Source organism: Apostichopus japonicus, chromosome 5 (assembly GCF_037975245.1).
Source record: "Apostichopus japonicus isolate 1M-3 chromosome 5, ASM3797524v1, whole genome shotgun sequence".
Lineage (NCBI taxonomy): Eukaryota > Metazoa > Echinodermata > Holothuroidea > Aspidochirotida > Stichopodidae > Apostichopus > Apostichopus japonicus.
Genome location: NC_092565.1, coordinates 15,836,498 through 16,080,444, shown reverse-complemented (window position 1 = coordinate 16,080,444; position 243,947 = coordinate 15,836,498). Strand labels below are relative to the sequence as shown.

Here is a 243,947-nt window from a genome sequence, read left to right as displayed (position 1 = left end):
TACATGTGGCAGCCTCATTGCATTTGAACGCAGTATATATATGCTTATACCGTATACGATACACTCCCAAAGATGATCACTCAAAATTATAGGATAGAAACTTGGATTAAACTTAATCACTTGTCAAGATTTCCTCACTAAATGAATGTTAATAAAACAGAAATTTATAATTACTTTCGATTCCAAACTTTCTTTCGATTATGAATTTTTTTTTACTACATTTTCGTCACGTATATACGTCGTGCAGAACCGCCATGGAAGCAACCAGTAAGAAAATTGGGGAAAGTATGCGACCTTCTCTTCACTATCGTAGAGGAATGGGGAACATATTTAGGCTATATATTGTAAAGGGATTTTCAGTCTCGAGTATACTGGAAAGTAAATTTTAAAAAAAACATACGATCAGTAACACCCGATCCGCTCTCCTCTTGCAGGGGCCACCAAAATTCACCAAAAATAAAAAAATATGACAAATTTGTGATAGGCCTATCGTTGGTTTTGAATTCTATCGAGTTCACTTAGCCAACCTAATTTGCGAGCATGCTTTGTATTTATCGCGCGTTGACCAGCTGACGGATAATTAAATTCGACAAGTCTCGTACGGTACACTAGCTTGGTTGACTACGAACGGAATTGTACAATTATGTAACTGTACTGTTCAATAGTGAGCCTATGCTAAACCATAACCAATGTGACGTCGACTTCTAAATTAATTTTTCAACTCATTCTGACCAAATCAACGTCACAGTGCAATTTACAAGAACTGGAATGCTGTATAATTATGTTGCTCGAGGGAGAGCGAAATCGAGAGCGTGCCACGGGGGGGGGGGGTGGGGACGGAGAAAGGCAGTCGGAATGGTCAATCGCATCGTGTAATATACAAATCTCTAATTATAAATATGAATATAAATTTATAGCCATATATTACTTGTAAATCTGCATTTATATATCCTTTCAATGGATGTCATTTCTTCTTCACTGATAGCCTATACATCGATCACTCTTGAATAGAAGCTGTAGTTTATTTTTATGAGCTTATATATGGTTGCTATATAGCCTACATATAGCTGTATAGCATCCGGGAATTCTATGAAAAGAATCATCTATAGCTGGATGAACCTGATTGCTTACCAAACTTACTGGAAATGTTCTGCTATTTCAAGAAGAAAAAGCTGAATCATGAGTATAGCAATTCGTCTCGCTGATAAATCAATTCTTCTCTAATATGGTGATATTTTCTGAATGCATCAAGTTCTTTTTTTTTACAACAAAATTTATAAACGCTGTTATGCGGGCAATTGAACTGAAATTGTTTTCTTGTATGTTTCTTTATATTTCAATCGTTTACAACCAACACTCAAGATTACTGAAACTCCACTGGAGGTTCGAACGCAGGCACGGATCCAAAGGGATCCCTATACGAAAACACAATATATAACCTGACGTAATGACCTGTAGCATAAAACTCATGGGAATGCACCATTTCTGGGTGAGGAACCCTGGCTGCTTACATAGGAGTCGGCTTCAACGACCTCAGGTCCATACCTCCTCCATTTTAAAATCATGAAAGGAATTCGGCTTATTATTACCATACTATACTTGAATGTTCACAATATGGCGGTATAGTTTTCATATGTTCACTCATCTTGTGTTCATTGACCATGCTGCTTTAATGTTCACAATGTGTCACTAGAATTACATTCAAGTTCATCGTGTTTATAACCTGATGGGGTCATTATGCGGTGTGTTCAAACCATACATCGATTTGTGTGGCGTGGAAGAAGTCACGTTTTAATTCAACGTTCTTTATACAGGGCATTCGAAACACTATACTCATCGCTCTCGTTTCCTATAGTGATAGTCATTTCTGTTGTTATGCGTTTCCGCAAAACAACCCGTACGTATGTTTAGTATTTCAACATTGAGTTTCAAATAGCTGGTGATATACCCGTACCATTTACCAACGGTAAAGGAATAAAGGAAAGACAAGGTTTACCCGGAAAACATCCTCACCTGCCAAGTTTTATGAGGTAAAAAAAAAACAGAAAATAAAAGAAAAATCCCCTCCCCGTCCCCCCATTCAAAAAGTAAAGAAAAAAACCTCAAGCAAACGAGGAGCAAAGTTGCTGGATATATTTTTAAAAGAATTTTGTACAAGTTGTTTGTTGCGTTGGGTTTCTGATCTTTATATTATTCTGGTTAGGTCACGTGATGCATACAATTGTTGGATAATTTCAATTTAACGTTCAAAACAATATGGCTGGTCCTTATCAGATAGTTATGAACTATTAGCTATATAATACTCCAAAATAAAACATAATGTGTCCCACAAAGTTTGTCTCAGGTTGTATTAGTATCCTTTTAATAAAAGAACAGCACAAATCAAAACAATTAATATATGTTTTCGCGTTTAACAATACGTTTACTCATGTCTTAGTCATCCTATACTATATGTATGTAGTATGTTATTGTTCCGAATATATACTGCCGGGTCATTGACTTCAACGCAGTTTCATTTTAGTTATAGGTCATGTGGCTAATGGGGGGCGTAGCTATTAACGTCTGTTGTTAGGAGCCCAATACCTTTCTAAGGGGGGGGGGCAGGCGTGACTTATTTTCTGAAACCAAATTGATTCGGCAATTTTTTGGCGGCAACACCCCCCCCCCCGCCCCGCCCGACTCTCGTGGGCAATGCTTCTGTCGGTAAATCATGTGGCAGTAATTGTGATCTTAATGATCTTAATGATACTGCAATTATAAGCACGCAACAACAGTTCATTCAGTATGGATTCTTTAAGTAACCATAAGTGTTTATCCAATTAACTCATAGCCACAGCACTCATAGGTGAACCAAATAATTGCATATTCGCTGACCTTGGTAAAAAAAGTACTTTCACCGGTAAATTAGACACTGGCCTGAGCTTGAAGTAGACTTTGCTATATCGGTTACATGTAATTACCTCTTGTTTCCGTAGTTACGAAAGACAGCATATGACAAGTCTGTCACGACACTCATATAGTATTACAGGCTATGTTATAGTTGCCGGTAACCCTTACATACACACCACGTATACCTCCGCACCTATCCATCCATCCTTCCACACATACATTGAAGTGAAAGAAACGATTTTCGTGATTAATAAACTGCTGCCCACCAGGGGCGTCAGACAAGGGGAGGGGCAAGAGGACACGCCCCCTCCACTTTCTGAAGGGAGGGAGACACAATATCAAATGTCCCCCCCCCCCAAGTTAAGTGACAGACTCGTGTTAACGCTAGGCCTATCAGGCTCATAATGACTCATTCATCTTATACAGGGAGCACAAACATGTAGCAGCATTCGCTAATCCACATTCCAGTTTATTAGTATTCATATTTTTATAGTAATACATGTTTTTTTTTTATAGAGTACAAGCAATATAACACTATATGTAAATTAATTGCGGATTCAGTTTGGTTAGCAATGCCTCTCGTGATAGTTTTTTATAGTGTTTTTTAGATAATTATAGGTCTCATATAGGAGTTTTGAGGCAGATAAATATATGGTGTTAAGCCTGGCTGCTAAGCTGCTAGTCATGTTATTATGACCATGTTAATCCTTACACCTAAGTTCTAGTTTAATAGCTATATACATGTACAATATGTTAACAAAATATTTTATATGTGATTAAGCTAACTGATGCCAAGTACAAGGCCGTAGCCTGATATTTCCATTTCCTAAATGAAAGTAGGCCAACGATAATTTGAACGCCTGGACAGTATGCGCTATTTCAGTATTATAAGTTTAATTTAGCGGAACACAATGTCAAGTTTTAGGCCATTGAAAACTTCGACCAGCCTCCGATGTTTGCCATTTCTTACCATATTTCGAAGTTTACTAAATTTACATGTTATTTATAATGTATTAAATATACATTGATAGTGATAGCACATAGTTGTATTCATGCTTTTCCTGTATAGTATGAACCCTTCAAAAATGAGAAAACAAGCAAAACCCTTTTCTATCGACTTCCACCATATAATTATGAGTGTAAATATAAGTAACTTGTGTGTGAGTTTTGCTTGAAACCGCGTTCACATGTTCAATAAAACTACATACTCCAATATGAGTATTAAGAGCAGCTTAGGCTGAGTTGCTTGTGGTCAATTTTATCGACTCTGATTGACAGCAAAATCTCGACATAACAACCTATAGATCCATGGACTGTTTAGTTAAGTTTCACTCCACAAAAATACTCCAAAGGTAGAAACTTTTTGACATTTTTCCAAATTACTTTTGACTGTGTCAAACCGCCGACCTACCTAAACTAAGCTATTGTAAGGGACACAATTATGTTTAGTTTATAGTCTGTTCCCTAGAATGTCCCTAAAAAACCATCTCTATTGTGCTTTTGTTTATGTGCTTATGGTGGGGATGAGGTGAGAAATATGTGTGTGATTGTGTGTGAGGGAGGGTATGCAAGCTAGTAGCAAGATATTGAATTGGAGGGTGGGGGGTGGGTGGTCAGGCGCACAAATGTTGGCTGGTGTCCCCTCCCCTTTGATCCCCTTTGATAATGTTTTGGGGTAAAAGGAATAAGATGCAAAATGCTGCTGTCAGTTCAATCATTTAGTAACTAAGGTACAATTTGCATGATACAAAAGCCTTCATTTTTGTTTGCGCGCGCGTGTTGTTAAATGAAGGGGACTTGGCGTCGACAGGCATGCTGGAATTAGGTGGGGGGGGGGGGGGGTAGGGACAGCAAAATAAGAGCGACATCAAGTGTAATAATGTGTAATAAGTGTTATAATGTGTAATAAGTGTAATAAGCGACATAATGTGTAATGCAAGCTGGCGCTTTTTTTCTCAGACATGGCAAATGTCATGCAGAGGGCATCGAACATTTGAGAGCATATATAGCTGCTCTATTTCTTGCAGCTCTTCAACACTTGCATATGGTTCTCCCCCACATCACACCCACTCAATTTCAGCTACACTCCATGTTTTATTCCTTGACAATCAGGGCCAAACCTCATATTGTTTGCGTGTTGATGGTGACTTTGTACGTGTATTTGTACGTGTATACGTGTGTGTTAGTTGAACAGATGATGTGACGCACTCTTGTTATCGAGCGGTATTTCAAAACTGAAACTTCTTGCACGGTCATCATGCTTGATAATGTTTATTGTTGACACGTAACATCATTAAAATCCATGTACACATGGAAGGTTGTGTTGCTTTTTGGGGATGTTTATGCTATTCCCACTCGAATTTGTGAACAGCATATGACCGGGGTTGTATAGCGTTTCAACAAAATAAGACGTGACATATTGACTTTGAGAATGTGAACATAATCTAAGGTCATAGTCCATGGTTTTAGCATAACACATCTACTGCTGAAATGGTCGCGCAGATACTGTGCAAAACAGCCTGAACAAAACATACAAAATTATAATGTTGCCCTCAGTCAACGTTAATAAGCTCACTTCCCACAGTGCACTAATAAAAGGCTAGAAATCTATCTTCTAACCCAAACCACGGTAGCTCTATTCCGTAGAGAAGTTAAACAGTAATATTGTTGCACACCTGGCCTGGGAGAGTTGGAGGGGGGTGGGGGGGGGGGGGTTGGGGGCATACGCACATGATAACAGGCTCTAAGAGAATCAGCTGCCACTAGAAGAATGACATCATGTTTACGAAATAGGCCTATGTTTAAATTGCGTATAGCTTTACGTATAGCTAGACAGTATACAGTATGTCACTATACTACAACAGGGATGGGGTGGCGTGGGGTGCGGTGTGATGGGGTAGAGGTGGGTTGGGGGTGTATAGGAGAGGTGTCACTTAAAATGCATAACTTTTTTCTCAAGAAAACACCTCTGATGTAAACAGAAGGACACCGACTTGACACCGACATCTATTGTGATTGGTTTGTGTATAGTCTCCCGTCGTTGGTTACTTATTACAGGTTATAAATAGGTAGCGATGAAGTAGGAGTTATCAATTAAGTTTTCCGGGTGCAAAAACCTAGCAGTCATTGCAACAGTAGCGTATAACAGAGCCCGGCTTGGTTAAGTGTTTTTGCTTTCGATCGCTACGTTGCACGCATACAGGCATAGCAACAGCAACTTCGATTCACCTGAATATCAGCCAGTCCAGAGGCCTATGTATATTTTTATTATCATATTTTGATTACAACCGTGTCAGCAAAGTTCAGGATGCTTCATCGCTAATCTTTATAGTGGGTGTATGTGTGTGTGCTATACTTAAAAAAAATATTAATAACAATTATGAAACAAAGCCTCTATCTGGTGGGTTCCAGGGCCCACGCTTAGGGCCCTGATGGGTCCCAGAGGCGACGCTCCGACGGGGCCCAGGGGCCGACTCACGTCTAGAAATCTCCAAGTTTGCTACTGTTTGGTTCCGGAATTGATGTCAGTCATAAATATAGTTTAACACGTGACAAGTTAAATTAAGAAAGACTTATTTATTTAACATACGGGTGCTACTTAGGGCCTTTATCATGATGATTATTTGATAGAGGAAGGACCTGTGAAGGGGGGGGGGGGGCGTGGGTAGTCGGGAATGAACAGAATGAACAGTTTTGCATCGACAGATCTACAGATTTACCAAATAATCTCGCTATTGAGCTTTAATGTAGGTCCCTATACGTGTTATGGGATATGAAATTCATCCAATTACATCCGCGTTTACATCACGTGATTGTAAATATGGATTTTGATAACACGAAGGTTAGTGGAGTAGAGCAGCATGTGGGATACTGTTATAGCTGTCAATACTCATTGTGACGTAACTTCAGACTAAAAGTCTAACCCGAATTCTCTTCAGCATCGGTAAACATTTCCTTAACATGTGATGTTTTATAACATAGATTTTCTAGGAATATAAGGATATACTAAGATATAAGATTACGCAAGTAACGGGATGCATACAAAAACTAATGGAGTAACGGTTTCGTCGTGTCTTTGTAAGATGACAGCCTGACGCATCTGGTAATAAAGGCTATATCATTTTAGGCCTACATACATGCACGAATACAACCAGTCACTACACAGACCTACACATAATAAACGCAGTGCTAGTTCGTGAGTTGAAACAAGGTCCAATATTATTATGTTGTTTACAATAGACAAGAGAACAATTTCTGGCTTCCACCCAAGACACGCTCATTCAACATCGCTTTTATTTTCGCAAGGAACCCGTGAGAGGTCAGGGGTCAAATCATACTTGCAGTTTGCACGTAATCAAGTTGTTATAACTCCATGAGCAATTCTTCTCACATAGGCTTACATACTATGCTCCCGAACAATATGTAGTCCATATTTGTTTACAAAACAGCTGTTTCTACTGTACACCTTCGGACTTTTATTTTATTGACGTGGCACAGAACAATGTCTCTGACATAGATTACTAATTGGTTTACATACATGTAGTTTGAAATTGAAAGGCAAATTATATTTAATGATATTGAATGTATGCAAATCACGAAATAAATTAATAAAGGATTTACACTCGACACATTAAACCTTATATACGTATACGGTAAATAAATTATTTCCCTTGGAGATGGGCCTAGAAAATAATTTACGACTTCATACATTGGAGAGGGAAGGGGTCAGGGGGGGGGGAGAGGGAAGGGGAAATGGTGAATGGTTAGGGTCGGAAATCGTCAAGGAAGGGAACTCCACTATAGTTAACTATATACAGGCTGTGTCGTGTGTGTACGTGTACGAGTTGTCATTCAGTCCTATAGCAAATAAACCGTGGTTAAACCTCGCTCTCTGGTGTATACGAGATTCACAACATCAAAGATGGGCCTACGTAATGGCATATGCCCATGTTTATAGATATCGATACAATGTGTATATGCATATAGCATAAATCTGTTAGCCAGGAATGGCTGTGGCATTTCAGCTTCCTTGTGGTGTGTATAAACTCTGTGTAACCTATACCTGTGTACACACAAACGTGTTAGAGTACGTCAGGAACATCATATTTAGGACGGAGAGCGGCCAGTGCATTATGGTCACCAAAGCTGGCCTACTCGTAATTACGCATACACGACATGGCGGTAACAATGCGTACGTTTATAGTTTTAATTTTAATACATCCAGTTATATTCTTGCAGGCTGAGAACAATTCCAGGCGGGAAGAGTTGGTTAATTGGTCCAATGTAAACTGAGTTTTAATTATGGCGGTATTATATATATATATATATATATATATATGACCTTTGGTATAAGCCCACGTCATACCTTCTTCGTCGTGGTGACGATAGGCACCAACTCGCTCAGTTATTTCAATGTTTAGTTTAGTTTAGTTTAGTAGAAAAAAGGATCAGGAGGGACACTTAAGTCCCCATCAAGGACCCTATAGCGAGAGGGGAAAAAACTGAAGACACAAACACTCAGACCCGATTACAATGCTTAAAGTGCTTGTCCAAAGCATTCTTAAACCCATTGACACTACTTGCAAGTACAACTTTCTCAGACAAACCATTCCACTCATTCACAACCCTATTAGAAAAAAGTTATGCCGAATATTAATCCTACTATGCGACTTTTGGAGTTTAAGACAACGACCTCTAGTACGACTACTGTTAGCAAACAAGAAAAAGTCGGTAAAGGATAAATTGTCAAAACCATACACAATCTTGAAAACCTGGATCAAGTCCCCACGTAACCTCCTAAGCTCCAGTGTGGTGAGATTTAACAGTTGTTACCGCCTATAATAAGGAACCCTCTTTAAGGAACTAATCATCCTAGTAGCCCTCCTCTGGACCTTTTCAAGTACTTCCTTATCCTTAGCAAAGTAAGGGTTCCAAGCCTGCACAGCATACTCCAGATGAGGCCTAACCAACTGCTTATAAAGCCTAACTACGATGTCCTCTTTCAGAAAACTGAAGTTCCTCTTGATCATATATACCTAAAACCCTATTACCTCTTTTAGCAGCTTCAAGACAATGTTTAGAAGGTTGCTGAGATGAGTCAATGTAGATACCTATAGGTCTCTTTCAACAGAGACCTCCTGTAACTCCACACCACTAAGATTGTATGTAAACTTTTGGTTACTACTACCAATGTGCATTACCTTACATTTAACAATATTAAAAAGCATTTGCCACCCCTGAGACCAGGAAAAAATCTTATCCAAATCCGCTTGAAATTTCTCAGAATCGCTTTTGGAAGAGACCTCCGAATACAATTTGGTGTCATCAGCAAACTTCTTAGCTTTACACAAATGTGGCGACTAATAATGACTCGAAGTAGTTATGGCTTGAGTTAATTTCGACACAATCTGTGATGAAAAAATATGGAAAAACTTAATTAAAGAGTGCATGAGTGGAAAAGTCATCTGTTTCATTAATTCTCCGATATCGCGCAAGAATTGACGAAATTAGGTTATACTAAATTTATGAAAGTTTTGACAATGAAAAAAAGGTGAAACAATAGGATATACCTTTTACTATGTTAAGAGTTCACACCGTACGCCAAGTTTATACATATTTTTTATGATGAACACTCATTCATATATCGTTCGATCTAAAAGACCAACTGCTTGCGTGACAACATTTTACAGCTGCTCAAGAGTAATAAATGGATCATGGAGACATCTCGTATACTCGTCCATAAAGTCATGTAGATCGGCTATGTAGGCCTATATATACGGACAAATAAAATAAAAAAATACTTTAACATTCATGTTCTTATATAGCATATGTTCCACCAATATTTAACACTCAGACTGGAATGTATACTTTAATTTATTTATTTTTCTTTCTTTTCATTTTCTTTCTTTTCTTTACTTTGTATTTTTTGTTTAGACCTTGGACCAACCGAAGAAAAGCGGCACCCGTTATCGAAAATGGCAAAGCCTAAGAGAGTAGTCGCTACAGATTTGCAGCAGCGATTTCCGGGAGGTTTTGTATAGTGAATCACGTGGTATGTGATGTGACGTTTCACCTGCATTAAAGCCTTCATAAATTCATATGATCAATCACACAAACAAGAACATACCCACAGTGTGCTCTGCATTCGTATGCCAATACAATTTACAGGCGTGAATACACTATAAAAAGGTTGCATGAAGAATTGTCACGTGGCACAATTGAACCAAATTGATGCAATTCATTCTCCCACACTACACTAAAATTGTACGTTAAATAACGCAGACAGTAAAACGAATACTAAACAATTATATCTCAACCATTTATAATAATTTAATGCCCAACAATGACGACGGCTTTGGAAATAATTGCAGAAGCAAATTTGTCTTTTCATATTCTGATCCGCTTGATTTCAAACCAATTGCTTCCATATACACGCACAAATGACCATTGGTAAATTTTAACCCGGACAGGTTATCAAAATAAAATTGCCCATCAAAACTATATACGGTGAGTTATGACAGCAGGTTACAACTGAGATACTCAGTGGGTCTCTCCGCACTGTGATTCGTGTTATGATGTACTTGTTTGTATATGTAGCAGTCTATATACAGGTGCCAGCAATAGTGCGCTATATTGCATATTATTATAGCCCACAACATGTCTTCAATATGTCACCAAACCTCGTTGATGTGTTTCAATTACTCTTCATTCCCATTTAGCTGGAGCAGACCATTATAGGGGGAAGGGGACTTTCTTTTTTGGTTGGGTTAGAGGTAGATAGAGGCGTCGAGAGCCATGCGGGCCCGGGAAAAGTACATGCCTATTTTCACTCTTCATATATCCCATATTTTCCAGGCCCCGTCCATATCTCTCCGCTCCCGAAAAAAAGCCCGGCACCGGCTCTGTAGTTCCCTGGCTTCATCCACTTGTTAAGATTTTCAAACGAATAATAATGCATCATGGCGGGATACATATAGCTGTGGTGTTAAAGTATTAACTAATTGACTTCTCAAAAATTGTGAATTATTATTCGGTTACACAAATTTTATGTGCTATAAATTTGAATGTAATATAGCTTATTTTCTTTGTTAATTTGGAAACCTTGAAAGTTTTCCTCTTATAATTTCGCGGTTGTTGTGCGATTTTATCACGGACTTATACTGATAGAGTATACTAAGAGGGACCATTCATTTTCTTTTATATATAGGTCGAGTTTGGTATCACTGCAGATTGCGACAAATTGAACGCAACAAGCAACTTAAATGTAACGGACTCGTGAACTTCAATCACTCACCATCGCGTGTTGTTTACAAGTCACGTGACTGTTATACAACGTATATGTAGAGTAAAGGCCTATACAGCAGCCTTGAAAGTTGAAAGTGTTGTGAACTTCTAAAGTTCATTCAATGCCGCGAATTGCATTCACGCGGCGACCATTTAACCGAGTGCTAAAAGGTGTGTTGATTTACAACATATCATTAAGTGGTATATACCGTCCATGCATTGATCTGTTAACACACAACATATTATATTTGTATCATACCCTATTCGCGTATGCATGAAAGCCCGGCACTATGTTAAATGTTTGATCCTATGTATATATATATATGATCCTATGTATATATATATATATATATATATATATATATATATATATATATATATATATAATGCCTAGTGCAGAAGGAAATAGAAGTAAGCCCTACGAGTTGTTATTATTGCAATATGCCCTTCGCAAATATCAGATTGTTTGTTTACGAGTTAAGTGGGTTGTTGATCCTGGCATAATATCAATTTTAATTTTGTATCAACCACAGAGCTCCTTTTTGTTATATATATATATATATATAGATATATTTGAAATTGTAATTTCTTGGAAATAATTATTAATTGTACTAGCACAAATTAAAACTATTCAAAATAGTTTATAAATTTTAAATTGGAAGCTGCACTCCTGGTAATGAATATTTCAAGATATGTAATATTGGACTGTAAAGGAAGAGTTTTCTTTTAACCGGCAAACATATAATCTCTTATACATATTATAAGATGTTACCTTGGTTCACCATATAGCCTACACGTACCGCGAGAAATAATAAAATGAGGTAGTGACATTAATGCATGTAACAACCAATCATCGTTAAATTTGTGGGACACAACTTTTTGCTGGATTGGATTGAACAATAACTCGATAATGATGATTGTAAAATTAATTTAGAATTAGGGGTGTATCCAACTATTTGTGATTACACAACGTGTTTGGAGTCAAACACTTTTAAAGGACAACGCAAAATGCAACAATGAGGGAATAAATTTGTATATTTCTCCTATAGATTGTTGACTGATAAGCAAGAGCTGCAAGTCACGAACCTTATACATCGAATAATAAAATGAACACTTTTGAAACGGACAATATTCGAATCCGACGTGGTGGAAAATAACTATGTTACCGAGTATTACTCCTTCTCATCATCATCTTCTTTCTTCTTTTAAAATATATATTTGAAATTGAAAGTTCTGAATTTGGTCAGTTTGGTTAGGGCCCTATATATAAAGCTCCTTTCAATGCACTTCATCAAAGTGTCATATAGAATTACCGGAAATAAACAGGATCAACTCCATATTCCTTTTATAACGTAGATAAGTTAGCAATGATAATCACGTGAGGAATGTTTCATACTCAGTGATTACATTTTTCCCCCAATCTTCCACAAATACCGGGCACTAATTTAGCGAAAGTTTTGCCTAGTTACATGATATGCTAATAGATCTATATAAAGAAGACCCACGTTTGCATGTAACCTTTTTAACTATATCCGTAAGTGCAACCCTTAAAGGTTGCAACATTCACTGCTGGAGGGCAAACATCTCTTACTTTAACCTACTTAATTGACTTCAACGTGATCATTCAAGGTTATATAGTCTCCTTATTATCCGTAAAATCAATACTACAGTTAGCAACCTGATTTCACAGTAGTTCAGTTATGTATATTTTGAATGCTATATCACTGACCGTCAAGCGATGTTAGTTTAGCTGTGTAAAGAGTTAAAAGCTTTACAGAGAGTAACACGGACGGTAGATCTGTTCAATATTTCTAGGTCACGATATTGAATGGTACGTTTGTGTATACATGCTGTCGGTATCTCTTACGTTATCAACAAGATTATCTCTTCTGCGTTGACTTACAAGATAGAGGAGAATATACTACTAAACAATAACGTTTGTCCTTGTGGGGAAGTAACATGCCGTTATATAGCAGCGCATGCATGCATGACAGCGCTTACTCAACTGTATCGGTTTAAACGTATAGCACGTACGAGTCAGCCACACCCGAAAAATGCGTCTGCTTGTAACCATGGCCACGTAACCTCCCGTTAATGCTAACAGTGTATGTCAATCATAAAGGGGGGGGGGGGGAGTCAAGGTCAGGTTTTGCTTTAAGTGAGGGCAGTGATTTTGCATTTTGTATTCATGACGAGATTAATACGAGAAATAAATGAGAATGTGAAAAAAGAAATGAAATAATATATAAGGGCGACGAAAGTCATAGATTCTGTCACAAATAATTAGTTAAGGGTCTCCGACTCGAGTTAACAAATAGGGATATTTCTTATTGTTATTCAGTCCGAGTATACCGTAGTGTTTCTGCGTGATATTTTTTGTCTCTATACGTTTTGTGTACAGGAGGACTGACAGAGGGGCGGGGTGTGTGGAACAATGCTTTCCCCACTCTGTCACATTCGGTGACAGGTTACGCATTCCTATTGTCGTGACTTAATGGTTATAAGCTAACATTATAAATGTGTTCTCTACCGGTATAGTTTCTCATTTTTTTCCCTCATTAATGTATATTCCTTTTGCTGCATTTAAATATTATTGTTATTACTATTATTTCTGCTATGAGTTCATGCATGGAAGGGGAAGGGAAGTCATTGGTTTTCCCTTTTAGGGCAAACTCTTATAGGATACGACAGCCTTTCAAGTCCCAAATAATAACAGGAAAAGAACTTGTGTAAAAGAAAGTTGGCCTGACGTTTCGATCCTAGCAGGATCTTCTTCAGAGGCTATAATGACAAAAGGAAAAGACTATACATGATAAGCGTCTGGACTGTTGAATTATAAAAACGACTTGATCAAGTTTATGCGATAGAATCGCGTACATATCACGACTTAGTTGTGCCCCGGGAAAGACTGCGTGTTACTAGTTTACGATCACTACAGATAGACATTTAGCATCAATACTGAGCGATTAACATATCTAGATTGGAGTATGATAATGATGAAGCCTGAAACAGCCACTCAGAATGTTCACATGCATGACCGACTCACACCACGTGTGTGTGTGAGTCGGCCTGGATATATTACAATTGGTGCATAACATGTTTATAACCGCTCATTACATCCACTCGCACGCTATGGGTGATATGGGCCGAATGTTGTTGTTTTTTCCGGCTTGTGCCAGCACATATATGAACATATGAATGCTGTGCTATACATACACCAGTATAAATATACTAGCCTACATATTTATTATATACCGTGAAAATGGTCTGTATATCATGGTCTTGAAACCAACCGCCTAATACATTGCCGGAAAATAAAGCGTTGCTATGCGTAACTTCCTACCGGTTTCTTCGTCCCGCATTAGCACAATAAGCTGCAGAACCGACGAAGACTAACGATAGATTATTTAAAAAATGTATACATTAAATTTGTAGGAAACAAAAATTGTATTTTAACGGATTGTACAGCTAAGAGCTCACTCTGGCTGAGGGAAGGGGGTGGGCATGGGATGGAGTGAAGGTTTGAGTTGGTGGTTGTTTGTTGGACGACCATCCCATAATGTACTTTCTTTTTGAACTCCTAATTGAAACAACGTGGAAGAAAGCATTTCTGATTTATTTTTTTACTTTTCTGTGATGGACTTTCTTTGCAAAACCAACGTTCCGTATCTATTTACTATCATAATTGAAAGATTCCTAATTGGGGATTCAGGCTTTTTAAAATTGTTCATTGTGATTTTAATTTAGCTACTCGGTCAATCAAGATTCCATTTTAAATTCATCATCAGAGTTATTAGTATAGATCTATATGGAATTTGCAAAATTTACTATACGGTTTATATCAACATTACGTCAGGATGTTTTCGACTGGAGCTTTGCAATCAAAAACGAATCAGTTTATATAAATATGTTCATTTTTGTCTGGTTTCAAGTCGTATTGTATAGTCGTAGTGCGATCTAGCATGTAGAGGAAAATAAACATAGGCTAGCTTAAATCCATACATAGACCTATATAAAGAAAATAATTTGAAATCAATGGTTACAAACACCCAGTGTTTGCAAGTCCTCCTTTTCCCCTGCAGTCCGTGAAATGCATCGGTTTACTTTCACAACCATCAACCACCGGTAAAACGCTCCCGTTCTCAAACGCTATCTGCTCGGCATTTTTGAACGTGATTCACCGCTTGTATTGTCCTTGAACTTGCCGGTTTCTTGCCGGCGAATTCGATATCAACAAATCCATCCTTTATGTCATTGCGTTTTCACTCAGAAGACCCTCGCGCCTCTGAGATGATTTGCCTATTGGTCAATATTTGGGTCAACTTGACCGCAGCAAATTATTTGTGATTGTGAAGGCTGACAGCTGAGAATGACTAGTTTGGCAGGTCAATTTACCGGCGTGCATGCGTGGCCGTAGTAAGGAGTGACCGGTGCTAATTCTCCGGCGTTACATCTGATACACGATATATGCCTGGCACTACGTGTGTGAAAAGACGCATATATTGTATATCAACGTGTTGCTCATATTGTGTGTTGCGTATTTGCATAACCGATTCTCAAGTGTAAGTGAGAGAATATACGTGAGTGCGTTCAATGTGGTTAGATAGGGTGTTGCTTAATGTAAACCGCTATTATCTTTTCATATCAGATGTAGGCCGTATAGGCTACCTATATAAAACGTTTGGTCAACATTTGCTATAATTCGCAGATAATTATAACAATTCGCAGGCTGTACCAAACTGGAGAGAATAAAACTTGACAAAAGTGTGGATACAAGTGGCAATCATGCACACGTCTGCATATGTACTTAAAGTTAGCACATAGCTACCCACTTTAATGCAACCTTGACGATTCTCATACCTGTAGAAATAATGGTCACAACATCAACCGCACGGGTATTTATATACCATTCCGCCTTCCATAAAATTATCCTGGGAATATGAAGAAAACATAAGAATTCTATGCATGTTCGCCAATCAGTTTTAGCAGCGTTTGTATGGTTGATAAGATATCAAGGAAAACATTTGCTGGTTATATTCCATTCTCTGTTATTTCCAACTTCATACCTCTATATAAAATCGCTCACGGGCCGACAGTTAGAGCATTGCCATGGTAATAAATGATTTATGTGTTTCCATTTTCCAGCGCGTCCTTCATTCCTCGTGAGATAACTTTAATAAGCTGTTCTATTTAATACGTGGACAGTATACAGCTTGACGGAGGAATTTGAAGAGCATCTCACCGTTTCATAATTAGGCAATTCGTACGGCAGTATATCAACACCAAAAAGTATTACTGAAATACGTGCATAGAGTATAGCATTCCGAATCATTAACACAAGTCAATAGAAAATACGGTATAAGCCGTCTATTTATCAAATTCAGATTTAATATACGGTGATGAAAGTAACGGCAAAATCTGAAGGAAAAAAAATTATGTTAAAAGTTATGATAGGCCTATAATGTATAGTTACTTTAATCAAACCAATATGTCGATAGATTTTGTTGAAAAAAATAGTGAAAGGGGCGCACATATTATGTATATGAATTTTTCAGCAAAGAATACACAATGAAGCATTCACTTTCACCTATAACTTGCAGCCAGTAGTTGTAACAGTGGTTTAGTACTCGAAAAGTATTTCTGTAATCGAGTTCTACTGAAGACCTTTGTAGCCGAGTACACGGTACTCGCATTCGATGAAATGTACTCGGATGATATATAAAGCAATCATCGTACTCGACATCCAGTGCTCGGGAGTACTCGTGATTGTACTCAATTTAAAGAACTTGGTACTCGATCAGGACGAGTACTTTACGAGTATACTTACGAGAAAAAAATAGTTAGACAATGTAAAACTGACGTTACAACAGGAAACCGCGTGAAATTCATTTTTTTTCAATTTCTTTATTCCAGTATACATTATAAAATTTATAAATAGGACACATAAAAATGATACATAAAAGACGTAAACATGTACAAACATGAAAGCATGAACAAACAAAAAAATAAAATAAAATAAAATGGAGGATTAGAAGTTTTAAAGATTAAAAGGATTATAACAGAGATTCTAAGAACCCATTTTGAACATAAATGGCTGCTCTGTAGATAAATGAGTTCTTAAAAAGCATAATTCTAAAAGATGGCAAGATAGTAGGATTACGTAGATTGTAATTGTTGGTTCTATTGCACAGAGAGATCAACTCGGAGTGAAGTGGGTAATCTTTAGAACTATGTATATTCTTAGCTAGTCTTATGAATTCATTTTTAGCAGCAGTGTTTACTTTACCAACAAGGCTTTCATAGTCGAGATTAAATATATTTGAGCAATATTTCAAGAAACTTCTGATTCTTTTCTTGTCCTTTTCAAGGAGAAGGTGATACCAGACAGGAACTGCATACACAATGACTGGCAGAATTGATGAGTTGAAAACCTTATCTCTTACATTAGAATGAAAATAAGGAGTAATGTATGCCAACGTTGATACAACATAATACACCTTAGACATCGTTTTAATTATATATGTTTAGTAAAGGTTAACTTGGCGTCAATATCAACTCCTAAGTACATAGTATGAGATACCCGCTCAACAATGGAGCCTTGAACATAAGTTTTCTGATCCCTGGTCTGAATGAGACCTTGATTGCTTCGCTATTTACACCTTCCCAATCCAATTCAGACAATTTCTGAAAACATTGAGACATTTAAACTAGATTTTGGGGTAATGGTGTCACATTCGACCGTTCTACCATTTGCATACAATGATCGCCACTGTATTAGGTGCTTGCAACTTGAATGACTCAGAAGTACTCGAAAAGTGTGACCCATACCGTCGGATTTCAAAATGCTGTACTCGATCACCGGATGCAATATTTGGTACTCGGTACTCGATAAAAGTATACGTGGCTACAGCATTGGGTTGTAACCGACCAAATTTGCATTTCTTACTTCTAGTTAGACTGATGTGACTCAAAATGTGTGATGTGAATTGCTCAAAAGTTACAAGGGTGAAAATATTACATCATCAAGATAAACTTGCACTTTGTCATAAAATAGATACTGAAGTTAATGGGATCTCTAATGTTTCTTTAAAAGGCTTTCACTTCAAATTCAGATGAAATCTGGAGAAAAAAGTTTTAAGTTGTATCGAATTTTGTTCAACCAACACCACACGAACTGGACCGGAGTTCTATAAAACATCTATATGGTTGAACAATTCTTTATTTCTTTGTTTGTTTCATAAATTCGTACAAAAGTTATTGATAAGCTGCAATACAGGATCTTAAAAGCAGTTCTGTATAAAAAAGGGGCTGCTCTGTTAATAAAAGAGCTCTTACAGGGTAATATTCTAAAAGAATGGAGTCATATTAGGATTCCTTAAACAAAGGATGTCGTCAACAAAGCATGACGTCATTGTGTCAGCGACGTGACTCTTGTACAGTTTTGTGGCTTCCGCGTGGATACCTGTTCCTTCTCTGTGGATATACTATCGACCACTATGAAAGGTGTGATATCGCGCAGCTGTGAACGTATACGGTATTCTGAAATTAGTTCCTCGAAAAAGGCGAGAAACCCCGACTTTCCGGAAAGGTTGCAATCAATAACAGACAAAAGCTGACAAATTACTTACTTCACAACACTGAATGTATATATAACATGTTTATGCGAAAGGTATTTATCTTTACTATGTATACCTGGTAACTCTGGTCATCATGTATGTTGCCTTTCTCCTGCTGAGGTGTATAGAAGACATGCATGTTGCCATGTGATTAATACGGATAATATACGTTTATACAATGGCTACCCATGATATCGTCATGGTATCAGTACCTCAGTGAAAGAAGGGAAACATTGTCAGCAATTATTTCCAACGGTATGGGCTAGGGTAAAGTTCAGAGAAACAAACATATACCAATAGGATATGCTATATGTTACTACCTATGAAGGACAAGACATAACCAGGCACGACAGGCATGAAAAACCAGGCCTGAAATACTATACTAGCAGAGCAGACACACGTGCGTGCAGGATGACAGGCCCGATAGGAATATATATATATATATATATATATATATATATATATATATATATATATATATATATATATATATATATATATGCGAATGTAGTGCAACGCTGGTATAGCAGGTAAGAATTGGCAGGCAGGCAAACACTGCTATAAGTCAGCTGTGGTGTGCCCTGTCAGTATATATAGCATACAGATACGTATGCGCATGCACGCCAGACAGAACAGGCTTGGTAACTAAGGCAAACATGGAGGACAAGAAAGTCTGAAAGAAGGCTGGCAGATCAGATGAATGATGTAAGACTCAGTCTGTAAGCTTCTTTGATGAGTTGTGATGAGTTTCTTTCTCTCCACTTTTCTTTCCTATTTTGTAACTAAGTAAAAAAGTACGGATGCTCACTAATTCGGACGGTGTATAATTCTAACGTCATGGATGAGGACGATAATGACGATGACGATGATAGCGACTATGACGATAACGATGATATTTGGTTGCACATTTAACCCCTCCTAAACTTCTCACATACTCTCCACCCGCCACCCCCCCCCTCCCCTTCCGGGTACCCTTCCCGACGTTGTAGACTTGCGAATTGCTTGCGCTCGAGCAATGGTTTACTGGGGTTTACTTAATTCGCAGCGGCTGAAGGTTATCTATCCCTTCCCCACTCCCACTCCTCTGCTCTCCCACTCCCACCCCACCCTCTAAAGCCGAACACTCAATAATATACACAACTCTGGACGTGTTTCCATTTCAGTCCCGTGAGAAATCTCAGCCACGAATGTTGTGTGTAGGCAAAGTTATGCCGGTGCTGATTACCAGAAAATAATTAATTTTCGAAAGAGGCCTTGAACAGCTCAAGCAAAAATTGTTGATAATTTGTTTGATGTTTGTAGCATTCTTGTTGAACGACATTCTGTTAATTGTTCGCTGAACCATGTTGTAAATGTAACGATCCATCGGTAAATTTGATAGCTCAGTATTCAAAATTTCTTCGACTGACTAATTTTGCAGAAAGGTTATGGAAGGCCGTTTAACACGATCGATTTAACAAAACAGCGATGTAGACGTTTTCCGGTTTAATTTTAATAATTGTACACTCGAAGCAGTCACATGTCGATGAGGAAAATGTAAGAGATGTGAGTTAAGCGTGAGTGACATTGCAAAAATGCAGTGTATCAAGATTGTCGCTTCTTAGGGGAATTGTAACTCCTGAAGGTTAAAATCAAAATCAAAGATACCCGAAATCGCGCTTGTGTGTGAACGTATATATATATATATATGTATATATATATATGCATGTTTGTTTATAAACATTAGTTCGGTTGTGTTAGTCAAAGATTCAGCTTGTTCAATGAAGGAAGGGGGGCAGGGGATGTGTGGTAACATGTGGGGGGCGGAGTGGCGGGGAATTAACGAAATTTTTATACACATGTATCGAAGACTGCATGGTCCCATATAAAGCCTTTACCGCTTAGTGGAACAGTTATGTAGTAACTTTCGAGGAGGGGAAGGCGCTACCTTGTGACTATATAGGCCTACTCACTAAAACTCAATTACTTGGCGACAATGATAGTGTAGCAAATTTGTGTAGCATTTGTGTAGCACATTTATAGCAAACCATATTTAGCTTACTGCCCAATATAGTCAAGTAAGGCACATCCAACTACACCAAATATATTTGTTTTATATTATGCATGGTTGGTAATAATCTTTACAGCAGAATATAGGATTGTCAAAATATAGGCCTGCATGATAGACATACGACATGGCGTTAGGAACAAAATATCTCAATGGAATGCTTGGTTGCCGTGCATTATATAGTAACATATACTAGCAATAACCCACGTCAAAATAGATAACAGCCAGTTAGTGGTCAAAGTTTCTATCGCTTAATTAGACCGCCCCCCCCCCCAGATCCCCGCCAGTTTCGATGGACGCCCACAAATGGTCAATTATAAGATACATAACCGTTGTTATGCAGAGGTCGTCATAATACACGTCGTTATAAACGGTTCTTGGCAAACAGGATGGGTTAATGAAACAATAATAATTAAGTTTAGTTTCAATGTAAAAGATTTGCATGTTTAATATATCTGACGTCAATGTATTGAACAAATCGCGATAAACTGCCAACTTTGTATTAAACTTAAATTAGTCATTGATTCATTTCAACCGGTTAAAACTAATAAATACTTTGCATTTGCTTCTATTGTTCATATATACCTATCTATATGAAAGACTATTCATTTGGAATAACTTCTTTATTTCTTTTAGTCGTAATTTGTACATCCATATTTTGATGAGGGTATATCACTCTTTGTGAGGGTTATACGGTTACTTAGCATGCATGCACTATACCTATTTACTTCATGTTGTGATGTGCACTGTCCACATGTAAGCCATTCCTATTGCACATGTTACGAAACTGAACGGAAAAAAGTGTCCCTGCATATATGCACGACCCTTTAGTTTTCCACGAAAGCTGGTAACCACAATTTATGACCTATGACAGAATATTACAAGCAGAAATATCGTGTGTTCCAAAAATCATTTAGGCCAACTATAGAAACTAAATTTGCGGAGGTCGGGTAATAAAAAATACTCTCTTCTGAATTAGCTCTGCGAGAATTCATTAAATTTCTTGATATAAAAAAGCCCGTCAGTATTAAGACATTATGATGGTAAGATGGTTCAACATGAATATAAAATATGCACGACATCTCCCCAGCAATGGCCTTTGAGATGTCTAAATTATGGGAAACGAATAAGAGATCATTCTTGGGAAAGATACCATGCACTTTAAGATTAAAAGCGTTTCTATATTAAGGATGAATGGATCTGGCTGGTCAAGATACAGCAGGCATGAGAACTCGCCAGCGTGACATGGTGACGAAAATACTTTAGTTGAACATTATTTTGTTGATATTCGAAGTCGGTTTGATTTTGATACAACAGGAAGTATATCATTCATTTCTTGTGGTATAGTCACGCGTGGTCGGTTCTACCCATCCTTTTATAATATTCATTATTCAGTGACGCATGACTTGGAGTTTCTTGTAACATGATATATGTTAATGACCTTGATATGAATATTCAAATATCACACGATGCTGACAGTGGTGGGCACAAATATTTCCATACACAGAGAGAGTTACAGAAGAAGGTTCGTTGCAGAGTTTCCAACCATATCCAGTAATCATGTGAAGTGACCATTCTAAAATAATGTATGCATCTAGTTTGAAATCGTTTACATTTGGCGTAGTCATTCCAATTCAGTTTATATTCCATCATTATCGTAAAGAGAAATATTACAAGAGGAAAGGCACTAATTCGAGATGACACTGATAGCGAAAGGAAAGGAACAACCTGTTAAAAGAAAACAGATTATGGGAGAACGGATTGAGGATTGATGACTTCAGCAGGAGCGTAGTGGCAAAGCCGAATTTTCGTCTCCATTTAAAGAGTCAGTGAATATTTTAAATTAGAATTAACGCTTACATTGATGTGACTTTTCATGATACCATACTATTAGCTCTACGCTCATGTTACGATTCCGAATTTACGGGGAGAGAGGGGGGGTGGGGAGTGGTACACCATTTGAGTGACGTGGAAGGGTCTAAGGGCCCAGAGACCCATGCCATTTGAGTCATGCCATTTGAGTGTTGACGAGAACTGTTACGTGGTTATATTCCCCATTCGATATAATGGCTAATTCATCAAGTTATAACACTCCATATGTCAAAGGAGAAAACATTTGTGAATTTTCTTCCACTAGTCTTAATTTTAATACATTGGTTAATTAATTAGAACAATTATTATTGGAAATGCATAAAGATAGCTTCATGTGAATTGTAAACATGTAAAACTGCACGTGCACCCTTCATACACACGCATACACATATACACACAAAAACGATGGACTAAATGCTAATTAACTCTTACAGCTAATTGAAGTCGTGTTTCGATTTGGACAAGAGTCCAATGTTTTCTGAGGAATTTGAAATCGTCGAACATTAACACTGGGTGTCTCGATCTATTGTAAACAGACCTCAAAGATTCGATTTAGCAGTGTCCGGTGTTATTATCTGTCCATATGTTTACGTTATATGCCATATGCACATATATACAGCTAAGCCCGGCAGCGCTTACACTAATTTCAAAATCGATTAATCGATATATACTTGCGTTCCGGAGCACCGTAGCCCACGTGTTACAAACTCTGAGTTTACGCCAAGAATGACTTTAACAAATTATCGCAACACACTATATATATATATATAGGCCTTTATATACTATGACCGCTGCAGTTGTTTTGGTTTGGTTTTCGCCACTGATTCAGAACCGACAATGAAACACAAAGCTTATCTCCGGCATCTGGAGTACAGTACTACTAGGATTAATCTTTTTCGGACAAGAATGGTATCCTATATATATTGTCTTAAAGTGATCGCCGTATCATGTGCAAAAATGGGAGGGGGGTAGGGCAGTGGGGCGGGGGGGGGGTAGGGCAGTGGTTCAGGCGAGGGTCAGTTCCGAACCAGAGCGAGAATTAAGAATAATAAAGACGAATGAACGAGACCTTTGTATATAAGTGCGCGTATACGGCAACAAATTAAAAAGAGGGGCACTGCATTAATTGCCGTTATAGTATAAGCGGCAACTGGTAAAGGGCAGTTACGACAAGTGGGATAGGGGGCACCCGCCGCAATACACTGCTTTAATTTTCTCCGCAACTTTGTGAAGCTCGTTATCTGAATGACAAATGGTTTCAGTACAGGACGGTCATTAAACAGAAACAATAAACACTTCCCGACCAGATACGTTGTAATCCTCTTTGGAGGTCAATGTCATAGTAAAAGTGCCATGCACCAACCTCTCACGAATTTGACTAGCACCGTATATATATATATATATATATATATATATATATATATATATATATATATATATATATATATATATATATACACAACTACTATACGGCATGCCTCAAATTACCTCAAGAGACGTACACGCATATTGTGCAATAAAATTTGTATGGAGGATAGTGGATCTCAAGGGGTGTGCGAGGTGAGGGGATGGTCAGGTTATACGGGTTTTTATATCAGTTCCATGCATTTATTCTGAATCAGATTCAAGGTGTGAGGCTGTGAAAGCCGGTCACGTGTCAAATGGTTTCCAATTGACCCGTAGAAAGTAGGTTATCAATACCAGTGTGTAAAGTCCAATCGAACCTGCCCTGTTCCAGTTTCACAGCTTTGTTAGCAAAAAAAAAAAAAAAAGAGCACACTCCTGCATAGACAACAACAAGAAGCTTGTCCAGCCATGGATGGAAGCATCACGCTGACTATGTGACGTCACGAAGCTGTGATCACGCCTGCAGGATCGTCAGCATGAGTTGCCGCACCATATATAACGTCAATAATGATATCCTATATAGGCCTACGTGTTGGATGTTTTTGGTTATCTGATATTGCAATCCCGATGTCGAGTTACCGCCGCAAATGCACCAAATTTCCTATTTTATACACTATTAAAAAAGACTGTCAATTAAAGGTGAAATTCTGACCAAGGGCGGCGGAACGGGGGGGCACAGGGGGCACGTGCCCCCCCACTTTTCCTCAGGTTAAAAATGTGCCCTTTTTCTACATAAAAATTGAGGTGTCTCAAGTTAGCAACAGGCAAGGGAACCAGAATGAACACTCGGGAAGGGTCGTTTTCGGCCATCTGAGGGGTTTGTAAAACCAAAAGTTTTCTTGTACGCTCCGCGCCTGATGGTGGCGCTCCGCTCAGATAGTCGTGCATACAACTTTGCAAATCTTGGCTACGCCCTGACGTTTAATGAACTTCTGTGGGTCAAATTAAAGCTATTTCGAGTGGAAAAAATATTAACGAGAAATAAACTCTTATTCGGAAGGTTCCTACATTAGCAACTAGCATGATTTCACCTAATTATCTCAAAAGAAAACTAATTGTTCATTGTTTCCCAATTTGCACATTGGATATTGCAGTGCTAGCATATTTTCCCTGAGGGGGGGGGGGGGCGCAAATAAGATAATACAATGAGAGTAATAAAGGGTACTAAATATAAGGCTGCATCAGTCCAATCGAATGTCGGTGCCCCCCCCCCCCAGATTAAAAGTGTTTCCGCCGCCCTTGATTCTGACGTAATATTACCGCGACAAGCCGTTTGTACAATATAACAGGGCTAAAATTACGGTTATCGTGAGATATTACATTCACTGTGCATGTATCGTTAATTAACGTTCCCTTCCCGTTCTGTAAATAACAGGGCGTTATTAACGTAAAAGTACCGTTTATTAACAGATATTAACAGTTGATTAACATTCACTATTTGTTGTAGGTTAACAGTTGAACGCACTTTTAATTGTGAAACATTTATTAAGAATAAATTGTCTTAATGGTGGGCATAATGCAGGCTTGACACCAATTATTTAACCTTTGTGTTAATGTACAATAAGACTTTATTACCGTAAGATGTATTGTACCATTTAGCATTACATCGAGATACTGTTAATTTGCATATTCATAATAAGGTGATAACCAACTTTTTGTGTGTTTTATTCTTGTCAGGTGTTTAAGGTATACTTAAAGGTACCGTTAATAAACGTCGCACCGTTTTATCACAAACGGCTGTATAAATCTTATAGCGCAGGCGTCCAATGGCTACCGGTATAATACCGTAAAAACACAACTTTTATTGTTAACAGTGTACTAGTTGATCTGTTGTATGGAGCTATAGGGGCCGATTTGCTTGAACCGTAGCATTATAAACTAAGGTGACCAGACGTCCCCGATTTTCGGGGACAGTCCCCGATTACAGTGTGCTGTCCCCGATGAACAAGTGTCCCCGAAAATGTCCCCGATTCGTCAAAATGTTCAGGAATTTCGAAAATATCCCACATTATTAGTAAAATAATTGTAAAAACAAATTTAGTCAAGTGAGCAGTCGCAGAACGGAACAGGTGGGCCAGTGTAAAGTGGAAACACTGTTAAAAAATATGCTAGATCGATCTAGCCTAGCACTCTTTCGACCGTATAATTGGCAACTACGGCGACACGACACTTCTAGTGTGAGCATGAGCAACTCACAAGCTCTTAAAGAACCACGTAAAGTTAGTGAATTTCATCTAAAAAAAGCTACATTTTGAAAATAAAATTGATTAAATAGTGCTACTAAGTATAACCATTTTACATCTAAGCACCTTAGGCACTTGAAAATTTTTCAAAGGGGAGGGGGCCCCCTCCCCTTAAACCCCTCCCCCATATCAGTCACGCAATAAATGTCCCCGATTATATGGTCATCTTATTATAAACGATGATGCGTTAGTCAACGTATACAATTAAGGAAAAATCAATTGTCCAACGTATACTTCCAAAACACTAAGTACGTATGTAGTCATGGAAAAATACCATGACTAGTATACCAATGACAAGCCAAATTTCATTGATGCATGTTTACAGGAATGAGTTAAAAGGGGTGTTAGTGTTGGGGCTTTAAGATGAGTAATGGTCACGAAGGTGCAGATGTATATCCATATATTGTTACCTCAATAATAATGACCTCTGTCTGCTGACAAAGCGAACTGTGTTCCTATGACGTGTGTACATTATAATGCAGGCTATACTGTATGAAGGTATACGTTATGCCTCACTGAACTCAATGAACACAATGAAACCTGTGTAAAACAAGAAGGAATTGGCTCGGTTTGATAAACAAGCGTATATGTTTTCGAGATACTGAAATCGGGTGGCCTGTATATACCGATCTAGTAAAACCAGAAATAAACAAAAACAATAAAGACAAAAGCTTGTTATAGGCCCTACATAATTATATATCAACAAAAACACACAGTGATATCACGGTTAATATGATACACATTGAGGTGTCATCCATAAATATGAGCTTATAGTCTGCATGAGGTGGTTACGAAAGGCAGGCCTTAATGGTGTCGATATGTCAAAAAGTCTACTGAAATGGACAACATTTAAGTCGATTTTCACCTTTGACTATGTACAAGTACAGAATCATGTCTGGAAAGGTTCAAGACTTGCTGATGACGCCATGGGTTCATACGTTAATGAGCACTAAGGCTTGCTTCGGTTTTCTATATCTATATATATAAGATATTAATAAAGCACACCGATTTTGCAGAGCAGTTTGTTGTTCATATATTATAACTTTTGACGATTCGTTTGGAAGGAGCCTATCGTGGGTTGAAGTATATATGGTACGTCCAAAGAAATGAAATTAATATGCTAATATGGTATATTGATATAGTACCTGGGCTAATGAAAGTGAATTGTCATATCTACATTATTAGTATACAGTCTGGAGTTTCAATTAAACCTATATATATATGTACGTATCAGCAATTAAAATCAGTCAGTTTCAATAGTGAGTTGGTGTTCAAACAACTTAAATTCAACGCAATAAATCTGCTTTAATCATTTATTTTGTGACTTAGGAACAAATCGAGCAACTATTTTATAGCCAATGGTAAGTCATCCAACCAATCTTTGCCGGTAACGTTTGTCCAATTAAAGGCAAAGAGAACGACTTATAATTTTAGTTCAATTGTCAAGTTTGAGTGGCGGGAAAAGGGCGGGAAAAGGTTGACATTAAATTAGCGCAAGATAGTATACGGGCGTACATGTGTTCGGGGTGGGGGTGGGGGGATTCGGGGGACACAGGGGACAGGTGCCACCAGTTTTTTTGAAAATCCCTCGAATGTGCTCATTCACTTACTAAGGTTAATTCATTAACCCTTTTCCAAGTGTGTAAAATAAAAAGCGACCTTTTGTATGTTGACTTGAAAGTCAAGAAAGTCAAGGAAGATGGGATTAAAGATTACTCTTTAATTGACAAATATTTTAAGAGGTGATTAAAAAAAATGTGCCATTTTGTTGAAAATTATTCAAATACTGGAATGTGTAGTGCACAACAACGCACAGATGGGCCATATTTTGGGGTAGCTTTTGATGTGATTTTGTGGTTTACCTCCTCCAAGCATTTCACACTGCCACCCCCCCCCCCACCCCACTTCCCCCCGAAGACCCCACCCCCATTCGTCGGCCTCTGACGTAGTTCTTTCTGTATTCAGCAACATTTTAACCCCGAGAATAATTCCAGTACAACGTTAACACCTCCTATACAGTTTCTGTAGACAAGGTTAGTCAGTAACATAAAGGTGTATTTGATACACCAATACTCGCCCTACCCATTCCCACCTTCCTCTTTCAAATTCCTAAAATAATCTATACAATCTTGATAGTTTAAATTACCACATGTAGGCTCTAAACAAACAAACGTTACAATACGTATTTGCCATTGACAATAACATTGACAATAACAAAGCCGATATAGTCCCCTGGATATACCCAAACTAACGACTAATATACGTGACATGCTTTTTGTGCGTGTGGATAAAAACAACCCGCACTCCCAACGAAAGTTTCCTTATTAAGTTAGATTAATGAGTACTTAATATCGATGACTTCTCATTTGAATGACAAAATGAGGGAGAATGGAATATATTAATGTCGGCAACACGTTTCCGTTTATACTTCAACCATAGTAACAACCGCTTTGTGCGCACCGAATCGAAGGAATTATTGTGCGCATGGCAGAAAACTATATAATTCAATTTGAACTTGAGTCCTGTTTTGATAGACATGTCATATGTCAACAGGATGATTGTTGCTCGCAGGTGCGAGTAAGTAATATATAAGACTATATTAAGAGGGTTGATAGGCTTCTGTAGTAATTGTACTACCTGGGGATCCCTATTCATGTTTCTATTATAACCTTAGGTTTATATATAGTATAGGCTACAACTTTGACCTGTACAAAATGTACTACGTAATTTCGGTCGGGTCATTCGTTGAGGCTCGCAGATGTAACTTCACGTCAACATATGTTCTGTTTCATTTATCGTTACCTTTGTATTATTCAAAACTAATTTTTGTATTAATTCTATGACACTAGGTCATCACATCGATTTCACACCGATCGTAAATACATACTATACTGTGGTTTTCTTCGAGTATAATGACGAACGTGAGATCTCTGGAGAAGCCCAAGGCCACGTCATTGCAAAAGTAATTTCCAAAATTAATTCAAATCTGTTAGTTACACGCCATCACCAGTAGTAATGAAGACGTCGATTCACGGTCATTGGTCAAATCGAAGAAATATCTCAAGCATATTTACTGGTCATTGTAACTGGAGAACTTGCAACGTGTTCTATATATAATAACCGATCGATTGCAATACTTATTAGCAAGTGATGGTCAAACTGCATACAATAATAATGACTTTTGACTGTATAGGTTTCCCATTCAATCATATTTAACGTATACGGGCAAATAATCGTGGTTAGTGCAGAAAACAGAAAACTAAATGAAGTGATTGTATAAGAATACGGAAGATTTAATAAAGAAGCGCGCACTCACCCTACGCTTGTATGTTAACTTCATATTATTTCCGTGATTGAAGTTTATAATCTGTTGACCTATGTGACAGTGTAAAATTTAGTCTCGTTTCACAACTTCTAGTAACTTTGACGTTTTCGTAGCATGTGTCAGCAGGTCTGGGCCTCTTCCTTTAATTAAGTTGGCGAGTTGTCCAACTGTTAGTGAATGGGTTCCAAACGGGAAGGGAATTACAGGAATGTTACATAGACCCTTGGCATGCATTTAGCGTATGCTATATGCAATTCATATGCATACTGGGGCCTATACTGCCTATACACACAAGGAAAAAACACATGTAATGAAAGCACAGTAAACACGTGGATGGAATCGAATGATTCTCTGTTTTAGCTGGTAGAATAAAACTATCAGTCAAAAGATTGAATGCTCACAGCACTTGAACACCAGTGACAAACTGTAAACGATGTACATAGACAGTCAAATATTATGTTACCCACCTTTCATTGTTATAATGGTTGTTTTCTTTTTCTTTTTTCTTACACGAAACTTGTTGCATATCCGCATGCGTAATGACCTCTGCCCCAATTAACCAATCAGATTCAACTGTGAAGAAAAGACACTTTCCTTACAGAGCTGATTTTGTGCTATTCATATTCCTTGGATCTGATCCCAAGGTTGTTGGCATTTTTCCATTAATTATGTTATTTTTCTTCACCATGCGATCTCAAGTGAAATGGAAGCTTGTTATGAAAGAATATGACTGTATGAGGTAAAATAAGGAAACAGTCTTCGGTTGCATCCAGAACCTGTTTTGAGGGTTGATGCATACACAATGTCCCTGGCCATATGTGTATGTGTATTGGCTAACATTATAAGTTTGTAAGCACAGGCCCGGAATAATGCTATGCAGGGCCCTAGGCCATGGCCTACTATGTCATAACCCAACACTGTGTTGCATCGTGTTCTGCATATGTAACACCTAACACCGCCGTCATGATAACACGGACATAGTATTGGCCTCTTGTTATCAATGTGTGACGGGGCTTCAGGGCCTTGATAAGAATTGGTGAAGGGGCCTGGGGCTGACGATGACGTCTTTCTCTTTGTTTACAATGAACTCTGTTTGAAAATCAGCATAAGAAATTTGCGATGATTAGTCAGAGGTGTATGCGGTTCAGGCTCCTGTACAGAAAGTTGTCCCACATAATCCGCCCATACACAGCCGAGGGTTGAACAAATACAGCCTGGCGCGGGTACACTAATCGGTATACTCGCACAAAAGTACACTCTAAAAAACGTGTTTAGGAATTGGACATTTTCCGTGATTATAAACATGTCCTAAACCTAAACACTCCGTAAACCGTGTTTAATATGATTACACTTAGTGTATGATTCCTAAACACTTCAGTGTAAAAACACTTTTTAATAGAGAGCCTGATCATCCTAATTAGCATATCGATGCGGATTGGTTATTACCATCACGTGCCTAGAATCGTTCGTTCGTTCACCAAGGCCTAAAGCGTCACAATCACGATCGTTCGGAAAGATTTTTCCAAACAGTTTTCAAGGATGACAAGGATGTATCCCATCGACGTTGATGAACAGAATTTCCGTAAAAGGCTGACTGGGAAGGTGCATCCAGATGCCATCGACATTTTCATTGGTAAATAATGATTCTTCCTTAACATTGGCATTAGAAACAAATAATTCGAAGCAATCTCGACTTCGGTCCGAAGATCACATATAGCCTAGGCTAACTGTATGTTACAACTTACAGTGTTGAGCTGTGCTAGGCCCACGCACGAGTATAACGTGTTTCCTATGCAATATCACGTTAGGCTATCGCATTGGCTAGTGTCAGTGAACATCCTGACAATTCATCAAATTACTGGGCGAGTATAAATGACAAATGTGCTAGGCCCCTTCCAAGCACATACTTGGTGTCTACTTGTAGACCTACATCTAATGCCCATATAAGGGCACATTGGAGTATCATCATGAACATGAACATATTTATTGTTAAGTTGAACTACAATTCAATCCCACATGCACAGATGCACAACTGAGACCTTTCTTTTAAAATGAACTGAAAACCTGACATTTTTCATGCACAGGCCAAATTTTCCATGCAAAGATCCAACATAACACCCTGTACATGTGCATCTGTGCACGTCAAACCCATCCCGTCAAACCCATCGATATCGAAGACATTAATTTGATGTATTTGAATGGTTCATATACTGTAGGCAATCGAAAAGAATTCGCTGTCTGTCATTCTGTTCCAATTTCTTATACTGGCAATAACAGCAATTTTTGACATTTTTTTTCAATTCATAACATTTCCACAAAATTACTTTTGTTAATGTTACCTGAATTTTCACTTGGCGAATGCAAACATCATTCTCATTGATCAGTGATCACCTACAAAAAAGTGTTTTGATCCCATTTCTCCATTTCTATGCATTTTATGTGACAAGGTTGCCCAGTATACAACCCCCCAAACAAACAAATCCATTTAAAAGATGATTCTCTACAGTTTGATGCCCATAGTTTCTGAATTGACAGAACAATATTGGGTATATACATCTTGAAGTGTTCCTTCCAGCTTAAAACCCTTTACCTTTTTTGCATGCAAATTGGACATGATTTTTCTGACCATTTTCACAAATTGATAACTCCCAGACCCAACCCCCCAGCCTTGAAAGTGGTCTCATTTGAAAGAGGAAAGTATAAGCTTTCATTTGATACTAAATTTAGGGGGGGGGGTACAGTAGGCTATAGTGGATGAAATTTCTGAAAAAAAGTGTCCCCTTTTCCCTTGTGACCTCAAAATTTGACCTTTTGACCTCCAATTTGACCCCGGCATTCCCAAAATTATAAGAGAGCCCCAAAGAAAGGGAACAGGTCCCAATTTTTTCAGGAACTCCTCCTGTCCTGTTCTTGCCATTGGCAAAGTTTCAGGAGCATCCCCCCTCTCATTTGTGAGAAAAGGGGAAAATTTGGTGAAAATTAGGTCAATTTCAGGTCAAATGAGGTAAAACAAGCGCGATCGGAAACGTCCCGGTAGCTGCGGGCAGATTCAGTGATTTGACCTTCAATGACCTCTGATGACCATGGAATGACCGTCAGCATTTTTGCCACGTTATGTTTAGTACATGTACAAAGTTTCATTTAGATACAACATTGATGAGTTATTTGACCATGGAACTACTACTAATTTTGGTAATTCTAGGGTCTTTTGCCTAAAACTAGTTAAATTTACCAAAAATAGACCATTTTCCAGATATTTTAGACCAAATCCTTACTTGGAGACCCATCCAAATTTATTTTGAGTATTTTTGATAAATCTTCGGAATTTCCTACCGAAAATTTCCATATTTCTTCAAATTTTCTGGGTCAGACTATAACTCAAATCAACTATTAAAAATCTATTTTGTGATCGGTGACCATTCATCCTATGAATCTGTGCTAAATTGACTCGAAACAACACGAAAGTTGGGGAAACTACCATTTAGCGTTTTCTGGGGTTTTATTTTCGCAAATCTAGCGTTTTTTCTTCAACTGTCGCTGGTAACGCTGGTCAATGGTATTTCCGGTCGCCGTCAACATTTGTAAACAAACAAATACAAACATCAACAGCAAGAGAAATTGCCGATTTTTTCAGGTAATTTCTTCATTCCAGTAAGTCACACCCTCCCTGAAGGTATTCTAGCACTGTTTCGAGCTCTAAATATCAAAATGCCTAGCCAAATCGGAGCCATAATCGAGGTGGGTCGAATCTTGTTTTTTGTCCTTCCAGCCTAACTCTAGCATGTACAAAGTCTATAGAGGGGTCGAAGCCTAAGCTACATATAAGCCTAGCGTAGTTCCATACGATCAAAGACTCATTTTGATTGGGAAAATTAGGGATTTTGGTGGTATAAAATGGGATAAACTGTATGCATGCGGTGAGGTTGGCTTCTTAGGACCCTCTACTATCACCAACTTGGGTGTCAAGTGCAATAATTAGAATGGATTCTATATGACATTACAACTTACGAGTGTGTTCAGTGTAAGTTGGTTATGCGGTAATGTCAGAATAAGCCAGTGACAGACAGAAACAAAATGATTTGTAGAAAAGATTACTGTAGCTTTATTGAGAAAATTAAACACACAAGAAACTGATGAAAAACGGGAAATTACGTTCATATTTTTCTCAAGTTGAATTTGGGGATCCGCGTACTGATTTCGGAACCGGGTACTGTCATCGTCGGGCAGGTAACCGTTGCAAACACTGCCTAGGTCACAATTTAGAAAAATTGTCACAATATCAGGTGCAATTGCAGAAAACTCTGCCCCTCCACTGCAACTCTTCACGTCTATACACGCCTATAGGCGGAGTAGCAGTCACCACCCCACCTCCACTAGAAAAGTGTAGGCGGAGACTTCGCCGCCACGCCTCCATCAAGAGAGACGAATCCCAGTCCGTAACTGCAACTCCATCTCTGCCCTTCTACCACAGAATGACAAACTCCATGTTCAATAATCGGGTAGTTAATACGGAACACGTGTGTATTGTTATTTTTCAAAACAGTGAAAAGTGAATATTTATCTCCTACCAACCTGCCTTCGCCTCCATCAGGTTTACAGGGGGTCACTCGGTGATCAAGCAGGGTATTCTGCAATTACTATCAAAATCGAATGCAATGCTTAGTAGTAGTAAGTTGAGTCTTTGGGGGGTATATAATTTTATCGTTTTTGACTGAATATCATAAACTGTACGTACTGTACGTCATATATTAAAATGATGAAACACAATTTTTCTCAACGAGTAGGGGTGCACCGTACAGGAAGTTTGATTCGGGCCAGAACTGGACTTTATATGCAATACATCAGTGTACTGTACCATTAAGCTAGATGTGAATGCAATAGAGTGATAGGCAATGACCCAGGAGCTACAGTGCGATAATGAACTGAAGCAGTAGCAGAGTGGAATCAAGGAAGCTGAATGAAGAATTTTTGTTTGAGTGGTGGACAAATCATCAGTCGACTAATAATATGATTGACTGCCGTGTACTCAGTAAATGCATCCTGGGTCAATATGGACCCAAATAATCATTGAATATAAAAAACAATAGTACTCAGCCATCTTACATGCTACAACATTCATTTAGGTATTGAAATTAAATTAGCTAAGACCATGCGTTTGTGTAGAACACAAATATAAAGGGGGGTTACTGTGATTTTTATTTAGTGGGTGGGGCTCAAATGTCAAAGGTCAATCTGAAAATGACGTAATTTGGCTAAAAATCGATGCTTGCATCAAAAAAATCGTGACAGAAAATAAAAGTTGAACAGACCCCCCCCCCCCCATTATATTTGGATAAAATCCTAACATGTTTTGAACATATTCTGAGCATTTCAGCAATATATCTATAGAGGGTTCTGAGAAAAATGCAAATGTCCTCAAAATTGCACAGGGCACATTTTCTGTGACGTTGTGGTCCGATCACACTGATGTCACACGGTATGCTTCGAAAACAGCTTCACGTAAACAATTCATCGGTTGAAGAACTTCCAGCATTTGGAAGTAATGGTACATCTTGTACCGTTTCAGCTAGAGCCTTTTATTCCGGTATATTCATGGAAAGATATCGTTAAGTAGATTTTTTCGACGCATCGCTACTCGGTATCCCCTCCGAAGCCACGTGGTGAGCGGACAGTAGAACCGTTCAGACTTCAGTTGCAGGCTATAAATACAGGGCTGGCATTATTGCGTAATGAGGATCGCATTTTACTGCGACTCAGAACTTCAGAAGTTGGGATTGTGAGTAGGGCTGTTGAATAATGAATGACTCTGATGGAATAATTTTACATATTTTGGAGATCGGGTATCATGAAATTATGGAAATTGAAGCGTGATGTGAATCTCCCACTCAGTTTTTCTGTATTTTGAAAAGTTCAAGGTGAAGTTATGAACAATAATTTAACGTTTCCACTGGATGGTAAATTCTCAAACTGGGCGGCCAACTTTGAAACTGGGCAGGGAATGTGAAAATGAAATTCAAACCGGGCGCCAGGGCCAGAATACTGCCAAGTTAGTGAGCCTCATGAAATTTTTGAGGAGCGCAGTTCAGTTTGCTCTCCTGCAGAAATTAGGGAGTGTTGTTGAGGAGCACAATGAACTGCTCTCCCAGAGCCGTTTTAAGGAGCGCGTAGGAGCGTGATTGCACTGGTATTGAACATCATGGCAGGATGGAAGAAATGTTAATGTGATAATTATTGTGTTTTTGTCCAAAGGGAGCCAAGATGACAGTCTCGCAGAGATGAAGCAGAATTTGGTGGAGGAGATGGGGAAGAGAACCCGGAAAAGGCAAGACTGGCGTACCTGCAAAGGAAAACTTTTGACCTGGGAAGAAGGGAAGAGAATGGGGCACTGGCCTTTGAGACCTACCCCTTTCTGCTGGAAGAGTACTTTGTAAGTCACAAAGTTAATTCTGTAACAGTACACACGATTGCAGAAAAACAATCGGAACTATTTTGTTTTGAAGATGTTCATGAAATCATCAGTCCCAGTTGTTCATTATTTAATGTCATCCAAACTTTTGTGGTAAACTTTCTTTAATGAGAAAACTGGCTAGGTGGAAATCAGCCTCATTCATACTCTACTAGAGACATTGGCTCATCACTTGCAGTCGTGTTGAAATTGTTAAGTGAAGCAACAAGATCATCCGCAACTGGAAAAAAAGGCCGCTGATGGCGCTAATTATCCCGAAATTGGTTACAAAATGAGCCGTAAACCCCTAACTATCCACCTACCCACCCAACTCAATGCCACATCAACACCCAGGTATACAAATAATTCTCTGTTGATTGATCCTCTCTCCATTCCAAAATCTGTATAAATTAGTGAAAAGTTCATGTCACCATTGTTAAAGGTGGTAATTTAGGTTTATAACTTTATACTGTGGCATACTGTACACACCAAGCCATGCAACAAATGACTGAAGTATGACTTCTTTCAACAATTAGATTTTATGCATGAGGGACTGTGGTCCAGAATAGGAAAAAACCATGATCGTAGAAGGAAGCAATAATCCCGGACTAATATCATGAACGGGAAAGGCTTATCTCACATGTGCTCATTGGTGGAGATGAATAACAAATCGCTGGAGAATTTGCCCAATTTATTTTCTGTTTGTCTCATTCATACATGATCAGTGTTGTGCATGATATTCAGCAAAGTCAACAAAAGTGCCCTGCCAATCCATTTGTTGAGTTTATGAAGAATGACCCAGTGATGGTGTGACAGACCTGGGCCAAGACATAATGGATTGCAATTGTGAAATTTGTTTCTTCCCAAATTCAGGAAAGATGAGTTTGTCAATGTACTTCAACAGAAGCATCGATCCCGAGTACCAGGATTAGCATCTCTGGCACAGTTATGATCGTTCAAATTATGTTGTTTCCACAGATCATTTAAGAGTTCAACCTCCAAAGACCAGATATGGACCTGGGGCAGTACGAACAGAACTGGAACTCTTTGAAAGAAGGGCTCATGAGATGTGCTGAACAGGACGAACATGTTGTACGTATCTTTTTTTCAGTAGCGTGTTTAGAAAAGTGGGTAAAGGCTTAGAATGTCACTCACAACTGTTGAGTGAGTGAGTTGTGAGAATGTCACTCATAACTGTTTAGACTGAGTGGTTAGCTCAATCAGTAGAGCGTCCGCTTTCCACCCGAAAGGTCTGGGTTCAATTCCTGGCTGGGTCATACCAAAGACTTGAAAAATGGAACCTACTGCCTTGTGCTTGGTGCTCAGCATATAAATTAGGTCAAACGAGCCAGTGATCCGCAACTGGGAAACAGGCTGCGGACGTCGCTAATTAAAATGAGCCATGAAACTAACTAACTCACAACTGTTGAATTGACAATCCAGAGAACAAAATGGGATTGTAGAAACTAGAAAAATGCATTCCTGTGTCGTTATACTCGGAACGCTGTGCGGAGAAGAGAAAGTGAGCAATTTCCAGTGTGTGCATCCAGGATAACACTAAGCTTCCGCATCCTACAACGGTTTTACATGGCTGCCTGAAACCGCTGATAACTTTGAACAATGTTAGTTAGAAAGTTCTTGATTGTGGAGGCTAGTTGTTACCACCAATTTGACCCCTTCATCTGCAAAGCTCAGGAATGCTCAGGAATGCTCCTGTGACATTTTGAGGTTTACAGTGAGCTATGTTTGATTGTTGTCACTGCGTATACCTCAAAATTATATTCTCCTTTCCACAGATCACTGATGATACGGACCTCCTGATCTATCTGGCTGCCAAGGTTGCTGTCGGCAAGAGGATCAAGAAACTGCATGCTGCGATCTCTGTGGCTGATGTGAGTAAATTCGATACTTGGGGGCCTATAATTATTGGGGTCCTACTTTATGAGGAAAGGGACAAAATTATCACTGAACTCTCAACGTAGAGTATAGTCATTTTACTACACTGTATAATACCACAACACATAAATAACTGTGTGTTAGTGCCTACACACCGTGTGGTGCACAATCTTCTTGTGATGAAAACTTGTGGTTATTGGTTTGCTGTTTCCGCGAGCGAACGGTGAGCTGGTGACAACTCGTCATTCGGTGCTGTTGTCATGTGGTGTTGTCGTCATGTGGTGATGTGTCATGCAGTGCTGTTGTCATAATAAAATAACAGGGGGTTAGGGGGTACGCCATCTAACGTACCGTACCGATTGGACCGGCGAGCGTGTTTATATTTTATAAGGGATTACCCATGATCTTTTTGGATCGTTAGGAAAATCCGAGCATTTTATAGTTTGCGGGTAATGGCTTTACTGCCGTTTAAACAATACAACACCACATGACAACAGCACCGCATGACGAGTTGTACCAGCTCACCGTTCACTTGCGGAAACGGCAAACCAATAACCAATAACCACAAGTTTTCATGACATAACGTCGCGGAAACGGCAAACCAATAACCACAAGTTTTCATGACATAACGTTGCCGTTTTCGCGTTCCATACATATGATGTTTGTGACCCTTGAGCTATATATAGCTGGTAGCTACAATGTTATTGTACATGGCGATGCAACTGTTACGACATCGCTATGACTCACTATGAGTTTCCTGCCCACTGCTTGAACCTATTGCATTCCGTTGCAGAGAGCACTAAATGGAAGGACTCTACTGAGGCCCGGAGGAGGGTGCGATAATTATCACTAGCGTATCCCTCCAAGTCACTGATGTTTTCTGCATATATTTTTATTGGGCACTTGGGCCATGGGGGGTGTTTGAACACCCAAAACGCCCCCTTTGGCTACGCGCCTGGTATATGTATATATATATATATATATATATATATATATATATATATATATATATATATATATATATATATATATATATATATATATATATATATATATATGTGGTAGCGTGACGCAGTGGTTTGAAGTGTTACACTGGCATGCCAAAGGTCCCGGGTTCGAATCCCCCAACATCACACCTAGCTCTCCAAAAACTGCACTGCAGTTGTTGATGGTCTCGTAAGTTTTGGTTTCGTTGAAAGCTGTGCAGCCTGTGCTGCAGTCTCTGATGTTCTGGATGTATCCTGGGGGAGCGACAGTCTCGACGGTAATGGGTTCCTTGGTTGGTTCGGCACGGCTGCTCTGCAGTGATGGCGAGCGATTGCTATTACTCTCTCAGATTTCAGGAAAGTGGCTGAAGTTGAGAGTAACACTCACGTCCGTCGGATGGGGACGTAAAATGGCGGTCCGGGAGCAGGAGGGGATTGGTCACACCCCTGCCCTGATTATATGAGCACTAGTCTTAGAAGAGCAGGCGAGTTGTCGCCGGTGTTCATCCAAGACCAACGCGGTCAGGGATCCTCGTATGAGTCCAAGTGGTTTCCTGAACCTCAGTCACTAAACTAAAACTAAAATAATATAGATTTCTAGGTTACTGGCCAGCATTTGCCACTATATTCACCACTGTTCCCAGTAAAAATTCCACCCCTTCACAAGATCTTGATCATTTTTCATATTTTTGTCTCCAGGTGACATTTATCCCGAAGAGCTCCGCCAAAGAGGCTCCACGTTTGGTGCTCATCCGTCATGAGTCATCAGAATACAGGAATGGCTTCCTACTCTTCAACAGCCTTACTATTGAACTGCATAAAGACAATCTAATGGAGCTTGTGTTGCTCCTTATTCAGTGCTACTACGCGTGGGACCTGACGTGTCCCATTCAATACCAAATATTGGGGTTCCTTCAGTTATATCTATTGAAGGACAGTGATTCAGATTTCAAGAAGTCTGCAAACTTTCTGAGATTTCAGAAAAAAATATGATGACATAACTAATTAGGATTTGTACCATTACCATACCCCCTTGTGTTTACTTGCTTACTACCCCATGCCCAAAAAGAGGGTTTGCTAATTTTGGCAGATGAACAACGACCTAATGGTGGTGCTCTACCACAAGAATTTTCCTCCATTGCTAATGGCTGCTACTTTCCTCGGATACTGCTAGAGACAAACAGTTGTTACCTGTCATCTTTGTCTCTCTGTCTCTCTCTCATTGGCTGTTAAACAGGGGCATACCCATAGGTTGATTTGGGGGGTTGCACCCCCCCCCCCCATGACTTAGGGTTGAATTCTAAAAAATGCATTGAGAGGCCTTCAAAATGCATTTTTTTTCTGCCATGGGGGATGCCAGTGCTGTGAACCATCTCGGCTTTGGAAGTCGGAACCCCTAGTCTATTTTTGTATGCGCTCCCCCTTCCTTTTGATGAGAGGGGGGGTGAACAGTCGAAGAAACAAAACCACCATTATGACGATTTGTTACTGGAGCATAAGCACTTCAACAAGAATATGCTAGTGCTTTGGGAGGGGAGGTCTGAGAGGATGGGGGTATGTTGTGCCCATCCATGCTTTACATTTTTATTGGGGGGGGGGGGTATACATATGTATAACACACATCTTCACGTTTCCTGACTAACATGTTTGAGCGCCCTCTCCAAGTGTTGAGAGGAACCCAAATAGATGTAAAGTGGAAAAATATTGAGAGCATTCTTTTGTGTACTTTATTCAAATCAATTGGCTGCTTATTGTCAATATGCAGTATTGTCACCTGTTGGGCACAGTAGGAGCTGTAGTCAACGGCGTCTGGAAATGTCTCTGGCATTCCAAAAGAAACAAATGCAGTGGAGGAGCAGTGGCTATAGTTGTGAATGAGGAAGTGGGTTATTTGCGGAGGAACGTGGTAGCCTGGCGAGGAGGCTGTACTGCTTCTGATGACAGGTGAAGTCATGTGAAGCTCGCAGACATTACTGTCGTCTGCACTGCAATCAGGAGTGCGTTTCAGTGAACTGAGCTTCATGCAGAAAGGCACGGTGAATTGAGGTGTTTAATATCTAAACACTATTCCTCAATCTAAACATTTACAGATCTAAACATGTTTAGTCTATAAACAGAAAAATGTCTTATGTCTAAACATTTGAAGTGTTTAGGAATTAAATGCGTTTATAAAGTGGGGTCAGAAAAGTGTTTAGAAAAGTGTTTAGAACCTAAACACGTTTTTTAGAGTGTAGGCATCCTGGTCACGCACAAGCACAGAGGCTGGTACAGTTACAGGCTGGTGCAGGAATACACAGATAGTCACCCTAGTATGAACAGCCTAGTGCACCTTGCTTTTGCACAATGCTATTTTCCCGTACCGTATATATTTGCTGTACTGCCCCGAGAACGCCCCTGGCAACGCTTTCGAGTTTGTATCGGACAGATCCCCGGGCATGTAAAATGCAGTGGGCAAGCACATTGGTGATAGGCATAAACGGACTCTGAGGCATGTATGCGCGCGAGAAAATGAGTATAACAAACGACTTATAGTCAAGACTAGGGCACATGTAGTCTAAAGGTACAGTGACAAGTAAAGGTTGGTGTAGGAACAATTATATGTACAAGTATATAAAATATTGCCTTTGGTACATTTACAAGTAGATTTGGTATAGGTAATCTTTGAGTACAGACAGAGATTGGTGCACGCCCACATGTCGGTACAAGTGCAGGGACGGGTACACGGACAAAAACGGGCATGAGTCACAGCCACGGTACAGGAACAGTTATTGGTAGATGTATAGGGACATGGGCGGGGAAGGTAAACGGACAGGAGCGTGGGCGACAGGGACAGTAACAGGTACAGCCTAATGCAGAGACAGTTACTGGTAGAGGGACAGGGACACTTTAGAACAGGAACAAATGACAAAAATTAAGCCATTCACTAAATGTTTGGGACACACTTTTCAATAGTGCTAAACGGGTTGATATATCTCGAATGAAGCGGTGATTCTGTGCACGTGAATCTCTTACTTAGGCGAGAGGAATTCAGTTTTGTGTAAATATCACAGCGTGGTCAGGAAGATACAACAATAAAATTCACAGGACAATATGCAGCTTTTGAACCACTACACCGGACAAGCGTGTATAAATTACGTAATGATGTTACTTATAGATTGACATATACTCTCAACTAGCCTCATGCAAACCGGTAGACCTTTTCTCACTGTCATACAGTTCAGCACATACCATACTGCAGTCCCATAAGCAAGTCGAAAGAGATATACATGTATGGCCAACTGTTGGTTGTTATATTCAACACTATCCTGACAAACTAACAACCATATTGACAATACTGCAAAGTGCATATATACACAGATATATTGAAGTAACCAAGTACACTTGGAACTGAGCCAACTATTCACATGCGTTTGCACGCTATCTTACCGTAACGTTTATGCTACCTCTGAACTCCTCCCGAACCGAAATCGTTTCAATTATTCGAATATGGATAAAATGTACAGTCGATATTTATTGCTTTGAATTAAGTGCTATAAAACTATATACTTCTCGAGGTATGGTGGGCTCCCCTCGTTTGTTCTCTGATAAACTCATCGTAATATGTAGTAGGTATAACTATGAGAGAAAACTCCATTCTTGATGTCCAACACACACTCGAGACTACGCGAAAGGCACCATGACGTCAGTTGTTTACATCATACGTCATGGATAACCTTGGAATGGCAACTTGTGATTGGTTCTTCCTTCGTGACGCGAAATTCCATTGTGGATTCGTAGAATTTGGGAATTCAATCTATGCGACATGGCAGGCATGGACAGGCCTTTGCGCGAGGAGGAAAAAGGGATTTGGAATTGTTTAACGGTTGACAATGTTTGCCAGTACTTCCAGGAATTTGAGGTAAACAAAGGTTCATTGTCAGAGGATGTTCAGACAGTGGGATTTCAAATAGCTTATGTATCGCTTAGTGTCTTTTGGAAAACAGTGCAGTAAAACAACGGTCAGATGTATAGCCTTTCATCAGTTTGTATGTGTAAGTACAGGGAATATGGGTTAAAATTATGGACTCATGACATGCATAGCTCGGCACATGGCTAAATTTATGCGCAACTGCAATATCGATGTGCCTTAAAACACATAGTAACGTACTTGTGTGTCATATATATATATATATATATATATATATATATATATGAGAATACCAACCCACCCTCCTTTACTCCTTTCCCTTCCATCATATCCGAACGGAACCTCAATCAACCAGGCATCTTTTCAGGTGGGGAGGAGTATACAGTTTACGTGTGAACATCGACAAAAATGACTTCATAAAAGTTAGTCGATATGGTCATTCACTTACTCTCGATGAAATGCATCTTGTTAATTTACACCCTGTTTCTTCATTATATATACTGACCAACCTCCCCACCCTTCCCTTCATTCCATCACCCCCTCCCCCCCCCCACTTCACCCGTCATGTGATTATGCATGTATTATTCCAAAAATAATAAACAATCATTCATGATATCACGGTCGAGGCTGAACAAGCCCCTTCACGTATTGCATCCATTTGATATGAAAGAGTTGAAAATATGCTCTACTTTAGTCGAACCGCTCAATCTTTGATGTATAGTTTGTTCATCTATAGCAGTCGGCAGTTTCGGCTTCTCTTCCTTTCCTTTGCTGTACATAGCCGCTCCGTGATTATAAAGAGATGCCTCTTAACCAGCGCAAACACTGGGAACGGCTGCAAGTCTCGAGAGTATATATAAGCCCGTTAGGCGTTTCGTATGGTACCGAGAAAAAAAATCGTGCTTTGTCATGTTGTCGTTTGGCGCCTTTGCAGTCCAGATTTGCCATATCGAGGAGATTTACTCAGTACAGATCTGTATAATAACTACGGGTTCAATATTCCCACATTTTCCGCACACAAATCATTATCAATCATTGAAATTAGCCCAAGGGTTTTCTGCCGTGCCGAAGTTAGTCCCATCTTCATTACACAAGTAATTCAGCGAGTAGCCAGGGGCGGTGGCATAGATGAAATTATTGTCTTCATTCGCCTTGAGAGAGATAGAAAAAAGTCTCGTTTAATGGGGATCAGGTCTGTATAATTTTCCGTCGCTTGTCTGTTATTCATTTCAACGAGGTCAGAGGTTGACAACACGGCAAACTATGAAACTTAACATGAACTTTGAAGAGTATCGTATGTAGTAAACAACTTAACAACTGTTCAGTTCGTGTAGGCTATATACAAAATGATAACAACCACTTCCTTTATGGATGCTTAGGATAAACTCTTCATCGCTCGCGCAGGGTTAATGTACGGAAGGATTGACGGAATTAAGTTCAGAGCTGAAGTGTGCATCGCTCATCTTCTTATGCAAAACAACCGTTTTGCATTAGGACACTACCGATAAGACAGTGATACCACACTCTCACTCGAACCATCTGCGAGGCAGTGGTGCATCCAGGGTATCTATAGGGGATAAATACCTACCGAGTTCGATACGGTACTGAAGCTCACATATATCACATCACAACCTAACACGACACGGGTCAATACTTAGGATAGCACAGCGCTTATAATGAGAAGCAGATATACACTGTATCATTGTGTATGGCCTATCATCTGTATATGAATGTATTGTATACAGTTAAATACACGCACAACACAGTGTAGCACTGCGAATGGATCAAATTGGAAATAGCAAGGAACCATCTAAGACAAGAAGACCCATTGTTCCAGCTGAGCTTGCGTGTATCAATGCAAGTTTCTGTCGGTACCTAAAAATTATGATAACGAAGTAATCAGCCCTTGACAATACTGTGGTATGCCCCATTACCATCTAATAAGGAAAGGATGTAAACTAAATCAAGTTCCACGTGAAAAAAAATGTTCTTTCTAACCTATAACATGGTTATTCATTTATTTCTTACTTCGGGACGAAGTTTTACTTTTGACAGTTCCGACGGCTGCACTTTTGGGCTACCATTAGCCTATACGATGTCACCGATATTATATCGTATACGCCATCGTGAAATAAACGACGCGCCTCCTAAAGTAGCGAAAAGTAAAAAAAGAAAAAAATATAAACTAAACTATCCTGCTTGACAGTAGCAGAAGTGACGGATCCAGGATTTCTCAGAAGAGGAGGCCCGGGACACAAACATCGCTAAACACTTCTACAAAAACAGCCTGATGAATCAGAAATTATAGGGTAAATGGAAGTAATATATGCCTGCGCGCGATCTGTGCTAAAACATTATTTACCTTAGTTTGAGCAAAATAATATTCAATTTGGTATTGGTAACTACATTTATAGTACCACAAAACGTCGGTAGAAAAGCCACCCTTTCCCTGCTCCCCTTCCTCGATCCGCCCCTGAGTATTAAACTTCTCAAGACAAGTGACAACATATCTCGTTTGTTCTTCTTATCTTTCCAGTGCGAAATATCTTGTTCCTTCGAGTCTCTGGCAATGTATGTATTTGCAACCAACTTGTCAATCCGACAATAAATTTTCTGCATTTTGTGGACATTTTTGTCAACAGTTAAAGATTACTGAGACACATTTAACGAGCATGTTTAACATTTTGACAACGTTTAAATACATTTGATCCAGTTGAAAGAAAACTTGCTGACATATTTATAATACCATTATAATATTTCGGTCGCCCATAGAGCCTTTCCGTACTAGCCTATAGTGCAAACGGACATTTCAACATATCGATGACTATTTATTATCTTCTACATATTTTTAAATTTAATAACGCAGTTATTGTCGGTTTAACTCCGTCCTGCCATAATTTGATTTACCAATGCTCCTTCAAAGCTTCCTTATCTTCCCTCATTTTTCCCCAAACAATATTTTCAGTAGCTTTCCCAGGTACGTATCTCTGAGATTTATAGTGTGTTGACCCCAAACAAAGCACTTAAAATGTACGGTTTGACACGGCGTTGATGGAGAAGGGTATGGAGACGTACTCTATTATTGTTCGTGTCAGTGCAGGTGAAAATATGATTTACGTACTTTTGATTCGAACTTAAAAGCGGTATTCGTACGGCGTATAATTGGAATTACCTATACGTTACAATACCCGGTTGTGTCTCGCATAATAAAATCATTGTACATTTGTTTTGTTTCAAAGATGGAGTAGCCAGGGAGGGTGGAACTGATTGTCGTATGCACACCCGCTATCTGAGTATGTTTGGTACCCATGAGGTATATACCATGCACGAACCTGCCTGGTTATTAAAGCCTGATTTTATAACACAGTGATAGGTCGATATACCCGTTAAGTGGTGAATATGCAAGTAAATGAAAGGTTGGCACCAAAATAGCGAAAATCAGCGAAAATAGGGCCCTTCTTTTGAAAATTATTCAAATACTGGAATTTGTGATACGGAATTCGAATCATTTGTTGGGAAGTTTTGAGGAAAGTCTTTTTGGTACCCCCCCCCCCTACCACTACCACCTTAAAATCACATGTCAATCACCGTCCTTCGAAGTTTGTGTTTCCCCACCCCCCCCCCCCCCACCCTCAGAATGCATTCTCTGCCGTCGCCCTTTTGACAGTGCATTTTATCGTCGCTATTCAAACCTATATTATCAAGAACATATACTTTTCTTAACAAACCTCACCCAAGATATAGCCTGGGCACGAGAACCAATCAAGTGGCTCCACTCTCAACCCTAGTCTCCCGATACCCCCCGGCCCGAGACTGTAACCAAGCATGTGATCACGTGACATTCTTACGTTACACGTCACGTGAATATCATGTTCAAATTAACACACATCAGCGTCAGATATGAATATCAGAACCACTGAGCTATATAGATCATATACACTGAAACCAGAACATTTACAGAATTCAAGCCGTGGATATGCTGTGTACACACAGAGGTAGGCTACGTGGGCACCCCCATGTATTTAAACGCAATTATAGCGAACCTACTGACCGGCCTTTACCTTCAACAGAAGTGTATTTTATGGGCGGGGAGAAATTTCTTCCAAGAAGCTGTCATCTTGCCAACCTATACCCTACCCTTTTGAAGGCGTAGCCTAATGCACACCCACGACTGTTGACTATTCAGTAAACAAAATCCCATTGGAATTTCTTCCTTTTCAAGCGAACAGCTGATAGGTTGTAAAAAGTCACGACAGAAATTACGTCACAGGTCAACTCCAAGCGCGAGGACGATGAGTTGGCACAGTGCCAAAAAGGTAATCCTCATTCAGTTATCGCAACAGGCAAAACATAAACAACACAAATGCGATACACATGTGTGTGTGTGTTGCTGAAATATTTGTAATGGAAAGTTTGCACAGGGAATGAAGGATTTCTGATGTAACAATAAGCGTGCAACTGTGCAGGAAGATGGCTTCGTTTGCGATTGATTTTAGTTACCCAAAAATCTAAGAAAGAAGCAGCCGCTTCCGTAGCGGTTTGTATGCTGCGATCAATGGCAAAATATTACGTGCAGCCTGGCGCAAAGACACGTGTACATGTACATTATACACAATGACCACTGTGACGGTAATTTACATACAAATGCACTTGAGCGCTATAGGGTCTCTATACTGATGTTATAAAACGAAGGGCGTAGTCCTATAGTTGTAAAAGACAGCAACGAAGCCAGCTCGTAAAGGAATGACGAGTTAAAAAAAACTAAGCACTTAAACATTGATGATCTTTAAATATAACAACAGAGATTGGGATATATATGTGGGGGGGGGGGGGGGGTTGAGAGAAGGGAGGTGAGCGGAGGGAACGTATAACATTATGAAATGTTGTCAGTTGTAGTATGAACCGATTACTGGACGGCTACTGACTGTGTGAAAAGGAACGAATGGAAATAGAGATAAGGGATTGGGGGGGGGGGGCAGGTGGGTAGAACTGTGCCGTACTGGAGTAGAATTGTCATTGTGGACTATTAGATATAAACTTTCTACTGTGCACGACGCCAATAGTAAAAGATTGATCGTATACAAGTTTGCAAACCATTGTGAATCCAATTGATATAGGCCTATACCTGTTTAAGTTTGTTATTAAACGCGCTCCTACGCACTGTATACACAAGTCTCTTATATACTGAAACCGGTTATTGGTTGCAGAATCTGTTGTCAAGATTGTGAACGGCCATTTTGCTATAGTTTCCGGGTCGCCTTATAAATTGTTTCTATGACGGTATTTTTGATATTGAGTTAGACGACGTCTGTAAAACATGACCACGCTTGACGCATCTATATATCTATAGGCCCTATATTGCATCATCTTACTGGGGTTTTCCGTATACAATTCCAAAATTCTCAACCTCCGGCATAGCTCAAGCCACAAAACCACAACCGAGGGCGCGTAGCAAAAGTAGGGGAGCTACTTACAAATTACAAGAAGAAAAAAATCATTTAAATTTAACTGTGAGGAAAACAATCGTCTCTTTTGCAAAATCATATATAGGTGTATGGCCGGTTATCAACCATATCTCGCGTAAGGGGAATATGATATTGAGAGGGGGTTTCAACCACAGTAGCAGTATGGGCATATTATATTGAGATGGGGTTTCAACTACAGTGGCAGTATGGGCATATTATATTGAGATGGGGTTTCAACTACAGTAGCAGTTAGGATCAGTTTTCTCTTCAATATAAGTTTTTATGGGACTGGCAATGAGGGTAAATGGGAGGTAGTTCGCTTACGCAGACCTTAAAATGCACAGTAGTGTCCAAGTTACACGAAAAATCCTCACCCCTCGCTTCCACACCAAATGAGTAACACTAGTTACTCATAAAGGCCTAGCCCCTACCCCGCCTCCCCCCTTCCCACGCCTCATATAGGCCTACCCCCCCCCCCCTCAGCCTGCCAACTAGATGTAGGCCTATTGTTCACTATTGTACAGTGTGATGGCAACATTAATGTACATAAATGTTATGTGCTCGTTTGTTATATTCAACCACGTAGATTACTACAAACAAAATAAGAGATACAGGCCTATACAGAAATGAAAACTAATCACCGTTTTAGCCTAAATGGTTGGTATAGCCTAAATGCAAAATTCTTATATGCCTCTATATGTGGCAAGAAAGATTGTTGTTTGCTTTGTTTTTTGGTTTTGGAAGTTTCCCGCCCTTGTGATCTTTTAGCAGCTGCTTAATCCTTGGTCCAGTACAAACATAAAAACCACATATTTGAATAATAGAGCCTAAAGCCCGCCATTATATGGCTATTTGGTGATTATCTGTCACTGAAAAGACCGCAACAGCTTATTTACAACCCAGGCTTTTGCATCCAGGTCTCACGGCTTACCTCAAATCTTTTTCTCTTTCGTCGACAACCACTAAGGTTACGTAACACAACAAGACTCTTAAAACCTATTGATGGGCAGTTCGAGTCAATAACAACAAGCGACAATTCCGCTATCTCCATTCATATTATTGAAGGTGAGTAAACGACATTGAGAGTATAAGGCGTGCTCCAATCTTATAACGGCACCCCGTTAGAATCAATCATTTTGTGCGCCTTTTTTTTGAATGAGACTTTCACGCCGGTTACACGTGGGTTTCTCACCTGATTAGGCTTGCACTGTGCGACAAGGACGGGAGGGGTGGACAGGTGGGAAGAGGGGCAATCATATAGACTGTACATTTTTGGTTTCTCGAAATGGAAAACTATGGAGTCAACTATGGAGTGCAAACTTGTGAGGGGAGTGGGGGGGGGGGACCGCGGATCTCAAACTCAGTAATTTCTAAAAACGGCTAGATTCGTCCAGCAAGGCAACATACATAAACGCTGTACTCAAAGCCGAAGACTTCGTTGGTACAAACCCTTTGGCAAACGACGACTAGACCGTCCTTTCTCAAGAAAGTTACTGAACTAAAATAGAAGGGTCTGCACTGTATATCAGTGTTAGGAAAAACATTCAACAGGGTAATAAAATTGAATAAAATAAATAGAATACAATTTTCAAATGAACATTATAATATTTTACTAGCTATTAAATTCGTAAATGTTGATAATATTATGTAGATAACATGTCTTTTAATGTTAAAATATGTTGTGTTTGACACAAAACTTAACCCGCTATACAATAGTCCATGTACCGCAGCTTTGGTTCGTACCATTATGTTGAAATGGGTCACGTAAAAGTGGAAATATATCTAGGCCTATAACGAAAACAACTGCTTGCACGGCAGAAGACGTATAAGGAACAAATACATTTCTTGTATGTATTCTGAAATAAAGTTCTCAGTCAAATACTCAAAACTGTATATTACATGCCAACCATTATGAGTTGAACCCCTGTGACTAATCTTACCCGGTACAGGTAGGACCCTTGCAATGTCATCTGCGAAATAATCAGGTCACATATCCTGAGTCTATTTATACTAAGTTCTTCAATACCGCCCTTATTCCTTTCGGGAAACACTTTATACTGAGTTTTCATTAAATATTGTTTGATAAACTACCTTTAAACATCAGAGGTTCATCAATTACAGCGACTGGTCTAACTTAGTCTATCACAGTTACCATCATGCGCTAAGACGCACGCAATGAGAAAATCGATAATAACACAAATGTTTGTTATATGGCTTCCAATAACATATTTGCAATGCATTCACAAACTTGTCATGGTCAATTGGTGTTAGGTGTCACGCTATATGTTGTTCCAGGGAGTTGATTGTTCCTATGAACCTAAATTAACATTTAGTTTTGGCCAATATAGTAGAATTTATAAAAACAATGGATTAAACAGTAACTATAAGGTCTGGACTGATGAGTGTGCAGCCTCCTCTACATGTGAACATGTTGAAACTGGAATAGCTATAGTATAGTATCGACATTATAGGTCTCGCAATTAATTGTTCCATTGACTTACACACTAAACTCGTCACTTTCAAGACCTGCCAAAGCATAGATAGAAGTTTTCAACTGGTATATCCTACCCACCACATGATAGCTGAGATCTTGGCCTATCATGGAACTTGCAAACTTCCATATCAGAACCATTTAGATTTTGAACCAGAAGAGGAGCAAGTTTATTATACTGAACCCCCCCCCCCCCCCCCGCGAATTTCTTTTTCCTGAACCTTTCGGGCAGTGTACGTGGAGTTTAGCCAATCAGAGCGAGGCTGTGTTGATGACGTACTACTCAGTAAAGATGGTCAGTCGGGTAAATGCGTCCCCTCAATAACATAAGGTGGAAAACGAAAGAGCGCGAGTTCGAGCCCCCGCGTGGATTTTCCCCCCACTTTTTCTCATGTTCAAGTAGTTATGTCCAAGTATTATATCATGAATTGAAAATCGATATTATAAGTTATGTCGTGGTTTTCGTGCATGGTCATCTTATATATGAAACTCCGTAGATAATGTGGCGAAAATATATATAGTTTCTTTTGTTTATTTTCCTTCGAGATCTTATTAGAGGGAAATCGGTCTCAGCCCCAAAATGTGGTACATCCGTTTTAGGAAAGTTTATCTTAATTTAAAGGCAGATGACTTGCTAGAATAAAAGACAAGGGAAACAGATATTCATTCTGGAACAATTAAAGGGAGAGGATTTATTGCATAATAAAACAAGGGCAGTACTTGCACTCTTATTTACCTAATTCGCTCATCAGTTTACAACAAACATTTGGCAGTTTCCACAATAAACCGTTAATTACTGGACCTCGTCTCTCACAAGGAGGTGCTATAGGACTGTACCACTGTGTACAAATATTGCTGTGTAGATGTGTGTAAACTGTAAGTACGTAACATACTACTGTACCAGTACTACAGTACTGAGTACAGTGTCATGTCAATCTGAAGACATTGTAAATTTGTACAACAGACAGCGATCATACATCGCCGTTTTTCAACAAAAACCGATGCAAACGTCACGTAAGTTGTGCACAATGATTCAGTATAATGTTATTAGTGCAAGGCCTATATACCTCAATACTTTCTGCTGTAGTACAACAATTATGTTGACTTATCGAATGTGATTTCCCCATGCACTTCAACATTTGGTAAGCACGCCGCTATCTTTACTGTAGTACGTCATCAACACAGCCTCGCTCTGATTGGCTAAACTCCACGTACACTGCCCGAAAGGTTCAGGAAAAAGAAATTCGCCCCCCCCCCCCCCCCAACCTTCCATCTGCTCGCTCGGAGTAATATCAACATTTAACCAAAGATTTTCTAAATTGGTTTATATCACCTTCGATCCTCCCTATTTTCACACCATCTGTACTTTAAATGTTGCTCTTTCATATAAAGGCAGAACAGACAATGATGGTAACTGATAATATACTTAAACAAGCTTTTCGAGCGGATGTACACTACTCTAATTTTGGTGCGGTACCTATAGTTCTAGCTTCACGTTGTCTCAGAACGGGCAACACTATAAAAAGAGGGCGCTATAGCAGTTTTATTGTAACATCATACATAGGGTACGTCAGGAATCCGTACTAAGTTAAAAAAAAAAAACACACACACATGCACATACCAAAAAGAAAGAACAAGAGAATTTGAATGCTTATGATGTCTTAACAGCAATTCTGGTTCAAGATATATTAAAAAAAAAAAAAAATTCTGCCTGGAAAAGATCCTTGAAATATCAGTATAACCCCAAGTTTACTTGAAAGTCCAAAAAATGGTCAACAATGCTCAAATTTCATCAAGCATTTTACTACCACTCATCACTACTAAAAGATCTAAAATAAGGGACTTTTGAAAACTTCCAGCAAACTTTAGACTGTTAAAATTTGGGGCCAGTATTGACTGCCTTTAAGGCTAAAAATAGATGACATCAGCTCATTCGGTCCAGTCATACATGTTGATACTCAGACATTGTTTTTTAACCAATTGTAAATGACTCAACAGAAAATGTTCTTGATACAAACAACTGAGTGACCATGGATAACATTTAACACCATTTGCTATTTCTAAATGCATTAATATGCTGTTAACATGCCATATTTTTTTCCATTGATCTTTGAGATGCTTCTGGGGAACTGAACTTATCATTCGAGTGTTGGACTAAGTAGTACAGCCACTTTGATAGATGAGCCTCTAATGTTAACATGACATGATAAAATACATCTAGGAAAGATAAAAGCATTGGCACTGTTGTTGCAGTCATCCCTTAATGGGAAGTAAACAAGGAGGTATTCAAGTGCACTATGAGGGGTTGCCAGCGTACATGTATTACTCCTGCACCGGTTAGCTGCATCCTTGTTAGAATATGGTACATATCCACATCTGCTACAAAGGTTATATTAGGGGTTGAGCATAAGGCTCTGAACATATGTTCCCAACACTTTAAAAAATGTACCAAAATGGTAGTCTATTGATATATCCTCCTGTTGATGTGAGGCGAGGTGGGGTGAGGTAGGGTACAAAAGATGTGTAGATGGAAGGTGGATATTAAAAAGCAAATTGTTGTAGGTGAGATTTACACTGTGTGTAATATCACTCAAGAAAGAGAGGGAGAGGAGAGGGGCGAGGGGGGGGGGGTGGTGTCAAGGTGGCACCCATGGGCCGTCAGGTTAATACACAGAATGAAGAGAACTTTCTTTCTAAAGAATCCTTTTAATGTATTTTTCTGAGTAATTCCATCAACTATCAACAATAATCAACCCATCACAATTTCCAATTCTTGTTGTAGCCGAAAGAATGGCAGTTCAGAAGAAAAATATGATATAAAAAACACAAAGAGAAACCTCTGGACAATTATGCCTTCCAAGCAGTTAAGTTGCTAGTGTATCAAACAAATCTTTAAACAAATGATACATCCCTATATATATATATATATATATATAAATATATATATATATATATATATATATATATATATAATTGAAATCTTAATGAGTCGTAAAATCCAGAACAGTGAATAAACTTCCAGCCTCCACCGGGATTCGAACCCGGGCTTCCCGCTTTATATGCGGACACCCTAACCACTAGGCTATGGATGCTGATTTATATATATATATATATATATATATATATATATATATATATATATATATATATATATATATATCTATATACATATGTATGTCGGTACATATGTAGCCGACATATATATGTTTATATAAACATAAATATCCAGACATACCTACCAACACAAATGTACATAGTAACTTAAAACTATCTGTGTATTTGAAAATAATAGCGGATTTACAAAGAGTGAAAGATACACTGGGTGCAATAATATATTCTGTAATTCAGTCTACATTACTCCATTGCCTAATGTCAAGAAGCCTCCGTTTATAGCCTCTGTGAATATGCATTAAGAAACCTTCAATTTTTAATCAGCCAAAATTGTTCAATTCTCTGGTTATACTAAATTAAAAACGTGCAAAAGAAAAAAAAAAGAAAAGAAGAGAAACCAAAGAAACCTCTTGTAGCTGAAAACAGCCTCCACAATCAAGGACTTTATCTGGCAGTTTGTTGCATGATACACAACAGATTCAAGAAGTATTGGCGAAACGGGATGGGAGGGGGGGGGGGGGGGAAGATAAATAAAAGTCTTTGCTTTAGTGAGCTATGAATACAACATACTAATTTACAACAAATATGTATGCCGTTCGTATATCTCATTGCAAGCAATGAAATAAGTTGCTCTCAACAGAAGAAAGATTAAAGGGGCCCAGATGGAGGGGCTTTACTAAAATCCATTGATTCAAGAAACAAACCAGAACATCGCCCTCATCTTACAGGATATTAGAGTTTGTGATGAGTAATTCTTTCTCCCTCCCCTCCCCCCCCCTCCCTCTCCCCCTCAAAATAAAAAAAATCTTGCTATATTTGAGATATCATGGTTTAAAAGTCATGTCAGGCACTGAATTGTTTCTATTCAAAATGTGATGTCATAGTAGGAAAATAAACAGTACGGTAATTGTTCAATATCTTCATTTTGGAATGAACATTGACAAAATTAACCTTCATAGAAATGAAATTAACCTTTTAAGAATAAAACCCAGATTAAAGTCTAGCATTTCTGCTTTAATGATGTCAAGTTTGGAATTACTCAAGTCTACTTCTTGTGCATGCCCTATGCATAGGGGAATGAATAAACCAAAAGTATCTCTCAATTGGAGTAAAGAATTTTCTTTGTTATTTCAGGTACTTGTTCATGATAAACATGTAATATCACATATACTATATGTTAATCGTGGAGGTAAACAGAATCCCCTAACCCCTCTCAAACCGAATAGTTCCTATGACTGTTGCAGAAGATTCTTTTCTGAAGAAAGACAAATTCTGTTTTTAAACTTTATATATCGTCAGATGAAGAATTGTCTCCACTGCTTTGAAAAAACTCTGCACGATCAAATGAAGAAATTATCTCAGAAAAACTAAAATGTTAAAACAAGAAGGGTTTTTGAGACTGCTTCACAATATTATGTTCACAAAACTGAATAGAAAGATAAATGTTGTATCCCATAAATAATGGATCAGTAAACAAGGCATGGCAGACCTCATTTACGTTAGAAAGATATAAGAAAGATAAGCTAAGATACACCTTAATTGTAATATATAATAGAAGTATAAATGGATCAATCCAACAACATCAATATAATACAAGAAAACCCCTCCCTTGATAATGGAACATACCAACCAATCAAATACTCCTTGTACTGTCAGGTGACTAACTCTTGTTTGAGTTACAAGTCGTTAGAGCTTTAGCTTCCAATTTGTGCTTCTGTTGCTCCCCTTTTCCTTCTTTTCAAACATTTTGATAAACACCAAGATGTGGAATGCATGAATGATTTGTAGTAAGACCATGTATTCAAAATGGAAAGTTTGTACTTTTGCCATAATTTAGAAGTAAAAGTCTGCCAAACCAAGACAAACAGTGTTTTCCTTTGTGCAAATGGAAAATTCTCTTCATGTCATTGTTTCCAGAACGAAAAGCCTCTAAACAAATAAAATGTAATAAATAACCATTAAACATGGAACTGGTTGAGCATGTTTGTCACAGAGTACTTCTGTAACTATGAGAAACAATTATGCTTTGAGGTAACTGTCCACCCCTACCCCTTTCAATCCCCACCCCTCCCCTTACAATCCCCACCCCCAAACCATTTCTTTGAGATTACAAAGCCCCATTGATTACTTATTACCAATAAAATTTACTACAAATAACAGTGAAAGTGATACCTTGTATTGATATGAATTCATTTCATCAACAAAAAAAACATGCAATGTTTTGATACTTGTTAATTTGATTTGACTGAAAGACTCGAGGTCCCTGCTCAAATATAGTTTGAAAAACAATCAAACATTTGTCGTATAAAAGTGGCAGGATGTTTGTATAGTGAAAGCTCCATATACTGATTGAATACATGTTTTTGAAGTGATGTGCTATGCCAGAAGGCTTTAATGCATTGAATTACAATTGGTTCTTGTGGCTGATATTTGCAAGGTGAATATGTCACCTCTTGCAATTTCTAAAGCAAAATGAACCCAACCCCTCCCAAGTCCCCTCTCCCTCCAAATGAGATTTTATGAATGCAATATTTAATGTCTACCATGATTTTATCTAAAAAAATCACTGATAACAGTCTTATGCCGTAAAAGTTTATCATAGCAACAAACAAGCTTGTTTGCCTTAATGATTGTTGCCATAGTGATTTGATTGTACAAGAACTGATTATCATTGAATATGATTGCCTTTGGAGAGAAGAATCATTTAATAGTTAACATCGCAGCTGAAATATATTATTAAAAATTAGAAGCCTCGATGGCTGATAAAAAAATACACTGCTCATTAATTGATAGAAATTAATAAATGAATTAACCAAAATGATTGATGAAAAAGATGTACTATATACAAATTAGAAATTGTCTTTTGTTTTTCCCCTGCTATTTACAATAGGCAGAATACTACACTAAATAATCTTGATTATATGTCTTAGAAGAATTTTACTTAAGTTAGTACTTTCTATGAAAGGCAATTATCAGTACTGCAAAGAATGAGCTGTAAGGACAGAAAATAAAGTGGAAATGTCTTAAAAATGGTTCAAATTGCTATGGAAACAAGGATAATGAACACCGTAAAGCTGTTCCCCTCTGACTGAAGTACGAGGACATTCCCAGAGGTCTTGCATCTGATTTATACAGGATAGTTCTCTAAAAAAGACAAAAACAAGAAGAAACAGTGAAGAAAGGAGAAGTGCAAACATGAATTGGTGTTATATCCAGAGACATAGAGGACATGGACAGGTGGTCTACCATACCAGAGAGGTCACCCCCAACAGCATTTCTGGCTGCCTCAAGTAGAGGTGGTCTACCATACCGGAGAGGTCACCCCCAACAGCCTGCAGCATTTCTGGCTGCCTCAAAGTAGAGGTGGTCTACCATACTGGAGAGGTCACCCCCAACAGCATTTCTGGCTGCCTCAAGTAGAGGTGGTCTACCATACCAGAGAGGTCACCCCCAACAGCCTGCAGCATTTCTGGCTGCCTCAAGTAGAGTTGGTCTACCATACTGGAGAGGTCACCCCCAACAGCATTTCTGGCTGCCTCAAGTAGAGGTGGTCTACCATACCAGAGAGGTCACCCCCAACAGCCTGCAGCATTTCTGGCTGCCTCAAGTAGAGTTGGTCTACCATGCTGGAGAGGTCACCCCCAACATCATTTCTGGCTGCCTCAAGTAGAGGTGGTCTACCATACCAGAGAGGTCACCCCCAACAGCCTGCAGCATTTTTGGCTGCCTCAAGTAGAGGTGGTCTACCATACTGGAGAGGTCACCCCCAACAGCATTTCTGGCTGCCTCAAGTAGAGGTGGTCTACCATACCAGAGAGGTCACCCCCAACAGCCTGCAGCATTTTTGGCTGCCTCAAGTAGAGGTGGTCTACCATACTGGAGAGGTCACCCCCAACAGCATTTCTGGCTGCCTCAAGTAGAGGTGGTCTACCATACCAGAGAGGTCACCCCCAACAGCCTGCAGCATTTTTGGCTGCCTCAAGTAGAGGTGGTCTACCATACCAGAGAGGTCACCCCCAACAGCATTTCTGGCTGCCTCAAGTAGAGGTGGTCTACCATACCAGAGAGGTCACCCCCAACAGCCTGCTATTACGGTTAGAGTACCTATCTTGGTTTTGATAATGAGGACACATGTAATATCTTCTGTTACTTGTCAATGTATACATTAAGTGTCCTTTATTTACTTACTGTTGTTATAGTTAGAGTACCTATCTTGGTCTTGATAATGAGTACACATGTATTTTCCGTTACTTGTCAGTGTGTTAATTAAGTGTCCTTTATTTACTTACTGTTGTTATAGTTAGAGTACCTATCTTGGTCTTGATAATGAGAACACAGGTATTTTCTGTTACTTGTCAATGTGTAAATTAAATGCCTTTTATTTACTTACTGTTGTTATAGTTAGAGTACCTATCTTGGTCTTGATAATGAGTACACATGTATTTTCTGTTACTTGTCAGTGTGTTAATTAAGTGTCCTTTATTTACTTACTGTTGTTATAGTTAGAGTACCTATCTTGGTCTTGATAATGAGAACACAGGTATTTTCTGTTACTTGTCAATGTGTAAATTAAATGCCTTTTATATACTTACTATTGTTATAGTTAGAGTACCTATCTTGGTCTTGATAATGAGTACACATGTATTTTCCGTTACTTGTCAGTGTGTAAGTTAAGTGTCCTTTATTCACTTACTGCTGTTATACTTAGAGTACCTATCTTGGTTTTGATAATGAGGACACATGTAATATCTTCTGTTACTTGTCAATGTATACATTAAGTGTCCTTTATTTACTTACTGCTGTTATAGTTAGAGTACCTATCTTGGTCTTGATAATGAGTACACATGTATTTTCCGTTACTTGTCAGTGTGTAAGTTAAGTGTGCTTTATTCACTTACTGCTGTTATAGTTAGAGTACCTATCTTGGTCTTGATAATGAGTACACATGTATTTTCTGTTACTTGTCAGTGTGTACATTAAGTGTCCTTTATTTACTTACTGTTGTTATAGTTAGAGTACCTATCTTGGTCTTGATAATGAGTACACATGTATTTTCTGTTACTTGTCAGTGTGTACATTAAGTGTCCTTTATTTACTTACTGTTGTTATAGTTAGAGTACCTATCTTGGTCTTGATAATGAGTACACAGGTATTTTCTGTTACTTGTCAATGTGTAAATTAAATGCCTTTTATTTACTTACTATTGTTATAGTTAGAGTACCTATCTTGGTCTTGATAATGAGTACACATGTATTTTCCGTTACTTGTCAGTGTGTAAGTTAAGTGTCCTTTATTCACTTACTGCTGTTATACTTAGAGTACCTATCTTGGTCTTGATAATGAGTACACATGTATTTTCTGTTACTGTCAATGTACACATCAAGTGTCCTTTATTTACTTACTGTTGTTATAGTTAGAGTACCTATCTTGGTCTTGATAATAAGTACACATGTATTTTTTGTTACTTGTCAGTGTTTAAGTTAAGTGTGCTTTATTCACTTACTGCTGTTATAGTTAGAGTACCTATCTTGGTCTTGATAATGAGTACACATATTTTTTGTTACTTGTCAGTGTGTTAATTAAGTTTCCTTTGTTTACTTACTGCTGTTATAGCCAGGGTACCCTTCTTGACCTTCTGATCTTTCATCAAAGCTGTGAACAGAAAGATAAATGAATAAAAAGAATATATTCAACAATTCATATCTTTATCCAATATTAAACATGCACCAAATCCTGCAAATGGAATCATTGAAAATTACTGTAAACTTGAAGGATCATAGTGTAAAACGGGTTAAAAGACTGATAAACCACATGCCACCCCCCCTTTCCCCCTCAACCTAAGGGTTCACTGCAATTGGTATTGAAATAGGAAAGAAAAATTAAAGAGTCAAAACTTTTTTTTTTAAATTTTTCTAGTCCATTTCTCTGCTTCCTCCTCCATTCAACCAAAATGAACAGCAATGAAAACAAACAATAAACAGGAAAGAAATAATTTTGGAAAGAAGTTCTGCTTTTCAAATTTAAAATGGCCCTGTATGTGGGTAAGATTTACACCTTTAAGGGGATATTATGGTAGAAGGCAATAGGGGACTTACATTGATAATAAAAATATTTCACACTGTCAGTTGATAATCCAATCTCAATATCTGAGTCCCTTAGTTGCGATACAGTTGATTGAATGTAACCTATTTTGACTGGCTTTCCCCTCGTTTTCCCCCCACCCCCCCCGGGATGGGACCACAGTGGGTGGTCTGTGATGTCATAATGGCAAATGTTCTTTCAAAAGTGTTATTCACCAGTCATAATCCTCTGATTGAATTATCCTTGAAACCCGATGCATTTCTGAATGTATGTTTAAGTGTTCAATGTTCACTGTATTTTAGAATTTCACAAAATGCAACTATACTGGTAGGACTATTATTTCCTTCTGTGAATCAGTGAGATAAATATTTAAAAGAAAGGCAAAAACATTTTCAGCTGAATTTTTGCAATGAGGTCATTCACATTACTTTTCCCAGATACATTCACAAACTACTACCAAATTGAAAAATTCATGTCTTCACAATACAAAATACAACGAGGATACAGTTTTGACATAAAGATGCAGAAAATTAACAGCATTTTAATTCAGCCATCAACACTGCCAGTGGAAAGCCCATTTAAGCAGTAATAAAACCTTTTATAATGAATCACGCTTCATGTGTGTAAATATAAGAAATGTTACATGGACAAAACAGGGACACCAATCCTTGCCAAAAAGGAATAAAAAAATAATAATGCATAGAACAAAACATGGGATGACCTTTGGTCTCTTATTCCTTAACTTTGTTACACAAACACATTAAGTTGATTCCAAGAATTTGGTTTTTACTTTTAAATTTTAAGTTAAAAGAAAAATTGTCCGACTCAAAAGAGTTCATTCGATGTTTACATTATTGTTATTGTAGAGTTATGAACAAGAATGTATGTCATCCAACATGACCTAGGTTCATATTTCACCTTTTTCTTAAAACAAATATTCTGAAAAGTTGGCATAGGATATTCTACCAAATATTGCATATGATGTCCCTGGACTAGGCCTGCTTTGTATGCAACTTTTAGGACAGACATATTTGCTACTGGTTTTACTTTAAATGCTGCCTCAATTTGAGCAGATCTAAAGTAGCAATTTGAATTTTTATGGTATTTTATATTTGATTGAGTACAGTATAGTATACAGTATAGGTTAGTTTAGTAAATCACAATGGTTAGGAAGACACTCATTTAAATCTCTATTCATATGTGATGTTCATGGAGAGAAACCCATTTAAAGCCTATTCCTATGTGATGTTCGTGGACAGATACTCATTTCAATCCCAATTCCTATGTGATGTTCGTGGACAGATACTCATTTCAATCCCTATTCCTATGTGATGTTCGTGGACAGAAACTCATTTAAATCCCTATTCCTATGTGATGTTCATGGACAGATACTCATTTAAAGCCTATTCCTATGTGATGTTCGTGGACAGATACTCATTTAAAGCCTATTCCTTTGTGATGTTCGTGGGCAGAAACTCATTTAAAGCCTATTCCTATGTGATGTTCGTGGGCAGAAACTCATTTAAATCCCAATTCCTATGTGATGTTCGTGGACAGATACTCATTTCAATCCCTATTCCTATGTGATATTCGTGGACAGATACTAATTTAAATCCCTATTTCTATGTGATATTCGTGGACAGAAACTCATTTCAATCCCTATTCCTATGTGATGTTCGTGGACAGATACTCATTTCAATCCCTATTCCTATGTGATGCTCGTGGACAGATACTAATTTAAATCCCTATTCCTATGTGATGTTCGTGGACAGAAACTCATTTCAATCCCTATTCCTATGTGATGCTCGTGGACAGAAACTCATTTCAATCCCTATTCCTATGTGATGTACGTGGACAGATACTAATTCAATCTCTATTCCTATGTGATGTTCGTGGACAGAGGCTCATTTAAATCCCTATTCCTATGTGATGTACGTGGACAGAAACTCATTTCAATCCCTATTCCTATGTGATGTACGTGGACAGATACTCATTTCCATGCCTATTCCTATGTGATGTTCGTGGACAAATACCAGCTTATAGCAAGGCTTCTCTTTTCAGTGAGTCTTCAAAGGCAGGCGTGTAATTGTTGCACCCATTCTGCCGTTTAACTACCCCATCCAACGGTCTCAAGTGCGCCTCAGCATTTGACCACTTTTCTCAAATACTGAGAAAGGTGAAGACACTCAACTCATCACCAAAACAGTGCAGCAGCAGCAATGGAGTTGCTTTGATACCATTGAAAGAACAAAACCAAACACTAATTGCAAACCGGAAATACCTAAACCCTTCGCTATACAACACTGCGACAATAGCAGCAGTTGGAAAATATAGATCCAAGAGAATCTGTTTCCTGATGAGGATTTGAACCGGGAGGAACGTAATGATTGCGAGAGCGAACACTCCAACTGATACCCCACCTCGCCCACCACCCTTGAATGATACCCCACCTCCCCCTTGCCCCTTGAATGATACCCCACCTTGCCCTTCACCCTTGAATGATACCCCACCTCGCCCTTCCCCCTTGAATGATACCCCACCTTGCCCATCACCCTTGAATGATACCCCACCTCGCCCTTCCCCCTTGAATGATACCCCACCTTGCCCTTCCCCCTTGAATGATACCCCACCTCGCCCTTCACCCTTGAATGATAACGGCCACCTCGCCCTTCCCCCTTGAATGATACCCCACCTTGCCCTTCACCCTTGAATGATACCCCACCTCGCCCTTCACCCTTGAATGATAACGGCCACCTCGCCCTTCACCCTTGAATGATACCCCACCTCGCCCACCACCCTTGAATGATACCCCACCTCGCCCTTCCCCCTGGAATGATACCCCACCTCGCCCTTCACCCTTGAATGATACCCCACCTCGCCCTTCCCCCTTGAATGATACCCCACCTTGCCCTTCCCCCTTGAATGATACCCCACCTCGCCCTTCACCCTTGAATGATAACGGCCACCTCGCCCTTCCCCCTTGAATGATACCCCACCTCGCCCTTCACCCTTGAATGATAACGGCCACCTCGCCCTTCACCCTTGAATGATAACGGCCACCTCGCCCTTCACCCTTGAATGATACCCCACCTCGCCCACCACCCTGGAATGATACCCACCTCGCCCACCACCCTGGAATGATACCCCACCTCGCCCTTCACCCTTGAATGATACCCCACCTCGCCATTCACCCTTGAATGATACCCCACCTCGCCCTTCACCCTTGAAATGATACACCACCTCGCCCTTCACCCTATGAATGATACCCCACCTCGCCCTTCACCCTTGAAATGATACACCACCTCGCCCTTCACCCTTGAATGATACCCCACCTCGCCCTTCACCCTATGAATGATACCCGACCTCGCCCTTCACCCTTGAATGATACCCCACCTCGCCCACCACCCTTGAATGATACCCCACCTCGCCCTTCACCCTTGAATGATACCCCACCTCGCCCACCACCCTTGAAATGATACACCACCTCACCCTTCACCCTTGAATGACACCCCACCTCAACCTTCACCCTTGAACGATACCCCACCTCGCCCTTCACCCTTGAATGATACCCACCTCGCCCACCACCCTTGAATGATACCCACCTCGCCCTTCACCCTTGAATGATACCCCACCTCGCCCTTCACCCTTGAAATGATACACCACCTCACCCTTCACCCTTGAATGATACCCCACCTCAACCTTCAACGATACCCCACCTCGCCCTTCACCCTATGAATGATACCCCACCTCGCCCTTCACCCTATGAATGATACCCCACCTCGCCCACCACCCTTGAATGATACCCCACCTTGCCCCTCACCCTTGAATGATACCCCACCTCGCCCTTCACCCTTGAAATGATACCCCACCTCGCCCTTCACCCTTGAATGATACCCCACCTCGCCCTTCACCCTTGAATGATACCCCACCTTGCCCTTCACCCTTGAATGATACCCCACCTCGCTCTTCACCCTTGAATGATAACGGCCACCTCGCCCTTCACCCTTGAATGATACCCCACCTCGCCCACCACCCTGGAATGATACCCCACCTCGCCCTTCACCCTTGAATGATACCCACCTCGCCCACCACCCTTGAATGATACCCCACCTCGCCCTTCACCCTTGAATGATACCCCACCTCGCCCTTCACCCTTGAAATGATACACCACCTCACCCTTCACCCTTTAATGATACCCCACCTTGCCCTTCACCTAATGAATGATACACCACCTCGCCCTTGAATGATACCCCACCTCCCCCCTTGAATGATACCCACCTCGCCCTTCACCCTTGAATCTTGAATGATACCCCACCTCGCCCACCACCCTTGAATGACACCACCAATTAGAAAGTTTAACACACAATGCAGCATTATTAGATACAAATTCAAACCATCATTAGAAGTTAATATATGACAGATATATCTGTGAAGGACGACTCCCACGACTAGCTAGGAAAATGCAGCTCCATTCGGGAGATATCCTGGGTTTAATGATCTCGTCTGGAAGCTGTTATTTTGACTGAAGCACATGTGGTCTGATCATGTCATGTTTAGACTTGACCATGTCTTATACCTTGTGTGAATAGGAACTTCAGACCTGTCATTTATTTTTTATCTCAGCTGTTGGGACAAGTTGATCACAGCAGTAAGATCTTTCACAGTTGACCATTAATGATGGTTATATTCGTGTCTCCTGTAACATTTACACAGGGCAACAACTTGTCCAGTATTGCTGTAAGATATTAATAAAATTGTTATGAAAAACTGTATTTCCAAATCTCAAACTTACTGGAGCATTCGTCTATAGTACTTGGACAGCTTCACCGCAAAGATGATTCCAAATATGAAGAAGATGACAGCTGTTCCCAAGCCAAGCCACATAGCATTCTGTGAAACAACGGAAGTAAAAAGCAAACCTGTCATACATTCATCCGAGTGGTACTCATCAGTATTGACTTTTTCAAGTTCACTTGGCAAGAAAATACCAAACTGTACTTTCTCTGGGATCCTGACCCCTTCCTAATTTCCAGAAGTTAAAGAGTGTTGAAATAGTCTGCTATGACTTGTTACAGCGAGGGGTTTACATGAATTCAGATTGGCTGTATGATGAGTTCTTTAAAAACAAATTTTGGGGGGGAGGAAAGGGGGGGTGGGGAATGGATCCACATTTCACTATCTAACATATTTGAGGGCAATTCTGATGAACGTTTGTGGTATCTGTGATGTGAGGGTCAGAAAACTTTGGGGTTTTCATAACAGGATAACTGTCCGAAGAATTGACCGGGTTCACCTGTTTACATTCAAAAGCAGTTATTAGCAGGTTAATTGTCGACGTTGAACCGTAAGGCAGAAAAACAGCTTAGAGTTGAGCGACTTAACGACTTACCAAGGAATCTAACAAGTTATCGCATATGATGTAGTCAATAGCTCTATATGTATTATAGAGTGGACTGCACCTCCCAACATTGGTTTTGACCTGAAAGAATTGAGAAAGATACAAAAATATATGTATATCCCGTTTTCTTTTTAAGTTACATACATCACATTTACAATTGAGAAAACAGGCCTTTATCAAAAGAATACTTCATCGGCTCATTCTGTACTTCTTAAAATCTAGAATGCTGACAATAAGGCCCCAACACGAGCAATTACCTCAAGCCGTGAAGGAGATTTAAACTGCACAATGACATGAAGTCTAAGAAATAACCCAACAAGAGGTTTTTCACGCCTAGGCACTCCAGCAGTACGCTGAGGACATGTAATATAGGTGGTCACATTTAACAGTATGTTCGTTGGTCACATATGTTAGGTGGTCACATTTAGCAGTAAGGCCCCAACACAAGCAATAACCTCGAGCCGTGAAGGAGATTTAAACTGCACGACGACATGAAATCAAAGAAATAACCCACAAGAGGTTCCCCCCCCCCCCCAGGCACTCCAGCAGAGGACATGTATTATAGGTGGTCACATTTAGCAGTATGTTTGTTGCAGCCTTCTTCTCCCTCTCCTCAATTTTTTTTTTTTTTTTTGGGGGGGGGTTCACCCTTATCTTTGCTTACAACTCATTATCTAGGGAAGTACAAGTCCTATGTTAAATAAGTTGATACTGCATGACCTACCTGTGACAGCACGTAGTCCAGAGTTTGGTTGATATAGTCAGCCAGCATCAGAACAAAGGTATTCTCGCTCTGAAGGAAAATCAGACCGTAGATAAGAAGAATGAACAGAGCTCCTTAAAAAGTCTGACAAGTCTGAACAAGCAATCAACTCATCAAGTGCAAAGATGGTAGTTTTAAGAAAACAACTTCAACTTTTCAGAATGCACCTGCTTGGTAAAAAAATCACTCATTTAATAATTACACTTGTTTGACTACTCTCAAATGTTGGTTCTGTTTCTTTCTTTTTCCTTTTTTTGGTAGCAACAGAATAATTTGCAGAGTGAGGATGTTGCTTGTTTCACCTGATTTATTTGGTAATGACTAATATTATTTATATTTTATAAGTAAATGAACAACAGAATGGTTATATAGAGAATTGTCACCAACCACAAGCTGGATAGCTCAGTTGCTAGAGAGCTGGACTTGTAATCCAGAGGTTACTGGTTCTAATTACTGTTCTAGCCCCCCCCCCCAAAAAAAAAATTATGTTATTACTGTTGTCATTCTTATTTATATATATTCCAACCTTTTGTGACATAAGTCACTAATATCACCTGCTTAATTTAAAAACTCACACCAGAAACTTTGTGTCCTTCATTCATATTATGTTAAAGTCTTATTGCATCGATTGAACACCTTTAAAGTCGACGTCAACCATCAGTCAACGTGCTGAGCTATATTGATGATATCATTTCCAAAATGACTCATCTTTTCTTGACAAGTGGAAGATACTAACAACAGATTGTGTAAATGCAGCTAGAGAACTTTTGTTCCTACACCTTGGAAGTAACCTCCATCTTTGACTGGTTGCAATGATCAGGGGCGTCGGAAGCTATTTGGGATTGGTATGGCAGATCAGAGTGTGGCCATCTATCATAATTATCGGGGGGACATTTGGTAGGTCAAACTACGCTACGCGCCACCATGGTTGGCGCGTAGTGTAATGGAGAACATTTTGAAAAAATGCCTCCCAGATTGCAGGAAAGGGCACTTCCCAAGCTTGAAAACAAGACCCATGCCATGCCAGAGTAGTCATATTTAGCCTACTTGCTTGTTTCATTTGGGTCTTTATTTTTTGCCATTTTTTTTTTTTTTTTTTTTGCGCCATGAATACGGCTCCGACGCCCCTGATGATGGGACCTATTTCAAATAAGACACATATTACTTACCTCTTCAATCAGAGCCACAGAGTTGGTCAATACATGATCAATGTCTGTTACGAGTGTCTGGGAGGTACTCTGGTTGAAAGCAGTGAGATATGTGCATTGTTAAATACAGAGTAGGAACTTGTCATGAAATTTTCAGGTTAACGATAATATATTTTACATGAAATTCTTCAACAAATTAATCTGGTTTTCTGAAAATAACTTGTTGTTTTGATCGTGACAAATAGATATTGTTCGGATACCAAAGAAAACGAGAGAAAAAAAGAAGGAGAATACTGAAATATGGATTGACAAGACATGGAGGAACTTTACCTCCGTTGGGATTTCTCATTCTTTTGTCGTTTGAAATGCTCATTTTTAGAGAGGATGTTATTGTCCATTACCAGCAGGAAGCTATCAAGTCCTAACCTTTATGTTTTCTAACAGATCCAGGTAACCCTGAAGCAAACATTCTCTTTCTTCACTTTATGAATGGTATCAACTTTAAGATCACACTTGCCGATAAAATCATTAAACAATTTTAGACAGGAAAATGCATCCCGGACTTGAAACCAGGATCGGTAAAGGTGTAAGACTTACACAAAAAAAAACCCAAAACAAGTGACTGTCTTTAGCAACTTTAAACTGATTCACATACATTTTCAAGACACTCTGAGAATTCCATGTTGGCCAATGAAAGCTAAACTTTTCCTGACCCCGGCGCCAACCAAAGTGGGGCTCAGGTCGTTGGTAATACTTTGCTACCTGGGTCTGTTAAGATTTATATGTTGTCTCTAAGGGTTGGTGGATGACACAAGGACATGCAATGAATATACAGGTATGTCTCTATCATATTACATTTAAGTCATGTGCTTTCTTCCAATAGCCAGCCAGGTCAATTTGCAGACTATTTGATAGTAGCACTAGCATTCTTATATTTATTTAAAGAGAGAGAAAGGGGGGTGGGGAAGGAGGGAAGGGAGGGAAGGGTAGAGGAGGGGAGGAGCAACAGCACCCTTGTTTTCCTCTGCCAACTGTTCAGAGCTGTAACCTTGCTAGGATCTGAAATCTACTGACATCAAGAAATATAAAGGAATTTGTTATGTTATTGCTACAAATTATCTCTTTTCTTGATAGATAAGAGCATTTCCTCTCAGAATACTGAGAGACCAGTGCTCAAGAGCTACTTACAGTCAGTTCATTGGTACGATTTTCAAGTGTTGGTAATTCAGCTTTCAGCACGTTCTGTAACAGAGCAAGAAACAGGGAAAGAAAGTCAACTGAATACCCCCCCAAAAAAATTAAATAAATAAATAAGCATATCGAAAATTACGTAAATGTAAACAATTTGGAACTTTCTCTCTTTGCTCTTTTCATTGAAAAAGAAAACCAAAAAGGGTGTTCAGTGACCTGCACCATTTTGTGCAGCCAGTTTGCAGCCTTCACAGGGGACAGTATTTATTATTAAGCAGAGGACAGACTGGCAGTGATCTAGGCCCTTTGGCAAAATTAGTCATTGTACTCACTCCACCAGCTGCATGGCCATTTGTTAAATATTTAACCCAACTCTGAATATAACTTAATGCTTTAATGGATTAATGCCCACCTTAATGGAACAAAACCAGTACTGAAGGGTTCTAAATATCTGATTTGATTACAGGGTCTTGTGAAGACTAGTGGAACCACTGTTGCTATTTGCCCCGGGGCACTGCCGGAGAGCCTGAGTAATCAGTACGTACCTGGACCTGCGGACCTGTTGCAACAGTAACTATGGTGATATCACTCTATTCATTTGATTACGAATGGCTTTACATTACAATTTATGTTGTATGGTAAAAAATGTCACCACTGTTTACTGTGCATACATCTCTAAAGGATAAGAGCAAAGGTGTAGGTTACACACAAAAATCACAATGACTGGCATAAATATCCAATATGGCAAAAAAATACAAGTCTTTCAAAAACGAGTTGTTATTCACTACCCATCCAACATGAAATAAAATATCCAAATCTTTTGTATACATAACAGGCACTCCATTTTTAGGTAATCATTAAGGCTATACTTACAACATCGTCTTGCAATGCTACCAACTCGTTGGTCCTGATACTTTCAAGCTCATTAGCATGCGCTCTTAAGTCATCTGCCAGATCACTATTGGTCTGTGAAGAAAGGAGATTATCACCATCATAATCATTATGATACCAAGCGTAATTACAGTCATTACTATGGCACCAATCAATGTCACATATATATATATATATATATATATATATATATATATATATATATGTATATATACATATATATATATATATATATATATATATATATATATATATATGTATATATATATATATATATATATATATATCAATATCTATATATATATACTACTGTAATTCTAAATATGTCTCATTTGTCACATTTTGGTTATAAGTGCAGGACGTCATTAAACTAACTACAGGTTCAAGACAAATTTAAACAGTCTAATGGCACTTCATGTAATTAGACACCCTAAACAAGAGTCATCCATGTGAAGACTACCCTAATCTTGTATTCTATTAACCCCTGGGGTATAAATAGGTCTTGAGAGGAACCATGGAAGGTCATGACTAACTATAATCAAGAGCAATCCAAAAGATGAGATGACAAAGTTTACTACTTATTCCCACCCCACAAGTATTAAAAAATCACAAAAACATGTATTTTATTGTTTTTCAAGGTTTCCAATTAATCCTTTTTGCAATTTTTCTTCCACTAACATGGAAAACTGTCAGACAAATGAATCAAACTAATTAATTTCTCATCCACTAAAACTTCATTATGACATCAAATTCGTTAATTAGTTGTGTATTAATTTTCGCTTGGTGGAACAGTCTAGGAGGGTAGGTGTCTTAGTGTTAGATTAAATTGCAGTTGCAACTGAATCGCTGCCTTCAACGTCTTCAAAACTCAGCAGCCAGACTGGTTACACAGTTGACTAAACCTACATCCCACGTCTCGCCAGTCCTCCCTACACTGCACTAGCTACCTGTTTACCAGTGCATTCTCTTCAAGACTAGGCTCCTCCTTGCGTTTCATTCTCTTCATGTCACTTCACCTTCATACATTCAAGAACTCATTCATCCGTACCAACAACCTACACGACAGTTTCGCTCCACCAACACAGGACTCTTGCACATTCCATGAACACAACACTCTTGGGGACACTGCTCCTTTTCTTCATCTGGGCCATCCCTGCTTTTCACTTCAATCTTTCTCATGACCTGCACCACGAGTGTCAGGTTGACAGATATGGCGCGTTTATTATTTATATGGGTCATATTCAAAACTCAAAAACTAAATATCACATCAAATTCATAGATGCCTTGGCTTTGAGGGAGGGTTGTAGCTGAGGTTTATAAGAATCTCTCAGTCACAAGATAAATAAGATGGCAGATGATCAAACATTGTCAACAATTTCATGACTCACCAAACTATCTGCCAGAGCATTGATAGCTAACACTTCTGCACTGAGATCGACCACAGGAGATTCGTCCAACTATAAAGAAATGGAGTAGAAACTCTTTCAAGAATGAATTAATAAGAACTTGACGCAAACGTATGGAGCACCTTAAATCGAAAGAATATCTGAAAATTTGCATTTTATATTTTGCCGAGACATCAGCATTTAAGTAATGCAACAATCTGATGAAAGAACTAATTCCGTCTGCTATTTTCCAGGTAAGGTAGCAAGGTATTTATATATGTGAAATATGTGCTTACTGTTTCATCTCTTGATCTGAGCTAAGACTATGCATCACACATGAGCAAATGTAATCATGAAACAACTAGTTTTTTTTAAGCTTACGAAAGAATACAGAGAGTATCGATGAAATCCAAAAGCTTACCTCGGTTGTTAACTGAGCATAGTCTAGTGCAGAGAAATCTATGTTGCCAAGGTCTGTGAGAAAACTACTCTCTTCAAAATTCAAGGTATCCTGTAAGTCGATGGGGTCAATCAATGAACTGACATCCACTGCATCTCGAAGATCCTAGAGAACAGAATAATCATAATAAAACAAGAAAAGAATTTAAACATGACAAACAATATGTGCATTCTAATTAACCAGATTGTTGAAAATTGTAAGTACTTGTTGATATAAAAGGAAATCATCTGATCATGTGACTTAAACAAACTTTAATAATGGTCGTTAACAGCAAACAGTCCTTGCATATGCTATGTAGTCATTCAGTTTCCATTGGTTGGTTATATGACCCAACCGACGACTAGGTCACGACTGTCCGGTTGAGTCGCTTTCATAATATGTCGGGCAAAATCATAAAGATCCCTTAATAAGTGATTTCAGCTAAATCATCAAGATCACTTAAAATGAGATTTCAGCTAAATCACAAAGATCCATTAAAAGGAGATTTCAGCTAAATCACAAAGATCCATTAAAAGGAGATTTCAGCTAAATCATAAAAGATCCCATAATAGGTGATTTCAGGCAATAACCTTACCTTTCTATATTTCGTAGAGTTGTCTTTTAAAAATGCAATTGATGTGATGAGAAGTTTAACAGTTATACCATAAGATACATGAAAGAACTGAGACTGCTGCACTTACATTGATAATCGTGTCAATATCAGATCCAAAGAAGTCATCCAGATTTAGAGATTCCCAAAGTGGCTCATTATTCTCACAACTCCTAATGAACGATATGAAAAGAAAAAAATCAATTTATCCAAGCAGTGTTGCATATTTTAGTCTTTCGCCACCTTGTCTTCTACTGGAATATCACATTCGACTTGGCTTTTATTTGCATTTGTATCCACTTGAATTTAACATTCATTGCAAGATTGCCAACCTCCTTTTAGATCTTTATTTTGTGTCAGTACGTCAAGTAATTTTTTATGGGCCATCATTTGAGACTTTTCACTCATTTTCAAGTTTTTTGTCACTCGGCCAATTTTTCAAACGGTAATTTACAGGCAAGAGCAGATATTTTTGAATATTTTGAACATTTCTTTCAATTGTAGGCAATAAACCAATCACTCAAGATAAGACTACCACAGCCAATTCACATAATGAGGTCTTAAATATGAAATTATTGAAAATCATCATAAAATCTTTTGGTCTATAACTCTTTTAACTTACCTCAATGCTGCAGAAAGGCTAATATTCTGGAAGCTGGCTACGCCGGAACTTGATAGGTTGGCTTGGAATAATAAAGGTTGTAACTACAGAGACAGAAAAGTTAATGGAGATACAAAAATCCTCTGAAAAGAATGTAATCACTTTTCAACCTGTTTTTTTATTTAATATATATATATATATTTAAAAAATCAACATAAGACAGTGGAATTACGACCTTCCTTACCGGTTTCGAACCTCTGGACATACAATCAGCGTCCATAGCCTAGTGGTTAGGGCTCATTCAACTCATGCTTTCTTTCTCAGCGATCGCATTACCCACTAACTTTTAACATTTTACATTCAAATCTTTGTTTCTTTCTTATTTTATATCAGTTTAAAATGAGCAAAGAAACTTCTGGCTGGAATGGAATCCAAACCGGTGATCTGAGGTTTGCGAGCCCTTGCTTGCCACTTGCTGTTTATTATTGGAAGAAACTGGGGTGTAAACCCTGGTTGCATGGTCTCAAAGGTACTGTGACTTCTGACCAGGAACCTAGAAATCAACTTACAGCATCAAAGGTACTTGGATCACCAAGTGGCTGGCACAGAAAGATTTCTCCTACACTTCCAAACAGGAAGTACCAGGCAGCCAACATGGCCACAGTGAAGTAGAACAAGAATGAAAACACCCATCCCCTGTAAAAAGAAAACAAAAAAATTAATTTGAATAATAATACTAGTAATCATAATTTATTCTTATATAGCGCTTTACATCAAAAAGAATGATATCAAAGCACTTCACAGAATCGCATAAAATAATACAACTTAAAAAAACAAGAGCATCAATGACGCAGTATCTCAATACTGGAAGTTTTAATTTTGATTCCTAATTTCAAATCTTTGCTCTGTCTCTACAATTATCAATATCAATCATGGTACAACGAATATATAACTTGCATTTTTGCCACTAATAGTCTCTGCAGGTTACACTTTATCCTGCTAGTCTTGCCTTTAGCGCTCATTGCCTGTTAGTCGAAAGAACGACGTTGCAAGGTTTAGTAATGTCATAGAATATTTAAGAACTTGTTTTTTATGTGGTATCCTTCATCTTGGGTCAGTCTCTGTTGGACTTTTTGGTCATATAGTTTGACGTCAATCACAACGGCCAAATTAGAAGAGGCGAACAACTCGACCATATTCTTGATGCCTGCCTTGAGAGCTAGGCCTATTGACCTACTGTATGTTACTGTAGACTGTAGTGGTGACTACCATCAAAACTGTGTCCACTTCTAGATATCAAAACAACCCACGTTTTTCCATCTCAATTTTTCTGACATGAAGATTTCATGGATTTATGACTTGGAAAAAATAATGTAAAAGAAGATTACAAGTTTTTATATGCAAGTGATGGGTGGCCTCCTCCCCCCCCCCCCTAATAGCCACCTCAGTTCCTCTCCATTTTGTTATTTTATTTTAATTCCTTGTACAATTGATGTCAAACATTACAGGTTCAAAAGAAAGCTAAACATACGGCCATGGCTATTCTTACGACTAGTCGTAACAATTATTTATAAACTATTCTTACGACAAAGGGCGAATTCAAGCACAGTAAAGTAAATAAAGCAACTGCGCATGTAGTAGGGGTAACCCTAACTTTAACCCTAAACCCCAATCCTAACACTAACCCTAACCGGAAATTATTGTTACTCCTGGTCGTAAAAAATAGTACTCCTGTCATAAAAATAGCAACTGCGCATGCGTAATCGGAAATTATTCTTACAAACAGTCGTAAGAATAGCCACTTTGTTCTTATAACCTTATACATCTTATATCCTTATAAATAAAACATAACCTTATACAATTTTTATAGTCTTATAAAAGTTGTGATGCTATGGCCGGCTCCTGTTTTATACGTACCCATCAAACAAACTTACCCTGGTCCTTCCTAGGAAAAGCTGTCTGAACACCAGTACAATGCTAATGTGGCTATCACTGAAAGCCTAATAGGCCTAGGGGGCCTAGGCCTATAGCCTATATATATATTTTTTAAATGCACTAGGCCTACAGTAAGTAGTCTTCAGAAATACAAGAATGTGTATACGTAATTATACAAAATACATGAAGGGCACTCAAACAAACTTATCATGGCCCTTGCTCTGAAAAGCTACCTGAACACCAGTACTATCCTTAAATGGATGCTACAAAAACGTATAATTCAGCAGTACAGGCTGTGTATATGTAATTAGCATGCAATACACACCTCGCGTACCTAACTACACTACAGAAAATTTGTCGCGAGGGTAGCCATTTTCCTATATAACATGTAGCTGTCATGAGTCATAGCCAATCTGCTACAAAACAGACTTGGGGGCGGGGCTTAATCATCAAAAACGGACCTTTTTACTAAAAGTAGGAGCGACAGCTCAGTGTTGTTTTAAGAAAGAAAAATCATTTAAACATCAAATAAAGCAAATAAAAGCCATAAAATGTCATATACAGCTAGTAAAATTCTTATTAATACCTACCTGTAAACAACAAATGAAAGTTTAAAATGTTAATAAAACATATAATACATAGGACCCTACTTTAGACGATACCACTGTTGAAAGACAATTCTATTCTATTCTCTTTCATAAAACATAAGTTTTGGAGCGTGTGCAAAACAGGTCTGACAAAGTGTGTTTTCGGCCCAAATTGGCCCAATTTGGACATAAATCGGTGAAAAAGTCACAGAATAAGATACAATTCTGGAATAAAAAATAGTAACTTTTGTTGGTCTATATGATATATTCTTGCTCTGGAAATTCCAGAGAAAAAGAACTTTGTTTGAAGACGCTGAAAAATTTTTAAGAGAAGAGAGAGTCCCACTTACTGTTACAATATCTCTATACATGTAATGTATTGAGATAAAAAAATTAAAAAAAATTATTACAGCTTAAAAATATTAGTCTAAAAATATTGCATCCTAAAAATTACAGAAAAAAAAACATGAGAATATTAAACGAAACCACATGGCCAAAGTTTGCAAACAGAGTGAGAGAGAGTGAGCTACACCTGAAGCTCTGGATAACAGCAATTTTTGCATTTTACCCGCAAAAGTTAACCTACATGATGACATTTACAGCCCCCAAAATATAGAATGTTTAAGTTTCTGATAGTTCCACAAGAGGAGTTTACAAAGTTAACCTCACACATGGTGAATGAAATGAGAATGCCTACAATGTTAGTGATTATTTTCCAAAGTATATTTTAATAGTGTGAACTTTGAGTACAAAGTTCCGAATGACCCATATATCAAGTATGAAGTTCAATAAAGCTTTACTCCGGGAGTTTCACTAACAAAGTTCTCATAGTTTGACCCCTGTTGGCCTTTCACCAGCGCATAAACACATAAAACATGCTTTGGTACTTGCTGAGGAGGATCTATACACCATTTACACATCATTTTTGTGGTAATTAAGATTACAAGGCTTTCAGTGTTTGACTTCTTTTGACCTCAAATGACCTGTGACCTCCACAGATAACAACAGGGTTCTCAGTACTAAGGTAGATCAACATTCCCAGTCTGAAGTTAATCCACCAAGTATTTTTTGAATTATTTTGTAGTGGGTGGAAGAGATAGCGGTGGGTAGAAGGGATCGAGGTGGGTGGAAGGGAGAGGTGGGTGGAAGGAATAGATTTGGGTGGCAGAAACAGAGGTTGGATGGGAAAGGAAAGGCCCTGTCAAACTGTCACCCACCCCACTGCAACTTGATCCCCTCAATCTAATCCTTGCATTCCAATGAACATGAATTACACATTACGGACCACAGGCTTGCAAAAAGACTTTCAAGTAAGACCTGTCCATCACAGACTAACTTTCTTTGCAATGGAAGGGCTGGGGGGGGGGGGAAGTGATTAAAATAGTACTGGGAAATTAATGATATAATTAATATCATAATGATAATTTATTAAACAAGAAAGCCTGTTTACTTACAAGACTAGCATACAACCGCCACACTTTGCCAGGCATTCTCTTTCAGTTGGTTCATCGTCCCTCTTCCTTCCTATCTCTCCAAAAATTATCCCGAGAATGTACAAGGCTGAAATCACACCTATCAGGCTGGCTAGGACAGCAGAGCCGGCAAAACTAACAAAGAAAAGAGAAAGAGAGAGGGAATGACTAGCAATCAGTGTCCTTTATAATCTCTGAGGATGTGACTATAAGAGCCAACAGCTGCTACTCTAACCTAAACTAACAAAGACAAAGTGAAAGAGAGAGGGAATGACTAGCAGTCAGTGTCCTTTATAATCTCTGAGGATGTGACTATAAGAGCCAACAGCTGCTACTCTAACCTAAACTAACAAAGACAAAGTGAAAGAGAGAGGGAATGACTAGCAGTCAGTGTCCTTTATAATCTCTGAGGATGTGACTATAAGAGCCAACAGCTGCTACTCTAACCTAAACTAACAAAGACAAAGAGAAAGAGAGAGGGAATGACTAGCAATCAGTGTCCTTTATAATCTCTGAGGATGTGACTATAAGAGCCAACAGCTGCTACTCTAACCTAAACTAACGGTTTAAAAGAGAACAAACTAAATCAGCTTCAAGCAAACAAATGATATATGTTTTTAAGAGTCCAAAAGAAAAAAATTCTAGTAAAGGGTTTACGGTATTATGCTCATTATCGACAACCTAATTTGACTTTGAAATCAGCAAAATAAAAGCCATCAACGTCTTAAAAGATATGGAAATGTCAATATGTTTTAAGGCGGTCACCAAGCAGCGTGCTATAGTTGATAAAAAATTATGTAGTTCAGAAGCAGGGTTGAAATGAGAATCAGAGACCCACAGAAAATTCTCTATTTTTCTTCTTTATGCTTTGGTAGACAGCTGTAAACATTGGTTGGAAATGAGTATCCTTAATATAGATGAACTTCTCTAATTACTCTAACCTCAACAAGAAAGTGACAAATTTGTTCAATAGACCATAAAATCAAACCTTTAATGGGTTAAAAGATCATATTAACAGACATCATTTTCATGGGTAACCGACACACACAGGTGCACACAACTCAAATAACCGCTCCCCGTGTCACTACAGTGTGCCAAACCTCTACATGTCCCCCTAGGGGACTTCCCATAGGGTGCATGCCATGAACCATTGATAACCCTGGGTAAAGCGAGGCTATGGAAATCAAGTGCCTTGCCTATGGTGCAACGTAATGATCTTTACTCCTAAAAACCTACAACCCTTAGATCACAATTCCGTTGCCTTAGTTAAAGTCACCATGGCAGTACCTTACATCGACTGACAGATATAAAGCGATCTGTCAAGTCTCCTACGGTTAATTATCAAGAGGAAATGTTTTTCACAAAATGAGGCGACACTCACCCATACTGAGTTACTTGGCTGGCTACATTATCCACATTGGGGTCATTTATAGCATATGAGATACTGTCAAACAGAGTATCAACCTGACTCAGCTGTAAGAAAGCAGACATGAATAAAAAAAATAATCATAATAAAAAAAAAAATTCTGAAGAAACGGGGGAGAACATCTCTCTGCTAAGATTTTACCAATCTTTCATTAACATTTCTACCGGAGCTTTGTGAAATACAACAATGTCTATGACATATTACAATGTCTATGAAATACAACAATATCCATGCAATATAACAATATCCATGCAATATATAACAATATATATGAAATATAACAATATGTACAACCATACATGTCCCGACTTTATGCAAATGTAACAGTTTGTTTGTAGGGTACAAGATAAGGTTCCCATACTTGTGTGTTTGTCCATACTTGTTGGAGTTAATGTGTTGGAGCAAAGATACTCACACTATCCTGCGTTAATGTGTTGAATTGGTTGGTATCAAAACTTTGTGGCAGTTCAAAGGATCCAGCTGAGGGTAGAATTAAGAAATTGGTGAGTGGAATACAAAGAATTAGATACAACGTCTGGTTGCGTTTAGATAGCAAAGGAAAATAATCTATCATGAGAAAAGTGACTGGACATTCATCATGTGAGAACTATCCATACAATGACTAAGTTTCCACAATGAGTTGCATGAAAACTTATTGAGGATAGAAAATTGCTATTTTATGTTTTATCATACACATTCTACATTTCCAGAAACATTTGAACATCCACAACATAGTTCTTATCATTCTTCCTGTTACCAGTGTAGCAGGAACGAAAACCACAAAGACAACAGACTCAGTGATTCCTCGCAATATTTTCTATGAGAAAGATTAACATAACATATTGTACACAAGAACGTAGACCATTCCCTGAGAGCAAGGATCTTGCACACATGTGGACCAGATGTCAATTGTATGAAGTTCATGGAGGCTTGACCTTTGTAGCTATAGTGTATATAAACTTGCTTACAAACTGGTAACTCAATTTACCTCAAATGGAGTTTGACATCCCAAAATCAACTGGTTAGTATTCTAGTTCAAACTCTTGACATGGTAGAGCGAGGATGCATAAGTTAGGAGATAGGTAAGTGAGGCAGGTAATTAAATACTTTTCACTGAAGACTTAACAAGAGATTTTGCGAGAGTTGTCGAGGGTCAATAGTAGTATCCATCAGTAGCAATTAAAAAACAGCTCAGCTGGAAGGAGACACACCCAACCATCACCATAGGACTATATGATGGACAAATCACACCCCCTCCTCACCCCACAGTCAGGAGACATACACTCAACCATCACCATTGGTCTATGTGATGGACAAATCACACCCCTTCCTCACCCCACAGTCAGGAGATGCAAACCCAACCATCACCATTGGTCTATGTGATGGACAAATCACACCCCTTCCTCACCCCGCAGTCAGGAGATGCAAACCCAACCATCACCATTGGTCTATGTGATGGACAAATCACACCGCCTCCTCACCCACAGTCAGGAGATGCAAACCCAACCATCACCATGGTCTATGTGATGGACAAATCACACCCCCTCCTCACCCCACAGTCAGAAGACACACACCCAACTATCACCATTGGTTGATGTGATGGACATAACTGTGAAACAACTTCCCACCCCTCCTCACCCCACAGTCAGGAGACACAAACCAACCATCACCATTGGTCTATGTGATGGACAAATCACACCACTCCTCACCCCAGTCATGAGATGCACACTCAACCATCACCATTGGTCTATGCGATGGACAAATCACACCCCCTCCTCACCCCACAGTCATGAGACACACACCCAACCATCACCATTGGTCTATGTGATTGACAAATCACACCCCCTTTTCACCCCACAGTCAGGAGATGCAAACCCAACTACTATATACTGAACCATAGTCTTCTGAACTAATCTTCCAAACGGAACAAGCTTTTTCTTAGTTGTTTCGGGGAGTTGTTCTTCCCAAGGATCTCTGTGATCATAAAGCCAAAGATGATAGTTGAGTTTGTGTCCAAATCAAAGGCTGACATAAGGCATAACATTAACTTGGAAATGTTGTAGACCATTGAAACATGCTATCATTCCATTCTATTCGATTTCTATATCCGTTACTTGTCTATTTCAACAGCTGAGGGTCATAAAAGTGGCTGGACTAGTTAGTCTAACCCAGACACTATTAGCTCAGTTTCTCTGATTGAGCACAAAGGTCAATGGGAAAACAAAGACTTTTATGGCTTCAATGGTTGTCAAGGACACATGGTGTTGAATGTCATCCAAAAGTGCCCCATTGTTTATAAGAATTAAGTTAATACAACCTGTTTCCATTGAATTATTATGATTTTATAATAAAACAATGGATTAGTAATAACAATTAAGGCCTGCAATGAGGAGCCATAGTCATTGTCATCATCATTGTCATCATCAAATCAGCCTTCAAGGAGAATTCTGGCAATTTTGCATATTTGGACTCTCAAACTTGGGAACGAAATTGCGGTCTGTGGCAAATGAGTGACATTTTGCACCATGTATTCTATCCTTCCAATCATACTCATGGACACCTTAAATTAACTATCATTCGTACCTTGAGAAACATTCAGGATGGGATCAATATCTGACAGCAACTTGTTGGCTTTTCCAGATAAATTTTTGGCCAGAAACTCGTTCAAGGAATTTTGCTGTTGGGATACGTCGGCCTAGAGTGGAAATAATTATCAGAACAGACACTTGTTAAATGTAACGATACTATGAAAGATTCATATAATATTTCTGGGGCCAGAGAAAGGGAATACAGCTCATGCCATATGGCATCTGGGGATCAGTACAAGGGACTATTATCAAAGTGAAGGGTAGGTGCCATGAATCAGTCAGCCCTGTACAACAGTTCCATAGCAAATTTGATGAACTGTGTTAAATTTTCAGAGGTTCTTCTTCTGTCGTTCACCTTAAAATTTATGAGAAAGGAAACAGCTTTGTAAAGCCTGATGAGTTTCAAAGTTCAATTGTGAGTTGGACTTACCAAGGTTTGAAAATCTGTGTTAACAATGAATTGTTCAGAATCAAATTGATCTGCAGTCATTTTACAAGCCATATCGTTTTGGCAGGCTTCTGACATCAGTGTTGCATTATAGTTATTGGTAAATACTGCCAATGCATCACGCAGGTCCATTTCACTGCTTTTCACGTCGTCGACTAAGACCAACGAGTCACTGATAGATTGTGCGCCTGCAAAGAAGAAAACCGAAGACAGCTTTTAAAACATTCTCGATACAGTTGTTTTCACACACAGATTTGAATATCAGAGCTGATGTATCCAAGGCTCCTGTTAAACATGTGCAAAATTAATAGTAGATGTCGTCAGGTTCTGTGGTCAAATACTAACAAGGCACGTAAAAGTAAGTAGCACTCATCAGTGTTAGTCAAACTCAGCGCAAGATCAACTTTTTCACTCTGGGTTATTTTTCTTCCCTCCTCGACAAAGTGAACAGAGCTCAGCGCTAAATAAACCTTGATCGTAGGTGAGGTAAACACTTACTCTGATCCAAACTGACAACCCTCTTGAAGACCGTATCAATATCATCATCAAGCAACTTCATCACATCCTCAGAAGTTGCTAATAACAGAAAAAAGAAGACAAAAAGAAATAAAAATTTCCCTTTGTTGTTGTTGTCGATTTTTTCTTCAAACTTTCTCGCCATCTTCTTTATTATAATTAAAGTTTTGATATCAGAAGAAAGGAAGGGCTGAATGTAACGTTTTTGCATTGAGATATTTTTGGTACCTTCGTTTGCTTTTGAAAGGTATCTGAAAATTAAAATATGTGAAGTTTCCAAGGTTATTTAAGGTAAAATTTGTTGACAAAAATCAGATCAGTTAATTAATGAGTTTAAATGTTTTTGAATGACTGTCAAATTTGACAACCAATACACTTATAGATGCTATTCAAGATTTTCTGTGCACTAATCTGCACAGTTCATTCGATTAAGTTGAAAGGGCAATTTCTCAAACCACTTGGATATGAAACTTGCACTCTTATCCTAGCTGTTCTCCTCATAGTCTGCAACAATGTAACAAAATTAATTCGTCTTCTGAGACTTTTTATGTTTAGTAAAATGACCTTGTCACTTTTTTGTTTATTAAAATTTACATTGTCATAAAATGATATAATTAATTAGGCATTTGTCTTTGTCTTGATTATTAAGCCTTATTGTAAACTTATCCTTAGCTGGAAACCAAAACACAAAAGTTTGTAGTAAATGTAGAAAATACTTATTGTTCGAACTTAAATGTCGAATTGTTGCGTGCACAAACATTTTGGAATGATACCATCCTCGCATGCACTTACGTACACGAAACAAAAACGAAACAACTGCATCGGGTAAAAGAGGAGGATTCCTGCAAGAATATTTGACGTTCAAACTGATTCAATTCAAGCATTCCTTACTTTGTATTTCTTCAACTGCCAGCAGGACTGTCTCGTTAGCGGTTTCTACAAGATATTCAAACTCCTATTAATGAAAAAAAAATGAATTGGATTGATTTGTTTTATATATATATATATATATATGTGTCAACAAGATAATTAACTTTGCGATCAAGAAAATGCAGTCAGCTGTAAAAGAACACAAGTTAAATGAGGATTTTGGGAGTAACCAATATGAATTAAAAGATAATGGATTGCAGCAAAATGTTGATATTTGTGATGGTCAGTTTAATTATGATCCATAAATGGCAATACATGTTTATGTCAACGACTTTGTTTCTGTGGGGATTGTGCAAGGGGGGGGGGGGGGTGATGAGGGGAGGGGGATGAAATCTGCTTAAGGAGTCTGTCTGGGCCACAGAATATTAAGAATGAATTGTAATCATTATTAGTATCACTCATTATTAGTATCACATACTGACGAGTTACTAAATTGTCTCAATTTGAACAATTGCATTCCTATTTTATGTAAACCTGCGTCATGGTTTCAGCCAACCTAAAGCAAAATGAAGTTGTTTGAACCATTTACTACAGCTGCTTTCCAAATTATACAACACACTAGATTCACATTTTCCTTCCCTATCGTGAATGCACGCATTTACATCCTTAAAAACTTCAATCAGAACATCCCATGCTTCGGTGCCTTGGTACAAAACAAAGCGTTTTCTTTTTCAATGTCATACAACAATTAGGTATAGCTGAAAATGAAATGTTTTTATCTAAGATGTTCATAATATTTCTTCTTTTCAAAATGGAGCAAGATCTTGTTAGCAAATAAAGTCATTTTTTTAAAACTAAAACGAAGAAGGTGAAAAAAAAGATAGAAAAAGATAAAGGATATTTTGTGCTGCTGTATTTTGTGTTAGGTAAAGACAAGATTGTTTACACAGACAGCATCTAATATATATTTACCTTGAATATGCTGTTTGTGTAGCATTTCCAATCCTGATTTGTAGTATCTATCGTATTAATGGCCGTTTCAACCGAACCAGTGAATGTCCTTCCGCCAAGAAAGACACTTGCACACCCAATCCTAAATGGAAAAAAAAGAAAAGGACTATGATCAGATATCTTAGTACCCAAAATGTTAAATCTTTTAGACCAAATTTGCCAGAAAGTTACTTCCTGCCCGATTCCTCCCAAAGAGGAAGATACAAAAATGCTGGAGCCATTTACATAGAAAGTTATCTTGACAAACCCCTTGCCAAAATCTTTGATTTATGACTAGTCTGGAAACACATAATAATAATAATACAAGAATTTGTAAAGCGCTTATCCACTTATAAAACTGCTCAGAAGCGCTGCAGGAGCAAAGTACCCAAAATGGACACAACAGTTATCAAACAAATGGATACGCATTCATGAATAAGAACGTCTTGAGTTCTTTCTGGAAAGTTGACACATGCTGGATTGTTTTCAGATGTAAGGGGAGACTGTTCCAGAGCTGTGGAGCTGATCTAGCAAAGCAACGTTCCCCATAGGTGGAAGTGCGAACAGTAGGAACAGATAGCATATGTTGTACGCTTGAACGAAGCACCCTGCTAGGTCTGTATTCTTGGAGAAGTTCTTTTAGGTAAACCGCAGGGCTAAACCATTCCTTGCTTTGAAAACAAGGACACAAATTTTATAATTGATTCTGTTCGCAATTCTAAGCCAGTGAAGATATTTTTCTACATGAGACTATTTCATTTACAGAACCAAATTCAAGTCCTTTCTGAGTTACTAGCTGGGTCTGGGATACAGGTTAAACTCAGTGCTGTTGCTATATACAACTGAAACCCTGTGTTAAAGCTAAAGATGGATCCTGTAGCCTAAATCCCAATTTGGCATATTTCAAACAGTTGGGGATAAATCAGGCAACTGAAGGGTGCATCAACACAAACTGCGATGCAAGATAGAGAAGATAATACCCTGTTACCATAGATACAACAAAGAGATGCCAAAGTTAGCCAGATCCGTTTATGCAATATGGTAGTGAAGTACAAGCCCTTACATCGCCATGCAATGTAATGCTAGTGTTGAATCTACTAACAAACCATGGACGTAACACTGATAAAATACGACAAACATCCCGGTCTTATGTCTCGTAGATTAAGACTACAAGGTGGAGCGAGGCATGGAGTCAGAACGTATGAAAAAAGACTAGAAAAATTTGGTTTGATAACATGTACTACAAAACATCTCCTTTTTGTGTCTTTTTTTGCAGCAGATCTCTGCAAAATACACTTCTCATCTCACAGATTTAACATTTTAGCAATCTGCTGGCAAGAATGTCAGATGATGATGATGATGACTTCTGGAAGTTTGATTTGCATTCAAACCTGTCTGAGGAGTCTGAAATTGAAGATACAGCAAATTGTTCTCTTACCCGAGAAGCAAGGCTGTACACAAGAGAAAAGAGACAAGACCCCATCTCTTCCACAGGTTATTGTCTTCTTTATTTTGTAACATCTCTCCTCCACAGTTGTCACAGCAACGACAGCAACAGAAGATGGCACCAATGCAAGGTACCAAAAGGGCCAGAATTAATCCCAGAATGAAAAACACAGGTATGGCCACAAATGCAGTAACAAACGTGGAATAGTTCTGAAAAAGTAGACAAATACAAATTTAATTATAAATCGGCAGAGAGGTAAATATTTCCAAAACTCACCTGGTGTGGATATTTACAAGAGATAAACTTAACAGCTGTCTCCTCACAGGACACTGCAGTCGACACGGCAGAGCGCAGTCCTCGTGAGGAGATAGTGAAGTACTGAGATCACTATGTAACAGATCACTGTATAACAGATCACTATATAACAGATCACTTTATAACAGATCACTATATAACAGATCACTTTATAACAGATTACTATATAACAGATCACTATATAACAGATCACTATATAATAGATCACTATATAACAGATCACTTTATAACACATCACTATATAACAGATCACTATATAACAGATCACTATATAACAGATCACTTTATAACAGATCACTATATAACAGATCACTATATAAAAGATCACTATATAACAGATCACTATATAACAGATCACTATATAACAGATCACTATATAACAGATCACTACATAACAGATCACTACATAACAGATCACTATACATAATAGATCACTATATAACAGATCACTATATAACAGATCACTATATAACAGATCACTATATAACAGATCACTTTATAACAGATCACTATATAACAGATCACTATATAACAGATCACTATATAACAGATCAGACGGATTATTTAAAGTGACAAGGTGATTGTGCTGGCAATGAAAAACATGAAAATAAAAATAAAAATAAAAAATAAAAAATAAAAAAAAACTTTAGAATATCAATTTAATTTATTCTTTAAGGGCAAATTGAACATTGCCTTTGATTTTCGTTCAATTGGCAGCCCTGGTACTACGGCAAGTTTCCAGCTTTATAAAGGACCAAGGCAATTATCAAAATTTTGATAGGGCAGCAAGCCAGTTTTGATTGGGAAAAAAGGGTTTACAGAAACGTCAGAAAACAGGAACTGTTCATAAGAACTTTCGTAAAAAAAGTGTGTATCTAGATCTATTACGTTTTCGGTAGCTGATCAATAGCTATTCTCTGACGTTGCTGGTGTTTGCCAGGAATTTGTGAGATAATAATGGGCATATCTACAAAAATGTGATTAAAGGGGTATGGCAGTTGTTGCCGTCAGTAACTGATGATCATCTATAGGGCATCATGGTCAATTGTAGGGGCATCGAAGGGCAAATAGCCTGGAGGTAATTTGAAGGAAGATCCACGCCTCTGCTATGGTCCTGGTATAGAAGTTCTAAAATCGGCAAGCAGCTGCTCCGGTTAGATTCATGTGTTTTACGTGTCAGTAATACGCTTGTTCTGCAGTGCAACATTCATAGTCCTAGCAATGTATAATCAATGTGCATATATAATCGCAAATTCTTAACTTATCAATCTTTTACGATTGCCAAAGTATTTGTCATTTCTTCAAACATGTTTACAGTAACTCATTACTGGCCTGGTTCACAGTTATCGGATGTCTGATCGAGCGTATCGATTGCAGTGTAGTCTAACTTTAATGTGCAAAAATATGTGCCTGCTATCGCGCTAGGCTAGAGCCTACCCTATAACGTCCTTCTACAGAAAACTCTTGTATACTTATCATCACACCACTACAAGGTGTTACATATATTCATTGTTTGCATGTTTGCTTTTGTGAATGCTAGTAGTTGTATTAGCCTTGTAGATTAATTCAAAAGTTTTTGATTTACTATAAAAGATGAACCGTTCTAGATTGAAAGTTTTTCATAGTTTCTGTTCGGTAGATGTTTTAACATGATTTTGACACCACACGTTAAGACATGCTGTAGTAAAGTGAAATTTTGTTGTGTTCACCCGTTTAGTATTTGCATGTATTATGTAATAGTTCGCAATAGCTAGTTTGTAGCGTTAGTTGTTTCCACGTGTGTTTGTTCAGTTCTGTACACGGTGTTGTATGGCGAACATCGTCCCTGCAGATCTCCGGGGCTCGCCTCGTAAACCCCTTACTATTTTGGTCATATTTAATTAATCTTGAGTCGTCAATAGCCCAGATTTACATATATCTTTACTATCTGGAGTCCGTGAGTAGATGTCACTCTTCTCAGAGGCAGGATGCCTCAGGTTTTGGATGGGTTTGGCTTCTGACTCGAAGCCATTGGTTTCCAAGATGGCGGACCTACTATAGTATATGGCGAGAGATGGAGTTTCTTGATGTCCGCGAGCGTGGAGAACTTCCTGTACCGCGAGCGAAGAGTCTCCTTCGTCTTGTTATCCGCGAGCGAGCTGATCCCAGTATAGTAAGGGATTGAGTAACACATATTACTATTGTTTAAATGCCGTATGTACCCTTATTGTTATTTCATTGAAATGTGGTTTTGTAATTGTTGCCCCTCTGGCTAGGTTGTACTTCACTGTGTAAAGTACGTATGTTAGGTTGTGTATTTTTGGACCTTGGTCCTATGGGTTTATAGCGTGCGTTGTGTACACTGTGTAGATCAGTGGTTGTGTATTGTTAAGCACATGGGTGCTATAGTAGTATTGCGTACTTTTATACTGTACTGTAGAGGGACAGTACTGGTTAGGTTGGGTTTAAGTTACAGAGAGTTATTAACAGTAACGTGTACTGTATTGACAGTTGAGTTGTATTGAAAGATTATTTATTGTACCTGTATTTTGAGTATTGTACTACTCGCAGTGTAAAGAGTGTACGTATTCGTATTTTGTATCTTGAACATATTGTTTACTGTTGGTCACTATAGAGTTGTCTCAGAGCTTGTCCTTCTAATCTTAGCCTTTGTGGATAGCCATGGGGTGCCAAGTCTCTTGAGAGTTTGTGGGTTCAGGAGGTAGAAATTCCTGCTGTCTAGGAACAGTACGGTGGAAAGGCCTATAATGTGTTGCAGCGGCATGTATTGCCCTAGGCTGGCCATTACGAAGGTGTTAAATTCCTCGCCTGTTGGCAAACGTTTATTATTATTTATGCAGATTATATCATAATGTTCATTTTACATTATTCTTGATACGTTTTATACATTTTTATACTGTATTGTACGAGTGCTACGTCGTATTGCAGGGTAATATAATAGAGTCTTTATTTGTATCTACATTTTTCATAGATTGAGTATAGGTTTTTCCCCGAATTAAGACAGAGTTTAAATAAGAGTAAAGAGTCCTTTAAGCCATTTAAGTCTATTGAGCCATTGTATATTGTTCATTTGTACATTTTCATTTTCATAGAGTTTGTAATAAAAAGTCAGCCGTTGTTTCAATGCAAGAACACTCTTGCCTCCTCATTGATCACTTATGAGGTCGAAGCGTAGAACCCTAAATTCGGTAATTTCCCCGCCATCCGTGGTTCGCTTCACATGCAAGAACAAATAAAGACAGTGCACCATGGAGAAAAATTTGTTTTGCCTATTTCTGCAATGTAAATGACAGCAATGATGTCATAACTGTAACTGCAGTAAACGCGAGAAGAGCTTTGTGATTACTCGACTACAAAAAGGAGTCGACTATCAGCACTAACCTAGACCCACAACAGCAAATATTTGTTTTGATTACACTTCCCACACACATGCACACGAACACACTGGGATGGAGGTTGCAACGCAATTAAAAAATAGTAATTGGGTAAAGCCAGATAGAATTTATGTCTATCAAGGTTTCCCTAGTATTCATTTTGTGAGGTGGACGCCTTTCTGTCTCTTGTAGCCGCCTCACTGTTTCAGAGAAAGGAATAAAAAATTGCAATGATTGCAATCCAACTTTTTTAACCCATGCCATGATCTGATATTGACAGATTAGCTGTGAATACTAAATAATAGCAACAAATAAAAATTTTTCTGCCTATTTAACATAGCATTTTGATCTAATTTATGTTAGGATAATTACTATTAGGATGTTTCAACAAAATGATCATGGTGCCTTTGTTCCCAGACCTTCCCCCCCCCCCCCAAGGATATGATCCAATGTCACAAATCAGTTTACCGTCTGTTACACGAGAAATGCCAGGGGGCAGGGCTGTCTATCCTCATAAGATATGGTGTTCTAGAGCAGTTTATTCTTCGAATGCTCATATTTCTCGTAATGCTCATAAAATCCCCATCACACAAGGAGTTGAAATATCTGGGGTCTCGCTGTAAAGGCTTAACATATATGAAACATGTAAGTTTTACATGCCAGATGCAAATTCCAGCGTGTGCTCGACACAAATTACAGACTGAAGGCTTATAATTAGATCTCCTGAGTGACCCACAACCGACCCGCACATTCTGTACTAGCTAGTCAAAATCCTACATCTCGCTCATGAGCTGCCATGTAACAAATTTGAAAAGTTCACACAGCATGCGTGTATGTTACTTTACAAAGTTACCATAAAGTTATACATTATTACAGCAAATTATAACATGTGCATGCCCCCATGTTGCATAAAGGAGGTCTCAAAATTCCATTTTGTTATCCTCAAAAGATTGCCCAATCCAGGTATAGAAAATTTATATTTTGTCTCTCCCATTGCTCTGACTAAAGTATTCCTGTGGCCCTCAAAAAAACAAAAACAAAAGTTCAGAACAGCTGCTATATGACAAAACATTCAGCCTCATTTAAAACAAGACATTCATGAGAGTACTCTCCAAGAAAGCTTATACTTGTGAATGAAAATGTTTACATTTGGTGAGAGTAGCTAGGATATTGAAGGAAATTAATCTAAAGGAATGAATTATGACATCAACTCAACTTCATGTTACCATGGGGAGACATCATAGAGAAATACATGTATATATGTGATTCCAGTTTGGGTTTAGGTTAAGAAGCTTTATGTTTAGTATCTTTCTCGGAAGTATGTCTTTCTTAACTCATCTTACATGGATTTAGATTTGATATTTAAACACTATTAATTAGCCATAATACTTAATAACATCCTTCAGTATTTCATTTGATAAACTTTTACTTATGAGAGGGACATATCCTGGACGTACCCATAATTGGAATCATTCAGTATATTGCTTACCTTGGATACCTTGATAAACGGTGTTGAAATGAAATTACATAAAAAGAAGTTTTGAGACATTTACCTCAATAAGATAGACTCCTGCGTTCTCCTGGAATGCCTCTATGTCAATATCTTTTGTAAAGAAAATAAACCAAAACTTGAAACAAATTTATCTAAACTGTTGCAATTTTTTTCATAATCATCCATAAAATCCATCTCTTTGATAAGCTTACTACTATTTGCACCTGTTTTATATTCAGTTCCATGTACTCGACCATCACACTCTTTAGTGTTCAGATTCATTAAAACTAACGAATTTGATATATTATAACAAAGTCATAGCCACCTTTAGCATTCAGACGCTGAAACGTCTATGTTGGGTGTGAAAAAAAGAAAGAAAAAAAGAGAGAGAAAAAAAAATGGAGAATGGAGACTGGTAAGAGCAGAGTAAAGCTTAAATGAATTGCAATATTGTGCATACAGTTGGATTTCACATTTGCTAAACGTACAATATTCTGACAGTTTATTAGATCTAAGTTAAGTAGACTGAAAACAGTAACTAAAGATTGGATAACTCATCTGTGAATGATCTGTTGTAACTTATTGCATCGCAAAATGCTATACCGCAATATGGCCAGATTGCCATACAGGTGGAGAAACGTATGATATATTATACAAAGGAACCCTAGTATATTTACCAGAGACAAATATACATTCGGCCTTCAATACTGAACCCGTAGTTATTCCTCTGTCTACTACCAAGGAGCAATTGTACACAATGCACTATTACTTCTGACCAAAATGTACCTAGCTTAGGAGATTTATGAATGACATTTACACCCCTATATATCCTAGCTATACTGTATGTATGCACTCCAATCTACTTACTTACATAACTGTTGCTTACAACCAGCATTTTGGCACTAAGCAGGATATAATTTATCTAGTAACGTATCACAAAATGGTCATATTGCATGTTATACGAGTGGAAGGATGTATACAGCAGTACACAGAAAACAATAGTTTAAACCAGATTAATTCCAGAGCCCACAAAGCTGGTACACGAAATAGGAACACTAAATTATTCCCTGCTTAGCTGCCTCTCACACCCACACCCCCCTCCCAAGCCCCACTGATTACCTGCCTCACATCAGTTGTCTGCAATTTAACACTGATGATGTTGTTTTAGTTAGTATTTTCAGCTTTTTCGTACACTTTACCTTGAATAACAGTTGCCAACCTTCCTGGAGCCACTAGTCTGATAAAACCTGTTGCTATGTTACCGAAAAATGCAGATCTTGTTGGTTCAAAATCATCTTGTGCTCGATATTCACAGAATGGTTCAAAGTCTGTGAACACTAACTTTCCGTCTGCTCCCTTCTCGACCCTAGCGGCTGTCTGCGTTAAGACGCATTTCAAAAAGGCACCGAACAGTAACCAAGACAACAGTAACCTCCCCATTGTGGTGAAAATCTGTTTTTAAGTTCTGAAAGAGAATTGGAAAGCTATATTTAAAGTCATTGAAGACTCGCCCCAAACCGCGTGCTGCCATCTGAAAAAGTTAACTTTCTGTTGCTTGCAAGTGACGTTTCGTTCGTGTCGCTACAAAATGCAGACAGTAATGAAACGTGATACCTTGTTATCTTTAGCTGGACCTGAGATGTCCATCGCTGTATCGTTTATACACTGTGCTGTGGGTATTGACCGCAGCTGTATGAACTGACTGTACACTAGTGTCTAATTACCGATGGTAGTGAGCTGTGTGTGTATTTTCTGGGATCGATGGTGGTGTCTAACAATTCTGTTACAACTCATTCGAAACTAGGTCAGATTACCGGCATTAGACGTTTCTTTTTGCGCGACTTTTCACACCCTTTAAAGGAACATTGCAACTGTACAAACTGCCTTACCTTGGTACACAGCTTACGTAAGGGAGAAACTTTGACATAATCCTTTTATAAATACTGGATTCTGACCATGTACAAATAAGAAAGATTTTGTCACCCCCTCTAGGACTTAATTTATTCAAACACACTGAAGAAAATGTGTCGCTAATCTACTGCAGTACAGGGACTTCTACTCTCCTTTTATGGTTTATGCTCTCAGGAACACTGCTATACCACAATAATAAAACACACACACAATATAAATATGGATTTGTAATGTCACAGCTAGGGGTGTTAGTTTTGCAATGTACGCCACAGGGGGGTGTTGGTTTTCCTTCTACCAGGATGTCAAGGATGATGTTGAAATATAAAAAAACACGCTCAGGAGGAAATTAAAAAGGAAAACGGGAGGAAATTCTGCCGTTTCAATTTACTACTTTATTAACATTGTGACATATAACAAAGATCTCTTCAACTATTTACAGAAAGAATTAATGTTCTCAATTGATTTTGATTAGAAACTTCACATCTTGGATCAGTCTCAAAATCTCCATGGAGTTACACTTTGGGCAACCCGCAGATATAAAATCACTTACAAAAAGACTCTTACATCTGGACTCTCTGGTCTGGACTGACATACAGCATTTATAACATTTGAGCCTCACACATGTTAGCATTACTGTTCCATACATGTTAGCTGTACTATTCCAATACATTAGCTGTACTATTCCAAAATATTAGCCCAAGTTAGCTGTACAAACTGCCATATGTTAGCCTGAAATAAATAACACATTATAGCATGTACAAACTCTCATACTGTTAACGAGGACACACATTGAGCAAGGTCAGATACTAACAACCTTGGCAACATCACTCAATACATTAGACCAAAAAATAAGCTTGATTATACTGCTACTGTAATTGGCAGATAGTCTGGAGAACTCTACACCTGTTACCACCCAGTGTATGGAACGCCAAATGGACCACAGTGACATGTACCACTACTAATTTGACATGTACTACTACTAATTCGAAGTGTACTACTACTAATTTGAAGTGTAATACATGTAAAATGTCGCGTACTACTACTAATTCGAAGTGTACTACATCTAAAATGTCGCGTACTACTACTAATTCGAAGTGTACTACATCTAAAAAGTCACGTACTACTACTAAATTGGAGAGATGGCGCTATTCACAATCTTTCCGATACCATGTCATCGAGTTGCGCATCTGCATTAAAATAATGATGAAGAAAACATATTCTTCAATACTCTGTATCTGGGGAAATTGCTGCTTGTGAATAATAGTGGGTATAACAATTTAGAGAGTTAAAAACTGGTGTATTTGATATATATATGTAAAAAACTCGATGAACATGTCAAAAAAATAGAAAACGGCGCCCAAACGCAAAATGCTGCTTTCCATTCAGAAAAGACCGGTGAGGTGCTACTGTTAATGAGCTAAAGTTAGGCTTCCTAGACTTTTTCTATATGCTAGGCCAGGCTGCGGCTAGGATATAGTGTCTAATTTAAATGATATTCCAAAACTGCTACTTGTTTAAATTATATACAGGTCTAGTACCGTATGCATTTTAGGTGTTCTACCAATGGCCTGAATATAGGCCTACTAAAGTACTAGGTCATGGATTAATTCCGAGCATAACTTAAGAGCCCAAATATACGTTACCGTTTAAATTTAGATTTTGGCACAGTAATGTGTGTATATGCAGAGCTTAGTATGCGTAGGATTAGGAGTATATATGTACGTGTCAGTCTTCCTGAATGTTCCCCTTCTCCTTGCCTTCAATACTAATACTATAATCACCATTGTCTGTGACCATTGGGCATCACAAAAATAAAATCCAGTGGTGGCAAAGCAACAAGTTTTCGAAGCCCCAGCAGGTGGAACCATCGATCCCCAAGAATGTGCTTAATGTAGCTTCAGTTTTTAACTCTTAAAATTGTTATACACATTATTATTCACAAGCAGCAATTTCCCCGTCATTGAAATGTCAAGAATGCTTTTTATTCCCCAGCTGTGCCAAAGTACATGCTATTTTCTATATTTGCCACAGACCTTAAAGGTATAAACTGTAAAATAGACATTTGAATCAACAGAGTATTGAAGAATATGTTTTCTTCATCATTATTTTAATGCAGATGCGCAACTCGATGACATGGTATCGGATAGATTGTGAATAGCGCCATCTCTCCAATTTAGTAGTAGTACGCGACATTTTAGATGTAGTACACTTCGAATTAGTAGTAGTACGCGACATTTTACATGTATTACACTTCAAATTAGTAGTAGTACACTTCGAATTAGTAGTAGTACATGTCAAATTAGTAGTGGTACATGTCACTGTGGTCCTTTTGGCGTTCCATACCAGTGAAAGGAAGTTTGTATTCTGGTACACACCTTGGCTTTGAGGACATTTGGTGTGTGACCATCAATTTGAGGACGTACGTCCTCAAATTGTAAAAATTGGGGGAATGGACTCAAAGTGACCTCAGAAAGCTCCTGTATCAGTATGGGGGATGTCCACAAAATTGTCACCATCAGACACAAATTTGGCTGAACTGAGTGTATGGTAGAAAACCCTGTTACGAAGAGCGCCCTCCCTCAGTCCTCGAATTGACATCCTCGAATTGATGTCCTAGAATTGACGTCCTCAATTCGTTTAATGTTTGTCGTTAACATGTACATCCTTAAATTGTCACTTCATGAAACTGTGTATGCATTGCCTTTTAATTGGTTGTTGTATTCATCCTCAGTAATATTATCAAAAGAGCAGTACTTTCATACTAGAAGCCTACATGTATTTTAACATTTCACATGCATCTTTATATGATTTTCAAAAACAATTGCATTGACTTCTTTTTCATTTCTGTAGTGGTTAAAAAGTGACTGCTTACTGCAAAACAAATTCAAAACCAGTTACCATGTTGGTTTTATCCCTACAACCATTATATTTGGTATTCGGGGAATAATATTTAGTCTGAGTTTTCTCACAGACTCTAGCATTGCTTCACAAACCTACAGATGATGTTACCATGAGTCTTTCAAGATATGCCATTTGTTTTCAGGGCTGCAGTTTCTGTTTGTCATTGGTAATTGGTTTTGGTCAAGTCATTGGTTTCTGTTTGAGATGACACAAGAACTTCCTTCTATTGTAACGATTTGTCAAATTTATAAGTGAATATTCTTAGATTGTGATAATTAGACCCTGTGAGAAATACCATTGTTATGTTTTGCAATGCAGTATTAGCTGCCTTGTCTTACCTTTCCTCCAATTAAAATCATACGTGCCATTTGATTAGCTGGAGGGCCACTTGAATCTTAAGCTGGGTAGTCCTGCTGGCCAGTTGCCAAAAAAACCCCCCAAAAAAATAGAAATATTGATTTTCTTTCGCCTTTCTACCTTTTTTATTGCTGACAGCCATAGAGACCTTCAACATAACTAGCGGTATTTGTTTGCACGAACTTTGGCAAATTATTAAGCCATATCTCCAGATCGAACTACAATTGATGTGGTTGTATGGCTGAAATGATCTACAGATAATATGTGCATGCGAGGAGGGGAGAGGGGTTGAGAGGTAAACCTGCAAATGGGACTGCACACATGATTTTTCAGGGTTATTATAATCAAGCCTCATGTGATATTTCCATGAACCATGAAAATCACAAGATAAGACCTTAAACTATGAAGCAATTTCCACAAAGCTTTGTGACCATGTCTCAGTCTGTAGACCCCATATTAAGTAGAATGGCTGGTGTAATAGAAAGAACTAAAATAGAACTTTTAAAATAAACCCATGGTAGGATTGATGTATAAAATCTGACTTACTTTGAACTCTAATCGTTGGCTCTTAAAACTGATGCTCCCAGCATGTACGTACAGCTGCCTCTAGAGGTATTTACAATGCACGTTGTTTCCAGACCACAGTAAACGCGTGACTGCTATGGCGCGGAATGAAACTCAAGTTCCATGGGTCGCGAATAGCGACAAATAACAAGTCAACACGATGAATTGCTCGTTTCATAAGCTAAACAAGGGCATAACAAACACCTTTTGAAATGAATATCTTTCTTTCTTTTCTTTCAAACAACCGAAACTTCTCAAAAGGACCAAAATTTCTTTCACATCCTTTGTACAGATGATTGAATTTGTTTGAAAACACATAAGTCATAACAATCAAACCACAATTTACAGAGTTAACAAAACTCCCATTCCAAAGAATTTCATGCTGAAAGTTTCCAAACATCCTGTGATATGATTGTCTGATAGTCCCTTACCATTGTCTGCAAGCACTGTTGGATATAGATTTTAATTATTGTTCTTAATTATTAAACTTATTATTAATTATTAAACTTAATTATTGTTCGATAATATCCATGCGGGTAGCTACACAATAATGGTCCGCATTCCGAAAGAGGAATCCAATTTAAAAGGTAAAAAGATGGCTTTGTCCTGCTACCTTTGCTAAGCACGAAATCCATCTTACCATTGATCTAATACAAATCTGGTTAGAAATCCACGCGCACTCCTTGCTGTACGTAGACAAAGATACCGAGAAATTTAGCTGGACGTGTATGCAATTAAAGTGCTGCGATTGTAAACTGAGTCGTACTTTACGACAAGGTTTACTACAGTGTAAAGTTTATAATTAAACTATATTGTAAAACAAAAACGTCTCTTACGTAATATGTGGTTACTGGTGATACGTCAGTCCTCCTCACATATAATAAGCATGCGGGAAAAAGTTTAGATTAATTTAATGTTCCACCTAGACAAATTATGATGTAATTAACCGCTCTACACTTACCTTTGATAGATGGTAGAAAATATCTCGCGCGGTTCCAGGGTAAGATTATGAACAATTTACTTAAGATTTTTAATATTCGTTCTTGTCAATTACTGCCTACTTTTTTAGCTTTCTCAAAAGTGTGATAGTGGTGGCGCACTTTCAAAAAGATAATAAGATTGCGCTCTACACATCTATAGTGCTCAATGAACACAATGTATGTTGTTCGAATAATAATATTAATAATATTTATTTATATAACACATTATACTGTAAGCCAATGAGGCTTCTTCGCGAGTTCCTGCTTGCAGGAGGATCTAATATACATACATACATACATACATACATACATACATACATACATACATACATACACACACACATACATACATACATACATACATACATACATACATACATACATACATACTGACGGTCTCAATTGCAACTGCTTGTAACGTTACCGTCCCGTGTGAAGATAGCCAAGTTTGTACTATAGGCTATCATAATGTGTGCACTCAAATATTATAACAACAGGTGTTGTTGAAACACATATGACAAGAAGCACTCATGATAGGTATATGTAGTTGAATTTTGTTTCTAAGAATATGTTTATTTGAATTATTCTTTTGATCACAAAATGTTAGGAGTTGAGACAATTTATGAACGTTGTGAGCAAGTACGAGGCTTTTTAGGGGCGTGTTGTTGTTGTTGTGTCATTGAGATCAATTGGTAATATTTTCACTTAAGGGCCTCAATTAAATCAGTGAAAGTGCGGTATTTTTATTCTTGCACTTTGTCTCTAGGCACTTGTATTACTAATTTACATTGGTTTCTGACATTCACAGCATATTCATAGCCAATAACAATTTTATAGACAGTATGTAAGGGAGTTGTATATGTTGTACAGTAGTGTGCACTGCATGATGCCTAGGCCAGCATATATATGACTAGTCTACGGTAAAATTTCCCGTTTCAGAATTTGACAGTAATTTTGTTGTTGAATACTATTTACAGCATTCATCATTTAATATTTTTGTGCACATTCTATAGGCATCGGTTGCGCACAAGTCAATGTTTTGTCAGGGGTCATTATAACTAAGTACTGTGCGTTCTTGTAGAGGTATTTTAAAGTTCATGAGAGGACGCAAACGTATTTAAGACATTGCGTCCCGGGGACACAACTCTTAAAATCCTGGTAACAATACTGCTTCCAAAGTTTCTCAGGTAAAAATATAGTTCTTTGCAGTTCTTTTGCAGTTCAGGACCAGTTAGGACCAGTTTTTTTGTAATAGCATCAAAGAGCACAGGCCTTGTTTAGTGCTCGGCAATGAACTTCCATTATGTAGACAAAAGTGCAATCAGCCGCATTTAAACGTGTTAAGTTCAACGCGGTCATTGTAAAACGTTGGTAAATATAAAAAGAAAAGTGGTGGAATTATCAAAGGCAATGGTGACATAAATAAACCACTTTTTGTATAGCCATTACACACCTACTTGTCCCAAGGGAAACCAATAATGGATTTCCTAAATAATACAAAAACAAGGAAATAAAAACTGGTTAAGTCAGTAACCCGGCTGAGAGAGGGGAGTCCTCCATTGCTGTAGTTAGCATGTGTATTACTGTACGTACACTGTGTATATTAGATACACATATACACACACAGGGTGTTTATACCCAAAGCAATTGGAGGGTTCATCAAATTGAGGTGACATGCCTGAGCGAAATTTACGTCCTCGAAATGATAGAGCCGTATGTGTGTGTGACACCTCGCTTTTAAACTTGATATCTCAAGAAGGGAAGCTTTGACCAATCTCATATTTGGTGAGTAGGTGTCTCACATTGAGTAGCAGTAGCCTATTATTTTTAATGAAGTTCAAAGGTCATTTGAGGTCACCAGGCTTTAAATTGTGACAACTTCGTTAACAGGATATCTCACGAAGGGAAACTTGGACCAATCTCATATTTGGTGAGTAGATGCACCAAATTAAGTAGAAGCCTAATGTTTTTAGAAAAGTTCAAAGGTCATTTGGGGTCACCAGGGGCAAATTGTGAAGAACCTTGTAAACATGATATCTCAAGAAGGGAAGCTTGGATCAATCTTGTATTTAGTGTGAAGGAGTACCACATTTAATTAAAAGCCTACTTTTTTATGGAGGTCAAAGGTCATTTGGAGTCACCAGAGGCCAAATTTTGGAAACCTTGTTTAATAATCTACTGTATCTCCCACCGACCATTCTGTTTGATAACATGTGCGTTACGCCTCATAAGAAGAGGAGGCTATCGGCAATTGGAAATAAGCTTATGGGCATCCGTAGAATCCAACCAAGACTTACGGAAAAATCTGCATAGTCGTAAGCGCATCGCTCCAGTACATACTTTCGTTACAGACATTGCGTGCACTAAGATGTACTCTTTAACATACAGTGGTGCAATTGGACGTTTTCCATCATATTTCAGGTTGAATGTAGTTTAATTTGAGAAATGAACAGGCGCCATTTATGAAACTTAAAATAAAATAAAACTGTTAGCAAACTGCTTATCCACTAGGGAACCTGTGTAAGAGAATGTGTTAAAGTAAGTTGGCCTGACGTTTCGATCCTAGCAGGATCTTCTTCAGAGGCTAAATGACAAGTAACAGTGAAAGAAGGGACAAATACATGCACAGAATACAGACAGGTTAATGAGCATGGTGAACACAAAGAGATGGATGTAAGGGGATTAGCAGAAAAGGGATGGAGAGAAGAAAAAAAAAGAAGCCAACAGCTAGGGGAAGAGGAGAGGTAGTAGATAAACAGTGGAGGGACAAAAAGAGGATTAAGGAAAGGGGGTAGGGAATATGAAACTTAACAGTAGTCTAGTTAGATTTTTTACAATGATTAAACTCAATGCGTGTGTGTAAAACTGTCTTAGCTGTTTGGCAGTGTGTGCCCGAGCGGTGCCTGGATCAGCTGTTGATCTCAAGTTGTATAGTCTCTTCCACCAGTTTCAGCATACTGTAGGTATGCCTTAAAAGTACAACTTTCGTCACGTTTATGATTACGGGACAATTCAAAGTCCTAAATTATTTCTTAAGGCATTTTCTTACATAGCATCAGTCATAATTCACAAAATATACTATTTAAGGAGTTTTGTGGTCAGTGTGCTGTTATTGCTGCTAGAATTTTTTGGAAGTTAGATGCTCTTTAAACCTTAGATTTTCATTGTGCTCACATTACCCATTGTTTTCACACATCAATCTGCAGTTAAAGACAAGATAAATAATTGGAAAAAAGGAACGAATCAGGCTGATCGAGCAGCGGTTCAAAGTAGTAGTGATATACTGTATAGGCTTAGGACTCATGCAAACCTAGCTACCGTATATGCCTATAGTGTACTACTAGTGGAACCCTAATGTACATAACAGAAGCCAATTAGCTATCTTCGTAAGTATTTTTGCAGATGTTCTATTTTGATTTGTTTGAGACACTACAGTAGGCCTAGCTGCTTATTTACGATACTGAGAAATGTTTTACTTGTTCATAACTTACTTTTGGTGGAACATAATTTTCCAATGTGCAACTTTGTAGCACCATGTATCTGCCTTAGAGCCCAACCTTTTGTTCATAGAAAGTATTGATGTTGTAGATCTGCACTATGGAGACTTGAACAGCTGTAGTCATGGCGGCGAGTGAAGTAGATTTTTAGTCACGGTCGCCAAATAGCGGAAAAAGTACATTTAAAAACGTTGTCAAGGCCTGAAAAGCTTTAAAAATGATTTCTCATTGTAGAAGTCATGGATACTTTTCAGAGGCTTGGTATATGGATTTGCAATATTATTGAGTACAAGAATCCTGTTGCTTGTGAGTTCAAATTTCATTTGAGGTCACCAGAGGTCAAACTCTGAAATGCCCTTTACGATACCTAATGATGGGAATCGTGGCTACTTCTCATACTATGGTGTGAAGATGCATCACATTGAGTACAAGACTCATATTGTTTTTGGTGGAGGTGTGTTATTGCCACGTACAGTATACTGACCTGTGTTTAACATGCCGTACTGTAATTGTACATCAACATAGTGGTTCAGGCCATTTTTATTGTAACAGCTCCTTCTGGTTTACAAGCAGAAGTCTAGTGCAATGAAGCCATCGAAACCTCAATGTGTTTCCTGGTACTATTGAGAAAGCCATACATTGAAGACACATTTCGTTATGCTTATTTTACTACATTATTATGGAACATTTGGCATATATCCACTATGATAAATTAACTAGCATTAATCATATCTAAATTGCAGGTTACTTCTTCATTACAGTATGAAATGTGCTAAAAATTTTAAGAACAATTTCTTTGACCTTCTCCATTTTAATCTGATGGTACGCCTACAGAAATACTTGAGTATGTAATTTTGGTCCTTAAGTGTTTGTGCTGGGTAAAATTGTAGACCTTCTGTACTTCAAAAAACGACACTAAAATGCTAGTTTCATTGCAGCAAAATGCTAACTTGTTCTTTCTCTCTCAGTCTCTATTCTGGAATGTCATCTTGTCGTCATGTATAAGTTGATATATATATATATATATATATATATATATATAAATGAAATCGTCATGAGTTGGAAAATCAAGAACAGTGAAAAAACTTCCAGCCTCCACCGGGATTCGAACCCGGGCCTCCCGCTTTCGAACCCGGGCCTCCCGCTATATATATATATATATATATATATATATATATAATATATATATATATATATATATATATATATATCAATGCACTCTTGCAACTGAGCTTCTGATCATAATTACCAACATGTACAGCACATGTAAATAGAGTTAGTGAAATTAACTGTGTGCATGATACATATATCTATAAACTTCAGTGGCAATGAATATATATGATACTGTACTTAAAAATTTAAACAACTGGCTGAATTTTAAACTACAGTATGTACACACTGTCATATTATATTTAAACAGTTAATGTGAATGTGTAATATACGTAGGCAGCTCAACAGTGTATGCAACAGTATATGAAGTGAATTGTCATCAGCATTGGATATAACCTTAGAAAAATCAATAATGTGTACAATGCATGCACAGTCTGTAGTGTCTACTTAATTAACAAGAGCCCAAGGGCACTGTGGTTCCTTGCTTGGGGTATATGACAATACACATAATATTATCAAGCAAGATTGGGCTCAAATAGTCCAAGTAATTGTGGTCCTACATGTTCCCATAAAGTAACCAACACTATAGTCAACACTTTTGTGATCACAAAATGTGATCGGATTTTGGATCAAAAGGCACTTTTGAGATCTAAATATGGCGTCGAAAATGTAAGAAATATAAGAGACCTACAAGCGTGTCAACAGATATGATAACATTGGTGACCTCAGATGACATTACCTTTAAGTTTCAAAATGTTCCACCACCTGTTCACAACTTGTCCCAAAATATCAACCATGTCACACCTTGGCATTGAGATTTAATTGCATTAAATTAAAAAAAATTAACTTTGAACTTGTATACATAACTTCACACACAAAGGTCACCCGAAGGTCAACCAATTGACATTTTTGATCGGTGAGACTGCATGACTGTAAAAATTCAAACATTTTTTCTTTGCCCATTTTCTCCCCCCAAAATACTACTTTTTTAACATTAGCTGACCTTTGGTGACGTTGGACCACATGACCGTTAAGTTTGAAAATATTCCCCTATACCATTTGCAACTTGTCCAAAAAAATAAACCTTGTCACACCTTGGCACTGGGAGTAAATTGCATTAAATGTCTGAAAATTAACTTTGACCTCATATAACTTCGAACACGAAGGTCACATGGGGGTCAACCCATTGACATTTATGATCAGAAGGTACCTTTAACATCTGAAAATAGCATCGAAACTGTAAAAATCCACAAAACACGAAAAGATCACCAGAGGTCAAATTGAGGTCAAGGGTCACCCAGATGCGGGTCGACAATTGGATTACATTGAAGCAACTCCCAACTCTAACGGACAATTTGTTCTCAAGTTATCGCAAAAATACTAGTTTTTTATCATTAATTGACCTTTGGTGACCTCGGATCACATGACCCTTAAGTTTGAAAATATTCCCCTATACCATTTGCAGCTACTCCAAAAATATCAACTTTGTCACAACTTGGAACTGGGAGTTATTGCATTAAATGTCTGAAAATTAACTTTGACCTATATAACTTCGCACATAAAGGTCACACGGGGTCAACCTATTGACATTTATGATCAGAAGGTACCTTTGACATCTGAAAATAGCATCGAAACTGTAAAAATCCACAAAACACGTAAAGGTCACCAGAGGTCAAACTGAGGTCAAGGGTCACCCAGATGCAGGTCGACAATTGGATTACATTGAAGCAACTCCCAACCCTAACGGACAATTTGTTCTCAAGTTATCGCAAAAATACTAGTTTTTTATCATTAATTGACCTTTGGTGACCTTGTATCACATGACCGTTAAGTTTGAAAATATTCCCCTATACCATTTGCAACTACTCCAAAAATATCAACCTTGTCACACCTTGGCACTGGGAGTTATTGCATTAAATGTCTGAAAATTAACTTTGACCTCATATAACTTCGCACACGAAGGTCACACGGGGGTCAACCTATTGACATTTATGATCAGAAGGTACCTTTAACATCTGAAAATAGCATCGAAACTGTAAAAATCCACAAAACACGAAAAGGTCACCAGAGGTCAAATTGAGGTCAAGGGTCAACCAGATGCGGGTCGACAATTGGATTACATTGAAGCAACTCCCAACCCTAACGGACAATTTGTTCTCAAGTTATCGCAAAAATACTAGTTTTTTATCATTAATTGACCTTTGGTGACCTCGGATCACCTGACCATTAAGTTTGAAAATATTCCCCTATACCATTTGCAACTTGTCTCAAAAGATCAACTGTGTAACACCTTGGCACTGGGAGTTATTACACTAAATGTCTGAAAATTAACTTTGACCTCATATAACTTAACATACAAAGGTCACCTTGGGTCAACTTATTGACAATTTTGATTGATGAGACCTAAATTAGAGCATCAAACTATACAAATTCAAACATTTTTTCTTTGCCCATTTTCTGCCCCCAAAATACTAGTTTTTTAACATTAATTGACCTTTGGTGACCTCAGATCACATGACCGTTAAGTTTGAAAATATTCCCCTATACCATTTGCAACTTGTCCAAAAATATCAACCATGTCACACCTTGGAACTGGGAGTTCTTGCATTAAATGTCTGAAAATTAACTTTGACCTTGTATAACTTCGCACACGAAGGTCACACGGGTGTCAACCAATTGACATTTTTGATCGGAAGGTACCTTTGATATCCAAATCTAGCATCAAAACCAAACATTTCCTTTTTTGCTCGTTTCCTCCCAAAATAAGCACATTTTTTCTAATGTGACCTTTGACCTTTTGACCTTGGTTTCAGATGTAGTTTAATCTCCTGATTCCAAAAAACAAAACGACAAGTCTGTACAACCATCCTAACTCCGACCGAAAAACTTTGACCCCATATAACTTCGCACATAAAGGTCACACGGGGTCAACCTATTGACATATATGATCAGAAGGTACCTTTGACATCTGAAAATAGCATCAAAACTGTAAAAATCCCCAAAAACACGTAAAGGTCACCAGAGGTCAAACTGAGGTCAAGGGTCACCCAGATGCGGGTCGACAATTGGATAGCATTGAAGCAACTCCCAACCCTAACGGACATTTCGTTCTCAAGTTATCGCAAAAATACTAGTTTTTTATCATTAATTGACCTTTGGTGACCTCGGATCACATGACCGTTAGGTTTGAAAATGCTCCCCTAACCAGTTCACAACTTGTCCCAAAATATCAATCTTGTCACACATTGGCACTGGGAGTTATTGCAGTTTTAATATTTTCGGTTTTTGGACCATAACTGACCTTTTGTGACCTTTGTGGGCACCAGAAACAATAGGGCACACCTTCTCCATATGGCGGATCTATAGTCCAAGTTTGGCCTCAATCCAACATTCCCTTATTGAGATAGAGCGTACCCAAGCAAGTGTCACAGACACACACACACACACATACATACATACATACATACATACATACACACACACACACGCCAACCTGACTGCATAGGTTCCTTTTGCTAAAGCAAGGAACCAAAAACAGAACTTTAATAATACCCATTATATATTTGTATAAAGGGACTGTTTGGTGTCTGGAGCTGGAATATTTTAAAGCAGTTGCTGCTAGCCTAGCTAATGTTACAGTTAAACCAACCTTGAGATATGAAGCTTAATTCACTGCAAGTCTATATGGGGGGGGGGAGGGAGGTGGGGGAGTTAAATTTCTCAGTTCACTGGACTATGAAGAGACAATACTGATTTCCTCTTACCAATCACCAATGTTATGAATAACAAACATGTTAAGTATACAAATATTATTTTCTGTAAGTTTATGATCATATTCAATTCACAATTCACTATAACTCAAACTTTATTATCACTCATTTTATTGATGAGTATATTTTGCTTCAAAGGTGTCCATTTGCCTTACATCACTTCTTCATGCAGTCTTGAGACATCGGGGTGGGGGCAGCCAAATACAGAAAACTTCTGTGAGGGTGAGGCTTAACCCCACAGCATAATATCAGGGAGTCAGCCCCACCCTCAACTGGCAGAATATACAGAATATGAAATATATTCATAAATTACATCAATATAACATAAATGTATGTGAGGTACAATGTGGACAGTCAAAAATGATTCAACATTGCTTTCAAAAGTTGCAAAAATATTGAACATTGTGCATAAAACACCCTACATTTGACCAAAATATCTCAAAGGAGCTGGAAGTGGTCCCCCCCCCCCCGCCAATTAATTAAATACAGGAGTGCATATAGCACACACATGCATGTGTATACATATTAAGCTAGCAGCTAATAAATAACAGTCATATGGTGACGTGTGCCCAAAATATTGGTTAATATTAGATCTGTCATGTCATTTTCTACCTGCTCAAAATATTAAATTATATTTTTCTGGTACACATTTGTAGCATGGTTTGTACAAACAGTATATACTTTAAATTTTAAATGGTCTGATTGTAAATCTCAATTGCTATGATGAACACATATGGCATTAATACTATTATTTTTTGTTACAGTTTGTTCGTTTGTTGCAGGAACAATATATCTTTCATAGGCTTAGTAAGATTTTCCGCTCCGAATAAATAAAGGGTTGTGGCATTTAACTAAAATTGTCCTCCAGGTGAACTCAATCATGAAAACAATATGAAAGAAGGATACAGCCAGCTAAGCATGCAAAAAGGGTTTTCCCAATAATTTTTTGGGGGAAATATAGAGTAGGAATATTCAGTACATCGATGTAGGCTTCCTTGTTTGCTTTTGTGACCAATGTAAAGTGTGCCAATTGGAAACGGAGATGGCACAGCCAGCTGTGACGCGTGCATAAATTTCTATGACAAAAATATTTAATGAACAGACCTTTGATGTGCCGACTGATCTTTGCAGACAAACCCCACACCAGCTTCCATCGCACACATTATTCCTCAAAATTTAGAATCTAACACAAATGCTTAAACAATTCATTCAACTGGATGTCTTTTTGCTATCTTCTGTTATAACTAGCACACTTGCTATGATCAAACTTCTGCTAAAGCACAAACAAGTTTAATACCACAATCTGAAGGACTGATTTGATTTTCTCTAACACGCATGATATCTGTCATGGATGTACAGTAACATTTCAAAATCACCAATAACACATCTGACAGTTTTATTTGAAAAGTGTTTTCTCCTTCAGTGACCAGCTATAGCCCATCCATACAACAAACATATATCACCTCAAATTATGAAGCTTACAATATCTCATATATAACATTATATACAGCTTTCAATGATACATATACAATGATATATATATATATATATATATATATATATATATATATATATATATATATATATATATATATATATATATATAGAAATGTAATAGTACTGCGCATGAAACGCATAGAAAGTTTTGATATCTTAATTTTATTGAGAACGAGTTCAATTTACTTATATAAATAAATAAATAAATAAATAAATATATATTGCATTTCACGAATATCATTTCAGGTTGAAACATTGCAGGTTTTATATGTTTCAGTACTTCAATAATTAACAAAGAACACATGGAAAAGATGAAAGTTAAGAAACTAGAGTGTACAACTGGGACAATATTTATGTATCATATCTCTGTTTCTATGCATGTGATACAGGCGCGTAGCCAGGAATTTGCCAAGGGAGGGGCGAAACTTTAGAATCGGCATTGCAAACTATGTAAGCGTAGCGCCACCATGGTTGGCGCGAAGCGTACAAGAAAATTTTGGCTGTAAAAGCCTCCCAGATCGCTGGAAATGGCACTTCCCAGGCCTTATAAGTTGCATCTTAGCATTTTCTCTTTTGAAAATACTAGCGATATCATAAAAACATTAAAAAAAATTTTTTTTAAATATGCTCATGTGATTGATCAATCTGCAGTAATAATCATCAAGAATAAAATGTATGTCAGTGTTCAACTATGGGCACCAGACAGAGAATAATAAACAAATATTAAGAGGCTCACAGTGCAGGCAGTTCTATAAAAATTCAAACATTATTATGAAAATAGAGCATTTAAAATTAATATCATATTAACGTCTTTCCGTGACTGACTTGAAACCCATTTTAGGTATGTCTATCAGCATATGTTAGAAAGGATTTGAATGTACATTGGCTATTTCATTAATTACTAGTTCATGTTGCTAGTAACTTTGCTATTGTATAGAACGTCCTTGCTGAAGACTTAATTCTCATCTTCTTAATCTTACAAGACCTAAAAGTAACTCTTTTTTTTTATCTCACTCTACCTCAAATATGTGAAATGGAATATGGTTGAACTTGACATCAAACATATCAAACTACAGGCCGCATATAACGTCCATGTTAGGACGTAGGCTACCACGGGTGTCCCAATTTAAGGAAATTTGCATATGGCCATTTGAATTTGACTTGGAAGCTGGAAGACATATAGCACACTAACTTACACTTACAGCCTACACTATGCCTAAGTTTAGACGAAACTTACGCCAACGGGTTTAAACTAATTATTAACGATACAACAACATTGGCGATATTTATCGAAACTATAGCCTAAGCCTACCAAGTTTTCTATTTCACGGATCACCGAGCCTTGACTACGGAAAACTGTACCATGATTCCATGCAGAATCATGTGTGGTTTTCACTTACGGATTTAGGCATACGATTAGAGTAGCAGCTCCCTGATTCATGTATAATTCAACATAGATCTACTCAAGGGCTAGACTACTAGTTAAATATTCTGATAAATGACAACAACTAAGCAAAACATTTTCATTTTACTTACAATGTTCACAGAAGAAACACTTCACAATAGGCTTCGTTTTCGATAAAATTCACTGGTAACGTTTTTTGGTTAATATTTCCGTTTCTAGTCTAATATATGCTGTTACGTACACGAGAGTGGAGACGTCAATATACACAAAACTGGATGGTTGGCCACACATCACTGCACCTGTTGAGACTGACCTATTGTATCGCTAAAAGTGGGTGGAGCCAACGGGAATTACTGTGAATCACTCTTAAACTTTCAAGAGATGTAAAGAGAACAAAGATTTCAAAGTAAACAAACCTTTTTATGCATATTTTACGTTGGGAGTTTGTTTTGGAGAGGACGCTGAATGGAGGGAAGGGTGGGAGGGGGAGGGGTGGCGGGCGTGACACGGAATGGATCCCGGAAAAGGAACAGTAGGCTACGTACGATATGGTTCAATTTGATATCCTAGGCTAGAATGACAGATAACACTTAGCCTACGTACAATTTGTAAGACTTATCTTCCGAAAATGTACAGAGAGCAGAGGGAGAACATGAAGAACGAGAAAAAATGAAAAAATATATAGACCTACATAAATTAATATAAATAAATAAATCGACAGAGGGTGTCATTAGTTAGCCTCAGTCTCTCATTAGCAATTCACGAACACGTTTACGATAGTATATCGCTTTAAACACATAACAGTTGTATATGACTGGTACGATCAGGCAGCGTTGATAATATCATATACTATAATTAGAGCATCATTTCGAAAAATGAGGCCCAATGATTTGCATTTCGCGAAAAGTAGCAACTAATAGTATATACGTAAGTGATAAAATAAGTGACCGTTAAAGGTGTCATATATGTGCCGTCAGTATACCGAAAAAACCAGAGCACCTCGTATATAGATAGGCCTATAAATGTATATATATATATATATATATATATATATATATATATATATATATATCCCATCCCCCTCTAAAATTTCTGGCTTAGTCCCTGCACAATTGGGGTCAGTGGTTGCTCCCGCAGAAATAAACGTCTGTCTGAGGCATATTTAGACTATATTTTTGTGAGTAGCTCTTACGTGGCGCCACTGTCTAAGTTGGTGAAAAATCTCGGAGTCCGGGAGGCGAAATTATTTTTCCCACTTCGACGCGGCCATATTAGCATAATGGGCGTGGACTATCGGTCGTTGTTGGTCCACGTCACAGACTATGCAATGATATCTCTCGGGTGTTTGTTTGGGTGCTGAAAGTTCTCAATTAAGTTACATGTCAGGGATTCTAGTACACGTACCAGTATAATAAATAGTATAGTACAGAGGGACATTGCTATTTAGGCATAGTTATAGCAGCGAGCTGCTACTCTAACAGTAACAGCTCCCTGGTTATAGTTAATACAGACGCAAGTGACAACTGTTTAATAAAATGGGTAGAATATTTCAAGTCCGTAACAATACGAACTAATGATGAAAGCACGTAGGCTCCTTACTGCCGTTTAAAAGGGGGTTCAAGTTATAAATGAACAAATAATTTAGAATGATGGATAAAACAATATGGGGCACAATACAATACATGTATCTTTGTAGGTTTCTAGCATTGAAAGGTCAGTGGGCCTACCTGGTGTAATATGAAGTGTAATAATCAATACCACGGGAGGTTCATTTGTAACTTTTCCAGACCCTGCTGTCACGGGAGGTTCTTTTCCAAACACGGGAGGTTCATAACACATCTAATAAACAAACACAGTTTGATTTTGTGATGGAATTTACCTCAAGAGCTCTATAAGACCCGATTGACTGGGAGGAGCAGTCGCACATCATCATGGATCTCATGAAGTCATGTCTTAGGCCTGAGTATATTAGGCCTGAGTATATTAGCTGAGTATATTATTAAAGAGCTATACGTAAGAGCTCGAAGTCGAAGTCACAAACTTGCCGGCCTGTGACGCATTTCATAAGCCACGCCCATGTGGCCGCGTCGAAGTGGGAAAAATAATTTCGCGTCCGGGAGTGTCTTAATTATATGCAATATGTGGGAGTAACTTACAACATCATATTCATTCTATGCTTCTATATTGCTTCATTTCGAACACCAACTTAATGCCATTTGAGGGTCTGTAAACAGTTAAAGGTCAACCGTCGTTTTTTACCTCAAATATTTTATAAGAGAATCATCAAGGACCTATACATGGTGGGCAATGCCTTTACCATTTAGCAAACGCAATCGAAAACGTTTAAATATTAAAGGTATTTATTCCGACGACGTACAGTACCGGTAACACTTATTAGAAGTACAAAGGTGAAGTGAGTTTATATTATACACCTATTCACGCCGAGCAATTTATGACGTACCGAAAAGGCATATTGAGTGTACTATATCGCCGGGGACTTGGACGCCTCCCATTCAGGCGCGTAGCCAGGAATTTGCCAAGGGAGGGGCGAAACTGTAGATTCGGCATTGCAAACTATCTAAGCGTAGGGCCACCATGGTTGGCGCGAAGCGTACAAGAAAATTTTGGCTGAAAATGCCTCCCAGATCGCTGGAAATGGCACTTCCCAGGCCTTGTAAGTTGCATCTTAGCATTTTCTCTTTTGAAAATACTAGCGATATCATTAAAACATTTTTAATTTTTTTTTAAAAAACATATGCTCAAGGGGGGGGGGGGCGGCTGCCCACTTCGCCCACCCTTGGCTAGGCACCTGCTCCCATTAAACTTGTTTCAATAATTCTACTATTGTCACGACGGTGTCGACGTACGACACGAAATCGAGTCAACAATTAATAGAAACAAAATTTGCTCTCAAAAATGTTAACTGCCCAACTCACTACAATTTGTGTCTCGTTCTTATACACTCTAAAAAACAACCTGGTGAAAATTCCCTGGTTAACAATTTGCTGACATTAGGTCTATCCTGGATATTGTCTACGTTAGTTAACATATTCCGGGTTAATCCACTGCGGTATACCTGATGAATTAACCATAGGCGTACGGGACCATTTCAGTTTGGGGGGCAGAACTTTTTGTGCCCGAAAGTTCCCGTGACACTATCTAAGCGGAGCGCCACTATCGGTTGGCGCGTAGCGTACAAGAAAATTTTTGGCAAACAATGCCTCTCAGATTGCCGGAAACGGCACTTCTGAGGCCTTGCAAGTTGCATCTAAACATTCTTTATTTTATAATCTCACGTTTTAGAAATTTACACTTCCCCAAAAATTTGGTAAATTAGAAGAAGAAAAACAGGTAACATCACTTTGAAGGGAAAAATGGGACAGTATATTTTTTAAGCTCCTATTTAGTTACCTTATTTATTATTTTAACATAGTACTCAGGTATACCTCCAGGAAAACATACATTGTTCAACGACACGTAGGCGGGATAATGTCGCTGTGTCGGGTGAGACTGCAATTTGTCTCAGAAAAAAAGTATAAAATATAACAAAGAATATGATAAACCTGCACCCCCCCCCCCATCCATGAAAAAGAAAATGTTTCTTATTAACACTCATGTTGGGGATGTCCAGGTCAAGGGCGGCGGAAGCACTTTTAATCTGGGGGGGGGGGGCACCGACATCAATTCAAAGGGCACTATGCAGAAATTCGATTGGACTGATGCAGCCTTATATTTAGTACCCTTTATAACTCTTATTGCATTATCATATTTGTGTATACACATCACTCCATCAACGCCCCCCCCCCCCCCAAAGGAAAATATGCATAATAGCACTGCAATATCCAATTCGCAAATTGGGAAACCAAGAACAATTTTTCTTTTGAGACAAAATGAGGTGAAATCATGCTAGTTGCTAATGTAGGAATCTTCCGAATTAAAGTTTTTTTTCTTGTTAATATCTTAACAAATTTTTTCCATTCAAAATGCTTTGAGTTTGCCCCACAGAAATTCATTAAAAGTCACGGGCTTAGCCAGGATTTGCAACGTTGTATGCACGACTATCTGAGCGGAGCGCCACCATCGTTTGGCGCGGAGCGTACTAGAAAATTTTTGGTTTAACAAACCCCTCAGATGGCCGGAAACGGCCCTTCCCGAGTGTTCATTCTGGTTCCCTGGCCTCTTGCTAACTTGAGGCACCTCAGGCACGTGCCCCATGTGCCCCCCGGTTCCGCCACCCTTTGTCCAGGTAAACAATTGACTAGTTAGAAAAAAATTGATCGAGCAAAAGCGTGGGAGCCCAGATGAACTGCGCTTACGGTGGTGTTACACGGAAATATTCGGGCATCATGATGCTAAATAAAGAAAATCATAGAATTGTCGGGCAAAAATTTGAAAAAGATTCGGGCAAGCTACTGCATATATATATTCATATTTCATATATATTCAATGTATGTGTGGCTAAATGTGTAAGACTGCATTGACTCCTTACATAAGTGCTCATTCTGGACACTCAAAAAGTAAACTTCAGAAATAAGAGATCTGCCAAGCAAGATGATATACCAAATTGGAATTGGTCTAAAGTCCGAGTGCAGAAAACTGGACTCGAATACTATAAACGTGTGGGTATTACACATTTCTTTGTGGGTATACTGTACGGGTGGGATCTACATTAAATACGTGTTTGTTGCCACATTGTTCAGTTCAGTGGTGTTGTTATTGTTTGTTGTGTAGGGCAATCAATCTTGTAAAGCTTTATACAACAGACACATCCCTACCTGTGATTCATTGATTAACGGTAAACTGTAACCGTAGGTGCTTTTTTGTTTTTTAAATTATGTGTTGCAACTTACCAGGTAGAAACAATTAAACACAAGAACACTGTGATACAACAAATTTGAACACATTGTTAGTAACAGATGATGAAGCCGCAAATGAAAGTATGAGTTCATGTATAAGAATTCAAAATAATAACAATTTTGGAAGCTAGGAAAGTTTTAAAGAAAATGGTTACACATCTCTAAAAGAGTAATGGCGTTCCGTTATAACAATTCCTCATTCATATAAACACTTAATAGACATGCCGTTTTACCTGCAACTTTAAACCAGGGAGTTGAAAAAAAAATATTCATCTGTTTGCACAAATCGTAGATATAACCCTCAGTGTCAACGTGTAAATTGTGTAAACAAGAGTACAACGACACAGGATTCGGTATTTGAGCAGGTTTCCAATTACATGTTTTCGTACTTTTTGGAATAATATCGTTCTTTCTTTCTTTAAAAAAAAACGCAACTTCTCAAAAGAACCAACATTTCTTCCAATCCTTTGTATATTGAATTTGTTTCAAAACAAATAAATGATAACAATCAACCGGAAAGTAGAAGGTTAAAAACACTCCCCGGCGTTACAAAGAAGTTTCATGCTGAAAGCAGTCAATGATGCGTTTCCAAATTTCCTGTGATTTGTTTTGCTAATAGTCCTTACCATTGTCTGCAAACATTTTTGCATTTATCGTGCTCAATTTACACAACGTATTTTGTTTAAATAACTTATTTATATAGCGCATTATACCGACGGTCTCAATGCAACTAATTGTAACGTTGCTGTCCATAGGCGTACGAGGCGGGGGGGGGGGCAGGGGGCAGATTGCCCCCCCCCAAATTTTTTTTCCAGAAGACAAGAAATTCGGGCAAAAGTCCTGAAAAATTCGGGCAGCCTAAGAGGAGAAAAAAAATATATATATATATATATATATATATATTTTTTCTCCTCTTAGGCTGCCCGAATTTTTCAGGACTTTTGCCCGAATTTCTTGTCCTCTGGAAATTGGGGGGGGGCAGTCTGCCCCCTGCCCCCCCCCCGCCTCGTACGCCTATGGAATTAACTGAATTAACATATTACAATCCTCGCGTCTGATTGGTTTGTTGGTCGCGACTCGAGACGTTCGAACTGGCGGCTTCCTGCGAACGACAATCGCAAGCCAACTATACCTTAATCTAAACTGGTCAACAATCAGTGCTTTGGGGTAAGGGGAAAGGGGGGGGTGGGAGAGGTCTACGGTGTGTCAAACTTTAACAGGTTTTGGCCGAAATGTGTCAGTTAATTAGGCTAACCCTGTCCATGGAATGATATAGGTATTGTCTAAGCCCAGTCACATGTAAGTTTTATCCACATAAGAAATGTAAATATGAAACACCACATAACTAGGCCACAGCCTTGCCTTACAATATCGAACAGACATGAATATGAGTTCAAGGGCGTAGGAACCGGGGGGCTGGGGGGCGCCAGCCCCCAGTGAAAAATATGGGGGGCGGAAGTATCAATTCGCCCCCCCCCCCGGCTCCGCGAGTCAGAAAACCCCTTTTTCATTTCCAAATGTGAAAAAAATCTCATTTGGAGCACCAAATTGCATCTATAAGGCCAGGTGAAAATGCAAAATTATTTACAAAATGGATTGGGTGTTGAAGTGTGCTATATTGCACCAAATTGCATCTGAGGCCACCTGGAAATGCAAAAAAATTCCAAAGGGGGAGGGGACACCCCTCCCCTTAGACCCCTCCCCTAGGCCGGCCATCAGTCTTCAGCCCCCCACTCAAAAGTACCTTCCTACGCCACTGTATGAGTTGTTGGATTATTATGTCTCATGCTGTTCTAACACTAAGATTTCACTTCCCGGAAGTAGGTTTTGGAGCACTGGTAAGTTAGGCAGACTATATTTCCATTTTAGGCACAGCAGGTAATAAAATTGGTGTAAATCTCAATAGACTGAACTGCTCATAGCAGGGACTCCTTATGGCACTGAATTTTTTCTGAACATTCAAAAAGGGACACATTTACAGTTTTTCATTGGAGATGTCACAGCCCTATTGTACCGAGGAATGTTTATAAACTGGTAAGTACGCCCCAAACAGCGTGCCACCATCTTTAAAAAATTAACTTTCCTTTGCTTGCAAGTGAAGTTTTCTCTTGTCGCTACAAAATGCAGGTCTACAGTAATGAAACGTGATACCTTCTTATCTTTAGCTGGACCTGAGATGTCCATCGCTTCATTGTTTATACACTGTGATGTGGGTATTGACCGCAGCTGTATGTACTGACTGTACACTAGTGTCTAATTACCGACGGTAGCAAGCTCTGTGTGTGTTTCAGGGATCGATGGTGGTGTCTAACACTTCTGTTACACCTCATTCGAAACTAGGTCAGATCATGGAGCTATAAACAGATAGCTCCATGGTCAGATTACCGGCATTAGACGTTTCTTTTTGCGCGAGTCTTCACACCCTTTAAACATGGTACAAAACTCAAATAAAGACTTTTGGAGTTAATTTTGTTTTACTTTTAAAATAATTTATAACATATGTGACCAGCTGCTGTTAGGTGCAGAAATAATAACTCTTTTCTGCTGTTAGCCTATGTGTCATTTTGTTTTGGCAGAAATATACGATTTTTCCCAAGAGGAGCTAACAGCCATGACAGAGTCAGTATATGAAACACAACCTTGAGCCTTCCAATACCGTTGCAAACAACATGAAAATAATGCTGACTGCAGTTAACCGAGCCAACATTTTTACTTAGCCCTAGGATGGTAATTAAGCACTGTTCAATGTAATGCAACTGAACACGTAGAAGTAAAATATCTCCATACCAAAATACTGATATGCTATTAACTACAGAAGATTTGCTTTTCAAATTTATAAGCTATTTTCATATAAAAATGGCAACAAGTGAACATGCTCTTTAGTTGAGGTGTGTCAAATGTGATCTGTTTCTGTGACTGAAATGGTTGCAAGGAAATAGAAGTGACCTAGCTGATGCGGCTGGATCTGTATTGTAATTAGAGTCCAGGTTTAACGTCAATCGGGCTTATGGAAAGCCATTTTAACATTTAATCGGGAATTTTAGATATCTCAAATTGTTTCTTATTTCAGATATCTGAAACTGAATTCGAGATATCTTAAATAGATTTCGAGATATCTGAAATTGAATTCGAGATATCTTAAATAGATTTCGAGATATCTGAAATTCTAATTCAGATATCTGAAATTGAAATCGAGATATCTGAAATTGAATTCGAGATATCTGAAATTGAATTCGAGATATCTGAAATTGAATTCGAGATATCTAAAATAGATTTTGAGATATCTGAAATTCTAATTCAGATATCTGAAATTCAATTCGAGATATCTGAAATTGATTTCGAGATATCCGAAATTGAATTCGAGATATCTGAAATTCTATTTCAGATATCTGAAATTGAATTCGAGATATCTGAAATTGAATTCGAGATATCTGAAATTGAATTCAAGATATCTGCAATTCTAATTCGAGATATCTGAAATTGAATTCGAGATATCTGCAATTGAATTCGAGATATCTGCAATTGAATATGTAAATTTCCGATTAAATGTTAAAATGGCACGTATGGAAAGCCATTTTAACATTAAATCGGGAAATTTCAGATATCTGTAATTGAATTCGAGATATCTGAAATTGAATTCGAGATATCTGAAAACGAATTCGAGATATCTGAAATTTTATTTCAGATATCTGAAATTGAATTCAAGATATCTGAAACTGAATTCGAGATATCCAAAATTCTATTTCAGATATCTGAAATTCCATGGTATTTCGAGATATCTGAAATTGATTTTAAGATACTGCAATTATTTGTATATATCTTAAATAAATTGGAGATATCTGTAATTTAATTTGAGATATCTGAAATTATTTCGAGATATCTGAAATTCCTTATTAAATGTTAAAACGGCTTTCCATTCGGGCTTATGGAAAGCCATTTTAACATTTAATCGGGAATTTCAGATATCTTAAATTGTTTCTTATTTTAGATATCTAAAATTCTTTTTCAGATATCTAAAATTGAATTCGAGATATCTGAAATTTTATTTCAGATATCTGAAATTTTATTTCAGATATCTGAAATTGACATCGAGATATCTAAAAATAGTTTTCGAGATATCTGAAATTCTAATTCAGATATCTGAATTGAATTCGAGATATCTGAAATTGAATTCGAGATATCCGAAATTGAATTCGAGATATCTGAAATTCTATTTCAGATATCTGAAATTGAATTCGAGATATCTGAAATTGAATTCGAGATATCTGAAATTGAATTCAAGATATCTGCAAATCTAATTCGAGATATCTGAAATTGAATTCGAGATATCTGCAATTGAATTCCAGATATCTGAAATACATATGCAGAAAATCCCGATTAAATGTTAAAATGGCACGTATGGAAAGCCATTTTAACATTTAATCGGGAATTTTTAGATATCTGTAATTGAATTCGAGATATCTGTAATTGAATTCGAGATATCTGAAATTGAATTCGAGATATCTGAAAATGAATTCGAGATATCTGAAATTCTAAGTCAGATATCTGAAATTGAATTCGAGATATCTGAAATTGAATTCGAGATATCTGAAATTCTATTTCAGATATCTGAAATTGAACTCGAGATATCTGAAATTGAATTCGAGAAATCTGCAATTGAATTCGAGATATCTCGAATTCAATTTCAGATATCTGAAATTCACTGGTGTTTCGAGATATCTGAAATTGATTTTAAGATATCTGCAATTATTTGTAGATATCTGAAATAAATTGGAGATATCTGTAATTTAATTTGAGATATTTGAAATTATTTCGAGATATCTGAAATTCCTTATTAAATGTTAAAACGGCTTTCCATACGGGCTGACTGGTGCAGACAATAGAGCGGTTATTGTGATCATAGCTATCAGGGACTAAAATTTAACGGTCGTGCGATCGAACACTTCGAACAAAACGGAAAATCCCTAATTGTTGCATTTAAACAACACCCTTTGTGTTCATTGAGAACTATAGATGCAAGAATGCCTGTAGACAATGATAATGGCTATTAGCCAAGCAAATCACAAGCAATTTAGAAACCACCATTGAATATTTTTATTATGAAAATCTCTGTAATGGAATTGTTGTTAACAAAGTACTTCCGGTTGTTTGTTATGATTTATTTGTTTTTAAACAAATTCAATGATATGTGCGAAGGATTGGAAGTTTGGTTCTTTCGAGAAGAAGTTGTGGCTATTTTAAAAGAAAGATATTCATTCAAACAATTGTTATGTTTTCATAGGCCTAGCTGTGAGAGTGTGTACTTGGGATTTGTTCAACCCAAAATGTTGGACGGAAGCAATTTGAAGGTTTTGCTTCCCTGGCTAATTAAAAGTAAGACTACTCACTAAGGGCAAGACTTAATCCTCCGAGAGCGATAGACCTGGCCGATAGACATTGTAGTATTACTTACGCACAACTCTTGCACAGGGCTCCATTTTAAAACTCCCAAGTGTTGGAAAATCGCAGGGCGTTCGTAACTAGAACATAATAGTCCCTGTGTAGTAACTTTTTTAGTAACTTTAATGCACACGATGTGTGCGAACTATCACGCAAGGCAACTACTAACAATCTTTCGGACAACCAAATATGACAGCAAGGTTGTCCGAACTACAAACTTAAAATTTCCTTAAAATTGAGCCCTGGCTATGAGAGTACCTACAGATTCATACAAGTTCATACAAGTTGAGCAACAAAAATAGTTTTGGTACAACAAAGACTTGCTTCATATTGCCTTATATTAAACTACATATCATGCCATCAAGTTAAAAGTTCCACACAAAATTAGTTGCAAGGCTATTGATACCATTTTATGCATGTAGAGGTCAATTTAGGTCACTGGAACCATTGCAGTAACCATATTGTCTTACTTCCACACACTTCCTCCTTTTAAAGTGTTGATTTGTACTGATTTATCTTCGCAAAAGATTGCTCACTTACACTCAGCCAAATGTTGAAGCAAAACTTGATCGAGGCCACTGCTGAAGTCTTCAACTTTATATTAGAGGAATTTTCTTGGGATAGTGACATTCAGTTAAATTAAAGTGCATGTATCTTCTACATTTCAAAACAGAAAAGCCAAATCAGGACACTGTAGGACATGTAATGTACACTATTCTAAGCATATCATACAGTCTATATTGTAGATGACAAGTCTCTGATTTCTAGTTTTATTTCTCCGTAGTATATATGTGAGTCTTACATGTCTTAATTTGTTTCAACTGTTTAAGTAATTACAGATATAGCAAGACTGATTATTTTCAACAAAGGTGTGCGAGAGCTTTCTTATCAGAAATGGATGCTTTGGCACGACAGATAATCACTATGCAGATCATGTGTATTCCGCATGGCCAGAAGTATTGCAGGTGTCTAAGAAAATGGATATTCCAAAGGTGAGTTCATATGCTTCATTCAGTAGCAACATCTTACCATTTTACAATGACTACTGATTACCCTCTACAGTATAAATATTCCTCATCATATGTGATTCCTATATTGCTTTCTCCTTGTCATACAATGTCCAAAACAATGTTATTTTACTGTATCAAATCAACACCAATTTTCACAAATCTTTTCTTGCAGATGAAATTAAGAACTTGGCATTTTCTCTTGTCACTCTATTGTTTTGGGGAAGGTCAACATCGAAGGGTGCATATTACCAGTGGCGGCGGAACCGGGGGGGCTTGGGGGGGCTCAGCCCCCCCAATGAAAAAGTTGAGGGGCAAATGCATGATAAGCCCCCCCAATATTTACCAAGGCTCCGAAACGTGCATCTGCCCATTTTTCAATGCATACTTGTCGATCTGTCCGATGCACACGTATACTATATAGGTGTAATAATTTTAGTAATTGCTGGGGGACCCTGGTCCCTCGGCCCGTCCCCTGGCTATAGACCACATTGTCACCCCAACCGCGTCTTCACACCCCGTGAAAAGTGGAAGCAGTGAGTGTGAGTACCGGTAAGCGTAACACAACTTCGTCTTAGGCCAATGACTTGCCTCATTTCAGCCAGTTCTCCAACATCCCCTTACTTAGTGGCGGAGCGTCCATATATACAGTCAGGGGCGGATTCCCCCCCCCCCCTCCTGACGGACTCAAATGGACTGCTGGCGCCCTTTTCAGCTAGTCACTACTTTTAACTTATTCGCGATTATTGACTATTTTATTGCGCTCTCATATACCTATTGACATTTGTCATATTCTGTTGGTGTAATTTTCCGACAAAATGGCGACGACACCTATTTATTCTCCGTTTATCTGCAAATTAGCAAGGCCCGGAAAGGGTCATTTCCTGCAATCTAGGGAGTAACTTTACTCAAAAAATTTCTGTACGCTCCGCGCCAACCTGTGGTGGCGCTCCGCTTAGATAGTGTCGAAAGCGCCCATACAGACCATTCTTGCCCCCCCCCCCGACCAATTCCCCTAGCTCCGCCACTGCCCTTGCTACACTCAAAAACGTCTTTGCGAGTACACTACGAGTAATAGCTACTCTCTTAAAACACCATCGAATATACAAGTTACAATGTTTTTACAGACTTTTACGTGCAATCTGAGAAATTGCAGGCTTGAGACCCATATTTTAGGGCTAGGTATTCGTAGCATAAAACACTCGGGAAGTGCCGTTTCCGGCCATCTGGGGGTTTGAAAAAACCCAAAATTTTCTTGTACGCTCCGCGCCAACCAATGGTGGCGCTCCGCTTAGATAGTCTCCACACATTAGCCCCCCCAATAATTTTTCCGTTCCGCCGCGCCTGCATATTACTGCATGCACTACTGCAGCCTCCTTGCAATCATTCATAGATGTTAAAAGATGTAAAAGTGTTATTGTTTAGCTTAATGTTTAATTTACATGGAAATGCATTAGCTATATTAGCCCACTGATTATTGGTAAAGTGGAACCAGTTTGGATATGTTAGGAATTAAACAATTAATTTACTGGGGTGTCAGCCAGAAGTGACAGGATTTTGCAAAGCAAAACAAAAAATGGCTAAACTGAAGAGAAATCGCTTTGACAGAGATCTTTCAGTGCTGCTACCTTCATGTACCGTAAAATGACAAATGATAAATAAAAACAATTTGAACCCATACCATACCCTTTGGTTTTTGAAGTAATAAATACTATTGACTTATTTTGCTCCAAGCGACAATCGTGTACTGCACCTTTACACCTTTGTCCTTCGCCTATTATGAAAGTTTATGAACACAGGCTGTGTATACGTAAGTCTCCATTTTCTTGTTCGTCGGAAAAGATCCGAGTAAAACCACTGTGATCCTTTATTGGCTGCCAGCACAGCCTGTAACTGCACTTGCTATAAAATACAGGCTAATGCAATTTATTCCTTTTCTACAACCGGAACTGATGAAAAACGGTTTTCAAAATATTTGGTACAAACTATAGTAGACTGCAAGAAAACGATTAAAATCCTCTTTTTCATCCTAATTTTAATACTTTAATTGTTTCATTCCTTTTCTGGATTGGTACAATCATGCCAAAATACCTGGAGGAGGTGAAAATTGAGAGAGGCTGCTAAGTTATACAGCTTAGCAGTAGTTGAAGCATATCTCTGGCTTGGACGATGCACATCAGGAATGTGATTGTAACTGTTTATGAGACAAATTTTCATTTCAACCCATCTCTCTGTCCACAATTGAAAAAAAACCCTGCTTCTACAACTTCAATTAAACTTGGACAGAGATGACCTGTGATGAAGAGACATAACTAGGTGTTCATGAATTATAGGTGCGAGGTCATTAGTGGTCAGTTTAGTTGATTCTTTGGAAATGCTTCTTCGTCCACGGACAGACATGTGGATCTATGCAAACGTGATCATAATTATTGGCAGGTATGATGATGGTCATTCAGGGTCAGAGTTTCAGAAATTTCTTGTTAATGGACACTTCGTTCTATTCTTTAACTGTTAGTTCAAAATCTTTTCAAAGTAATCTTCCTTGTGATTATTATAAGCCACAATAACCACTTTGTATTCGAGTTTAAATAGTTGGCACAAGGATGTGACGTCAAAGAAGGAGCTTATGAATAAACCATTAATGGTAACGTTGGTTACCTCATTATGGTCTTGCAGAGCCTTACTTGGATTTAATAGTTAATGGTTACAGATGGTCCAGTTGGTTTGCCAGTGCGAAGTGGTAAAATATATTGGTAATTAAATTAGGAATATAAATTAATTACCAATAATTAAATAATTAAACTAAAAAAATAAATTTGGTAATAGGTCATCCTTATCAACAACAATGTGAACATAGATCTGTTAACACCTTCCTATCTAGTTCAAAGAAAAGTAGCTACTGCTACAGGGGCTGGCTTTTGTCGTAACATAAAGATAATTGTGAAAGAGGCTTTGTTCAACTTTTTTAGGAGACAGGTAAAGGGTCCATTTGCCTTAGTACAATCATAGCACTTGACCTAGAATTAAGTCAACTTTTGTTCAATTCTTGTTCCGTAGCAAAAACTGTTCAAGTGATTTTGTTTCCTTGTGCAAAAGTGCTTAACGTCTTGGTATTCCCTGTTATAATTCACAGTTGACGTCGAGCAATCAGAGCTTCGGCATGTGACGAGGGTAATGTGAAACATGTCCTCAAAACTTTGACTTCAGTATCGCATTTCTTATAGAAATTCTTGGTATAAATATTTGAGGAATTAATTTAACAATTTTGCAAATGTCCATTTACTCAAAATTCAAAAGTAAGGAGACACAAATAAACTTTCAGTAACATTAATAATGTTGTTTTATAATTTGTTTTGCCTTTCCATAGTTTGAATGCATTGCAACTTTAATCGAGGATAAGGTGGTTTACCCAATAGTATTAATAAGGAGAGTGGTGATTTAAACAGGAATGAGGTTGAAAATTCTGTAATATTAACCAGGATAGTAGTCACATCAACCCTGAAATGTTGGTCAGTTTAACCAGGAAGGAGGTGGAATACCCATTGATATTAACCAGCATAGTGGTAAATCTAACCAGGAAATTTAACCAGGAATCCTGGTTATTTCTACCAGGATTTTGTTAAATCTCATTCACCAGGAAACCTGGTGAAAACAACCAGGATATGTAGGGTTGCATATCAACGCAGCTCCTGGTGAAAATTTCAACAGTTCCTGGTGAATTTTGACCAGCTGGTTTTTAGAGTGTACATATAAGTCCATTTCAAGTATTCTTTCCCACTCAGTTAAGTCGATTCATCAGTCTCCTCCATTATTTAATTAATTACCGAGAGAGCCACACTGTTTGGTTAACAAACAATACAATACAAAACAATACAAAGAGAGAACAAAATAAAAGTAGAATGTTTGCAAATCTTTACAATGTGTATTTACACACTATGTACATAAACGTACAAAACTTCCGGAGGTGAATATGGTTCCACAAGACAACAAGGTAAAGTGTTATCCACATGCATGAACTCCCATACTTTTATATGGATGACTCAATCCATGAAGTACTTTCAAAAAAACATTATCTTCAAATGCTAGTTAAAATTTTTGTATGTTAAGTATAACTTTTATTCAAACAATTATATAGAGATACCTATAGAAATTAAAACCTTATTCTGCCCAGTTTCAACTTTTTCATGTTCTTGGTATGATAACATGACACCAAACACCAGATAACTGTTGGGCAATTTTTTGGGGGGGTGTAGGGGGGGTCATTCTGTCTTGTCAACACAACTTAAAGTTTACACTAAATTGGTAAATCCTGAACGAATTGAAGCATTCGAGTCTAATCATCATAATAATTTCATTTCATGAGACCTTTCAAACTTCAGCATAGTCCATTTACAAGGATTTATAATACTATTAACCATCACAGCTAACAGACAACAACAAAAAGGGGAGGGAGGGGATACATAAACACACACAAAATGGGATACAGTAGCAACCAGCAAGAACTTTCAGTTCCACGAAAATAATTTAATTTTAAATAATTTTGAATTAAAATAAATAATACCAGAAGAATGAACCTCCTCATCATAAGTTTTGGAACTTTTATAGATATTTTTTGGAGGAATTTGCAGTAAATGTTACCGTTGAACAGATTAATTTACAACCATCATAGTCTTAATGGAAAAGGACTCTAGCAGATGCAGAAAACGGGACTGAATAATTTACAGAATAATCAAAACCCAAATAAACTCCTGTGTGTTTCTTTTTACACATGCCAGCTAACAATGATTACTCCCCCAGCTTCTCAATTCCCCGCCAATTTCTTGTGACAGTATATTACAGTTTCGGCAGAGTTTTGCCTCCCTACTTCCGTTTGATGAATCAACCCTGATGCTACTATGAACATCAGAGTTGTACCGTGCTAGCTACCTTGATGTTCAAGGAATTCCTTGAAAATAAGGCAAGCAAACTATGATGGTACTTGTTAACCACAGATGTACTTGTTAGAAGCACTCCAACAGCCATAAAACCGTGTCTGTGGTATTTTTTATTGAACTCGGGTTTACGACAGGGCTATTAATATAAATATTTTATGCTAGTGAGCACACTTAGTACTTGAATCTTGAGTGCAACTAAAAAGAAATTCCAAATAAAATTGCTGAGGGATTCCCCTCTCCACTTCCGTTCTCTGCATTTAAAGCAAATATGTTTCAAAAAGCAAAGTATTCCAGAAACAATATGAAATGATAAAAATGATTTGCCAACTGCAACAACTAGCATTTATCCAGACTATGCAAACTAGACAATTAAAATGATACAAGGAATGGGAATGGATTACACAGAACCTTAGGCAGTGTTACCTAACGATTGATTCATCCTCAGAGAAAACCATTGACACTAAGCTGCTGCTCCTTGGTATTTTACATTAAAATGAGCCCACTGAATCAGTGAGATTGATAGCAAGTTGTCAAATACTGACTCAGTATCACTTGGAATAGCTTTTCAATACTGAATCACTGACCGAACATTCCATATCTTCTAAAGAGATTAAGACACTCGTCCGGACAGGCAGGACACTCGTATGGACAGGCAGGACACTTGTCCAGACAGGCAGGACACTCATCGGGACAGGCAGGACACTCATCCCGACAAGTCTCCACTGTCAAACTTTTCCTGGTCGTATGCTGTTGCTTTGACCATCCTTCCTCCAAACCATCTACCGTTGAGGGCATCTGAAGCAGTCTTCGCCTCTGTTGATGAAACAAAAACCAAATCGCAAATGAATCAAGTTTTATGACAAAACACAGCGTTAAACGCTAACATGAATGTTAAGGCATCAGTCACAGTATTTTTGTGAAAGTAACATTATGGGAATTACAGTCAAGTTAATCCCCAGAGGAGTACACTTCAGACAAAAGTTTGAACTATTAGTGCCAAAATGCATACAATGTCAGACCAAGTCTTATTTTATATTTTCAATGAGTTTCAACTTTGGAGTATTATCTTGGAAGTGGTAATGGACTCATTCATTACTAGTAGCTACATGTAAACCAACCTTGGTAATAAGCAGGAACTTAGCTACGGGGTGGGGGGTCTCACCCGCAATAATTGTCTAGAATCTTCAATGGTTGGAAAATAGGTGCTCAAAAACATGACAGTTGAACATTTTTATATCTATGCAACATCTCTTAATCTCATAATTTAAGCTGATTGCACTCTTGGCAGGATAATTCCAATTTATGAGTCAATAATATTGAGCTATTTCTACTTTTAGGCTTACATTATTACAAGATTTGACAAAATTCGAACTTACACTTGACCGAAATCTTAACTCCTTGCACAACCCATAATTAACTTGAAAGTACTACAAACTAACTTTAAATTGTCTGAATATGGGCAATTGGGATTCGATTTAGCACCTTAGCATACTACTAAATAACCAGTATAGCACATTTAAGGTACAAAGAATTGACAACCAACTTGTGTTATGCTGCTGAACATTTGAATTAGCGGTGTGGCACATCTCCTTACGAATCCACCCAGTTGTCAAATTCTGATCCTAGTTGGAATATTATGATTCTACCCCCCCAATCACAAGACCCTAGCAACATCCCTTGGTAATATGTATGTCATAAATTCTTGAGACAAATAGCTATTTAACAGATTAGAGTTGGAAGGAGAACACTCAACCTGAATGTATAGCTAGATTTTTTTTTTTAAGAGTCCTGGTGAAACAAACCCATTAGCCAACACTTCCCTCTGAACAAGAATACAATGATAAAAATATGCAGTCCATGCAGCCTGCAATTTCCTGACAGCTGCCTAAGAAAATCTATTGATATATGGACCTACTGCAAATTTTGGACATGTGGACATGAAAACTAGACAATAATTTCTATTCTGTTTATCCATAAATGATGGAATCAACTTGGACTGAGATGATTTAATTACTGATAAATTAAAGATGGAGTGACCTACCCTCTGATGAGTTGAATTCTACAAATATTTTCACAATGATCTCGGCATCTTCTTCCTCTCCTTGTCTCTCTTGATAGATGACCACTCTATTGACCGAACCGTACCGTCCACACTCCTCTGTCACCTCACCCTCCAACTCATCGTCCAGGTCTTCCACGCCTACCATGTTTCTTAAGACAATCACCTGTGGCAGAAAAGAAGTTTCTGTAAGACTGACAGGAACTTGTTTGATCACGAGATTTAAAAGAAATATTAATGATGACAGACCATGGCACTCACGAACAAAGGTACTTCTAAGTAAGGAGGATCGTATTTGTTAAAGATAACCTTTAGAGTAGACACTGGATCTGAGACCGATTGTTCAGATAATAACGGTAAAAAGACGTCACCTGACAAAACTGAAAATTCAAACAAAGTATCCGCATTACATCTGAGATGCAATATTGTCACACCTTAAAAAAGGTTTTTTCAGCACCCCAACGACACCATATAAAGTTGCCGCCTATGTAAACTGATCTCATGGCGACCAGCTCTCCCCTCTCACTTCTAGACAAATGTGAGGTAACTTTCATTCAATTTTATGAAATGACTCAAAAATTCCAGATGATCATGTGCTATTTTTGTCCAAAGCACGGAAATCGCTTTCTATTCTGGCATTACATTTTATGTAATATCTCATTAATGGCTGATTTAACTATGTTTAGTTATCCTTTATTACCTGTTAAATGGCAGTGACAATATCTGAATGTATGGTCTAAGCTGTAGTTTACATTGACTTTGCCATAATCTGGTTACCTTTGGAAACTGTACTCTTACCTTAGCTCATTAAAATGGTACCAGGAATGATGAATGTAGGCAAACACTTTAGAGGTTTGCCGATGAAACAGAGCAATGTTAAATTAACTGCGCACACAAATCTCTGTATTGGATTAAAGGGAAACCAACTCACATATCAAATGTAAGAGTATCCAAAGTATGCAAATATGACAAAACTGATCGCATCTGAATACAAAACGAAGAGCTCTGTAAGTCATATAGCAAGAGTCCTACAAGAACCAGACCAACAGTCCTCGTAAGCAGAGCTATCGACCCCCCCCCCCCCAAAAAAAAAGAAAACCCATTGGGATGAATCTTGAGTATTGTTTGCACCACAGAGTGTGTTAAGTTTCTGTTCATTATATCATCATGTTCTCATAAATAATCATCATAAATTACATTTATTAAGCACTTAATACAGCATTTCCAAGCGCTTTACAAAGTAGGAAAGAGACAAAGGAAACAAAGGAAAAAAGAAAAGAAAAAGAAACCATGGGCCTTTAATTAAATGAACCACAGCCTCAGACAATCACCTGTGAGCTTCTTTGTAATCGTTGCATAACCATGTGTCTAGCGCTCGTTCCTGATATCGTCATGTTCTCCTGCTCGCTGAGAGACTGCGGTTGATCGGCTGGTTCTATCTTTATGTCTTCTTCCTTCACAGCTACTTGAGCATTCACAGATATTACTGGCTGATGTACCACTATCGGTCCAGAGGTTGTGACAGTTACCGTGGGAATCGGAGGAATGGGTGTGACACCTATGAGATGGACGGGAGAGATGAGGATATCAAACATGAGGATGGGAGAGAGGAGGTAGGGAGAAACACATTCTATGAAGTTTGGCAATTTTTGAAACTTCCACATCAAAATACTAGAATAATGCAGTTCAATAGCTTGACCATGTAATCTTCATTTTCTATGGGAAGAAACAAACAGCAAGAAAAAGACTCCTCCAAATTGAGGAATTCAAGAATATATCTTCAGTAACTTGCCACTTTATTTTCCGAGCGCGCAGCAGCATTAAATTGTACTGACTTGGTACGTGACTAGACCCATAACGTTGTTAATACAAGGACACTTGAGTTATGAAATGATTTGATTATTCGGTAGACTGGTTTGATACTACCACTGAAATACATTTGACATTACTTTTGGAAACTACCAGTGATATTGTTTGTACTAATAGTATCACATATTACATGCCATGCTGTCTCATCATAACTCTCATGGTATGATACTACCAGCAAGTTTCTCATTTATACTACTAGTTTGGGCACAGCAGACCCTCTACAACTGCTTCACCACAGACCATTAAAGGAAGTGAAGACACGCACACAAAGAACGTCTTAATGCTGGTAATCTGACCTAGTTTCAAATGAGGTGTAACAGAAGTGTTAGACACCACCATCGATCCCAGAAAATACACACACAGCTTGCTACGGTCGATAATTAGACACATGTGTACAGTCAATACATGCAGCTACGGTCAATACCCACAGCAGTGTACATAGCAGCGATGGATATCTCAGGTCCAGATAAAAGATAACAAGGTATCACATTTCATTACTGTCTGCATTTTGCAGCGACAAGAAAAAGACGTCACTTGCAAGCAACAGAAAGTTAACTTTTCTCAGAGTGTGGAACACCGTTTGGGGCGAGTCTTCAATGCCTTTTAAGGTCGTGATGGCTCAGCTATACTTTTCAATCTTATTCAAACTACTCACCTGTGATCAAGCCCGGTGCATTGGAGGCCATGACAGCTGGGGGTAGTATGCCCATTTGTGGGTTTCCTAGAAGACCATGGTGCTGTGAAAGTCCAGCTGACAGGATGCTTTGTGGGGCAGTGGCTGTTAGGTTGAGGGCAGCAGAGACTGCAGGTGCTGTTACAGCATCAAGAGCCTGCATTAGGGGAAAAATTACTGAAGGAGTTCACAGTTATATTTAGCCCTCCTTTGTTATAACCAACACTGCTTCTCTAGAGTTCTGGCCATTAGCAAGAGTGTAGTTTGTTTGTGTACAAATCTTGTCGTCTTTTATTTCAAATAATCAACACAGTATTAACAATATTTCATTAATACCAAAACAGTAATGCCTTAAATTTATCTCCAGTTATCTCCACCAGTTTCTTCCAGTTAGCCAAGTCTGAAGATGACCTGTTTTATGTATACATTGGCACTTTTGAACTTAGGGCAGTGAAGCAGTGAATTGCAAAAGCTGATGAGACAAATACAAATAAAATCTAAGAATTTTTGTCTTTAAAAGTGCATTTTTACCTGAATCTTGGCAGTAGCTGCTGCAGCAGCCACAGCAGCTGCAGGGGGTAATGCCTGGGGTGTAGATGGTCCACTGGTACCACTGGGAGGGGTGATAGACTGAAGAAGAGGATAAAAGGAAACTTTACTAAGATCATATAGTTACCAAACAAATCTTAAATGCAATAATTAGAAGAAAACTTAGTATAACAAATTTATCAAGCAGTTAAAGACATTCACATATGCAGGGAGCACATATGTGACATTTTAATAACTGAGTTCTAATAAGCCAAGAAATTGACTAGGTAGTCAGAGCTTGTGACATGCATGCCTGTTGTCCATGGTATGGATGTTACTCAATGGTTTGGGAAATAATATCTTTAAATAAGAACTTGTTGGGATGGTGTATACCCAACTTCTGAGAAGTTAGCAGAAGCCAGGAAATAAAACATTCCAGTTAATCTTTGCAGATAGAAATCAGACACTGTTATTGATGAAACAGGCTGACAATGAACCTGCAGGGATAATTGCTAAATCAGTACAACAAGCAAAACATCTCATCACATTCAGATAAACAGATCTACAGAGCATAAGAAAATAAAACAGATAAGCCAGAATGGCTACCATAACTCTTTACAAAGTTTCAAGCTGCTCAGGAAAACAACATTTACAACAAACAAACAAACTGTTGTTACTTGTTAATTTTTGTTGTTGTAACTTTAAAAGGTTTCTTGTTCACACGCAACAGTCTATTGGCACCAACACTCACACATAATTTAATCTGACCAGTGTTGATGAAATCATTTCCAAAGGTTATTTTCCTCACACTGTAATTCATTAAATAATATTTCTTTTCCAAACTTGACTCTTAACTGAAACACTGTGTGCTTAGGTTAGAGTAGCTGTATGTGAAAGCACCTTCTGCCCCCCCCAAAAATACTCAAAAAACAACCCCCCTCCCCCCCCAAAAAAAAACACTCCCATATAAGAAGGTCTACCTAGATAGACTTTGATTAGATAATTTATAAATGTAACAATGGAAACTTTCACAATCATGATTTGAAAAGTGAAATGAGTTTTACTTACTCGACCTACTCTGAGGTACTGCCCTCCAAGGTCAAAGAGGTTCATAGAGGCAATGGCATCTTGAGCAGACTGCATGGTATCGTATTCGATAAAACCATAACATCTAAAATAAAGACAACAAAAATACAGCATGGATTATTTTCTTTTATCTTTTCAACCTAAATCTGAGCCTGCTTACCCACCCAGATGACAAGGTCATTTACAATTACTAGATTTAATTTTATTTTTCTGAGGACGAAGAGATGAAAAAAACTTGATCCACATTAGTGGTCTCTAGATTTAGTAAGCCATTTTATCTGTTAACATAAATTAAACAAGTTAATAATAAAATAACAATAAAACAAACATGAAGATGTATTCCTTCTATACCAAGACTAACCACTGAAGACACAATAAGAATACCAAGACTAACCACTGAAGACACAATCAGAATACCATGACTAACCACTGACGACACAATAAGAATACCAAGACTAACCACTGAAGACACAATCAGAATACCAAGACTAACCACTGAAGACACAATAAGAATGCCCAAGACTAACCACTGAAGACACAATAAGAATGCCAAGACTAACCACTGAAGAAACCATAAGAATACCAAGACTAACCACTCAAGACAATAAGAATGAATAAACAATAAAGCCAAGCATTGCTTTAACGGAGCTTAGAATATCTTGTTTGACATTGTAAATTATGAATGATTCCTGAAGCTGAATGATACTATGAAGTGTCACTTAAAATAACTGAAACCTGAACAAAGAAATAACTACTTCATCAACCTTCCAGAAAAGAGATATTCAATGTGTTATGAAGCAGTATCCACCTTGCTCTCTAGCCTTGAATTCCTACAAGTCAAGACCTAGAGAAAGAGAAGATTCAAGTTTCATGTGAAGTTGAACGATATGTATAAAGAAACTTACTTATGTTTTCCAGTTGCAGGATCTGTCGGTAGTAAACATGATAAAATTTTCCCGAATGCTTCAAACACACTGTCAAAAGAAGAAAAAATGTTATTTTATCAAATGTCAATATTACTTTCTGTCACAAAGTTGTCTATATGCTAGGAGCAAAATCTACAAACGACACTTTGTACAAGAATAAAAAACATCCACCCCCCCACCCTACCTTAGAACAAAACTGTCACTTTCATTTCTGTCACAGAGAGAACTGGGTATTAATGTGTTGACATCTCTTTATATCATTTTTAAGAATTGAAAATTTAAACACAAACTATTACTACATAAGCATATTTTATGATGTAGAAAGTGTTTGTCATTGTGGCATCACCAACCTTTTTCATTTGGTTGGTGGTTAGGTAACATGGGGGTCCTAATGGGCAATGAGGGTCTCGTGGGGTTGGGGGTAGGAAGTGTTGGGACAAGTGAGTTCAGATTGGATTTTAAGTAGCATACTACAATTCATAAAGATGTTTTGCAAATGCAATGAGCTTTTTATAGTGAAGCCCTTAACAACGGGACTGCTTCATCGTTACCATGTAGTTTTTGACATAATATGGACAAAATACAAGATTACCATGAAATGTTTGGGATAGCTGATTACAACACTGATTTAATTTGTTGCCATTGATTTAAAGCGTATTAGTTGAATTGCTCCACAAATAAGGCTATTTTAAAACTCTATTTTCCCCCCCCCATCTTGAAGTGGAACAGGGACAAGCTGGGGGCAGGGATAGCTAGGAGAGGGGTGGTTGTGTCACTGTTGCTGCGTCACTAACCTTTTGATGTCTTCAGAAGACAGGTCACTGTGGATTGATGCTACGTATATTCTTGGGTAGGTCTTTGCTTCTTCAATGATCTGGTCTACAACAGGCTGAGCTTGAGGCATGTTGCTTGGTCTGCCAACCTTTATAAAATTAACAAGAAAGACAACATTACAATGATATGACTTGATGCACTTCTTCATGCAGCCAATCTCAAGGATAACTTTAATTTGACTTGGATCATGAGTCACACCTAAGTATTAGAATTAAGAATCACTGGAAGGTATTATGTTCATTGCAATGTTTGTCACATACTCATTAAAGGTTCCAACAAAAGATGAAGATAATCTTCAATAATTTACCTATTTGGATCCAAACAAGTGGAGCTTTCACAAAACAAAACTGATGTTGCAGAACTTGTTAGTGCAAGTATTTTTTAACCTCTGGTGGAATAGTTACTGTTAGATTTCTTGTCATCAAACTCCATCAAATCGGCTTTTCTCACTTAACTACACGATATCTTTCTAACTTCAATTCATCAATTCACTTCTTCAATTCATTTGAAGTCAACTTACAACTTCTTTTTTTTGATATATGTAACATGTTGGAATGGTGTATACCTAACTTCTGGGATATATCAGAAGCTAAGAAATAAAACATTCCAGCTTATCTTTGCAGGTAGAAAACAGCCACTGTTATTGATGAAACAGGTCTGACAAAGAACCTGCAGTTATAGGTGTGTACATATCACAAGTTCACAATAACAACAATCATAATGTATACCAGTGTAAGAAAACAAAAAAAACAAAGGAATGCTGAAGAGTTTTTCCTTAAGACAGGTTGCATAAAGCTTAGGTCAAATCTAAGCTATAACGATAAAAACATCAACATTACTTATACAATATTCAGGAACGTTTTTATAGTTATCATTATGGTTTTATTGTTTTGGCTTAGGTGTGACTGAGGCTTGAAAAGGGTGCCAGACCTTTTTAGACTCTTAGGGCATGTTTTTACCCTTTCTTTACTCCTCTGTTGGAGGACATTAACACAAAAAAAATATATATATCAGGGACTGGAGCATGAAACGGGATCGTTGTAGATGTATTGTGAAATTTGAATGAATCTGAGGAAGGGCAGCAGCAATTGGCTTCGGGATTTATGAATGATATCACAAAATACTGCAGATAGGTAGCGAGCAGAAACCTGCAATGATGCATACATGTCTGAGCTGCAGAAAACACCGAAATATCAAAGCAGATCTGTGCAAGTTTGTGGATACTTTTATAGACTTTTTCTGTAGAAGATCCCAATCGAAACACCCGGCTCTTTTGTCTGTTATATATCAATATATGGATATGGCAGCATCTCTATTTTGATAGTCTATAAGCAGGAGTTATTTGTTTTATATTTCTGGCTTGTCAAATCTATGTTGATGAAAACTTCAAAACTTCATACAAATATGCACACACTGGCTTGTCAAATCTATGTGGATGGACACTTTCAAATATCATACAAATACACACACACTGGCTTGACAAAGCTATGTTAATGAACACTTCAGAACATCATACAAATACGCACACACAAACCAAAGCCAGAATACATAGAAGAAAGAAAAAAGAAAACAGGAAAAAACAAGCAAAAAAAAGAAGAGGAAGAAAAAAGAGATAATGAGAACAATAAAGGATGACTAACCTTGATATTTCGTCCACCAACCATGACTCCATTCATCTGATCCAAGGCCATCTGGGCAGCTTCGGGAAGTTCATACTCTACAAATGCAAAACCTTTGTGTTTCATGGTGGCAGGGTCCCAGGACATGTTGATATTCTTGATGGGACCAAACGGGTGGAAGGCCTGTCTTATCGTGTCTTCCTTAAGCTCAAAGCTTATAGATCCAACATATACGCGACACATTAAAGCTAGCGCCCTCTGTCTCTGGGCTTGAACTTGGAGATTGGACATTTGCTATTGAGGGGAGATAGAAAACGACGATAACAATGGAACCAAAACAATGGTATCATTTTGGTATCTGCGAGATTGTGATGGTATATGTGAGAGGTTTTACTCTCTTCATTATGACTTGTAATAATTATATCTTTCAGTCTTATGTTCATTGCGTGAAAGATATAATACATTTTAAAATGACCGATGAAACACAGATGTTTGACAGCCTTGATATTGAAAGTGTTGGGGCATATGCTAACTCTATATCAACGCACACTGTATCAGTCACACAACTATACAAGGGAGAAGACAGGAATCAAACCTATCAAATTTAAAGAGGACTAAATAGAGCAATGTAAAACCAGTTTGAAACTCCAAGCTGTTCTAAATATTATGTCAAAATAAAATAAAACTGTTAGCAAACTTCTTATCCACTAGAGAGCCTGTGTAGGAGAATGTGTAAAAGTAAGTTGGCCTGACGTTTCGATCCTAGCAGGATCTTCTTCACAGGCTAAATGACAATTAACAGTAACAGAAGGGACAAAAACACCCAAAGAATACAGACAGGTTAATGAGCATGGTGTACACAAAGAGATAGAAGTAAGGGGATTAGTAGACAAGGGATTAGTAGACAAGGGATGGAGAGAAGAAAGAAACCAAAGGGGGAAGAGGAGAGGTAGGTTTCTTTCTTTCTTCTCTCCATCCCTTGTCTACTAATCCCTTGTCTACTAATCCCCTACATCTATCTCTTTGTGTTCACCATGGTCATTAACCTGTCTGTATTCTGTGCGTGTTTTTGTCCCTTCTGTTACTAAATATTATGTAAAGGCGAAGCAAATGAACACAATAGCAATGGATAGTTTGTTCAACCTACAGAGGGTACTTACAGAAATGTCTTTAAATGAAGTGATGTTGTATTTGTTCTTCAGTTCCAAGAAGGGACACATACATTAGAAAACTTTAACTTTTCTAAGAGTAAATCAAAAGTAGCCATCTTTAAAGAAAGTTTATCTACCCCCTCAACCGTAGCAATGTCAGCTTAAAGGAGGGGAATGGAGGGTGGGTGTTACTGAGGACCTAGGTAACTCTTTGGACGATTATGGGAATGAATGTCCATCATGCTGAAACCCCTCCAATGGTACACAAAAGATCATTCTTGTAGCATTCTGTGATGGACACAATGATGAAGAGGAGGGATAGGTAACTTATTAAAGTGAAGATAGATGTACCTGTTGCTGATGGGCAAGGGTCTGCTTGACAAGAACACTTTTGATACTTTGCTCCATGGCAAACTTCTTGGCCTGCATCACCATTTCCTGCTGGTCTCCTTTCAGGACTGGTAAACCCGTCAGGGTGGGCATACCTGGGATATTCAGTTCGTCCCTCTTGGCTCCAGGGCCAGCTAGAACAGGCCCAGTCTGTTCAGCTATCAAGAGAGGCGATGGGCTCCTGGCTGTCGGCACTGAAAGATAATCATAAGGTTTGATCATAGTAGGGATCCTTGTGTGTTGCAAAGATTGCATATATATTCAACAAACCCATTTGGTGACCGAGGATCAACGGCAACATTTCAGGGGGGACACTTGGTTGAAGTTTGTCACTGCAGTCCGCAGAGAAAAGACCCAACCAACATTTTGAGTTATTGTATTCATTAGTTTAAGAATCTGTAATAGCTTGAGGAATCAGTACTCCAACCATTTTGAAACAACTATGGCTTAGAAAACTTACAAATTACGGTGGAAATTTGTCACCAAATGGGCATGACGGTCACGATTTAGTTAGCTGTTAATCAGGAAAATCACAAGACTCTCAAGGGAATGACAAAATTGATATGGTCCACAGAGAGTATCAATGAGTGTAAAACCAAGTCTCTAGTCGATCAGCTTTGGTCTCCTCAATCATCATCATCTCTCTCTCGTAACTCTGTTACAATTCATTCCACATTACCCATACACACATATGCACGCAGCTGCCTACATGATAAACCTCTACCACTTTCATTCACCACACAGATCTATGACGACGTCGAGAAACCAATTCAAACAAAGCATAATTCCCGCCCCCACCAAAATGGATTTACTCAGGTCGTTACCAATCCTCTCCCTTGCAAGGGATGGATGCCTGCATTCCTAAAGGATGAATGGCTTGAGTTGCAGATCTTCCCAAGTCGGCCAATGGCCTTCAGCCACTGAATATGTTAACATATAATGCACAAAGAAAGAGAGAGAAAAACAAAAGAGAAAAGAAAAAAAGAAAAAAGAAATGCATTGTTTTCATATGCATTGGGAGTTCCTTTTTGGTTTTCACAATTAGATTCTCTCCTTCGAGTAGCACTGTCACATACCGTTAGTGTTCTTTACCTTAGCAACCATACACTGTATAAACAATAAGATAACAGGTGGCAAAGTGAAACCCTTGCTCCCAAAGATTGGAAGATATGCACTATTAAGTAATTACTACTCATGCACAGTACCCATGAACCTGTCATCCATTCTTCCCCTTAAAAACAAACCATTGGTTATGCGATCCAATTGGAGTAAAACTCAAAAACATCAAACTTTTTAGCCTGCTAAGTTCCATGAAATGCGCTGTTCTATACAAGGGTCCAACCTACCTGGTTTACAAGGTAAAGGAACAAAACTTAAGCTTTTAACATGCTAAAACCATGCAAATATTAATTTCAGAATTATGGGCAATGCCCAAACACAAAATTGACAGTGTGTATGATGCATGAATGCCATAATGTTTCATGGAATACACACAGTATTTCAGTAACTTTGCAACCCCTTTTACACACTATAAAAATCCATTCAGTATTTATCAATGCCCCATCTTTGCTGTTGAACTATTTTGCTGAGATACTGGCCAAAATGATTGAGTTAGACAGATATAGCTTGTGTTGGTAGATCTCGTCTTCAAACAACGAAGCATTTAATTGATTCTTGCATGCGAGAATTGGGAGATTGGGGAGAAGGTGTAACAGGATATCATTAAAGCACTTTTAAATCTTCCAACCTAACCTGTACAGATGCAATGTGTATGACGAAATAATCGCATGATTTGATACACCTAAAAGATAACAACCATAGTCATTTGAAAATTCCCGATTGATTTTGTGACTTTTAAGCTCATATTTATGTATGCCCTTCATTTTAAAGCTGGAAAAAGGTCAGACAAACAAGTTCTACAGAAATTTTGATTTTGATATAATTTTTTTGTCATGGAGGAAACATTTTGCTGAAAAGAGACAAAATCAGAGAAGTTATTGAGTGTCAATCGTTTCTTGCTAAGAGTGGCCAATGCCTTCTAAAGCAGACATCTGTTGCGCAATAGTTATAAAACCCCTTGGTTGTGCGGAGGGTTATCTGAAGAACAATAAAAAGAATGGGGAAAGAAAAAAGAGTGTCTTTATCTCTTCACTGGAACAATAAAATCAGAGAGGCAATTACAACAGAATGCTACAGAACTCTCATGACATCATCGAAACATTGACAAACAGCTCTTGCGTTCACAAGCCAGGGAATTAAATTTAATGCTCAAATTTCATGTAGCAGTTTTTCAAGGCTCTCGAATTTTGTCTCATACAGAGTACTACTGTTCATAGGTTCCCAATTGCCACACAATTTTTCGCAAATATCAATTTGCATCATTTTAAATTTTTTTCCCTGCAATTCTGCAAGCTCACTACGGATGGAGGAAGCACAACTCATTCTAGATTCTGGATTTAAAGGTAATGCGGAGAGAATCGCAGCAGGAACACATTCACTTTGGAAAAACATGAACCCATCTGTTTGTTTCTGGTAGTTTCTTATAATTTCAGAACTAAGACACATGATTTAGGTAATAAATCTTCCTAATGAGGAAATAACAATCGTTGATCTTACTTTACAAAAACAAATGTTAACCTTCTTTTAAAGCCACATTTTATGTTAGACTTTATTCTGGTAACATTTTTCGTCCAAGACAACATACTCAAGTTTGAAGAGACCAAAATGCATACAGTACTACCTATACATTTCAGAGTATTATGCTTTCACAGGCATAAACTAAGAAACAAATTTTAGTTCAATTGAGTAGGATTTTCTTTAGAAGTAACGACTTAATTTTAGTCATCACATTTCTTTCAGATGAAGAAGATGTGTCACATTTTCAGAACTTAATTCCTGATGTGACTGAAAGCCGTTGTAAACAAATCTGTTCATATCATATTAACTACATAAAAAAAAACCTTCTAAAAATGCAAACATGGCACCAGGGACTTGTTCAAATGCAAATTTGATCTCATGTCTGCTTAGTTATTCATGACACCAGCATTCAGCTGTTCATTGTGGGCAGTGTTCCATAAAAGCCAATCTGCGGACAAGGAAATTCATACAAGAAGACGAGAAAAAAAGAACAAAAGAAGAGACGTTGTTAATTTACTCATGTACCACTATTCATGATGGAGAACTTTTTCACACTGCTAAGGTTAACAAGATTACCAGTTTAATTTACTACCTTTGATGTCTTGTAAATACAAAAGAACATAATTAATCACCAACAGCTAACTCATACAATCTGTAGGCAAACCAAATGTCAAGTATGAGCTGTTTGGTACTCAAGTTGCACCTTTTCTAAGAATTTAGTGAGCGACTATATGATATGCGGAATCGCAAAGATCCTCTAAGATCAGAAATAGCAAAACTAGAAACTATTGTCCCATTTTGCTTAAATGTAAAATCACCTAGCCTATAAGCACATAGTTTTTGTGAATGGAGAGGTTCTTCCCATTCTTCAACTTTTTATTCCTCAACAATCTTAAGAGAAGGTGCAAATGAGATGACGAGAAGCTGACTCCTACGATTACTTGGATACAATTTTTTTTTTTTTTTTTTTACCGAGGTTAGCCGAGTAGAAGAGGCCAGGACTATTGCCATCAATAGTTTTACCTTAATATCTCTGGACTTTAGGAAAGTTACTAAGTTTATGTGATAATGTCAACATAGCCACTGACTACCGAATTGAGTGCCAGTAAACTAATCAAGACATACTGACGGAAACAAGTTTATCTCTAAATATGATCTACCTAATTGCATTTAAGTGAACTAGGCCTGTTCTGAGGTTCAACAAAATTATAACAAAAGTTTTATCAAGGTAGAACAGAGGGATTCTTGACTTAGTAGAGCTCTTAATATCTAACATGACAGCTTCACATCATAAAACAGCTCATCACTTGGTGGAAGAGGTCTGCTTCTTTGAGATCTCTGAGAAGTAGAACTAACCTTTTTCTTCCTCCACTTCTGTCTTGATCTTCTTAACTTCAGGTTCTCCAATATCCTCATGATCCTTCGAAACAAATGAAAGAAAAACACAGTCAATGATTTTGAATTTGTTTGGCTAATATTTCATTCTTCATTGAAAACTAGAGCCGTAAAAAGTGACCTCATAAGGGTAACCAAGATATAGGTCAGAAGCAGAGGTTTCTCCATCTTGAATTACACAGAGTATTTCCAAAGTGCCAAATCTCCTGCACAAGGCCAAACTAATATGCTCTAACTGTTAGGCCGTTAAATTTACCTTCCATATTTTATCGCTAATTGTTTGTGTGATTATAAGCCTAGGTGGTATGGCCTAAGGATATCCCTGTATAGTTTTAATTGTATACAGCAAAAAAACGATCTATTTAAATTGTGGTTCTTCTAAAGTGTTTAAAACATGATATAAATGATAATATAAACCGGTGAAACATTGTAAGCATAGTTTAGGTCTTGCTTGTTAAAAATGACCACAAATAAACAATGGCATGGCTGAACATCTGTAACTTTCCCTGGACATGACATCAGACTACTGTATCAGGGTATGTGTTAGTATCGTTTAAAAGGTAAGATAATGCTTGGCACTGACAATTGTTATTATTATCGGTCAACTACTGAGTGTCCGACTTACTGCTTTCATTGGTCAGGTCTCGAGAATTATCATTTTTTTGACTCAAAACTTAATCCAATCAACTTCCTGTTTAAAATTATTATTTCACCTTTGAGTTCCCTTTTGAGTTTAGTTTGTTTTTGCTGGTAAATGATCTGAACAATACAGATGGCTTGTTGGTAGAAGAAATAAAGGAGGAATTAAAAATGAGTGGGCTCAACTCAAGTCAGTTGCAAAATATTCCAGTTGGTTCTCTATCCCAGCTTGTAATCCATGAGGCTGTAACTATCCTCTGTTGTTCTGAACTGTTAAAGTAATGGTGTTTCTGCAAGTGAGTTCTGTAGCTTGTAAAAGGGGGTTCTCAACCGTCAAACTTCCCACAGAACTTTTCCAGCAAAGGGCGACGTCACACCACCAGACATCCAGCCCCAAATATAACATCAAAACGCAAATCACCACCAACGAGTGACTCTTCAGAAGTTGAGATTGAGAACTTTAAGTTTGCCAATTCCCCTCCCCTCCGCATCTTTGAATGATTCAACTTCATTCAACACCATCATTTAATCATTTTCCCAAAGATAAGTAAGCAAGCAGTTTTGGCGGGAACCTTAGCGGAAAAGAATGTGCGCAAAAAAGATATAAGGAAAGAAAAAGCCAAAAGTTTTTCAAGTATCACAATGTATCTGCTGTCTAAGCTTGTGGTTTCTTCCTTCATCAGCAAATGTAAATTGTAGATTTTTTGCATTGAACTTGAAGCAAGGCCAAATCGCATTTTTGTTCAACGACTAATGTCATGGGAGTTAACTCTGTAAAATAGCTCACTATTTTTACGTATATTATGTACAGAGATTTTTCAGGTGCGGTGACTTTTTACAAGGGGGCTGGGGGTAAAAATTGGTAAAATCAACAGGGTGGGCGAAGGAGGGACAGGCTGTCAAACAGCTAAGCTTAGGCACTGAGCCATTTGCCCTATATATTGTGTATACATTCAAAAAGTATAGGCAGTGATATAGGCTTGCACGGTAAACCGGTTTTAGTACCGAAACCGGTTTTTTCCAACCGAATTTCGGTACTATTTTTTATTTTAAGAAAACCGAAAAACCGAAAAAACCGAAATGTGAATTGCAAATACTGGAAAAAACAAAGTTTGTTGACTTTGGTTTCTCCTATTTATTGTTCTTTTTGCAATATGAAAGTAAATTGCAACAAGAGAAAGCTTTTCTGAAAGACGACATTGTCAGCTACGATCGGCACACGCCATAACCAGTGCTTGAGGGTGGATAGCTAGGCCTAACATTGGGCTATGCAGCCCTTATATGCGTGCATCAGTTAGGTACCTTGTTGTAACTGACCTTGGTGGCCAACGTTAGTAGTTGTGAGAAGTACACACTCAAATGACGAGATGCAGTTCATATCCGACGTGTTTGTCCTCTTTGTTTTGTTCTTATTATTCAACTTCAATTTAATAGTAGAGGATATGGAGAAAATCTTTTCAAACACATTGATCACAGTTCGTGTTCAAAAAATGAACGTTAAAACTTGAAAGGTACATTGCGCAATCCACAATACCATACGACATGTACAGTCGCAGGAGGGGGGGGGGCTCTGGGAGTTTAACAACTAAGATGCAACAAGTAACATTAGAACAATGAACAATCACAGGGGGGGCTCTGAGTTTAACAAGTAAGATGCAACAAGTAACTTTAGAACAATCACGGGGGGGGGGGCTCTGAGTTTAACAACTAAGATGCAACAAGTAACATTAGAACAATCACAGTCCATTATTGACAAGAGACACCTGGCGTCAGGCTTGAGTCAAGGAATATTAAAGGAGTAAAAATGTTGCATACATGGCTGGAAATTACAGATGCTGCTGTTGGGACAATTCTCCTTTGTACGCTAATAGATTTTATTTTCTTTGTAAGTTTCCTTTAAACATTTCTTCTTATCAGTTATCAGACAAGGCGTCTCTCAGTTGGTTTTTCGTTTGCGTTGAAGTCTTGAAGAACACATGTTTCCAACTTAAACGTTAACAATTTATATTCTTTGCCGACCTAATCCCCGCTTTTGCCAGGGATATTTTTCAACTTGTACTTGAAAGTGTAGACGGTATATTCTCTTCACTCCTTGAAGAGAAATTTATTTTACCGCCAAGATACCACCCGCGAACATGGCTAGATGGCCGAGCGTAATACGCTCGGCCCTCATCTCCGAAAATATAACATATAATATAACATTTAACATGAATGTGATATTTTTTTTTCTGAACACGAAATTGAACTTCGTGAGGTACAGTAAACACAAGACAAGCGATACGTGTACGTGATGTTAAAACTTTAAGAAAAAATTTTACTAACACATATCTTTTCGACATATTTACTTCAGTTTAGTTAACGTGGGTTATAAAATGAGAGTCATGAAGGCAGTAACATTTCTTGAATTTATTCTTCTTATTTTTAACCCTTCACTGCAAACGAACAGACTTGAACACGCTGTTGGTAAAGCTTCAAAAATACGCATCTTAGCGATCGAGATTTGGATGTTTTCAATGCAATTTGGGAGGGGGAAAAACCGGTTTTTGAGCCAGATTCGGTTTTTTGCTAGAGAAAAACCGGTTGTAAGTTTTCCAAAACCGTGCAAGCTTACAGTGATACTAGACTAGTAGTAACAGTTGGTAATACAATAAACGTAATTGGTGTTCGGTCGGGACGCAAGTTTTTTTTTTACGAGACGCAAACTATTTCGGGGGCTTGCTTCCCTGGGACGAAACCTTATTTTTCTATAATAACATTACTGCATTGGTGAGTTGGCAACCGTATTTGTCAAGCTGCCTTCCGCCATGGCAGTAAAGCACTTTTACTACATGGTGAAAAGAGCACATTATTGTGGGTAGGAGTAACAATAATTAGAAATATAAATGTAAGTTTGTAACCCGTTTTGCAACTAGCAACATTTATAACATTTTGTGTTTATGTAAATATAATATCCGTGGGAACAACTCTTAAGCCTTGTTTATCAGAGTTAGGGGTGAAAAATGTACCTGTTGTTTTCCCTTTGCCACATTTATAACATGTATAGTCAGTATTGCGAAGTTCGGCATACTGCGAAGTTCGGACACCCTAAGAAATACACGATTTCACCATGAAAACCTACAGGAAGAGCCAAATTTCACCAAAAAGTACGAAGCTACAGTTATTTTCTCTCCAAAATGACCCGTGTGCAAGAAAGTACTTACATATTTGTCAATAAAATGACGGAGATCTATGAAGTCTGTTATAATTACTGAAAGAGCAGCTGCGCCACCAATTTTATCACCAGCGCTACACTGTGGGTTGGGTGTCCGAACTTCGCAATACTCTAGCAAAGAAATACCAGTTCCACAATCACGAAGAATCTTCTTGGAATACAACGTGAAAACAGTTTGCAGGAATGAAAGTTTGGCCGTGTATCGTACTATAACAAATTTCTCCCACCAAATCAAGTATATTTTCAGGTGATTTATTCCAGAAGATTTAGTTTTGGGGTGTTTTAAGGCTTAGGTGTCCGAACTTCGAAGTGACCATGCTACTATGAGTATGAAGGCCTAGGCCTATTGATCACATTAATATAAAATTAATATTAAAATAATACATTAATATAAACTATTGCAGTGTGTAAATGACTTCGAAATTCGGTGGAAACACCCAAAGGTTTCGAAGGGCGAGGCTCGAAGCGTATGGCGGTATTTACCTATGGCGAAATGGCACTACTACTAGATCCGACTTAGTATAGGCCTACAGCCTAACCTAAGGTTAGGCTATTGACAAGTTAGCTAAGGTCTAACGTTAGGCATTAACAAGGTATGCCACGCTTCGCACAAAACATGGTGTGTTACTGTTAGTGTTACTCTGTTAGCCGAGCAAAATGACCGACACGAAAACTTACTCCATTCGATTGCACGACTTCCATTTTTTTTAAACTTATTGCTCCTTGAAGACCACTGAAAGATTCTCTGGTGATAAGTGATGATTTCTGTTGATATAATTCAGTAATCTTAGCTCTGCTGAAGAAGGTAAGTCTTTAGTCTCTCTCAGTCGGCCTCTTCAACAATGCACGGGAGAGCTAGCGAGGATTGGAAGGAAATCGAGGGCGCTAAAACAAAACAATCTAAAGCCAGAGCGTGCAGTATAAGTACTGTGTTATCATACGCCTTAAAAGCCCCATTGACTTACAAACTAAATCAAAAACGCAATGTGGTCTTGAAGTCTAGAAAGTTCTCACTAGATAAACTCTACCTATCACCGGATAGCTGACAAGTTGGCCTTTCGTAACACCATTAATTTTCCGTATAATGACCGTGTAGACCGAGCCAGAAGTGTTCGTCACTTGTAAACAAACCTCTTCACTCAGTAGTAAACAATTTCGTACGCTGCTCCTGGTAGGCCTAAAGGGGTCTTAAATTGCCTCAATTTTTATTTTTATTATTGTCATCTATAATGAGGGTAGTTCTGCTCAGTGCAGAAGCACTGCTTTCCGGAGGAGCCCTCAATAAAAAATACATGTACAATATTATGCAGAAGAAAACGGTACACATCCAAAAGCACAAAAAGGACAGCAAAATGATAGACAAACAAATCTCAGACGTCTAAACAAAAAATATAAGTTTTCAATTGGGTAAATTTTAGACCCCTTTAGGCCCCTCAGGAGCAGCGTGGGGTGGGGGTAATGGGGGAAGGGTCGGATCCCTCCACCTGGAAAATCGAAGAATTTTCTTAAAATGCTATTCCTTAAGGAGACTTGGCCACCCTAAATCTTTCAAGTATATATTACAGCGCTGCGACACGAAAACTGTTTTGCTTTGCTGAATCACTATCACAGCACATTGAATATATGAAAAGTGAAATTTTCACAACTGAATACCCAGGACCCCCACCAAGGCTTAGAGCACATTTTAAGGAGAAATTTATACATTAAAAAATACGGTTAAATTTGGGACATTTAATTGTTTCACTGTAAACCAGTTAGCTATTTGAAAAATCAATAATATAAAATCCAAACACAACACAAAGCTGAATTATCGTTTTCTTCCTCAATTGTACAATCTTTAATTATTCATAGCATCTTTTGTGGTAAAATATACAGAAAGGAAGAGGAAATTTAGCCACAAAAAAAAACATAGGCCTACATAGGTGAACCAACATGACATACTGTCAACGAAAATGGCTTTTGAAACCCAAGGCACACAATTCAGATCCTTTTAGGTTATATGACAAACACAGCGCCTTAAAGCGCGTTGTTACATAAAAAAATAATGATATTAAAGAAGTCAATGTAATTATTGTTGGCTGATAGTTGTGTGATGATACAGAGCAATAGGAACTGTGCTTTATGTTTAATTGACCAAATAAACGGGACATACTGGAATAACATTACTGCCATTGATGATGTTGTGGATGTCATCCTACTAAATCCTTAACAATATGAATAAAGGCATAGCCCAAGTCTACTCTTCTCTCTGTCCAAGCCCCTCAACCCAACCCAACCCCTCCCTAAAGGGACAAGGAATGAGTCCAGCTGAACTGCTGATTAAGCACTCTATTTCAGTACAAATGTTTATTAGCTAGCAGAAGTCTGGCTAAAGAAGAGAAAGTGCAATGGAATTGGGCCTTCCACACAGAGAGAAAATTACAGCTAAACTGGCATTATTAAATAAGTGTAAAAAATAGGCAGTTTCCAAGATTGATCAATTCTGCGCAAATACTAAGTCATTCTCAAGGTGAGATTCTCTCTCTCTCCTGAGTAGTCTCAGATCCATTATTTCCCTAACAGAGACCACACCTGACTTACCATCAGTGCAAGATACACATTGTAAATTTACAAACATAGTTATAACAAGGACTGGAACATCATTCAGAACTACTTTAATAAAAGTCATCAGAAAAACCACTTATATGCCAGAATGTAAAATAATGGACACTCCCATTCTAAATTCCCAACTAACATTTTACCACCACCCTCAGAGATGTTTTCCCTCCCTTGGACAATTAATTATCCATGTGACCCATCCTCTTTGTCTCTACATAAACTGAAGAGGCAGAACCTTCAGGAGAGTACCATGATGCTACATTCCAGGGGGAGGGGGAGGAGAGGAACACTGATGGTTTTAACTTCCCCACTCGTGTCTTTCACACGCCAGCCATTCCCCGCCCCTGTAGTTTTTCTTATAATCTAAAACTGCAAATCTATGTATTTATAGTATGCTGTACTGTGGCTTCTCAATTAAACATATCAACCAGTCAATAAAACAGTAGCAAGGTCTCTGCAACCACGAACCAACAACAAAGTAGTTTTCATGTATAAAAGACATCTGTGTCAAACATATGTATAACCTGATGTAGGTCTCATTACAAAACAGCAACTGATATTTTTTATGACAGGTATTAAATAAGAAAAATACTAAAGTATGACTCTTGGCAAAACTTTATAGCTATTTAGCAAAGACTGCATGCAGATGTTAATGACAAGGTAATTTGTCAGAATGTTGAACAATAGGGATTGGTCATGATTTTACTTTGATTATTTAATATATATAAAACGTTAACAATCACTGAATTGGTGGCGGCTGTTTTTCAGGCGTTCTTGTAACAGAGAAATGTTAACAAACTTTGGCTATTTCATTCCTACTATTTATGCACTAGGAAAAACAACTTCTATACAGCTGCTTACTTTCAATCGTTTCCTTTGGGGTTTTTTCAAACTTTTAACAGGCGATTTTGTTGTTCATCTTTCCATGGGCTGTAATTTTGATGAACTGATACTGCAAGCTAAGCTCTAAGCTGCCACAGATGAATATGGATCATATCCAATGATAGAGATACCAACGTAACACAGTGTAAGTGTGTCGGTTGATGCATTCTATGCAAGTAAGTGTATATGTATGATATTTTATATCTTATTATTATCAAGGTTAAGCATAAAATATTTCAATAAAGAGTAGCTAACCTTTAAAAATCTTTCCAAATTATATCGTTCAAAACTTCTTGCGTATTGTAACACAACAAGAATGCCACAAAGTTGTAGACCCAATAACTACTCTTCCCCTGTCTCCCCCCCCCCCCACTCCCCCTACTGGTGGAGGTTTCCAAGAAAAAACTAACCTTGAGACTGGTGCACCAAGATTTTACAACATATTCTAAAGTCAAAATAAAATCATTTTAACATGAATATCCACAAGGACATCTGCTTCACCTGTGTTATATATGGAGATACCCCTGCGACACAAATACCGTCAGTCTCACAATAACACTGTGAAATGATCTGTAACAGTAAGAATCACAGCACACTGAAGCAGTGATGATGAACAACAGACTTGATAATATGGAATGTTAAAGTTAAGACATTACGAGCAATCTTTCTATTTACGAAACGAACATAAAACCTAAACTATTTTGTGTGTTGACCCTATGAATATTCATGTTTTCTTTGTTGTGGTAATTGTAACTACTCCTGAGTTGTTCACACTTAAAAAGACACTCCCACTTAACATCCTGGGAGGAGGATGATGCTATTTATATGAAACTAATCAGTATTCTACAATTTTCATGCTTCAGAATAAATTCCTAGAACAGAACAACGCTTACAGCTAGGTTTGGGTATAATTTGTTGGTGAATTAAAACTGTGTCCATTGAAGGCAGTGATCTTGTAGAAACATAATATTATTAAAGAGTGGGAAGATATAGTTTTAATAAAGTACAAAGTCCATTTCTTTTCCTGACAGAAAATCCACTTTCACTTTACAAAATATAACTCACTTCAGGATATTATATTTAATTCTCACATTATTATACTTTGGCAAGACAGTTTACTTAAAGGACTGTAGGCACAAATTTCATTCCACTCTTGACCATGTAAGGCCACAGCTAGAAGTCAAAAACTATATTTCTATAACCATTTTCATCTTCTTTATTAATTTTAAGAAATCAAGCATTTCAGCACCAGAGTGGTTGGACTAGTTAGTCGCACACACAGGCCATTATGTCAGCTCATCAGAATAGACCTGTACTAAACTCAACAGCAAAACTGACAACTTGAATGGCCTGAAAAATGCATCAAAGATTTGTCAAGTACAAATGGTGTTCAACGCTATCCATGGCTAGTCTGTTGTTAATATTATTCTTAAAGCACATTTCTCTGTTGAGTTATAAGAAATTTGTAAAAGAATCAATAGCCATCAAGGACTGGACTTAGGAGCTGACATCATTCACTTAGCCTTTAAAGGAACAGGCCAGTTTTTGTAAAGGGGAATATCTAGAAAACTGGATAAAACTAATTCCCTCTCAGACTGTTCTGTAAGTCATCCTTTGAAACGACTAACCGAGTTTCCATCTGCAATAGGCAAGATATGAGGAGATATTAATGTCATCACTGGTTTCATCCAACCGGCGCGGTTGGCTATCGTTCATACGCCGGTGTGGTTATTGCATGGACTGTCATTTTACCACGTAATGTGCAGAGCTGACATTCAGTATTCATCTTAACATCTGTCATGTACAAATTCTGCTTTGGTTTGGTTGACTCCGATCATGCTGAGAGCAAGATTTGGCAAGTATGGTTGCAATCCTGAGTTAGAATCTTTTTGGATTAACTATTCAGTAACAGAAAAAAAAAAAGTACAATTTTAAGGTGTTTGAGAAACCATTATTTGCTTAAGAAGGACAAGTGTATCGGGACTTGAAATAGAGGATGCCTAACGGAATACAATTCTGCAGAAAACTTCACAAGCTTTGTACAAGTACCAGGCACTGAAACAAGTTCAACTCCTGAGGCATTATGAGTTAGCGAAATTTAATGTCCTTCTTATGACAATTCAAGCTGTAGCTCTTTTGACAAAATTTGTATACGTTGTTTATGTAGACTTTTCAGCTGTTTATTGACTTTCTCAGTCCTATTATTTCTACTTTAATGTGGAACGAATGAAAACATAAATATTGGAATGGAGAAATTTGACGACGTTTCTCATGAGTAATTTTTCATGACTCTTGACAGCTTTTCATTAGACTTTTATCAAAGTGCTTTCGGTTTTCTCAAAATACAGTTTTAAGACTTCTGCGATTTCAAAGGGCATAAATTAGGACTATCAAAATATTTTCAAAGTGACATGCACATATTACCCTGCATAGCTGTGGATTTCAAATTGTTATCGATGCATCAACTATTGGAGAAGGCCCTGAAGAAATACCTACCTTATTTGTTATGGTACATGTGACCATACTGACACAGAAATGTTACCGCTACGGCACCTCTTATTTGGCATTTCCCACGAAAGCTCACACCCGAGACAATTTACTGCTACCGTACCTATCCTAGGTGGCATGTCTTACGAGGACACACCCAACGGGAATGTTATGGCTAAGAATACTGTCTTATTTGGCATTGCTGTTGCTGCTAGTGTGTTCCACTACAACATACCCAAGAGAAATTATGGCTGAAAGGTCACCTATCTAATGCGGCATGATCCATGATGGCATACCAATAAGAAATGTTACTGCTAGGACTCCTAAACTGCATAACATGGTGTTCGCAGAAGACGTAGTTCCATTACTGCCTTGCCAAATATCCTGTCACTTTTACCCTGGCATATTTAAGTTTTATGGAAACAAAAATTAATTTGTGTCAGCTAAAGATCCTGTGATATATGTATTCAATCAGCTGAGGCTGGTGAGATCATATTTAGCCTGCTTGCAACTAAAGACACTGCATTTACAGAGAAAATGACCATTCTGAGGTCGAACCATGTCAAGGGAAGTTTATGCATACATTTGTGAATACAGCTGCTTTTAAATAACGACACAAACATTTATACAACCATTTCACACCTTCCCGTTACAGTCGATAACATAACTCTGGAATCATCACGGACAAGAAGGAAGGTGGGAAAAAAACAAATTGAAATAAAAAATTTCAGCTCTGTGTTGTAATCACTGTCAAAATGACTTTCTGCATAGAGCTTTGCCTAAGGGTTAAACCCTATCGGTACAAACGGGAAACAAGTAAACACAGTGCTCTCTTTACTCAATGTCTTTCTCTTGAACTGGCATACAAAAATTTGTGGTATCAAAAACATTCCTCTTCTGTGAAAAATATAACCTATGAAAAACTCTCGTCAAGTAGTACTAGCTCATCATGTCAAGTCCAACGGATGAGTTATCAGCATTTCTAGCTGTGTCGTTGGCGGTGCGTAATGAATCGTTGATGTCACGTCTGAATATGGATAGGTTCTGCGTAAATCTGAGGGGAAAAATGGAGAGAGGTCGGTGGTAACACTGAACATACTTTAAAGAAACAGCTTTTGTCTTAAGGTTTCAGAGAAGAGATAAATAATTAAGCTCAACACATACATCAAGTTAAAATGCATCCAAGTAAAAAATAAATGGTACGTAAGTCTTAAAACATTGTCCAATATTTATTTATGGCAGTCTTAAAACATTGTCCAATATTTATTTATGGCTTTCATTATGAAACCTGAAATGCAACTTATAACAAAATCAAAGGTCAATGGTTATAAAGGGCTTTTCCAAAGGACATTCTATTTCTAAACCATATTTTGAATCAACGTTATGACTGACTAAATTTCAACCGCATGTAGTAGGATTTAATTCACCTTTTATTAGCAGTTTTTGACAAACCTGAAATAAACCTTTTTTTAAAATATCGAATCAGATTCAAGTAGTAGTTGCTCTTGTAGTGAAAAAAAAAAATAAATTGGGTTTTAAGATGTTGTAGTTTCAAAAATTGCAATCTTATTATGACTAAGTACTCTTTCTGGATTCAAACCTTACACTTCTTGGCAACCTCAAGTTAGCCTTTTACTACAGATTAAGAGAATGTTGATGGTGTACTCTGAGTGTTGTCATTTATCGTGAAACAGCAATAGACCTTCTTGAGGTAGTTACAAAACCCAACCATAATCTTCAGCTTATTGGATGAATGTTGATCTTTGAGATGAACAACTCCTCCTCCAAAACAGCTAAGAAAAAAAATCTCGATCCGTTTGGGAGATATCCTGCTTAATAAAGTCGTGTCTGGGAGCTGCTGCAATTTTGTAAATCTGTGATGTCATAGTGGCCCACTTTTTAATTTTTCCATTTCATATTTTGAAGGTAGAATGTCCTCTTTCGGTCATGTTAAAAGCTTCACTATTTTTGGTTCAACATTTGCCAAATTCATATCCATTACAGACAAAAACCTGATAACTATAAGAACAACACTCAAAATGAAGTACATGTTGGCCAACAATACCATGTTTAGACTTGGTCAAGTCTTTAGCCACATGGGAAGGAGCATTAATAATATTTGCTTTTTATATAGCGCTTTATACCAACGATAGGTCTCAAAAGCGCTTTACAGACGTTATATTACCCCTGGTCAATGATAATGATAACCTGTCCCAGAGACAATCCCTCCAGTCGGCAGCAGTTATATACTGCGCCCAATGACAAGTTACCTCACAGGTACCCATTTAACCCCTGGGTGGAGAGAGGCAATTGAGATAAAGCATCTTGTCCAAGGACACAACGTAATGAACTAGGCAGGAATGGAACCAGCAATCCTTGGATCACGAGTCCGATGCCTTAGCCAATTGGCCACCTCGCTCTCAAACCTGTGGTTTCTCCCGCATGGAATAATACATTTTTCTTAGCTGGTTGGGAGAGTTGTTCATGGCAGTTATGTCTCCTTTAAGATCTGAGACATGGCTAACAATGTATTATATATGTGTGTATGTGTATTATAGGAGATGTTTGCATCACAGTTACGACCGACCAACATGACTCTCTCCCTCTCTCCGTCTTTTTATCTTACAGTGGAATAAATTATCAATGGAAGTTCTTGTCAGTACTGTTCTCCTTTTCCCACATTTCAATTCCTTCCAGATCACAACTCACTTGTCTCTGTTCTTTGTTCTGAGATTTCTTTCGATTCCCTCCATGAGATTCTTGAAACATTGCAACATGTCCGTTTGCTTCTCGGGTGATTGACCTGAGACTACACTTTGTTGAAACTCTGTGAAGTACTGATGTAGATAACACAAAAAAGAAAAAGAGAAAAAAAAGGAAAATGAAACGAGAAGAAATATCCCTCATAAATGGTATACAAATACAAACAACATCTTAGTGTTAATTAAACTTTCTACCAACTCTTATGTTGAAGGTTTGACTTCACACAGGAGAGGAGAGGGGAAGTGAGGGGAGAGGAGGGGAGAGGAAGGGAAAGGAGGGGAGAGGGAAGAGGAGAGAGGAGAGAATGAAACTTACCTCCTCATTAAGTAAGATGAGGCCAAGTAACGGTCTTGACATGGACCACTGGTTCCGACACTCCTCAAACATTATAATATTCAGTACCGTTGACAACATCTTAGAGGGAACAAGAGGAGGCTTAAAAGAGTCAAGCATTACAAGCAATTCTATCATTACTTCATCAAGACTGAACAAAAGTACAAACTAAATGATCTACCCTCTCTCCCAAACCCTCCCCAACAAGAACAAAATGAGAGATACATGTCAATGATTACTAATATGTTGGATATAGAAGGTAAGTAAGTGGGATCAACCAAAAAAGATTGGTTATTTATTCCTTTCCATCAAAGTCACAGGGCCCTGAACTACCTTTACTCACACCCTCTTAAACATTGACAGAAAATACACAGGTAAACATGTTCGACTGCACTGTCACAAAAGTTATTGTGAAAACGATGAAAACAAATGCCAGTCTACATGCGTGTACAATGTTTGGTCACATGAACCCAAAATTTTTACATTTTTACTCCAAAATACATAAAACTATTAAACCCCAATTGTGTTTATCATAATGTCTACCTAATTTACAAAGTATATTGGAGAATGTTTCTAAGTTTCATAATAATGACAAAGATTTTCTTTTTTTTACGATAGCATCACATTTACTTAGCGATCAATACAAAATAAGCATGATTTACTCACTTGCTGTAAAATCTCTCTTGGAATGTCCATAATTTTAGGAAACTGATCGTTCTTGTTTTTGCCAGTTTTGTGCAACTGCTTGAAAAGGTAAGTGACAATGTGGTCCAGAGTTGCACAACAGCCTGTGCAAACCATGGTATCTGTATTGCATAAATTAAATAAATTATGTGAACATGACCAACCATGGTATTTGTATTGAATGAAATTACAAACCATCGTATCTGTATTCAATAAATTAAGTGAACATTACAAACCATGGTATCTGTATTGAATAAATTACAAACCATGGTATTTGTATTGAATAAATTAAATATAGATTACAAAACATGGTATCTGTGTTGAATACATTACAAACCATCATATCTGTATTCAATAAATTAATTGAACATAACCAACCATGGTATTTGTATTAAATAAATTACAAACCATGGTATCTGTATTAAATAAATTACAAACTGTGGTATCTGTATTGAATAAATTACAAACCATGATATTTGTATTGAATAAATTAAATATAGATTACAAACCATGGTATCTGTATTGAATAAATTACAAACCGTGGTATCTGTATTGAATATATTACAAACCATGGTATCTGTATTGAATAAATTAACTTAAGATTGACTATTAACTCTGCCTCTCTCTGTCTGGTGATGTGAGAGTCCTGTATATGATAGTGAGGAACAATCTACTAGGGATCACAACTTCAAAGGTCCAAAGATACCCTGGATCTAGCTCATGAAATTAAAAACATTATTAACACTCCCAACAGACCAGAGGCCTGGCTTACATATAGCAGTCTTGCAAAAGGGAAAGGAAAGTACCCACCCTCCAAATTCTCTGCCACCCTCTCATTCCCTGCCCCATCAAAAACTCTGCACCCTATGTCTTTAACTGATCTGTCTTACCTAAAGCTGTAAGTCCTTCTGAAATTGAGGATAAAATGTGCAAGAACAGTTGAGCTTCCAGTGTAGCAATGAAATTCATGTGGTCCTGTGCCAAGCATTCCACCAAGCCATAATAAGACTGACTTAATTTGGGAAAGTCCTGTAATAAAGAACAGGCACAAAATGAAAACAACAAAAAATCATGTGTGGAACAAAACAAGGCCCTTTACAAAAGTAGCAGTTCAAGAAGTCTTCTTGTTAACTCCTAAACTTAGCACTTTGATTGAATGAGAAAATGGTTCCTAGTCATAAACCGACCAGAAATATAATTCACTGAAATTTTGTTCCAAATGGTCTAGAAAATTTGTACTTAAATTTTTTTTTTTAAATTAAGGCATGCCAGTGATTAACACATATGTAAGTTCTACTGCCAAAAATATGAAACAAGTTTTAAGAGAATATTTCTGGATAAAGCAGAAACTTATATAAAATGGTAAAAATTCTGTTCTTTCATTCATCATTTTTGGAAAAGTTGGAATAAAATTGACTCACCAGAAGGTCTTTTAAAGGTACTGATAATAAGAGTTTGATAAACATCTGCAGTGCTTCATCCAAAGCGTTGTCGCCATAGAGACGGAAGACACCAAAGTTGACATAGCTACCAGAGAGGGCAGCCTTTAACATTGCAAAGCACACTGATATACCTTTCAATGTACGATACATCAGTCAAGGAAAGAGAATGACCGAGACTGTGAATGTTTACATTTGTTGAAAAGCCAGTAGAAACCAACGGACTTCAGATAACAGGAAAACTAATTTGTGCAGTAATATTACAAACTTATGATCATCCTTTAAAGGTATAGGAGATTTGAAATTAGAAAGTACCAATTTGAGATTTTATCTTCTCTTTTATACCAAATGTTTGCTTATCAGATTTAATTTATATTGATTTACTACGTGGTGATATGAAGGACTCAATCAATGCTAAACATCAGATTTCATTTCATCACTTTAAACTATCTATCGTGAGCCATTCAGCCTTCAAGCAGATTAACTCAGGTGGTAAAAAGTAGGTCCTCTAGTTTCTCTTCCAAGAGTTCACAAGATGTTGAATGTTCATAGATTTCACAACATGTAGAATATATTCTGTTCCATTACTGCTACTAAAGTGACACATGTATTTGTGCTCCGGTTTACTTCTGTCCAAGGACTCAGTAAAGTCACTCTAACAGCTGCTTTGGTGTGCTTTGTAACAGCTTTAACATAATCCTTACAATTATTAATTTAATGCATATTTATATAAAACGAACTGTAAAGGATATTTCATTGCATAAATCTGATCTTTTGGAATGTCACCCATAGCTAAAGTTCTTGAACCTGCAAAGACAAGAAGAAATACAGAAGATTGGACAAAGACCCACTGAGCAGTAGTCTAGTCTTTGTGACTAGTCTTGGTTTGACTCAAAATGGCACATTGAAATTGATTAGCAAGGCAAAATAAAAATGTTACAACAAATCAACATTGTTTGACGATCATCGGTTTTATATGGTCAATAGATTACCTGCTGCTTATATATATATATATATATATATATATATATATATATATATATATATATATATCATCACACATCAGCTTAATTTGACTACAGACACACAAAGTGATTACCAAATAGAGAATCCATCACTTGTAGGTTTGGAAACATGTTTCATGTTTGCTAATAGTAGTTGTACCAGAGGTCATTGTCTTAAACTCCAATAGTCACAAAGTAGGATTAATATTCGACATAACTTTTTTTCTAATAAGGTTGTGAATGAGTGGAAGGGTTTGCCTGAGAAAGTTGTACTTGCAAGTAGTATCAATGGGTTTAAGAATGCTTTGGACAAGCACTTTAAGCATTGTAATCGGGTCTGAGTGTTTTTGTCTTCAGTTTTTTTTTCTCTCCTATAGGGTCCTTGATGGGGACTTGAGTGTCCCTTTTGATCGTTTTTTCTACTAAACTTAACTAAGCTAAAACTTTTGGAAACAATTCTGACTCAGACAACACAATGTTGGCCAACACCTGACTGAGAAAATTATCATGCGCCTGAAGTTACTGGTTTAAATTGTACTATAGGGAATCTAAAGCAAATAATAACAAACAGAAAGAAACATTGACTCATGTTCTTGTACTTTGTACAAATTTTGGCGTTAATTGTAAACAAGGGAAGACAAGATGTGAACTTACCATATGCTGCAATCATTTTACTGGTTTCTCTGAAGAGTAAGATGCCATTGGGCGATGAAACATCAAATTGCAACCTCTGAGATCTATTCTGGACCAGTTCAGCCATGAGTTTTAGTACTGGGGTAGTCACCGCTGGGTCGTGATACCACAATTCTACCGCTCTTAATAAAATAGGCGTGTAAGAGGGGTAGCTGGGTGTAGTTGTGTTAAAGACACATAATCAATGCGCACTGAAGGTTACAAACTGTATAAAAACAGATTTATACTCTGCTAACCTTACAGAGCAAAACATGAGACTGTAAAATCTGGGACAGGCTGGTGTCATTCCATGGAGTAATCTTTACCATTGTAGATATTATCTACACCAGAAATCTATAAGGCACCTGGCAACATTACTGAATGGATGCCATGCCTACACCACAGGTATGTTCATACTAAAATGTCAGTAGTCTATTCTCCATAGTATCTCTATTAGGCACCTGGCACCATCAATGAATGGATGCCATGGCTACACCACAGAGATACACACACACATATATTTCAGTAGCCTATTCTCTACAGTATCTCTATTAGGCACCTGGCATCATCAATGAATGGATGCCATGGCTACACCACAGAGATACACACACTAATAAGTCAGTATTCTTTGGTTACCATGTCAAACGTAAGACCCTGAGGCAGCTGCATAGGACACAGTCTATTGTGCTCCACAGTTTCACATAATATGCATTGCAGATCTTCAGAGATAGTCCCTTTTGCTTGATATGGAATCATCTCAGCTGAGCAGGAGTTTGCAGCTACTGCAGCATGTCTTTTTGGACACTGTGTTTTAGTATCTCCTATTAGGCACTTGACACTACAATGCATGTATAGACAACACATAGATATATATATTGATAGAGTAAGGATACATCCACTCAAATAACATCATATAGCTGACTTTAGTGTTGAAAGCAAAGGTGATCCCTCGTAAGTCTCTTGCTAAACCAATAAGAGTTCTCTGTTTAAAAGGTAATAAGAAATGAAAAAAATTTCCATCAACATTTCTTCTATGGTTTCAATGATTTTAATAAGGAACAAAGTGTAAAGCTAAACTGCTAGAAGAAATTGAATTAGTGCCTGATTAGCACATGAGTTACTTTTCCTGTTGCATAACTAATTACTGCAGCTGAAGAAAATGCATTGTTTCAAGTTCAAGTTTCAAGTTTATTAAAATCCAGTATAAATACAGTGTCGATATTAAACTTAATACTGCATAAGTCACGACAAACTTTAGTTTTCATCAGGTTACTAGTACTGCACGACGTCAAATTACATCAGATACAAATGTCTAGTAAAACATGCCAAGCTGCTTATCCAACATAAGTGAGAATCCCCCCTTCCTCCCCCTCCCCCTTCCCCAAGCAACTGATGTACAACTCTACAAAACAGGGAATATCAACAAAGAGGTTTCATACTTTGGTCTCGGTTTCATTCCACGGGCCGCCTTTGTCTGCATTAGCCAGCTGACTCCCGACATATTCAAATGCGGTTGTCAAGGGAACCATGAATGTGTCGAATCTCTCTTCGTCCTCCCCCAGATCGACCATGAGAAGACGCCCCAGGGCGGTGTAGAAGGTTGTACGACACCTCATGTCATACACCGACAGGGTCCCGTTGACACCAAGGAATGGGAAATGAGAACTCTGCATGGGACAAAATAGGTTCAAAACGATTAACGTGAACCAAATTTTATAAACATTAGTAAATAGCAGTAATGATTTCAAACCAGTATTTTGGCATACGGATTCATTCTTCTTAGGAATAGTAACAAATTTTCACCATTTTTTTTTACACTCAAACACATCAAGATGGAAGGGAACATCACCAATTGATGAAATTAGGGAAGAATTCACATGCAGTTTTTTTCTCACTTTCATTGATTCGAATGAAAATGTAACTGAAAATGGTGAATGATGTTAGTGATTTTTTACGAATTTCCGGACCGGGTAGTAACGCCTTGGATCTAATAGTATTTTGTTCGGTCGGTTCCCAGGTACCAGTTCCCATTACTATTTTAAGCCACTGCACTGGGACCATTCATGTTGTCTCAAATCTTTCTTTAAAATATGAAGTCAAAAAACTGTATCCCAAGTTTGGATACAATCTGATATAAGGTTGTGGAACTATTGCCCTCCCAAATATTGGACCATTAAATTTTATGCCTAAATGATAAAAAAAAATGCAGATACAGTTTTTAACATTATAAAATACTGGCAGTGATTTCAGTAACAATTTCATCATGAAAATATGAAATATGGAAACTCACAGAAGGGAAATGAACACATTTTAACATCAAGTAACACTATGACATCATTTATCCACAAAATTGCAGCTCCCTGGTATGACAGTCCTGGCTAGGACATCGCCTATACAGCAGACAATATGTCATAGGAAGTTTGTCAAACATCGCTACCATATTAGATAAAGACGATAGTATTGTGTGCCTTTCCTTTTACACTCCTATTTTCACTTACAGTATGATTAGCCAACACAAACTGCACAGCTTCTAGTTTGACCAGCTTCCTGACACTGCTGTAACCAACGGATAGGTCGCTGAGAAGTTGAAGAGTTTTAGAGATGATTGGTTCACTTTGACCCCAGTATTTCAAATTTGTGATTCTGAAGATGAGAAGAAGAAAAAAGAATTACAAGATACAAAACAACAAAAAGCATCAAATAGTAGCCATTAAGTTTACTAATATTAATTACTTAACGACAGAAATCTTCCACTGAATCTGCCAAGTTATTGTCCATGCTACTATTAAAGCCATAAAGATATAATAATGATAATAATCATAATAAATTACATTTATATAGCGCTTAATACAGCGTTTCAAAGCACTTCACAAAGTAGGAAAGAGACAAAAGAAACCGAGGAAAAAAGAAACTTAGGAATCAACAGAAATGTTTTAAGTTTCTGTTGAGTCAAGAACGTGAAATGGGAGTTCGTTCCAAAGAGAAGGCGCAGCGACAGAAAAGGCATGATCGCCACAACGAGTGCGGGTATGTGGACCAGGAGTTAATTGCAAAAGCGCATGATAGGAAGAGCAAGGGGAACTGTAGTTGACCGAATTTATTGTATTAGAACACTTCACTTTCTATGATTACAAAAATCAGTTTGTATTTGAATGAACAGTTGCTTGGACTTGCATGTGATTTAAACAATAATATATCAGAAGGGTCTGCAAAGATAACAAATGGATCAGAATATGTAAAAGAAAGAAAGAGAAAAAACTGATAAACTGCTTTCTAACTAATATTTGTTCGACATTACAGTTAACTTGTCCCTGACAACCGCCTTCATAATTTGTTTACCTCTTTATTCCCTTCATTCCGCCTCTGAAGAAGATGCTACTACAATAGATATCTAAGGCCTCTATAAAGTTATGTAGGGGACTGTTAAATTACTCTTTATGATTAACCATCTTGGAGTACTGAATTAACACTAGGAGTGTGCCCTTTTAGTGCAATTGGTCAACTGCAGATATCTGAATCAATATTTAGGGGCGGTGTTCAAATTTTGTGCATACTAGTGACCAAAAGCAAAATAGTACATTTATTAGAAGAATAATCTAGGGGTATAAACAAAAATTTGACTTATTAAAATGGAAAAATGGAAGGACTGGTTCATGTTTCTAAGATGGCCCTGCTGCAAACTACAATCGCTACAAATTGCTTTTGTCTGAACACAAGTAAACGTTAATTGAAGTAAAAGCTTGGTTAAATTTTCAACTTTTATTGCTACTCACATTTTACCAATGAAGACACTAAGGACCATTGATTCATCTTGCAGCCCCAATACTTGTGATAACGTTCTATATAACTGAAAGGAAAAACACAAAACTATCAAAGTTATGAATTGAGCTGCCTAAAGATCAAATATTGCAGAAAACAGACAAAAATCTTCTACATTACACACCCTACAGTTTTCCTTAAATGCGCTTGCATGAATTTTCACACAATAAATACATTCATATAATTTAATTAACCAGAACGTTCATCCTAATCCGAGGCTTCTTTGGCCATAATTAATCAATTAATCACTCATTGATTGAATTACCTTATTATGTCACCTGATCAAAACTTAATGGGTGCATGTTTCGTTAATTAAACAGCATTAGCTACACAACTGTGAGCTTTGTATCTTCCAATTGATCAACTTTTCCAGCAAAAAATTGGAGGAGCCAACTTACCTTAGAGGACTTCTGAACTTGATTGCCGAGGTAAATTTTTGAAAATTGTTCAAAGAAGCTTAACATGGCAAGGTCCAGCTTTTCAGAACCTCCAGTTGACAATTTAGCATCTGTTATGTTCATGAGTTGAAGGACTCTGAGGAAAAAAACACAAGAAAAACATGAATCATGAAGCAAAAATACCTTCTAACAATTGGTCAGAGGCAACACTATTCAACTAAAATGTCTTGTTAATATTGTTTTGTCTGAATCTGAATAATTCTTTCTTAGTCAACTTTGTAAATAACAATAATGCTTGTTACTAGGGAACAGTTTACATGTTATAGATGCTATATATCTAGTAGAATGCCCTGTAAAAAGAGATCAGGCTTTAATATTTACTTATTAATATCTAAACTTGCAGGTATATCAGTGAGAAAAGAATGTTAACACTGATTTCTTTTTTGATGTTAAGAACATTTAGAACTGTTCTGAAGGGGGAATCTACTCTACGGATGATTTAACATACAAACACCAGAAGCTTAAATTGTCTGAAAATATTAACACAATCCACTTCTCTGCAGCCCATGTCAGTTGCTCAAAAACACCACCTCTTAAACAAGAGCATCAATGATGCAGTATCTCAATACTGGAAGTTTTAATTTTGATTCCTAATTTCAAATCTTTGCTCTGTCTCTACAATTATCAATATCAATCATGGTACAACAAATATATAACTTGCATTTTTGCTACTTTGCCACGAATAGTCTCTGCAGGTTACACTTTATCCTGCTAGTCTTGCCTTTAGCGCTCATTGCCTGTTAGTCGAAAGAACGACGTTGCAAGGTTTAGTAATGTCATAGAATATTTAAGAACTTGTTTTTTATGTGGTATCCTTCATCTTAGGTCAGTCTCTGTTGGACTTTTTGGTCATATAGTGTAGTCAATGACAACAGCCAAATTAGAAGAGGCGAACAACTCGACCATATTCTTGATGCCTGCCTTGAGAGCTAGGCCTATTGACCTACTGTATGATACTGTAGACTGTAGTGGTGACTACCATCAAAACTGTGTCCACTTCTAGATATCAAAACAACCCACGTTTTTCCATCTCAATTTTTCGGACATGAAGATTTCATGGATTTATGACTTGGAAAAAATAATGTAAAAGAAGATTACAAGTTTTTATATGCAAGTGATGGGTGGCCTCCTCTTCCCCTAATCACCACCTCAGTTCCTCTCCATTTTGTTATTTTATTTTAATTCTTTGTACATTTGATGTCAAACATTACAGGTTCAAAAGAAAGCTAAACATACTTCTTATAACCTTATACATCTTATAAATAAAACATAACCTTATACAATTTTTATAGTCTTATCAAAGTTGTGATGCTATGGCCGGCTCCTCTTTTATACGTACCCATCAAACAAACTTACCCTGGTCCTTCCTAGGAAAAGCTGTCTGAACACCAGTACAATGCTAATGTGGCTATCACTGAAAGCCTAATAGGCCTAGGCCTATATATATATATATTTTTTTTTTAAATGCACTAGGCCTACAGTAAGTAGCCTTCAGAAATACAAGAATGTGTATACGTAATTATACAAAATACATGAAGGGCAATCAAACAAACTTATCATGGCCCTTGCTCTGAAAAGCTACCTGAACACCAGTACTATCCTTAAATGGATGTTACAAAAACGAAGGTCCTGAGTGCAGCCCAAAAAAAAAACGGAAAAATATTCGGAGACCCCAGGTGAATGCCGTCCTAACACATCCTACTCCTAGCTCTGACTACTTACACACTATCGTTACTGTATGTTAGGCTAGCTTAGAAGTATTAGCGCTAACACATCCTACCCCTAGTTCTTACTACTTACACACTATCGTTATGTTAGGCTAGCTCAAAGTTACGAATACGTCGCAGCGAACTACGGAATAAAAAACAGTCTCACATTCGAATGCGATCACAAATATCGACTTTCATATGCGTATCCCGTAGATTTCCGCCGCTCACAAATATCAAAAGCGTTAATTCCAAAACTTATGTCGCGCACCAGCAGTTACGAAGATATTAATTAGCAGTCCAATCAACATGAATTAGGCAAAGTTTTTCAACGACAGAAATGAGCTATAGCGATTTGAAGTTCGCACGTACGCAACGATATTCACATGGCACAATGTTGTACAGTGCAATGCGATGATGCGAAACTGGAAATGGTATTTTGAGTGATCGATGAGTGAAAATTGAAGTTAGCTTGCTGCAACGGGCCAGGCATTTTTGCCGCGTTGTGTCTTTGATATTCGAACAATGTTGTGGAACTTCATTGGAATTAAAAAAAAAACGGATTTCCGTAAAAATACGGAAGACTTATTGGAATTAAAAAAAAACCGGATTTCCGTAAAAATCCGGGAGACTTACATCCCTGTAATATAAATTAAATGCACTACGTAGAATTCAGCAGTACAGAATGAAATAAGCATGCAATACACTAACACCTCGCGTACCTAACTACAGAACCGAAAATTGTTCGCGAGGGTAGCCATTTTCGTATATCTAACATGTAGCTGTTATGAGTCATAGCCAATCTGCTACAAAACAGACTTGGGGGCGGGGCTTAATCATCAAAAACGGACCTTTTTACTAAAAGTAGGGGCGGCAGCTCAGTGTTGTTTTAAGAAAGAAAAATCATTTAAACATCAAATAAAGCAAATAAAAGCCATTAAATGTCATATACATGTATAAAATTCTTATTAATACCTACCTGTAAACAACAAATGAAAGTTTAAAATTTTAATAAAATATATAATACATAGGACCCTATCTTAGACGATACCACTGTTGAAAGACAGTTCTATTCTATTCTCTTTCATAAAACATAAGTTTTGGAGCGTGTGCAAAACAGGTCTGCCAAAGTGTGTTTTCAGTCCAAATTGGCCCGATTTGGACATAAATCGGTGAAAAAGTCACAGAATGAGATACAATTCTGGAATAAAAAATAGTAACTTTTGTTGGTCTATATGATATATTCCTGCTCTGGAAATTCCAGAGAAAAAGAACTTTGTTTGAAGACGCTGAAAAATTTTTAAGAGAAGAGAAAGTCCCACTTACTATTACAATATCTCTATACATGTAATGTATTGAGATAAAAATTGGGTCTACCGATGGTCAACGATATAAATGAAACAGTTTTTGACATCGATTTCATTCAATAATAATCACTCCAAGCAATGTTCACCCTCGGTGGGGTTCCAAGGGGAAGGCCCCTGGTTGGGGGTGAAGAAGGCCGAAGGCCACTTAGAAAAATTTCAGCATTTAAGCACTTATTTCAGTGATATGAAAGCTGTGACACTGTTATTTTTATTATTTTTGTGACGATTTTTTGTAAATGATATTATTGTGATATTCTCAAGTGTTGGCAGGGACGGTGACTGCAAGTGGTTCTTTAACTTCCACTTTTTTTTTTAAAGTCACAAACTCTACCACAACATGACATGTGCAAAGAACCTATTTTCCTTGTGGCAGCCTCTCACCTGCAAACAAGTTCTCCATCAAGGCCGTCGTGCTCCTCAACACTTGTAAATGAGACCCTGCCACCGATAACAGCACCAATGATGTACACCAGCCACGTTAATCGACCTGCCGCCAATAGAAAAAATATCATATGGTATTCCACAAAAATTGCCCATTTTATGCACAATCTGAAGAAATCTGGCCTTCATATTTATGCTTACTTAAATTAAGCAGAGACAACAGGTCTCTGAAGAAAAGCAAAAATTGCCCCCAAACCAATAAAAAAGAGTATGTTTAAATAACAGCAACTGACCCACAAGGCACCAACAATAACAAGAAAAGGGAAAATGAAATGGGAGGGTTGCAGGATGGGAGGAGGTGGGCTTCAAGGGGAACTGCTAACCTCACTTGACAACTATCAAATCGGGATAGAACACAGGATGAAAGTCCAAGATGCTTCAAGTTTTTGCAAAGGCAAAATTTGCAATTATGGAAACATCTCATTTACCTTTAATCTATGCCATAAATTCACTGAGTAAAACCAGAGCTGGTGATGTGTAACAAGATGATTTATAAGATTCAACAGTTGCTCTCCTCTGGTAAGTGAAGTAAGCACATTTCATACAAATGTTTATCTGTCTAGATAACATTTATGGAATCATCACAATGGAATTCGGCAGTAAAATATAGTTAAAAATTAAGAACTAGCATATTGCATAAGAAAGAAAATAAAATTAAATAAAGTTGCAGTTTTGGCTAGGTTACAGTTTGAAATCACTGACAATGTTTGTGGTTGTTCTCTTATCAACAGTTTCAGCCCTACCTTCCTGCACAGCAAGATCCATTGCAGACGTGCTCGTCTGGGCAAGTTTTTGGTATTCCTGTGCTGCTGTGTCAAACAGCTGGATGAGTAATGCACAAGTCTTCTCGTATTCACATCGGCCGATCGTTGACAACTGGTGAGGAGAAAGGCAGAAAAACAGATAAATAAATATGTAGATAGATAAATAAATAAATAAATACACAGATACATAACTATCTTTTCAAATATCTTTTTAAATAAATAAATACACAGATACATAACTTTTTTTTTTTATCTTCTACCTCTCCTCTTCCCCTGTTGGTTTCTTTCTTTCTTCTCTCCATCCCTTGTCTACTAATCCCCTTACATCCATCTCTTTGTGTTCACCATGCTCATTAACCTGTCTGTATTCTGTGCGTGTTTTTGTCCCTTTTGTTACTGTTACTTGTCATTTGGCCTTTGAAGAAGATCCTGCTAGGATCGAAACGTCAGGCCAACTTACTTTTACACATTCTCTTACACAGGCTCTCTAGTGGATAAGCAGTTTGCTAACAGTTTTATTTAGATACATAACTAGACAGATAAATCCATTGTTATATAAATCAATCAATCAATATATCCTGATGGATCTAAGTTAAAAGGCACTGCAACTCCATAAAACATTCACTGAAAAAAACACTACCATCTGTTTCATCACTGCAAGCTGATATTAAACTTACCTGGTCTAATTGCTGTAAAACTATTGCTGTGTCATCCAAAGGATCTTCTTGCCCCTCCCTGAGGACTGTTACCACCGAATCTAATCTAGATGTTATGTAAGCCTTGGTAACCTCCGGTGTGTAAACCTCTAACATGTGAGGCTCTGTCGCTTTGACGTAGGGTACGGAGGCTACCATACGCTGCCAGAGAGTCAGTAGGTAATGAATACTGTTGGGAGCAAACTGCCAGACTGGTGCCTGCAGGAGAGGACATGAATATTCATTAACAAGGCATAAAGACAAAACCAGACTCACACAAACATATTGCAAATCTAACTGTTATAACATCACTTTATCCATATAATGTTCTCAATAATGTTCGGGGAGGGGGGCGGGTTCTGCACAAGACATGACTATTCATTAACAAGGCGTAAGAGAAAACAAACTCACACAAAAATAATACAAATCTAGCTGTTATGACATCACTTTATCCATATATAATCAATACTGTTCGGGGAGAGGGGGGCTCTGCACAAGACATGAATATCCATTAGCAAGCCATAAAGAGGTAAACAAATTCACACAAAAATCATACAAATCTAGCTGTTCTGACATCACTTTATCCATACTGTTGGGAGGGGCTCTGCACAAGACATGAATATTCATTTACAAGGCATAACAATATGATTTTAAGGCTTCTGAGATGGTAAAGACAAATTTGGAAAGCTAAAATGTGCTTTAACTTTCATATTAGATCATATAAAAGAAAAAGTTTCATGAAGTAAAGAAATGGGTTAGAAAAATGTCCTCCTCACTTGTAAGCTAGACACTGTAAACTTTGCGATGAGTCTGATAACTTCCGTGTAATTGTCTACTTTGACTAATTCTCCGAGCTGGTAATTTGACTTCAGTCGGGCTAACAGACGACAAAATTCGTGATAGTTACTTGGATCAGACAAACTCTGTAAAAGAGGAAGAGGAATAAGAAGAAAGGTAAGTTTATCAAGTGATTAAGCCCAAAAACAGATTGATATACATTGGCCATGGTACAGTGTAGCCCTATAAGTAGCTAAGAGCTAATAGAAACATGTATCATCTTCAATATTTATCCATACACATACCAATGTAGCATCTTCAATATTTATCCATACACATCCATACACATACCAATGTACAATGTGTTGAGCCATGCTTCAAAATATTACAAACCCAGCGCTGTGTTTACAAAAAAATTTGCGTCCATCTTTTCGTCAAAAGAGTTAATTTTAATTTGCCGGTCTTCAATTCTTCCTGCTTTTCTCTCTACCACTCTTTTTCCATTATTTGACTTGCTTCTTCGTTTTTTGGCCATGTGATTTATACTGGTAACTAAGGGCATTAAGATATGAGAGAAAGCTATTTTAGCTCACCTGCGGACTCTCAAGAATTGTACGGACACCAGTCACCAGCTCTGATAAGAATTTGGCTCTCTCTGCATTGTTGAACAATGACCTCCGAACTGAGGCGATTTGTACTAAACACGTCAAGGCCTTTAAAAAAAGAACAATTTATGGGTGAGACCAGCAGGTAGGAATGGGTTAATACTCAAGTAGAAACACAATACCAACTGAAACATCTACAATGTTTTAATAAGAATGTATATAACAGAATACATTACTTTCAGTGTTAGGAAGAACCCACAAATGAAATGCTGAAAAAATTCCTTTGTCTTCGAGCATTTACTCACCAGGATTTGTATCTCAGATTATACAGAAATTTCTACTGTTTAAACAATCCCTCCGTTGTCATTAGCAACAACATAAAAATCCTTTCAAAACAAGTTCCTTTATTTCCGGGTGCAATATGTTAAAACATCAGCATTATCTGTCCTGTCTGTGAATAGCAATATAAGGCAATACAGAGAGAGAAGACTCACCAATGCAGAAAGGGAATGAGGCAAGGCTTTGTAAAGGCCGAAAAACAGGTGTATTGTACTAGAATCGAGAAATGCTGGTGGCAAAAAGGGAAAAAAATACAGACGATTAAATGAACCGGAGGCAAAACAAAATTCAACAGTTTCATTGCACACAAGATTTGTTCACAGCTGACCATTTCTGACTTTGAGAGTAGGATGAATTTGGTTGATTATGCACAAATCTCTATGCAAACTGACATCTGTGCATGATATTTAAGGGTGCATCAAGTTGTTGTATAGAACACCTGGAACTGTCTGCATTGAGAAAGACAACGTACTGTAGGTGACTATGTACCTCAAACGACTATAGCAAAGTGACTTGTACTTATATGAAAGGAAATTATTCCACTCCAATTTTTGTGACTAGCAGGAATTCATCTACAGTTTGGTATAAGGTCCAACTGAACATCGATTGAGTTGGATCTTTTGAGAAAATTCCCCTTAACACTTGCTTCAGACATAATAAAGTGTCCAAATGAGTGACGTCACATGAGTGACGTCATAGCCACAAATCACACTGATGACTTATTGATGGGCAAATGGTTAAAATCCCTCTGGAACTTAAACAAAAGATGATAACCAGGTTTATTACAGAGAGGGTACAAACACTGTCTAAGAGAAATAGCCATGTTCTTCAACCAATTTAGTGTTTTCACTGTAACAGGCTCCAGATGACCTCCAAATGAGCATTTCTTCCCCTGTACTGTACCTGCGTCACTGACAATCTGAACATACCTTTATGAGATATGCAGGTTTGAAACATTTCTTCTTTCGGGGGGTACTAATAACTTCATGTGACCTGTGACCTCTTATTCCTGTGCACTTTGCTTAACCCTACTACTGACTAGTAACTGTTACTGGCTATCGTCAAAGTTTAGATTCTAGCCGTACTAAGAAGATCTGTTTGTAAACTATTCCACAATTTGGGTCATTGACCTTAAAATGACCTCTTATCATTGTAAAACTCTAGGGTTACCAGCTGACTTTAACAACTGACCACTGGCATCACTTTTCATCCAGATCAGATTAAAACTCTAGCGAGAGAAGCATTTTAAAGCATTTCATGTTAAGATCTGCCTTGAGCACAAATGACCTTTTCCCCATGCTTTGTACTAACATTAATGAAGCACCCAAAGTAGGCAACCAATTGGATAACTTGGGTTAGTATCTATCGAAGAGGCTGCTAGCAACAACCTTTCTCTTCGGGCTGACAGACAGTTAGATACATTGTCATGGCAATGTACAAATGTACAAATATGGACGGTATACAGTGGTTAAATTTGGTTGGTAACTATAGTTACGAGAGGTTCTTTCTTAAAACGCACAGACTAAATAAAGGATGTTTTACCTGATCGCCAAGCGGTGGGGATCTGAACGGTGCAAAGGTCATCAGAAGATTCGTCTGTGATTGTTCCGATGAAGTCAAAGGTCAAACAGTTCCTAGTCAGCTGCAGAAGCTGATTCATGACAGAATGCTGGAAAAATGAAGTCAAGAAAGCATTTTGTGTTATTTCTTAATAAATAAAAATAAAACATAAACTATTAGTAAACTGCTTATCCACTAAGAATGTGTAAGAGAATGTGTAAAAGTAAGTGGGCCTGACGTTTCGATCCTAGCAGGATCTTCTTCATAGGCTGAAGGACAAAGCATCTGACACACAGGGATGATGAGTATGCAGTCCTCCATAGAAACCTGTTTGTAAGTTTACTACCAACCTACAGATTACAGCAAGACTGGAGTCTGACGAAAGTTAAAGTGGGTAGAGTGTTACCCTGAAAATCGACTATGTGTAGGGTTGAAGGGGCAGAGGCAGAGGGAAAGTCTGGAGGAGTCTAAAGAAAGTTGATGGGTAGAATGTTACATAATGGTTATTTTTATTATGCAATGGCAGGTCGTGGGTAAATGTTGGTTACTCACTTTTTGTTCATCGTTATAATCGACACCTTCTTCAGAAGCCTGCAATGGAACCAAACAAAGCCATTCATTTACCGAATGTATAGTTTCAGATGAAACAGTGAATTATGGAGGTCACATATACATATATATTTTACCTTTTTGTTTGTAAATACCTACAGCTGTCCAAACTTATACAATGTTATGCTTGTAGAACAGACACTAGGACACAGGGTTTCAAATTCCAAACATATCAGTATTGAGAACGGGATACATATATAATCATAATGGCATATTTATAACAAGAAGAAGCAAATGCAAAAATGAGAAAAATGAGAAAAATGGAAAGCTAACACAGCTACTAAATGATAAACATTGTTGCTTGACTGCAAGAGTGTTTTTTTTATTTTTATGGAGACTTAAGTTTACCCATCCATGGTGTAAGAGTGGGTACTCAAGACGATGTCATACCTGTTTCAGCAAGTTACATGCCATGGTAAATATGTCAAAGAGAACAGTGTCACGAAAAGATGACGCTATCTTCCTGTGTCTGGTCAAAGGTCGTATGTTATCAGGCTGAAAGAGAATGACAGTCAGTTACCAAAACACAAAACAGCCCATGTCCTCAGATGCAAATTTGAGTTTGTCCATGAAATGTTTCAACCATTAGTTGAATTCACAGCTTGAGGAATTCTCTGTAAACTTAATATCCAGAGTACAAACGACGCAAGACTTTCCTTGTTTAAAAAGGAATAATCTATTAGAGAGTAACGGAAGTAAACCATCTGATTTGAGTAGAGAACGCAAATATACACTTCTGCCATCTGACGTTTGAAGAAGCTTGACAAAAGGAGACTCCAGTGTTTTCTTATTCTCAATAGTTTTCTATTTCCTAAAATGTTCTGTCATAATGTAACACTCAGTATCAACATTTAAAGTGCTGCCATTAGCTGGTGGTTTTGTTCATTGACAATGAAACCTGCAACCTGGTTTCTTAATATGCAAAGAAAGCTAGGCTATCCACTAACAGATGTAGTAAGACATCTCTTTCCCTTGTCTTTCAATACATAGAATTCTTTTAGTGTTCAAATTTTTGTAGCAGTTTTGAATGTTTGAACTTTATTGATTCATATGCAATGCTACGGTTACTGTGTACAAAAGATGCTTTACCACTTTGCACTCCATATAGCAGTTTGCCTGTATTGTTAAGCATTTTGTGATGCCATACAGGATAAATTATTCCCTTCTCTCTGCGACAAATGGACACCTTTACAACAATCATAACAAGAAAACCAAGAGGTTTTGAGATTCCTTGGCATCTAAATATTACTGTAGGTTCATTGTGTACACTTGGTTCCGACCTTTTATGAATATTAATGTAGCATCAACACAAATGTTGTTCCTTGCTATCAGCTCAAGTTTGATGAACAAATTGATATTTTAAAGAATTTGCTTTAAGCTCTACCACTCATTAATATTCATGCCCCCCTTATTAATAGTATTGGGGTAGAATTCCGACTTGCAGCTGGAAGGTTAGGGGTTCGACTCCTGGCCGGGTCATACTGAAGATTTGTTGAAAATCACTCTAAGCCCCGCCCACTCATTAATATTCATGATATTAGCACCAAAAAAATAGGGATCGTCTACTCATGATGGGTAACCTATGTACCAAAAATGAGATCAATCCACCTTGGGATTGCTGAGAAAACCTAATTTCAAGCTTTTTTGCGAAAAACAACTTAGCCCCGCCCCTCATGAATAATAATGAGATTGGACAAATTGTTACCATATTAATATAGAGGACTTTCCTCTAGTACCACCAAACTAAGTTCCATGAAAATTGAACATACGGTTGCGAAGATATTAACATTTGTTGAAAATCACTCTAAGCCCCGCCCACTCATTAATATTCATGATATTAGCACCAAAATAAATAGGGATCGTCTACTCATGATGGGTAACCTATGTACCAAGAATGAGATCAATCCACCTTGGGATTGCTGAGAAAACCTAATTTCAAGCTTTTTTGCGAAAAACAACACTTAGCCCCGCCCCTCATGAATAATAATGAGATTGGACAAACTGTCACCATATTCATATAGAGGACTTTCCTCTTGTACCACCAAACCAAGTTCCATGAATATTGAACTTACGGTTGCGAAGATATTGACATTTGTTGAAAATCACTCTAAGCCCCGCCCACTCATTAATATTCATGATATTAGCACCAAAATAAATAGGGATCGTCTACTCATGATGGGTAACCTATGTACCAAGAATGAGATCAATCTACCTTGGGATTGCTGAGAAAACCCTAATTTCAAGCTTGGCGTCACACACACACACACACACGCACACACCCATACACACGCAGTCATGACCGCATAGATTACTTCGGCTACCGCCAAGAAATCAAAAAATAATATAATATTTGATTTTTATATAGCGCTTTATACCAGCGATAAGTCTCAAAGTGCTTTACAGATTTTATATTACCCCTGGTCAATGATAACCTGTCCCAGAGACAATTCCTCCAGTCGGCAGCAGTTATATACTGCACCCAATTACAAGTTACTTCACGGGTACCCATTAAACCCCTGGGTGGAGAGAGGCAAGTGAGATAAAGCATCTTGCCCAAGGACACAACGTAATAAACAAGGCAGGAATCGAACCAGCAATCCTTGGATCACCAGTCCGACGCCTTAGCCAATTGGCCACCCTGCTCTCAACCTCTTACCTGGTTCATCTCTGCAACCAATTGTGACATCAGCTGTACACCAATGATGAAATGTTCGACAGAGCCCTATCAAGGAGATTAAGAGATCAGACACTGAAGATCATAAAGTATTAGACCAGAGCTTATGGATTGAAGATCAGAGAATGGGGATCAGATCATCAGAGATTGAAGGTAAATTGTTGAATGGAGATTAGGGATCAGACATTGCAGATAAGACAGTGGGGGTTAGAGATCAGATGTTGGATCAAGTATTGGAATCAGAGATTAGGGATCAAAAGGTTTTACATTTGGGATGGGAACACATAAGTTGGGTATCATAGTATTTCAGATCCAAAAATTAGAAATAACATCACAGATTGAAGGTCAGATAGATTATGATAACAAGTGTAGCAAGTTTTGTCCATTGTCAATAAAAAGGGAAATATCTAATTAGTTGTTTCATTTGTCACAATAACATAGATAATTTCAATGCATACAATACCACAGGGAAAATATATTACAAAAGAGTCCATGAGTATTAAAAACTTGACCCAGAATTAATTGGAATTAATGAGGAGTGTTGTAACTTTTTCACCCAAAACCCTTCCAATTTGATAAATTTCTGTCCTGTCTACTTACCTGCAAAAATTTGGAGACATCTTCAACAACATTCCTGAAGACCATGTCATCTTTTTTGTTGTCGTTCCAACCGAGCTTTGTTAATCTGGTAAGTAGCTGACAAGTGAGATGTGACAAAATGAAAGTCATATCACGGTAAACATCTGATATCTGTGTATCCCATCTCACATGAGACTGAAACATACATATACACAAACACACATACATACACATCCATATATAAACATGTTTATACAAGGACAAACATACAAACTATATATATACTGTATATACATATACAATAACAAACATATACATTATACATGAAATGATATTATACTGCCTTAAACATGAGAGAAATGGAGACACCCCATCAAAGAAATCTTTACTTCAAAGGAAATTTATTGAGAAGGCCACCTGTGTGTCCCCAACATTTACATTGCACAAAAGATTGCAGCCCTCACAAACAACCCTCGTGAAGAATCTCTGCAGCTGTTACTAGGGAAAGCAAAGACAGACCCTCTTAGTAAAGAAAACTTATAATTGGGTAGGCAGCAGGCCTCGACAATAGCGGTCGTCAACTCGCCATTGGCGAGTAGAATTTTAGCTTTGGCACATAGAAATGAACTATGCTCAACAATTAGGTGAGTGACTCATGGGCTAGCCAAGCCCCAATATAAGCAAGGCTATTGTTACAAACATGTCATAGTATAGTAAAAGCAGTACCTTGGCAAACTTGCAGCAAGTTTTAAAGGAATTGTCTGGTGGAAGATTTTGATACATTGTCCTTGTAGTTATTATTTTTCTCTTTCTAACCATGTAAAAATTGTCCCCATTCGACGTTTTCTTCTTGTAGAAATCTGGTTTTCAAATTCACCAGTTTCTCACCAAAAGTACCGTTTGTTCGAACGCTTCAATATGGTGATTGACGTAGTGCTTGCAGATAGGCAAAACAGGCGACTTGAAGTTAGCACTCCCAATTCCGCAGCAAATTAACTCACGTGTAAGCACATTGAATTGCCTCATATATATATAACGTACATACTCGCGAACGTATATACTACGATGCTCAGTTGGTGTACTTGTATAGCGTTACACATAGTACACTCACACTCAAACCACAGTTCATTAACTGTTCTTCGAAATCGCTGAAATAAAATTCACGGATCAAATTAACAGTAAAAGGAAACTTGTAAAGTATTCGTTAAACCGAAAGATGAAACTTGGCGGGATCGATGCCATCGCAGAACTGTCCGATTGTAAACGTTATAGTAGCCTATACACGCGAACATTCTTCGCGCTGGAGCTGGATACCGCGATGTATAAACAACGAAGAGCCTGCTGTTAAAACTTATCTTGTGTTACACAAAGAACACGAAACCACCGATCTACTACATATATTGCGGCTTAAGGAGTTTTTTAAATCATATCTAATTTATAAGAAATTTCACCAGAAATTATTAAAGAAATTGATCGAATCGTTGTCAGAGCAGAATATAGCACTGAGAAGCTTAGGCTTCGCAGAACTGTCCGATTGTCAACGTTTGAGTACAGCCTACATGCGAACATTTTTCGCGTTGGAGCTGGATAGCGCGATGTATAGCCTGAACAACTCAGAGTCTGCTGTTAAAATTTACCTTGTGTTACACAAAGACCACGGAACCACCGCTCAAGTACATGGCGGCTTAAGGAGTTTTTGAAAACATCTAATTTTTAAGAAATTTCACCGGAAATTAAGGAAGAAATTTATCTGTATACAAACGCTGTTTTTGTTGTGATTACCGTATAGGTACTGTGCGGAGGGTGGGTTATGACGCAATCTGCTATGGCAGAGCTGACGTCACGTATTGTACTGTTCAAATCATATTTGAAATGTCTATCCTTAACGATTAAAAAATCGTTTCTCTGTCAAACGCAACATTAGCTTTCTCATACTTTGACAACATGTTTGGAAAATTATTTACTATTTTTTAAGGTAACTTCTTTGGGCCACCAGACAACCCTTTTAAGGTGTAAACTTTGTCAATGACCAATCTCAATGGGAATTAACTGTGTAAAATGGTTTGCTATTTACACATGCATTATATACTGGAAGTTTTCATGTGCGGAGGCTGTTCACAAATTTCACGGGGTATGCCAAACTAAGCTAAATTTAATGCCAAGCAAATGTAGTAAGCGTATCAAGATGTTACTCTGTTATATTACTCAATTTGTCAGGGAATCATTTTCGATTAGGAGGATTATTTTTGTCATTCTGAGCTGCGTTGGGTGATGTCTACTCGGCTCCAGTAGATGACTAAACGCTGTGTAATTTTACAATGATTTTGACTCACAAATTATAATATGATTCATTCTTGACATCATGATTAAATTTCCTCTTGCGATGGAGGTTGTTCGATAAGTGTACAAGTTTACAAATACACACGCACGCACGCACAAACACACACACACACAAGAGGAATAATTATTAATGACTTACCTGAATTAGTGCTTGTGTAACAAATGCTGGCAACTTGAGCCTTGTTCCAAGATAGTTGAGAACATAATTTCCTGTAAATAAAATAATAGAAATGTAAACAATTACACCACATTTTTAATTTCCTTCTCCTGTATCTTCTACCCAAAATTTCTAATTCATGCAACATTTTCCTGACCTGAAAATTGACTGCTTTTGGAATCCTCTTTCAGCAAGATTTGGCTAGATCGCAAATCAAACTAGGGAGTTTAAGGAATAAAGGTCCCGCATACCGTGTAAAAATGGACCACACCTCGGCTCAGTGTCTTACGAACAACCCATCAAGAATCAACAATGCGGGTATTCATACATGTATGACCAAATTCAAGAACAGAAACCTGACTTGGAATGAATATGCACAGTAAAACAGCTTCTGACCAGACTGGCACCACAAGGAAAGAACTTTAAATGGTTAAATGACATCAACTAAGGTTTGGACATCTCAGTTTGTTGAACACTTGGCCTATCTTAATAACAACACTGGTTCAGTATCCTTCTTATATTGTTGGCTCTTGTAAAAAAACAATTACAACTTCCCAGTCACCTTTCTGTTACTGATTTTCTTATTAAAACCTGTCTGAAAAGTATAACACTCAAACTGAAGAAGAAGAATATATTTGGAATTATCTGACACTCTCTCTTTCAGTCATAACTTGTCTTGTTTGAGGGACCCTGATAACATCTGTTGATGTAAATCAGGAAGCCACACATTCCATTGGGACTATGAGTGTGTCGGGGGGATGGTGGGTGTGGGTGGGTGTGGGGTCAGGGGGCATTGATGAGGCACTATCTATAACTTTTCCTCAAAGGGTTGCAACACATCCCAGCCTTCCAGCCAAGTCCACATCTGTACAGCAACGATGTTCAGAATAATGACAACAATAAGCCCTCTCATAGTGAATTGTGATAATGATGAAATCAAAGCAAATTAACTGTGCACAGTTAACACAGCAAGCATTGATACCAGCCACAAGATGCTTTGAATCAAAATATATCTTGGATCCATCAATCTCAACGACTCTAAACTGCTTACACTAGGGAATGACTCCAAACATACCATTAAAGGTGAAACTTGACCCCATTTTTAAATTTCTATCCATATCTTTGTAACTTAGAAGGCAGTTTTAGTTAGTCGATCCCTTATACAGGATGATACGAGATGGTATCTCAGCTTCTGCCACACATGTGCAGTAGAATTCATGAAAGGATCTATACCAAGTTAGGCAGCGATATCAATCCACTAAATCTCACTTCTGGGTATGGCAAAAGATGTTCAACAGAGTTATCCGAATCATGAAACAACTTAGCACTTACTGATGTCTATTCTCTGTTCCAGTGGCAGTACAGTTGTTGTCCGAGAGACCAGTTTTGTAAGAGTAGAGGCAGCCAATACTTGAGCATATGGTGACTGAAATGAAGGGAAAAATTTGAAACGACATATAGTTAATTCTAGCTTCTCAATAAACCTTCTGCCACAGTAACTTACTTAAGCATAACAATTAAACCATCTTCTTACCAAAATCTATGCATGCATTAGTTTGAACTTTGAAGATCTTTCAGCACTGAAGGTGGACTTACAACTTCTTTTCATGCAATGCGTTGTATTTCTCTTTATATGCAAATAACACTTCAACACAGACAAACTGAAGACAAGTAAGTACTTTTAGTTTGTGGCATTTACATGTGTATAGAAAAGAAAAAACAAAGATGTTCATAACCTGCTGAAACCTGTACTCTCAATTACCAGTGAGTAGCTAAGGGCGCTACACAGTAAACAATACTTTCCACAAATTTGAGAGCATACGCATTTAAAATTAAAAAGTAGACTGATATTTTCAGAATGTTGTCACTTTTCACTTCCATGAGAGCAGAGCTCTGAAAGCCGGAGCATTACATATTCAGTATTCTCCAGTATTCAGTGAAGTTGTGGTTATTGTGCACATTTTGGTACATTCAAATGAATGCATGAGTATATCAAGGAGATAAGTACATTGCAAAGTGTGGACTTACATCAGCTCTTTCTAAGAGCATCTGGCATTTGTTGAGATCTGCAGCATTGGTAAACTCAACCAGTGCTTTTTCGGCTAGTGCTCTCTGTGCACTGTCAGGACTCTCGTAGAGCTGCTTACAAAGTCTTTCTAACTGTACCAGGTCCTAAAGTGAATGAAAAAGTGGGAAAGCTGGGTAGTAGATGAACGTGAAATGAAATGACAAAGCTTTGACATAAAGAAGGCAACCCCACTTATCAATTGTGTCTTTGTCCACAGTTGCTCTTGACGACATGCCTCTTACTAGTGGGCTCTCAGTCATAGCATTATGGTTGTTGGATCATGACACCGATGATGCGCTGTGTACTAGTCATGGGCGGCGATCATGGGGGGTACATGTCCCCCCTAATATTTTAGGTGGGGGGATATAGTATCTAATATCCCCCCCAATATTTGGTGGCATAGTTTTTTTTTAGCATATTTTTTGTAGTTTTTTCATGATATCGTTAATAATTTCAAAATAGAAAATGCTTAGATGCAACTTACAAGGCCTGGGAAGTGCCATTTCCAGCGATCTGGGAGGCATTTTCGGCCAAAATTTTCTTTTGCGCTTCGCGCCAACCTATGGTGGCGCTACGCTTAGATAGTTTGCCTACAAGCTTCGCCCCTACCTGGCAAATCTCTCGCATGGCGCCTGTCTAACCGTGTCACAATTTGTTACTACAGCCGAAAGTATAGGTTTTACTTTTTTCGAAATGAATACCTAGACGGACCGCATCCGTAATGAAATTTGGTTTGCCGATGAATAAGGAAAATATATATATATATATATATACAGGGTTATAGCTAGGAGATTGTGAGTGCTGGTTAAATAAATTTGCGAAGCGTAGCGAGCGAAGCTCTTGCATCTCACGGCCAGGGGTCCAGGGGCCCGCTTAAGGGCCCCTGGTGGGGTCCAGGGCAACGCCCCAGTGGGGTCAAGGGTATTTTGGTAAATAACAGAAAAAGGTGACGCTATTATCATGTTTTACGGCAAGGGAAAGATAAATTTGTTACTTTTGTTGTATTTCACAAGCATTTTACTATTTTTTTGTGCCGGCCGGTGGACTGTTTATTCACTTCCAATGCCGGCCGGCAGGCGTGAGTGGCGGTTACCACCGGCCGCCGCCGGCCGGCTTGGCTATAACCCTGTATATATATATTATATATATATATATATGTATATATATGTCCCCCCAATATTTTAGGTGGGGGATATACGGTATATCTAATAGTAACTAGTGTCCCCCCCACCAATATTTGGTGGCATGATTTTTTTGTGTGGCTATAAATAGAAAATAATGCGTGAGATTATTTATCCAAATCATATTTTGCGGTGGCTAAAACTTCATCCAACACATGCTGCATGAGGTAAATGACTCTTCGTGGTCGTTTTTGTGACCACTGACCGTATAGCATGTTGTCACTCATGATTATTATCATATTGTCTGTACATCTCTTGTGTATGAGTGTAAGTACGTACAATCACATATATGATCCACATCGATATGGGTTCACAGGGTTTCCATTTGACCTGTTTCCTACAAGATTTCTAACCGCAGGCGCGTAGCCAAGGGGAGGAGGTTATAATTTTATAGTAGCCGTTATAAGAGGTTTTAATATATGTACACCAAGAAATTAACTGTGTCTGAATTTTCGAAAATTCCTTGACCAACATCCTGCATCATATTTCCCTCTATTCGTGCAATTTTGACCGGTCTGTTAGGGATTGAAGGTGGTTTTTCAATATTGGTTGTCCATAGATGAAATTTTGTGCAACATTATGGGTATGATTTGAAGTGAATTTATTATTCAAATTCTGAACAAATAATGGGCTTAAAACCTTGAAAAGTGGGGCTGACGGGTATTGTGGGGCGTTACGTAGAATAACCTACAAAAGCAATGATCCACAGGAGATGCGATGAGGTCGAACATGAAGTGTGACTGATGACAATCTTGAAAAAGGTTATGAATGAAAAAAAACTATTGGGAAAAACTTGGTTCTCAGGCAAAAGTAAACATCTGGTTGGTCATTTTCAAGTCCGAGAAGTGCCATTTCCGGTGATCTGGGGGGCTATCAAAACCAGAAATTTTCTTGTACGCTGCGCGCCAACCAATGGTGGCGCTCTGCTTTGATAGTAATTCGCCTGCACCCAAGCAAATGTCCCCCCCCCATATTTGAAACAAATCGCCACCCCTGGTACTAGTATTAGGCAGGGGCTAAAGGTTGAAGAGCTATTCCTCCTATTTAACTCACAAAGCATGGAAATTCATTCTAAGTTGGGCCAGCCTATCCCCCCCCCCCCCCGATCTAGTATGATGGTATATGTTAAATTTGCGACAGTTTCTTTTATTGTTCTTTTCAAGTATCGCAGTGATAAAAATATCCCTCATGTTGCTCAGTGGTTTAGTTCTATCCTTTAGCTATGCTACTTCATGGATGGTTTGACCAGATTCTGCCAGAAATAGAAATCTTGAGTTACACATGTAAAGGTTGGGAAGCAAAATGCTCAGAGCAGGAAAAAATTTCCCTAACTTTGCACATGCATTGGAAGTTTACTGTATAATTTCACAAATTGGGCGGAATAATCTAGTTAAGTGTCTCAAATACAAAATTAATATATCCTTGCTTCACTGTGGCAATTAAGCCATTTCATTAATGCTTTGCAGATTAAAATTGTGATTGAAAAAGTGGCTATAATTTGACAGCTAGGCTAACATAGCCTTGTACGAGACAGTACTTATACAAAGTTAGGGGACATGTGAAGTTAATGTATACCACCATAATATTCAAGGCATCCAAGGCTAGCTTAGGATTAAGTCTAGGCTGAGGCTAAATCCAAAGACTATACTGAGAATTCATCTCATTCATTCCAATTAATAATGAATGAAGAACACTCTATAATTCTTTGATGTGAACAAGATCAATCAAACCAGCCCTAACAAAAACATAAAAGGTACAATAGTTAGTAAATAATCTCGACAATTTTTGAGCAAATCTTTCGTTTTACTCTTATTTTGCTACATGTGATCTGTGCTGTAGGCCTACACAAGTTAGGTGAAGCCAAGTGAAGTCTAGACTTCGGTACATGTTTACATGTAACACTAGGACATGTTTCTAAGAGCCTAACATATTAAGGTGAATTGAGATTAGCCTAAAACATGGTTCTGTAGTAAACATCGCTCTAAATATATGTTATTCGTAACTTCAGGTGACTACGATAAGTTTCAAAAGACATATATGAAATGCTTCAAGAAAAGTATCCCAGAAGAGTTTTGTTAATTGTTGAGAATAAAACCTGGGCACCTGTTCTATTATATTCGCCATGTTTTCCTCTGGTTTGGTTTAGCGCGAACAAATTTGTAACTTCAAACTACAGTTACCATTATGGAATTGAGAAAAACGCTAGACTGGGGAAAGCCAACCCCGTTCCAAAATGGTTATGATAAGCAAATGGGTGCCAAAAAGCGCAGCAAAAACAAATCGCCATACAGAAGTCAAAGTTAAATTGCTTTACTGAGCGCAAGCTATAGCGTTGTTAAAGCAGGAAGTTGCCATTAAGATAGCAAGTCCCTGGTTAAAGTATGCGGTGAAAGATAACCGTAAGATAAGGAGTCGCATGCACGCTAGGTCCCGGTCCCAAATGTGTACCATTAACCACTCACAGAAAGATCTGGCATAAACTGGCGTAAATGGCATAAACTTGCACTTTTTGGTGGTAAAATTGACGCGTGCATTGAAACCAGCCTACAGCAGCGATAATTGGTGAAAGTCAATGACTCGGACAGCAAAATTTAGTTTAGTTATAGTTTAGTTTAGTAGAAAAAAAAAGGATCAGGGGGACACTCAATTGTCCCCATCAAGGACCCTATATAGGAGAGAGAAAAAAACTGAAGACACAAACACTCAGACCCGATTACAATGCTTAAAGTGCTTGTGCAAAGCATTCTTAAACCCATTGACACTACTTGCAAGTACAACTTTCTAAGGCAAACCGTTCCACTCATTCACAACCCTATTAGAAAATACTGGTTATGCCGAATATTAATCCTACTTTATTGCCGTTATGGCCGTTATGAAGAATGTAAGCATCGGCTGCATGATTTTATAATCGTTAAGTTTGTCATAATATTTACCGACTCGGGAACCGATATATTGCTAGACCCGAGGCGCCAATTTCCTCTTGATCTGAAATGATGCAGTATAGTTTCACCATGGGCCCAAAATGCTTCACTCGGTTCAAAGTCCCAGCGTCACCGGGATCACTGAGGCGATATCAATTATTTATGCCCAGTCCACCACGATCTAGTAAGGATTACACGTGCATAAAACTAAATTAAGTAAAATAAGGCTTGGGACTACATTTTTTAACTATCCGTTCGGGTTACATGGGTCGTTACAATTATCACTTCTGCAATGGAGCAGTGTTTTTAATGTAAAACAATTACAAGGTCTCTTTCTTACGTCCGGAATTGCTATACCGCCCATCATAGAAGGGTTTCAAAACAGGACCATGGATTCGTATTCAGTAACGGACTGATCTGTCGAAATACCGTTGACCTTTTCCTTTTCACAACAGCCTAAAGATGATAAATCCTTAAAATATATAAAATCGCCACATACCCTCAATCTTACGTTTGAATTTAATTTTGATGTAGTGAATTTTATCCGATATTGAGCTAAAACATTATATCTGCTCTTTCAGCCGTCGCGCCACTGTATCGGTTGAGATATTATGCTGATTATCTAATAGTTAGGGCTCCTAATGCAAGCATGAGGTGCAAAAGATCGGCAAAAGCCTTCACTGGGGTTCGAAGTGAAAAAGAAAGTCTCGCTCTATAGCTAATACAGTGCGCCAAGTCGTTGAGTATACCATATTGTATATGAAACATCGTCATAGTCAGGCGCTGCAGGATTAATTATTTCCCAAGTTGTATAAACTGCAGCAGCAGATTTAGTCACTTATTCTTCTTTAGCTTGTATAGTAATTGTTTCTTTCATAGTTTGGGTATATATATATATATATATATATATATATATATATATATATAGGGTATGGATGTGGTACTTTGATACCAAGTCAATATCTTAGGGTTAATACTTTGAACTTGTTCCTCCGTTGGCAGCATAGAAACTTGCTCAGGGGCATTTTGTAAATTCATAGTCTTCCTGAAAGCCGCATTTGCATCCCTATACCATACTTTTAGAAGACATCGCTCCCTAGCTGGGGGGGGGGGGGCGTTGTGGTCAAGTGGTTAAGGCAGTGGACTTGTGATCTAAGGATTACAGGTTCGAGCCCTGGCCAGATCATTGCGTTGTGTCCTTGGGCAAGGCGCTTTATCTCCATTGCCTCTCTTCACCCAGGTGTATAAATGGGGACCTGCGAGGTAACTTGTAAATATAGTTGCGTGCGCCGGTTTGTGGCTGCACCCTATGGGAAGTCCCCCAGGGGACACGTGGTTGTGGTGCACTGTGGTGCCCCAGGAGAGATTGATTGAATTGTGCACACTTTGGTGTGTGGGTGTGACAAGTTACCAATGACCAGGGGTTAATAATAATCAGCGCACTGAGACTTAAGTGTGTATTTGCGCTTTATAAGAACTGTGTATTATTATTATTATTATTAGCTGATCCACTCGCGATATGTCATTCAGCATTAGGAAGCAAGACAATTGAACATAACAACAAATATTACACCCATGATTCGAGTCATTCAGTCTTTTTCTTGTATTGTTACCCTCTCCTTGGCACCGAGACTATGGCTGTGTGATGATAGTGAGATGTGTATCACGAATCTCATGGGAAGGAACAATTCATTTTTAAGAAAGTGGCACCCAGGAAAGTACCTGGGCACGAAAAACCAAACATTCGAACGACTGATCCGCTCTCAAACCCAGTCCCTTTACATCGAGACTGTGTGATCATCATTTGTCAGGTGAGTATACCACGGTTTTCCTACAAGGAACATGATACTTTCTAAATCAGCCAGGATAGAACTGGGCACGTAAAACCAAACGACTGATTATAGGCGTACGGGACCATTTCAGTTTGGGGGGCAGATACTTTGTGCCCGAAAGTTCCTGTGACACTATCTAAGCGGAGCGCTACCATCGGTTGGCGCGTAGAAATTTTTTGGCAAAAGATGCCTCTCAGATTGCCGGAAATGGCACTTCTGAGGCCTTGCAAGTTGCATCGAAACATTCTTTATTTTATAATCTCACGTTTTAGAAATTTAAACTTCCCCAAATATTTGGTAAATTAGAAGAAGAAGAAATGGTAACATCACTTAAAAGGGGAAAAATAGGACAGTATATCTTTTTAAGCTCCTATTTTGTTACCGTATTTATTATTTTAACACAGCACTCAGCTACCTCCAGAAAAACATACATTGTTCAACAACACGAATGCGGGATAATGTCACTGTGTCGGGTGAGACTGCAATTTGTCTCAGAAGAAAAGTATAAAAAATAACAAAGAATATGATGAACCTGTACTTCTAGGCTTCTAGGCTTGTAGGCACTTGTAGGCACTCCGCCCCCCCCCCCCCCCACCACCCATGAAAAAGAAAATGTTTCTTATATACACTCATGTCGGGGATGTCCAGGTATACAGTTGACTAGTTAGAAAAAAAATTGATACTGCAAATAGCGTGGGAGCCCAGATGAGCTGCGCTTACGGTGGTGTTACACGGAAATATTCGGGCATCATGATGCTAAATAAAGAAAATCAATAGGCCTATATTAATATATTAATATTAATGTCACAAAACAAATTACACAAAACGCTCTCCACGGAATTGTCGGGCAAAAATTTGAAAAAGATTCGGGCAAGCTTACTGCATATATATATATATATATATATATATATATATATATATATATATATATATATATATATATATATATATATATATATATATATATATATATATATATATATATTCTCCTCTGAGGCTGCCCGAATTTTTCAGTACTTTTGCCCGAATTTCTTGTCCTCTGGAAATTTGGTGGGCATTCTGCCCCCCTGCCCCCCCCCAGTCGTACGCCTATGCGACTGATCCGCTCTCAAACCCAGTCCTCAGCTTGCATCGAGACTGTGCAGCGATCATCGTCAGATGTGTATCGCGAGTCACCTTGAAGGGGAACATGTTCTTGGCCGAACGGCCGTAAAGCGATTATTTCTCGACTTTACGTCATTAATTAAAAATACATTATAATTGCAGCCTATATTGTCACATAAGAGATCTCACACATATGAAACACACACAAGAAAAAATTACTAGAGAAAACGTGAGTACAAGGATATTTGAACTTATGAAATCCTGGCGTGAAATTGTGATCATTATTGTAAACTCTACATTTGCTGAATGATTTCCGTCCACTCTCTCCCTCGTCCACTCGATACACACCTATATGGTCAGAAGCGTTCTGTAACTTACTATCAATCACAAAAAGGAAATTATGAAGAGATCTTTTATTCAAATAATGCGGCCAGTTCACTTAGCACATTTTGGTGGAATATTACAATTCTAAAATAACGTTCATTTGAAATATAACAGTCCACAGGCAATCGGGTTAATTTAGCTCTTCCAAAAGACGCATCTCCGTGATTACGTGATTGGTTGATTCCATATTTATTGATATAACACTTTATCAACGTAGTTCACACATGTTCTATAAACATGAGATGATAATTCGATTTCGTAACATTTATTTAAACTCATTTTGTTGTAACAAAATACAAAATAACAAAGTGAACGAGCTTTGGAGGAACCCACAGATAGCTATACAAAGCTTGTAAACGTAGGCGGCTTCCATTTCATAACAGAATTACGTAAAGTATAATTATCAAAACTAGACAAGGCAAAACAAAGCAAGAAGAATAGATGAACACAAACACATAAGGTCTGTGAGCCTTAGATGAAAGCATTAATCGCCAGCCGACTAATTAAGTAACGTTTTACCTTATTCTTAAAGGCGGATTTGCTACAAGGGAGTTTTAAATGATCAGGAATGCATGATTCCAAAAGTTTAGTCCGGTATAAGTAATGTTATGGTGAGACGATAAGGTGTATTGACATTTTTAGAAGAGATTAGTAATTGTATACAAGGGTATCTGAAAGAAAAACCAATTCAAACTAACTCAACCTACAGATACAAGGAACTGACCAATAGCAATCAGCAATAGCAGAAGCGCGAAATGTCTATACAATAACATTGTCAACAATATGAAATTCCCCGGCCCATAATACCTCAAATTTTCAGGTAACGGATATAGACGTGTATAGTGAAATCAGCGATATTTCATTTTAGATTACTAAACTGAAAGATGCGAACATTTTTCACTTGCGATAGTTAATTAGTCTGATGAAAACAATCATTAGTCAATCATTTAAGTCAACGATCGTTTCAACATAAATTTTATTGCCAACATGTAGCTTTGTGCAATTGATTAAAGGAATAGTTTAGGTGTCACAAATGTTTATCTTATATGAAAGAGGGCAATAAAAGAAACCCAATAGTGAAGAAATTATTCAAATATCTTTTTCCGTTTAGGAGATATTCAAGTTTAAAGTTCTATCTGATTGTGTAGAAACTGCTGAAATTAGACTAGCTGTGACGTCATATCCTCACATTCCTGAAAAGTTTTTGTTACTTTATTAAAATATTTTGTAAGATTTTATGACTTACAACCAAAATATACGTCAGGAGATCTCTTATGTGTCAAGGGAAGTATTTGAGATTTAGCATCTGAAGAATGTTTGATTATATTTTTTAGATTTGTGAAAAAAAATGTAATTATTTTTTAATGAAATATATTGACACATGTTAAGGAAGTGAGGATGTGACATCACACCCTCACAGTTAGTCTTTCTACACCAGTCATTTGCAAAGAAATTTATTTTGAAATCTTCAAAATGTGATATCTCCTTAACGGAGAATTCTATCATGGTAGTTTCTTCACTATTCTGTTTGTCTTTTTAAGCTCTTTCATACAAGATAGACATGTCAGACACCTGAACCAATCCTTTAATACATGGAGGATAATCGTTAGCCTACATCGTGAAAACGTATACACTGCATCTGTTACAAGTTCCTTCCAACAAACACATCAACTAGAGCGGTGTATAAAGGTCACTGATTTCAAGTAGAAGGTGTGTAAAGCCGGTCTCCCACTTTCTAAACCCTAACTCTGATTTCAAACGAATTTGTAAATTCCTGAAAAAACCAGAAACCCACGTTCGTCCTGGGGGAAGAAAAAAATACGCAAGCCGGTCACCGTATATAAGAATCACAGGTGAAAGTCATGTATATATAAGTTTGACTGTTTTACATGTTTATTCTTTCTTTAGGGGATAACGTTCATTTCGACAATGCTAATGGTAATGCTTGCTTTGAAACCATACAGTACCTGCAACAAGGTTTCATATTTTAGAACTGGTTTCAGGTTAAGTTTGGTATCCGTGATGCTCTATAACGTGGTTCACCAGTGCAATTCATGAGTTATATATATTAAAGGAGTTTATACAACATCTAATTGCATTCTGGTCATTTGATTGGTCAATGGCTCGTTGATTGCATGCAAAATCCGCTCTATTCCACTCTATGAAATAGAACCATGGGTTATACTTTTTTGGTAGCCCTTTTTTCAATGGTAAGAGAGCAGAGAAACCTGTCTGTTCAAAACAATCTGTTGCATGAGTGCATTTTACCCATCTTAATAAAATATGTTGTATAAAACAAATAATGAATGGTTTCCATTCGTGCAATAGTTCAAATATTTCATTCGTTGAAAGATGTAATTTGTTCCATTCAACTCGGCTGCGCCTCGTTGAATGGAACAAATTACATCTTTCAACTCATGAAATATTTGCACTATTGCACTCATAACCATTCATTATTTGTATAATAACAAACATGTTGGTCTAAAACTTCGATTAATTTCAAAACTGATGTATTTCCGTTTTGCTTCAAGTTTTGATTTTGTCATCATTATTTAATAGTCAACACCTTAAATTACGAACATAATCTAAAACTATGAATTGCTCGACAAGATACTATTCTAAGTGTCCAGCCTGCTTATTTAGTTTGAAGAGCAAAATGGTTCATATTTCTCGGTTCTCAGGTAATATTTTCCACTTGATTGGTTTTGCCCTACGTGATATCCCATCTCAGCACACACTCCGTTAGAACAGTCAGTGTTGCAAACACCAGAAGTAAAATCTTCCCAGCTGTCGCATCGGTACGCAGTGAATGGACAGCTCATACTTGCAATGAAATATCCAATACTGCGAAGATGATGACAGATAACGCTAAACATACCGCATCCTGGCATGCTCGACCCGCCATTTGGATAAAAGTCTTGGTGGCCAAGCTGTTAAAAACAAGAAATGGTTTGATTTTGGGAATGATAAAATTGGATCATGTTACCGACTTAATACATGCAGTTACGTGAACACTAACCTACCACATTGATACGGCTTCAATATGTACTAGAAATTACGCTTCGAAAAATCTACATTTGCAGCTTCCCACTGTTTTTTTTTTTGGGGGGGGGGGGTGTTATGTTACGGTTAATCAAAATATGCCCTTCAGTCCTATTTTGATATCACCGAAATCCTACCTGATCCGGGAGGCCAAACCCATATGCGTTTGCATTGGTGTGTATGACGTCGACAAACGAAGCATCTGTGATGTCTAGGCGGCAAGGATTCACTTCATTTCTAAACCAAGGACCAGCCGGGTCCAGCCCTGTCGATATAAGATTGTAAAACATATCTTCAATATCTCAAAGCAGCTTGACGGAATATGAATTTCTTTTAATTTTGCTTTCATATCAATTTGATTTGATCGTTATATCGAAGTTCCTTCTCGCGAGTACTGCTTCTCAAGAACAGTATTGTAATTCGCTTGCGATGACGTCATGACGGCTTGGCACATGTTATCTAAATTTATTTTGATCGCCATCAATGGAGAAAGGTTTGCTTATATCTTACGACTGAATTTGCTATTGTTTCTTACAACTGCGCACGAGCAATCTACTTCAGTTTCACATAAAGTCACGTGATGTGGTAAGGATATAACTCCAAAGTGATAGCCTCCCATACACAGTCGTTTGTCCAAATAAATAGTAAATATATTAAATTTGCAAGAATTTGGAAGAATATATTTAAATACCAGTGATTCTTTGTATTCCACCAGCTTCCTCGCCTGCATACCCAGCAGCATGAGCTCCAAGGCTATGACCAATTAAATGAATATTCATATCAGAGTTAAAGTTCTCTCTGATGAACTTTATCATGGTAGCGGTCTGTCTACCAACGACTCTAATATTTAGACGTGCTGTGTGATAGTGTCCATCAGCCCCTCCATTCCAATTGACCATAATCAGGTTAACGTTATCCTGTGGGTGGAATAAAGTAAAGAGTAAAATGTAATGACATCATCAGCTTGGAATATTAATAAACAGGTCCGGAGCCAGGAATTTTGAGTAGGAGGGACCGCGTTTATGTCGGAAGGGCAGTTTTTGTACATGTGATGGTTGCTTAGGTGGACCCGGGCAAACATGTAGTCTGCGCTGGGGTGGACGTTTGGTGGGAAGGACAAGTCGCCTCCCCTGTGCCCGGCCTGTCTACGAAGCCTGTGAGAGTGTAAACAATAATCATATATATAGGAAACAGCGCATCATATTATAAAGTATAGCCTATAGGAGTCACGATTTAAACATGTTACTTATTAAAATTACACATCAAATGTCTTCAGTCAAGCATTCCGTTTATATGCGCTTCTGTATGTCTTTCTATATACTTTTAGTGTCGATATATCATCGATAGTGCTACAACATAGCACAAACCTTTGCGCTTATATTTAGGCAATTATCCAACTATATTTTACTTTACGATATTCAAATTTAAAATATCTGATTTTTTTTCTCTTACCACCAATTCCATGATGACGTCTGTATGTTTAGTTCTGCCCTGTTCGCCATGGTAAATCCATTGTTTTAATAATCTTATAATTGAATCAAAGACATTATTTAAGCTAAATAGAAATATTAAAACAAAATCACTAAAATATTTGGTGTACTTTGGTCACTGAAGAAAAACTACAATATATTGGAAAATGAGTTATTGAAGATAATAACTTTCCTGTTGCAACATGCCTGATTAAAGTTAACCTTCCGTACATTTGTTTGACAAATGCTAGCAATCAAACGCAAAAATGGTATTAAAAAGTAAATTTATCTGACAGTGGTTACGGTCAATTTCAAACTGCAACTAAAACTTCATCATTTTGTAGGCATTCATTCAGTGTGCGGATATCCAGGGGAAAGCCTGCGAGTGTGCATACTTTTTCAGCTACACACGAAAATTAAGGTAGTTATTAGCACGACTACCAGTCTGAGTTTTCTTCCGTTGGGGATATACCCACCACCCCCACCCCACCCCCATCTATAAAGGAGTCGATATCAACAACCTGAAAGCCACACACCCCTCCTTTTGTAAAACCTGTATCCGCCCCTGTCGTTATTAATCTTTTCACTTACTGTGCGTAAAATCGACTCTCTCAGGTTGACCATATGTGATACTTGGTGGCTATCCATGTAACCGTGAAAGATTATTTTAGTTTCTCGGACAGGATCAAAACGACCAAATGTCTTCTTGTCGTTTCTATCTAGCTGATCCGGTTGATCTGGGTTTGATCTGGTGTATAAGTAAAACCGAGTATTTGTCGCATCCGGATGGTCGGGAGGGAAACCGAATCGGTGACAATACAGGCTGTTGTTAAAACATCCCAACCCATCGAAACATACCTCTTGCATATCAACTGTAAAGAAAAGGCAAATTAATTAATTGATTACATTTGTTTTCTTTCTCGAAGACACAATCTTAAACCCTTTGCAACAAATGCACTCGTTTTATTTGATCCCCTTAAATGTATGGGATCAGTTTGGATTAAAGAGAAAAAAAGATTTACCCCCAAAACACCAACAATTGCTATGATATTGCTTTCAGAGGCAAATTGGAGATAAGCGATCAAACCACAGTTGATCATGGGGGAATTTGAGATTTACCTATATCACTAAGACTACTAAAATATGAAGTAATATACTATTACGTAACACTGGCGGATCCAGGGCCTTTGTTTGGGAGGGGCCAAAGTGGCATTAGAGTGATATGGGGGAGGGGTCTAAGGGGGGGTGACCCCCTCCCCTTTGGAAAATTTTCTATTGCTGAATGCCCTCAGATGCAATTTGGTGCGACAAAAGTGTACAATGGTGATGTAAATTTACTTCTAAAAAAAATGTTTCCCAGGTGTAATTTTCTAAAATATTTATAAAACAAAGTTGGGATCATCTTTCTCAAGAAAGTTTATTTCTCATAGGTTATAAATTTCTTACAACCAGCCTGTAACTGCAAAATGGTGTTAAACTGTAATTCCTCATGCTCATACATTTACATAGCTCCCAACTCTTGAGAATGCAAATGCTGGTCCATGCATCGAATCGCCATCCTGGGGGAAGGGTATAAGGGGAGGGGGTGTCCCCCTCCCCCTTTTGGATTTTTTTGGAATCCTGGTGATGCCTACATGTAAAATGGTGGCACTTAGAAAGGCTTTTGTCACCCAAAATTTTCTGAGAAATATGCATTTTTTTGTGTGTAACATCAATAAATTGAATAGTAGGTGATAATTCATTCTTTCCCGTGGCATGAAAATGTTCGCTGCTCGCCCCAAATGAAAAGAAATATAGGCTAATTTGAGGTTCAAATGATGCTGTAAAGGAGGTTTTATACTCTATTATGCTAAATGCTAAAGAAATGATGGTTGCTAAGTCAAAATTTGATGCAAATTTTTTTATGTATACTTGACAATTACAATGCGGTTTTTTTCGGACGCTTGTGCGGGTCAGCGGGTTTGGGTGTTAGAATGCGGGTCTAATTCCCGCGAATTGCGGGTCAGTTGGGAGCTCTGCATTTAATTTTAAACCAGAAAACGAAAAGGTTTAGACTAGTCTACCACTGCTATTCCTCTCGATTTTTTTTAAGTTCCAATCATATGTTTTAGCGGATGTTCGGAAACACTTTTTGGCTCACCTTTGGGGGGCCATGGCCCCCTTGCCCCCCCTTGGATCCGCCAGTGTTACGTAATATCATACAACCTAAAGTAACATTACCTATAGTGTAATATTGTCCTCAGTGGATATACTGCCCTGTACCGTACATATTAACGATATGAAACGATTACAAATACGTAACAGTATATACGTGTGGGTATAGTTACACGTAGGTATATATCGCTTACATCTATAGTGTATGCATGAACCAAATGAAAATATGTTTATATTTTAATTAAATAAACGACAATCCAGTTACATACGACGCACGGAACTTTGACAATCACTGAATCAAGTTAACTTGGTCAGAGAAATCTCTCTCCATGCTGAGGATATCGCTTAATTGAAAAAACAAACCTTCTGAGAAGCAAATCACACAGTTCTATAAAACAAGTGTCCTATCCAATAGCATATATATCATGGCTATTTATATCTTTTGCCAACCCATTTCGTACCTGAAAACGTCTGTGGGGAGATCCCACCCTTACTCCCACCCAGTGGCGTAGGAAGGTACTTTTGAGTGGGGGGGGGGGGCTGAACACTGATGGCCGGCCTGGGGGAGGGGTCTAAGGGGAGGGGGTGTCCCCCTCCCCTTTGGAATTAGTTTTGCATTTCCAGGTGGCCTCAGATGCAATTTGTTGCAATATAGCACACTTCAATACCCACTCCATTTTGTAAACTTAATTTTGTATTTTCACCTGGCCTAAGATGCAATTTGGTGCTCCAAATGAGATTTTTTTTCTCATTTGGAAATGAAGAAGGGGTTTTCTGACTTGCGAACCGGGGGGGGGGGGTGGAATGATACTTCCGCCCCTCCACATTTTTCACTGGGGGGGCTGGCGCCCCCCAGCCCCCCGGTTCCTACGCCCTTGCTCCCACCTACCTCCTCTGCCTATACGCCACTACTCCTGACAAACATTTTCCGTAACTAATGACAACCTTCGAGCTACATTTTGCGTTCAATGACTTTGCATTTCTCTGAACAAGATATGTAATATTCACTCATAATTATCGGACACTCTCATTCTAGCAAAGACACAACCCACTTGCCTGATTCTATACTTCTTGTATAGTAATTGAGTGATTCACCTTCTCATGTCATACAGAAATTTGTCCCACAAATTAAATGTATTATACTGTTATATTCGCAAACCTTGTTTTACTTTCCCATTCCAAATGGCGATTTTTGTATACTTCAGAGAAACGGATTGTTTTCAGGTACCATATCAAATGATTCCTTGACATTCATGTAACGTACCCTCCTACCATTATATACAGATGTAGGAACCTGGGAAGATAGCGGCGTTCCAACAAAGTAACCAACGGCAATGAAGCTGCCTATCCGTTACATCGAGAAACTCATGTCTGTTGCATATATGCGCCATAAATGTTACAGTTACGGCTTCCATGGGTTTTTCATTTTGACGAGGTACCGTACCGTGATTCTTTTCTGTACAGATGGGCAGCAAAGGTCACAAAGCACCCCTCCAACCCCGCCCACTTCACACCACGTTTCTTTAAAAACTTATTCTATAGAATGTAGTAAGGAATACTTACCAGTATCAACATTGACGTAGACCCTCTCCACCGAGCGTCGATCACATCCAAATGCTCCACAGAAGCACATTGAAAGTATTCCCAAAAAGATGGCACATTTAAAAGTCAACATTTTAGTTAGATGAGAAACTGTTCTAATTTTATGAGAAGGGGAGCGAGTAGCTTAGATATATCAGGGTACGCAGTCAAGAATGTTTTTTTTTTTTTGAAATGATAAAGTTAATTGGTAAAGAGTTCAACTACTCCACGAAAAGGTTGATTTCCTCATTGTGTAAATGCCTTCCTACCAAAAAAAAACAATGACAAACTACCTATTTCAAATTAATCACTATAAGCCCATATATACCATTGGCTCATAACCAAAAGGAAGCAATTAAGATTGTCTATCTTATGTTTAAAAGTCCAGGAGTTAACTTAAGATATAATTTACCTTCATTCGGACCACTTTGAAAGGAAATTAAGTCAAATGAATCCGGTAGTACCGGAAAATGCAGCGTACCTCGCTTACGTAACCTTTGACCAAGATTGGGGCTTGTTGATCGATAACCCTTCTTTCCATCTGTACGTGAAGAACAGTCGGTCACACGTGATGTACTCACCTTCCTGCCTCACCTGAAAGACTTTTTCTATGTCCATTTAGACAATCAGACAGGGTCCCCACTCAAACATGTACCTGTGCCCCACCCCCCCCCCCTGGCCCATATACATACCTCTTAGCCAGATTGAACCAATGAAAGGGATGAAACTGTATAAACATTGCTCGAAAAGATTATTACAATGAAATGCAAGAAACAAGCTCGTTTCGGAGGTAGACCCAACGAGCTTCCGCCACCCTCGCCTCCTTTTGTTTATGTGGGAAATTTCCCTTCTGCATCCATATAAACAAATGATTTGTAGATTTCGAAAATCTTTTCTGATTACTCCAGTCTTAAACAGGGATGGGGGGGGCGGGGTAGGGTAGGGTTCAGATATTCTCACAAGGATAATTTACGGTGCCAACAACCGTCACCATGATAGATGGTCTTCAATACCTCAAGCCGATCTTGCGCAGACTTTCATGTATTCGCTATAACGGTTGCTGACAGAGACGGTTCTTGCTATGATGGGGACCTACCTACCACCATTAATGGCATCCAAGCTCTTGCAATTACCATAACTAAAATGTTTTCTGACTTTATCTGTTGATATCAAACGGGACAGAGCAAAAGAGACTTTTCAGTAACCGGGAAAGGGATTGAGTTAAATAGAGGGCGTCTTTAGGGAGCGATAATTGGGAAGTAACACAAGAAGCCTTAAAAGTTAATAGTGATTTCTTCGTTTTTTTTGTAAAGGAATCCTTAAGTACCTTAACGCACATAAAGAAAAATATACCATTTCAAAACAAGCATACATTAACCCAATATATTTATTGACATTTTGTGCGGAGAATTCTAAAAAAATTCTTTAAAAATTACAAACTTGATAATTGTTACGATATGACATATGTGAAAAATCCATAACACTATGTGCAGGTGAAGATCTATACTTAAAAACATGGATATAATGAGGGGTGCGAGAGTAGGGTTTGTAAAACTCTTTTAATAAATGCATTGTACATTTGTGAACAATCTCGTAAGTAATATTATATAGCAATATGCCATGTACAGAACATGTGCTGCTGTACATGCATATGGTATGTTTATTATTTTGTGCTACCGTACGTATGGCAAATTACACCCAACCAAACTTAAGGTGTAAGTAATCTTAAGATCAGTGTAATATTTATCTAAAAACATCTCCTGTTTACTTGTTTGTGTACATGAGGAGGAATAAAGATGTTACATTGTCGCAACTAAAATTACTCAAAATTGCTAATTCCACCTGAATTTATTTTGCATCTTCTTCTAGGAGTGTAGTGGTACACTCTAGTGTTATTAACAATAATGGTACAAGTTTGGGCAAAGTGTAGCCCCGATAATACATGCACTTTCCTCTGTATCTTTGACAAACGATATATGTACTATTCTGTTTAAGGAGATCTCATTGATATACCTGGTCAATTTCAGATGAAGAACAAACTTACCAGTTAAGATAACATCATTGAGGAGAAGTTTGCTGAAAGACATATCTACTAATACTATTGAAGATCACTGAAGTATCAACATTTCTCATTGAAAATACTACAAAATTACTATATTTTGACGGTAACTAAGCCAATAAAACAAGAATAAATTGTATTGATGATATACACACACAAAAGCAATTTCCATGAACCAATATTCATCGTATATGGACAATAAGACAAAACTTTGTGCAATCTCAAGTATGTAAAGTTAAAAATGTAAAGCATTCATATAATCATTATTCATAATCCCAGAGTATGGGAAATGTTATTCAATTGAAAGAATTTGTGCTTGAAAGATGCGTCTCACCACATTAGCAAATACAAAATAACATAAACTGTAAAACTTAACAAAATTCACTTGGGAAATGAGAGAGAGAGAGAGATTAGAGGGAAAATTGATTCATTTAATTTCAAACTAAGGGAATTAAACTTGGTCCACTGTGTCATAAATATTTGCCCTTTTCCCTTGATTCCAACAATTAATAATTTCCATTGGCTACTTTGCTGGGTTTTCTTTGATGAGAACCTCTGCTTCTGAAGGAAGTAGCGAGTGTTCTGACAATACCTCCATGTAGTCTCACTACCATCAAAACACTGTATAATTACATCCCGCTAGCTCCAGGTAGGGTACTGGTGTTGTATACATGCTTCCTAGTCACATGACCATTAAAACGTCGCATCGGATGTGTTAACAGCGTTTTATTGACAACGATGGCTATTTTTTAGTTCTCATGCAATTATAAAAATAACAGAAGTTTGAACAGTCACAAATTTGGTGGTCTGATAGGTCGAAAAACATCAAACACATAATATGGGATGGTTTGGCAAACTATACACAAAAGTTGGTCGATTATTCAGAATGCAGTGTTTCTTTGTCCCCATTGAGCTGTCCATGTGAATTTATTTTTAACATGTTACTTCTTCATTTTTTTTTTATGAAATTGAATCTAAAACCCTTTTTCTCTTTGACATTCTCTCTTTGACAACATTATGCTAAATATTTCCATACAGCCCTCTTTTCAAATATTTTTGGGAAATTGATTGTCACATTTTATCTGTTTTTCATCCTGAAAGACTTAATGGTTCTAAACCCACTTTCATACACTCTTTAAGAATATATTTAATCATTTCAGCAGCAACAAATCAAATTTTTGGGTAAAAACAAGAGAAAGGAACAATGTGCAGCCACCCGTATTCTTAAGGCCACTTTGTCTATCTAAACAGAAGTTCATTTACAAAATTGACAATTGATGAAGACAAATATAATTATTTCAGTGCTGTGGTGATATTCCAAAATAAGCATTGACATCTTTCGTTGTTGTTAAAGTATTGCAGGAGCAAAGCTATTATTCATAGACTTACCCAAACAGAAATAGAACTATGTAAAATGTGATTAAAAAGTTAACTTTGAAATTTGATTACAAAAAAATACATATTTTACTACAAATTTCACTCTATGGAATAGCCTCATATAATTTAGTACTGAAGAAAAACCCTGAAAACCCACTCAGACAATAAACAATTTTTATTACAAATTCTAAATCTCTCATTTCTGTTCACAGCTTCAAATTGCTGCAATATTTATCCTGTCATTATTTCCTTATTATGTCCACTAATCTGGAACCATTACTTAATGAAGAAATTGTCTAATTACATTTCATCATCCTGTCGGATGTGATGGGGTACTGGAAGGGATGGTACACCCTTCCCTAGTAACATGGCTTTGATGTGACTGTTCTGTGCTTCTTTTGTTAAAAGTGCCACATAAGTGATTTAGTGACAACAATGACTAGCCATCAAATCCTACTAAATTAGAACAAATAAGTTCTTTGTTTTAGCTATAATTCTGAGACTGATGTCCAAAAGTTGACAACATATATAGCTTAATCCCTATGACAGAGATCTCAAAGGTAACAAACCAAATGTAACCATGTTGAGGTAACTAATTTTACCATGTTGATATTTTCCAATGTCAACAGCTTCTGACACAATGTAGACTTTAAGTAGCAGTCATCATAATAAAAGGTCTAATACTCATCCATGTTGGTGTAAGTCAACATGTTGAAAAAAGTTATCTCAACATGCTGACTTGTGTATAAAAGCTATTACCAGCATCAACAAATTGAGGTATTACATTAAGTCTGTTTTCTGAGGAATTGGTTAAGATTGCTTATCAACAAAATCAACATCATGATTACAAAAAAAGATGTCAACAGTGTGAGATACTCTATCTAGACAAACACTTTAACTAAAACTCTGTACTTGATAAACAAAAAAAGGCAACACTTCACTGAAAGACTGTCCTCTGAACAAACTGGTGCAGGAAAATGGCATTTTGTAAATAGGATTGACTATTAAAAACTAACACTAACCTATCATAATATTTGAAAAGTCAATATACATGAAAAGTCTATAAATCTAAGATAGAATTTTGAAAAGCACACTATTGAAGAATGTTTTACGAAGAAATTTTTTAATGCTTCCCAACACCTAGCAAGTGCTTAATGTCATCTTCCTGTATTTCAGCCACTAAGTAAGGCCACCTTCATGTTTTGTTTGTAAATTCTCAAATTTGAAGCGACTCAATTGTTTTGGAACTTTGCAATAACTTAATCACATCTAACAGTATAATGATGAACAAATATAGACAACCAACTAATATTCTAGTTTTTATCTTTGAAAAAAAAAAATTTCGTTCCCAAACGATATGCAGTTGACAGATTTCTAAATCTTAGTGTATATGAAACAGGAACAACTATTTATATGCCAAACAATTCAAAACTTTTAAAGCTTTAAAGATGCTGAAATTTATGTTCCAACGGGTGAACTATGAATTTATGATGTATGAAATTCATTTAATAGTTAAATACATGGGAATTGGACTGGTTAACTGTGGTTCTTCTAAACAGTTACTGAAAAGTTTCTAGCAAAAGAAAACACAAGACAGAAAGACTAAAAACTATTGCTTCTGATTAGAAACTTGTAATTAATACAATACAGTACTAGTAGTATATTGACTGTTTGCACTTCTTGTGGAGAGCCATCAGATGATTACCATGGCAACAGTGGCACAGACATCAGACTGAGCTCAACTCTATAAGAAATGAAATGTATAGCATAAATGTAACTCAAATAATAGGTAAGTTAAATGAAGTAAAGTTGTTAATGAAAGACAAATTATAGGTAAGGTATCATTTACGAATAGGTAGTACAAATCAAGTTCTAGTTGAAAATATTGTAAACGCTAGGTAAAGTAAGTCAAAAAAATTGAGGAGATATCAGGGTAGGTAATGAAAAGTCAAATATTAGGTAAGAAACCGGTCATGGCTAGGTAATGTAATTCCAACAATAAGTAATTTGTATTAGGTCAGGCTAGGTAATGTAATTCAAAGGATAGGTAAGGTATTAGGTCAGGCTAGGTAATGTAAGTCAAACATTAGGTAAGGTATTAGGTCAGGCTAGGTAATGTAAGTCATACATTAGGTAAGGTATTAGGTCAGGCTTGGTAATGTAAGTCAAACATTAGGTAAGGTATAAGGTCAGGCTTGGTAATGTAAGTCAAATAATTGCCAAGGTATTAGGTCAGGCTAGGTAATGTAAGTCAAAAATATGTAAGGTATTATGTCAGGCTTGGTAATGTAAGTCAAACAATATGTAAGGTATTAGGTCAGGCTAGGTAATGTAAGTAAAATGATAGGTAAGGTACTAGGTCAGGCTTGGTAATGTAAGTCAAACATTAGGTAAGGTATTAGGTCAGGCTTGGTAATGTAAGTCAAATAATTGCCAAGGTATTAGGGCAGGCTAGGTAATGTAAGTCAAACAATATGTAAGGTATTAGGTCAGGCTAAGTCATGTAAGTTAAATAATAGGTAAGGTATTAGGTCATGCTAGGTAATGAATAGTAAAATAATAGGTATAGGTATCAGTTAAGGCTAGGTAGTGTACGTCAAAAAAATAGGTAAGATATGAGGTCACGCTAGGTAATGAATAGTAAAATAATAGGTAAAGATATCATTTATGGCTAGATAGCTGTGTAAGTCAAATAATAGGTAAGGTATTAGGTCAGGCTAGGTAATGTAAGTCAAACAAGGGGTAAGGTAATGATGCCAGGGTTGGATATGTAAGTGACATAATATGTAAAATATTTGTAAGGCTACCTACAGAAGCCCTTCTACCTGCCTCTTCACGGAGAATGTGATTTAAGGAATTCCCATCTTGACACCCTCCAACTTTCACTCTTCAAAAATCAAATGTTGCCTAATTTGCAATGAGCTGATCTTAGATATATGTATCTGAAGGATGTAAATTTAATCATTTTTTTTAAAACCTACTGTCTAGAAGAGGTTGAAGATGGCTAAGGAGGCAAGGAAGACAATGAGAGACAGCTGACAGACAGCACTCGTGGCGCCAGAGACGTTTATCTTCCAACCAAAGTAACGATGCTGGTAACACTGAGAGGATGAGAAGAAAGGGAAATAAAAGGAATGAATACGGTTAGGATACTTTTGACCTCTATTGACCTCTATCTCCACTAAAGTTAATGCATAGCTAGTTCTCATTAAGAGGAACCTACCACTCAAGGGTAAGGCTCTTAAACGTATTGTGAAAGTCGGATGCTAATCTTCTGAACTTTATAATGAATTAAATCAAAGGATATATGCACTGAAACTGGTGTAAACTGAGCACAGTGATGGCTTGACGTTCCTTCCAGCTAATATGGCAATCATCTTACAAGTCCTGAATTCAAAGTTCAAATGGGCTGTGGATATACTGCAATATTAAATACCAGATCTTAGACTGGAAAATAAAAAACCCAGCAAATATTCTAGGCTGTTGCCTTAACTCTCTGGAAGCAAGCAAAATGACAAAAAAGCATGTCAAGAGAGAAGAAGAAGAAGATGAAAAATAAGAAGAAAAGTTTGCAATGTACCTGATAGTAAACAACATCAGGAGTATCCAGTTCTACAAACCAAGTCAATGTACCAGGGCTTGAGGAATCTGGACATACCAAAGTTAAACTAGCCTTGAAATCCTCAAAGTTATCAAATGCATCAGGATTTGAAGATCCTTCATATTCACAGAGATCACCAACTATAAAAAAAAGAAGAAAAATAATATTAGTCACCGAAGAGGGAATACAATTTTTGAGGGGTTTTTCATGCAGTTCATGGTGTGTTAGTCAAGTATGCTAAAAGCCAAACACTTAACAGACATTTGTTGGTGTAGGTATAGTGGCCTGACCAACCAATGGATGCAGGACTGGAAGTGGTGGCTTGACGAAACCATGGATGCAAGACTATAGATGGTGCAGTGACAAAACCATGGGTGTGGGACCATAGGTATTGGCTATGTTAGACAATTGGTGCTAAACTACCTTAGATAAGCCATGGATACAAGACTATAGGTGGAGAAGTGATCTAAAACATGAATGTAGGAGTTAAGGTAGTGGCCAGGTTGCACCATGGGTGCTAGACTATAGGTGAAGAAGTGACTAAACCATGGTAGTGGCCAGGTTGAACCATGGGTGCAAGACTATAGGTGGTGAAGTGACTAAACCATGGGTGTAGGAATTTAGGCAGTGGCCAGGTTGAACCATGGGTGCTAGACTATAGGTGGAGAAGTGACTAAAACAGGACTTTAGTTAGCGGCCAGGTTGAACCATGGGTGCTGGACTTTATAGGTTAAACCATTGGTGCAAGACTATAGGTGATGAAGTGACTAAACCATGGGTGTAGGAATTTAGGCAGTGGTCAGTTTGAACATTGGGTGCTAGACTGTAGGTGGAGAAGTGACTAAAACAGGACTTTAGTTAGTGGCCAGGTTGAACCATGGGTGCTGGACTATATAGGTTAAACCATTGGTGCAAGACTATAGGTGGTGAAGTGACTATACCATCGATGCAGGGCTGAAATGGCCTAACAAAACCATGAGTGCAAGACTATAGGTTTTGAAGTGACTAAACCATTGTTGTGGGACTTGAGGTAGTGGCTGTGTTAGACCATGGGTGCTAGACTATATAGGTGAATGATAGCCGCCTGTATAAATCATAGGTGAAGTTCACACACAGTCAGGCCATATCTGCCTGTGTGCAATCAGAGAAGGATTTCCAAGTGTCCAAGGCTCTATAATAGAATACAATATAGGAGACTAAACACTGAGGTCTCTTACCTACTGGCTCAGCATAAATGGTTTCCCCCTGCATAGAAAGAGAAAATGGCAAGAATGGAATTATTTCAAAGAAACCAAAGAAACAAAGAAATCAAGTTACATGTGCACCACAACATCTCTGGGTTAACATAAGCATGGGGCATACCAAGTTGATTGTTAGTTTATGACATTAATGTCACAGTTAGTCATTAATGGCACAGTAGATGCTTTAATATTTTGAGGCATTTTGAGGTAAAAATTTGTCAACACTTCAAAGGATGATTTTGACACGGAATAAGTTGTTGCATGTTCTTGACCGCTACAAGCCACGGTTATCAGTCCAAATTGTATTTCTGTTCCGCTTTCAGTTTGTTGAGAAATGACCCTTTAGCAGCTGAGGTGCATCAGTTATTACAGTTACTGGACTATATAGTTTAACACACAGGGTGGCATACTCCTAATAGAGTCTATAAAAAAGTGCCAAAAAGCAGCAGGAGAACATCTTGTTTGACCTGTTATCAATCATGATCTGGATTTTTGTGGCTTGCATGTTCAAGAGCATGAATGGGAGTTCATGAGGTGCAAAATTGGGTCAATTGAGACAATTTTAGACCCCTTTAGACCTCCCAGGAGCAGCATACTAAAATTGTTTACTACTGAGTAAAGGGAGGTTTGTTTACAAGTGACGAAAACTTCAGTCTATGAAAGCAAAACATCTACCCTGTCATGATATGGAAAATGGATGGTGCCATGAAAGGCCAACTTGTCAGCTTTCCGGTACAGGTAATGGGTAGCATTTAGTTAGTAAAATCTTCTATCTATACTTAGAGATCAAATTTCTTATGTCATTTAGTGTGTAAGTCAAAGGGGCTTTTAATGTGCGTATGCTACCACAGACCAATAGGACAGTTCCTCAGGTACAACACTCAATGGCTAAGTATAATAATTCTGTGGCTGCAAATGACATGCTTATAGTATTTAAGACATTTGTCACAGAGAAATGGTATTGAATGACATCCCAACTTGTTTCGGCTGACTTATTAGAAATTGTAAAACAATGGATGAACATTAACATTATGGCTTGCAATAAGGAGTGGGACTTCATCATCAATTTATCCTTTAAGGATCATTCCAGAGACCGTATAAAGGTGAATATTTTAAAAATTGGAATAGCTAGAGAAAATATTACTAGCACTCATACTTTTTTCATTTTTCTTGGACTATAATTAATCAAAACTAAACTTCAGCCTGTATAGTCATCCTTTAAGCCTTGGTGAAGAGTTCTTTCAAAAAAGATGTTCCAAGGCATATAACATACCACTGTTTACTCACAGTGGTATAACAAATCAATTGAGCAATTTTCAATTCATTTTAAGAGACAAGATGTAGTGTATTAGAACCATCAAAAGTGACCAGAATCTGGCAGTTAAAAACCCTCTCTTGAACCCTTAAACACTCCCAAACACTCCCAAACCGAGATAAATCTTGGAAAATTTTCAAGGACTGATATAGGTCTCAGGGTGCTCGTGCAGAGTAATTTTATGTTTCAATTTGGCCAACAAAGCAGAGCACAAGAACTCTGAAAACCGTTCCCATGAATCCTCATCCCTGGTTGTGATCCTCCTCAATTCTGTAATTCTACTGAAAACATGTATCCACTTATTAGATGGAGTGTGTAACAGCACCATAACGGCACTATAACAGCACCGCACCACAACAACACCCATATATTAAACTAGTCAACATGAATACAATCACTACATCACTTACACTGTTTTGTGCCTATCATGCCCATAGTTATTTACAGCATTGCAACTAATTTTGATAGATAACTTGGTAAAACTTAATACAGCAGAATATCAAAACTGATTTCAAGCCATTTTATCTGATTTTAATCTCAGTGACTTTATTGAAATTTTTTACCATCTTTTCTTGATCAGTCTTTTGTGCGAATCCACCATCCTTGTCGCTGGTGATATAGAACGGATGGTAAGTGGCAAGCTGGCTGTCGTCGTTACCGCCATAGATGTTGAATGTATAAGTATAGTTACGCTTCACGGTGATCTCTGGGACAAGTTGACCGTTTATGTACCAGGCGATGCCCCATCCAACTTGATCTACAAGTAGCAATGTAAACACAGATATATACTTCAGCCAAATTTATTCAGTTATATTCTTTTCCTATTTTCAAGACTGCATTCATAACATTCATAACTAGGCCACATTTACCAAAGCAACAAATGGCTGATAAGACGATGGCATAACAAATGAACAGTGGAACCATCCAAAAATACATATATGCATTCATACTTGCTACACATAGACAATGATATCCTATAACATCAGACCATGTCCTCCAGTCATACTTGCTACACATAGACAATGATATACTATTACATTAGACCATGTCCTAAATTCATACTTGCTACACATAGACAATGATACATTAGACCATGTCCTCCAGTCATACTTTCTACACATAGACAATTAGATACTAGTACATAAGAACATGTCTTGCATTCATACTTGCTACACATAGACAATGATATACTGGTACATCAGACCATGTCCTAAATTCATACTTGCTACACATAGACATTGAGATACTAGTACATCAGACCATGTCCTAAATTCATACTTGCTACACTTAGACAATGATATACTAGTACATCAGACAATGTCCTAAATTCATACTTGCTACACATAGACAATGAGATACTAGTACATCAGACCATGTCTTGCATTCATACTAGCTACACAAAGACAATGAGATACTAGTACATCAGACCATGTCTTGCATTTATACTTGCTACACATAGACAATGATATACTATAACATTAGATCATGTCCTAAATTCATACTTGCCTGATGTAAATGATACATCCTTTAGATAACACCTTAAAATTCATCAATACATACATTTTGGTTTATCATTTTACCTGCAATAGCCTTATAGCCCTGGGCTCCTCCAGATGGGCCAATGTGAGCAGTGACAGCTTCATCAGGAGACAGCACCAGTGGTTCAATTTCCCAAGCTTCTATATTCCCATCGCCAGGTCTCGGTGCCACAAGGTTAGGACATTTAGAGCTGGGAGTCCCAAAATTAACCTCAACGTTACCTAAATTTGAGAAAAAATGTAAATAGAGTTGGGATGAAAAGCAGTTTACTTGGGAATGTGTAATATTCAGCTAGCAAGAGCTGATATTTCTTCAATAGTCATTTCTGAACATACTGAATGTAAATCATACAATAGCTCATATAGTTTTATTAGATTAAAAGGAGGGGGAGGGGGAGGGGAGAGGAAGGGGGAGGAGAACCAAGCAATACCCAAATGAAAATTAGTCACAAATTAAACCACTAGCAATTAAAACTAAGGTTCCTTAGTTCCAAAGTGAAAAGAGATAATATGTCTTTAATTTATTGAGTTATAAATTATACAATCTGAAGCATTGCAAAATATGGACATTCCTTATCCTTCACTATTAGGAAATGGAGTTAAGCTTTTACATATGGTACATACACATCATGCATTAAAGCACTTGTTGTGTTATTATGAGCAGCATTAATACCCTGTTTGTAGAAAGTTCAGAACTGTTCATACTTGTGAAAACAAATGCAATTGAGCATAACATAAGGAAAACCACCTGTCATATTTTCAACTTTGTATAATTGATGTTTATGGTTATTGAATTACAGTTATATTTTTGACTTTCAAAATGCTGCCCCCTGTTTGTAGTAGCTACAGATAACAGTTCTGAACTATTCATACATGTAAAAACAAATGCATTTGAGCATAACATAAGGAAAACTACCTGTCGTATTTTCAACTTTGTATAATTGATGTTTATGGTTATTGAATTACAGTTATATTTTTGACTTTGAAAATGCTGCCCCCTGTTTGTAGTAGCTACAGATAACAGTTCTGAACTATTCATACATGTAAAAACAAATGCATTTGAGCATAACATAAGGAAAACTACCTGTCGTATTTTCAACTTTGTATAATTGATGTTTATGGTTATTGAATTACAGTTATATTTTTGACTTTGAAAATGCTGCCCCCTGTTTGTAGTAGCTACAGATAACAGTTCTGAACTATTCATACATGTGAAAACAAATGCATTTGAGGATAAAATAAAAGCAACAAAACTGAATGGGGCTAGCAAGAAATACAAATGTTCTAACTAGCTGAATTGGGCATTTTGGGAATGGTAACTCCTGAGATGCTAGAGCTACAGTAGTAGATCCATGATGTTAACATCATTCACTGGATATATCAGTTGTGAAACATTATTTGACAAGTCTATTTCTCAGACAACTTCTCCCTTGACTACCAAAATCCTGGATGTGTCCATAGCAAGGCTGTAGGGAAATCGAGAGGACCAGATCATTCCCAGAGGAGGACCAGATTGTCCCCGTCACAAGGAATCAAAGATTCTTATGTAACAAGCCATGCAGCTAGCCTTGAAGATATGAAATTTACCATCCGCTCGGATGTCATGCTTGGAGACGTGGCCAGTGGGGTTGATATCTCCAATACCCCAGGAGATGAAAGTAGAAGCATCCAAGGGGATGTCTTTGTCATTTGTGTCACCTATGAGGAATTGAAAGAAACAGAACATGTTAACAAGCTCATTAGACCATCATTGATATTAACAGCTCGATTTGACAAATATGTGTCAACATGTGGTGTTACATATTGTTTGGCGATAACTACAGAAGCCTCAAGCAGCCAGTTGAATTATGAAATATTACATCCCAGGTGTATCATTAGTATAAATCAAGATAGTTTTTACAATCTACCATAGATGAGAGCAATTAAGTTAATACAGTAGAGCAAACTGCCTTAGGATGTACAGGGGAAATATATTGGGTACTTGCCAGCAAGGCACTTATTGAATGGAGATATGTCAGGTACCCTGTATGCGTATAGCTGCTTATATCTGATTATCGCATCACCCTATGGCATATCCACCACGGGCCTCCCACAGATGTGATACACCAGTGTAGTGCCGGCCCCTTCACCAATAACTTTGAATAGTGTTCACTTGGGTGTATGAGTGTGACAGGTTATTAGTTACTATGGGGTTAACTATTGTAGTCAGTTTCAGGAGGCCTTGGCCTTGATACAAGACTGTAAAACCTGTAATTTTATCTTCAATTTCAACTTTGCATGAACTTTGTCCAACCTGAAGGTTTTTGTATGTTTAATCACTGATTTTACCAACAAGGTTACATACGGTCAGTCAATATAGGACATTCTGTAAAAATGTTACCAAGTTTAGCTTTGCTCTCTACAAAACCAAAAAACTAAATTTGGTATACTTATTACAAGAAGGTCATATGTTAAAATTTGCAACTGTTGACATTAAAGCAATCTTGAAATGTCTAGTGTACAAGGTGTTTTTGCAAGATCTGTGCTCACCTCTTTATGAGCTTTCTTTCCTAATTCAGCACATTTCGTAGAAGTTTATACACCCTAAGGCAAACTACCTGTCACATTTTCAACTTTGTAAAATTGATGTTTATGGTTATTGAATAACAGTTATGTTTTAGGCTTTCAAAGTGCTGCCCTCTGAGATTTTGACCTCCACCAAAAAGCACTGGGATTTCCAGCAGTGATCACAGGAAAGTACAGTAAGTGTACATCAATTGAGTCATGCTGAATCTTGGCATAGTTTGCTCAAAAGTACTAAAGTTTTGTCAAGTTGGTTCTTGGCTATGCATGGAATTCATATGTCAAATATGAGATCTGTTACAATTAACAATCCTAATACGTCATGCCTTTGTTTTAATTTTATTTGTAGTAGAACTTTGTTTTTTTTTGCAAACGGTACAAATAAAGCAAGATAGATGGCACTTACTAGTATTGAGGGGTCTTTCCACTGTAATACGGGTGACACCATTTCGAATAAATCCGCCTTGGAGTACAACATCATCTGTACCGCCTTGTAGGATATCTGGACATGCTCCCACACCATTGTTTACCGTGCACTGAAATGACATAAAAAGCCAGCTGGTCACACGACTGCCACTACATAATAGCAAATCCTAAGTCAAGCGGAATTCCATTGGAATTCATGGCTTAGAAATTAGCTGCAAAGTGAACGATGACTTATCGAGAGAAAACCAAGCAAAGTCAACATCAGCAATGACATATGCTTCCATAGTTCCCTTCATGGTTACCTGGTTACCATGGCTACCTACCATGCACCTTCCTCCTCAGAGACGCAAGCAACTCTCTCTCACTCATAGAGCCTCAACCCATTTAGTCCCATTTAAGCCTGGCAAATTTTAATTTGGTGTCCTCAGACATTTGTTCTCTTTTACCTATAACCCTTGTAGGGGTTGAACTCAGCCTAGCTTTTATAGTGAAACTATGCTATTTCTTGGAGAGAATACTGTTTTAATCCTGAATCAGATGTTCTGATAAAGTGACTTTCTTGTTACAATCATTCAAATTTGCTTGTACTGTTTGCATCATTGAGAGTACAATACAAATGGCATGGAAAGTGCATGTTATTGAACTTCTCCAGTTCTTTTGATACATACCTAAAAATATGCATTGACTAAATAATCAGTGGATTTGGTTGGTTGTCACTGTCGATGAACATCATCATTTGACCTGAACTGACCTAACTTGACCGATGAGACGGTAACTAAATCAATAGCTAAGTGCATGTTATTGACCTTCTCCACTTAAATCGGTACATTCCTGAGCATACGCAATGAGAAAATAATCAGCGGACTTTGCTTCGTTTTTGCTGTCAATGAACATCATCATTTGACCTGACCTGACCTAACTTGACCAATGAGATGGTAACTTAAACAATAGCTAAGTGCATGTTATTGAACTTCTCCACTTCTCTTGATACATACCTGAGAATATGCATTGAGAAAATAATCAGCTGATTTTGGTCGGTTGTCGCTGTCGATGAAGACCACAGTAACATCGGAGTTGAACATGCTCGTTCCTGAGTCCGAGCCGCTGATGCCAAACGCCATGTACTCCCGTATGTCTACAACCCCAATGAACTCCAATGTTATTTTATCATTGGCTTCATCTACAGTCCACCCTATATGGAACTTATCTTCGACTAAAACTTTACAATTGTCCGAGCCCTAAAAAAGAAAATCATAGTTAAAACTCATAGAAGACAAGGAAAAAGTGATAATTGGGATAAAAAAGGAAATATAAACAATATACCACCTCAAAAAAGACACACAAAAAAAACAAACAACAAGAAAGATTCGTAAGTTGCGTTAACAGAATTTACAGCAAGAGTGCTTAGAGTATTTTAAGAAGCATTTAACCATGTAACATATGATATTTCAATAAATGAGCATTCCAATGACATAAGGGGTTTAAATCTTCACACAAACAACCATAAAACTTGGGATGATTTATGAAAATATTTCTCCTTACAATATCCTTTCCACTTACTTTCTCCCTCACTCTCCAACCCCATCCCCACCACTCCCTTAATCAACTACCTTTATACTCTAGCTAAAATATTTACTCTACATCCATTGATAGGCATATAAGAATTTGTTTGTATAAAAACAATAATAATTTTAATATATTAATATATTATATTAATATATATATATATATATATATATATATATATATATATATATATATATATAAATATTAATATATTACAATTATTATTGTTTTTATACAAACAAATGCTTATATGCCTATCAATGGATGTAGAGTTAATAGGGAGGGGTGGGGGTGGGGTTTTGGTGTGAGAGTGAGGGAGAAAGTAATTATATACAGCTTTCACCTCTCTTAAGAAATATAAAGTATGTCTTAAAGGATATGAACAAATGAAATAAGAATATGAAATGAAATGAATACAAATGAAAAAATATGATACTTCATGAATTCATAAAAATAATTTCTTTAATATCTTCTGCAATCATAAAAACTACTACAGAATTTTAGGGACAAACACTCTCATGGCTAAAATTGGCAAAACCGATGATCCATTTTGAACTTTTTGTGGTGTGGCAGATGAGAGAGTTTAATTCATTTTTTGGGGGAATGCGGCTACACCCAGAAAGTATGGAGGGATTTTCAAAACTGGGTTCAAAATCAAATTGAATATCAATATTGCTGTTAGTAAAGAGCTTGTTCTGCTTTAAGATATGGTCTTTTCCCCTTCTTCCCTCCCCCGTTCCAAAAAATAATCATAAATAAAAATGATAAAAGAACGCTATCCACCAAACATTAATATAGGACGTTTCTTACCACAGTATTGCTCATATATGGAGGTACAACCAGGTCACTGGGTATGACCACATGACCAAAGTTTTGTCTAGCTGCTTCACACCACAGGCCGATATTTCCGTAATCTGTGACAGTTTCACCTTCTGGTAGAGTCACTATAACTGTTGCACCATCGTACATGGGTAGTCTATCTCCCCTAGTAGACGAAACCATGGAAGAGAAAAATTGAAGCAATATTTGAAGCGAAAGCAGTTGGATATTATAGATATATATTATTATATTAGATATAGGGACCACCAGCTTTCAACTTGTATAAACAGCTCTTACGAACACCACCCTCAACCCCCTCCCCCCCTTACTCACAAAACACCGAAAATGTTACGGTTCTGACACAGAAACATCTGCACATTTTTGGTATTAGTGTATCAATTTGCTCATTTTTTGCAGAGCACTTTGCTATATACGATACCAGGTAAACTATTGTCTGAAGTGGATAAGCAGTGTGTTGAGTTCTTAGCACTTGTCTGACATCACATGGTACTGTACATACAAAATTTTATATCAATCTTTGAAGGTCTAGCATTATTACTAGCAAATATGCTAGAACATCAATGGTCAGTCATGATCAATCTTCCACAGGGTCAGACTGGGTCTTAAAACCGGCCTGGGCATTTTTCACCTAGACTGGCCCATTATTCATTGAAATGTTACTTTACTAGTGATCTCCGTCCTGGGGGAGGGGTGAAGTTAAGGAATGCCTAGATGCAAAATTGTGCTATATATCTCAATTTGTAGGTAACAATAATCCTTTAAATCCAAAATAATTTCCAAAAGCAACACTTGATTAAATTGAGGAAAGTTAAAAACGTAAACAATACTAGGCAAAATTATATGTTTTAGACTGGATTTGAATTAGTCTTTCAAGCATTTTGTGACAACATGCTTGAAAAAATTGAAAATAAACCTAAATAAAATCAATAACACGAGCACATGTCATGTCTACGAGAGTAGGAGCCTACGCAGTTTGCTGCTTCTGGCAGCCACACCATCAATGATAGTTTTAGTGTCAAGTTTGGCCAAGATCCTTTTTACCACAGAAATCAACATGAACGCCTCAAGATGTTCTTGTGTCATTGTACTTCTTCAAATGGTTTTTGAGTCTCTTCAAGGCAAAAAAGAATGTTCACATGCCACTTGTGACACAATTAACGTTACCAGCATCTTGTAAGTAAGGCCAATGCTCTTGTAAGCATCGGTGAAAAGGTTCAACTTGAGGAGCACCTTGTACAGTAGCAGCAGAGATGGAGGACAGTCTTTACATGACTGATTCCCACAGTTTAAATATATATATATTTCTACACAGCCCGTCTGTTTTCTATTAACAACTGTGAATATGGGCTGTATATTTTACCAGGCTCCCCAGCCCACCTGCCCATCGGGCCACCAGGCATTGCCCAAATGCCCGTGTGGCCAGTCCGCCACTGATATTCCACAAGCTTTTCAATGCCTCTTTCTTTCTGCAACCCTCTATTTACCTTCTTTTACTCGTTCACTGAAACAAAGATGATTGTCCAATTTAACAATAACAAATTACTAAGATGGTTAACAATAATATAGAAGAGATCGTTTGAATTTGTAGAGAAGCCTGTAATTTGCATCCTCCTTGAACGATGGCAGACAAGCACCACGTCGCCATGCCAACACATAAAGGACAAAACATAACACTACAGGCTGGGAGAAACTATCAATCAAAAACTGCAAATCAATGGCTGCAAGGATTCTTGATCTACACCATAACTAATGTTGTTGTTCTCTCCAACATTTGGATCAATAAACCAATAACCATATTGTTACTAAAGACCTTGAAAAGATATGGAATATGACAGGTGCACGGAAATATATATTTGACATTCTGTTTTGCTAAAAATTGAAAGTTATAAGAATCATGAAAGTATCTTGTTCCTGGCAGATTCGAAACACTTGAAATTGAGTACAAGGATTAGACTGACTTTCAAAAGAAAAAAAAAAAAACAAATCTGTGGAATGGCTTGTAGGGTGTTATAGTACATAGCGTCACAACCATACATGTATTAAGCACAGAAGACTTCATGGCTAGGCCTTTCTTGTCCATTTTAGATGTAACTAACCATTTATGTTGCTCAGAAAGGGTTTTTTGGGCCCAAGAAATTCATCAACAGTATCTGCAGATGGGAAATTGCAGAGGCTACTGAAATATCTCTGAATTGGATGAAATTACAAAAGAAAATCACGTAGTATGGACAGAAGACTACGTAGCTAGGCATTTTGTTTCCATTTTAGATGTAAATTATAACCATTTATGTTGCTCAGAGAGAGGGGTTTTTTGTGCCCAAGATATTCATCAACAGTATAACTGCAGATGGGAAATTGCAGAGGCTACTGAAATATCTTTGAATTGGATGAAATTACAAAAGAAACTCATCCATGATTGAGACCAACCACACCTTTGCGAGTAACCTGTTTGCTGAAGTCTGCCATGTTTAAAGAAAGTATGAAGTATTATTAAATCATCCTCAACTGATACATATGTTCACATCTGTAAATCATTCAATCCATTAATAAATCATTCAAACCATCAAAAGTGAGAGCATGGCTGACAATTGGCTACGGTTTCGGACTCGTGATCCAAGGATTGCTGGTTCGATTCCTGCCTAGTTCATTACGTTTTTGTCCTTGGGCAAGATGCTTTATCTCAATTGCCTCTCTCCACCCAAGGGGTCAGACAGGTACCTCTGAGGTAACTTGTCATTTGGGGCAGTATATAACTGCAGCAGCCTGGAGGGTTTGTCTCTGGGACAGGTTATCATTGACCAGGGGTAATATAACGTCTGTAAAGCACTTTGAGACCTATAGAATACTATTATTATTATGGTCAATAAACCATGCATGCAAACCATCAATAAATCATTCACACTATCAATTAATCCTTCAAATTGTACAAGTTTTTATTCTTTTGGTTACATTTCTTCTTCTGTTTTCATCTACTCCGATTAGCGCTACATCAGCTTTTCAAAGTATGACATCATGGACATGTTTCTCATTAAGTCCAGGATGGAGCCTCCACCCTCAACTGTGCCCCCCCCCCTCCCCCTCTCCACAAAAGAAAGCATGCTTATCTAAGGAAATGCTTGTGTAGGTATTTGTGCGGAAGTTACAAGGCTTCAACTTTTTATCCTAGCAGGATTGCCTTCAGAGGCAAGTTTATTGCATCTGGTCGATCTCTAGCTTCCTATATATATGTTTACGTTATCATAGGTTTCAATTGCCAATCTCTGTAATGACAGGTTGATATAAGTAATCCCAGTGTAGTGAGTACAAAAGACCCTCATATATATATTATGTTACATGAAATTCAATTGCTCTAATATTTCATATCCAACCTTCAAATCGAACTGATTAAACAATGATACTTTGTTATATTTCATAAACCTACGTTGAAGGAATCAAGTCCTTGTTGTGCAACAAAAAAACCAAATATATGTTTGTGCTTTCTATCCACTTAAAACTGACCATAGACAGGGCTTGTACTGTAAATGTTATGGTGTCCATTTAATGGAGGAAACCCCTTTTGTTTTTGTCCAGAAAATAGCCTGTTAGTTGTTATAACTTAATTTCAAGATTTTATGAAGTTATTTGCATCGAAGTAAGATTCTTTTGGAGAGGAAGGGGGAAGGTGAAGGGGGACTGGTTGTGCCACAGGCTAAAGAATCAAAGGGGTTTTTTAGTTTTTATGTCTCTTGTGAGAGGGGGTAACTGGTTAGTGACACTGCAGGGCGTGTGCATGAGGAGGGGGGTGTGTGGGTGAATGGTTGCCTGGAATTTTTTTTAATATCCTAGTGTCAATCATCCTTACAATAAATTAGATCAAAATGCTATGTTAAATAGGCAGAAAAACTTTTATTTGTTGCTATAATTTACTGTTCACAACCAATTGTTCAATGATGTCAGATGATGGGGTGGGTTAAAAAAGTTGGATTGCAATCCTTGCATTTTTTATTCCATCTCTGAAACAGTGTGGCAGTGATTTTGGTAATAATTTTGGCGAGGCAGTCACACAAGAGAGAGAGAGGCTGCCACCTCAGAAAACAAATACCAGGAGGTAACCCTGCTCTTTGATACTAATAATGAAGGTATAGGAAAACTTTTGTTTTTTACAGAATGCAAATGATAAATGATCGTCACAGTACTAGTTAAAAATGTCACTTTTTTCCGAAATCTCTCAAATGTCCTCCTTATAGTTCAATTTGAAAGAAAGCAATATTAGTTACTTCCCATATATATATATCAAAAGTTTGACTGGTGCTAAAATGGCAACAAGATTTCATACTTGTCTTCTAATTTCGAAATTTGAATGAATTAAAATGGGTCAGTAATTGTTCTAGTCAAAGTCCTTCCTGTGGTGGTCAACTTTGGGTAAGTTTTCAAACGAACGGTGGAAACATTTCGTTGCTAATATGTGCAAGTTATGAGTGGTAAAAGTCAAATGTTAGCTCCGCTATGTGACACTATGTGTGAATTAGGTAGTATGCATGTAGTATGCCCAGGAGCGTCCATCAGAGAACCTCCCCCCCCCCCAAAAAAAGAAGAATTCTCAGTGGTTTAAGAGACTGTAGCTTGTCAAGTTTCACAGAACTAGAAAGGATCAAATAACATCTCCCTCTGTTGTTTTAGGGTGTGGCTGAAATACCCATTGACAAAGAGTATGCAATAGATCAGGCAAAGAATGGTTTAGTTTAGTTTAGGACAAAAAAAGGATCAGGAGGGACACTCATGTCCCCATCAAGGACCCTATAGGAGAAAAAAAATGAAGACACAAACACTCAGACCCGATAACAATGCTTAAAGTTCTTGTCCAAAGCATTCTTAAACCCATTCACACTACTTGCAAGTACGAATTTCTCAGGCAACCCGTTCCACTCATTCACAACCCTATTAGAAAAAAGTTATGTAAAACTTTGTGACTTATGGAGTTTAAGACAATGGTACAACTACTATTAGCAAACATGAAAAGTCGGTGAAGGATAAATTGTCAACACCATACACAATCTTGAAAATCTGGATCAAGTCCCCACGTAACCTCCTAAGCTCCAGTGTGGTGAGATTCAACAGTTATAACCGCCTATAATAAGGAACAACCTTTAAGGAACTAATCATCCTAGTAGCCCTCCTCTGGACCTTTCGAGTACTTCCTTATCCTTATGGTTCACCAACATTGAAAGTTTGTACTGGATTTACTGACCCCCTTATTAAGAGAGTGCTGGTGATATTTCAGCCAACCCATTATCCTTTTAACTATGTGGGGGTTTAACAAACAAGTGTGCAAATATAGCTCAAATTTTGATCATAGAGTAAAACACTAAATACCAGATATATGCCAGAAGGGCCACAAATGGTGTATATTCTACCTTCAAAAATTGCACCTCTTTGACTGACACCCCCAGAGACAGTGCTGGTGTTATTACCCTTACACAATAGAGAGGATTTATAGCAAACAAGTGCACAGCAAAAATCAATGATAATCACGTCCAGGGAGATAATACTTTATGGACAACATAAAACAAAAACAACCTTCTACAAAGACCTTCAAAACATTTCCACACTTCAAAAAAAAAAAATAGTTATGCTTGCATAATAGTCTAAAAATGAAAAAAAAAAAAAGTGTCTCAACACTGGTAATGCGTTTGCAGTTTTTTTTTGGGATTTATCTCTGACAGTTACAAAGGTTGCTAATACACCTGCTGGAAGGACGGACTTGCCTTGGAGAGTGGCAATATCTCACAAAGAGGGCACAAAACAAACGTTGTTGGTCATGAAAGCGCTTTCATGTCCACAAGCAGGAGAGCAAAATATCATCCATCATTTTATAACAAACAAATTGTTAATGCAAAACAATAGCTATGTCCATAGCACCTATCAGAGAAAACAGACACAATAAGATATATTTGTCAAGAACATACACTTTCAAGGACAGAGAAAGGATGGTTAGTGTTTCTAACAGATGGGACTAAAATGAATGACCATTTCATCATCCAACCTACCATTTAAAAAAAAAAAAACCTTATATAAAATTGTATATATTGTATAACACTAACTCTAGCTACCATTGAATCAGGGATGAGACTGAGCCGGGGAAAAAAAATCTGAAATTTATCGATCGCCGTCCTGGGGGAGGGGTTTAAGGGGACGGGGTGTCCCCTTCCCTTTTAGAATTTTTTTGTCAGGTAAGGAGGGCTTAGATGCAAAATGGTGGACTCTAGATGGAATCTATCACATCACGTAACTCGCCAAAAAAGTGTGGAATTTCTGCTTGTATAATTTATCCATTAGCTTTTTTGAACCAAAAATAGGCTTTTTTGCTTGCTTTGCGCTACTTGATCCCACCACTGGTCAAATTCGGTGTTCCTTCCCTTCACAGTCCAGCATGTTCGGCAAAAAAAAAAAAAAAAAAAAAAAAAAAAATTAAATAAAAAAAATAATAAAAAATAATAAAAAACGCGAATTACGAGAAAAAACGCCAAAATGAAAAAAAAAATCGGAAATCCGCGTTTCCGCGGAAGAGTCTCATGCCTGATTGAATGACACTATTCTAGACTGCTCTTAATCTCCCATTACGCCATGGGTTGCACACTTACCCTCTATCATCTTCATGAGGTACCCGTTTACCAGAAGTTGACGGATTGGTGCCCTGGTCAACCCAAAAGTAGGCAGCTGCATGGAACAACATCAATCAAAGAAAACAAAAGTGTCAAAACTTGACACAACAAATCATCTTTCCACAAACACTAATGTAAAATACAGAATTTCTTTGTGAGTTTATACTGTTATGAGATAACTATAGATGCTGTACACATAACCACCAATTGTTTTCAGTAAGACATCCTTTATCAACTCTCCTATCATATTTAAAAGTATTTCAGACTTACATACATTCAAGTCAAAGTGTGATACATCTTGTTACATGCAAGGGGAAAGTGCTGTAGGCCTTTACAATAGGTACACTTCAATAGGTACACTTCATGTAAATGGTAAAAGTGCTGTCGTCCTTAACTTCAAATGAATATGCTGTAGGCCTTTGCAATAGGTACACTTCAATAGGTACACTTAATGTGAAAGGTAAAAGTGCTGTTGGCCTTTTCAATAGGTACACTTCACGTGAAAGTGCTGTCGTCGTTAACAATAGGGATACATTTCACGTGAATGTGTTGTACGGTCTTAATTTGCAATAGGTACACTTCAATAGGTACACTTAATGTGAAAGGTAAAAGTGCTGTTGGCCTTTACAATAGGTACACTTCAATAGGTACACTTCATGTGAAAGTGCTATAGGCCATTGCAATAAGTACATTTCATGTGAAAGTGTTTTCAGTGCAAGCTAGATTTATTTCCACCATTCACACACTCATACGAAAGTGTCAGGGATTTTGGTATTAAACAAAATGTGAATTTGTTGAGAGTCTGTGCAGTGGGTAAACTCCAAGTGAATGAGCTTTACTCTTGGGCGACTCCTAATAATTTGGAGTCAAGTACTTGCTGCACTCGGAATTGGCGACTCTGAGTTGCGTCGTGACTCCCTCGTCACTCAAGCAATGACCAATAAAGAAATACACGGTGGGTCCATACAGAGCAGCAATGACTATACAAGGCATATGTGCACTAGCCTTTATCATCTATAGCCTCAAATCCTCATTTCAGTATAGAGAAAGCCAACACAAACATAAGGGCCTACTGTAAGGACAGTTGAAGAACAAAGCACTTTTGTTAGATGAGCAGCGCATGTTAGAGGTGGTCAAACTATTCAGGATTAATTTGATGGCGGTATTTTCTACATAGCTTGTGTCATACTTTGCACACAACGTGCCTAATCTGAGAGTTTCATAAGATGTTTTCTGTCCTGCAACAGGCTTGGATATTATGTGATTTGTGGGTTAACAGTGCCTTTATCGACCATACAATTTTTAAGACGTAAACGGTCAGCATAGACAGTGCCTATCTTGAGCATTATCTCGCAGTCTAGATGAATGGAGCAAACTTTGGAGGAAAGCTATTCCATGTGCAAGAGATTTGTTAAGCGACTCCTGCTTCCGATCCGAGTCACAGCTTCGGAGCAGGCTCGAGTCAGGTAACTCGCCCAATTACCTACTTTAACAGGCCAGTTTTTGTGTCATAGTACATGCAATGTGAAATCTGATCTACTCACAGACCAGGATCTGACTCATATCAGATCATACCACATCTATCGGGAAGAACTCACCTGGCCCACGGCCATCATATTCCAGATTAATAAATTTAAATTGCCTTGTATTGAGAACGATAACATCATCAGCACGAGTCCCATGAACAATTGGGTTCAACATAAGTTCTCCCAGACTAACCATGGCTGGAGCTGCAAAGTCGCTGGGAACGTCCACATGCCCAAAGTTGGCCTGAAAATAAGGAAGTTATAGCTTTATCAACACTCCATTCAAATTGACATTGTGATATATATGTCCTTGTAGGAAGTGGTGTTGGAATGTCAGTGACATCAAGTAACATCTTTTGTGAAGGGATTCTGCAGACTCAAAACACACAAAGGTACAGTGATCTCTAATGGCATTAATCAGGAATAGCCCCCCCCCTGCGGTCTGACTGAGCTGACCTACAACAACAATCTGCAATATGTCATCAGCCTACTAAATCACTTCCTCCCTCCCCCTTCTCCCTCCCCTTCCCCCAACCAAAAATATCAGTGTCTTTAAAATTTGCAAAGAATTTTTTTAAATGTAAGTATTTATATTAACATGTTATTCTAAGACATTATTTGGAGTGTTACATTGTTAGACAGAATACACTATGCACAGTATATCACATTTCAAACTTTGTCAATTTCATTTTGAAGCATGGACTAAATTTGAGAGATTTTATTATATGTTAAACAGCAGTTTGTGCCACATTCTCAGCATCTATTTTCGAAATAGTAACAACTTCTCAGTCAGATTTCTATTGTCAATTGAGATACCAATTCAATTGACTGTATCTAATCCTGAGGCTGAGACTGAATTGTAATATATTCAGTCTGATTAGTCATTTTCGACCAGCCAGGGCAACCACTAAAAGAATAACAGCAACAAAAAATTGTCTATATCAGGGCCTTTTAGATATACTGAAAGAGAACAAAGGAAATATAACAATATATACCCTTGTATTGTGATTTGTTTGTTTTTATCTACAAAGATCTATAAAGCCATTTTAGTTAATAACAATGAAAAATGTTTTTTCTTTTGCCCACAAGCAATGAGCTAATATCTCTAACAATGAGACCTGTGGTTGGGTTTCTCTGATGAAAAGGCTGTGATATATTTAGAAAATGAAACAAATATTTGTTCAATATTAGTGAAGGTCTCACAAACTACACTCAGTTCATGCATCATCTATTTGTTGTTATTTGTAAATGAGAGAATACATAGCAACAGCTGCATCATAAGTCATACTTGACTGAGTGCACATAGCACTCCCTAATTAATAACCCCTGGTAGATAGTACCACACATATATAATCACAATTTGAGCCTATTATCAGCACGAATACCTACATTCTACCTCCATCACACAAAGACTTCAGATTTACATGAGATCTAATTGCAGTAATAACACTCATATAATCCCTCATTTGTGTGATGTCTGTAGAATCACTATATCAAACTTACAACTTAGGTCTCGCTTAATTTGAGGATTATACAACAAGATAGAGTTAAGTTTGTGCAGTACTTGGCATTAAGCCAAGAGTGAACCATATATGCGGCATGCATACTGCCACTTCTTGCTAATTCTGGGAATGCAACCATGATTTAAGAGTGCGCCTGATCAACTTAGGTCTCGTTTAATTTTATGATTATACAACAAGAGAGAGTTTGTGCAGTACTTGGCATTAAGCCAAGAGTGAACCATATGCGGCATGCATACTGCCACTTCTTGCTAATTCTGCGAATGCAACCATGATCTATGGAGTGCCTGATCAGACTAGGACAGAAGTCCTGTAATTTGCTTGCATTTTGCAAGTATGTATTTATCAAAGATTCAAAGCCCTCATTTTTGTAGGCAGTTTGAACAGTTGCTACAGTTATTAAATAAGGATTGTTTATCAAGAGAACAATGTGAAACTATTATTGAAGAGAAATATATTCCTAACTGTTACTGAAGTTGAGAACCCCATCTCAATATCTTATATCCCTAACTCAAGATATTGTTGTAACCACCTATTTTGACTGTCTAAACTTTCTAACTACTCCAGGAAGTTGGAACACAATAGGCGGTCTATGATGTCATCTGGGCAAATGCTATAATCTTCCGGTCTGATTTATATTTGAAACCAGATACATTTGGAGTTTTGTCTAGGCTGTGAATTTTTTGTTCTCTGTACTTAGCATTTCATCAAAAAGTATCTTTTTTTTTTGTAGAAATATTGTCTCCGCAATAGATATATTATGGAAAAATTATCTATTAAAAATGAAATATGTTTGTACAAAGAAAATTATAACAAATCTAGTTAAGATGTTTAAATATATGTAAGTATAAAAAATAAACAGTAGATACTGTAGTTAAATTACCAAAACTTTTACAATTTAGGCCAGATCAAAAACTGTTGAGACATACTTGTTGCATAGTGTGCTTTTTAGAAATAAGCTGCATGTATGTCAATGCAAACATGATCTTTCAACTAGCACGGAGAGAGAAATTGACTTCTACAGACGAGTCTAGAGCAGGTCAGGCGAATGTAATACTCGATCAATATTGTCATTTTACTTCTTGGCAAACTCGCTAATTTTGAAAACTTAAAAACTGTTTAAAGTTACATTAAAGTACTGTAATCTATTGAAATTTCCCTTTTCCTCGAACTGGGTACATCTATTTACCATATTTTCCCTGTCAAATCCACCATTCAACTATCACTTCACATTATAAAGAGGAAATAGTTCACCCTTTCCAACTGACCTCATGGATCCTATTTCCCATTGCACAACAATATACAAGTAGAAAAAGGTAATATTGTGACAATTTTTAATATACACTTACTGTACATATATACTACTGTCGTCACCTATGTAAACTTGCAGGACATCTACAGTAGTGCAGTGAGTTCAAAACTTTCTTATGGCTTTAATTTGCCTCTTGACATTAATTGTAGCTTTTGCACTACTCAACCCTTATCAAGCCATGTACTATTTCAAGCAAACATACTTGCAATTCACCCCCTTAACCTGTCTGCTCCTAAACTATCCATTTATGAACATTTTCATCCAGAACACATAATTTTGTGCCTCACAAATTTGTGACATGTTTGATTTCTTCACTGCGTCACAAACCGTTGTTACGTTCGTCTAAGGTTCATTCCTTTTGTGATAATCAAAAAACAATTTAAGTGTTTTTTGCATCCAATATCTATCCCTTAAACCAGATTGATTCGAGTGATTTAAGCTACCAACACTATAATGGCAAGTTACTGTAATATTTAACGTTTAAAAGAACTGCTCAGACATTCAAATCTCAACTGCAAAGAAAAAATCTATCCGTGATAGAACCCCCAAATTCATAAAATATATCTGTGCTAAGAAGTGTCTTTATGTTAAATCATCTTCATATATGTTCAAACTGAATTGCCTATAAATTACAATTTCGTAATTACTTTCCACTTGAGGAAAGTTCTGCTTAGCATCTATTAAGTTTTGAGTTCATGCTAAGACTGTTTTTTTAAAGTATTGGCACAAAATTTTGATTTTTTCGTTAAAATTTTTTTTATCAGAGAAGACAATAAAGACTTACGCCAACAAGCCGGCACCAAATGGAAATCCACTTGAAATCGGTAATCGTCTTTCCCGTCGGGAGCGTAAGAATTAAATTCTGATCATCGTACATACCAAGTTTCATCGTTCTAGATCAAAAGGAAAGACAATGAAAGACCAAGAGTTGTAAATGCTTGTGTCCCAGGTCTCCTATAGGCCACTAAATTTGCCCGTAATGTTCTCTTTATATACAGGCGCGTATCCACGGGAGGCGTCTGGGGCGCGCGACCCCCGGGTAAGAAAAAGAGGAGAGAAAAAAGAGAGAAGAAAAAAGGGAAAAAGGGGGGGGGGAAGAGGAGGAAGGAGAGAAAGGAAGGGAAAAGAAAAAGAAGAAAGAGAATAAGGAGAAAAGGAGGGAACAGAAGAAAAACGCGAAGACCTCGGAAAGAGAAAGAGGAACAGTGACATAATTACAGCACTGATCCCTATTATATACACAGGGTAGCCAGTGACGGATTCAGGATTTCGGAAGGGGCTTGCGCCTCAGCCTACCCCTTACACCAACAACTCCATTTTTGACGTTTCCATTTTTCCTCTCTCACTAATGTATCTATAAATATATATCTATAAATCTATATCTATTCTATATCTATATATCTATAAATATATCTATATATCTATAAATATATATCTATAAATATATATATTACACTTTTCTAAACTGGTGTAAAACTGTAAATAAGCCATCATTCATTATGTAGTCCTCTTTAAATTCCCAAATTATCCTCAAAGAGGGGTGTATGGGATGACCCTCTCGCCGGAACATATGGTGTCCCACTTTTCAACCAATGAAATATGTAAACCCTACGTGCATACTATATAGCTAGTAAATAAATGCGAAGAAGATGTGTGTAAACACATACTTAGTCAATTCCAACTGTAAATGAATCAAAATTAGACCAAATTTTCAAGATGACAGAACACATGTACATTATAATTAATTAATTCATATAAAACGGAAAGTAACCACATCCATCTATAGCCACACTCCAAATTCTTTAAATTGTTCTAACTGCTAATTCCTTTTAAATACCAGCTGAAACTGATTGCTAGTGACTTTCAGTTTGTCGAAGCTGATTCGTTCATAATATTGCACTCATTACTTATCTGCTGGTGGTTTGAAAAACACGGAACTGCACTTAAGAAATACCAGTCTGTGCAATAAGTCTCTTTCTATGTTAACATACAAGTTATATATATCTATATATATTTCAAGTTTCACACTGTACATGATGACACAGCAAAAATTCATTATGAGGAACTGTGCTGAAAATTACCATTCCAGGTCAGCGATCGATACTGTCTGCCATTAAAACACAGCATGAGCATAAACTACTACTGTACTGTAGGAGTAATCAATGTGCTTGCATGGGAGAGCAAAATTACACGAATATTTTCTTAATTATTTTTTAGTGCAAACAAGTATGAAATTGCTGCTGCATCAATTTGTATCTAATGCAGTCATATCATTATAGGTATTATGCCCAAAGCTATGTATCGAGTTTCCTTGGTCAATCTCCACAGGCAAACTTGCATATATACAGTATGCTGTACTGTACTCATCACTTGGAATTTTCACACAATGTATGTATCACAACAACTCTGTCAGCTCTCAGTAAAACACTGCATATTTCATATTTATGTTTACATAAATTATTTTGAAATTCAATGTAATGACAACCAGTGCCCTTTTTAAATATTTAATGGAATCTGACTCAGATATCAATGTGCTTCTGATCTCCTTTTTGTCTTCTACGGGTATATATATATATATATATATATATATATATATATATATATATATATATATATATATAATATATATATATATATATATAATATATATATATATATATATATATTAATATTCTGGATTTATATTTTGGATTTATATTCCGGATTTTCCAACTCACTACGAATTCAATTAAACATTTATTATATATATGTACAGTACAAACTATAAGAAACATTAACAAACTAATACAAATTAGTTAAATTTGAATTTTAGTAAAGCAGCATGTCAATAAACAGTTCAGCACAGTTTGGGTTGGAAAATATACTGATTTTATACTGGGATGCGCAGTTAAGGTTAGTAATATAAGAAATGAAGGGTTCAGCAGTGATGACTTAAATAATAAAATTCACCAAGGCCAAGATCTAGCTAAATATTAATATCTAAATCTTGATAGCTAACTGTATAATCATCATTCTGAGATATGACTAAATTGTGCAACTTACGTCCCTAATTCGTCCGGTATAATTACTCCATTCTCACTTGGATTCGGTGTATCTCCCCCGTAGAAGAAGGCATCTGGCAAAAGTAGGAGTATATATTTGAAGAAATTACAAGATAAAATCTTTAGATGGGCTAATGATTTGACTAACTAGCTTCAAAGCGTAAGAGAAACTAGTTGCAGCTTGAAGGATATATATGCCTGTCACAAACGTTGTTTGGTGTACTGTACATATATATGCAATTTAGATCTTTGAAAAGAATCTTGAGGACACAAGGGAGGAGGAGGGGGGGTGGGAGAAATGCTAGTCAAGATGTACTTAACTTAAAAATTATACTTAGTTGGTATCCTCACACCATCCTTCGTTTCCAAGAAGGGAAAACTGAAGAGACACTCTTACCGACCTTGCAAACCTTGTGAGGGGGATAGTGGATCGCAAAGTTGTTAATTTCTTAATTACGGTTAGATTCGTACAACATGGCAGAATACAAAACCTTGTGTACAAAGTCGAAGCTTACGTGAATTAATCAAGTCACAAATCCAGAGTCTATGCATACTGAATTCTTCAATACTACCCTCATTACCTTTCGGGAAACATTTTATACCATTTACCTTTAACTCCCCCCCCCCTCCCCTCCCTCCCCTCCCTCCCCTCCCTCCCGACAATCTACGAAATAGGTACAAAGTCATTAATCTGAAACTGTAATGACCTAAATTACCAATTGCTTCCCTGCATTACCAATGACTAATATTATATCAGTAACTGTGAGCCTATGGGTTTAGTATCAGTCCCCAACCCGATCAATGGGTTTATCTTATGCTAGTACGATAAGCTTTATATATAATTTGAATCAAAACTGTGTATATATATGCATATGCACGAAATATTGATCAACTTCACCTGGGTACACTAGCAAACAAATCAATTGCATACAATTACAAACTACAAATATTGATTGGATCTGTAAATTCTGAGAGAGTGATTTTTCCCACTTATCAATGAAACCCAGATCAAGTTTAATTTTATGACAAATTATATATGCATACATAATGTGTGAGAATATTTGAATTCCTAGCAACTGCACATACAGACTGAGGGGAAAAATACAAACACCGGAAAACACTTCTTTTGACATGGTTCCTCACCTGGTGCAGCTCCATCGTATGAAAATCCCCGTACCCATATTGTCGTTTCGTCAACCACATAGATAGTGCCGGCCACATCATGATCGCTATTGGCTGGAAATTGACCGAGTAGTTTACCAAACTCGGTCACTGTAGCAGATCCCAATGCTATGAAGAAAAAGGTGATTCTTTACTACAATAATTGCCAAATCCCTTGGGAGGGATAGGTAGGAGGGGCAGGGTGGGAGCTAGGGGGAGGCATATATATAGTACAAGTCAAGGGAGATGAATACAATGTCGAGTTTACAGAGTACAGATCTGATGCATGGAACATGTATGTATAATTGTTGGTCCCAATGATGGTTCTTAGGAAGAACTGCTTTACTTTAAAGTATGTAATTCTTATTTGCAGTTTTAAAGCAATCTTGTGGTGTAAGCATGCACTGCCAATGCAAGGTATGAAGATTTAAGGTAATCAATACAGTATACTGTTGCACCGCCAATAGTTTGTATAATATTGCAGCCTAAGGGTTGATCATCGTTGGTGAAACAGATTAACGAATAATACAAGAGAAGTAACAGGAAGGATAATCTTGTGTTTTTCCGCCCAAAATATGCTAGCACACAGTTTCATGCATTTGAAGTTGGTGGGGAGTATGATGTTTATTTAATGTTCATTTGAAAAGAGCTAGGTTAGGAAGAATACGCACATATTATTTATATTGACTAATTTACTAGTTAACATGATTCTGCAAAGTTCTCAGAGTTAAATACAAGTCGTTAATTTGTGAATTGTGCAAATGAAAATATCTGTATCGGGCCGATATCGGGATTTGGAATATCGGGTATTGGCCAGACCGATATTGGCAATATCGGCACAACACTACCATACTGCTATTACAATGAGACACTTGTTGATACTTTGTGTTATACACTTTCATGTACTTGCAATAAAAGAGAGATTTGAATATACCCTCAAACTTCATTTAAAATCAAAATTTCCTGCCAGTTTTAACCTTGTGTAGATCCAATAGGGAGACCAAGAATATATCAAACTCAGATTTGTTTATTTAAGAAAGGTCACAACACAACATCCTTGTACAGCCACTACAATTATACTGGTGACAAACATATTTCTGAGAAATGCAGGCTTGCTAGTGGCAACCTAAACAAAATCAGACAGATTCGTAAGTTCCTTGATTGTGGTCTTGGCCCTCGTAATATCTCATCTCGACTATTGTAATGCTTTACTGATCGGTTTACCTGCCGCTACCCTGCTTCCCAATTACAGTCTATACAAAACCAAGCTGCGAAATTGATTCTGTGCAGAAGAAAATATGAAAATGCCAGGGACTGTCTTTTCACTTTACATTGGCTCCCCATTGAGCAACGCATTACATTTAAGGTTCTTTATATGTTTTATAAATGTAATAGTAAACAGGGCCACGATTATTTGTGTAAGATGTTTACTAGGCGTGCTTTGTTATACCGCATAAGAAGCATATCTGCTACTACTTAAAACGTTCCCGCCACCCGCACAACACAGTTTGGCCACCGTGTATTTTCTGAAACTGAAGCCAGACTTTGGAACGACTTGCCGTCTTTGGTTGCTAATCAATCCACATTTCTCTCTTTCAAAAAAGGTTTAAAGACAGTTCTCTTTAATGAAGCCGCCAAGTAATCATCTTTTTCTTTTTTGCTGTCTTGTCTTGTTGCTGTTTTTGATCATTTGTTTGTTTAGTTTTTCCTTGTAAAGCCCCATAGAATATCGTTTTAGTTATGGCGCTATATAAATGCCTTGAATATAAAATAGGCTGTACAAAACACTCCAGTAGCTTGCACACAGAAGCACATCACAGTGTGCTCATAGAGCCATGAAATTGTGTTCACAATTGAGGGTAAGTAACTCAGCAGATCCTAGCTGTTATCCTTTGCTAGTTCTTATCTTGTCTGATGTATCAGGATGTACCATGGAGGGTCTGTTTTTACCTCCAAGGATGTACATGCACTATTTGTCACCATCCTCATTTTATATTAAACACACTTTTTGGGGGGTTTCGATGATAATCGTAACATGTGCAGTCATGCAGGTGGATGTGTGTGTGATGCCTTGCTTGTAAACACTGAATTTCAAGAAGGGAAGCAATTTGCCCATGGAGATAAAATTACCCTCTATGCTTGGACAAATCTCATATTTGGTGAGTATAGGTGTACCACATTGAGCAGAAGAAGACTATTGTTTTCAGAGGAGGTCAATGGTCATTTGGGGTCACCAAGTGTCAAATTGTGAAAACCTTATAAACACCATATCTCAACAAGGGAAGCTAATTGGACCAATCTCATATTTCGTGTACATAGGAAAAACCACAGGTGTCAAATTGTGACACCTTGTAAACATGATATCTCAAAGGGGAAGCTTGGATCAATCTTGTATTGCGTGTGAAAGAGTACCACATTTAGTAGGAGAAGCCTATCGATTTTTGTGGAGGTTAAAGTTCACTTGGGGTCACTAGTGGTCACATTTTGAAAACCTTGTAAGCATGATATCTCAAGTTAAGGGAAGCTTGGACCAATCTCATATTTAGTATGCTGTTGTGACTGGTTAAGTAGAAGAAGCAAATTGTTTTTTGTGGAGGTCAAAGATCATTTGGAGTCACCAGAGGTCAAATTGTGGAAACCTTGTTCATAAATATACCGTATCTCTAACCGACCAGCCTATCAGAAAACATGTGCGTTACACCTCATAAGAATATAAGGACAGGTTGTTGGCAATTGGAAATAAGCTGTTGGGCATCTGTAGATATATCAGTGAACCAGCAAACCAGCAACAAAAATAGCATTGAAGGAACTGTGTCGCTATTTGATTGGCACTCCGTACATACGTGTGAACAAAGTTTCATATACTGCTTGTACATACAACGGTATTGGTAAAAGTTCGCTAACACAAAAGCGTGAAGGAAAAAATGTTTTGTGTCAGAATACCAATACACTTAAGATGGCCAAGCATCTACTCAAATATTTCTTAAGGCATTTCCTACATGCCATCAGTCACAATTTGTAATATATACTGTACAGTTTATGGAGTTTTGAGACAAGTTTGCTATTCTTCCTGCTAGGATGTTTTGCAAAGATTTTCTCTCAACACCGATAGGTGTGGAAGATAGATGCTCTTTCAACCTTAGATTTTCAATGCGTCAAAGATCGCATTTTACTGTATTTAGTCAGTGTAATGGAGTAATAGCGATATTGTTCGCAAACCAATCTGCAGCTAAAAGACAAGATAAATAATTGGGAAAAAGTACGAATTGCGCTAATCTAGTAGTGGTTCAAGTAGCAGTGAGGTACTGTATATACTGCAGGCTTAGGACTCGCGCACACCTAGCTACTGTATATATAGTAGTGTATGCGCCTTGTACTAGAGGAGCTGCTCTTATGTAACTGAAGCCAAGCTATTCGTAGATATTTTTGCAGATGTTTCATGTTTATTTGTTTGAGACACTGCAGTAGGCCTAGCTGCTCATTTACTACCTTTGAACCTTCAAAACATGATTTCTCATAGTAGAAATCATAGATACATTTCATACATGATATTGATTTGCCATATTGAGTACAAGATCTCCTGTTGCTTGTGAGCTGGTCAAATCTCATTTGAGGTCACCAGAGGTCAAACTTTGAAAACCCTTTTACATATGTTATATAACGATGGGAATCATTGCTACAACCCATACTTGGTGTGTAGATGCATCACATTGAGTACAAGACCCCTTTTGTTTTTGGTGGAGGTGCATGTGTACAGCCACATACAGTAGACTGACCTGTGTTTATTACGTCATAGTGTAATTGCATGTACATCAAAATAGTGGTTCGGGTCATTTATATTGTGACAGCTATTTCTGGTTAACAAGCAGAAGTCTAGATAGTGCAATGATCGAAACCTCAATTATGCATTTTGCATTCTGGTATATATATTATAACACACCTCTTTTTTTTATCAGACAAGGGTGACCTCAACTATATTTTTCCTAGATACCCACAGGCAACAAATTTCTTAACACTTTGTATGAAGTTCCAGGGTCACCTTCAAACTGCAAGTAGCACTCACTCTGTAGGTTGTTTCACTTTTTTTTCTATGGAAATCTGGTTAAAGCATATTGCTTTCATTATTTCAAAAATCTTAATTCACAACTATTTTATATCAATTGAACAGCTGTGATGTTACTCCTGTCAAAGAATACATTCAAATATTTAAAAAAATGGCCTTTATAAGCCACAAACCTTTGTTCAGTGTCCTTGAAACACAAAGGTTGTAAAAACAAATAACACGCTAGAAAATTAGGCAGTCACTCGATCCCTTTTACATCATCAATGTGCATAAACAGCTCATGTATATATTTAAATATTTAAGTAGAATTAAGAAAAGACTTTGATGGATTTGGATGGGAATTACCTATTTTTTCATGATTTCTAATACCTGCTAGAGTGATTAGGACAATGTTGTTCATAGGTGTCGGTACAACTTTAAATTCAGCCAATAGATCTTATAATGCATTTGTTCGCTTGCAACGGCTGAAAGTTGTGAAATTCAAAGCCTACTGCATACTTGAAAATTGGCTGTGGTCTCGAAATTATTAAATATCAACTAACACAGTTTACCAAAAAAAAAAAAAATCAATGAACCCAGCTCCATGTGAATTGTGTGAATCAACTATTTAGTACCACTACCGTACCATGCAGTATATATCACAATGACTAAGCACTTGTGGTCAGGCTAATTACTAGGAAATTTGATTGTCACACAGGTATACATGTACTGGTCAAGTTTGCAAATAGGGATAGAATGACCTAGCTGTAAGAGAACTTAATTACAAGGATAATTTTTCAGCAAAAGTTTACCATGAAATTTACTATTTGTGTATATCTCATGCAGTCTGTAATACAGCTAGAATTTATGCCTTCCATCAATTAACAGTTCACAGCAAAGCATCTATAATTTGGTACCCTGAACATTTCAAATATATGCAGAACTATATTGATTAACCATAAACTGGAAATCTGACCAATTGATGGTTTGTGGATTATATTCAAATTTCGACTTGGATTCCTCTTCCTTTTCCAGGAACTTCAAGTTCAGACTTTTTCACTGGATATATAAAGTAAAAATCTAATGTATACTCAAATAGCAAATTTTGGGAAATTTCTCCCTGCTTCTCTACAGCATCAGTGAAATCACATAGCTGAAGAATGAAACATAAGGTCAGAGAAAGATCGGAGAGATCATCATTAACTGTTACCTTTAAGAGAAGATTTGTTTACGAATGCACCATGCATATCCTATAGAGAATTAATGCATTGATCGCAGTGCCTCAATCAATGTTAGCTATTGTAGCTTCATGGCCAGCTATACCGAAAGGATGACATTTTCAACAGCATGCAGGATCCTTTCTGACTTCAGAAATGCCACATTCTGAACATACATTGCAGCTCACTAACATTATACAGATCTACATGTTCCCCAGAATTTTCTTTCCAAAGCTTTTAAAGTTAGTTTTTAAAATGGTGTACATACAATTGACCAAAACCTACAATATATGTCATCGGCAATCAAAATTAAGGCTATTCCTTGACCAAATTATCTGCCAAACCAGCTATTCACGTCAGCCTGATAAATGGTTAGCCTATAGTCATTGCATTACATACATGTATGCCCAACACAGGCCTTAGCCATTTTCTAACCAGCGCTCAGGCCGATAAGCAGTGGCTGTCAATGTCATACTCTGGTCAATCTGGTCAACAGACATAACAGATTACGTTTAGGCCAATAGTTTGCAAAAATTGCAGTTTCTCTGTGGTCTTCCTGCCTTTCTTTTTAAATTATGGAAGTACTGTTTGTCATACGTTGTAACTTGGTAACTGTGGCATAAGTTGGCTAAATCCTACTTATAATGCCATACAAGAGCATACATCATAATATCGGCCTATTGAAAGTGAAAATAACACGGAAGCTATGAACAATTTCCTCCATCTCGCCTACGTAGACTTAAACGGAGGGTAAAGGAGAGCATTAACTTTAATATTGCCCCCTTTAAGAAATTAGTAACGTTAACTACAATACAAACGAAGACTTACCAAACAGTGAAAAGGCCAGAAAAATGAACTCTCTTCCCATCTTCAAATGCTTCGATAAGCTTTGTCACTTGGAAAATGAGAAAATTGGCAAAACGATCCGAACACTTACGTCTGTGTTACCCTTCTAAGAAAACTGTCGACTATGCCAGCTTCCTCGCAACGCCAACCCTTTTAGTAATGTTTACTACTTTTGTGCAGCTCTGCTTTTGCGGAATCAGTCACGCCCGCCCTTCTTTCAATGAAAGTCTATGGAAGCTTTATTACGGAAGCATATAACAGACATTTCGTTACAATTTGGAAAGAGAGAAACGCTCCTCAAAACGATAGATAATTCACAAGAATTGGACTTGTTAGGAGCTTCAATGGCGTTAGAAGGATTTTCAGAGTAGGGGGACAACTGGGAGCAAGCAAAAAGTTATGCCCTCAGGATAAGAAGGCAAAATACTGAAAACGCGCCTGTATAAAGAGAACATTACGGGCAAATTTAGGGGCCGGTAGGAGATCGGGGAAACGCGTCCTCCCCCAAACTCCACTGGTGATCCAAAATGTAATTTATTGAAATTTTAAGTTTACAGGAAATTTAAAGTTGCGACAGATTTCAATGTCGTATAACCAGAGTCGCACATTCACCATTTTCCAAGAGGGAAGTTGATCGATTTCAACTCCAATTAGCTTTCGGCAATCGACTGTAGTGACTATAGGCTACCTGAACAACATAAGCGGCAACTTGCTTTAATATAATTACAGCTATATGGCATTATTTGTTAAACAGTCTTGTTCGCTTTCGAAGCGATTTTGGAGCGCAAACACTAGTATATATTAAACGCCTTAATTTCTATGTAATGTATCTCAGGGGTCAAGAGGGGACCCAGGGTAACGCTCAGGCTGAGCGTTTTCAGATATCTCTGTTCTCTAGTAACGAGCAATTAAACCCCGAATAATAATCTGCATGGAATTTTATACTAAAGCCCTTGGGCCCCAGGGGCACTTGAACCTGCAAAAGTTTCAGAAAGAGGAACTGAAATTCTCTGGAAGGTAGTCCCGAGCCCTGGAGTTTGGACCCTGCTTTCAGATATAGGTCTCTTGCTACTACTTGACTACTTTGAATATAACTGAAACTTCAAAGCCCGGTGAACTTGTAGCAGTTTGTTAGCCTTTAATATTACCCAAATCTGGGAAATGTAGACAGAAGAGAAGGTGTTCTAGTTTTCTTTTACCGCAACCGAATGTTCGGTGGGCCGGCGGACGCATCATGATTGGAGGAAACATGTCTCTCCCCACGCATGCCCCAAAGCCGTGTCTATATATATATATACGGCTCTGACACCCCCCCCCCCTTCCTTGGCACAGCCATCTGACTCGGATAGAAGAGTAAAGTCAGATTTCCACCATTTCACAGATAATCAAAGTTTCATCAAAAATAGTTTTTTACCATGGTGGTATGAAAGTGTACGAAATTATAATTTACATATTTTTGACGTCCCTGACGAAAAAAAAGTTGGTAATCCCAGATTTGCATGGTTTTTACTGTGTGATTGTGCATGTAGATGTATATGTCATTTAGTTTATGTCGTTTATACGATTCCGTAGTTATTACCGTACAGTGGAAACGTCCCGCCCACAACGGCTGATTTTCAAAATGTAACTATCAAGTAGATTACTATGAAAGAAGTTTTTTTGGGGCACATTTGCACCAGAGGAAGGGTGTCCCCTCCCATTTTCAGAGACTTTGGTAAATTGGGGGATGGGCTGCTTAAATGTTCAGGTTGAACGGTTGTACCTTTGCAATTGCCGCTAGAGAAGAAACCCCAAACATACTGGAGCTTATGTCCACATCCCTCCCATTCACTATACCACTCGCCCCTCCTTCCCGTCATACTTTTTACCCACGTCACTGAAGTTTCAGATTATTTTTTTTCCCACCAAAGTACGTAGTAGGCCTAAGTATTAGAAACCTGTGTCTGTTCCCACAGGTTGAATAGACTCCTTCCAAGTGACGGAGAATCTGTAAACGGTTTCATAAGGCTAAACTGTACAGGCAGATATCAGTGGCGGCGGAACCGGGGGGCTTGGGGGGGCTCAGCCCCCCAATGAAAAAGTTGAGGGGGCAAATGCATGATTAGCCCCCCAATATTTACCAAGGCTCCGAAACGTGCATCTGCCCATTTTTCAATGCATACTTGTCGATCTGTCCGATGCACACGTATACTATATAGATGTAATAATTTTAGTAAATGCTGGGGGGACCCTCGGCCCGTCCCCTGACTATAGACCACATTGTCACCCCAACCGCGTCTTCACGCCCCGTGAAAAGTGGAAGTACCGTGGAGTACCGGTAAGCGCAACACAATTTCGTCTTAGGACAATGACTTGCCTCATTTCAGCCAGTTCTCCAACATCCCCTTACTCAGTGGCGGAGCGTCCATACAGTCAGTGGGGCAGATGCCCCCCCCCCCCCTGACGGACTCAAATGGACTGCTGGCGCACTTTTCAGCTTTTCACTACTTTTTACTTATTCGCTATTATTGACTATTTTATAGCGCTCTCATCTACCTATTGACATTTGTCATATTCTGTTGGTGTAATTTTCCGACAAAATGGCGACTACACCTATTTATTCTCCGTTTATCTACAAATTAGCAAGGCACGGAAAGGGTCATTTCCTGCAATCTATAGAGTATCTTTATTCAAAAATTTTCTGTACGCTCCGCGCCAACCTGTGGTGGCGCTCCGCTTAGATAGTGTCGAAAGCGCCCTACAGACCATTCTTGTCCCCCCCCCCTGACCAATACCCCTAGCTCCGCCACTGCCCTTACTACACTCAAAAACGTCTTTGCGAGTACACTACGAGTACTAGCTACTCTCTTAAAACACCATCGAATATACAAATTACAATGTTTTTACAAACTTTCTCGTTCAATCTGAGAAATTGCAGGCTTGAGACCCATATTTAAGGGCTAGGTATTCGCAGCATAAAACACTCGGGAAGTGCCGTTTCCGGCCATCTGGGGGTTTGAAAAAAACCCAAAATTTTCTTGTACGCTCCGCGCCAACCGATGGTGGCGCTCCGCTTAGATAGTCTCAACACATTAGCCCCCCAATAATTTTTCCGTTCCGCCGCGCCTGGCAGATATTAATAATTACAACACAGTGGATACGTGAAGGGTCAGTTGGAAGTCTGACCCCGTGACCTCGAAGAATGATCAACGATCACGCATATCATTAAATTTGAATTTGCCCGCATTTAACGTAAAGTCGGTCCTACGTTTCACTCACAGAATTTACAGACATTGATAGTTTACAACTTACCGGAACCTCGCAGAATGGATTAAAAGTAATTCCAATGTATGGTAGGGCAAAGATACCCGAGAAAAAATCAACGAAAACCTATGAAACAACGATTGCAATTGAACTTCGTCCTCACACATGTATTCCTAACTGACACAAAATAGGCCAAAACGAACCAACGAAAGAGAGTTACAGCAAAAAAGTTCTCCCATTTGTGGATCTTATACTCTCCTACATGATGCTGTAAAGTTTCGGTGAAATGGTTGTCTAAGACGGCCAGTCACAAAACGATTACCTCGACTCGGCGATTTTGTTGCTGTCGCCGCCATTTTGAAATTAGGTAGACTTTCGCCAAGCCGTTTTCATGCTATGGGCTACTACCGACAAGACTTCATTCAAATCGTTTTCAATGTAGTGGAACCCATTCCTTTAGTGTACGGTCTATTAGGAATGTTAGGTTTTGTGGCGTGAAATTAAGTAATTTAAGTTGTGCTAAGGTTTGGAAGAAATTTTGTCCCAAATTCTAATATATGATTAGGTAAAATGTGAAATTACTGAGAGCTGCGTATGGGAGGGGTAAGAGAGACAAAATGGGGGAGGGGGCAAGGGAGATGGTGTTTCCTTTCTAGCTAAATTAATGGTGGTAACTATTAAGGTAACACAAATTTTCCTGAGTCTGTTGTCAAAACTGAAGGGGTCATACCACATTGAATATACAAAGGTAACATGGCCTAGGCCAAACCTTATTTCTAGTTGCTTTCTAAGGAACTTCCAACAATTCCGAATGATTTATACCTACAATACCAAATGATTTATACTTACCCACTTACCATAATTCCACAGTAGCCCTTACTCAGTGAGATTCTGCAAAGCTGGGTACTCATCTGTTGCTTATATTCATCAATAAATATCAGTTAACAGTTTTCCAGTCAATACCAATCCTTGTTTGGTTCATGTATCACACTACATAACTGCTTGCCAATATTGAAGTTAAGTACTGTGGCTTGGGTAGGGGTGTGTTGTTTAGGGGAGGGGTGTGGTGTTTTTAGGGGTTTTGGGGAGGGAATGTGGTGCTTAGCGGATGTGGGGAAGGGTTTGGAGTTTCCCAGCTTTGGGATGGGTGTGGTGTTCACCAGCTTTGGGAAGAGTTAGGGTATTTTGGAGGGATGAGGTGGTTTTGCCACATATGGGGACTTTAATTAAAAGCTGACTTTCAGTACACAGGACGTGTTTGGATACATTACGTTCTATGGATACTCTGACCAAATATTTTGAGTAGGGCTGTTTTCTTTTTCTTTTGCACATGCATAGTAGAACATAAGTCAACAGTGGAAATAGAGTTGCCTGGTCTTTTATTGATTTTATAACTGTAACAATAAGGCACTTTAAGCAACAGAAAAAAGAAAACAAAAAACATTTGTGTGACACTCTCCATGAAAGAACATGTTTTAATGTCCTGTGAAAATATGGGCATGAAATATAAATTACTTCGATCACTTCAAAGTGAAATACTTTGTTCAAATGGAAGGAATAGCTTAACAAAATTTGAATACTTCTTGAAATGAAACACACTTCATACTGTGAAGACTTCATACAATAATGTTGTCTGAAAAAAAATCACACACAATGTCAAGTGCATTATGACTGGAAGGGGTATTTCAAGGTGGCATAGTGAAGGCATGACATAGCAAAAACAGTTCAGGTGGCAGGATGGATAGTTTTGTAACTTTGAAATGGTGAGATATACCTGTGACATATAGCATAAGATTAAAATTAAAAGACAAATATATAAAATTAAAAGGTAAGAGTAGAAAGTAAATAAATAAGTCCAAACTTGACATATAACTTTAACAACCTGATCTTCTTCAGAAATAGGAGCACCAATAGCAGCCCAACGATCCATACTTCCTTTCATATAATTCAAATTATTTCCAACTGACTTGCCCTCTGCCATTTCAGTTCTGAGGTACTTTTTCTTGAGCTGAATTTTGTTGGTTAGAGAATCCTTTTCGAACAGAGTACGCAAGGCATCCTAAGCATCACTAGGTTTCTCACTTGTTGTAATTAATTCCAGCTGACTAGATGCTATTGCAAGCACAATGGTGAAAAATGCCAGTTGTGTCTTTTTCAAGTTTGCACTCTTCTACTTCTCACATACAGTAACCCCCAACTTTCCTGAGCCATCCTCATAGCCCACAGGCCTTTTGCAAGAAACAAATGTCTCATCTGGAAATTCCATGTCAGCCAGTTCGAGCCATCCATTTTGTTAATTTTCCACGTCATATTTTCTGTTGTTCCAGCCATATTGGTCAGTTGTCACGACTAAATTAACCAATTTAAGTACCGACAATTCCCAAGAAATGGTTCCAAAATCAGAACATAAATTCCAAACAACAATCTATTCTACACAGTTAACTTCCAGTGTATGTGTCTGGGCCAATAACCTGTTCGAGTTAGCTAGAGAATAGGCATGAGACTGCTGAGTATATTACAGCCTGTTGCTGCACACAACTTGTTCTTTCTATAAGAGTATAACAGAAACTGAGGAAAAATGTAAATTACACATATATAGAAAACAAAATTGCTTAAAGGTAGCACACTAATAATACAACCTGATTAAACAAACAATAGTTTGGAGCAGAGTTGTAACAACAGGCACTTAACTGATCCACAGGCTGCATTCCTTCTTACTACGGGTACATATAAGAGAGCTAGGAACTTAAAGATATATAGTATTAAATAGAATGTGAGACTACATTTATTAACAGATTTCTATAAATAAACTCTTATATGAAGACTTCAGATATGAGGATAATAAACATGAGGATGTAATAAACTCTGGAAGCTCTCTGGGCTAATACTTAATACCAGTGGAACTGCATTTTGCAATGTTAGTCATTATACATAACAAAACAAATCTAATAGTGAATGAAACTTTTCTTCTTTTTGGGAATAACTTTTTTTTGGTCATATATACATGGGAAAGCACCTTAGAGAAATCTGTGTGTGACACACACACACATAGGGAAGACTGTACGTGAATGACTAACTAAGTACTTCTACTACTGTACCTATCATAGAAAACAACATAACAATAAAAAGATCGTAAACTCTCGTTAACAGCAAAACATGTTGTCACAAAATGATCCCTGATATTGTTTTAAGTCACCTGGAATTATAAGTAGCTATGTACAACTACATGGCTCTATGAGGTGCAATTGTTCTCAAGTACCAGCAGTAGGTCTAACTGTAATAGCAATAAGTATAAAGTGTAAGCAGTATAAAGCAAGCTAGTTTTATTTCTGTGTTACGTATCTTGCTCTACATATTAAGCATAGGGAATTGGGCCTAGACTTAAGTCATGGATCTAATACCGGTCTTGAACACTTGTAACAAAGTGACATTGAAATGGATCCCGATCCCAGGATGGCGGAAATTTTCACCCAGTCCAGCTTTAATAAAACTCATCATAAGCCATGATCTTAACTTATACATAGTACAAAGGCAGTCTACTTGTACTACTAATAATTTTTGTAAAATAATAATAATACTAAATTGTATCTTATGCAGTCCAAATCTTTTCAAGAACAGGCCCCTTAGAATTATTACACAAGGACGAGAAGGCGTAGGCTAAGAACTAAAGGTTATAGGCCTTAGTCCATTATTAAAATTGGACTAAACTATGCAGGTATTCTAGTATTACTAAAACTAGGCTAGGGCCTACCTGTAGTAAAAACTTGTCGTAGTATATTACTTTAGTAAATACAAAAGTACTAGGCCTATAGGCTAGCCTAGGCTTGTACTAGGGGCCTAGTACAGTAATATTACTGTCCGCTATGCCCTCGAAATTTAAATTTTAACTATTTAGTAGCCATAAGTAGTACCGTGACTTATCAACTCCCTGGTTTTTCCATATTAACGCAAAAAAATGAAGGGAATCTATGCCGAATAGAAAGATTACGAAAAATACGAGACGTTGCAAATCTAGCACTAGCTACATCATAGTCGACATATAGCGCTAGGCTGCACGTTATAGGATACGGTGCTTTCGTGTATATGTGTATTATGTACGTTAGGATACATGTATTAGGGGCAACCAAAAGCACATAGGAGCACCATTTTCGTTGACCAAAAAATCACACTTTTCGGGGGAGTTACAACTTTTCTGAAAAATATGAGTAAGATTCAAGCTTATATATTACAAAAATGCTATTTTTACGGTTAAAAGTTGTCTAAGACGCGAAAGTCACATAACGATAGACGTCGACTCGATTTGACTTACCTTTATGTTTTTGCGTTGGTCGTCGATAAGAAAATGCACTGTTCTATTGGTAAAATCTTCGTTTCTTTCCGGAAATGATCGTATTTGAGTCTCTAAAGTATCCTTTATCGAGCTACGATACTCGTAAACCCGAATGACATTGGGATGTTTGCGAATTTTACCGATTACATCCATACATGGAAGTAGCGAACCGAAGTCCGTAGAACCGGATTTGCACGAAACAATTACTTCCGGGTCAAGTAGCTGTGCTCGAAAATTTGCTAGTAACGGCCATATATTGAGGTCAGACTTCCAACTGGGTTAGTGAAGTCCAAAACCATTAAACGACAAAAGTGAAACAAACAAAGAACGTTGAGCTATACTGTACATAATAAATTAAAAAAAAGACATTGGCTCTTCCAGTTCCCATCTTGATAGCCTGTTCCAGCAGGCCGTTAGTTTAGTCATTTAATTTGGATGAATGTTTTTTTTTTAGTAAGTTTATATTTCACAATTAAATGCATGACTACCTGTATATGCTTTACTGTTGTTGTATAAATTATAGGATTATATAACGGTTATGTAATCATTTCAATGTTTAAGAAAAATAACAACATTTATTGATTAAATCAGATTATTAATACTCATCTCAATTAAGTGAGTAAACTGCAATATTTTATATCTCAAACAACAAACTGAAGTTTGCAATTCTTGCCGAAGATGAACATTAAACATAACGCCTTGGATTGCAATTAAAAGTATATGCGGATGTATTAGCGTTTAGACCTAATGATATATGGTCTATAGTCTATACACACTGTTTGTCTGTACGTGGAATCATAAACAAACCAGGTATCAAAGTTCGAACACCCTCAGAGTTCCACAACAATCCTTGCCCTACAAAGAGCATCCCATAAACAGATTCAGGTCCGCAAGGAATACTATGTGTATATAACATCGCAATGAACTGACTCAATCGCATTTCAAGATATCACGTAATATTATAACAGCCGTTCAAATACAGGAACGATATTTATTTGCTGTCGTAAACAATTAGTAGTAAATTACATTTTCCAGTTATTTTGTATAACAAACAACCAGCTTGGTTTGAGAGGATAATATACGTTACCAAACACACAAGCTGTAACCTGTAAAGAAAAAGAAGGAAAAAAAAGAGGAGGAATTCCTTTATCTGTCATATTTCCACATATTGCAGTTAAATTATCTTATAAAGTAATGTACTTTTGGAAAAGGTTAAAGGAGGAAGAAATCTCCATCATGTATTACGATTAATTTTAAAACTGAAAATAATAAGTAAAATACAATACATCTAGATAGCAAACTGTAAACTTGTGTTCAAGGCTCCATTGTTGAGCGGGTAGGATCTCATGCTATGTACTTAGGAGTTGATATTGACGCCAAGTTAACCTTTACTAACCAGGGGCGTATCCAGGGGGGCGCAACAGGCGCGCGCCCCCCTATTGGCCGTCACCCCCAAAAAAAAGAAGTTTAGCAAAAAAAAAAAAAATTGATGACGACCTTTATGTGAGATGTCCGTGATCGCTCAACACCCCCCCCCCCTCCCGTATGCTTTATTTTTTGTTTGCCAAAAAAAGGTTCTGGCGAAGTTCGGCGGCATAATAGTTTTAGAAACATAGATGGTAATTGTGTTTGTATTATCACTATAAACACTAAGTGACATGCCAGCCATACTAAATTGTGCATTTTGTGTCCATATTTACTGGAAATGTTGCTTATTTTTAAGGTCGAAAAATGGATCACATATGGCCACGGACGGCGATCCTGGGTGGAGGGGGGATATATCCCCACATGAAAATGGGTGGAGGGGATGTAATGCACCATATCCCCCCCCCCCACCAAATGCCAGGGATAAGAATATTTTCATGCCTACATTTATGCATCTTCGTTAATGTACGGCTCTTTTTTAGCTTCATTTCTCGTCTACCATAAACGCAGTGCGATCTTTTCAAATAAAGCGTCTTTATAAAGCAAAAATAGTTGACTGTAGGCTTCATTGGCCCTATAACAACAAAATGTATTATTGCGCCCTAGGTATTGATATAGTACATATATGCACCCTCATAGTATTCAAATCAACGAGGTAAATGAATCTGGAGGATTCATGTCAATTGGGTGCGCGCGTACCATGTATGGAGGGTCATGTGATGTGTTCCAGGGTGGTACTATACTGATATTTCTCTGTAGCAGTTCGAGAACAGTGTTAGTGACTTCGTGAAAGATTGGTCGGTTCGGACATGGGAACTAACGGCATAAGAAGGTACTGGTACTTCAGGCCTACGAAATAGTGCTAATATGCTAACGTTCAACCTTATTCTCTTGATTGAAGGCAGGCCTCCTACATAATCTTACTTATTAATACAGCTCTAGGGGCAAGCTTTGTCTCATATGGCCTAACGTTATTACTACATGCTATAAGTGAATGTAGAAATGGGAAATGTGGGGAAATGTTTAGTTCAGTGCAACCACGGAATTCTCCATGGAACAGAGCCTAATGCTGCTCGACGTGAATATAGCTATCACGTTAGGCTACAGGCACGGTTATTGCTAGGTAACGGGTGTCGTCTGCTGCTCTAAGCACGCAAACACATTTACGTACTAGTTGGATGAAATCATCATGCGTAATAGGGAGAGTAGTATATTAGTACCACCCTGGAACACATCACATGACCCTCCATACATGGTACGCGCGTACGCGCGTATTTACTGTGTGATAGTTTCTCCAGATTCATTTACCTCGTTGATTCATATAGGCCCTATAGTAGGCCTACACACGTACATGTTCCCTCGAACAGCTGAGAATCTCATGTAACCAGGGTAATGCTTAATACACGTTTCACCCGGATGCCCTAGCAATCGGTACCTAGGAATGTAACTATGTGTAATTGTGTATTGCATGTGTATAGGCCTATAATAGCCTGCATGAGGCCATTTTCTTCATCGAATAATATAAAAGAGCTCTCGAACATTCTAACGTTGCGCCTGAAACAAGAATGACAGGGGCAATTTTCCCAAAATAACACCCGAAATTTAAAAAAAAGTATTTTGGATCCTGATTATGAGATATTTCGGACATGACATCCCTATTTTAAAGTTGGGTATATGCCGCTTGGAAACCTCGGGAAGTGCCGTTTCCGGCCATCTAGAGGGTTTGTTAATCCCAAAATTTTCTTGTACGCTTCGCGCCAATCCATGGTGGCGCTACGCTTAGATAGCCAACAAGGTCATATCCCCCCCCCCCCCCACTCGGAAGTACGGATCGCCGCCCATGCATATGACACCATTTTGCATTTCAGCCCTTCTTCGAAAGCAAAAATTGTACACCCCTCCCCCAGGACGGCGATCATTCATGCCTGGCGCCCCCCCCCCCCCCCCCCTATTGGAAAATCCTGGATACGCCCCTGCTAACCATATATCTAACATGATGTCTAAGGTGTATTATATTGTATCAACGTTGGCATACATTACTAGCCTTATTTTCATTCTAATGTAAGAGATAAGGTATTCACCTCATCAATTCTGCCAGTCATTGTGTATGCAGTTCCTGTCTGGTATCACCTTCTCCTTGAAAAGGACAAGAAAAGAATCAGAAGTTTCTTGAAATATTGCTCAAATATATTTAATCTCGACTATGAAAGCCTTGTTGGTAAAGTAAACACTACTGCTAGAAATGAAGTCATGGCTTAGTCATGCAATGTCAAAGATATACAGACGAAAAGTAAATGATGGTATTGCGTGGGCGGTGAATGATATATTGTAAAACGGAGGTGTAAGTGCGGTGCTTGGTACGAAAAAATTTTTTTATCCGAAGTAAGCTGATTTTCAACTTACATAACATAACAAAAGAAATTTCCACTGAGTCGCCCAGTGGTTCACTTTGTTATAGTTGTTACCTGATTTTCGTCATGGTTTCGCACTTTCTATTAGTTTCATTATAATTACGTTATTTTCGGCGGAAGTACACACATGTAATTAGGTTACCAGTACTTTTTGTTTTTGTAAATTAGTGGTGACTAAGCTTTCAAAACCTGCAATTGGATTGTTCCGTTTTATAATCTTCTTAATCATTTCCTTTTGTTTTTGCGTTTTAATTTAGGTAATATGAATTTTGAAAAGTAAATGAGAGATATATGATACCGGGAACAATCAATAAATACTTTGTATTTTTTTAATTGAAATGGGAAAAATACTTTGTAAAGACTTATGATCGTGGCTGAATGGGTGGTGGATTATGCTAATACCTAGTTACTTTAACTGGTGGTGGGGGGGGGGGGGGGGGTATATCTATGGTATATACATTTCTAGCTATGAAAATATCTGTCCTTGCACTAAAATAGGCTAAGTCAACAAGGCAAATATATACCGTTTCGCGCCCAATGTTTCCGAGAAAAAGGTTGCATGGAGAGAACAGACATTAAGTAAATAATTCCCATGTTTGCATTTGCTATGACGTACGGTCTGAGCTGATCTTTTGACTTTTGGTTCCCGTCACGGTATTCCATAATTTGTTGGTCGTCACATTAATTAATCGATTTTTTAAATATAGAACTTGCAAATTTGGCATGTTTCAAATCTGCTTTTCAATACGTTTATTTCTTCTATGAAAAGTCTGTACGGTAACGAAAGTAATGTATCGATTCAAACTTTATATCAATACCTACTTGATAATCTACATTTTACGAAGTAATCTATAAGCTGCAGCTGACATGTTTAGTTCGCGTACATGGTGTAGCGGTTACATGTTAGGTTTAGGCGGGGTTTCGCATCATATGGTTCTCCAGGCGCGGCGGAACGGAAAAATTATTGGGGGGCTAATGTGTGGAGACTATCTAAGCGGAGCGCCACCATCGGTTGGCGCGGAGCGTACAAGAAAATTTAGGGTTTTTTTCAAACCCCAGATGGCCGGAAACGGCACTTCCCGAGTGTTTTATGCTGCGAATACCTAGCCAATATGGGTCTCAAGCCTGCAATTTCTCAGGTTCCGTAAAAGTCTGTAAAAACTGTAATTTGTATATTCGATGGTGTTTAAGAGAGTAGCTATAACTCGTAGTGTACCCGCAAAGACGTTTTTGAGTGTAGTAAGGGCAGTGGCGGAGCTAGGGGGTTTTGGTCAGGGGGGGGGTGCAAGAATAGTCTGTAGGGGCGCTTTCGACACTATCTAAGCGGAGCGCCACCACAGGTTGGCGCGGAGCGCACAGAAAAGTTTCGAGTAAAGATACTCCCTAGATTGCAGGAAATGACCCTTTCCGGGCCTTGCTTATATGCAGATAAACGGAGAATAAATAGGTGTCGTCGCCATTTTGTCAGAAAATTACACCAACAGAATATGACAAATGTCAATAGGTATATGAGAGCGCAATAAAATAGTCAATAATCGCGAATAAGTAAACAAGTGGTGAAAAGCTGAAAAGGGCGCCAGCAGTCCATTTGAGTCCGTCAGGGGGGGGGGGGCATCCGCCCCCTGACTGTATATATGGACGCTCCGCCACTAAGTAAGGGGATGTTGGAGAACTGGCTGAAATGAGGCAAGTCATTGGCCTAAGACGAAGTTGTGTTACGCTTACCGGTACTCACACTCACTGCTCTCACTTTTCACGGGGCATGAAGACGCGGTTGGGGTGACAATGTGGTCATTAGCCAGGGGACTGGCCGAGGGTCCCCAGCAATTTACTAAAATTATTACACCTATGTAGTATACGTGTGCATCGGACAGATCGACAAGTATGCATTGAAAAATGGGCAGATGCACGTTTCGGAGCCTTGGTAAATATTGGGGGGGCTTATCATGCATTTGCCCCCTCAACTTTTTCATTGGGGGCTGAGCCCCCCCCCAAGCCCCCCCGGTTCCGCCGCCACTGTGGTT

At 37.8% G+C, this 243,947-nt stretch overlaps 6 protein-coding genes and 3 long non-coding RNA genes across 16 annotated transcripts; 2 read left to right on the top strand and 7 right to left on the bottom strand.

Moving 5' to 3' along the window:
• Window positions 1–7,224: 7,224 nt before the first annotated feature.
• Window positions 7,225–44,827, bottom strand: LOC139967839 (uncharacterized). 2 transcript variants are annotated; one of them, XR_011793161.1, is made up of 3 exons: window positions 43,476–44,827; window positions 42,436–43,425; window positions 7,225–9,296 (listed from the first exon to the last, which is right to left on the bottom strand). It is a non-coding gene; the product is annotated as an uncharacterized lncRNA (long non-coding RNA). The 2 variants fall into 2 exon arrangements; XR_011793160.1 differs by lacking the exon at window positions 7,225–9,296 and having other exon boundaries at window positions 42,347–43,425.
• LOC139967835 (uncharacterized) lies at window positions 30,931–41,241 on the top strand. Of its 3 annotated transcripts, none has more exons than XM_071971959.1 (5): window positions 30,931–31,315; window positions 35,932–36,109; window positions 37,106–37,219; window positions 37,924–38,019; window positions 39,709–41,241. In XM_071971959.1, exons 3-5 carry the CDS (start codon window positions 37,139–37,141, stop codon window positions 40,000–40,002), a joined length of 471 nt encoding a protein of 156 aa, XP_071828060.1. In that variant the 5' UTR covers window positions 30,931–31,315; window positions 35,932–36,109; window positions 37,106–37,138; the 3' UTR covers window positions 40,003–41,241. The 3 variants fall into 3 exon arrangements, with proteins under 3 accessions (XP_071828060.1, XP_071828061.1, XP_071828059.1); XM_071971960.1 differs by lacking the exon at window positions 30,931–31,315 and adding an exon at window positions 31,897–33,316; XM_071971958.1 differs by lacking the exon at window positions 30,931–31,315 and adding an exon at window positions 31,897–33,420.
• A 9,162-nt stretch (window positions 44,828–53,989) lies between the features above and the next one.
• LOC139967836 (prominin-1-A-like) lies at window positions 53,990–108,233 on the bottom strand. 2 transcript variants are annotated; one of them, XM_071971961.1, is made up of 25 exons: window positions 108,074–108,233; window positions 91,150–91,415; window positions 90,012–90,061; window positions 84,761–84,978; window positions 83,305–83,425; window positions 82,354–82,417; window positions 81,445–81,522; window positions 80,929–81,134; window positions 80,494–80,605; window positions 78,326–78,390; window positions 77,866–77,957; window positions 76,467–76,619; window positions 73,060–73,186; window positions 72,512–72,594; window positions 71,981–72,062; window positions 71,262–71,405; window positions 70,844–70,912; window positions 69,438–69,530; window positions 68,562–68,615; window positions 67,395–67,463; window positions 66,187–66,255; window positions 65,454–65,543; window positions 64,857–64,954; window positions 59,586–59,635; window positions 53,990–57,127 (listed from the first exon to the last, which is right to left on the bottom strand). In XM_071971961.1, the coding sequence occupies exons 2-25, from the start codon at window positions 91,388–91,390 to the stop codon at window positions 57,111–57,113; spliced, it is 2,445 nt and encodes an 814-aa protein (XP_071828062.1). In that variant the 5' UTR covers window positions 91,391–91,415; window positions 108,074–108,233; the 3' UTR covers window positions 53,990–57,110. The 2 variants fall into 2 exon arrangements, with proteins under 2 accessions (XP_071828062.1, XP_071828063.1); XM_071971962.1 differs by lacking the exon at window positions 108,074–108,233 and adding an exon at window positions 95,666–95,821.
• On the top strand, window positions 97,314–123,630 carry LOC139967838 (uncharacterized). The gene is made up of 3 exons (XR_011793159.1): window positions 97,314–98,593; window positions 119,068–119,229; window positions 119,420–123,630. It is a non-coding gene; the product is annotated as an uncharacterized lncRNA (long non-coding RNA).
• On the bottom strand, window positions 123,134–144,052 carry LOC139967837 (poly(U)-binding-splicing factor PUF60-like). Of its 4 annotated transcripts, none has more exons than XM_071971965.1 (13): window positions 143,874–143,971; window positions 139,307–139,370; window positions 136,138–137,410; window positions 135,275–135,507; window positions 133,794–134,066; window positions 132,114–132,241; window positions 131,299–131,367; window positions 130,376–130,478; window positions 129,311–129,409; window positions 128,762–128,936; window positions 127,569–127,795; window positions 126,220–126,403; window positions 123,134–124,991 (listed from the first exon to the last, which is right to left on the bottom strand). In XM_071971965.1, the coding sequence occupies exons 4-13, from the start codon at window positions 135,404–135,406 to the stop codon at window positions 124,882–124,884; spliced, it is 1,500 nt and encodes a 499-aa protein (XP_071828066.1). In that variant the 5' UTR covers window positions 135,407–135,507; window positions 136,138–137,410; window positions 139,307–139,370; window positions 143,874–143,971; the 3' UTR covers window positions 123,134–124,881. The 4 variants fall into 4 exon arrangements, with proteins under 4 accessions (XP_071828066.1, XP_071828065.1, XP_071828068.1 ...); XM_071971964.1 differs by having other exon boundaries at window positions 136,138–138,398; window positions 143,874–143,969; XM_071971967.1 differs by having other exon boundaries at window positions 136,138–136,233; window positions 143,874–143,967.
• Window positions 144,053–145,002: 950 nt separating this feature from the next.
• On the bottom strand, window positions 145,003–180,451 carry LOC139967834 (exportin-7-like). The gene is made up of 28 exons (XM_071971956.1): window positions 180,300–180,451; window positions 176,976–177,119; window positions 176,280–176,373; window positions 174,930–175,000; window positions 172,472–172,567; window positions 171,854–171,919; window positions 169,588–169,692; window positions 169,141–169,179; window positions 168,571–168,697; window positions 167,184–167,257; window positions 166,678–166,797; window positions 166,084–166,230; window positions 165,290–165,526; window positions 164,592–164,724; window positions 163,789–163,894; window positions 160,275–160,410; window positions 159,831–159,904; window positions 158,556–158,700; window positions 157,497–157,724; window positions 156,951–157,039; window positions 156,040–156,230; window positions 155,134–155,188; window positions 154,364–154,523; window positions 153,833–153,971; window positions 152,925–153,064; window positions 152,241–152,339; window positions 151,872–151,999; window positions 145,003–150,216 (listed from the first exon to the last, which is right to left on the bottom strand). Exons 1-28 carry the CDS (start codon window positions 180,318–180,320, stop codon window positions 150,102–150,104), a joined length of 3,279 nt encoding a protein of 1,092 aa, XP_071828057.1. The 5' UTR covers window positions 180,321–180,451; the 3' UTR covers window positions 145,003–150,101.
• Window positions 180,452–184,610: 4,159 nt separating this feature from the next.
• Window positions 184,611–192,953, bottom strand: LOC139967833 (inactive pancreatic lipase-related protein 1-like). Its single transcript, XM_071971955.1, has 5 exons — window positions 192,666–192,953; window positions 189,540–189,820; window positions 188,171–188,396; window positions 187,617–187,744; window positions 184,611–187,367 (listed from the first exon to the last, which is right to left on the bottom strand). Exons 1-5 carry the CDS (start codon window positions 192,775–192,777, stop codon window positions 187,077–187,079), a joined length of 1,038 nt encoding a protein of 345 aa, XP_071828056.1. The 5' UTR covers window positions 192,778–192,953; the 3' UTR covers window positions 184,611–187,076.
• A 1,099-nt stretch (window positions 192,954–194,052) lies between these two features.
• On the bottom strand, window positions 194,053–230,696 carry LOC139967856 (protein Skeletor, isoforms B/C-like). Its single transcript, XM_071972005.1, has 16 exons — window positions 230,497–230,696; window positions 224,392–224,538; window positions 223,250–223,322; window positions 220,992–221,100; window positions 217,448–217,619; window positions 215,829–215,904; window positions 209,179–209,353; window positions 207,798–208,040; window positions 206,783–206,912; window positions 205,402–205,512; window positions 203,857–204,036; window positions 202,840–203,033; window positions 200,938–200,965; window positions 199,700–199,860; window positions 199,101–199,220; window positions 194,053–197,863 (listed from the first exon to the last, which is right to left on the bottom strand). Exons 1-15 carry the CDS (start codon window positions 230,534–230,536, stop codon window positions 199,104–199,106), a joined length of 1,956 nt encoding a protein of 651 aa, XP_071828106.1. The 5' UTR covers window positions 230,537–230,696; the 3' UTR covers window positions 194,053–197,863; window positions 199,101–199,103.
• Window positions 230,697–235,119: 4,423 nt separating this feature from the next.
• On the bottom strand, window positions 235,120–238,366 carry LOC139967832 (uncharacterized). Its single transcript, XR_011793158.1, has 2 exons — window positions 238,067–238,366; window positions 235,120–236,325 (listed from the first exon to the last, which is right to left on the bottom strand). It is a non-coding gene; the product is annotated as an uncharacterized lncRNA (long non-coding RNA).
• Between the last annotated feature and the right edge of the window lie 5,581 nt (window positions 238,367–243,947).

Coding starts and splice junctions, on each gene's coding strand:
- LOC139967835 (XM_071971959.1), top strand. CDS start 37,139: ATGGACCTGGGGCAGTACGAACAGAACTGGAACTCTTTGAAAGAAGGG. Junction 37,220..37,923: donor CTGAACAGGACGAACATGTT/GTACGTATCTTT, acceptor TCCTTTCCACAG/ATCACTGATGATACGGACCT. Junction 38,020..39,708: donor CTGCGATCTCTGTGGCTGAT/GTGAGTAAATTC, acceptor TTTTGTCTCCAG/GTGACATTTATCCCGAAGAG.
- LOC139967833 (XM_071971955.1), bottom strand. CDS start 192,777: ATGTTGACTTTTAAATGTGCCATCTTTTTGGGAATACTTTCAATGTGC. Junction 187,745..188,170: donor TGGAATACAAAGAATCACTG/GTATTTAAATAT, acceptor TTATATCGACAG/GGCTGGACCCGGCTGGTCCT. Junction 187,368..187,616: donor GGTTTGGCCTCCCGGATCAG/GTAGGATTTCGG, acceptor TGTTTTTAACAG/CTTGGCCACCAAGACTTTTA.
- LOC139967856 (XM_071972005.1), bottom strand. CDS start 230,536: ATGGGAAGAGAGTTCATTTTTCTGGCCTTTTCACTGTTTG. Junction 223,323..224,391: donor ATACGATGGAGCTGCACCAG/GTGAGGAACCAT, acceptor TACTTTTGCCAG/ATGCCTTCTTCTACGGGGGA. Junction 203,034..203,856: donor GGGCTATAAGGCTATTGCAG/GTAAAATGATAA, acceptor TGCTACTTGTAG/ATCAAGTTGGATGGGGCATC.
- LOC139967834 (XM_071971956.1), bottom strand. CDS start 180,320: ATGGCGAATATAATAGAACAG. Junction 177,120..180,299: donor TGGCGAATATAATAGAACAG/GTGCCCAGGTTT, acceptor CATTCACTTTAG/GACCTGGTACAGTTAGAAAG. Junction 160,411..163,788: donor GATGGAGAACTTGTTTGCAG/GTGAGAGGCTGC, acceptor TTTTTTCCTCAG/AGTCCTTCAACTCATGAACA.
- LOC139967837 (XM_071971963.1), bottom strand. CDS start 143,897: ATGGAAGTCGTGCAATCGAATGGA. Junction 134,067..135,274: donor CCCTTGCCCATCAGCAACAG/GTACATCTATCT, acceptor TCCCCTCAATAG/CAAATGTCCAATCTCCAAGT. Junction 124,992..126,219: donor AGAATTCAACTCATCAGAGG/GTAGGTCACTCC, acceptor TTTCATCAACAG/AGGCGAAGACTGCTTCAGAT.
- LOC139967836 (XM_071971961.1), bottom strand. CDS start 91,390: ATGGGGAGGTTACTGTTGTCTTGGTTACTGTTCGGTGCCTTTTTGAAA. Junction 70,913..71,261: donor ATGCTCAGTTAACAACCGAG/GTAAGCTTTTGG, acceptor ATTTCTTTATAG/TTGGACGAATCTCCTGTGGT. Junction 65,544..66,186: donor TGGACTACGTGCTGTCACAG/GTAGGTCATGCA, acceptor CAATTCTTTCAG/GTCAAAACCAATGTTGGGAG.